Source organism: Telmatherina bonti, assembly GCF_933228915.1.
Source record: "Telmatherina bonti genome assembly, chromosome: 4".
NCBI classification, from domain to species: Eukaryota; Metazoa; Chordata; class Actinopteri; order Atheriniformes; family Telmatherinidae; genus Telmatherina; species Telmatherina bonti.
The window spans coordinates 24,255,896-24,481,030 of NC_136622.1; the positions used below are offsets into that span (position 1 = coordinate 24,255,896).

The following is a 225,135-nucleotide window of genomic DNA, read 5'->3' on the forward strand; positions in this document are numbered from 1 at the left end:
AAAGAATTCTTCACAATGAGGATGTGAAGAATTTTACCATTAGAGCTTGAAGCTCAAATGTCCAAAAGAAAAGTCTGGTCTATCCTTTTCTGTGAAAATCAGTTCACAACAATGTACTTTTACTTGCAGACCATTTCTGTGCAATTCATTGCAGTCCAATTTAAACCAAATCACTTCCACAATAATTTGTACTTTATTCATCCAAAGAGAAATAATGATTTTTTATTTTAACCATCTAAAAATGTTAAGATTAGCACGTTGTCATATTTAAAATACTGTGGTGTCTGGGGGGTTCTTGCTCAAGCAAGGACCACAGTTTTCTCTCCTGTCAAGGCTGGCTCTAGCAGGGACTTCGCCTTAACCCACCTTTCTAATCACTAGACTTCTATTCTATCCAATCAGTGCACGATTCACATTAGTGAGTTCACATCAGTTCAGTTTATAACTGCATTCATTCAAACCGATTCAGAAGAAATAATTGCCTGGTTAAGGAAACGAACAGATTGAATCAGCACTTGATTTAATCCCCCCTCCTGAGCAATCATCGGGTGGGGGGCAGGTGACTTGAAAGAAAAAAGTAATTTTAATGGGAACAAATTGTTAAAAAGAAAAGGGAGGCACAAAAAACGCAATGTCTTTATATACAGAGAAAGGAGAATAAATAGGAAAACTGTAATGCGTCTTGGGACACTCCCTAAGCCTATAGCAGCATAAAAGAATGACTGAAGGTCACTAAAGCTAAGGCTCACTGTCATAACTTTTGGCCAAGGACCGTACTAATTCTATTTTGTTCATGATGTACATAAATAAGGTTAAAATACAAGAGTTCATAGTTAATAAATATTAAAGAGTCCATGCTTAAAAGGGTTAAATATGTTAAAATCGAAAATTAGACAGCGTAAAACATCTGTATTGCAAACAATCTTTGTGATATCGATCATACCGTTACCTGAGCGAGTGAGCGCTCTTAACATAGAAAAGGTCTTTGACGTATTTTGCCTGGTACGATGAAAGTAAAGCAGCAGCTCATATACACGCTAAATGTACCCTCATACGCTTGTACCTTGGGAAACTTTCGTCTTTTTACAAAAGAAAAAATGGAAATGCAAATATAATTCATAAAAATCTTCAATAAGAAACAAGAAAAGCAAGCCTTGTGTGGAGAACTTTTTTAAAAATATTTGCTGCTTTGTTCGCTGGCTGTCTAACTTCACATAGGCACGTGTTGTGAGGACAGCACACTCACTATAAGCTTCATAAAAAAAAGTAAAGTTTTAACTCTAGCCTTACAGGTAAAGGGGGTGTCACACAGAGACTTGCCTGATGACTGAAGGTGCTGTTTGTCATTTTACTTTTACTCCAGGAGACACGCCAGGAGCCACAATTAAACCCAGGGTTTGAGAGTGAAGTGTTCTTGTTGGAAATATGGAACTATGAGATCTTTAATATAGAATGGAGCTTAACCATCGAAAGGTTCATATGTAAACTGGTTTTTATGCAAGTCAAAGGACAGATTCTGGTCAAAAATAACTCCAAAGTTTGGCCAGTTGAATCCAAGGTAATGTTATCCAGAGTCATTACATGGCTGCAGTGTTGTCCTGAGGCGCGTCCAAAGACAACAAACTCTGTCTTGTTTCATGGATAGCTACTGTAAGTATTATCTGTGTAGCAATGAAAATTGAAGCCATGTTGCCTGATATTACCTAATGGTAACATACAGTGTGAACGTACTGGTTTAAGCATTGAACCCTGAGGAACTCCATGACTTTCTCTGGTCTTTGAGGAAGGTTAATCATTTACATTGGAGATCCTCAATCCAGGTCCTGGAGGACCGGTATCCTGCAGGTTTATTCAAATCAACGTGCATTTGACAGACCTGTGCAGAGCTTGTCCGAGTCTGAGTCTGGCGTGTTCCAGCAGGGACACTGAGAAAACCTGCAGGACACCAGGCCTTCAGGAGCAGGATTGAGGATCCCTGATTTACATGAACAAAGTGGAATCTATCAAATAAATATGACTTGAATCAGCCCAAATGTGATTCATCCTTACTTGTGCTCAAAAATAGTTTATTTCAGGAGCTGTCAGACTGAGGTTAAGAAGGTGTTGAATGTGGTCTGTGGTTTACTGCATGTTCCTGTCAAGATTTAAACAAATCATCTCTGGACACATTGCTGTTTATGTTGGAACAACACATCAGGATCTGAGTGTTTGAGTGTTTAGTGTTAAGTCATCTACTGTGCCATTTGGAATATGTCTGGATTCTGCTGACATTTTCATCTCTTCAGCTAATCTCCGGGTTCAGAAGAAAATATAACTCTTCTTATAGTCTCCAAATTCAGTGTGTTGCATGGATATAATCCTCAGTTATGAAGTTGGAAAAGCTGCCTAGGACATTTTTGCCACCTTTGGAAAGATTTTATGTGTGTCTGTGTGGTTGCTGAACAAATGGAGGGTAAGTCTCAGCAAGTTTCACCCCACAGTGAAAATCCCAGCTTGGCTCCACTCAGCTATGGTTTCCAGGGTCGATGTGAGGATGCACACACTCCGCAGTTCATGAACATTATGTATGTACAGAACAGAATGTAAAGATGGCCCCATTGTTCACGCCTCAGAGTTCATGTTTGTTTTCACAAGTAGATGCTAGTGGAGCTTATCCAAACAAGGTTGTCTCTGACCTGAACTGTCTATCAACCCCGTCCCTTGTATGACAAAATCCAAAATCTCTGTGAGACTTTTGATTCTGTGCAGCCCAAACACAAAATGAGACTGGATTAAAAATGTTTCAGATCACATGATGATGTCCAACTGGAATCTTCCGTTGATGTATGAAAGTTGCTGTCCTCCAGTTTCTTTTTTCCCTCTCGCGGCGTCTCACCATCCTCACAAAAAATAAGTCTTCCTACCCAGCGTTAGTAGACGGTTATGACAGGGAGAGGAGACTTGGGCGGGGTGTGTCTGTGTATTTCACGCTATGATGATTGAAGGCCTTTATTAGCAGTGTGAGTTTATTATTTTTTTACCTCTCCACCTCCTAGATATTCCTTCCATCCTGTCACTCTCTTCAGTTCAGCTTTCATTCTGAATTGGGGGGCATGTGCAATGTGCTGTCGAATTACTTCAGATTAATCACATTTTTTTCTCTCAGTGTTAAAAATATCTAAAATAAGAGTTTCTTGGATATGTATTCTAAGTTATCAGTTTGACTGTTCCTCTGCAAGGTCCCTCCTTTGGCATGACCGTCTGTTCTTTGTGGATTTGCTTCTTGTTTTTGCTCCAGCCGTGACATTCTCAGGTTAAATTTTTGGACTTCTCTGCCCAATAGAATCAGCTTGAGATGAATAAACATCCAATACAGATGCAAAGGAAAATATGGATTTTGATCATTTGTCTGAGTGGTGCAATTTCATCGGAGCAAAGTCTCAACTCTTTACACGACACAATTCTGGAAATCTCTTCTGAGACACCTGAAAAAGAAGCAGCCATTCAGTCATTAAGGATTGGCCCAGGACAACTGCTGGACACGCATTTTACTGGTAAGCTTTTATTGGTTTTATGTTAGTTAGCTGTTGTACAATCAGTTTGTTTTCTCTTGTCTGTTATGCTTTTGTTTTACTGTCTTTGTGAAGAAGAGAATGGAAACGAGCAGTCCCAAATGGACATAGGAAAAAAGACGGAGCAGAGAAAAACTGATTTCAAAGAGCTGGATGCAGGTCGACAAAGGAGAAATGCCAGGAACAGGAGAAAACATGCATCGACAGTGGAAGCCACCGCATATCGAATAGTAAGAGCAGACAAACAGAAATGTCATGTGTGGAAAAAGAAATTCAAAGTGATTGAGCATCTTTTCTGCTACATTTTGGTCTTGTTCAGATATATTTGGTTGTCTTTATTCAGCCCATTTATTCATTATGTCACTACTGTCCTGCTACTGCCTGTAGGCAAGTTTGGGGCAACCCCTGATGGGCTGGAGAAAGCGTGGAAAAGAAGAGATGGAGAGCAGCACTCTCATGGCCACACTGAAGGAACTTCATGCAGACAAGAAAAGGCTGCTGGATTATGGAAAAACACATGAGGAAGAAGATGACGAGGAAGATGAGGATGACGATGAGGATGAGGACGATGATGATGAGGATGATGAAGAGGACGAAGAGGTTTCTGTTGTTTCATACTATTAGAGCTGTTTTATTTTTATTTGACCTCCATTGTGGTTGATTGGTTCATTTTCTGTTGATTTTATTATTGTTCTATGTGTAAGGAGGAGGAGGAGGAAGAAGAAGAGGAGGAGGAGGAGGAAGAAGAGGAGGAGGAGGAGGAGGAGGAAGAGGAGGAGGAGGAGGAGGAAGAAGAAGAAAAAGAAGAGGGGGAAGAGCAGGAAGAAGAAGAAGAGGAAGAGGAGGAGGAGGCAACTGAGCTTCCCAGCAATCAAACAGAAACACACTCCTCTACTTCAGAGCCTCCTGCTGTGTGTCAGACTGCTGACAGAGAAATTAGCTGCAGGGGCATCAGTCTGACCCGCTTGCCGGTCTTTCAGAACCTGGAAATCACAAAGCTGGACATGGCAGGTGTGTTTCAAAGCTGCTGTCATTATGAAATACAAACAGACATGTAATAAACTAATTATAAAGCTGAAGAAGAGGAAATCTCTTCTCAAGCTTAACAGCCACCTGAAAGCAGAATGTAGTCGGCAGGAAATCTCATGTTGTATGTGAACTAAAATGAAATTCTGGAATTTGAATGATTACATTAAATTTCACTTAGCAATAATTATATTTTCATAAACAATTAAACAAAAGCGGTAGTACAGATGTGTCTTCTAACATACATTTTCACATGTGACACATTATTGCATGTAATTTCTCTTTAAAGAAAACAACATCAGAGTCCTTTCTCCACAAACGTTCCTTGACTTGCCAAACCTGGACACGTTGGACCTGAGCCAGAACAAACTGGACGATGAATCATTCGGCCAAAACCCTCTTTTAGTAAGTAACACTGCTTTTCTCAACTGGCTGCTGCCAACCTGCAGTTCCAGTTCAGCTGGATTTACCTGCAGCCAGTAGGTGTTACAACTGTAGATTTCCTCTCTGTCTTAATGCTCATAATTTAGGCGTGACTTATTTTCCTTCAACAAGCTGCTCCCCAATATGTATAAATAAGATCAGCAGGAAAGGAAAGGAGAGCCAAGGAAAAAGATGTCTTTACCGAGGTCTGTCTTTTGGGTAAAATATCTGATCCAGAAGTTTGATCTGATCATCTGAGGAAAGAGAAAGACATTTTAAATGATTGAAACGGCCGATACTATTGTCCCACATTGATATATGGGTGCATGCAGTCATTTGGCTTAAAGTCAAATTTCACTGACAACCTGTTAGGTAAAGTTTAAAGCTTCAACTTATCCGCACTGAACTAAAACAAATCAGCTAAAAATTGGAGAAAGTAATAAACTATGGTTCACATATTCATGTGTAAACCACTTCAGCAACCACTGAGCATTTACAGCCGGCTAAATGCGAATAGGAGAGTTTTATAAGCCAACTTTACATCTATTAAAATAAAAAAAAAAGCAGACCTGATCATCACAGACTGCTAAAATTGCATTAACAGATCCCTTCTAAGAATAACCCCTGCAATAACCTCTGAATGATCACAGGCCAAACTCTGATCCCGACCACACCCAGGCGGCCGCCACTCTCTGACCAATCATGATTCATTACCACTGATATTCCGTCACGATATTGGCTGAACAAACCTGTCGGAAAACAGCTGCAGTCAGGGATGTGATGAATAAAAAGGAAATTATTTTTGGAGGAATATTTTTTTCCCCTTCATTCTCTGCTCGCATCCACATAATGACAGAGGACTGATGGACTGGCTAGAGGGACACTGCAAACATCCCGTCCAGTACTTTCACTCACGCAACAACCACCACAGCAGCTCTCACTAAAAAGCCACCCAGAGTGGCTTTACTAAAAATACAGCATGATAAATGACATGGAGGAGATGCACAGAATGGAAATACTTTCATTTGGTGAATTTCTGTGAACTAAAATTGACGTTGAAAATGAGAGACTATGAGCGACTCTGATTGGCTATGAGACAACTATTTGTCATGGCCGGTGCAACGCTTTTCCCCTGTGTTTCATGCAGAACTCGACCACTTTGAGGAAACTATATCTGGATAATAACCAGCTCACCAAGACCCCAGCATTGCCACCTTCTCTGGAGGAACTCAAGGTTAACAGAAACAAGCTTGGTGGACTCACACCGCCCTGCTTCAAAGGTACAACTTGATTCTGTGCAGATGAAAGAAACACAAAACAGTCTTGGATGAAGATGATGAAATTTATTACTACCTTTTAGGTTTGGCAAATCTACTCAATCTGGAGCTTGAGGAGAATATTCTTCATGAAGGCAGTGTGTCACCTTTAGCTTTCAGACCACTGCGGAGGCTTGTGGAGCTTCGACTGGATAAAAACCGCTTCCGTTTCCTGCCACTGGGCCTTCCTCGCTCCCTTCAGGTGTGCTGTTGTTGCAACCTGTAGAGAGAATGAATAAAAATAGCGAGACCTGCTGTCATTAGGGTGGAATTCTGACAATTGTTTTAGATTTAACAGAACTTCATTTGTGGTATGGATTGTATGTTTCTGTGTCCACTCTGAATGGACTGAGTTGTTTTTGTGAAGTTTATAGTTTTTTTGTTTGATTGTTTGTTACGAGATTCTGGAAGTCCGGATGATGGGGAAAATAGAAAGTGGGGAGAGAAAATGCAGTAGCTTTATGTATAGTTGGACGATTAAATAATTTTGCATTATTGTTTTAGAAAAAAAAAAAAAAGAAAATTGTAATTCCTACTTTTTCACCTCATTGTATTACTGACTTCTATCTGAATATCTGTTTGTGGATAAAATCTTCGAAAGCTGATTTTTTATATCCATGCAAAATTACAACTGATGCCCTGAATGACACGTTCCTGTTTGTCTGTGTCTTTTTCACATTAAGGTTCTCAAAATGAGTGGAAACCTGATTGAGGAGGTGACGGAGGAGGCACTGAAGCGCTCCATTCATTTGAAAATGCTCAACCTGAGTCACAACTACATACACGAACAAGGCATTGCTACTCGCGCCTGGACCCGTCTGAAGTATGTTCATCCATCCATCCATCCATCCATCCATCCATCCATCCATCCATCCATCCATCCATTTAAATTTATGCAGTTCCCACAATAAGCCACAAGAGGGCAGCCTGCTCTCGCTTGAGAACCTGAATTATTTGAGGCATTTCTATTTTAAAATAACACATTCTCATAAAAAAAAGTTTTTCAGCAATATTTCACTTTAAAAAAAAAAAATAAAATTGTTATCTGAGTATGGGGATGATTTTTCTCTCAATCAAAAACCAGCACCGTATCTCATGTTCCACGTCCATCCTTGGTGGAAGTAAGTCTTTTCAACAAAGACAGATGTTTTATTTCTCTTTTCTTCATCTCACTCTCTAAAACAGACATACACAAGCATACCGGCATATCGCACAAGTTTTGACAGCTGACTTTGTGTACTTAGACGAGCAGGCGTGTGATTGAGAGCTTGAGGGCAACTTTGTGCCTGTGTGTTTGTGTGTTTAAATATAGTGAATTCCGGTGGGTTTTACTTTGCTCCCTGGGATCCTTGTGAACCACAGTGGGAGCTTCAGGGAAAACTGAGGAAGAGAGAATGTAAAAGAGGGAGTGCTGGAAAAGCAGCTGTGGGGACTTTGTGTGAGCTACATGGAGGACGAGGTTATAAAGTTTGAGAGGGTATAATCAGGAGAAATCTGACTGAAGAAATTTTCAGATCTTGTAATCATAGACAGAAAACAGTAAAACAAAAAACTCTCAGACTTGACGGTTCACTGAAAACCATTTAAAGAGGGTGTCCAGAGTCTTCATTTGACTTCTGACTCCAATGATATTTGATTGTTGACATTTGACCTCATTAGTGGTAAAAGCAGCTAGTTTCCCACTGGCACTGCTGGCTTATTAGCTTATCCTCTGTTTTAAAAGCTTGCCTCATCTCAACATAAACACCAGTTTGTTTAATTTAGCATCAGTGGAACGCTATTTGCACAGGAGATATGGTGGCAAAGAGGAAGAATTTTCCTATTGTTAGTATATTGTTTTATTCTGCAGACATAAAGGCATGTTGATCCACTGCTGCAGAAGTATTTTCATCATGCAGCTTCTCTGAGGTGTGTGGCGAAATAGAATGGATCAGAGAGAGAGGCAGAAACAAAATGAAAAGTAAATTGCTTAATGCAGTGTGCTGGTTCTAATTAATGGAGTACCTCGGCCCCTGTGACTGGATCAGTGTTATTGTTGCCTCCTGCAGAGGTTACAGCTGGTGGATACTGGAGCTAACAGGGAGCTGGGGACTAGAGCTTGAATCTGGGATCTGTCCCAGGGAAGTTTGGCAAACTGTTACCATCTTAACGCTGTTTATTGTGGGAGACAAAAGTTTTATTTTAAATATACAAAGAAATGGTGACAGAATTTCCAGACATTTTACTTCATATTAAAAATAGATAACTTTTTTATTTATGTCTTTTAGAAGTTTGAAATAACAGAAAAGTAAAAAATGCCTGAAGTAAAACTTTGGGCTTCTTGCATGACCAATCATTAGAAACACTCCCTGTAGCTTGTTAATGATTTTCTTTTCTTGCTTTTGTAGCTAGATCTTACTCATTCAGATTTTGTTTGGGAGATTTTCTGCAAAAGTTCTTCAGTTTTGTGAGATTCTTGGGTTGTTTTTCAAGAACTCCCTTTTTAAACATCCGTCCATATATTTCCAGTTTTCAGCTTGCACCACTTTCACATATAAAGTGGTTTTTAGAGCATGTTTATCTTATTGTAGAAACCATTGTCTCTCTATCTTCAAACTCGTTTGAAAATAGATCTTTGCTTTTAGAATTTACTGTGATTTGTTTAAATCTGTAGTAAAAATGGCGACACAAATATAGAATCTGGCATACAGTATGTGGAACCACAGTAAGCAAGGTAAGTATGACGTTTTTCTGTTGTACAAGTGGCATGTTTCTGTTGCTACAACTCAAGCCTTGAACATGACTCATCTACTTCTAGAGTTAACAGCAGGGGAGGTTGTTTGTTTTATGAAATTCTGCTTCTTCATTTTAGCCAGACACACCTTTGCCCACTATAATCGAAATGATTCAGTCTTCAGCATTTTAAAATTGTGTCATGCTTGGTTGTTTCAACTCAAAGGTTTTCTTTTGAATACATTATCTTTGGGCTGCCCGGTGGCATAGTGGTGGCGTGTGGCCTCACAGCAAGGTCATTGGTTCAATCCTCAGCTGGGGCAAGGTTTGTGACCTTTCTGTGTGGAGTTTGCATGTTCTCCCTGTGTATGTGTGGGTTCTCTCCAAGTACTCCAGTTTCCTCCCACCATTGATTGGTTACTCTAAATTGCCCTTAGGAGTGAGTGTGAGCGTGAGTGGTTGTTTGTCTCGGTGTGGCCCTGCGATGGACTGGTGAGCTGTCCAGGGTGTACCCTGCCTTTCGGCCTAAGACTGCTGGGATAGGCTCCAGCTTCCCCGCGACCCTGAATTGGATTAAGCGGTTGGGAAAATGAATGAATGAAAATTATCCATCAGGAGTTCACTTTGTGTTTCCAGGTGAGGGCCAAGAATAAACCAGGTAATCAATGTCTTACACCCTCATTTGAAAGCTCAAATCATCTCACCCAACTTATGCATTGCATGACATTAAAAAGCATTATTTAATATCATCATTTGAATTGAAAGCGTTTCAGACTTGTTTGACGACACAGTGACTTCTATCATGTGTACTTTTGGAGCTGCTGCTGCCTGGCAGCATCCTGATGCTGAGAAAGTGCACTTTAGAACTTTTACATCCGAGATGCTGCATGACGTTGCAGCGGAGTTTCACTTCACGCCAGAAAACACACTCCTTGTTTTGAACACACAATGTTGCTAATTCAGCAAAGAAATGCTAGAAGATTAAAAGCGAGAAAGAAAACAAGAGTCATCGTAAGATTATCTTTTGCTGGCTGTAGAGAGCTAACAGGTCAGGTAGGATGCAAGATGGATACCATACCATATTTATTTATAAAGCACTTTAAAAACAACATACAGCTGACCAAAGTGCTGTACAGAAACAGCAAGTGAACCAAAACAGCTTAATATACAACAATAATATGGTAAAATAGGAGATACATGAAAAAGAACAGTTAAAAATAAAATACAAGGACACAGATGACAACTCAGTCTTGCTAAAATGCCAAAGATTAAAAATGTGTTTTTAACCAGCTTTAAAATACAACGAGGGAGTTAGCCTGTCTAACCTGCAGAGGGATGCCGAATTAGCCATCGATAGGGGGCACGATGGGGAAAATGGCAAAAGTTCTGCAGTGTCTTCAAAAGCTGCACCTTTAATTACATTTTAAATGCAGAGATTTTTCTCGCAACAGTTTTTTCCTACCATGTTGCAGCATTTATTTCAGTAAGGGATTGTAATTTTTTTTCAGCCTCTGCTAACAATAGAATCCCATTATTTGTATGTGTTGATCCAGACATGCTGATTATGTAATCTGATCATGCAGTAGCATACTATAACATGCTGCTATGGCTGATTCTCCCTAAGGGGGCCAAACAAGCAGATTGCATCTTTAAACAGACAACTGAATCACAGTCATAGACACACACCTGTCTGTTCATCTCCTGCTGGTTCTTTATAAAGATGTCAGATTCAATAAATGTCTCAATACGTCCATATCTCCTTCCTCCCCAGTCAATCAAAGCAGTGCTGTGCACATCGCAGCTGCCTTCCGACAGATCTGACTCAATCCTCCACATGAAAACCCTGAGCTTGTATTTAATTACTTCAACCCATTAGGGTTACATAAACACCCTTACTCCCACATGCCTGACAAGACAAGATTTCATGGATAATGTGTTTTCAGTTGATGCTTTTATCTCAAGCTGCCAAACAATTTTCAGTAAGAAAAATAACTGGAACACTAATGTTTTCTTTTTCTTTCTATTTCTGCATGTTCTGCAGCTCGACATAACAGCCTTGTAAATAGGTCATCAACTTACAAACACTCAGTGCCACTACACTGAAGCTTGTAATGAATACTGCAAAACTTTATACATCATTTTGATCTATTTTGTGTTTAATCTGGAGGCATTTTTAGTGGATCAGATGCTATTGTTTTTGCCCATTCAGCTATTTTCAATTGTATTGGAAAGAAGGCTTTTGTGGGAGATCCACGCAGATTTGTCACTGTTTTGTGAGCTTAGACTGATTGCGTGTTTCGGTAATCATAGCGCCAAAGATGTCAGTGTGTCGTGCTGTGATGCGTCTCAGCCTGATAGGGCTTGTAACGAAAGCTCCTTTTGTTTTCGGCCCAGCACAAATTGGTTTTGTAATAAGCTTACATAAACAGGAAAATAAGCAGCAATGCACACATCACTGCACACCATCACTCCAAGTCTACTACAATATTATGCTGATGACAAGTCAGAGCCAGTGGATCTCATTTAGATGATCTTTGGTTCATATTTAAAGATTTCCTGTATGGGTAAAAGCACATTAGGAAGGGCAGCATGAATAGAAATACTCACAGTCAGCACACCAAGCACAGCTGTGGGAAACTCTTCAAATCCTTACTTTAAATGAAGTCAAATATGCTTCAGTCTGTTTTCAACACATGTGACAAATGGTCCAAAAGGCTCCCAGATATTAGTTGTTTTTAGATAGATCTGCACACACTGAAGTGCACATGCTGCTTTAATAAATCTGAAGTCATGTCCTGCCTTCATCCATCCATCCATCACTTTTAAGTCCAAGCTTGGTGTTTCTTACTTGGCTCAGCTGCTCTGCCTGGCTTACCTTTCTTGCTTTAGATGCCAATGTTTCTCAACCAGCATGTCTGCTGCTGGAACAGTGGGTGAAGCACAGATGGAAATGTGTGTATTTGTCAGCATTGTAATTCTGCACGCAGAACATCAGCTTTATTACATTATTTTGCACGAAATCCTGGACATCTATAGATGGGGGCACAAAAACATGTGGTTTGCTGCTTACTCCTTGATAAACATTTTCAAATCATGTGTGTTCATCTTGCAGAGAGACTGTTAAGTATGTGGTAGTTCTTTGTTTTTTTTTTTTTTTGTTTTTGTTTGAACATGCAGTATATGTTTGAGAGTGAACGTTATCTTCTCGCTGCACCGCTGAATCTTTTGGCAAGTTTGTCAGTGTGCAGTGGTGTTTCTGCTTCCCATCATGCTGCACGCACATTAATGTGCATTTGTGAGTGGGAGTGCAGAGGGTGGAGGACTTTAAGAAGGGAGGACTGTGTGTCCCTCTGCTCATTAATACCATGTGGACCGCTAAGCAGTGGTGGACTGCTGCTGAGCTTCTTGGCAAACTTTTAGAATACAAATCAGCAGCACACAACTGGTCTGAACTGGTGCAGAGACACGAAGCGGGTGAAATATTTCAGGGTTTGATTTTTAGGCTGAAACCATATTTTACCAGCAAGTCATACATCTGCAACGATGCATTCAGAGGTTAAAGGAAAGGTTGTGTTTTTAATGCGTGTTGGCACATGTGCCTGTGTGTTTTGTGTTAAATCTGATGTGCTCTCTCTCTCTCTTGAGTTTTAACTTTCCGCAAAACATTTGTGATTTTACTGATGTGATGTTTTACTGAACTTTTGTTCAGCAAAGAGGAATGTGTGCTAGTAGACTTTAAACAGGTTCAAGGAGGAGAGCCCAATGTTTAATCCGACCTGAATGTTTTACCCAGATAATCAGAAATTACCTGCGATTTGTGGATTTTCATGATTATATATCATCCACATATAACAAATGGAAATATTTAGGTTTATTTCAAGAAATATTCAGCTTCAAATATCTCCAGTCTTTATTTCCTTGTCGACGTTGATCCCATTTTACTTTGACTGTGTGGTCATTTGTTAGACACCTGAATGCTTTTTAACCTATTGTTTTCTTAGAATGGTCAGCAAGGAGCAGAAAATAAGTTTCCTCTCTTTCTGTGACCTGTGTTGTAAACTTGCAACAGCTGTGTGGGATTTTCCAGGAGAGGAAGAACACTGAACCCCCTGTACTGTGTTTTTGCCTCAGGGCCCAGAAATATGGTCCTATCGCTATAGCCATTCATTCTGTTTCCTGCAAATCAAAAATTTTCATACTTCTTGTCAGGCCATTTGCCACTAATCCTGACTAAAACCTTTTTCTTCCATATGTCATAACAGGCTCTATTATTTCTTTCTGGGTGCTCCTAATTATTTCCCCACCACCCCAGAGGTGCTGTTTCGGAGTCCAGTAACTGTAAAATGTGAGATCTGCCGTGAAGTTTTGAGCACCTATTGTGATAATAAACCTTGAGAACTGCATAAGATTACATGACTGCTTAATAAGTTATGTTACATAATTTGTCCAAACTTGTAAAAATCAGCTTTTTCATTTTCAGTCCCAGATCTTTTAGGATGATGAACATCTGTAAGAAATTTCATGATAATCCATCAAATAACAATCTGGACCAGAGAGGCAGACTGACTGATTTTCCAATAAAGTAGCGTTTCCTTTCCCAGCTGCATGGTTAAGATCTGATGTCTGATTTGAAAATTGAGTCTTATGACTTTAATCGATGATTCCTCTTCTTGCTTTTTTCCTCAGGTCGCTGGAGGTTCTGGACCTGTCCTACAACAGGTTTACCTCTGTACCACTGAATCTGCCTCGTGCCCTCCGTCAGCTCAGCCTCCACCACAACAACATCAGACACATTCCTGCGTTCACGTTCCGTCACATACGACCCGGGCTCCAGTCTCTACATCTGTCCCACAATGCACTGGGCAATGAGGGCGTGGAGCAGTTTTCTTTTGTTGGGACTTACCGATCACTGAGTGAGCTCCTCCTTGACAACAATTACTTGGAAGAGGTGCCTGGATGTGTCAGGCAGTTTAAGACCCTGCAGGTGCTGAGACTGGACAACAATCAGATCAGGTTTGACACAAAACCAATATGTTTTCTTTTTATTTCTTTTTTCTTCTTTTAATTTTCTGAAGATGAGTTCTTTTTTAAATCAGAATGTGTACATGTTGTGGTTTCAGGATGGTGAAGAAGTGGGGAGTGTGTCCCCCCCGTAATCCTGGCTCCACTTTGGCTTCGGTTCACTTGGAAAATAACCTCCTGGAAGTGGAAAAGATTTCCCCAAATGCCTTTTTCTGCATCTCTGATGCCCAGGGACTGGTCCTTCATCCACAACGAGACAAGCAGGACAGAAATATATAAACTGACACACACACAGATCCAATGTACTGGATATGAAGGAACTGGCATAACAAACAGTCAAAATTTTCTTGTTTTTCTTTCCCTTCAGTGCATCTTTGGAACAGCCCAACTCATGAATCCAATATAGTTTGCAGAAAACAATAACATTACCACGTAGCTTGTTAAGTCATTTCAGATCGTTAAAACCAGTCTCTCCTGTTTTCTTTTAAAGCCACGTTTGAGGGAAATGGCTGGAATGTTTTTGGTATGCAATAAAGACACAAGAATTGAAGGAAACATTACTTTAAAAACTTGTCTAAGGATGTCTAAGGGTGCTATGATGCAGAGGAATCTGAACCTGCTGAAAACACAGGTATAAATCTGTCTTTTTGCTGAGATTTGTGTTTCTTTGTGACTTTTACAACTGAAAAGGATAAACTACTGCTTTCAGTCTAAATCTAAAGTACTAGCAGAGCTTAAAGGGGGAGCCTTTCATCAGGTGAAAATAAAGTCAGGGTGAGTCACATCTAATCTGAGACATCCATAAAGTGACTATATGTCCAGTGGCAGAATGTGAATCTAAAGGAATCATCAGAACAGGAATATTAACATCACAATGGTCCCCCATCACCAGTGCTCCAACATAAACTTCCACAACCAGCTATGCTTGCATAGGATCACTCTGACTAGGAAGGGGGCCTTGGTCAGGGTCTCTAAACATGCAGAGTTGACGTCAGTCATGGCAGGATTGTGTTGAGTAATTGGGGTGCAAGTTTGTATGTGTTCGAGGAGCAGGGCAGCCAATTACAGCATTTGGCCTAGCAGTGGGGGAAATGAGAAAAAAGGTGAGGAACATGTTGGAGAAGAGAAAAACTAGGAGCGGAACAAAAAGCTGGCTTTTAGGACACAAATGAGCCATTGTTCACAGAAAGTTTCTCAGCTGACGGGTGGAAACAAGAGGAAAAGCAGTTCGTGTCTAGTTGAGTCCAATGAGATGTGGCCAGAAGACAGAGAGGGAAGGAGATCTGAAACATAAGGAAAACAAAGTGGGTAGGACAGAACGCTAGAGCACATTCTGGTCTATTTTATTCATTTAGAAATAGGAACCGCCAGCGCTTTTGTGCCTTTCTAAACTTATTCCCACAGTAACATCCCATTGCTTTGCCTCTTTCATTTGTCAACCTCATCTCTCACAATGCGCTGCTTTCGAGTCTTAAGATAGTAATCATCCCAGTGATGCAAATATGCTTCCAGCTTCATGGCATGAGTGGGTGCATTTGTCTAAGCAATGTCATGATACATGGAAAAATGGTCATGATACGACTACAAAGTAGCAAAGGTGAAGGAATAAAAACAACAAATCCAGTTCCTACTGCCCTACCAGTATTAATATTAGTGTTCCCGATAAGGAATGGAAACTAAACATATGAAGATCTTAATTATATCCAACTGCTTTACTTTAGGCCTTAAATCACAATACGATACCTCCAGCCTGTGTTTCACTCTCAGAAAGAAAGAGTTACGGTAAGTAAATATTTCTTGACAGCTGGTGCAGGTTTGAGTAGCTGTAACGAAATGATGGAAATCTCTGTAAATTTTAAATCCACTTGGAGAAAGACAACACATCTCACTGTATATCACTTACAGTAATGAATACAATAAAAAAAACAAAATGTTGAGCCATGTTCAGTGAGTGAAGTTGTAATTTATAGATGGTGCATTTGCTGTGTAAAAGGAGTTGGCCGGAGGTTTAAGGTTTCAGCAGAGAGCAGTTTTCTGCAGCTCTAAATGAAAATTGTTGATAGATTTTAGGAAATCCACTCCTGCCCTCCCTCCTGCCCTGATAAATGGACAGGTAGTTGAGGTGGTGCATCAGTACAAGTACTTGGGAACAGTACTGGACAGTAAATTAACATTCGACACCCAGGTTGATGCTGTCTGTAGTAAAGCTCACCAGAAAATGCACTTCCTTCGCAAATTGAGATTTTTTAACGTCGACAATGTTTTTATGAAAATGTTTTATTCCTGTTTTGTGGAGTCAACTCTTACCTTTGCTTTTCTTTGCTGGTTTGGCATGTTAAATCTTAAAAATCGAAACCGCTTACAAAGCATAGTTAAAGAGTGCAGTAAAATTACTGGCTGTCAGTTAAGTGATTTGTGGGACCTTTACAAATGCAGGGCTGTATGCAAGGCAAAGAAAATCCTTGCAGATCCTGCCCATCCTCTGCACAGGCAGTTTCAGCCATTGCGCTCAGGCAGGAGATATTGCGTGCCTAAGTTTAAAACCAATAGAGTCAGAAACTCCTTCATCCCAAGAGCCATTGGATTTTTAAATAAATCATAGTTGTTAATTTGCTACTTTTAGCGTCGCTTTATGTGCTGTGATGTTCTCATCTTACCATGTTTCCACTGTTATTTAACTTGCCTTTTATTATTTTATTATATTATTTTATTATTATTTTATTATTTTACTATTTTTATTTTATTATTTTACTATTTTTATTGTTTGTTGTTGTTGACTGATTGCACTTTTATGCTACCGGCTGCACACAAATTGCCCTTCGGGGACCTAATAAAGTATTGATTGATTGATTGATTGGAACAGAAGGTCTCCTGCAGACTTTTGACTCACAAGCTCAAAATGAAGAACAGAGGAGGGAGGCAAAGGATGAAGCTTGGTTATCCAAAAGCAGATGATGTGAATGATGTCTGAAGAGCACATCGTACGTATAGTAGAAATATATTTTATTGTACGGTATGAACAGACACGTACACACACATTCACACTTCTCACTGTCTGTGCTTAGACATGTAATCACATGTTAGCTTTCTGCTCTTAGCCCTGTGCATGCGGTGCAGTCTCCAGTCTCCATAATTGTACAGTGATTTTGGAAATCGCACATTACCGTCTAAGAAACTCCACATTCACATTTATATTGCAGTTCCTTAACATTACAGGCTGAACCAAAGCTTTGCACAAAAACTATTAAAAGCTGCATCACCTCTCCTTTTTTTTTTTTTTAAACACTCCCATCTTTGTAGTTTGTACACAGATGGATGACTTAGCTGTTAATCCTTAAACTGCTCTCCACAGCTACCAGAAAGTGGATTTTTTAAAGATCTGACAGGCTTGCCACCTCAGTGCCATCCATCATAGTATGACATATCTAAACTGTCAAACGGACGTCTTGTAATGCATAGCAGATGTTTTACATTGCATCAACCTCAAGCCAGATCTCGTTGGGAAGCGGTTGACCGTAGAGCGGTGTCAAGCTTTTCTTCTCCTGTGCTCTATCCAGTGACAGCAGCTTCCTGTGTTTGTTATTAGATTAGAAGGGGGGTCGCTGGCTGATAAAATAAAAACCTCCCGCTGCATACAGAGTAAAGTGGTCAAAGAATTCTCCTCTTCACTCAGATGGTCATCAAAAAGAAACACATCATGCGGGGGGGGAGGAGGTAGAGAATGGAGGGTGCAAAAGTGAAGACGATTCCTTTGATTGAACATGGGGCTGAGTTCCAGTGTTAAGGGTCAACTATTCAGGGTCATCAAGAATGTGCTTGCAACAGAGAGGATGAAGCCACATGTCCATCAGCCTTCATGTGCTCGTTTTAAAAAAAAAAAACGAGCACCATTAGGCTTTGATGGAACAAAATCATTACACGGATCACAAAAATAACATGCCGCTTTATTTTTCTTCCCTGTGCCTCAGTCAAAAGGTAGACTCACAACATGGCAGCACCTACGCAAGAGAAAGCAAGTGGGTGTGCTAACCTCTGGAGACACGTTAGTTGTATAGGGCAAAAGAGTTTAATTTGTATGCCATGCCCTCAAGCTACAGACCAACACCATAATCAAGTGAACCACAGCGAGAGGGAGACAGGCATACAGAGGAAGACTGAATCTACAAAATCACACAAAGAGAGGAAGCGCAGTAAGATGGAATGTTATCTGCAAAAGCCTTTATCAAAACTTTAGTTTTTGCCAACAACTCCTGCCGGGCATTGGTCTGGCCTGCTTGTCTCCTCCAGTTTTACGGAGGGGAAAAATAGCTTTTAATTACATTTCCAAACTTGTTAGTTTAGCTTGTATTTATGTGCTAGTGATGAAAGTAATGATGATTTTATGCTGATAGTTCAGGAGTTGCACAGTTAATGGATAATGTGTAGAAATCTGCAAACATACTTGTGACAGTGTCTGTGCAAAGCCGGATAAGTTCCCAGAAGCAGTGGCTTGCCAAACTCACTGCCTCACTCTGGGTGCTGGCAGTACAGAGGAAATCAGAGTCACTGAAAAAGAAGAACACTTTATTCTGCCAGAATTAGGGGTGTGGAGGGACCTGGGGACGGAGGGGAGTTGTATTAGAAAACTATGAGAAGACACAGATTTTTATGCTTTATAATCACCTAAAATAAATAAATAAATAAATAAACAAATAAATAAATAAAATGAGGTGAAAACATAGATTCAAGAGAAGAATTCAAGCTGAAACGTCCCTGGACGTGTGCCTTTGGACTGTTTTATACCAAGACTGTGAAAACAGTTAGAAAGTCCCTAAAAGTAGCCTACAAACAAAAACAACACTTTCCCAAAATCAGTTTCTGCTTAAATCAAAATTTGCTTTGTTTTCTAAAAACTCTTGCTGCAAATGATGATGAGACAGTGAGAGAAAAACTTAGTTGGAAGAACACCTTTTTTATGTGAAATGACAAACTTGCTTCAATGGCTTCCTTTAGATAAAGTGGGGGTTTTATGGAAAGCTAACAGAATCTGAGATGGCTAAGGAAAAAAAAAAAAAAGATTTCAGTATGTTCAAATTCAGTAGTGCAGTTTTGCAGCTGCTGGAGTGTTCTCGTGGGGCTCATCACTGCTCAGTGACACCCTTGTGATGCTTTCTTTAATGTGTCCAAGTTTGCAAAACAGTCACAGTTCTGATAAACATTTTTTTTGCAGCAGAAAAGATTCAAACCAACATTTATGCACATGTTATTTATTTATTTATTTATTTATTTCTTTTTTAATGATCACTGATGTTGAGATGAACATTTTTGGAGTCATTATAGTAAACATAATGTACTAAATGTTAGATAAAAAGCACTAAATTGCCAAAGTTGCATGAGATTAAATTTGAACCAAGACTTCTTTGTAGACTTTACTTGTCCTTAAACTCATGTAAATATGCTGCTGGGAAGTAACTTATGACGAATAGGGTGTCAATCAAACAAATAACAGCTCACATTTTACTCTCCAAAGGACTTTTAAGAATTGTGAACAGAAGACTTGAAGAGACTCAGATTGAAAAACCATGTGGAAGGTGACAGTGACTGACTTGCCCAACCAACCACTGCCCTGCAGTCACTTCATTAAAGTCCAATAACATGGCAAACATTGTCGCACATATCAGCTGTAGAACAAACCCTAAATCTTCTCCATCTCCCCTCCTTTCCATCCTCCTCCTCCTCCAGCCAAAAAAGGGGAGAAAGGAGGCTGGCTTGTTAACTTTATGGGCTCGACTTTCCCGACACGCAGTCATTCCCCCTGCCTGGGACGCGCGCGCGGTGGCCAGACACGTTCCTCAGCGGCACAAGGAAGTGGGGGAGCGGCGGCTGGACGTCAGAGGACCACTGGGAAGCACCGCACTTATCCCTCAATGTGATGAAAACATAAGACTTTTCTTTGAATCTTCAGGATAAAGTGACGCGCAGACGGAGAAAAAACACTCTACACTCGATTTTTGGGAATTGGAATTAATATTTTATTTCTATCCAGAAGGTAGGGGAGATGGGTTCTTTTAATTGAGTTTATTTTTGGCTGATGCCTTAAAATAAACTTGCGGTCCATTCAGTCCTCTTCTAGGCTTGACACGCCAAACAAGAGTGCTCTCCTCCATGAGAATTGTTTACTTTATACTTTTATGCCCAATTTCTTTGATTTATTTGTTTTTGCGCTTCATTTATGTTCTTTTATGTCTAAAGTTGTAGAAGTGACGTTTAACAGCGTTAAACGTCACTTGCACCAAATAACCTAATAGCCTATAACATAAAAAAGCAAATTTTAATATCATCATTATCATTATAAAGACATTTCTATCATAATTTGACTCTCAACCTTACACCGAAGCGTGCTGTAAAGTCAGCTGTGCACTAGATGGCGCTACTAATCTCTCGCTGTTCAAGCAGTAATCAAAGGATGTGATAACGTTTGGACAAATTATTTCCACTCAGTTTAGACCTAAAGCAATGCACCCATACTGTCTTATTGCCCTGAAATGTAACATATATACTTTTTTTTTTTTTTTTTTTTACATTTATTCAGCTGCATCTAAATTCAGAGATGCACAGATCTGTGTAGCCCCCAAGTTTAGTTATGTGCATCATCCTCAGATGGCTCATCATGGAGGAAGTTTATTTTTTTCCCCTTCGGGTGACTTCATGTCCAGAAACCAACAACCAGGAACCGAATCCCGTCACCATACAAGGACAAAGCAAACAGTGTGTGACTGACTGGAAAATGGTCAGACAGTTAAAATTAATGGTTTAAATGTGTGTGTTTCCTGACCTTCCTGCATGCCTGCCTATTAGCCAGTCTGCGGGTTGACCACCCTGCACCTGCCAGTATTTCTACTCTGTGACTCTTCCTCCCTGCCTGTGTGTCCACTTGGCTCTTTCAGAATGACATTGTTTTACTTTACTTTCATGCTTACAGCTCAGGTGCAGCTCTGCATTCCCTCTGCAGAAGACTGCCCTTTATACAGCTGGTAATCTGTGTTTTCCTTGTCCTTTATTACTGCAGTTCTAATTTCTGGGCTTATTTTTATAGTTTTTTTTTTTTTGTCTCAATAAAATATCTTCATTGTTCATATTATTTCATAGAGCAGCTATTGCTCAAAGCCATGATTTATGGCTTATTTATAATTGGCTCAAACTTTGGCTTGATCCCCATCCTTTAAAAGAAGCCTATCCTTCCACAGGCACGGATCCTCACGCCAGTTCTCTCTCCACTGCTGAGAGATTCAGCCCTTTTTGTTGCTGTGCTGCGTTGCTCTGGGCTCTGTTCAGCTTTGGTTGGGCTTCATCTCTGCAGCACTGAGCAGCTTGCCACCACATCCAAGCTAGGCGGCATGAGAAGAGCTGCCAAAGAGCTCCTTTTTTTAGGGATAGAAGTCACCAAATTACAGTCACTGGAGCAGTTAACTCCACCCGAATCCTCTTACCGGACCCGCCTAGGACTAACAGCCTGTATATCTGAGGAGTGGATGGTTTAAGGATGTCTGTATACCCGTCAGATAAAGACATGGCAGGGTGAAATGAGAGAAATGGGGGACCGGGGTTAGACAAACAAGCAGATAATTTCCAGTAGATTATTACATTTGTTTATGTATATGAAAGAATGTGTTTGGGCTAGCATGGGTTCCCACTTGCAAACATTTGTGTGAGTTTTACATTTGTGTTTTTGCACTAGAGTTTATTCCAGCTTGGATCAGGTTCAAAGCAAGAAAAGTATCCCATTGGATGACCCCATGCAAACACTGATTTATTCTCAGCAAACCTACACCAAGCCATGCGCAATATTTTGTGCACAGTCAGCACTGTGATCACTTTGAGCTGCCTTGTGATTTTAATTGACACTGAGTGTTGGCGTGGCAGCTGCCAATACACTTGTGCTGTGGTGCCAGCTGGCACTTGGTAAGCTTCCTACCCTCCACCTTAACACGTGTCTGCCGTCTGAAGAGAAGTGTGTGGTATGAACAGAGATGAAAAGTAATAATAATACTCTCAGGTGTGGCAGATTTTGGCATCTTCCTCTTTGATGATTTGTGGTTGCACCAAAGACACAATTTGCAGGTCTAAGTAGTTGCGCAAGTATAAAATGTGATATTTTTTCATGCACATCAAGTTAATCTTTATTTTCATGTAAGTGGAAAAAGAAAAAAAAGCAACAGTGTTTGGTTGCAGTCATGGGAGAGAAAATAGAAAATGAATTTGGCAAGACAAAGAGCGCATACTTAGAAATGGTCTTTTGATAAGGTCAAAGGCTAACTTTTAGCAACAAAAGTAAGTTTAGATGTGATGTCTGACAAGAACCCAGCCCATGATGGATGGTACATAAAGGCAAAACTAATCTCAGATGAGTGTGGGAAAGTCAAACATTTGTCTGCTGCTTGGTTTCCTCCATTTTTCTTTTCACTGCTCAGTAGTTATATGCCTAACATGACAGATTCATCCACTTTTGCTTCACTTCTCTGTGTGCTTGTGTGTCCATAAGAAAGTGAGATGGATGCATTTTGGATGAGCTCACATACCTTTTTGTTGCCTTACAGTGAAGGACTCAGCAGTGACATTATATTCCTAAAATCATCTGGACATGGGAGAATTTGAACAGAATTTTTCGCTGATTGGTGCTGACACGTGCCTTGCAATTAGCAATCCACTTTGTTCCAGAGGCTTAGGAGTCCAGCTTACTGAAAAACCAAAAGATGAGCTGAACATTGCATTTAGAAACGTAATTTTTTGCTTTACAGTGCAGTGGAGATGCTTCTGCTTGGGTAGTCTTCATCACTTACGTCCTTCTGGCTACTGCGGACACACAACACCCACTCTTTCTTTCTCTCTGACTGCCTTGTAATTGTCATTCTGCACTCGATTCTTTCTTCTTTTCCATTCTCTAGTCTGAACCCCCACCCCGCGCACACACACACATTTCTCTGCACCACATATTATAGCAAAACAGAAATAGCTGCCCATGCATCCATCCATCCATTAAAGCACCCTTGGCCACTGGGTGGGAAGGGAGCTGAGGCAACAACAATTAAGACTGAAGCCTTCGGTTTGTTTTTTGTCTGAGCCCCGGATGTTTGAAGGCTCGCAGCTTAACTGAAGGGAGAAGAGAAAAGGGAGGAATTCTTATGCACAAACACTAGAGCCAGATAAAAGTGGTTATTACAGCCAGCAGGGCTGCTTTATTGTGGGATGTAGTTTAGTCTTATCGTCATGTTGTGTTTATAGTAGCTGTGCAACGTCAGTCGGGCTGATGACAGACTGTACTAGTTCCTGTCTCCTTTGTTCTTTCTCTCATCATGCCCAGTACTTCTTTGTGTGAATTTAGATCCATTATCACATCTCTATAAATGGAAGGCAACAGCAGCTCCACAAATTAGAGCATGCTTGTCACATTTCTAGATTTACTGTTTAAATTTGCCATATCGTTGCAAAGACTAAACTGCAGAAATTGTAGGTGTATAAATAACTGCGGCGGTATCTTCTGTGTGTAATCTAGCTCTTTTTGTGTTTGTATGTTGTGTGTCATTGTGTGATGCTGACTCTATATGCTCTTGCTGTGTCCTTTTGGTTGCATTCTTCTGGTCAAACCAAGGCCAGTGGGTTTTTTTCTTTTCTGCAAAATGGTATAATTTGGCAGCTATTTTTATTGCAGAAAGTAGAAGGCAGGGGCCAGCTATTCATGTGCTGAGACCAGGTCCACATCATGCAAAGACTCTTTGTTTAACTGCACTTAATACCACTGAATAATAGCACTACATCTTTAAATAGAGCACAAATAAATGCAGTTGTGGACATTAAGTGCAGTCTAACAGACTGAAAATAAATAAGTTCAACTGGATAAGGACAACAGAACTGAGGAGTGTTTGAATGATATGAATGCAGTGATTTAGTGTTTACCTAACAAACAAGCAACACTGTAATGCCTTACTAGGGGCTACAAGGGTGAATTTCTTTGAGACAAGTTTCTTTGACTGAATCAGCTTTGATTATATTTTTTTATGACTGACATTTTTCCAAAACTGAAGTTCCCTTCAACTCCTCCATGAGCTTATATTTTTGGTCATTATTTGACTCAAAACTGCTTGAAAAAGCCTTGGAAAACTAAAAGTGCATAGAGAGCTCAGACCTCCACCAAAGGATTGTAATTTCCTTTCCAATGATTGTGAGCATTACTTTTGAATTAGAAGCTCTAATGGCAAAATTATTTCCTCATAGTGAAGCATCCTCTCGAAAATAATTCCTTGATCCAGAAAACCTTTTATACATATTTACTTGTTCCTCATTCCTTCATTCTCCAAACCGCTTAGTCCAATCAGGGGTTAGGGGAAGCTGGAGCCTATCCCAGCAGTCTCTGAGCGACAGGCGGGGAACACCCTGGACAAGTCGCCAGTCCATCGCAGGTTCCTTATTTCATTTGTGAGATTTCATGAAATTCTCTTCAAAATCCATGCATGTAGTTTTAACTTATGATGTTAACAGACAAGACACTAAGACAGACTAATGCCACAGAAATCGTAATCTCCTCCTTGGCAGAGGCAATGACCAAATATCAGCAAGGTAAAGCTTTTCATGTATCAGAATAGGAGTCACATTTGCAAATGTCACTTTTAAACTTAGACAATGCAGAAAAATTTTGGTCCAATAAATCTCTACTAACCTCTTGCATTACTCTTTTCTCTCAATCAGTATGATGTGCAAAGACAAATCATTCTCCTCCCATGCTTAAACCGAATCCCTGATCGTGTTTCAGCATGACTTTTAAACTTCTCCAAAGGTCTGTCTGCATACTAACTGTTGGCATTAAGATTTTGCAGTACTCTATAGGATTAAGAAGCCAAAGATAAGAGAAGGAATTAACATGACAAGGTTAGAGATTATAGGGTTTTAGGTCACTCCAGGGTCCCGTGTAGGAGTGGGCTTTATTTCATTGGATTACCCTCTAAGATCCCAGTTCCAGCTGTATGGATCAATTGGCCTGGCAATAATTTGTTTTTCTAAGAATTAGTTTTTTTGGGTTGAGTAGGAGGGGTGAAAAAGACTGTTAGTCAGGTCAGTGCTGTCAGTGGGATAAAGCAAGCAAACATGCACAAACAGACTTACATGTCTGGTGACCTCGATTAGTCTTGTGTGTGCGTGTGCTCAACTATGACATCATGGAGAGTGCTTCAAATACTCGTGCCGGCATTTGCAGACCTAGTTTCCTCCTTAAGTGAATGGCTGCTTTGTTGCAAAGTGTATTAACAGGAGTAAACTTTTCCAACATTTAGATGATGTCTTCTTTGCAATCTGATTGGCTGCTGACAAGAGACTTGCTCTCCTGGTAATTGTGATGTGCAGGAGGTAGACAGGGACATTTTGGTGTTTTTTAAGAGATTTTTCTTTCCAGGGTCAGTTCCTGGCACACTGGTGAGTGTGACTGGAGAATAAGTGGAGTTCTCCTCACCATCCTCCAGCTTCGGCCTGCCTGTTAGGTGTGGTATAAACAGTATGCCCTTATAATTAAGAAGAAGCAGACCATTTCATAATATTTTTTTTCACCACAATACTAACTGCATACCCATGGCTACATTTACCTGTCAGGAAACCCAAGTTAAAAAAAGGTTTGTTTCTGGTTTCTCGTTAACAAGGCAACGGCTACTTTCCTCGTCTGCATTTAGGAAAAATCAGCTTCATCTGATCATAGACTGGAATGGTTACGTTTATCCATTGTGCAAAGTATTGAAATTTCACTAAAAACAAAAGATGTTTCATACAAAGATACATCTTAAATTTCAGTTGATTATAATGTCAACTTGTTGTGTCTCCATACTCCCACGTGATGGTGTTGATCCATGATCCATGTCTCAGTGTATGAGTGGAGATGCTGGCTAAACTATATACTCTAATGCAAAAGATGGCTTGTTTGAGACTCATTTTTTATGCTTTTCATGGTCAGTTCATTTTTATAATTTTCCATATTGCTCTTATAATTAAAAAGGTTCAGTAAAAGTACAGTTACATGTATAAATACATGTACAAAGTGAAGTCTGCATGGTTACACATTTACAGCTTGACATTTTACCATCCATAGATGAGTGCTGCAGGACATGTCCTCATCTCGGAATTTACAGCTATGAACTGTGACAAACTACATTTTAGACATGAACAAATGTCATTGTTGCACATTTTCTGGTGACACCAGGCTGAATTTACTCAGTACTCTGCATGTCCCCTTTCAGGTTACATTTGCTGTCACTGATTAAGAAAGCATCAGTAATCCAGCCTTTCCTTTGTACTTTTTGTTGCATCTTATATCCTATTATGTAACAACCCATAGACACACACTATCCTCATTGAAGTACTGCACTGTAATGGGACTGGAAACCTCTCTCAGCACATTCACACACACAAAATTCCTCAGACTGACCACTCCAGACATGATGAATAAAGATCTCATTACAGGTGTTTGGTGACTGAAAATAGAAGTTTTAATGATATCTAAAAGAGGCAGTACAAACACTGATGTACACTAAAACTCATGCTGCTCTCCTTCCTTTGTGTTTTCCCAGGTGTTTAAAGATGCTGCCACATTGGTCCCCTCTGCTGTTGCTGTGCGTGGCCCAGCTGCTCTCTCCCTCCTCTGCTTTACCCTTCGAGCAGAAAGGCTTCTGGGACTTTGCCTTGGACAGTATTGACAGTGGTGGGATGATGATGATGATGAGGGATGAGGAAGAAGGTTCAGCCATAGAGGAGATCCCCCCTCCCGACATACCCATGTGCCCCTTCGGCTGCCACTGCCAGCTCAGGGTCGTCCAGTGTTCTGACCTCGGTTAGTGAGAATGCGTGCAAAGGAAACAGAGCAGCAGTCTGAATGATGCTTTGTCATCATGCAGTTTGTGAGCGTGTTAAGCTTGGGAAAAAAATATTAAAGGATTTGAATGACTGAGCATGATCCGGGTCTTACAACCACAGAGAGTAATGCTGTATTATCTAGGGGGAGGGCAGCTCTCCCTTTGGGTAATGCTGGTGTATTTTGACAAGGAAAGGCATCTCTTTGAGGGATTTTGTGTTCTAGACTTTGTGTGCAGATACTGGGTGGGAGGGATGTCGTAAGCAAAATACTTTAGTGAAAACAAGAGGGAAAAATGAAAAAAAAAAGAGAAAGATTAATACAAGCACAGGGGGAGGTATAGTAGAGAAGGGGAAAAAATGACTTTTATTCTTTGATTTGCTCCGTTTCTTTAGAGCCTTAATAATGATTGTTTTGTTTTCCAGGTAATGTTGAGAATGTGATTAAAATCCCAATGGAAGGAATAATGAGTTAGTCCAGTGGGATTTAAAGATGAAGGACATTATTCATAAATGATTAAAGGTCTGCGGTTTCTGCACGACAAGGTTTGGAACCCGGATTAAGGATTACTCAACTCATTTCAGCCATAAAAGTAAAAATAATGCAGAAAAGGAACTTAGATAGCAGTATAATAACTAGTGTATTTTATTCCATCTTGTCAAATCATAACCTGAAAGGGTTTATTATTTCAAAATAAAGTACCAGTCAAAAGTTTGGACACACTTTCTCATTAAATCCAATGGGAAAGTGTGTCCAGACTTTCGACTAGTTGTGTAGTTCAAGTTGATTTGAGTCCTTTTTCAGTATGCTTTCCCATAATTAGAAAACATTGTCCTACCCAAGGCCGGATTATCCAATGGGCATTATGGGCACAGGCCCAGGAGCCTGCGCCCACTTGGGGCCCATGTGGGGCCCATGTAGGGCAAAGATCAGCATGAAACAAAATGTACATAAAAGCCAGATAGTTACACCACAGTGTCTAGTGTATTGCGATTGGTACCATTGGCTGAGAGATGTTAGAAATGTTGTTTTACAGTGTATCATTCACAAATTTCACAATATTGCGGTGGGGAAGGGGGTCCCCAGAACACTGGGCCCAGGGGCCTGTGCACTTTTAATCCGGCCCTGGCCCTACCATCTCCTTTGTCTATTCCTGCAGGATTTAAAACAACTGAATTCACTTTTATTTATAGCTATAAAGATACTTTCACATTATACTTGTCATATAACTCCAGCAAGATGTCTGTGTTTAGACATAACGGTTTTGTCAAATCATCATTTTACAAGCTCTATGTATTTACTGTCCCCAGTCGTTCTGAAGCGGATAAATGTGGAAGCGTATAATTTCCGAGATGTCCAGCGCTTATTTGGAACAGATGTATTTTGGTGGTGGCGTCTGTCTCCTCTCAGTGAGGATCCCAGCATGATGTTGAGCATTTGTGTCGAGGGGAACTTGGGTTTTAGAGGGTGCCAGTGTTGTCAGCTTGTGGTTGAGCTTTTGAGCTTTGTGGCAGATGTGGGTGAAGAGCAGCGGCTTGTGGTTTAGAGGGTCATAGCATTTACTTAGAGAGGGTCTAAGCGAGAGTTTGTTTCTTCTGTCTGGTTTGTTTATGATGTCTGCGGATGTGATGCAGGCGTTCAGCACAGATGGAGGTTTCCAGCTGGCAGGAGGCATGCGTAAAAGTGCAGGTGTTTACTGGAAGGTAATAGTTCCTGCCACATGAATCAGCTGGGTAACATCCAGAGCACATAGAGTTACATGGCAGCTGTAAAAGCCTTGCAACATTTTGGCAAAGTAAATAATAGAGAAAAAAGTCTGGTTTACACTGCCTGGGGTGGAAATTTAACCTTTCCTCAAAACTTCAAGGAGTTATTTTGCCCTCTGTGAACAAACCCTTAATAATTTTCATGGATAAAGCTTTTTATTAGCTCTGTCTGCATCGTGGGGGCGTGGTTTGAACAAATATGGTTTGAACAGATTGTCAGAGGGAGCTGCTGAGGGTTTGATCTGGTGTGGTGTCACGGAGGGTGTGGCACAGTGCACAGCCAGTCATATATCTAAAGTTAACCGTAGCTGGACAGCTCTGGGTAGAGTCTTGTGGGTCAGATGTGGTTAGTGGCTGACTGAATCTCAGTAGAAGAACTGGCACTCTTTCACCAATGGGCCTGGTTGCATCACGTTCTTGGTCCAAATAGAGTTTGTCCGCTTCAAGATTTGCTTACACATCTGTGACCACATCTAATGCATTCGTCCACGTGGCTCTGTGATGCGGTCTCGTTAATGACTATTGGTTACTGTATGTGTGTGTGTGTGTGTGTGTGTGTGTGTGTGTGTGTGTGTGTGTGTGTGTGTGTGTAGTGAGTCATCTCTCTAGACAGCACTAATTCAGGTGTATTTCTCAGCTCGGCTTGATGTTGAATTAGTTACAATATCTTGATAGTTTTTGTGAATATATCACTCAGTAGGCAACATTCATAGAAAACCTGAAGTTTAATCTTGTTCCCCACACAGCGACATAGCTTCACCACTCACACATTAACACACACACAGCTTGTCTTTCTTTCTGTATGTGTCAGGGTTGAGCCCTTCTTTTTTTTTATTTGATGTGTGACTTTGCTGATGGTATTTAAGTCACATCCTTTGTGACTTCTGTGAAATGGAAACCACACGGAAAACATCTGGTGTCCCCATCTGGTGTGAAGGGAACTGGTTTCAGTGTGCATGTGTGCTTGTGTGTCCTGTTGAAAGAACTCCATGAATCTTCGTGTGTGCCACGGAAGCGTGGTTGTGTCTATGTCCACCTTTCATTAAAATAATAGATGTGGAGCCGCTAAAGTACCTATTTGCGATGATGTGATTGGTTTGTAGCTTTTTGGGGGGGATTATTGAGCTTTAAAAACGCTGTGACTATTTATTTCCCAACGTCTGTGTCTGAGTAAGACATCCTCAGTGCTAACCCATTAAAAACAAGGGTGTTGGTTGACAGGAACCACTGGAAGCATTTAATAGAGGATGACTCCCTCCTGTGTTTTTGCTGGTTTTGTCTTCAGGTTTGACTGAGGTGCCAAAGAATATTCCTCCAGACACCAAGCTCCTGGACCTGCAGAACAACCGTATCACTGAGCTAAAAGAGAACGACTTCAGAGGCCTTACTAACTTATATGTAAGAGACACAGACTGGTTACACTTACTATGTTTTTATCAGCATCAGTGTAGCACTTCTGCAACTGTGCAAATGTAGCTTGTATTGGCTTCAGTGTTGTGAAACATCATGATGAGCTTAATTTCCTTTGGGATTTAGATGTTCATTTCCTCTCTTTTTTTTCTTTTTTTTTTCTTTTACCCTAACAACATTTTGCTGAGAGAGCTTTAATTGTATTAAAGTATGAATCTGGGGCCAATTGGGAGTATTGGAGCCCTTTACTCAGTCCTTACCCACATTCAAGAGAACTGACCAAGAGCAATATTAAATCTGGCATGCTGGGAAACTCCTGTCATGACATTACACAAAAGCATCTTTATTAAGGTGTGTTTGCTGCAGATTTAATATGACTCCATGTAGCCCAGGCCTGGGTGGTGAACTTCTGCTAAATCTTTTTGCAGCTTGTACTCCCTGACAACCTGGCATACTGGTGTTCTCACATAGATCAAATAAAGACCCTGCTGACAATGATCTATGTTTGATTGCTGTTCCTTTTCTTTTCTTTGACTTTTTGTAGGCTCTGTCAGTGAGGAATAACTTGATCACTAAAGTCCACCCAAAAACGTTTGCCCCTATGAAGCACCTGCAGAAGCTCTACTTTTCAAAGAATCAGCTGACCACAATCCCCAAAAACCTGCCTGCCTCTCTGGTTGAGTTGAGGATCCATGAGAACCGCATCAAGAAGGTGGCAGCTGGAACCTTCTCAGGACTGAGCAACATGAACTGCATAGGTTAGAAATTCTGATCACTTCAACAAATCCAGGCGTATTCTGTGGTCTCATCAATTACTTTGTGTTTGTATTCGCATGGAAATTGGATTTGGAAGACTAAAGGGTTTGCATTGTTTTTCATGCCAGAAACACTGCCTTTATCTTGCAGAAATGGGAGCAAACCCCATCCAGAACAGCGGTTTTGAGCCTGGAGCGTTTAAGGGGCTGAAACTAAATTATCTGCGTATATCAGAGGCCAAATTAACTGGGGTGCCAAAAGGTAAGAACTCACTCATGTGGCTGAAATTTACAATGGAGACATAAGGTGTAAGATGTATAGGACCAAGAAAGACTTCAAACCATCTCATAAAAATGTCATGTCAACCAGAGAGCAAACTGCTGGTATGGCATGAAAGTTCCAAATACTACAGGATTAATTAGCAGCATTTCATCTTAAAGTGAAGGCTCACAGGTTTGGTGTCTGGCTTCTAGATCTTCCAGAGAGTCTCCATGAGCTCCACCTGGACCACAATCAGATCCAGGCTGTGGAATTAGAGGATCTGAGCCGCTACAAAAACCTCTACAGGTCCTCCTCACACTAAAACACTGTCCTCTCGCACTCTAAAGGCTTTTGCTTGCATACCTGCAAATACATTTATTTAGATTCAGCAGTGCCTCTTAGGGGCAATAACACAAAGTAAAATGTTTGAAATGCCATCTAAACATAGCAGGAAAAAAGTGGTGCTTTATGTTTGAGTGTGCTTTCTCACCTCAGTATAAATAATGCCTCCTCATCTCCCTCTGTGTTATAGCTGAAAGCCTCTCAGATCCTTTCATAAGTCTTTTTTGGACAAGTAGGAAAAAGCATCGGCACAAATGTAGCGATGGCTCTAACCTTTTGATTATCAGACGTATGTTATCATAAAGTCTAATCTCCATCTCCTCCTGTTATCTCTCATCTGCATTTGACACACCTTTTCCTGGGTTCATTTGTGGTCACTGGAACATCACCAGGCTTCTAAAGCTCTTATTCTCATCTGGATTAAAGTCACTTCATTGTTTAGATAATCATCAGAGAATTAATTACACTGGCAATGCCCTGTTTTCTGCCTATGTAATATTTTCCCACATGTCTCTGCTTTTCTTCCAGGCTGGGCCTTGGCTTTAACCACATTCGCAACATAGAGAATGGCAGCCTGTCATATCTGTCCAGACTGAGAGAGCTGCACCTGGACAACAACCGCCTTTCACGTGTTCCTCAAGGGCTTCCAAACATGAAATACCTACAAGTTAGTCTAAATCACATGAGCTTACAAAGATGATTTTCGGTGCTCCACATCTAGAGGATAAAACCCTTTTTATCCTCTGATTTTGCCTTCTCTTTTAGGTGGTGTACCTCCATTCCAACAACATCAGCCAGGTGACTGTAGATGACTTCTGCCCTCGAGGATTTGGGATGAAGAGGACTTTCTACAACGGCATCAGCCTCTATAGCAACCCTGTGAATTACTGGGAAGTGCAGCCGGCAACGTTCCGTTGCGTCAGCGACCGGTTTGCAATTCAGTTTGGAAACTACAAAAAGTAAAAACGGAAGATGCTGGGACATGGAAAGATTGAGGGGTGGGAGGTGACGGAGAGGAAAGAAAGGAACAGATAATTTAAGGTAAAACTTGAGTGATGGTGTCAAGGGAACTTTATTTCTGAGATGATTAATTTTATTATTGCCGTTTTTGTAGAGATGATAAGCAATGGAGAAGATGAGCAACAAACTTGTGGAATAGAAAGAGAAGTGGAAAATCAAAGTAGAATCCCTTAACTTGAAGTGAGTGGACAGCAAAACCCCTGCAGCGCTGCATCTAGGTTTTTGCACAATTTAAATTAAAGTTTTGAAAGCTTTACCATCTGAAACAGATGAAAAAGAGGAGTATGATTGACAAGAATGTCTTTCCCCGAGCCAACGTCAATGAAAAACAAATACTGACAACTTGTGAAGCATTTCATTTCATTTTTTCTTCTCACATTGGTTCTACTTGTGACAGAAGTCTTTCTTCTAACACTTTGCTTTACATCAGTAAAACATAGAAAAACAGTGCATTTTTAGATTTTTATACACATATTAAGGTGCTCTATGACTTCTTGTGTTAACATCTTTGATATAACCTGTTTTCTTGGTCTGACTATGATGAAGCAATAAGTCGTCAAAGAACTGGATGGATTTCCCCCCAATATCTCCAGATAAAAATATTATACTTTTATTGTAGAAAATTCACTTCAAATTTGTTGTTGATTGATTAAATTAATCGATTAATGGAAAAAGATAATAGATGTCCAATAAACACACTTTTATGAAAATGCAGCATATTTTCTTATTGATTGATCTCTTATTCCAACTATTTTTTGCCATTAATTAATATTAGATTTCTGAGCAATACTTAAATAGAGTATTGAAAGGGAAACTGAAGCAGTTGGGTCTTCCTCAGAGCGATGGATCACTCATCAGCTCTGTTTTGAGACAATGAAGGCAATGTGTTCAACTCGTGCTACAAACAATAGTAATTTCAATGCATTCTTTTGCACAGTTTTTCTGTTTAGCTTTGTCTGCTTCAGGGTACATTATAGGGAGGTTATGGGGTGGGAGATAGCCTTGTGAGATTGGTAAACCTTTGTGGAAGTATTATGTCCTGTCTTTTTCTGTAATCTGACAACCTACTGCTGCATGTGAATAAAGACATTTTTGGCCTGCTGCATTAAACGAGAGATCAGCTGATGCCCCTGGTTGTTGTGTGGAAAATAAAAAGGAAATACCAAAAAGGTGGTAAACACTTGAGGAATAAATCTGGATTTTTATTTTTTTTCTAAGAAAAAAATCAAAACAAAACAAAACAAAAACAAATTGAACTATAATGACTTTCAAAAGCCATTGAAAAGGTTATGACAGCTGGTGAGGGAAAATACTAAACATTTTCCAAGTCTATTAGATTATTTTAATTTTTCTTATTAAAAAAAATGTGAAAATGGTTTTTCCGAACTCTTTTCTTTAACGAACCCTTGTGCATTATCTTTTCTCTTATGACAGAATTTGTGCTCTGTATGGCCTTTTCCATGCACTGGCTGGTTTTCTTCTCCAAAAGAGTTTTTTAAAAAAAATTTTTATTTATTTATTTATTTATTTATTTATTTATTTATTTTTATAACCCTAAAAGACTATTCCTAAGAGTTTACCATGAGAGTATTCTTAAATAATTTTTTTAAATAATTTTTTTCTTCACTTACCTGGGAGTTTACCTTTGTGATGTCATCTATAGCAACAATTGAACGGTGGAGGCTACCATAGATTGAGTTACAAAGACAAACAAAAGTCTTTATGAATAGTCTTTGCATCATTATAAACCAACTAAAACATTTAATCAAATTTGCCCTAAATGTACACTGACACAACTGAAAAAGTAAAATGAGCTTATAAATCCCGTTTCCATAACACGTATGTAAAATGTCAATGAAAACAGAATTATTATTATTCATTCATATTCTGAACCCATGTTCACATGAAGCTGGAGCCTATCCCAGCAGTCATTAGGTGAGAGTCAGGCTACACCCTGTACAAGTTGTCAGTCACACACCTCTCCAAAGCTTATATTATTTTATATTTATTAAAAATATTTAAAAAGTTTATTAAAAGAGTTAAATTATATATAAGTTGTTATTGATCACTTCATTCTGTCTTTAACTAACATTTTACTTGATAATAACCCGATGTAGAATGAGAAACAAGGAGTGGGGTGTTCTCAATGTCTGACTTAAGGAAATAATCATTCTGATGCACGTCAGGATTCAGCTTATGTCTGAAAAGAATAATCTTGTGATGTATTGCTTATTTATTTATTTATCTATTTTTGTAATGGTGTCGTAACTACCTTATACATAACGGTCTTATTTTCATTTTAAATCAATGTGATGGATATTTTAAAATCGAGCACGAGTGGCAAAGCCGAACGACTTCTTTCCATTTTTAAAAGTGGCGCTCAGCGCGTCACCGCGGCGCGCCTCAGCCGTTCCTCCGGCAGAGCAGAGCGCACTTGCCCGTGTTGACACTGGATAGATATGCGGCGATGCCCTTGCATGTGAACTGGTCCGCAGCGGTCTCTAAGCAGCACAGGAGAGCTTTGGCTGTGGAGGAGAAAGTGAGCGGAGGAGGAGCGACCAGCAAAACGGCATCTGGTGGTCCGCTTGGCGGCAGCGGCCCGTCGACTCTCCGAGGAAGCCGGGGACTGGATTTGACATGTCGCAGGGATGTGCTGGTGAGTTGGCTGCTTCCGCAGAGCATGTGTGAAGTTTAGAATAAAAACCAGCAAGTCTGCTTCAGACACAGTCTTCTCTAGGCGACAGGGGAAGCCACATAGCCAGCCATGTTGGGTTTAATGATGTAAATACCAGTCGAATGTCTGCAAAGGCCAAACGATGGATAGAAAAACACAGGCTAATCACCTGGATGGAGAGCTGTCGTATTGATAAGCATGGCGTTGCTGATTCTCTACCTTCATCTTCTTGTTATTGTCATGTTGAGAACTTTCAACCCGTTTTCCAGTGTTAATGCAACACATGCAAGGCTCTCTATGGCACATCGTCGAAACACCTAGACAGCCTCATGCTGGTTTTTATTTCATTCGCAGGCATCACTGGCTTCCATTAACGCTCAGTGAAAATGTCAGCTTAAAATAAGCCTGGCTAAATTAAGCAGCAAACATTTGTTTGTTGCTGCTTTGTCATTCTCCTGCCTATTTTAGCTTCACAAGACTTCACAATTAAGACAAGTGGCTGCACTGTCATTCATTCAGGTCTGCTTTTTTTCCCTGCAGAAAGCCTGATGATGAAAGGAGGGAGAGAGGAAAAACAGTGGAGAGTGTCCTTCCTGGTCAAGTATTAATCAGACCCTGACAAAACAAGGTAGTCTGCATCCATAGCATCATTGGAAAGGGATGAAACCTTTGCAAGTTTTGATCAGAGAAGTGTTTTTGTCTGTTGATGTCTGATCTTGTCAGGAAAAGCAAAAAGACTAATTCTCAACTTCGTCATGTATGTCAGAATAAATGTTAAGTCTTGAAGACATTAGATCTTTGGCTCTTCAAAACTGTAAGCTTTACCTGTGATCACAGCGCATCCTGAACAAGTTAAGGGTTGGTGATTTAGGTAGCTGTGACACGACATGGATCTCGCTTTCTTGTGCCAGTTCAGCGCTGGGACTGTTGGGACTTCTGTAACATGTAACATTCTACAAAATGGATCAATACATATGTTGATGCTTCAAATTTCAGAAACGGCAAAACGTCCCAAAGCCGTTACAGATGCAATTCCATGTAGTAAGGCTTTCATCTCCCATCTGATGAGGAACGTAAACAAAGCAGAGATCTCCAACTTTGACTGATCCGTTCACACGACTCAACATAGCTGGTCATCAGACTACAGTTCCTTCTTGTTTTGATGTGATACTGGTTTCTTCTTTGGAGGTCTGGTATGCTAACAAGCAGTGCAGGGCTGTACCCGCCGGGTTGTTTACCTTAGCTGTTACATCAACAATTAATAGGCCGTTTTGAGGAGTCACAGATACACAGTGTAATGCTGTGTCTTGTGTTTTTTGGCAACTTCATGTAAATTATAAATGTTCCGCGATGCAACTTCATGACACTCAATTTGACTTATAAATGTAAGAAAGGTTGGAAATATATTTATTTTCTGAAAAAAATGTGTATTTTTGGAGTTTACTGAAAACTGTTGCAGGGAAATGATATTTACATCACAGTGCATTTTGTCTTTTCTTTCAGTGGTCAAACGGTGATGGCAGTGCTGACTGAGCTTCACCACAACTACAACCCATTCCTGCAAGTGTATGCTTTCCTCCTGCACACCTGAGCCTGCACTCTGGGGTGCCTCCTTCCCTTCCTTTCCTTCTGCCTCTCCTTGTCCATTTCAAACCTCCCCCTCGATCCTCCTCACCCTGCTGCTTCTCACTTTTCCTCCCTCCGTCACCTTTCCCCACCTGGAATTTCCCTTTATCTCTGCAGTCTTCTTCATTATGGCTTGCTGCGGTCGCTCTCTGGACTCCCCTTGCACACTAGCCTTGCTGATAGGCTTCCAGTTTGCCTTTGTACTCTACTTCTCCCTTGGGGGCTTTAGAGGTCTGGTATCTGTCTTGGTGCACACCACGGAGCCTGAGTTTGATTATTCTCGACCTCACGACGTCTACACCAACCTCAGTCATTTAGGAGTACCGCCTCCCCCGCCTCGCAACTCTGGTGCTGGAATTCCTCCCACAGGACAACCGTTGAGAGACTGCCCAATCCCATCCCCCCTGCTGGGTAAGGGACAGGGGAGCTACATGTAATTTGTTCAAGTCCTATAGAAAGGCGCTGCAATTGTAGCTATTGTATTTTTTTGTGCAAAATCTGCTGTGAAGACTAATTCAGACAGCACCAAAAATTCCTTTCCTCTTCGTTCCTTTCCTCTTCTTTCCTCTCCTCTCCTTCAGTTGGACCTGTCTCTGTCCATCTGTCCTCTCCTCTGTCTTTGGAAGAGATCAGACAGAGGAACCCGTTGGTTTTACCTGGTGGACGTTACCGGCCTCCAGACTGTGAACCTCGTCACCACACAGCAATAGTAGTACCATACCGGAACCGACAGACCCATCTCCGTGCCCTGCTGTACCACCTCCACCCCTTCCTGCAGAGACAACAGATCCACTACAGCATCTACATCGTACAGCAGGTCAGGTCATGTATTTGTGTTGGCTTGCAGGCTGCTTTAGGATGAGATTGGAGGAGATTTGAAGTTTTTTTTTCAAGTGGTTGTAAACAGCTTACTTTTTATGGTTTTCTGAGCAATAAAGAAAAACAAAAAAAAACCCAGCTCTATTTAGCAGCTTAACATTGGTGTAGTTTTAAAGCAACAGCAGTTCAGTAAGTGCAGATATATGACTTATATATTGCATTGTAAATAATTCTCATGCATTTGCTAAGATTATGTAATGCTTATGGATGTAACAACAGTGCCATAAGAATTCTTATATAATGATGGTTCATTAATGTTGTGGTCAGCAGGATTTTTCTGTTCAGCCACTGGTTGCAATAACTATATAGAATTAGTATGATAATTAATAGTCCGCAGCAGTGTTGTCGGCTACAAACTGTGATCACATGGAACTTAAATTTACTTCTCTTCTAGATATTCTAAACCACCGATGTACTTCTAATTTAATAAAGCCGCTGAAAAATATGTTGAATGTAGTCATTTAGCAGTTCACTCAGATAAAAATAAAAATAGTGCAAATATAATTTGTTACTTAAGTCAGATAAGTAAGATTATGTTTGTGAATGTTTGTGGACCTTTATTATTCATGTCTCTGGCCTAATGAGGCGACTGGAATTGTGTTTGAGTGTAACACACCCTTAAACCTGAGTAAATTAGAAACCACATTAATTGCACAACTATGGTCAATTTTACTCAAGCATAGTGAAACAAAACAAAACATTCTTTTTAAATTAAATTGGGTAAGCCACCAGATGCCTGTAGGTCCCATTCCCAGACTTAATTTTAACCATACTAGATTGTTGATTTGCTTTTTGAATCCAGCTATAATAATGCAGTGCCTTCCTTTTGGGAGACAAGGGTCTTTGAATTACTAACTGCACTTCTGCCCCGAGTATTTATATTCAGTATTTTCATATCTACAGGTGTACCATACCTTTCCTGAGCCAGTTAAAGTTGTGAGCTAAAATCTCCTTTTTAATGCTACTACATTAATATGCAAGTATATTTGCTTTTGTTTCTTGCCTCAGTGGGGGAATAGTACTTTCAATCGAGCCAAACTGCTAAATGTTGGCGTGCGGGAGGCCCTCAGAGATGAAGACTGGAGCTGCATCTTCCTTCACGATGTCGACTTGCTCCCTGAGAACGACCACAACACTTACACCTGCCACAAACAGTTTCCCACACATCTGTCTGTGGCCATGGACAAGTTCAGATACAGGTAGAAGAATAGTGTGAATGCGTAGTGTGAATGGATTTTTGTATTATTCTATGTCCCTGAAACCTCTTTTTAAAGATTGGATATGATATGACCCTCTCAGGTTGCCATACCCACAGTACTTTGGTGGGGTGTCTGCGGTGACCCCAGACCAGTACATGAAGATGAACGGCTTCCCTAACCAGTACTGGGGCTGGGGCGGAGAAGATGATGACATTGCTGCCAGGTAAAATGACTGAGTGGGACTGAGGCGCACGCCCTGCATGATGACAGATTAAAGTGTAAACTGTGCATGTTGGCATGTGGGATGTGCATGGCTGTTCATCTTAGAAACTTGCCTCTTTCTTCTGCATCTTTTCTTTTGCTCTTCATTCATTTTGCTCTCATTTACAATTTCATGATCTCATATTTTCCTGTCCTAACTTATTTATGTCCTTACATCATTGTTCATCCTCATGTCTACTCCCACTGCCGACGCTTTCCTTTTTATCTCATGGAATGGGCTCAGTGGGTATGTTTGCATCAACTAGCTTGCAGATTTGGACAAGGGTGCTTGCTTAAGAGTTTTTAAGCAGGACTCTTCCCATTGCTATGCTGTGGTTTTCCTCTCCCCACTCTCTGACTCTACTTTGCCAATATACTGTGACAAGCTCTGAGTGATGTCTGCAAATTAAAATTCATGGAGGACATTCACAACATTAGTTGCATCATGTTTTGATTGACTTAGATAATTGAAGTGACACGCAAGCAAGAGAAGGAAAACGGGAACCACAGTGTTTTGCATCACCAGTAGGCTATAAAAGTAGTTTTTTTTTTTCCAACCACAGTGTTATTTTTTTTCTTAGTTTCTTTTACTTTTCTGCTCTGAAATGAACTCCCTAAAAATCACCTGAAATGAGTAGTTCACTTTGGAGATGTAGCAACAAACAGCATTAATAGTTTATGACTTTGAGATTAGTTTTCTAGTTTCACTTTGTGGAAATATGTGACTGAGAAGACAAAGTTTCTTCCAACTCCTGTGGATTGTTTCTTTTCCAGAGTGCGTCTATCTGGGATGAAGATTGTGCGCCCCCCGGTGGCCATTGGTCATTACAAGATGATAAAGCATAAAGGAGACAGAGGCAATGAGCAAAACCCTCGCAGGTACATATGATTACAGCCACAGACACACATCGTATTTAGCTTCTTTTTTGAGAACTCAAAGATTAATGTTTCCTTTGATTTTCTAGAGTTGTTGAAAGAAATCTAAATAACAAATGTGCTAAATGTTGTATTATTCCTGTACAGTTTGACTATGAAATCGATGCAGACACAGAGTATGACATTTGTCATCCTAGATTTGATCTTCTGAAAAGAACCAGACTCAACTGGCGCTCTGATGGCCTCAATTCATTGACCTATGAGCTTCTTTCCAAAGAGCTGCTGCCCCTCTACACCAACCTGACCGTCAACATCGGGGAAGACCCCCGACTGCCCCAGGGCAAAGTCCTCCTTCCTGTAAAAACTACAGCTTCTGTCAACCAGCATAACAGCAACAAGACTGGAGGCACACTCGAACAGGAAAAGAAGCGAGGAGGAGGTGTGACAACAAACAGAACTGCGGTCCAGCGGATTGGTGATAAGACAGAACCTGTCCAGTCAAAGGCAGCAAATCTAACCACCCTGGAGAAGATAGCTGCTGAAATAAGAAGTGGTCTAATAAAAAGGAAAGCATCTCATCTGTAGCATGAAGGGAGCTTCCACTTGAGAGAAAATGGAAGAAAGCATCAGAGATCTATTGCTTTAAAGGTAGTTACTCACTGGATGAAAAGACAAAAGCCAGTTTTGTCTGCAGGGGTGACTTCATGAACAGCAGTGAATCACCTCCTCTGGGTTTATTATCCACTGAATGTGATGCTGGCTCTAGTGATGCAAATCTGTGGTTATGTCCATATCTAGACCAGATGTAGAATGACAACCAACTCAGTCATATCCACGTAGAGGTCCAAAACAAACTCGCTGAAAATCAGACAGCAAACATATACACGTCTGCAGACAGGCATCGCAACCTGCAAGTAACCTATCTGCAGACCTGCAGCTTCCTCCAGTCTGGCCCCTGAAAAAAAAAGCTGCTGCTGTCTGTCCGCCTCACTCTACAGTGGGTTTGTGTTTCTGTGCCTTCTCTCTTTTATGCGCATTTTATAGATTGGTATAGCTGCTTTTAGACGCCGACCTGGGGTAAGATTTATCTCTCCTGCCACGTGGGAAAATTGCTAAAGTTTGGAAGCATAAAGCTGATCTTGGAATAGAGTAAACTGTTTGTTCCAGGACTGCTGTTTTATATTTGCGTGCACTGATCAATCGCTGACCAACTCCATAGTAACTGGACGGTTCTAGAGTTTATATTTATATATATATAGAGAGACTTCTTTATTTGTGTACTGCTTTGTTTTACTGTCCTTTCATTACAGTCTGGTGCCTCTCTCTCTTACATTTAGTTTCTAGACAATCAAATTATATGGGAAGGTAACTCTTATCTGACCATACTACAAACATGACTGTCTCTACGGCTGTCCATCAGACATAGACTTGGCATGATAGTTGTTTAGCTTGAATATACTCACGATACATTGATAGATCTGTGCTCCTGATATTATGTGTGGTTTTTATTTTTCTCGTGGATTAGTCAGAGACAAGAAAAAAACTCATTTGGAAATAATACTGACTCATCAATTTCCGTTTGTGGTGAGTCGTTTTTTTTTAACCTAAAGTAGTCTAACAAAGCACTGTGCATAGATTTAGGTCAGCTTTTAACTAGATGGCCTCGGTGCATTTGAAAGCTTGAAATGAGTGTTTTCTCCTTCTTGTCTCATCTTCATTCACTGCATTAAGGCGTTTTTTGTGAAGGGATGGAGAAAAGGGCAAGAAAAATGCCAGACTGAAATGTAAACTACATCGAAAAGCAGCTTCATTATTCAGACATTCACTTTTTATATATATTAGCCATTTGGAATGTATTAGTTTTAGTGGGTTTTTTTTTTTTTTCAGTTTATGCTTAGTAAAAGGAGAGCATATCAGGTGAGTGTAGTACAGGCGACTTCAGTCTGATATTTTGTAGGCGACATCATTTTACAACTAAAAGCTTCAAGTAAAGTACTGTAACACTCAGTGTGAAGTGTTTTCATAACACTAAAAAGTAATATATGTAATTTGAATGTACTTAATTTATTCTTTTATTTATTGTGTCACTGGTCGAGCTGAATGCGCAGAACTTCAAAAAGTGGTCTAGCAGTGCAGAAGTGTTATTTATTGGAAGCCAGACGGTTATCCCTTTATACCACGTCTTTGCATTTTTCTTATGTTAATATTGTGCCTCATTAATTAAGCCCATATCGCTGGAAAGCTGAACGTGTGCTGCAGAATTCAGATGCGAGCAGCCTCAAGTGGTACAGTCTGGTGTAGCGTCAACTGAGAGGAGCCTGAATGAAACTGCAGTGTTGTGACATGAATGTTAATCACTAAGGTTTACCATTCACAGTTTTCAGCCAATCACATCTGTGCATTGCTCTGCGAGGAGGGTTTTCTCCTTCTTGCATCACATGGCTGATCCACCACCTTAAAGGAGTAGAGCAACTCAGAATTTGATTCACTAATTGAAGCCGACACTGCTTGGTGTTGTGTTTTATGAACAGGTATTGTTTTAAGAAGAGTCTTTGTTTATTCAATAGTGTTTTAAAGAAAGAACAGTGCACTGATATTGTTTTCACCGTATGCATAGAGAGACAATAAGGCCTAATTTCTTAGCTTTATGCAAGAAGAGTATTTAATTGCTTACAGATATTCTCCATTTATGATATTGCCTGGGACAAATCCTATATGACACGTAACAGTGACAAAGTGAAAGCTTTTAAGAACATTATATAATCTTAGCAGATTAATCAGCAAACTGTGTGCTTACCTGGAGATTGTTCTATATTTAATAAATAGGTTAGTTTTTATAAAAGATGTTATTGCTAAGTGGTGGACTTGTATAATGTGTAGATGAATGCAAAGTCAAAAGAAGGTTTAGGATCATGGTGTCATTTAAAATATATATATTTAAGGAGTCTTTGATTTGGACATTTGTCTGTCATGCATAAATAACACTTGTAGAAGTGTGCATATGAAGGATGAAAAAGAATCTGCGAGAGATGGGATGTTTAAGTGTTCAAAGCAAATCAGAACACGATACATGGCATCAATAATAAAGATGCTGATCACTGTCGTTTTTTCATGTTGCCTTATTTACTGACTTATTTTGAAGAGAAGATTACGCAATCTCTGTATGTGTTTTCCGAGAACATAGTCAGCAACACAAACAATAAAGTATGAGGGACTTTGTTTTGACAGAAAGCAAGTATGTATACCAATAAAAACATGTAAACAACAAAGCCTCTCCCATCATGTTTTCGATGATGAACATTAACAAAGTGACCTAAATGCAGAGAAACATACACATATGCTGCATACACAGCACACTATAAATACTCAGCGAACAGCAACGCACCTCCCACAACACTTGGAGCCTCTTTATGAATGTGGGTTAGCATTTCAATAAGTGCTGCTACGGCTCAGATACTGCAGAGATCAGATGCCCATACCAGGCTGATAGATTAGCAGTCATATAGCAGGGCGAACACATGCTGCAGAGCCGTTTACACTCCACAAACCTGTTACATCACACTGTGTATTGCAGGCCTTGATGTTCTATGTGGGCATAAAGAGCTGGATTAAAAAGTTGGATGTGAGCTCCTTTCTATAAATAGACAGTAGCTCTGTGTTTTCGATCTGTTTCATAATCTAAAATGCAGTTTGACTCACCGAGATTGGGAAAAACAAAACATCACCAAAAGTGCACCCTACGGCCTGTCTGAAGACAACGGCAAACGCTCTACAGCCTTAGAAGGGTTGAACAGACATCATTTGTTATTCTCAACAAAAGTAGATGATTACAAGCTTTTACCTGACTTCTTAATAGCAGTATCCCTTATCTATCTTAACTACCACGGTGATGCTATAAGAAAACTGAATGTAAGTACTTGATCTTCCTTACAACTGCAAAAAGATTTTAAAAATATATTCTCTGTCTTATTATTATTAAATCCCCTCTGTCACCATACAGACTCACTGTGTCATAGTCTGGAGTAAGAAAACAGAAAAGCGGATGAGAGAGAATTTTCTGCACTTAAATAAGGGCAAACCCAAGATAATTCTGTTTGGTTAAGAATTCAAAAGAGTCTTAACACCTTCAGACAGGTTTTAGAAACTACTGACCAAGTTGGTAACCTTGGAGTGTTAATGGACCCAGACCTGACTTTCAACAGCCACATCAGCGTCACTGTGGAAGCTTTTTACCAAGTCAAAAACATCCCAAAAAGACCAGCAGAAACTCACCTGTGTGTTTATCTTCAGGTGAGTGGATTACTGGAATGGTCTTTTCGAAAGTGCAGGTTCCAAAAAGAGCATTGTTGAGCACTGAGCGTAGAGATTTAACAGGGACGTGGACACCTCAACACATCTCACCAGTTTTTAAATCTATGCAGAGGCTTCCTGTCACAGAATATATCTGAAAACTCTTCAGGCCCAGAATACATCTGTGTTATATTCAGAGAATATAAACCTAGTAGAGCTGTTATTAGCAGGGACTCAGGTCAGCTGGACCAAACCAATGAAAGCCACATTTAACTGTTATGCTGCAAATGAGTTGAACAAACTTCCAGTGGAGCTGGAGAATTTCACCCAACATGAAACATTCAGGTACAAGTTAAAAATAATTTCTTTTCTCATGTGACTATGTAAGAAACCTGCACTGTACTGTTTACCTGATCTACACCACTGTTGGTCATTTTCACTTAGTTTGTATCATGCTGTATATTTTAGGATCACTTTACACTCACATTTAGTTATGTCTTAATGAATTTGAACTGTTTTACTGCTTGGATTTTTTTTTTTTTTTTTATGATTGTTTTCTTAAGTAAATCACATTGAATTGCTTCCATGAATGAAAAATTTACTCTACAAATAAACTCGCCTTCTGACATTAAGAAAAGCTCGTTTTGGAGCCACAGGGAAGTTGAATGTGTCTGCTTTGAAAATCATTGGTTGTACTTTATCTCTTTCGTTTCAGCAGCTGGCATCACATTTCCTATTACTTTCATTCAAAAATAGTCCAAAGGTCACATTTTTCTGTTTCATGAATAATCAATAGGTTTTGTGGTGGTTGGTGCTGCCATATGAAAGCAAGATGGCTCCTGGTTTAAATTTCAACTGGAACGTTTCTGTGTTGCGTTTGCATGGATTCCCTGCAGTTCCACTTTCCACAAACGTACATGTTAGTTAACTGGTGACTCTAAATTGACATGTTCATTGTCTTGTTTGTCTCTGTGTTGATCTACTGACGAGATTGTTGATGCCCTGGATGCAGTTACTGAAGACAGATGGATGAATTGATGGCAAATAACCAGCAGGACAAGCAAGTTTCTGACAAACTTATTTGGGTATAATTAACCTAAAGTCATACTTCATGCCTACACTTAACAAACCTGTATCAAATTTAAGAAGCAGCATGACAATACACTCCACTGATTATCATCTCACGCCAGCCAGGAGAAAAAATAATGATCTTAAACATGATAAACGTCACCTTCAGTTATATGTAACTTCATGACATCACAGAGCTATATCATCTTCTGAGGTCATCAAACCTATGCGTCTACTGCGATGCTGTCATGCTGTGATGGCAGCACTGACTGTCCAGTTTGCACTTTCCTTCCAGTATACTGACACACTTGCCTGCTGAAGTGACCATGGCAGACAGACGCATTGTAGAGGGCTGAGACAGCCTTTAGTCACCTCTTGTTACTGTATGGCCTTAGAGACAGAGATGACCTCTTTCACACAGCAGCACTTAACTTAAGCAAACACACACACACACACACACACACACACACACACACACACACACACACACACACACACAAAACACTCATACAAACACACTTAATGACATCTTAAGCCTGACAGTTTAATAAGAATGCACATGTAAAGTTAATAGTCACTAAGTCATTAGCTCATTTGCCTTATGTCCCTGTTGACTGACAAATAAGTATGTACATGCGGGAAAGTTTAGGCACAAAGTAGGCTATCTAGTTAGTTCTTATCCATTAGTCACCTTTTATTTGCGTGATTCAGGTGCTTATTTAAATCAAAGGCCGTTTTAGTAACAACAATTTACTAATCTACAACTATTTAAGTATTGAACAACTAAAGGCCAACAGAAGTAGGAATAGTAATAGAAAACAACAGCAGACAGGCTATCAAAGATTTTCCTCTGCAGTGTAATTCGTGACCACGCATCAACGTGAAAATGATATAAAGTCCCAACATTTTAGTTATGTAACCAGCCTAAACGCTCTGCTCTGAATGTCATTGGTTATGGAAAGAACATATATGAGAGGTTGTATCAAGATCCTGAGGCGGAATAGAGGCTCAATAATGAGAAGGAAACGGGATCGGCCGCCAGGGTCGTCCGGGATGGACCCTCATTCTCATCTTATCTCACGGCTGCTCAGCTGCTCCTGTCATCCATATTTGCAGCCTCAGTGGACAATTTCCTCAGCCGTAGGCCCTTTCGGTGCTCACAACAACACATCAAGTGAATTAATTCTGCTACTGTGGCAACATGCTGAAGATCTAGGTCATGCAGTCATTGCTCTGTTTTCCTTATCTTCCTTTTTTTTTTTTTTTTTCTCCAGCCACCTAAAGACATGTCAAAAGCCTCTCATCCGGCTCCTACTCCACCTGACCTTGACATTCCCAGGTTATTTTCCACAGAGGTATGAGCGTATGTCTGTGTGAGCCAACTATAGTGGTTTCAGGGCAGGTGTGTGTGCCACATGTGTAACCTAGGAGTTAGGCTATGTATTTGTGGGAAAAGCAGGTATGATGAGATGTTTTGTAAAAAAAAAAAAAAAAAAAAGGAACAAGCTGCTGTCCATGTTTAGGGCTTGCCTGCAGCTATGTGTGCATGAAAGAGAAGAGGAGAGCGGAGCAAGCAGCATTGGAGTGGATGTGGGAGGGTGAGCAGACTGAGGATGACAGAGTAGGGAGTAGGGTGAGAAGGGGAGAGGTGGAGAGGAGGAGGAGGGAGGGTGCAGTGAAGGGACTGTGACGCACAATGATCGGCTGTGCTAGTTGCTGATTGGCTCTGGTGGCTGCCAGTCAGAGGAGCTGGGACTCAGGCGCTGCTTGAAGAGCAGATTATGAAGCGGTGCTCAACCAGCGGCAGTCTCCTCTTATCGTCTCAATGGCTGCACACGCATTCCTCCTCTGCTCCCTCGCCTTGCTGTCCACTCTCAGCCGGCCTGGGCTCTCTTTCACTGATGATGACTTTCAGCCCGGACTTATTTATGATGAAGTGCCTGAGATCCTGGATAGAAGGTAAATCCATCCTTCCTACAGCTATGAACAGAGGAGGGGTGTAGGAAAGGGGGGAGGGGTACAGGGAGATGCATGCAGGGATGCTGATGTGTTCTCTAAGGGGGCTTTCTTCCCCCCCTTTATACCACCTCTCGCTTCCCTTTCCTACCTTCCAGCTCACCTTGGGCAAATCTCAGACTGTGAAATGAGGGAGTGTTGTTGTGTCAGAAGGCTGTGCTGCAGGGCTTTGTTTGTTTCAGTATTGGGGACCCATCAGATGCTGCTATGCATGGGGCTGTTGTCTATGTACAGTAGTGCTGGTCTGGCAAGAGGGAGCTACATAAGGCTGGGTAGTGGGCCTGCAGGAGAGGTGTACAGAGGGAGGAAAGGAATGAGGAGAGAAGAAAGGGGAGCCTGACTGAGGGAAGGTAAACAAGGATGGGAGAGGGACGAAAGAAAAGGATGCATCAACGATGGTCTGTTGGGGTCTGTTTACTGATGCAGTCATTAGAGGGGAATTCTAGCCGGCTTTGTCCATGTAAGGCACATGCAGTCTTGCAGGTCAAATCTGGATGAAATATTCAGGGTCTCACAGCAGTGTCACAGAGACTGGAGTGAGCAGGCAGCCAGGGCCTTTAGCACCATGTTCCTGCCTGCTTACAGACACATCACAGCAAAGACCTATAAAATTGTGCCAAAGCCATGTAAGGCTCTTGAAACTATGCCATGCATGATGGCTCACTCAATCTTCCATGCGCACGCGCTCAAAATCCATAACAGGCTGCTGTTGCTGATTGAATGCTCATTATTTGCTGTTAGTTCTTCTGTTGTTCCTGAAAAATCAGAACACTAACACTTTTTAGAGAATGAAAAAGTATTTCAGTCATGCTCATAGGTATTGCACAAAAAAATTCTTATCTGGAGTTTTCAGGTCTGGGCCACTAAGAGCATTCTGGGTTATGTATTTAGTTTAGGTTTATTAAAATCCTGGAATATCTCTGTATTCACTTTCGACTAAAGTGACAGAGACAGGCTACGTGAATTTCTTCAGGGGTTTTGAGCCTATTCTGCGTATCAAACTTTGAATGTAACTCTGCAACGTAACAGCCTCAGTCACCGTGCTGGTCTCAGCTCTGACTCACTCAAATATGTTGTTATATAATAGCAACCTTTCATGCTTTCAGTATAAGAAGCCTTGGAGGCAGCGTAACATTTGCTGGAAATATTGAAGGTGCAGTGAGTTGGAGGCTTCGGCTGCTGATGGGCTCAAGGCTGCAGGAAGCTCACTGGCAGAAATCAGGCCGTTGCCAGATTTTTCCGTGTTAAGTGCTGTGCTGTACTATGACAGTGTGGAAGTGGAAGAAAATACTAACTAAAGTGGCCCTAAGGCTCAATGCACAACAGACAAACAGAAAGCACAACAAAAATCCAGCATAACAAAACAGCATTTTTTTAAAAAGGTCTTAAAAAAACACAGATAAAAATACAAAGCATTTATTAAAATGCTTTGTATTTTCTATACTCATCATTAACTCGTTAAATCCTCTCCAGGAAGTTTTGTTTGAGCAGTGTTTCAACTGTTTTATGGTCTCAAACAGTTACTAAGGTATTCAAACATACTACCTTGTTTTTTAAAGCCTAATTTTTTCCCTGTTGTATTTATTTGTTTATTAGCATAATTTGAAATTATCCAGAGATTAACCTTTTTGTTATTAAACTAAATGATTGACTTTGCACTCCTGTTAATGACAACCGTTTTGAAAAAGGTGATGCAATTCTCACACGTTGTCAGGAAAAGCACACATTCAGCATTGGCTCCGAATGAATTCACATAAGCAAACGTGCAAATATACGTGTATGATAATTGAACATCTTCGCAATCCACAAGGATTACCAAACATTCTAAGATTCAATACATTTACAGAGAAAGCAAGATCCAAACATAGATACATATTAGAGGAAAACGAGCTAAGCTGAAATGTTGGAAAATACTTTTTTTTTTTCACCTATCTGGGCAGAATCCATCAACAGCAAAGTCAGCAAGGAGGAAGAAAACTATTGCAAGTAGAGATTCTATGGTTCTGGTTTGTAGTCGCTGACACTTTACAAAAATGCTGATGCGGTTCATGCCTTGTTACATGTCAACCCTTTAAAAGGAGAAAACCACACATTTCAATTAAGCCCACTGTATTGGATAATTAATTAAAACTGGTGTTAAGTTGACATGTCCCATAAAAGTCATAAAAAAAAATAAAAAAAAATCAAGTCACTTAGACATGACCTAATTCTGGAGTCAGCTATTACATGCTTACACACACTTAGACTGCATTATATGATTCATTTGCTGTCCAAAGAAAAATGATGGATGTCAACTTAATGAAGAATGGATATGCAGAAGAGTAACACGTGTTTTTTATGATTATGTCAGCTTGTATTATGAAACAAAAGATAAGCTAACATAAAAGGTGCTTGAAAAAAACGTTGCATATGTGCTCGCTCTGGATTTTAAGCAGCATTTGTATCAAAGTGTCAAAGTTAATGTGGGATCAGCTTAATCCCACACATTATATAGTCAACAAGTGCTTAAAAGCATGCAGTGCATGACAAATATAGATACAGATTACAGGTCAAGGTAGAGGATTCATGGTCAAAGATTGACTATACAGCTCTATTTAAAGAGAGATTGAAGGGTTAAAAGGCCAATAGCTGATTTTGGCATCTATTGTAAAAAAAAAAAAAAAAAAAAGCTAAAGAACTTTTTTTTTCTTTTACAAAATGTGGGATTTGCATTCTAATCGGAAAGATAAATATATAAAATAAAATGTTAATTTATTTGAGTACAAATTAGTGTAAAATTCTTTATTTGTATGCAGTCACAGCTGGTATGGCTGCATTTGATCTCTGGTGAACTGATCTAAACATAGGCAAAAAAGGTAGGTCAACATATAGATTTTCTTGTGATCCCTATTTTAGGAATGATTAAAGAGTTAAAAAGCAAACAGCTAATTATAGAGTTATTCAGATAATATTTAACTTCAGTTTCAAGTTAACTTTATTTCCAAAGAGACAAACCTTCAAATCTGCCACAGTGAGAAATGATCAAATAAACATGTTTGAAAACATATAAAATTCTTTGCTAGAATGCATTTATAATGCTCAGCTGCCATCTTAAGTGTCCTAACCTTAACCCTTAGATCTCTGTGGAGCCAGAAGATTTACACAAGAAGAGTGCTTAACCTGAGGTCAAATTTGACTTTACAATCAAAGCCATACTGAAATGGCACGGCTGTGTCCGGCAACTCAGTCAACCCTTAAAGCTTAATCTGTGCTAATAAATCTATTGATAGGCCAGCACCTGCAGAGAGTGGGATTATGCTGCGGGTTTTCTGCCCTAACAAGCGCAAGGCAATTTTCATGATATTTAATCATACAGTTTTAAACACAACAAAGAATTGGAAATCTGACATCAACATTACCCAACAAAATTAATTTATAATGTACAAGGAAATCAGAGCTGGGTTTGACATTTCATGCAAGCATAGTACAAGGAAATATGAGTCACTAGCCCAATACATGCTGTGACATCCTACGCTAGGAAACCAAAATCTAACGGTTTAAAGTCTGGTGCTTTCATCTGGTACATATCACAATAAACTAAATGTACTAAATGGAAAAAAAAGGTTAACTTTTGTACTCTGTTGATCAGTATGTCTGCAGATGCTATACAGAATATAGGGATCCACTCCGGGTCACTGATTCAAACCGGACTTGTTTACAAGTTTTGGGAGCAGGCACCACACCTTTTCTCAGCTCAGCTGTACATAGCAGAGGTACAGATGAGGGATCAGTTATCCAGCTGTAGGCTTGGAAAAGGACGCAGAGTGAAAGTGTATTGATTGAGATACCAAGAGTAGCACTGTTATTAATATTTAAAAGCCGTGTCTAAAAATAACTCTTATAATAACATTATCGTAACCGTAATGAGTTAATCTCCCACTGGTGACATGGACATGTATGATATGTAGTTACACGTTTGCATTGTTGCATGCACACATATTTACGTACGTGGGAGCTGGGAGATGAGCCAAGGAGTGGCTCTGCCTTTGCTTTGATTATGTAAAGGGCCTGCTCAGCACCCAAGTACCGTGTGACAGGCTGAACCAATGATGGGGCGCAGCAGCCCAGGGTTGCTGACCTCGCAAAACTGGCACAAGAACAAACGACAGGGTTTTGGTTCGCACTCGCACACTCACACTGTTAGAGAGTCCTGTGGCCCCTCAGCCATCTGAGGCCTTGTAGGTGTGCAGGAGTAAAGGCTTATTCACTTCTGTGTAATTCAGTCTGTGCGTCTGCCAAACCTATTAAACGCTTGTTTCAGATATGTTTTGCTTTTAGATCATTACTGTCTTTCATATCAATGCAAGGGACCAAGATTTTAGTTGCAAATGACAATTGACATATAAAGATATTATCTCAAGCTACTTGAGCAACTCCTTTACTATTTCAACCAGAAAAGTCTGATATCGGCATTGTGAAATATTCTAAAACTACCGGGGAAGAAAAAAATGTATCAATAGAAAAACTTGACCCAATTTTTCTGGACACATAACACTGCTAACCCAAGACTTGACCTTCTAAAGCGCCCCTATATTATATATCAGTGAAATAAACACAAGTTTGGAATATATAATTATAAGCTTTTATCAAATTCAGAGTCATGTAGAAATAGTAACCCTCAAATTCTCCCACTTCTAAAGTTTTTCTCATAATGATATGAAAAAGTGGTTTTCTCAAGGTTTTAGGTAAATATAACTTCATTTGAGCAAGAATATGCAATATATACTACCACATTCAGTATAAAAATAATGCCATTCATTTTTTTATTTAAAAAAAAAAAAAAAAAAAGAGTACATAATGATTATAACCACTGAGCCCCATTTAGCCTCTTTTGCTTGGCCTTATAGAATTGATTATCATATTGCGAGAAAGAGAATCTTATGACCCCTGATCTATACAACATGGTTTAGGGTTAGTCAGATAGTCATAATTATACGACTTCATACTGGTACAAAATTATATAACGGAAAGAATTGCAACTGAGAAAGAGTGTTATGAATGTTTGTGTTCACACATCTCTCCAGAATTACAGGAGACTACTGGACGTGTGAAAATAGCTCATGATTCTCTCCTTTTTCCCCAAGCATTCTGGTGCATGACCCAGTTCCAGCCAAGCTTTTGCTGTCAGTCAGTTGGTGTCTCATTTGACCCTATACTTTAGGATGCAGCCTTCAACGTTGACTTGTTGCCAGCAGGATGCCCAGATCCTGAGGAGCATGACACAATTCCATATCATCAACCCTCTGCCTCCATGCTTGATTGCTGCTTTAAAGTGTTTGTGTTGATAAACTGGGTTTCTTTTTTTTACCATGTGCAATGGCCAAACATCCCATGTTTAATTGACTTTGTCTTAATCCTACTGTCTGTTCTGAGATGATTCCAGAAGCCTGCTGGTTGTTCAGACGCAACTTTTGGAAACCTGAGCTTTACTGCCACTTTCATTTAAGAGAGATCAACCTTTTCCAAGGCAATCCTTTTTGTCAAGAAATACTTGTTTTCTCTTTGTACAAGTAATTCTGACCAACATAATTTTTTACAAGCTAACTCAGGCCTATAGAGTGCAGCTTTTTTGGTGGTTGTATTTTATTTATTTATTTTTGGCATTGCTGGATCTAATTTGGAGGTGACCTTTCTGTGACATATACTCCAGGGAAAACAGGATGTGTTATGTTTAATGTTGTTTTTTATAATCACAGCAGATTGTTTGGAAATGACATAGATTCATGGGCTGCAAAGATTCCCTCTCTAAAATAAGCTCTGATGTATTTCCTCTTTGGCATTGTGTGTACACACACTTAAATTCTCAGAACAAGCAAAGTGCAAAAAGTTTTAGAGATGTGTTCACACTCAAAGGTGGAAAAATAATAATTCCAAAAGATGCACTATATAGTTTTTCAACAAAATGCTCAGCCTATGTATTTGAGTTTAGTTGTATTCTTTGATATCTTCTTTATTTCAAACAAAAATAACACAAATAAAACATCAGAATACTTAAAAAATAATAACTATTATCAACTCCGAAAAGAAGCAGGATTATTCATTACTGTAATTTTAATTTAGTGTATGCTAAATAAATAACGCCTTTGTAAAATAAATTAATACATTTTAATATGCTGTCAATATCTCAGGTTAAAAGTATCCAACATTAAAATCTAATAAGGACCAGATAAAAAAGAAAAAAACCCAACAACTCCCCCTCCTAAAAAACAAACAAACAAACAAACAAATAAACAAAACAAACAAACAAAACTATTGTACTGTGGCTTTCTTTCTCACATTATCTCTTGTAAGGTATGCAAACATTCAGTTACAAGCACTAAGAAATCTCAACACATGCTGCATGTGACATGCACCCAGTTTGCACACGTACCACAATGAGGTTTGGATTTAGCCAGTCATGATGCTGATGCGGAAGTTGGCACATGTACCATAAAATATCACCTGATAAAACTTAAAATGCTGGGAATGCCAGTATAGTACCATTCTGCTGATCACTGACTCATTCAACCTCTGCAAACGTCATCGTGCAGCCATCATTATCTGTTCAAATGGACTTAGGCTTAATTCTAATCACTTTGATTTCCTGCAGCGAGCCACCTGATTAATCTACAGCTAATCTAAGGCGGAACTGAATACTGAGCAACGAGAAAGCAGTCTGCATTTACATGTTGCATGCTATGAACATGTTCTACTTCTTTATCCCACTTTTAGTCCATCTGATTTTTAGTTGAAGTTTTAATTTAACTGAAGAACTTACCATACACAAAATTCACTGTCTGGCAACCAGACTAATATATTAATGTAACTGTTTTGAATTAGAAATTGATATTTTTTACATTACATACATCTAAACAACTTCAAACAGGACTACAATAGTCATTGTCAAAGTTCAAATCCCCCAGACGTAATCTCATTGATCCACAATTTCAGAGGTCAGTACAGATACTTTTCAGCTCCTTAACTGTCCAGACTTCTACAGGTTCTGACATCATGCCTTAATCTCTTCACCTTGTACAGGGTAAATGTCTCTCCATATCTGGGCCCAAATGAACCTGGTTTGTTCCTACCAGTAATCCTAATCCATCTGGCACCACAATATTGCCCAGGTGGACGCCATTCAAGTAGATAGCTGCTCCAGGCTCCTGGAACTGATTATTCCTGACTAAACTGCTTTCAGGCTGTTACTTCCATGACGACCAACACAGACTCTGCCAACTCCACATGTATTTATTTGTGGTGTTAGGAGTCATGTTGAATTTTATTCCAGGACTCCCACACCAGGGGATACTGAGTGGATGAGGGAACAAACTAAACTGATGAGTAGATTTGAGTTGAGCTGATCATCAAATATTGGGATCATCTTCATTCCATTGTCTAAATAGGCCTTTCCAACAAGACTCAACTTCAGGTTATCCATAAAAATGTACCTCTTTTAGTGCATTTTTTTAAATTTTTTGTTGAATTGATGCAATTCATTGAGTTAAAATTCTTACTACTGAAGCCTGGAAACATACTTGTGTGATGCCTGATGACGTGAAAAGAAAAGACTTTTGTCTTTCCCAGTCCCACAGGTATTAAGGTTTACCTTTTCCAAGCTCATTATAACTGACTGTTATGTGGGGATTAGAGAGCCAGTCCAGATGATCACAAAGGCTGGGTCAGAACAGGCCACAGTCAGAGCTTTGGCTGGACCATCACAACATGCACAACTGCCCAAGTTAGGGCTGCCAAGGAAGTCCATTGGCACATTATGTTTGTGATTAGACAGTTAAAAGGGGATCAGGATTAGCTTTGAGAAGTCTAGGCTATGTAGGGTTTAGTCTTAGACTGAACAGGACAGCTGGGCAAACATGTGAAGAAGAAAGAAGGAAGCAGTTTGTCGTCTGTCACACGTGCACAATGTAGGTCAATGCCACTGGGACTTCCATCTATTCTTCATGCAGAAGGCTTTTAGTTCTGTGCAATTCTTGCATGTTCTGCTCCTGTAAGGTCTACCTACAAAGTTTTGATGATGCAAAATTTAGAGGGAGGCGTTCGCCTTGACCAAGGTGAAGCGATTAAGACATGATGTCAGAGCCTGCAACAGCCAGGACAGGTTAAGCACTAAATAATGCATTTGTTCTGACCTCTGAAATCGTGGATCACTAATCAAGTGTAGGAGATCTGAACTTTGACAAAGACTATTGTTGTTCAGTTCAGGTTCAGGTTGCTTATCTAATAGTAACTTCTATTTATGTCAGAGTCACAGCAAAACTAGATGATATGATGATGACATGATTTTCTAGTATTTTACTAAATATATTTTCCTGTCTACACTGAAATATTAGATTTGTTAGTGGTTGCAAAATATAAGCAAAATCATTATTGATTCCATAGAAAGATTTTCTCCTCTTTTTGCTCAGTGAGGTGAAAGTTTTCTTCAGTCCTTATGAGCCCAGAAAAGTTGTTTCTCAATTGCAACAAGTTCTTTTAGATTTTCAATTGAGAAATTTTGTTTAATAAATCTGCGGCAGAGAACAGGTTTTCCTTTGAACAACTCAGTCTTGTAGTTATATTTGTGCAGTTGTGCATTACATTACCACTCCAGTTGGCAAAATCTTGCCGTAATATACCTTTCAAGCAGTCTTCAATCAATCACTTTGCTTCAGAAAAGAAGTTGTACATTATATGTGGCTTTATACAAAAGAAAATTATTCATTTATTCTTGTTTATTTCACATCAGAAGACCTTATTCTTCTTTTTTTTTTTCCTCAGCAAAGACAACCCCCATCAAGCCACAAGAGTCACGTCACGTAAGTAACAAATCTGCCATGACACAAGACCTGATTCAATCAGACCTGCCTTAGTAATTTTGACACTGATGTGTCGGACAGACCTGACAAATGCATTTCCCCTCTTAAACCGGAGCCATCCTACCGACATAGCAATTTAATCAGATTTTTAAAATGTGACTTATATGTGATCCAAATGCAACAGTGACATGCTGTGTGGCTACATTTACATAATTTGACCCAAAGCCAAAAAAATTACAGAATATTTTTAAAATGATATGATAGGATGGGATGGTTCTGCAACCAGATAAACAGTATTTGTATACACTGAACAATACTACGGTAATAGTGAAATAAGCTGCTGATGAGTCAGTACAATGACGCAAAACCGACTGGAAATAGATATGAGCCTGAGAGACGAGGTAAATGCAGGGCGTCTGTGCTTTGTTTGTGTATTTGCATTCAATGTGTGTGAAGTGTTTTTAAAATGATCTGTTTTTTTAATGATTATGTTGTATTCTACAATGCAGTTTTGCAAGCAGATTATTATGTATATAATATGTCATGACAAAGACGCTTGTGTTTGTGCTTTCAGGTCGAGATGGGGAGTACGGCTTAGAAAGTGAAGAGGTAGCTTTGACACCTGAAGATGAAAACCCACTCAGGAGAATACTGCAGGTACAGTCTCTCGGTTATTTCCTCAATGTTTCAACCATCATCCCTCTATCTCATCGTCCACATACACATGCACTGAAACACACAGAGATGCACATAAACAAAACTGAGCATGCTCACTCAGCCACACTGCATGACCTTGGATGCAAGAATAATGTTGGTCTCATATTCACCAGAGGTAAAACATCTCTCCCACCCACACACAAGACCACAGTGACTGAAGATTCAGGAAAACCTGACAGAACGCTTTATCAGCTGATGCATCCAGGAACATCTATACCTAATATACATTTAGTGACATCTAGTATTATCCTTTTTTAAACTACTCTACTGTGTACTTGTAATCTCAGTCACCATAACCCACTTGTTCAAGTATTGTTCAAATACTTTCCATTAAACCAAAATAATAATAATCCTGACATAATCACTGTGGCTAAACCTTTACATGGAAAGTAAATGAATGCCCTCTGGTGAGTTGTAGCCTTTAAGCAAAAGGATTATGAAGCTACAGGGGGCAGTCACTGTGTGGCTGCACACTAATGCCAGTGCTGTGTAACAGCCTCTACACACAGCTATATGCAAATCTAAAGAGCTCCTGGTATTATTTTTTTTTTTTTTGCACATTGAGATTCAAGTGGTGTCTGGAACAGTGCACTTTAAACATAGCTGACATTTTCTGATCATCATGGCACGCTTAAATAAAAGGTGATCTTAAAAATGCCCTTTCAAATGAAATATCACGGTATGAATAAATCGGAGGTAAAATGGAGGCTGTGCACTGATGCAAGCTTTCTTCACGTAGGCCGTATCGAGATTTGAAGTGTCTAATATGCATATATCACGGTGACACACGGACTATAATAGCACTATAGCGCATATAGTGGCATTATGAATAAAAAGTTACTGTCATTTCAATGTCGGCATGGGTACTGTCAGTGCCACAGACGACTGGATGAATGATCAGCTCTAGACCTTTTTCACAGCAGGCACTTGGACTTAAAATAATAGAAAATTCACAGGTGTATTTAATGACCTGCATTCCACTTGTTCAATATTCTACTTCATCATAAGTATTACAGCTAACCAGTGGAATGCAGCCCTGATAAAAACAAAAAACAAAAAAACAACTTAATTCCTTGCTGTGTATTAAAGTATTTGTTTTTATGTTGCAGTCTTTTTCTCGGCATTCAGGAATGATGTTAGAATTGTGCTACATATCACATACATCCATATTGTGTGTTTTCCTAATATAATGAAACCTCTAAAGTATATAGATTGATATAAGTATCACTTGGATCAGGTTGTGTGTTTTTTTTTTTGTTTGTTTTTTTTAAATATCTTTGCTGATATTTTATGATGACAATTAACAAAAACAAGCTTGGCCAGAAGAATAATACTGAACAAAGGCACTTTATTTTAGTTTTTGTGACATGACAATACTGTCTTCTTGCATTAATTAAAATTACAGTGTGGTAGACCGGGTCTCCACTGAATGTACTGGGCTTTCTTATAGAGGAAATATATAAGTTTGATATACAGAACACACTAGCTCAACACAAGGTTTAGCTTATAGAGCTTCCATAACCTCAGAAAAACCACCAGGATATGAACATTTTACAGCTTATATAGTACTGTGGATACTGTGTAAAATGTAAATGAAAACATGTGGATTTTATGAATCTATATTTCTAAACGTATGTTTTATTTGTAATAGAAGAAAAAAAATGTATACAATTTTAAAAGTGAAGCATTTTTCTTTTTCAGGAATAAAGTTGTTGAAGCCCATACTTTCCTAGCTTTTTAACACAATTCCTTTTTTCCTGTGTTTGCAGCCTTTTAAATGGCATCATCCTGGTATGTCTCTCAGTAAAAGGAAGCTTCTCCAGTCTCTGATGGGGCCTTATGGGCCACTCAGCGTCTCTTACAATGGGAAGACTTGCATTCTGTTTAAGGCAAAGCGCCTGGCGATCCGCTACAAGAACCATACATTTACTGATCTGACTGACAGAGTGTTCAACCCCAGTTCACCCGTGGATACTAAAGGCTCCGTTTGCACCAAAGACAAGGCTACGTAAGTCACAAACTAACTGGAATGAGGGGATTTTTTTTTATTGTTGCTCATACATTGCAAGAAAGAATGGACTTAACAGTATATTTACAACTCAGGCAAAGACATATCACATTTTATGGTTCTATGATTCAATATTTACTACTTTTTCTAAATGAAATATAACAATATGTTTGGTTTTGTTCTGCCACAGACTGTCATTAAGATTTGGTGATGTGGAGGATTTGCGAGGTCTGGTTATAAGGTAAAACACACATTCTCCTTTTTAACTAAATCCATTTTGAAATTGATAAAATCAATTCCATCCTGCATTATTACCCACAGAATGTTCTTCACAAGAATATGCATATAACTAACTCCTCTGTCTTGTCCATCAGGCTTCAAATGTCAAACACTTTTTATGAGGCAGCGGGTCAAAACTGGTTCACACTAGACAGTGTTCACATCCACTACAATTGGACCCAGGAGGCTACATTCAACGCCAGCAAGGTCTACGCTCCTGCCACATCATCCTACCATTGCCAGCACGTCAGCAGTCTGCACAAATATGACACCCTGCTAGTGCCCAGCTCCCACACTGACACATCCGCTAACTGGCACATCACTTTCACTGATTTCCAGGTACACTGTTGCACAAGAGGCAGAGCTTTGATGTCTATTTCCTCTAATGTCTGCACATTCACTGTTACTTCAAAGACTCCTGTACTTTCCTACATGCATGTGTCTGTTTGCAAGTTATTTCCCTCCTAGTTCTGTTTGGTTGTCAAGCTGTCCGCCAGTCTGTGTGTCTGCCTTCTGTCAGACAGTCTGTCAGTCTGTCTGTCTGTCTGTACTTCGCCTGTTTCGCCATCTGCCGTCATGTCTTAACCTGTCCATCTGTCCAGTGTCTCTGTGCTTGGTCAGCCTAGTAATAGCAAGTTGTCCCCTTTACGTAGCCTAATCTCATCTCCCTTCTGCTCTTTCCTCTTCCAGATCCAAGCCTTCAATGTGCAGTCAGACAAGTTTGCGTCGGCCAGCGACTGTGCTACTTTCTTGACGCCAGCCATCCTGATGGGCTTGGTGACATCCTTAATCCTGCTCCTTGTTTTAGCCTATGCCCTGCACATGGTGGTACACCTTAAGCACATTGACCGCTATGAAGAGCACAAAGCCACTGTGTATTTTCCCCGCAGTCCAGAGGCAGAGTTACCAGATAAAAACAGCCTGTGAAGGAGAACTGGAACTGGAAGATGATGGAGGAGAGAGGTGGGAAAGAGAAACCCGAGGAGCAAGGCTGAGAGGAGAGCAAGTGACCACAAGAGTGAAAAAGTATCTTCCACCGAATCATTGCTCAACAAAATGACAACTTTGCCTGTTTATGTGAAAACCTAAGTCTTAACTTCCTTAAGTAAATGCAGACCGTGGTTGGATACTTTTTTCTTCTTTCCTCATTGACCTGCATCTCCTTTGGATGTCCACGCCTCTCCCAGAGGTGACTCACTGCCCTAATGTCAAAGGTCAGTGTCAGTCCTGGGGCCCTGAAGGGTAATGACACACGCAGGTCTTTACCCCAGCCAGTCATAAAATCAAGAGGCTTGCAACTGTAGCTAATACAGCTAACTCAGATGCTCCAGCTTAAATGTATGTATTACATGGCTCATGAGTGTCATATAACGAGCACCCATCATGAACATCATCTTTCAAGCTTTCATTATATTTTGTCTAATACTGCTGCAAGAAATGTAAACTTCAAACAGCCAGTTTTATTACTGAGATAGCCTTATTAGCTGCATGCCCTAATAGGCTGGTCTATCTGGGCTAGCACAGTGTTTCCTAATTAAAAGATTAGGAGAGGTCTTGCTTGAGTTTAAGCTTAAAATAATCAGATATGGCACAATGTAAAAGAAGCTGGAGAGGCTTTGAGTGCAAGTGCAAGTGGAGGGAAATATATTGGGAACCACTGGTCTAGCATCTGGCTGGAGTGAAAGGATCAACACTATTGGCCCTTCAGAGCCTCTGGCTTCTCGTATTCACCCTCTGAACAAGACTGCTGCTTGGGGACTTAACTGTGAAATGGCCTTTTACAGACCAGCCAGAAAAAGGGGGTTCTTCACACTAGCACAATGTGCGTTAGCTGCAAATGCGCTAACGACAAAACTCTAAAAGACTATACAAGGAACTATGCTGCACACGATGGCCTGTCTGATGGAATGACAGGAATAAAAGTTTTGGGATACAATGACTCATTTGAGTCAATTGTTTGAAGAAGAGAGGCCATTGGTCCTCCATCTACACAACTGGAACTGACTGCCAAAGTGATCTACTATGGAGTTGCCATAACATTTGGTGAAAGACAGAATGAGACAATGTGAAAATGAGAGCTAACAATTACAGCTATGTACAAAACAAGCAAATGCATTCATGTACAGAAGTGTCACTCTACGGAGGTCCTTTTCTTTTATATTCAGTGTAATCATGAAATACTGTTAGGTACAGGTGGACTATGCTACTCCTCATATCCAAACAGATATACAATGCTGTAGATACATTAAGACCTCTATACGATCATAGCTGTTTACTATCTCCAAATACTGCACAACTAATAAACATAGGTACAATTGTGCTACGAGGATTGATTAATGTACCGATGCATATAATTTTTTTCTACAAAGCGTTGACATGTTACATTGTCTATTTGTTTAAAGCTGGGCCAGACAATGTAAGGTCCAGTTTCATCTAACTGTAAATTACAGTGCAAATTCTTACCAGAGATGGACAATACTATGGAATGCAGTCCAATCACAGGGACTTATAGATGCCATTATAATACCAGAAGCCACACTAGCAGCAGTTACAGCATCAGTAAGTCATTTCTTCTGAAAAAAAAAACACTCAGCATGACAGTAAATAGATATCTTAACATTTGATATGGCAGTTCTGTCAGTCTGTAGCAGTGTGAAATGTGTTCTTTGGTCATAAATGTATCCTGCAAACTATGAATTGATTGGAGGCAGTTTGTCCAATGACCTACTGATGTAGATTGAACAATAAATGATATTCTGAGGAAAAGGTCTGCTGTGCTTCTATGTTAAGCAGTTCTCTGTAAACACTAATTACTCATTCCTCTATGTTTTCCATACCCATGCAATTTTATCAAACCAGAACAGACAGACATTTTGGCCTGTCTCAGTGGATAAAGCACAGTTAGAAATGATTCCAGTAAGCTATGACAGGGAAACAGCATGCACAGAACCAGAAACTCTCTTATGTGGACAGCTGCCATCATTATAATTCTTTTGTGCTGCTCCCACTGCAACATGTCACAGAGTCAGCCACAGAGATCTATTGCATAATGTTTTCCAAATATTTTATTGTTACAGCTTCCAATCCGGTGTTTAGGCCTTACATCACCTCTGTCTATATCCCTTCTCTGTGCCATGTGCTCTGTCTTCTCACCTCTCTGACCAAAAATGTCATTACGTCTGACTAGTTGGGACAGTTGCTTTGATAACAAGTCAAACTAAATTTATCTTTATCAACTCAAATGGTGTTGCATGTAGGAAGCTCTCATCTTAAACCAGAGGATCTGTGTCATTTCTTCTGACAGTTACAGGAACTCATTCATTCATTCATTCATTTTCTGAACCGCTTATTCCAATTAAGGGTCGCGGGGAAGCTGGAGCCTATCCCAGCTGGCTTTGGGCGACAGGCAGGGTACACCCTGGACAGCTCGTCAGTCCATCGCAGGGCCACACAGAGAGACGAACAACCACACTCACGCTCACACTCACTCCTAGGGACAATTTAGAGTGACCAATTAACCTATCATGCATGTCTTTGGATGGTGGGAGGAAGCTGGAGTACCCAGAGAGAACCCACGCATACACGGGGAGAACATACAAATTCCACACAGAAAGGCCACTGACCAAACCAGCCAAGGATCAAACCAGCGACCTTCTTGCTGTGAGGCCACAGTGCTAACCACTGCGCCACCGTGCAGCCTGAGTTACAGGAACTGAGCTGGATTAATTGCAAATTCCATTTTAAATGAGTTACGACTAAATAAATGATTTGCCTGTCATGCAGCATTTGCCTCGGAAAAGACTGATTCACTTGTTTCTGCATTAAGGGCTGCCATGAAAACATTTAAAACCACATTTGCTCTCAAACATGCTAGTTTTGATGTTTTCAGGAGAGCACAGTCAAATGCATGAAATGACTACTGAAGTCATTTGATTTCCAAAACTACAGTTATCTGTATGGGCTGAGCGATATTGTAGTAATATGTTATTAGCAGTTTTTCCCATTAACAAATGGGAAAATTCAGATATAACTGGAGTAAAACTGATGAAGAATTTTATTGTTACGCATTTCTTTTGATCTTCTGACTTTCCTTTCTGTCTTTATGGAGCTAGAATGAAGATGATATATTTCTGCTGTTCTCTGATAAAACTAACTGGCATTGTGATATTAGCAGGATGCCCCCAGCCTCATCTTAAGCATCATGTCTACAGGTAACTTTAAAACAACCCCAGCAGTTTGTATAAGTAATCTTCTTTCTTTCCATGTCTGGTAAAGGATTTTCTGAAAAGATGAAAAATGAATTCTCTGTGTTTAGCCGTGAGAAGCTCTTTAAGCTTGCTGCTGGCTATTTGTTTGGTAATAATTAGCCACACTGTTGGTCACATTAAAGCCATATTCAACAGGTAACATTTTACTATAATAGTGCAACTCCTACTAAACTAAAGCATTTAACCAATATATCCTTTAATGCAGAATCTATCATTCCTGTTGAACTAAAGATTATCTCAGTGAGGATTTATGTGATTACTTCTCACTTGATTAACATTAATTCACTGTTAATTCTTTAAGGTCATAAAATGCTGGTTTTGACCAACATGTAACATTTATGTCCATGTAAGTCCCACTTAAAGAAGTTACTTGGTAAAAATAAAAGTGGACAAGCTCCATTTTAACTCCATTTTGCTTTTGGTTTAGAAAACTACAAATATTTTACAAACACATGAAGACCAGCTATCCTTTGTCAAAGTTATTTGAAAATAAAAGTTAATTTAGTGAGTATTATATGTTTTGTGATCTCAACTGGCAAATTTGTCAACATATAAAGGACTGCATGAATAAACAGTGTTCATCTGTTGATTGTCTAGGAAGTGTAAAGCAATCACAAGAATCCAGATTTAGATCATCTGTAGTTCATTTAGAGCAACAGGAATTCATGATAGATTCTGTATTAATTAATGGACTAGGTCAATATTAGTTAAAAATGTGATATATGTACTTTTATTGTAAAGTTTCACAGGTCAACACAAACCAGTAGGATATTAAATGAATAAATAACTAAGGTTGAAAAAACAAATCTAATTTAGATTCATTTCAGTTGTTGTAAATATTCCTTGATGCAACCCAGAGAGGATTAAGAAGTGGGTGGAGGTTGGCTGGCCACAAAATAAGTACCACTGGCTGTGTGTGTGTATTTAATTCAGGTCTTCTGAGGTAAGAAGCAAACTAATTGGTGGGATCACCAAGGGCTAAGTTCTGTTCATGGACAGGTTGAGATACAAACACTGGACTAAATGTCTGTTGTTGTGCTCTTCACTACATTGTGTTAATCTAAATTGAAATAAGAGTCTTTTTTTTAAAATTCTTTTTATATTTTTTGGTCTATTTACTCAATGTGCAATTTTCTGAATAACTTACATAATTAGTTGCAGCTTGGAATGAAATCAGATGCGCCACATCTTTTCAGCTCCACCAGTTACATCAGAAACTTATTTCTATAAAAATGTCTGGGTAACAATTAGGCAATGGTAGAAGAGGCATGGCCGTGTAATGTTTTTTTTTTTTTTTTTTTTTTTTTTTAAATTAGTGAGTTCTTAACTAGTTTTCAATTTTCTTCCAACACATAGCCTACATACTCTTCCCAACATACCACTGCAGGCCTTTGATATTAAGTTTCAGTGTGCCGTGTGAAGACTAAATATTTACTGGACATGATCAGGTATTTTCCATTTGTGATTTCAAATTTAATTTTATCTGGCAAAAGCCTTGATAATGAATTAATTAAATTTTGTGCTGCGAGTCTTTCTCTACCCCTGTATGTGGTTATTAATGTGGTCATGATTAATGTGGTTATTAATCATGCCTGGGTTTCAGACACTGTGGGTATGATCGTTTGAGGGAACTTTGGGAAGAACTCAATACCAAAGCTTTTAATGTTGCAAAATGGTGACATCTGGTGGTTAAATCACTTGCATTGCGTTTGAATATCTGGATTACATGTGGAGATCAATTTAAAAAAATACTAGAAAAGGGTGGACTTTTTCTGTTGTTGTTAACTTGATATTATGATGTAATCACAAAAGGAAATAAGATCAGTAATTGTAATCAAAAGTTCATCTTCAGATAAATGTACAAGTGTGTGATCAAACAGATTCCCTTGATTTTTTCTTTCTCATTCTCTCTTTGTCTTTTGTCTTCTATTTTCCCTTTCAGTATTTATAAGGGGTTTTCAGAGGGACGTTTATGATAGTAATTTTTCATCGAGTTGTATTGTGAATAACTATACATCCATTTTTCTATCCAATTAATTTAAATTAAGGTCATATTCCTTTTAAAGATTGAAGCCTGATGTTTTGTATGGTTGTTGAGCCCATAGTTGCGTGCAACACTTTGGTCAACTTTGCTGTTTTAAAAATGTTCTATAAATAAAGTTGGATTAAAATGGATTGGATATCAGCGCATGTGTTCAAATTAGTCAAATGACCATTTTGTTTGTCCAACTATTGTGGTTTTTTGATGGTTTAATGAAGTTAAGTCTCTTTTTCTTAATCTTTCTGGTGCTTATGTGAACTATTTTGCTATTTAGTATAAATGCCAAATTTATATTCAACAATAATTTCTTTCTTTTCTTTTCTTTTTTTTTTTTTTTTACAGGAATAGTTCACCTATCTTGAGTATCTGGCATTATTTCATTTCCTTAAAAAGTGTTTCAGAAGCTAAATCTACAGAATGTTGCTTTACATTCTTCAGCTAGAAAACACTCTTTGAAGTTTTTTTTCTTCCAGTTATTGTCTTGAAATGTTCCAAACTTAATGTACATGGCATTCACGGTGTAGACCTGCAGCCGATTATGCATGAATGAACTATGAAAGCATGAAGTTTGCCAACATGTCCACTAGATGTCAGACTAGCAACATATTCTTCAAAAAAGTACTGAAAGAATTGGTTCATGCTATATTACACAGCACTTAAAAAAACACAACATATTTTCAGTGATGTAAAATAAATTTGTATAAAAAAATGCAACTAGAAAAGCACTTGTTAAATGCAAACCTTTAAAAAAGGTTTGGGACTTTTAACAAGATAATCCATAAATGAAAATAGATTTTTAAAATAATCTGACAAAAAGTCAGATCATGGAAAGCTTTGTGCGATTTCAGTTTGAATCTCAGTGAAATGCTGTGGCTGGAATTGAAACAAGTGGTATTATGTATTTAATGTAGAAATAACAGCTATTTTCCTAAGTGGTAAAACACTATCTTATGTATCTATGAAGCAGTATCGTATGGCGTCAAAGGTTTACTCATCTGAATTGGTCAAAGGAAGCCAATATTCAGTCTTTGGATGTTTGACGTTGGTGTGTCTCAAGTGTAACTTCATACAGCAAACTGTAGATGTCAGTGTGTCCTTGTGTCAGAGGTTTTGGTTTAATAATGATTTACACACGGTTTGATTCTTCATGTAAGCCAACACAAACACAAGGTAACACAAACAAAAGCAACTCAGCCACTCAAAAAGTGTCAAATTGAAAAAATATTCTACAAAACACAAGAAAGATGAAGGAGTATTCATCTCAACAGAGTTGCTGTCCTCTGTGGAAAAGTTGAAGACAAAATTTCACCAAACTTCTTAGTGATTCACACTTTTCCTTCTTGTGTGAGCCACAAACAGAAGAGTCATGTTTAGTGTTTGTTGTTAATCTCTTCTTGTGCAGGACCCCTGAGTAATGATCCTCAGAGTGCTCAAAGCTGGGAATTCAGACTTTATGTCCGCGGCCTGTGCAGAGACAGATAGGCCCGCCTGTTTTATATGTAAAGCTGCCAGCCAGAAAGCACAGGCCCGCAGGGTACTCTGCACCACTCTGCTGCAGCATCCAAACTGTGACGGGATCCCACTGTCTAAGCTGCTTTTCATTCGGGGAGCACAAGAGATCCGAATGACGCTAATGATGGTAGGTGGGGTGAGTTTGACCCTGTTTATATGTTTGTAACACAGCTTCACCTGGAGGCCAGAAGACAATGCTCTACCTCCCTGCACTCTTTTACGTTGTTAAACACTGGTAGTTTTTGGCTTCATTCTATATTTTGATAGTTAGAGATACAGTTTAATAAAGATAATGCTCTCTAAACGCATCACTTCATGCTTGGTATTATCCTGCCCTGTCAATCAGTGATTTGGCCCAATGGGGCACTTTGATGTGCGTCAGAACTCAGTGAGTTGACTGTTAATTGAACATCACAGTGAAGCCAATCACCGCCTCTGAGTTCCTCATCCTCTATCTGCACAGCCGCAGTGAATGGCCTCATTTTAGCCTCTTGGGCATGTTATCATTGCAAATGAGTTGGTTATCAACAAGACGGCTTAGACTATGGAGTTTTAACAAATAAACAGTCCAAGGGTGGATCAGAGGAGTTCGGCTATGTGCACATCTGCAGTAGCTCAGTTAAATTTGCTGGGCTAATAACTTTATTTATTACTTTGGAGTCAGACTGGGTGCTGTAGAGATAAATATTTGCTGAAACATATGGCTGAAAATAGGTCCCTTTGACTGTGCCAACTGAATGGCCTTCATTTCAAAATCTGAGGAAACAAAGATATATTGTAAAGTATTAAAATATGTTGTTTCTTTTTTTTTTTTTTTTTTTTTTTTAAATTTTGCATTTGTGTAACACAATGTTTCTATACAATTTTAGCAATAGAAGAACAGATGTAGACTATACGGTTATGTACCTTCACACTGTGGTTTCCTGTTGCATTGGCACAGCTTTTGGTTGCCTCAGCAAACAGTTTGCCTTTGAAGAATAATGTGAAAAAAATATACATTTTAATAAGGCGCACTGAGGCAGGGCCAATGAGACTCGAGAAAAAGATAAAAAGGAGAACGCATATCTGAAATAAACTGATGCGGGGAGGAGGAATAAAATAAAAGGGTAGAGATAAAGAATAATGGAGGAAAGGAGAGGACTTGTAACACAAGGTGGGTCTTTTAGTTTAATTGAAGTGGCTCAGAAACGTAAAGGCAAATGGAACGCTCTGGGCAAACCAGTGAACATGTTTTGAATGTAATAACACTTTAGTACGATTTTTAGTCTGCTGAATAACAAAACAAAACAAATCAAAACAAAACAAGAAAAAACCTTAGCAGATATAACCGTCCTTTAGTCTGGCTGCCTGTTATTTTGACACATAATGAAGCTGCCTCTCCTATCAAGTCTTTTCTTTTCAGGGAATCAGACGGCTGCTCGAGGCATTTCACACAGTCTGATGATGAAAAAGAAAATTGACAACTTGACTTCCTTCAAAAGTCAGAGTACCCACACAGTTTGTACATTGTGCAGTTTTTTTTCTTTTTAAACCATTCTGAATATTCTTCACATCACCTCTCATGTCTCATTTTACACTCATCACTTGTTTGTAAACTCCCTTTTTCCAGCTCCTTTATGTCTTGGTATAATGCCTGTAACAAGTTTTAATATTACTTTTAATGTCACCAGATTTTAAGAAGCTAATAAGACAATCCTGTTTATGCCCTTTTTCCTGCTATCAAGCAGTTAGTCATAAAAGTGACCGACTGTGGTTCAGACTGACTCTCCACTGTTTCCTGGGGAGAGTTTTACTGACATGTAGTGCATGCAGAGGACTGGTGGGGTGTTGACCAACAACATTACAAATTTACTCAAAATATGTGCTGAAATAATTAATTGCTTTGTTTTTGCAAGCAAAACTCCGATTTCTAACAAAGATTCTTTTAATTAACAAAATGTGTAACCTTATCAGTCATGCAGTGTCCTACATGGCTTCAACTTACACACCCCATCTCATCATATTCTATCTCTTGTTCATACTTGAGCCTTTTAATAATACATACATTGCTCTTTCTTTCTCTGTTTCTTGCTTTTATGTCTCAAATGATCATACTTTTCAACCTGTTTTATGCCCTCTTCTTCTATTTCCTTAAACTTCATCAACTATGTTCTCTGTACTTCCTTCATTTCCTCTCAGACCATCCCTGCATCCCTCCTCACACAGGCACTCCATTGTTTTGATATATGACCTAATTACTTGGCTAATTAAGGTTCTTGTTGCCACTCAGTGTAATGGTAAGGAGTAGTATTTAGTATATATATATAGTTGTTTTTCAAGCAAATGTGAAGACCAGCGTTACTGCTTATCATCCCTGCTTTCCACTCAGAATGATCCGTAAGCAAATATTATGATACACACAAATGCAGTAGATGGATTTTTAATACCTGGGAAGAAATGCAGGTTCTCCTGTTATAATAAAGGCAGTCAATATGTGTTGCTTTCATGATGGTCCCTGTATAATTTTGAGTAATGACTACCACAGTTAGATCAGCCTTTTTGGGACTTTGAGTCTTCTATCAGTCATCTATTCAGAAATGGTCCAGAGCTCCGATTCTTATTGCTCAGCAAAGGAAACGGCTGTTACATAATTGCTTTTAAACACAATTATAGGCACAATTATATGCTCTAATATGCATCCTATTCTGTAGATTTTTCTTGGTGACAAATTCATTCTTGGTGTCCTCTAAGAGAGCCTGAAGCACTAATTTCAGTCTTTTCTTCTCCTTCTGCTTTTCACAGGCTATCTGTACTTTTTTGTCCCTCTCATTTCTTTTTATTTTGCTGAAGTGGCTGTTTCTTTCTTTCAGTATTGACTGAGTTGATCAGATGCAAGTGTAGGAGCCTGTATATCCTCCTTGTCTTGCTGCTGTTTTTGATATCCTGGAAAAACAGCTGGGAACGTCTTCTGAACCTTTTGGCCAAGCACACGTCTACTTATTGTGGAGTTATATGCACATATACTAAAAATGGTCTCATCTCACAATGGGAAAGAATCCTTTAAAAATTCCTGGATCCAGATGGTGATCCTGATCACTCTCAAAATTTAATGGAATTCAATTTTGAGAGTGACCCCCCCCAGTCACTTGTTACTGGAGGTAACAAGTAAAAGTAAAAACATTTTCTAGTCATGTGCAAAATCCTGGAATGGTATTAGTTCTAACTGTACTGGAAGTGTTTGGTCTCCAGGATCACACTTCAATTAGTAAGGTGATGTTTGGCCATGATTGACTTTCAGTTGATTCTCACTTGACAGGAAAAAGGTTAAAGATGAAATACAGAGCCATAGGCTGAAAATTGAACTGTAACCAAATGCATAAAAGAAATTTGGGTTCTTTGTGTGGGTTGACTGATGTCCCATTCCTACTTAATACTTCTGAGGTACAACAAATACAGGATAATGTCAAGCTGTGAGATTCAGTTTAGAGTTGTGAAATTTTTACAAACCTTTCTCATTAAGTGTTTCCATCGTTTATGAATTATTGTTGTTAATACTGATAAAAAACACACTATTTCATAGTTCAGAGTTTTTATACAGACTTGTGGAATTTTTAAATTGACATGTATGTTTCCTTGTTTTTTGTTTGTTTGTTTGTTTCTGTACTTCTTTTTTTTGTCTGTTTATTTTTTTGTTTGTTTCTTTTAGAGCATCTAAAATACAATTGGAAAAAAAATGCGGCACAGGAAATGGCAATAAAAAGCCCTAAAAAGCTTCAATCAAGCCTCCACACACAGCAAAACAACAATGAGAAAAAATTTAATTAGATCCTTAAGAAAAGACAAAAATCTAGAAAATATAAAACGAAATGTTCAAATGATAAAAACAAAGAACTATTTAAATATATATATGCATATATTACAGAACATAAATCAAGAGCCTGATAAAGTTATCATATTTTGGACTTCAGATACTTACTACTTACAACATTATAATAAACCAAACTGATTATTCTAAATGAAGTTATTCATTGTGTAGAGATAGTATGTGAAGCTCAGTGGACCCAGTTTATCCTTTGACTTGTCTGGATTCACACTCCTGTGTTCTTAGTAAAGGACTGCTATCCTCTCCAAATATTAGCCAACCTCCATCCATCTTTATGCTGGTTGGTATCGTTACCGGCTGCTGGCCTTGTCATCTCTGCTAAGGACAAACTGGGATGAGTGCTGCTTTCTGCCCCCAGCTACATGGGAGTGATGACATTGCACAGAAACTCTAACCTTTTACACTTGAATTTGGTTGTTAAATCTATGCTTCACCAAGTAATTAGTTTTACACTTTATTGGTTTAAATAATAATAAAAAAAAAAGAAGCTTTTTTCCAAACGTGACAGTAAATTTCCCCACAAGAAAACGTCTGCAGTAAATAATGCTGGAGCACTGAAAGTTAAACTCATGTTTACTAACTGTGGAAGAAGCTTTTAAGAGTTCAACCAATCTCTAAATTTCTAAATCACATGTTGAACCTTTACTGCATGTTGACTGCATCCACTAAGGCTGATTTCTCCAAATACACCTCACTTTCTTTCTTCTTTAACCTTCCTTTTCAGAAAACTGTTGGTGTCAGCAGAGTGAACGTTTGACAACATTGTAGAACAAGTGTTTAATTCAAGGACACATTCCCAGTATGGGAGGAAAGCCCAGTCATCATTCATTTCCCATGTGCTGCTTTTACAGGTAAAGCACCAGAGAGAAGCTGCCACTGCCTCCTGCTGTTCACCACAGCAAGCTCGTCTAGCTTTGCCCTTCTTTTACAAACCTATAAATTTTGCATGCAGTAGACATTTTGAACCATGACTGTGCATATTGCAGACGAGCTCGACGAGCGACGAGCGGTCTCATCAGATACAGTTGTCTATTTCTCTTATGATGAAGGAAGGTCTTTTGCATGTCGTTGTTAATTAATTTTAAGGGGATTATTCCTAAAATAACTTTGGTTCTGAGTCTGGTAACAAAAAATAAAATAAGGTTTGATTATAAATCTCTGTTAAACAAGGGAATGAGCCCATCGCTGTCCTTATAGATAATAAAAGAACATAGTTTTCTGCTGCCCACTGCCTCTCTGTGTTAACACAGACCACTTTTAACAGAAATCATTTGGCTTATTACATCAAGTGATGAAAAGTGACAACCATTTCCTTAGATGATTTAATAAAATAATAACAGACTGGACTTCTGAATCTTTTGAGATGTGCAGGATGTAACTGGTGACCTGTGTAACTTGTATGCACTTATCAGATTACTGCAACTGTAGCTGAGGACAACTCAGCCGTAGGCTATCAGCCTTTGTAAATAAAAGAAAAAAAAAAAAGTTGTGTGCTTTTGTCTTACCTGGTGCTTTGGTGCTAAAATGCCACCCAGATGTTAGTGGAGTTGTTGGAAAATGAAAGTATGTCCACATTAAACATCTTAATGGCATTTATTTGTGTTGCAGGTGAATGATATGAATAATTAACCGTGGTGCTTACAACCTTAAAACTGCTGAGTACAGCCAAGAGTTAAGCAATAAAGTAATATTATGGTTATGTTAAAGCTTTCTTACCTAGTGTAATATTATCTTGTAATAATGTTGTATTTAAACATTAATTAACTATTATTAAACTCAACTCAAATTTTATTTATAAAGCACTTTTCTTGCATAAAATATTCAGCGATATGAAATTCTTATCAACTTTTCTCAACAAGTGTTTTCACTGTTTATTAATTGTCATTGTCAATAATATAGGAAAAACTTTAAACAAACTAGTACATAAACTATTCATAAAAAATATGATGGTTGTATAGAAGTTTTTATACTTATTGTGAAATGTTCTAATAATAGTGTTGTATTTATTCTTTAGTTTTGCTAAAATCAAATCAAATGTCATTTATAGATCCATCCACTTAGAGTCATGTCACAGGAATCACCCAAATCGAGGCAGACTGGGGCCCACACTGTATCCCCAGGCTGTTGTGTAAAGCCCTCTGACCTCCTATGATGGTGGTCACCACAGCAACATCAACCCCACAGACAGAGCAGGCAAAGTTCACATTGTGGAAGACCCACATCAAATTTATAATGTAATGAACTACAACAACACAGAAGAAACATTCTCCTCCAAATTCATTTATAGAAATAACTACAGTTATGATGTACGGAAAAGGACTTCTTTCAAAAGTATGACAAATAACCTTAATTAGTTTGTTGCGTCACAAATAAAAAACACGCTTTTAATGCTTTGAATATTAAAAAAAGAAAAAGAAAAAAGAGAAAATAATAAAAATACTAAAAAAATATTGCTAAACTATTTTTTTAAAAAAAAAAGGTGCTTTCAAAACACTTTATTGTTTTGTTTTGTTTACTTGGTTATTAAACTTACAGGCTTTTCCCCATCTGGTATACACCCCTGACGATTTTTCCACCTTTACTATACAGGACTTCTTTGGTATTAATGCATTGTTTAACATCTAACACGACTTACTGGTCACCATGTAAACAACAACCTTCCCTTCGCAGCTTACTGTTGGCTTTAAGGTTGACTATACAGTGTCAATAAATCCCTTGTTAGTCCAGACTTTGGCCTCTTATACTGTTGCCCAGTCCCTTGAAAAAATCTCTTGGGACCTGCATCTAGCTGAGGTAGAATTGCATGAAAAACTACTCATCTCTACACAGACACACTAGGACTAAGAATCTATTATTAATAAATGATACCTATCACATAATATTACTTTCTCTATTTAATTATTTATGTTTAATTGTTAGATTCCTGAAGAGAGATAAATAACTCGTCCATGCTCATTTGGGAATGGGGAGCTGCTCTGGTTACATCTCAGCCCTGATAATGTAAAGTCTAATTAACACATGTATACAAGCAATAAACATTTTGTAAAAATTTGGTTATTGTAAACATTTGGTTGATTTGCATTTTTCTGCTTGATTGTGAGAATTTTCGTTTCCCATCAGTGTGACAGTTTTGAAAACAGAAGCAAACAAGTTTTCTTTTATATTAAAGAAAAAAGAAAGAAAGAAAAAAACCATGTTGGACCTTTTCTGTGTGCAAAAATAACTATATTTGTTTTTCAAAGGGTCCATTACCCAGGCCAGCTGTTTCACGCAGATTTTTGACCCATATTAGTCAAAGGTGGGTCTTTTGTGGATGTGCAGTCAGTAGAGCAAACCCTCTGCAGGGGCAGAGATAGGCTATTCAGTCAAAGTTGATCCCCTTCCAGTGCTTTGCCAGAATCTCTCCTTCTTTGGGAAATGCGATCCATCACACAGGGTCTGTCGCCTGGGGGCTCTCATCCTCTTTCACAACCCATATGCCCACACTGCCAGTGCCACATCACTGCTGCAAAGTGCATTTGGCATGCTTTTATGCAGCAGCGCAGACTTATCATCTGGTCCTTCCCTCCTTCCACCACCAAGCTGGATCCCTCCTCCGTATCTTTTCACGCACTTTCTCTTTTTTTCTTCTCCCTCTTTTGCCAGCACTTAAGCAGCAATCCCTGCTTCAGTGAACTGGGCATACAGTGCATGACTTGATATGACCTGAAAGCTAAAGGCTATAGCTATTATTGCTGTATTAGAGCATGTGAGTGAGGGAGAATGAGTCAGTCAAGTCCCAAGTATGGCGTAATTCAGCAACAATACCGGTGCACAGTAGCTTATCCTCAGTTTTTGAGAGGAACGCTGGGGAGAAAGTGTGCGTGTGTGTGTTTGTGACTGTGAGAGAAAAGGAGAGAGAAAGTGAGGGAGAGGAGGGTAGTTGCATCACTCAAGAAGAGTAGGCGTGCTCTTGCGCGCTGCATCGTTTGATGATCTCCCCGGTTCCCCCAAACCTCCACGGCGGGTTCTCAGTGGCTGAGGTTGGCCATTCAAAGGGACTTAGCCGAGTCTCTATTCCAGAGGAGGCGAACTAGACTTTGGGACTGGAAGCAAAGCCGGGGACACCGCACCGGCCACATCACAAGACTTTGGACAACTCACACAGCAGAAGATCTTTGCGTTTGCAAAAGCGCACCGCTCCTCTGTGCCCCGCTCCAGCTGAAGAGCTGAATATGTTCATATGAGTTTTTTCAGTCAGTCAGCAAAGGTGACTGCTGTTTTCCTCCTTTTTCCTTTTCATACTTGGGTTCTCTGGAGAGGGGAGAAGTCCACGGTGGAAGCATAAGCGAAAAAAAAAAAAAAGAAAAGAAAAGAAAAGGAAAACTTGCAGTGTGCGCGCAGGGGGTTGGGGGTTGGCTATTTATTTATTTTTTGCCCAAGATGCAGGTGGATCGGAGCTGCGTGCTTTCCAGTTCTTGGTTTACGTGGCTGCTGTTACTTTTTTCAACTCTAAGCACCAGGGAAACCTGGGTGGGAGGCTCCCACCAACACATCCCTCCGTCCGTGTGAGTAGCCGGATGGCCTTTTACGCAAACTCACTGCGTTGAAACAGGAAAATACTAAAATACCATACTACAATAATGTAATGTTAGATTAGTTTATAATTCACAATTTAAATGTTATATTGTGCTGTGAAATCCTTTTAGGCAATAGAGTAACCTATCAGTCAAAAAAGCAGAGCGAACTCCCTAAAGTTACCTTATTCCCAGTTGATTCTTAAAAACAAATGAGACAAAATGCAATATTTTCAGTTCTTGTTTTTCATTATTGTGCATGTGTGCTTTCTGCAGAGTAAAGCTGTGGGCCTCAGCGTTTGGTGGGGAGATGAAGTCCATCTCAACAAAGTATTCTGGCTCCCAGTTGTTGCAGAAGGTGAGCTGTTCAAGTGTCCAAATCAAAGTCTGGAGGTGTAAAATAAACTCTTGACCCATTATTACGGATCAATTCTTCAGATTATTATAAATGATTGAGTTAGTGAGGTAGTTTTCAGTTTGAGCAGTTAAAATCTTGTTACTACATGATAGGGAAATTTTATAAGCATCTCCAATAGACTTAATATAGTTATATGAGTAAATAATAAAATGTTTGCTCTCATACTGTTGGCACAGAGCTCACACTATAATTACAACATACTTATTTTCCTTTGTACAGTGTTACACTTTGAGTAAAAGAGCTATTTATCTAAAGTCATAACAATGCCTTTCAAGAGAGTAATAAAATAGTTATGTGAATGTGCACAGCAAGTTTATGGCAAAATATAATTGGATTTTTTTTATTTGTTATTTTATTTATTTATTTATTTATTTATTTTTAGCTTTTTAATGTCATAAGCTTTGGGACCTTTGCTTTTGGGCCACTTGGAAATTCAGTAATGCATGTTGACTGTAGCACAGATTTAAAAGCTTATTCAGAGCATGTGCCATTTAAATTGATGTCAGCTCCTGAAGCACTCAGGAAGCTGTATTCACACATAGATGCACACACACAAATTACTGTGAGGAAATAACAAATTTTATTGCTATTCGACTGAGTGTTTCTTACATGTTAAGCGCTGCTTCACCCCTTTTTATGCCTTTTTGCAGTCCACTCTTGTCTCGCTTCTGCTTTGCTTTATGGCATTAATGCAAGATTTGAGAGTGATTAAATGCAAATTTTCTTAATGGAGGGTCAGTTGATGAAGCCTGAGTTAAAACATGCTGATGTATAATTAGTGGATAAAAGGCCAAGCTGAAACTAACCTCTCAGCAGGTGCACACGCAATTTTGTGCTTTTTGTGTTGAGGGCTGCAGTGGATGCACAGACCCACTTTACTTTTGGGTGGAGCACATGACAAATAAGAGATTTTGGCATGATAGTTAGACAGGATCAGTATATTTCCATATAGTTTATACATACAGTCAAAATTGCATAGCTGTGACCATGCACCGCATTTTTGAAAAACAGTCGCTTTCATGAATGTGAGGCTGCAGCGTGGATTTCATCAACCCCTGATAAGGCAGATGAGTGGTGTTATCTTTTTGACATGATAAAAACTGTTCCCCCTTCTCATCTTTTTCTGCCTCTAAAAAGGATGATAACCCTCCCACAGAGTGACGACCTCCTTATGAAATGCAAATGAAGGCCGTGGGGGTTAATTGAACAAAAAAAAAAAAAGAAAAAAAAAAAGATTGAGGACCGCTTTGTCCGTGAAAAACATCTTTTACACCAAACTGTTGTGATGCAAGTATAGGGTTATGGGCAGGTTGAATAAACACACACATGCATTTACCTGTAAGCATTGCCATTGTGCCACATATGGATGCTGTGCCTTATTGTGAGACAGTGCAGGAACGAGGAGTAGGGACCACAGCTGACCCAAGGGCGCATATGCTTTTGAAAAGACAGATAGGCTGAAGGAAATACACTCTTCTACTTGGATAGGAGGCTGGTACTAAAGGAGAAAAAGACTGAGAAGTGTGTGTCGGCCTGCATGAGCATGTGTGTAGGTTTCCCTTAGGCAGAGAACAGATGGACTGAGTCTCTTCAGTCATCTTTCTGACCCCAGCGTAACTAAACTCCCTTGGAAAAAGCAATACCTCTGCTCAATCACAGCTGTTGCTTTTCTGACTCATTGTGTGTGTGTGTGTGTGTGTGTGTGTGTGTGTGTGGTGTGTGTGTGTGCATTATCATCTACACTAAAACCATTAAGAAAAATTAGAAAGACCAGTTATGTACAACATAGATTTAAAATTTTAAAATGACATTGTACAAAACACACCAATGCCATTAGGGTTGTAGAAAAATGCCCTAAAGATAAAATTCATGCAACAGGTTTCATCTTAAATTTCCATTTTCTTTTAAGAATTTTAGAAGAACGCTGCAACTATTGTGGCTCTTGCTGTTTCTCTGCTTTCCAAGCTGAAATGCTCCACATTGTATGTGACAGTTTCTGTGTGTTGACTGCATTCATTTGATGCTTGACTTCCAGTTTGATTATCTTTAATAAGACATAACAAGTACAAAAAAGGGTTTTTAATTATGACTGATAACAAAAAACACATAAGCATATCTTAATTATTTTTTAATTGAGGTGCAGTCCTAATCAAAATACATCCATAACTGAAATAGATTTCTCTTTAAATAATTCATATAAATGCTGTCAGTCAATTGTGTGAAGAAGTAAACAGGCTCATTTTAAAGTTTATACCCAAAACAGTTATCAGCTTGATTTGCAGGAGAACCAAAGGTGCATAAAATAAACTTTGGCTCTTGTTCAAATAATACAAAGTAAAAACACTTTATTTTGCTTTTATAAAATCCACTGAGAATATATTCATCCTAGAATCTCAACCCCACCTGCCTCTTGTTTCCTGCTCTGTCTGGATCTACCTTGCCTATGCACACCCTTCCACACTTCCTACATCCATCGAAAACGGCTCTTGTTTCAAGGTTATACCAGTCAGTACCAGTTTGTGCGTTTGTTAGTTTGTGTCTAAAGACAAAGAAATCACAACAGTTAAAGGCTTCAGTGTGTCATGCAAATCGATATCTGACGTAATCTTCATCATTGAAAGTACAGTATTTGATACTGTACAGCATGGATGCACTATATATTCCCACACTCACACATCCATATAAAGAAAGGAAGCTTTTGTTAGAGACAGTACAAAAAACCCTCCAACTAACAGTAAGAATTAGCTTTGTGTGTTTTACCCTCTTCACTGCTGTTCTCTTGAAATCTTTAATTTCATGTATCATTGAGCAACCTGTCCAGATGAGCCATTCTGGCTGTGATGGCTGTGCCTGTGTGTTTGGTGCTGTCGTACCTCTTTTTTCCCCCCCTTCACTGATGTTATAGCCCTCTGAATTCAAAGTAGAAGGATATTTTTCCAAGCTGAAACAACTTTAAGCCTTACGTTAATGGAAAATAGAAGAGAAAAAAAATATGAGTCATCTTTGCTTTGGCTAGTCACAGACCTCTGCTTTCCTACCTTAAAAGTATAAGTTGTGTCTGGTGGCACGATAAGTGAAACTGTTTGCTCTGTGTGTGTTAAGTTTGCATACCTAGTTAAACAGACACATGCACACACATCTCTCTTGCATATGCACATGTATAGAGCTCAAGAGCAGAGGATGATAGGAAGGTGTAATGATGTGTGACAAGCCTGTGCTGGAATTGATTTGCTGTGGCAGTGAAGACAAGTCAAAGTGTGTGTGAAGGGCTGTATGCAAGAGGTGCAACACTATTTTCTTTTACTGCCCAAGAACTAAGTGTCGAAAGCCACTCACATGTCTGCAGTCAATATTCCTAAAGACTGAGTGGAGTGCATCCTCGAAGAGAAACGGCGCATGATAAACGTATAAAAGTCTTCCAGTAAGAAGGTTAAAGGCTTTTAGACAAATGTGCACTAAGCAAATGCTGAATTTAAGTAGAAAGAAATAAGAAATTAAAAACTAAGAAACATGCTAAATTTTTTTTGCTATTAATAGCATTTTTTTTTTATTTAAACAGATTTGGTTTTTATTATCATCTAAAATAAAGCCCTAAAATCTTATCTCCTGCTCTGTATTCTGGAATCAGAATTAGACATGATTATCTGAACTATGCATTTCATAGAACCTTAAATAATGTTCTCATTGCTTTTGTTTCTCTTTTTCGTTTCCATATTGTGTAGATCTAATTAGCTCTGCAGCATGACTTTAAAATGCTGCTACTTAACTGTAGATGTTATTAAATTTGAATACATAACATATTTTATGCAAAAGCAGGGCAACACTCCCCCACCCCAAAGTTGTGTGGTTAACTTATCAAAATACCACATAATATCAAGAGTTCATTTTCTGCATGACAAGCGAAGTGATTCAGCATACAGCGGGGATGTTTTGTCATTTGTCTTTTAGAGTCTAGAAAACCTTTTTGATACAAAAAAATCTCATGTCATTGTTTTATTTTATATGTTAGTTTAAGACAAAATTTAAAATACATAAATCTATGAATCTGCATTTTAGTCATACAAACAAGATTTAAAAGCATGACAAGTTTCTTAAATTTAAATAGAAATGATTAAGCACCTCGGTTTCTCACATTATTTTGAAATTGATTGCATATTTGGAAGATGAGAGTGTAATAATTACTCTCACTGTGTGATGTACTACAATACAGTGATGTTTATTCCTCCAAATACTTTTAGCCTTATCATTAAAAATGTACTTATCATTCTGTCTATATCTATTTATTGTGCATTTTTATATAGTATTTAATACATAAATGTGCAGAAAAAAAATCTTGTTTAATCAGTAGGTTATTCTGTCACGTTGCATTGCCTTAAAGTAATGAGACAATGTACCTGTACATTGATGTCACTGAAAAATTCCCATAAAGTGGCTTTAATGGGGAATTTGGGGTTTTAATTGTTCTGGGAAGCCTATCTCTCATAGACACACTTAGATTATTCATATTTTAATTGTATGATTAACTCACAGTGTTTATGAAAATGAGCAATAATGAGATTATTATTAGAATGAGGGAAACAAAAGGTGCAAAAAAAGGAGAAACAGTTTAGCACAAAAGTTGGGAAAACATTCTGGGTTTATGCTTAAATGCGCCTGAAAACATGTTCACAGGAGTTAACAGGGTTTAAAAGCGGCAGCATTTTCCTAGAGAATGCCTTAAAAATGTTTAACAATAAGGAAACAGACTACAGCCATTACCCAAGCTGAAGAACTTTTTAAAAAACCATTTCCCTGATATCTTTAGAAATATTTTTTCCAAACTAATCATTAGCCGTGTTTACATGGACACAAATATTCAGATTGAAAGCCTGATGCATACCAACTGGAATACTCTTATCTCGCTCATTTGGATCATGCTGCTCGAGAGGAGGGGTTAGGCTGATTCTTGGTCTCATTAGCATGCATGAAAACAAATATTTCAGATAACAGGAAGAATCAGTTCTTATTGTGCATGCCTGTTATGTAACATAATCTCACACTTTTTCATTACAGCTTGGGTTGAACTACTCAAAGTTTATTAAAAAAAAAAAAAAAAAAAAAAAAAAAAAAAAAAAAGGAAGTCACACCTGGAAAACTCTAAAATGTTTTTGTGATCAGTATGTGATGCAAATGCATTGCTTGATATTTTCTTTTTGATTATTAAAAGACCACAAAAGGATGCTTGAAATTATTAAGACGACGATAAATATTTACAAGTTGTTCTGTTGGTTAGGGTTAAGGTTACTTTTTATACTGCTGTTTACTATAAATTGTGTGAATTTGCGAATGTCAAAATGTCAAAATAGTTTGTTCTCTTCAAATGTGATGCATGCAAACATGTCATGACCTGAAAACTTTTTCAGGCTCATATAAACAGTACAGTTCTGATCATAGCTGGAAACCAAACAAAGAGATTTTGTAAATGTAAGCATGGTTGTTGTTTTCTTGGTTTCAACATTGGTTTGAAGTCAGTTTGAACTAGACTGTGTAGTGTCTCCAAACTATGCTGCATATAGCTGGCATTCAGTTGAAGAAGTAGTTGTACTCGATGCAAAACAGCTGTGGTGGACATCCACAAAGTAAATATTGTGAAAACTTTTTTTCAATGCCTTGATCTTTGAGAATACCTGGGAAATTATGTGGGAATCGCTTCACTCTGTGCAGCAGGTTGCAAAAGTCAGGAGGTGCTAAAATGACTGAAATGACACCAAAGCACCTCCTGCACTTTTTCTGATTTTAAATTTGGTATGCAGCATTGTTCACGAGACAAAGAATGTTAAGCATACACCAAACATGAAGGGCCAGAATGGAGGAGAAATGGCTGCCAATGGTTAGGGGTGCTCACGAGGAATTGCTCCCTGGTTGTTTTGTCTTGTCAAATCAACAAACAAACTGCCTTGCAGCTGCAAGTAGGGGGGGTTGCAGTGGAGGTAGAGCTTTTTTTTTTTTTTTTTTTTACAGGTTTCAAAATATTAACCAATACAAAAGTTGTATTAATGATACAGGGATGTAATATTTAATTTTTAAATTCCTAGTATGTGTAATTAAGTAACAGAAATTAGGATGTAGAAGTTTAACTATTGCATGGAGCAGAGGTGGTCAACTCTGGCCCTTGAGAGCTGCAGTCCTGCAAGTGTTCTCTGGCTTGGAGAAGCACTTGAAAGTGGCCCTAATGTCAGCTCATTATAGAGACACATAAAATAGATTATGTATATATATATATATATATATATATATATATATATATATATATATTTAATATTAGATATTATTAAACGGTTTTTAGATTCCATTTAATTTAAAACTAGGTAGTAAGAAAGATATCTTTAGTTTAAATTGAGGAGCAACTTTTCTTATATCTCATTTAAACCTTTAATTGCCTTTCTTGACCCACTGCCAACTTTGCAGGAGTGTGTGTTTCTGTGTCAAAGTGAAGAAAGGAGTATCTGAGGTTGTGCCAGTCTGCTGGAAAGGTTGGGAGATGGCTGAGGCGTTGTAGTGTAACAGTATGTCAGCGAGCGAGAGAAGGCTGCAGATTAGATTTAGCTTTGGGAAAATTGAATAGCTGTCAGGTTTGGTTCCGCATGGCTGACAACGAGGTGAGCGAAGGGGGTGTAAAGGGGTATGCACTGATGACTGTCCCTCATTCCCAAACCTCCCCACACCCTCTCCTCTCTCCTGCCTCCCCCTTCCTGTCTCCCTATCATGTTCTCATTGACCAAAGCATGATCTTGCTAAATTTGATTCCTTCACTACTCGTTTTGGATGAGAAGAGACAAAGGTATGACCATGCTTGGTTGACCGCAGGAAAACAGGGAACAACAGCAAACCAAGAAAGAATGAGGAATTTCTTGTCACAGAGTTAATTACAGTGTCAGGAGGCAGGAGTGCAGCTATCTTTTCATGTCGTAGCTGCCCAGCTTCAGCCAGCACAGACACTTGCTCATGCTGTAATTAATGCTTTGTTGGTAAGAAATGCATAAGAAAAGCCAGTATGAGTCAAACACGTTTCCTTTATTGTGAGCTTAAGAGCAAGGAGTAACAACCCTTCGCTACTGGATTAAATAACTTAAAGTCTTAAAGAGCTCAACTGCTGACGCTGTATTTGGTGGCTTCGAAAATCAAGTGCCTTTTGATGAGTTGTTGTTTGCTTTACATCTTTGAATCATCCCCAGCCTCTCAGACTGAATTCATTTGTCAGGATGAAAAATGTTTGATTTAGTTGTTAACTTGAGTTCACGATAATTTTTCTTTGCAGTTTTTTTTTTCGAAGTTTCTGTCTGAGATGCACATTTTTACACGCACATGGAGTTTGCATACACAGTAACACCTTGCACTCTGTGTCGCGAGGATGATAAATGTGAGCACTGAAGATAAATATCCTCTGCCAAGCAGTTCTAAGGGCTTTCTGAGGGTTACGAGGACTGGGGCGCTCCCTATAGGCTTTTTCTCTGGTTGCATTTATACTGAAGGTATGAACATTGAAATGATATAACAGCCAGCTGGTGGGTGGTATGTGAATGAAAATAATGTAATTATCCCTCTGTCGCATAAATGCTCACTGAATTCCAAGCTGCATCGTCGCTCCATGGGTCTCTGAATGTGTTTGTGTGTGTGTGTTTTTAAGGTTTTAAGAGGATGTTACTGATGTTTACACCTTTTTCTTTGTAACTGTGATTTTCGGTGTAGCACCTGTACATTCAATCAGTCACCATTCAGCGATGTTGTCTGGACCAGTCAACACCCAGTAAATTGTTTTTGATTTATCAATGTACAGCTGATTTACAGATGGCTCTCCTCATTCTAGTAATGCTCTTTCAGAGAAAGAGCATTACTAGGAAAGCAGTAATTTGAACTACAGATGGCCACATTTACTGCTGCGTTAACACATATATAGGACGAATTGTCCCCCCCCTCTTTAAAAAAAAAAAAAAAAAAGTCTCCAGGACTTTGACAAGACTCTTAGAGACTAAAGACACCCATCAGCTGCTCAGCTCTGGCTGTACCTCTGTCCTTGCTGACTTGCAGATGCAGATCATCTCACTATTTTGGACATTAATTACCACCAACAATTACTCACAAATACACGCACACACAAACATTTCTGTAATTATGACTGATTATTCACCTGGTGTGCTCCAGACTTTATTGCAAACATTAACTAAGTGATAAAGGGGCAGGGCTAATACTATTAAGCACATTAACATGTGCAGCATTGTGTGAAGGACTGTCTGTGAGTAGCTGCTGTCCACATCAATCATCAAGCCTGGTGTTTGGATCCTACTTGTGTTCTGTAGTTAAAAATTTCACTGATGAAGAAATACAGTGAAGAAAAGAAACAACATCAGGCTTCATTACAGACTAGCCATCAATCACAAATCCCCCCGATGTGTCTGATACATCTGCATGCTCAGGTTGAATTCTCTTATCTCTACCACATCTCTCCACCTTTTTATCTTTCAGTATTTTTACCCACATGTTTTTGCATTTATTTAAGTCATCTTTAATCCTCCCACTCTTCTGTTCTTTTTCTATCCCTCAGCTTTAATAATGAATTAAATGCAGCAACTTCACTTTCCATACAAAGGAAACATGCAGGGTGAAGGTGGGATGGACTTCTATTTGGGGCAAATGTTGGTTACCCTGACCGTCAGTTGCCTTGCTTTGGAGTGGTGTGTAAGTGATTGGCTGGCTTAAAAGAAAAACCTGTAACTGAGTTTAAAATTAACCAGTTTTAACCAGTGTAAAGTTAAAAAATGAAAGCATGAAAGCATAAGCATGGTTAGCATTTATTTTACCATTTTAGAATAGCAAAGAGAAAAGGAGCATCCTGCAACAGTTTGGACATCACAGTCCAAAACCCCAAAACCTCCATACAGTTAAGCTTTTACACCTGATTTAGTTTTCTTTTTAAACATTATTAATTCATTCAAATGTCAAAATGTTCATCATAGTATAAAACTTTGTCCAAAGAAATGAGCATATGATCCAGTAAGCAGCTGGTTTAAACACAGTTTGCTAAACCCACAGGAAGCTGTACACACCAACCTACTTGTTCATTGTTCTGCCTTGGAGACACACCTGTACAAAATATGGCTTTAATGGAAGCGTAAAGATGGGAGAACATTTTGTGCATTCTCATCAAAAACTTAAACACTGGAAATTTTAGAAACACAGTGAGGCTAATGAATCAGAAACAGATATTTGTGACTGATATGATCAAAGCTATGTCAGGGAAAATAAGATACAAATATACATTTTAGAGCTTTTGTTGCAGTCAGTCACAGACCACGTTTTGCAGAGTTTTGAGCCAAATCTCAAGGAAAGATTTTTCTCTGCCTTTTCTGTGCTCTGACCAGAACCAGACACTTTGTGCAACCGTAAAAGCATCTAACCAGTAATATGAGCTGGTTATAAAAAGCCTTGCAAGCTTTAATACTTGCCAAAGGGAGCGTGCTGATCATGCAAGGTGACCATACTTTTAGGGATTTATTAATATTGTTATTTGGAACTGATAAAAGAAAGAAAAAGACATAATGACTTGAAATAACATAATATCTGAAGAATAAATATCTTTAATTTTATTGCTTATATCCTTTAGATGGACTTTCAAAATGACAGAAACTCCCACCAGACTATCCACCAAACTTTTGCATGCTAGTGTGTATCCTAAGTCACCCCGTTGCCCTCAGGATTAACTTTGCCAACTCGCTCACTCCTGCAGATACAAGGACACACACCCCCTCTCTCTCTCTCTCTCTCTCTCTCTCTCACACACACACACACACACACACATACACACACACACACACACACACACACACACACACACACACACACTAACACATCACTTCTCATAGGCTGTGAGATTGCTGCCAAATACAGCTCAGCAGGACAACACTGGTCCCACCTTCTGACCTTCAGCTGCACTTGCTGCCATCTCACACAAACTCGATATTGGATGCAATGCAAAGCAAATAAATACACTCATGTCATTTGAAAACACACATGCCTTAATTAGACCAGATTGTCTCAATCAAAACATTTTACCATGACATAAAAACGTTTTCTCTGTACTCTTCTGTGTTAGTGTTCCATTTCCTGCAATGCATCTGATGGCTGCAATCCTGCTCTGGCCAGTGTGCCTATGACACTAAAAAATAAATAAGCAAAAAAGAAACAGAAAATCAATATTGGTTGGTGTCAAGCCCTTTTGATCAAATGGTATTGTTTTGCTTATGCATAAACTGTGTGTTACAAAGCTTTACCATGGTATTTTACACTGGTGGGACCGCTGCCAGCAACATGGTACCAGAGTCCTACATAGAACTACCTCCATGAATGTTCCTAAAAGAAAAAAAAGCACAAAGGATCAGGAAATCTATTCTAATGTTGCAATCACTCATAATTAGGACGTGCATTGAGCAATACGACTCAGCAGTAGAACAGTGCTGCCAAATCCTCACTGTATTCTAACAGTAGCTCCTCATATTTTCATGGCTGTATACATATTGCTATGATAATGCAGTGTTAGTCATCTTTTAGTTTGCTGCTATATCTCTGTCTTCTATTTTTATTTGTTGTAAAATTGGACAAGTCATGATTTTCTTCTGTATTCTCCAAAGTTCGACAAGGCAATATTCACCTGCACCTCAGAGGCAGGCAAAGCCGCTGTTTTCAGTGATGGCCTGAAAAAAGAGCATTTTCACACAGCGTGTCTTTACCTGCATGACAAGCAAGTATGTGACCATAGTGCCTTCAGCAAGTAAAAGGGTGGTGTTCTGCTAATCTTACAACAAAGCTGCAAATTATACAACAACAGCAAGTTTCACTTGTTAGTGAAAGTGTTGCACCCTTCAAAGAGACAGGACTCGATTTTGGCAACTTTATTCACCCCGTGCTGCCCGTATCTTTTCAATCCTTGGATTTTTTTGAGGCAGCCAGGACATGCAACGTGACCACAATACACATAGCAACCACAGACATGCGTCGCAAACACACTATGCGCAGCCTGATGACGTACTTTTGTCCACCAGTTAACATGTCCCAGCAGTAGTGCACAATAACTAAACATAACAAGAACTTCTCACATGACATGAAGGAAAAAAAGAAACCAAAATGTCCATAAAACTTCTGAATGACATGTGAATTAGATGTTTATAGTGCCTTATTCCCAGCCTGCAACAAAAGTAAACATATCCACACCTCTTCTATAGACGTATTGGCATGAGGCTGTCCAGCTGCTGTGTGTATGACACAGACTTGCTGCACATACAGAGTACAGAGGGTGAAAACTCGGAACTTTTTCTTGAGCCATTTTCATACGACTAAAGGAGGTTTTCCAGAGAAAGTGCAGACACTTTTTTTTTAAATCACTTTTTCCTGCAGTAGCTGTTCACACAAGCACATCATAACAGGAGCCTTTCTGCTGGAGATAACGTCCTCTGACTCAAAACAGCAAGGGATAAGGTGTAGGGACACAGCTGTCTGGAACATGGAGGAGGCAGCATGTTCTGCTGAAATTAGGAAATCACAGTATTTTTTTTTTTTTTTTAGCACATTGACATTAGCAGAAAAAGCTGTCTACCGTGTTGATGAGTAGCCTACTCTCTGTATGTGTAGTTTCCATGGTCCTGGGAGCAGACTACAGGTTTGCAAAATTCTCAGCAGCATTCACAGCAGCTGTAGATGTTGGAGAAAAAAACATTACATAATGACTAATATTTATTTAATGTATGCGCATACACTGTGTCACCTGCTGATGTTGTGGAGCAAATGTTGTGAACATTTGTGTTGAAGCATGCCGAAGCTCCAAAACTTCTCCACGACATCGCCAGCATGTATAAAGGACGTTTTATAATCTCAACATTTATCTGTAATTATTGGCTAGTGGTTAAATTTGGCCATTGAACAGTAAAAAGCTAAATACAGACAGCATCTCTGCAAGAAAATACATCAATACGCTCAAGAAATTGAGAAAAGATAATTTTTCACAATATATTTTAACACTCAGTTTACATTTTAAGGAAATTTCTAAGTGTTGCTTGTGGCGATGCACCGATACTGATATCAATATGGATTCCATACTATGTGTGTGTACTCGTACTCGGCATTAATGAAAGTGTTCTGACACTACAACCGATACTCAACACCACACCAGTCCAACCAGCGCAGATGTGTTTGATGACATGCTTTAAAAGAAATAAATGCCTTGAATTTTAAAATGTGACATTTTTTCTACACTAAATAGGATATCTTTGTTTCAGAAACGCACATGTATTTAAGTAAAATGTGCCAAATCAAAATAAAACTTGAAATTGTTAGCTCTGTAATGTTATTACATTTGTAATGATGACGTAACTTAAGAAAGGATGGGTAATTTATTACAACCTAATGAAATTTTATACAGTTATAACAGGAATAATAACCATAGTAAACAATAATATCACATTAACAGATTTGGTATCGGCAAATATCGGTATCTGCAGATTATTCACATTTCAGATATCGGTATTGGATCAGAACTCCCAAAAAATTAATCGGTGCATCCCTAGTTGCTTGTATCAATTGCTTTTTCATTACTTCTATGACAACATTGTTCCCTGGTTAGACTTGATTGGCTAAAACAGCAAGATCTATTCATGAATAGAAAAAATAAAGGAGTAAAAATGTAGAGAAAAGATGGAACTTATTGGAAGTAATTGAGTTGTGCCGCTCATTAAAAAGCTGGCATTGTGCTGAGATTTGAACCCTCACAAAATCTCACTTCTGTTTTCAGTCTAATTTATTGAAGTAAATGAATAATAATTGAGCCAAATACATTCAGCAATGTGTTCATTTCATGTGTAAAATGTAGTGGATTTTACGAGTCTGCTGAGAGAGATATGTTTTGATTATAAAGCCCATTGAAAATTAAACATGCTGCAACATGATTTCAGAGGTTGATCTTGTGGTTTAGGCATTACCAGTAATGAGAATTAATGGTGTGTTCATGCAAAACATAACCTCAGAGTAAGTGGGAACATGATATGGTATCTGAACAAAACAGTGAATGATGTCTGCGTCACATTTTCTGTGATACTAAGCATTTATTACACTCAGCATTTTTCATTTAGCATCTTTTAATCCTCCAGGAAGTAACATTTAAGTTATCTAGCAGTTAAAATACAGCACTGTTTTTGCTTAGTCATTAGATTTTCAAATGAAATTTTATTATTGGCTGTGCATCTGAAGATCATTCTCACTAAACAATGACGTTTCAGTTGTAGGACCACAAGTGTTCACATCAAAAAAGGCTGTTTAGTGTTTCCATGGACAATCAAAAATGCTTTTATTGCCACAGATGATTGTGTACATGGACACACTGAAACACTGTCTTTACATCAGTTTTGCGTGTTATTTTTGGTAGTACTAATGGTGTGTGCATGTTTTTAATCGATGACAAACACTGTACCATAAAATAAATCAATAAGAGGGGAAAACAAAATTGGTCAGCATCATGTGTTTTCCTAAACCATGGAAAAAAAAAAATAGTCCAACGTAGTTTATCTACATTTATCTCTCTAATACTGTGTGTATACATCAACATATTTAGAATAATTGTCATCTATTTTATTAACAGTATTAGATAAACTTTAATTAAAACTTTGATTGGAGTTTTACACAAATCTCAGTTAAAACATCATGAAATACACAAAAACACAGGGGTCCGCTTTCATCTTAGGGGCTGGAAGGGCAAACATCTGCCAACATACCAGGTGTTTCCAAAATACCGGGATTCCCTACTTTATATCCTGCATAATGCTGCTGTTCCTGTTATCTGTTGTGATATTTTTATTTGCACATCTCCATCATGTTATTTGTTCGTCATAGTTACACACTTCAGCTTCATGTTATGTAATGATGAATATTTTGTTGCTCTCAGAGGGATTCGTTCCTTTTGATGGGATGAGAATCCCCCCCATTTCTTTGTGAATGCGTCAAAGCAAACTGAAATGACAGCGCAGTCCGAAAAGTGGAACTTCCCATAATAAATCTCCACTTGCAAGGATGAATATTGCCTTTATGCTATCCACCACGATATTTTGCTCTCTTATTCCACTTTCACGCTGGCTGCTGCTAGAATCAATCTGAGACTATGAGAATGCAAGGAGTGGAACTGAGAAGCAGCAGGGCACATTGTGCATGCTGCTAAGCTTGAAAAATGTTTTCCAAGAATCTGCTAAAATCAAGTGGATACAAGAAACTGCAGAAAACGGTGAACTATTAATCAGTTCTGTATGATCAGATTAGACCTGCTCTTGCTGCTAATGTACTTTTGGTAAAGTGAGTTATGGCTTATGAAAAGAGAAAAAAAAGACGAAAGTGGAGTTAAGATGATACTTCCTGAACTTGCGTCTAAGTTTTGAGGGGGAGAATCTTCATTTGCTTCATAAATGAAATATTTTTGCATTGATAGGTTTTCATGCTGGCAAAGCGGATGACAGTTGAAACCCTTTGGGAGTTTCTGTAAGTGTGTGTGATTGTAGGTGGGGGGTACACCATGATGGCATGGCATGCGAGAACAGTGAAAGATTGCGGTCATTAGAGGGAGCTCATATCTGGCACCCTCTCCGAAGGGCAATGGTGCATACTTAACAGACGCGGTGCACCCTGGGACAAACTCCTGAGCATCACTAGCAGCTATGCCATAAGGCCTTGTATGGTTGTGTTAGTGTGCAGCTGTTCTTCCACTGTTTCTCTCAAAAGCCCTCAGGCAGCCTTTTAACACTATCACTGCAGAAACACACTCCGGAGCTGCTGGTGGATGACTTTTGTGAGGGGAGGAATGAATGGGGTGTGAAAGTGGTTTCATTTATGCTAAACTATAAAAAGAGACGTCACCTTTTGTGCACACGGAGGTAGTAGTTGTGATTTTATTCAAGTTTTCTTAGCTATTTAAAAACATTTATTCTCAAAATAGACAGCACATCTTTTATAGATATATATGTAGACACTGTTAAGTCACTTTTTAAATTTTTTTTTTTAAATTAATCATTATTAATGACCAATATCTTCCATTATATATCACTGCACCATCAGGTCAGTTTTTTAGGTTTTCTATAAATAAACAGATACAATCTGTACCTGTTGGATGTCTTTATTTAAAATTTATTAAATGTGTTAGGGGGGTTGGAGCCCATCCTACCAGCCACCTGATGAGAGGCAGGGACCCTCATAGGGTCAACACATTGAGAGACAAACAACTGCGCACACTAAGAAACAATACTAAAGAGAGAATTTAGAATCACAATTCAGCCTAACATCTTTGTTTTTGGACTTTTGGGGGTGTCGGGGTCCTGGGTTAACCAAACAGAACCTGCACAATGCACATGCATGGGGAGAACACATGAACTCCCCACAGAGAGACCCCAGTGAAGGTTTGGGCCAGGAATCTTCTGAGGTGAAAACCACTAAATGAATATTTCAGTTATGAACGGCAATAACCTGCAAATCGGATGTTCCTGTTCTTTACTCGAGCTCTTCTAATCAATTATAAATTAGAGGAAAGCCTTGTTACTTTGATACATCTGACAGCTTTAGATGCCAAAATAAAAATAAGATTGGACAAATGAAATTAATAGACTAAATGAAATATTGTGCCATGCATTATTACAGAATACATTTCCAACAGGATTAAATATCCTGCAAAAATTGGTGACGTTGCAACTGCAACATGATGCAAAGTTAACCAGTCCTTGTAAATTCTGAAGGCCTGCAATTTTGAATAATCCCAGTTCTCCTCCACATTGCCATGAAATGCAGAGAACAAGAACTGTACTTCTGTGTATCTGATAATGAACATTCAGATCTGTGTGAGAAATGGGTTGCGTTCACTGTCTGGAATAATCTCCAAAGTTGATCAGAAACAAAAATCATTTACCCATGTCACTTTTCAGACTGCAAAACACTGCCTGGGAATGTCTGAAATGCAGACAACACAAATAATAAAACAAACAACTTTTTGACATGTTTTGTCAGGAATATCTAACAATTTATTGTTCCAAAGTGTGTAAAGATTGTACAAAAACTAATAGTAAGTAATCTGAACATATCATTGTATGTAATATTATGATCATGTTATAAGATTCAGACAAGCCAGACAAATTAAAGTTAAACACCCAACTGATGTACTACAAATAATCAACAAGCGTAATAAAGAGTAGAGTAAAATGTATAGAGCTTGTTATCTGTGCACACTTTAGAAAAAGGTTTATTACTGCACCTTTGGATTTGCATTGTTGAGGTAAGGATGGAAGACAAAAGAATTTTATGATAATTATGTGTTGAATACTGAACATTGTCTGGTCTGTATTGTTTTCACTCTTTTCCTACGCTTCTTTACTATTTATTGTTCTTGTATGCCATCCTTCTTGTGGTAAAACTGGTTGTTGTCGGTCCCTCTGGGCTCAAGCTAACATTTTGTGCTTTTAGCTGTTTGGAGGACTGCACATCTGTCCTTCTTCATTGAAAAGACACCAATTTGCAGAGGCTGAGAGCAGCGCAGTTGGATATTTTGTGCAGCTGTTATAGGTCTTCTTCCATACCGGCATACGTATTGTTAGTGCTGAAAATAACTTGTATACTGCAATCCACATGTCTGTTTAGAGAAGGTCCTGCTTGTTTTATCAGGATAAGTAGATCAAATAACTTACTGTGAGTATTACAGTGGAAGTGGTTGTCCTGTGATAAAAGTTGCACTTCTTAAAAATACTTGAGACAAAATGAAATGTAAAATACATTTAATTTCTAATGATAATTCATTTTTCAAAACTTGTTTGTTTTGGAACTTATGTGAGTTGTAAGTTTGTTGTTTGTTGGAACATGATTCATGTCATTGAGGCCAATTTTACCTGAATTGACATGTCCTTAAAAACCAGTTTGCATGCTTTTCAGCTCATGTTTGACATGAATAAGATGCACTTTCTAAATTTTCTCGCTTTGCTTTATTTCAAATGAACGCACTGATACTGGACGTCATATTGTATTTGGGAAAATCTAACACCCCAGAGACAATGATCATGTTTTATTACAGTTTTAAATAAAATGATGTCGTGTCTCAATCAGTACCACCAATACTGATTTGATTTTGTTGATGACACATTTGCAGACATCGTCATTGTTGCCAGTGCACTGCCTACAAAAAGAAAGCAGTGCGTTGTAGTGATGATAAAGTAAGACTTGAAGGATAATGATTTAGCTGTTGTTTTCTGTCTAGGCCTAACAAAGCATTAATCAATCAAAGGGTAAGAGATGGCATAAGCTGAAATGTTTTTAAGAAGCCTTACACAGGGCAGAATTCATTATCTCTCCTTATTACAGTTTATACTGAGGGGATCGCTGCCTGTCACACCCGATGCCTGGAGTGACTTGAAGTAAAATTAAGAGTTATTAATATGTGGCTTACATAAGCCAAATAAAGAGCAAAACTATGTGTTTTATATGTCAGAAACTGGAAGTAGAGTAGCACCTGTTTAGTCACCACCTGGTTTCTTGCTCATGCTTTTATCCTTATCTGTCTGACCATGTGGTGGATGTCAAGAGGTCAGTGACCGACCACAATGGAAGTGTCCCCCAGCCCCCTCCATATGACACAGTCTACTTCCTATCAGTATCGGTCCACATCACACACTGTGATTTAGTGGTCTGTCACAGCTCTGTGTGCATGCATGTGTTTTCACGCACCTCCCCACTCATCCACAGTGCATTGATCAGATTTCAGGACATAATGATTAATACTTTGTCTGCCTCTGCTGATGGATTGTGTTTCAGTGAATGAGGCAGAAGCAAGAAGAGGCCAGCGGTGCAAAAAGAATCTATGATTCCTGACTTTTTAAAAGATGTCTTGTTCTCATGTTTGTTTGATTAGCTATAAGTTGTGTTTTGTCTGTATGTGTTTTACACTCTGTGGGTTGTGTCTCTGTATCGCCTCATACAGCATACAGCAGACCAACATGCTTTTGAGGCAAGGAGGACAAGCATGAAATTAATTGTTCCACTCCATCTCCAGCCAGTGCTCTTCTTTTGAGGGAACAATTTATTGGCTGGCACGTAAGGCAGGGTAAGAAAAGGCAGGGTGGCATAGTAAGTGCTTAGGCTTCCTGGGAGATTCTGTGATCCGACTTTGATTTCCTGCTGTGCATTTCTCAGTCAAAGCTCACTGGGTTTCCGACGGCCTCTTGTCTTTCCTCATTTCTGCACGCAGACATTTGCTGTAGTGACCCAGTGACACGGTGGCAGGAAACAGAATTAACTTCAGCCATGTGACACCCTGGGGTCCTACCTCCTTTCTCTCTCCTTACCTCATCTCTACTTGTTTTTCCACCCCCTGTCTCTTCCTCCTTCCTGAGCCGTGTTCGCTGTAATTACAAACATGGCTTTAGGGAATCTGTGCCCCTTTAAATTTAAATGGTAAAACTGCAAGACGTTTGTTCTCCTGAACATGTTTTTTTTTTTTTTTTTTTTTTGGAGAATGCGCTTTCTCCAGGGATGTAGTTCGAAGGAAAGAACACATACAGGCACCTGAAAGCAGATATAGTACACAGGGGGAAAATTACTTCTCAGTTGTACCTTTCTGTCCCGGGATTTAATTAAACAATTCAGCAATGTTTATGCTTTTTTTAAAAATTATTATTATTTTGTTTGTCTGTTTTACTTTTTTTTTATTATTTTATTTTAAGAAAAACATCTATTTCATAGATATATTCAGTTATAGTTGGTAACAGATAAAATGCTCAAATTAAATTCTTACACTCTGCCACACAGTGCATAGACTGTTCAGCAAGAAGCGGGATTCGTGTTGGCATTTTTATTTGTTCTTATGTTATGATGCTGCAGCAATGAGGCTGTAGGCTTGTCAACATGGATGTAAATACTCGAAGTTTAAAATGTTTTCAGGAAACGATAACTTTACTTAATATCCTGTTGATCCACATTCACCTGTTGACACAAACACTCACATGAAGTTTTTGACTTATGTGGTTATTGTTTTTTTTTTTTTTAATCAAACACTCACAATAATGGACATGTTGAAAATGATGAGGGCAAAATTGTCTTTACAAGGTGAACTGGGGAACCCAAAGACTAAACCCCCAAAATAAAGATTGGCAGACAAATGCTCCATCTGAAAGAGATGATCTTTTTATGTCTTATGTGGAAAGAAACATAATAATTAGAAGATGATGCAAGATGCGAGATGACTGCATACACAAAAATGTGTGGCAAGCAACATTGAATCTGTTCACAAGAAAACTCCAATGGTCTTGTTGTGTGTGGACATTCATTCATTCATTATCCTAACCGGGTAATCCGAAGAAGGGAAGTTGGAGGCTATCCCAGCACTCTTTGGGCGAAAGGCGGGGTACACCCTGGACAGCTCGCCAGTCCATCGCCAGTCCATCGCAGGGCTGTGTGTGGACAGTGAATGTTAATGTAGGTTATCTCGGTGGTTCACTGGATTCCAGAACATATGAATTGCAGTTCCTCATTTATATTGTTTTAATGCAAAAATCGAAAAAATATTCAGAAATTAGGGTATAAAAGAAAGCAAGAGTCCTGATGTTATGGCTTATACTTTGTTTTACATCCAGATGTTTCTTTGTTTCAAGAGCTCATAATATCCCAGTCTGCTAAGTGGGATTATTGGCATCTCCATGAAGTCCCTCATGTTCTCTGACACACAAACACACAGATTCAGAGGCTTTTGTGAGGCTGTTCTCTCTATCAAAGCAACCTTACTCACTAGGATTTAGAAAAGCATGTAGAGGCAAGCAAAACAAACACGTCTTATGTGTCAATATTAAACTGAACATGAAATTTAACTATAGACTTAATACATAACATAGTATGTATGGCTTCTTGACAAATACTTCAATTTTTTGTCTTACTTTCTCTTATGTTAATGACTGCCTAAATTTACTAAGCCAGAGACACAGGGAAAAAAATAATAATCCATCTTTTTTTGGCTCTTTGTCATATATAATTAGGTTGTATGTTCCATCATTTTTAATTATGAGCTATGATTAGTCTCTTTATGTGCCTAACAGAATTCTTTATTTAAAAAGTCAGGACAGAAGAGTTTTGTTTATACATTTGTGTCTGTACATAGTTATTAAAGTGAGCTGTTATACACGCCAGTGTGTGCAGAGACAGAAAAGCAGCAAGCGAGACTTTTAAACAGTGACAGAGTAAATTGGCCAAGTTAAAGTTGACTCTGCCGACTCGTAAAATGAACTGGGATTTATGGAACTGGGGTTCAGGAATGCTTTTCCTCTTCATTAATCGCTTTATTGCCAAACCCCAATAAGTTAGCATAAATATTGTATATGCACGAGCAGCTTTACAGTAAACAAAAAACATGCTTGTGAAGAGTGACCAACAAGTGGAATAGGAGGAAAAAAACAGCGGTTGTTGGAATGTTTTATTTCTGTCCTCCATGTTGCATACAATGATTATGTAAACATGTTTTTGCTTTCCTGTTTGACTGTGGTGTTAATAACTGAATTTATTATGCATTGTCTGTGTGTGTGTGTGTGTGTGTGTGTGTCTACATGCATGTCTCTGTATCTGTGTGCTGAAGGGGAACCTTTTCATTCGAGTTCCAACCAGACCACAGTGTGTTGGAGCAAGATTATCATCTATGTGATGTGGCAAAGCAAACAGATGAGAGCAAATGAAAAGAGGGGGACTGTCTTACCTGAATGCAGAATATCTGTTAGCTCTGCCTGGGTCCAATTTCCACCCTAATTTAAGTGGACATATGAGATAGTGCAATATTAGATTTATTAGAATACAATTAAATCTATTGTGGTTGTAGTTTGGTTCAGAAGGCAGAAAGCTACTTTGACATAAATGAGCTCTAGGAAGGAATAATCATGTTCGTTGTGGAGCAGTGAACTCTCCTAAGATGCAGCCGTTCACTTAGTGTGGGAAATGCATGGTCACCTCATTTAGAAATATCTGCCCATCTTAAATATTTTGAAATTTTGGCAATAAACAACAGACAGGTATGTGACTGATTGCTCATGTCTGAGAGAATATGCTCATAACCAGGCATAAACACGATGATGATTGCATGTGTTGCATGCAGGATTGCATGCTGACATCAGAAGATGCTTTGTCTTTTCTGGTTATAGTTTTTAAGACAAAACTGCAACTGGGTTAAACTTCAGCTTTTTTTTTTAACGTTTCCACCTTCAGCAGGGGGATCGTGACATGAGTGAAATGACTAACTGCTGGCTGATTGGGTAGTCAGAGGTATTCCAACCCTTCACCTTTAAAAACCTTTGCGCTGTATATGATGGATTATTGTTGGACTTAATGTTAAAACATTTGTTGTATCTTGCTGCATGACATTGAAACTTAGAGCCGTGGTACGGTCCTTGTCCATGACTTTAGTATATTGTCCATTAAGAGAATTTTTTCTTTCAATCCTAAAATTTGATTTTTTTTTTTATTGTCAGCAAACAAAATTTTACAGTAGGATGAAATGATAAATAGATCGACATTTTCTATAACAAACACTGACAAATATAACACTTTCTTATTATTCGACCACAAGTTAGAGCATGAAAAAAAAGCTATAAAAACTTATCTTCCTATGTTATCTAATGCAGTGTTTATCAACCACTGTGCCGTGGCACACTAGTGTGCCGCAGGAGATTATCAGGTGTGCCCTGAGAAATTACCCAGTTTCACCTCACTGGTCTAAAAAGCACCTCTGTGTTCATCCACACAGGCCCCAGTGAAAGATAATAAAATGATTTCTATTCAAGAGGATTTGACAAGATGGACTTTATATTAATAATATGGACTTTTTTTTTTTTTTTTTTTTTTTTTTTTAAATATAAACATGTTGGTTTGTGGTGTGCCTTGTGATTTGTCTGTGAAAAGAAGTGTGCCTTGGCTCAAAAAAGCTTGAAAAACATTGATCTAATGAGGCTCGGTCCTTCTATTTAAAAGCTTTCTCGGTACAGTTTGCCTTTTTGCTGCTGTTGTCTTTTTGTGTCGCTCAACTTTCCTGTGTCCAGGAAGGATCATATCTAGATGCTTAAACACCAGAGATGCTTGGACATATTGCATGTTTCCTGTAGTGCAGGGGACACATTTAAAAACACGCTTGCTGACAGTGAAAATTCTGTCCGCTGTTTTCACTCCCCCGTCGTTGCACTTGAGAGCAAAACCGAAATGATCCCACACTAAAGATTAAAATGAAGTCGAGGCATCTTCAAACTTCAAGCTAGAGCTACACATTTTCACGTGTTTGTGTGTGTGTGTATGTGTGTGAGCAACAACAACCAAGTCCCAGTGAGAAGAGTGGGTGAGAGCGGGTGGTCGGGACACAAAAGTGATCAACATTGACTTTCAGGGGCGAGCTTTCAGCTTCCTGCTGCAATGTGCACGTGTGATGTGAAGGTGCTGCACATCTAGATTTAGCTCTTAAAAATATTAATAACAAAAAATGTTAATAATAAAAATATTGGCTAAATTTTGCTGCTTATGCTGAAAGATGAGGCGGCACAAGTCAAGCTCTCAAGCCTTGTTCCCTGTGAGACTCATTCAGATTATCCTGCTAAACTTGATGAAATCTGGGAATGATGTGAACATTTTAGCAACATTTTCAACAAGCTTTCTCTTTTAAATCTCTACCATCTGTTTGCTCTTCCTTCCTGTTGGAAAATAGAAATAAAACTTTAGGTTTTTAAGTATGCTTTAGGTCATGTCATACAATACCTGGCCAGAGAGGAGCTCATAGACAACTATTCTCCATCCAGATATTGTTAAACATAAAACTTGCAACTGGATGTTGGTTAGGATTGCTTCTCTCTTTGGCATGGAGACACTTACGCACAACCGATACTCATCAAAGAAGCCAGGATCTTATTATTTTGTTGTCCCCTCATTCACTGAACGGTTATCATGCTCTGGCAACTGAAGCTCTCAATTTCCAGTGTTCTTTGCCCGTCTCCTTGGCTTCTCTGTGACGATGATGTGATGTGAGGAGGATAGCTTTAGGCTAATTGGGCCTGGTCTGCTCTGGTCAGCCTGACTGAACATAGCTCTGTTGACAGCTTGTGGTCAGCTGGACCCTGTTAGCATCTCTTTGACCACACAAACATGATCACAAACACAAAAACACCTCTGGTCAGGCTGTAGGATCTCTGTGTTCTCCTTGTATCTGTGTGTGATACCTGTCCGGTTCACAGACAAGAATTTAATGGAGCTGTAGAAAAAACACATTATTGATTTTAGTAGAAAAGACTGAAAGGTAATTTTTAAAACAAGAATTATTATAAACTGCTACTGCATTCATGAGATCAGGCCTTTCACTTTGAAAACCAATCAAAGAAGAAGGAGCTGTAGACACTAAGAGGGATGGAAATAGAAACGAAGAAATACAGAATTAGACAGAAGAAGAAGCTCTTCAGGGAAAATGGACAAAGAAAATTGGCTAAGAAACCTGTCAAGCCAGTTCAGGTTGGAGCCGCTGCTAAACTGTCAGCCTTAACAGCCTACCGCCGTCAGCAAGGAAGCAGGATTGGTTTAAAACCTGGATATCCTGTTCCTCTGTCATACAGAAGTTGTCAGTCAGCCAGTGGGATTAACATTTGGATTCTCGTACTGTTATGGTCACTGTGATTTGGGATCTGAGTCATCAGCCAGTCACTTTGATTGGCCACACACAGGTTGCAATTAATTTCCACCGCTGTTGGATGAGGGAGTAAAATTTGTGTGAAAAGCAGCAATATTCAGATGCTCGAGTTTTTATTTTAATCTAACAACTTTAGTGAGATTTGTTTTTATTTCTCTTCTTCCTTTTTTTAACCACAATTTTGTGGTGGATAATACTGTGTTTTTGTCTCTTGGAGGGAAATTTTAATCCACCTGTTTGGCTGTGGCGTGTTGAAAAACGAAACCAACTCATTTCCCATCATTTGTCACTGAGCAGCGAAGGCACCATCTCTGGTTAAAGTAACACTCATTTCTAGCATGTGATTCATCTGTCACAGACTCCATTCTACAGGCTGCTCATCACCATGAAAGTACCGTGATAAATATGACCCTGTTTTCTTTAATCACTAATTGCTATGAAAAAAAAGTTCCCATCCAGCACAACACTTATTTTAGATTATTGTACAGAAGTTCTGCCTTCACATGAATATGGTACCTTCAGGCGTTTTCCCCCTTGCACTTACCTGGTTGGTTTTATTGATGAATAGGATAATCAGTGGTTTTGAATTTAATCTATTACCATCCGCAGGATAAGTCTATTTCAGTTGTAAAGTATTCAGCTAAATGGAAATCTTGTGGTTTTAAGCTGGCTCACTCTATTTTCTTCCTCCTGGAGCACTGCACATGGAGTTTCCCACACTCTCTGACCTTCCACTGATATATTACCCTTTCTTCTCTTCTGCCATTTTATTCTTCTATTTCTTATTTTACTATTCACACTTAACTTGTCTCAGATTTCCCCTCCAACATGTCTCTACCTCCATCGCCAACCACACTGTCTTTACTCTCCTTTTCACATATTTTTTGTCTGGTCACGTCATCTGTTTTTAATCTTGTCACCCGTTTCGCCTTCTTTTTCTGGATCTGCTTCTCATTTAGCCTGGTAAATTTGCAATGCTTTCCCATCATCTGTCATACAATGTAAACAGGAGAGAAATGTACCCATTTCTCTGAAAAATCCCATGCTTTGTTTTCTTTTTGGCTTGACATCGTTTTCACCGGGGAATTTGTCTTTCAGTGGCACTGACTTTTCCGAAGCGATACTCCCTGCAGACGGTGAATTTTATCTAAGTTTTTCTTCTCACACTAGTCACATTCAGCGAAGAAATGTACCCTTATCAAAAGTTTTGGTATGAAGCAAATGCCTCTCTCTGTTTTGCGACGTCCTGCAGTTTTTTAGATGATTGCCTAAATCCAAAAGCTGCTGCCTGTGTGTGATGCCTTCCCCATTCCACTCCTCCCACCGTGATCTCTCTTTCCCTCTCCCTGCTACTCATGTGTGTCGCAGTACAGGAGTAGTTATGGGGCATGCAGGCTGGCATAACATTAGAGAGGGCACACTATGCGATATAGCAGTAATCTTCTGTTTAATCCTCAGAGAGTAAAACAGCCTTCTCCAGCTTTCCACAGATTTTTCAAATGTTTTTTTTTCTTTTCCATTTTTTCTTTTACAATATACCCACTTACTTAGATCAGTTGTGTGTGTGTGTGTGTGTGTGTGGCATGTATGGGTGTGGAATTAATGAGACTTAATGTCACGGTTCCCGTTTAAGGCGCTAGCGTAGCCAGTATAGTTTTATTGCCGAATAATATGATTTTGTGTTGTGCTGATACAGACAGTAGAGATGTGTCTTCAACACTTGGAAATGACTGATAGTTGTCAGTTGAGCTAATTTAAAAAAAAAAAAAAATTTTTTTACTTTTATTTAGATTAGTTTGTTGAACTAACTCCCACTAAGTTATGTTAAGCTTTAGAATCACTGATAGTCTATTGACATTGAAGTGTGTATAAATGGAACTTCTCTTGTATTTTTATGGCCAAGCGCCGTGACCATTAATTGGTGTTATATGCATAATATACTGAAAATAGTCCTTGCCATCTTGAAGTGATAAATAATCCTTCAAAAAAATTCCTGGATTCAGTTGGTTATCTGGATCACTTCAAAATTCAATGAAATTTAAGGTAGCACAAGACCCGATGTGGCAAAAACCCTCTTTGATGCACGTAACAAAGAGTCTTGAGGCGTTCACCTGGACTTTAAATCCGCTAATTGCAAGTGTGATGTCAATGAGAAGCAAGCCCACCTCAACTGACCTTAATGTACAAGTACAGAAACCCACAGATGGCCTTTGTTCACACCATGACTGATCAGAGCTCTTTTAATGACACTGAGAGTAATTACTTGATCTATGTGGATGGGAAGGATATATTTGCTGCTCTGTGTGTGTCACCTGTTGACTATGTGTTCATCTGAATAAACTCCTTTCAGTTCCTTTCACATTTAATCTTTTCATTCATGTTCAACATTTATCATTTTTATTGATGGTGTACTGCTAGTAAAAATGAGGTCAAATGCGAATGACGTGTTCTGGCATCTGGTGTACGGTTGATTATCAAAGCTTTTCCATTCATACATAGATCTGCAGGCACAAAAACGAGAATATGTAAGCGACACTGATGAAACCAAGTTGTCAGTGAGAAGTGAGTGTGTATGGCAACATCTTCCCTCAGAATAAGCAGTTTAGCAAAAAGAAAATGCATCATATTTGTTATGCAACCGTTTCAGCAATTATGACCCAATTATGTGAATGTTTATCTGTCTTTCAGAAATACAAGGAGTTTGAGCGTGCAGTGCGGGTGGAGGAAATTGATGGGCTACAGCTGGTAAAGAGGCTGGCAGAAAACATGGAAGAGATGTTTCACAAGAAAGCCCAGGCTATGAAGGTACTCAATCTTCATCAGTTAAATCTCAACATCCAGTAAAACAACAAACATATATCCTTTGAAATGTATATCTTTACCTATACCTACAATTCCTATCATTAGAATGCAAGACAATATAATAAAACAAATGAACTTTTTCTCTAAGTAAAGGTAATTGCCTGAACTAAATGTACAAAGTGTGTTTCAGACCACTCTGCTAACTCTATTTGACGTGTGAAGATGCAGATAGTGTCACAGTTTGACGGTGAAGACAGACACATTTTGAATTTGGTGTGTGTATGTGTGAATGCAAGGTGTGAAGGAGCAGGCTTTGGAGATGTGGTGACAGACTGAAAGAAGCTGTGATCTGTAAGTTGTCGTTGAGCTGCTCAGACCAAGCATGTCTGAGAATTGCATTCCTACAATGCGTTTAACAAATGGTCACCAGAAAGACGGTGTAGTGTTTGTTTTGGGCTTTTATAGGTATTTCTCAGGGATCTTTAAAATGAAAGGAGACAGGTTATACTGGACTATTAGTATCCTGTGGTGGAAATGAACTAACCCCAAAGCTTAAAGCAACACTACATCATTTTCTGACCTTCAAACTTTGTGCTTCTTTGCTGGCACACTGACATCCATTATGAATATTCCTTGGGATGTCTTTGCCCTGCAGTGTCCTGAAGCTGAGAAACCACACTTCACAACTTTTGTTTTTCAGCCTGGTGCATCACATTACAACTGTGTTTTCCTTTATGGCACCGTGCCACACACTAACAACTGGACATCAGCACACTGGCTTTTTTTAAATGTGCACCATGGCAGGTTTTCTTTCTTTCAAAGAAAGAAAGAGATAGGACAGAACCAGAGATAAGACAAGCGTCAATAAAACAAAAGAGCAGAGCTGATGAGAAAAGCTTCAATGGTTTATGATGCAGGACGCAAAGCCATGATGCTGTGGATAGATAAAGCACGGATCTCTCAGCTGTTCTGTGCTCTGGAAAATGATAAGGAAATTCCTGGATATTGGTAGACACACGTCCCTGCTGTCCCTACCCAATTTTATGCCCATGATTTGAAGGATGTGTTCACTTTTTTCCATATCTTTTTGTAAGTACACATGAACAAGTAAACTTTGAGAAGCCACCCATCCATGCTGTGGCATCTCATTATGTGTGTGTGTTAATGTGTGTGTGTCAGTATTGTAACAGGTGTCCACAGCGTTCTGCCTTTCTGGCTGCAGCTCTAGCTTCAGGTGATAGATCCTATCAGCACAACATGGTGCTGTTAACAGAAATTGGATTTTTCTCTGAGAGTCGGGTCCGGGGATACAAGCTGAAAGGAGGCGAGGGAGAGAGAGGGGCACAGCAGATAAAGCCTTTCCATGCTTTAGCTTTGCATGTGTTTGAGTTTTTTTTTCCTATCACATGAGACCTTGTTCTGTTTGTATCCATTTGAATACTTTCACATGTTCACATTTTCACCTGTTCTCGTAAACAGTAGTCTTCAGACTCTTATGAGTCATTTGGCATTTCACAAAGAGGACTTTTTCTCTTATAAGATTGTTGTTGGCATAAAATCAGTGCTCTGATGAGGTCCTGCTACTCTTCTGTGCTAATCAGTTTTACATTTTTTTTAAAACTTATTATAATTAAAAAAATGCCACATACTTTTAAAAACAAGGATAATCTTATATTTTTGATATTCCTGAAAATAGCATTTTTACTCTATCTGAACAGTTTGGTACCATACCATACCATACCATACCATACCATACCATACCATACCATACCTTACCATACCATACCATACCATACCATACCTTACCATACCATACCATACCATACCATACCATACCATACCATACCATACCATACCATACCATACCATATTAATTTATAAAGCACTTTAAAAACAACATACAGCTGACCAAAGTGCTGTACAGAAACAGCAAGTGAACCAAAACAGCTTAAGAAAATAAAATAACAATAAAATGGTACAGCTGCTTTATGACATGGATTTTTTCCATTTAGCGGCGAGATTTGATGCTTTGCATTTTGTAAAATATAGAAGTTGTGTCTGCCATCTTCATTATGCATTACACCCTGCAGATAGAAAGACCCGGTTAACTAATGGCTTCTGTAAAGTTCTTGCCTGGATGCTGTTTGTCTGATGATTGTTCTTCTCAGAGGGCTTTTTGTGCCTGTGGGAGTTTGTGAGTGTGTATGAAGTTACAGTCATGGGAGTTGATGTCAAGAGGAGAGGAGATAGTGGTGATCTGTCACAAAGACAGATAAAAGCTGTATAAGGAAAAGTAAGACTACATGTTGGAGGAAAAGAATTTGAAAAGTGTAGAAGATGGAAAGAAAAGCCAATGTACACAGTACTAGTCAAGTTTGGCTGCACCTACTTTTCACATTTAATGGGTAGGTGTGTCTAAACTTTTGACTTGTAATATATGTATCTATGGAGATTTTTTAGTTCACCTCCACCTTTCTCACTTTCAACACCAACTATTGGACTTGTGGGTGAATCAATAGTTGCGAACATGTAATGGATCCTCACATGAGTACTTTTCCCTCTACTTTTCCATCTTGCCCACTTTTTTGTCTGCCTTTATTAATAAATTCACATCACTCTGGCCTGGTGAGGAGTCTTTTAGCTTTTTTTTTTTTTAAAGCACCCCCCTCTCCTTTGTCTGTCTCTCCCCTCTCATCTCCTCTCCCCAGCTCTCTGCTTCTTGCTAAAGTATATGTGGTGCTTCAGCGATTCAATTTCCGTGCAGGCGCTCTTCCCTGCCTGTCATCGTGGTTTTATCTCCTCGTCTCCTCGTCGATCCCCCCTCTTTATCTCTCACCGCCACCTGCTGCGAGACAGCAGCCTCTGGTGCTGTAAGAAGGTGCACCTGCAAATATGTGTGTCTATGCTCATTGACGTGGTTGGTATTTAACAGGTCTTAAGACGGCATATAAAACAGCGCGTTTTTTTGTCGCTATGGAAACCGAACGGAGAGAGCGCTGGAACTCAAACTCAAACTCAAACATGCGTTTAGGTGATAAAAAACAGTGCCGTTCACATGTCTGATGAGGATTCAACACTGTAACACTGTAGAAAGCTCAGTAAACTTGAAATACCCCTTTAATGACTTGATTGAATGAGGTGGGGAGAGTGACATAATTGATGTGTGTGTGTGTGTGTGTGTGTGTGTGTGGGTGTGTGTGTGTGTGTGTGTGTGTGTGTGTGTGTGTGTGTGTGAGTAATTACTTTTAGAATTGGTTCTTGATTGTGTTCATGTCGGAATTGTCTTTCGATTGTCATCTCTAGGTAATTGTGTTGAATAGTTTTTCTGTGTGTGTCTGATAGAAAATTCAGCTTTGGGCAGAAACAGTTGCTTCTTGTAGTTGCTCCACTATTAAAGGTAAAATTAAAAGAAAAAACTGTCTTTCAAAAGTAAACATTTGCTTGTGAGGGATGTAAGGCTTACCTTTGGAGGGTTTATATATGTAATGTAAATCCATAGACCTTTATGTGTGTTTGTTTATGCCTGGGCTGAGCAAGCATCTTAGCTTACCATTGTTACTTTTTTAATTACTATTACCTTCATCATGTCCTGAGTCAGCGGGGTATTATTATTATTACAGTCTTGATGATTACAGTCCCTCCCTGCTCCTCCTCCTTCCATCTGAAAAAGAAGTTTGTGTGCCAGCTAAAAATGGTGGCAAACATCAGACGCTTAAAGAAACAGTGGAGGGCGTTGTTATCAAAGTTGAAAGGCGTGGAGTTATTGTAATGTCCTCTTTGAAGTCAAGCGCGACTGTGTTTCATGTGACAAATGCACTTCAAAGCACAGTGGATGCCTTGCTGCTAGGGCTGTTTCTCCTGTAATGGCATTCGCTCTCTGCTCTACCTGCTGATATAATTTACCTGTGGCAGCTACGCCTCTGTAGTCATCAACATGATTACCAGAGTACAGGGGAAGTCTGCATCAGTGTACTGCATGTTGCTGACTTGCACAGTGAATTTCAGTTTCAAATTCAGCATTTTAACACTGTGCTGCAACACATTCCCTAAAAGAGATCATATAAATAAATATGTTTTTTTCCCCTCGCATTAGTTAAAATGTACAAATATTAAATGCAGGTTTTTTTTCTGTCCTGATTTTGTGTTTTTGATAATCGAGTCATGATGCCAAGAATTGCATTGTATTAAATCCATGTGTTCATAAATTTAAATTTAGAAGAAGTTTCATTGTGTGGTTGAAATAATTTTGCTGCAGCAGTAAAACCCTAACTTATCCATTTTTACAGTGAACATCTTTCACCGTTTTAGGAAATGTTACTAACCTCTTAGTTTTGTTTATTTTAGATTTTCTTTTCCACATATCAGGATTCAATTCACATTTTCTGTAACGGACTGATGACCTGTCCAGGTTGTACCCCAACTCTTACCTGACGATTACTGCGATGGGCTCCATCTTCCTCATGAACCTGATTTGGACCAAATGGTACAGGAAATGAATAAATGAAGGAATAATTCAAATCTTAGTGAAACTGAATTGAATTTTACTTTTCTAATTAGTTCTTAAGCATGGATAATTAGAGGCAGAAAACTTAAATTGGGTTAGTTGGGTTAGTTTTTCTTATTTTATTTGTTAAAAGTCAGAAACACCTGTTTATTTATTTACTTTGACAAGACATTTTAACAACACATAATACATTTTTGATCAGAGAGCTGCACATCAAGCAAAAATCAAAGTAACTGAAGGAATCTTGAAAACAAATAAAACCAAGAAAATTAATTTTAAACAATGAGTTTACTTACCCCACACCCCACTTCGCTTATTTTTCTTCAGTTTTTAGCTAATACTTATTAAATAATTGCATCTTCTTTTCCTTTCTTCTCTCACAATAGTCTTTACTCAGCTTTTGTAGAAATAAGTCATGTAATATTAGATTAAGAGGTACACAATTGCAATTAATCTTCTCAAAATGTCTTCTCAAAATGTCTCAAGTCCATTTTATCTATTGCCGTGAATAGATTAATTTGAAATTAATTTACTTGAATATTCAATTTTTCTTGGTTTAATAGATAGTAATAAAAATGCAGTGTAGAAAAAGTATTTTTTAAATGTAGGTTAATCTGGATCTTTTAATTTCTTTCATCAGTGTTCACTTGCACATAATCATATTAAAGTTAATATTGTAAATCTGTGGCCTCTTGTCTTAATTGTTTTGTATAAATTGCTGTTGATTTGAGCTGGTTTAACCATAATTGACCTTCATACTCATTGTTTACGTATGTTTTATGCCCTTTACGTTTACATTCTTTTACATAAATGCATTTGAGCTAATTTGAGCTAACTGTGACATTACTGCCTTGCCCATTACAATATTTACAAACTATAATCCAGGTGGAAATAGCAGGACGGATGGCTTAAACTGGTTAAAAAGATCTGAAATGGAACACCAAAGCTTTTCACATGCTTTGGTTTTAACAAGCTTAAACTGCTTTTTGGGAATTGATAAAACATTTGTTGGCATGTTGTTGATGTGCAGTTTTAAGGTTTTCTAGATAGATTAAGAGGCTGCATAAATAGTTGGAGCAGAAATAGGCCCAATGTGGACCTCTGGGGTACACTACAGGTCCAAAGCATTGATTGAGAAGAGTCATAATCAATATTAATGGCAAAAGCATTTGTTAGTCAGATGAGACTTGTGTCAGTTTGGAGTATTGCCTTGAATGCAGATGCGTTTCTCTAGAAAGGAGATCAGAATGTCATGGTTCACTTTATTGAATGCTGTAGAAATCAGCAGTACGAGGGAAGCAGACTCAGCAATGAATGAAACTGCATTAAAAACTGTAAAAAGAGCTAAATCAGGGCTTTGGTTTGATCTAAAGTCATATTGGAAAACCCTATGTGATAATAAAACTTTAAATTTTCAATACAGTAGCTCTTATTAGAAAAATATCAACAAAACACATACATGCACATACATTTTCTGTGCTAATTATATTTAAACTTAAGCTCCACTGAATAATCCACCTTCTGCTGTTACAATTACTTCTAAAAAGATGCAATTTTAACCTAACCTGGCCTTTGTAAGCGTTTTCAGAAGTGTTTGAACCTACAGTTTCACTTCTTTGCTGTGTTTGTTTTGGTCTGACTGGCTGTGATCCAAGTGTGGCACACAGTAATTTCCTGGAGATATACAGTATATCCCCTCGTTACAATAGCTGCAGCTGGCCAAAAACCATGTCCCCCATCACTCAACAAAGGTAAAGGAGAGTAGAGATGAGCCTGTAATTAGTTTTCTTTATGAGAGGCGGCATACAGCCAAGTGTTTCTCATTGTTAAGTTGTTGAATTGCTGTATGTTGTGTAGTCACCAATTTTTTAGTGTGAGTGAAGGGTAAGAAATGGAAACCTGATCCAACTGTTAGAATCCTTAGATGGATTAATTTAAGTTGTATGATGTTTGTTCATCCGAGTAAATCAAAGATTTTAGAATCTTTGGATCACTTGGCAGAAGGTGTAACCAAACATGTATGGATATGGAAATACATGAAACAAGTTAACAATAAAGAACGAAACAAACATGTTGTATTAAATTGCCATCTTGCTTGTTTGTTGGTGTAGAATTTTGATAAGATTTGATACTGTGTGGTCATTCCTTACACATCAATGGTCACTGATGTCACCGCACTGGCCCATCGTTTCCCTAATTTCAGCTGCTGTCCTCTGTCTGAATTCATTGTCATGTCTACGAAAGTGTGCAAGTGTGTTCCTGTAATGGGCAAGGCAGAGCCAGTGAATGTCAAAGGAAGCAACGATCTCCCCATTCTGCTCCACTCAGGTTATTTTTCTGTTCTGAGGAAATCGACGAGAGAGGCGTGGAATGATATTGCAGAAAGATGCTATGAGCATGTAGGTAGGAGGAGTGGGAGAGGCAAATGTCAAGAAGAAAAGACAAGTCAAATGTTCAGTTTAAGCATGAAAATTAAAGCGAGTAGAAAGAAAATGTGACACAAAGACAGGGGAGGGTGGGGTAGGGTTGGGATAAGCACTTCATATTCCCTATCAGTCAGCAAAACTGCTGAGAACTGTCAACTATTGATTATTGGGGCTTGATGTTTCAAAGTGTACTCCTCCCCTTCATCTCATTGTCTTTCCCTCTCTCTTTCCTTTATCCTTCGTATCTGTCTCTCCACCATGATCTGCCTACTTGGCTTGGACCCAAACTAAACGTGCAAAACAGAGGAAGCAAAGGGTCACAGAGCGCTTTTCCATTTTGTTGATGCTGCAACTCTTCCCTGGCTGGTTTGACAATATTAATTGCTGTCCCTAGTACTATTGATGGGCTCACCTTAGCCAGCTCAACTCAGCCCATTCCAGACCTCTGGCAGAACCAAAACCCACAGGACCTGCCCTGCCATGAGGCCAAGTCTTACTTAGCATTTCCTGACTGAGGAACCGCTGTACATCTCCAAATTATTTAAACACATTTCTTAGTGATTCTGTGTTTGTGTCCTCTATATAAGCTAGTAGAGATATCTCATATGAATTCTAATCTCTTACATGCTGTCAAGTTTGGCTGATTTATTTATTTATTTATTTTTCATTTCTGGTCTTGACACATACAAGTTGCTGTTTTCAGGTCATTTGTTAAGTAGCCTCTATATTTGTCCAACAAATTTGACAAGTACAGAAAGAAATGAAGAAAAGTAAAGCACAGATGCGTGCTAAACCAACAGCACACAAAGACCTCTGGGGAGGTTTCTTTTGGAGTCTTTTTAGAACTCTAGCTGATGCACTCTTGTTCTGGGTTACCTCAGGAGAATGTTCAGATTTAGGCCACCCCCCCACCCCTTTGGTGGATTGAATATGCCGAGTCAAGGCTTAATGTACTGCAAAAAAAAGGAAAAGACTTCCGCTACCAGTCAATAATGTATGTGACCCCCCTCCTCAGCCACTCCTCCCCTGCTCTGACAGCAGCTGTTAGCATAGCTCAGCTATATATTACGGGCTTTGCGAACTTTGACGGATTTAGTGCTGCATCTTTAATGAACAAGCATTCGCTCAGGTCAGTGGCTTCAGCCATCAGTAAACCCACCACACAGTGAGTGGTTTGCATGAACAACAATAAGCTAATCAAATCTGACGTCTAAATGAATAGGATCATTTATGAGCTTTTAAAAGAGTAAACAAGCCGAATCCTTTCATAAGCAAAACATAATTGCAGGATGTCAGATAATGAGAGGGGTTAGATGAGCGTAAATGTCAGGAAAAATGGGATGTGTGGTGAAGGTGGGTGGAAAGAGGAATAATAAATTAAGAACACAATGGATGTTTTATTAAGGTATAATTCAGGGTATATGTACATTAGCGAACTGAAGAAGCATTTTTTAAGGTTTCTCTTTTTCTTCTTTTAATTAGAACAAATTAAAAATGCTGTGATCAGCATCATAGATTGCTTGTCATTATTTTTGCTAAAATAAATTTCCTAGGAATTTTTTGTGTCCTTCTGATAGGAAAAAAACTTGGAAGATAGTATTTGGTAACATCAAACCAGATGGGTCATGTTTAATCAGATCTGTGCCAAGCATTAGGTTGTGCAGGACAGAAAGGAACTAGCAGACAAATATTGAGAATCTGTAATCACATCTAGTCTGGTTAGCTCTGTGTCTTTAACATTTACCCTGTCAGTTATGGTTAAGGCTTGTGAAAGTGAACGTTTGTATTCAAATGTGTGTGTGCTTTCGAGGAGACAACGGGGTCCGCCTCTGTGACTGTGTCAGTTTAATTATTGTTGTCATCTCGCAAGCCTCGACAGAGTCCCGACAGAGTGACTCGAGACGGAAAGTAATTTCCTCTCTATTTAAACTGCATCCCACACTTTGGCAGGACCACCTATCGAAAAAAAAAATGCGACGTGCTTATTTGGAAATATGCCAGAAATACAAACGCATGCAGTCAGACAGTAGGCGTGCTTGTTAGCAGCACACTTTCAAACACATTCAAACACTTACACATACCTGGAATGCTCATCCCCGTGAGTTGCTGAAACTGAAATTTGCAGGAAAAGTGTCCTTTAATCTCTAATCTCTGCTTTTCCAACTGAAAAGCCCCTTTCAAGAGTGAAAGTCATATTTACTTTAGAGGTTTTGCCATCTTACTGCTTGGTAAGTTACACTATGTGAAAAATGCTTGATTAGATAATACAGCTTAAAATCAAGTTAAAATTGAACATCAAATGATATATTTTGGATTATTTTATTCTTTTTTTATTTTCAAATTCTACACTTATGTGTTTCTATGCCTGGCCTTCCTAGCTACTTTTCCCTCTGTGTGTTCTTGTCGCTGTTGTGCCGTAAATTTAGTCACTGTTGAGTAAATGAAGGAATCTTGAATCTTGAGGTGTTTACATGATCATTAAAGTTAAAAATAAATGCAAATATCTTTTTTTCTTTTGCTGTAATCCTTGATAGGATGTAGTTCTTTGTAGTGTAGGGTTCATTTCAGTTTACCATCAGTCATTTTAAATCAGTACAATTTCCTCTGTAACTCATTTCTTTTCACCTTCTGGTACTTTTTCATGGTTCAGTTTCGTCTCATAATAATAATATTCTATTTGAGTATTATTTGGTTAAAACATCTAATGCACCAAACTGACATGATGATCACAATCCATCTGTGATAAGGCTTAACTTTCATGTGTTCAAAGGAAAACAGTTCTTCTAAAGCTGACCAATGGCTGCTGGTGGTTTTTGGTTCCTACACAACAGGCTGATTTAAAGCTAAAAACATGTAAACCAAACCAAACAGTAACAGAAAACAGAAATAAATTAAAAAAAAGAAAAATGTATCAAGACACAAGGATCAACACACAGTCACTTGGATAAAAGTTTGCATTTCTTCCTCTTACACACCATCCCCTTTTCGTCTGCTCATGCTCGTTTGTCCACCACTACTCCACCCACAGAAAGCTGGCCTTTACTGGTGTTTATGTCTTATATCATGTTCTTCTTTCGCTCAAAGTATTTTGCCAAAACCCGGATTTTTCTTGCAGTGTGTTTAGATGATGCATTTTTGTGCTTACAAATTTCATTGATATCATTTAACTGGTCCCAAACAAAACAAAAAGACATACATTTTTACAGTGTGCAAGGCTGAACTATTCCTCTTTTAGTCAACAGCTTAGTTGTCAAAGTAACACAACGTATTTTTCTGACCTTAAGACTTTGTGTTTCCGACCCGTTTTGTTGGCATTTTGACACTAGTTACATTCCTGGAGCCATTTTTGCCCTACAGCACCCCGAGGTTGCAAAACTGCACTTCAAAACTTATTATTAATTTTTTTTTTTCACCCTGGAACATAATGTTACAACTGTGGTTTCCTTTATGTTACCATGTCACATGCCAACAACTGGCTGCTTTAAATATGCACCATAACCAATTGAACAATGAAATGCAAGAATACATTACTGGATGAAGTGAGCAAAGAAAGAAAGAGAGAACAAATGCAAAACTGCTCAGTGGGCTGCTACTTTAATGTATCAGCTCAGAGTACGATTACCACTCGCACATGCACACACAAAAGAACACAATCAGTGGAAAAGTGTGTCAGTCCACACTGGCTTCACAGACGGCGTCTGGCATTTTGTTAAGAGCATGAGGCTAAGTGTTCAGACCTTTAGTGAATGTTATTCTCTCATTCTTATCTTTCTTTGTTCTGCGAGTATGTTTTGCTGTGAACATCCAACAGACTTACCTGCCTGAGGTTTTTTAGTGCATGTCATTGATTGGAAATTCAAATATGTGTTCAAATAGTCATGTACACACGTACAGTTATGCTCTCGCTTTTCTAAGCTGTTTCTTTCTTCTTTTTTTTTTTTTTTTTTTTTTTGTTTTGCGAGAGTGGAAGATATCCAGAATGTTTTTGTCTTGCTTTTTTCTCTCAGTCTAAGAAAGAAGCAGAAGATATGCATTCATGAATAATTTTCTGAATGAAACCATTCAAAAAATGACATGCAACAATATGCCGTGGCCAGGTGTGTTGCTGGCATGAAGAAAATGATTGGCCGGAGTCTAGATTACAGTTTTCACTTCCCAAAACAGCTTGCCTATATACACAGCAGCAGTGCTACACACACACTGACGCGTGGCTCAGCTGAAATAAGGCGGCTGATTGCAGTAGTTTAACCGCTAAAGCCATTTGAATGGAAATGTGAAATGGAAGTCCATTACCAAAACTCACATGCACCAAGAGCAGCTGTGAAAAAGAGAAGTCACTTGAAATGAGAACACACCACAAGCATCACATTTGGAAACAGAGAAGTGAGTGTTCCAGACAAATGGATCTCTGTATCAAGGTGACAATGTGGGACCCAAAAGCTTTCCCAAAAGCTTCCTTCATTTACACTCGTTTTGAGATTCTTGTCATAGACATGTTGAATTTACTTTCAGGCAAAAGAAAAGCAAGAATAAAAATTTGACTAAGGACTGCTGTGAATGTTGCTGATTTTGTGAGGATACAATGATTTTCTCCATGGAATAGTTTCCAACAGTCTTTTATATTTTAACATTTTAGCAGACAGATTCTTTCAATGTGAAGCGATTTGATGTGTAAGTTTAGAATGAAACAGGTTTTTGAGTAGTCTGAATATAATAGAAGACACAGTGTTGGACATTTACACTGACAATGACCTGAATAGACTTGACTTGCTTAGAAAAGGGACTATCTCTTGTCAGAATAAAGTCTAGATAAAGAACTAATTCCTGATATGAGATGGAAATAAACCTGTGCTGAGCTTGACATAGATCAGGACATGGCTATGAACTGCTTCTAAAGGACTGAATGTCCCCCAATAACTTTAGAAAAGGGAATGGTTTGGGCAGGGTATTACTAGATTACCATGTCTTTTTGGTAAAGACATGTTGTGTTTATGAAATGAGCAACAATATGCTCCATCTTACATAACAATTGACTTTGCTAAGCTACTGCTGTCTCAAAAATGGTTCTAAACAGAAATACCAAATAATATAAAAAATAAGGCTGTGACAATTTGCTTTTGTACCGATCCGATTTGATTCCAATTTTTTGGGTACCGATTCAATTTAAATTGTGATTCTCATAATTCTTTGATATTGCAGATTTTTGTAGATTGAAAACAAAACAAAGGTATAAAACTTTGTTTTGCTTGTCATTTTTCTTGATTTCAACGAGGAAAAAACAACACAGTAGCCAGATCATCATTCTGCTGCTGTAATGCCCAATAAGACAAGTAAAAAGATCAATAAAAACAATAAAAATGACAACATTTTTTATCGTGGATCAATTTTATTAAAGATTTTTTTTTTATGTGTCTTGTCTGGCATTTAGGCAAGCAGAATGATCGTCTGGATGCTGTGTTCTGCTGAGTAAATTTACTTTGCCAAGGGAAGCTTTATAGATATAATGATCCCCTTGACATTCTGAATTTTTTTTTATTTCTATATTTATTTTGCATTATTGTTTGCATTTATATATATCATATATATATATATATATATATATATATATATATATATATATATATATATATATATATATATATATATATATATATATATATATATATGTATATATATATATATATATATATATGTATACTGACCCACATACACACACACACACACATATACATACAAGCCAACTTTAGATCATAGTAACTACACCATGAATCTAAAAAGTTCAATATAAATGAGAAACATTCAGAGAAAACTAGCTGCTGTTAGTGAATAAACCTGCCGCACAAAGTGTGTGCCCCTCCCACACAAAGGCAAGAGGCATGCCAGGAGGACCCCTGAGACCCGGGCCATCGCCAGTCACCCCCTGGCGCAGACCCCAACCAATCTTTTAGCAAAAAAAGAAAATCAGTTGTTTTGATGTTAAAAAAATTGTGTATCTATCTATCTATCTATCTATCTATCTATCTATCTATCTATCTATCTATCTATCTATCTATCTATCTATCTATCTATCTATCTATATATACACACACATATACATTTTATATATATAAACACACACACACACACACACACACACACACACACACACACACACACACACACACACACACACACACACACACACACAATGCCTTTGACTCAGCTTACTGTTCTCAATTATTTTTCATTCACACCAGTGACATCTTGGCTAAGAAACAATTTTCACAAGATGATAGGTCTCCTACAGAAAAAAGGAGGAGATGGGGGAAAAATCACATTGCTGAGTCAAAGGCACTCAGATGCTCCTACTACCTTACAGCAGACAGCACCAACAAGAGGGTGATGATAGAAGGCGTGTGTGTTGTGAGTGTTTGAGTGCTTGTGCAAAACAGCATGAACTGATGATGGAGTTTGTTGTCATAACGTCCAAAGAACCGGAGGCAGTCATTACCTCTTCTCCTGAACCATTTATGAAAATAACCTCTTTTGTACAAGATGGCCAAATGTCTGTCTGCTTTCTGTATATGTCCTGAGGGGCTTTCATGTTGCTCTGGTGCTAAAGGATGTTTACAAGGCTTGTTGTAAAGCTCCTTTCTCTATGAATGTTTCCCTGCTTGTTATTTTTGACCCACAAATCAATCTGTTTCTGTGCTAAAGCTATTATTTTTCTAACTTTTTTTTTCTTGTAGAGACTGGTGGAAGCAGCAGAGGAAGCCCACCTACAGCATGAAGAAGATCCAGACTTGCAGGTGATTTTATATGTATCTCCCATATCCCAATAGTTTAATAACAACCTCAATCATTGTTTTTAAACAATCAGTAATCCATTTATGCTGAGAATATACTAGAAGCTATAGCATAATCTATTGACAAAAAAGGCCCAGCAGGCCAGGTCAGAGGTCTTTGTAAACACAAGTGACACAGGATGAGAATATGCCTGTTTCGCTTACTAAACTTAATATTTGAAAATGCATGTTGGTGGTACACGTCTCTCTGAAATCATTTTGTACATGTCTCTGTTGGTCAGCTGTTTGGTCTCACCACAGCTGCTGTGCACTATGCTCAAATATAAAATCTTTAAAAAGTAGCTCACACTGTATGATCAGCTAGTGGCAACTTTTGATCTGATTAAAGGGCTTTATTGAGGCCTATTGGTTTTGAAGTGGTGTGTTTCTGTAATCCAAAAAAAAAGACTCTTATTAATTTAAGAGGAGATCTGAATCCAATTTCTCATTTTCTCTAGAAATGTCAAAAGTCAGGGAGAATTATGCTTTTATACCTCAACTTTTTATATTATGAATTCATCTTTAGCCACAGATTGGTCATAAATTATGAATGATACAATATCATAGTCATATTCCCACTCAAAAAAGAAAAGTTCAGAAATTCCAAACTTTTCCCAGGCATTTCCACCCTCTCTCCTGCAGACTTGGATAAATGCTTTTTGCTAATCATATCTGCATGCACACCCCCAAACTAAGCTACTGCTGTCATGGTTCTGCCTCAAATCCACTTTAAAAGCTTTAATTTTGGGAGTGGAGCTTTTGTATTGTGTGTCATGTGCGTGAGAAAGACAGAAATGTGTGTGCACTTGTGCGCACTTCAGTTTTCTGATCATCAAGCACATCTAAGAACAGAGTTTATGAAAGCGGGAGGAGCAACAGCAGAAATCTGAATTCTTGAGTGGAGATGTGATACTAAGTCGACTGGGAGCATTTGGTGCTAAACCACTTATAGAGCTTGTGGCGTGTGTGCTGGTGTATGCGCCTGCAGTCAGTATGTGTTTATTTTGGCAGTTCTGTAAGGTATTACAGTGAATGCCCTGTGGGTTTCTGCTGCCATTGGATATTAAGGAAGATTAGTTACTAAATTAGTCACTGACTGCAGTCCAGCTCTAAAGCTTTTCTTTATGTTACCCTTTTATTTTTCTTTTGGGCCACCAGTCTCACCCTCCTAACTTCACAGGTTCTCTGTTTTTTCTTTAAAAGGAAATTACCCCTACTGCTATGTGGATGACAGAGTTTAAAAAGAAATAATAAAATAAGACTGCTGATTGACAAAATATTCACAAAACCTCTTAGACAGTTGATGATGATGATGATGAAGATGATAGTGATTACTATTAGTAGTGCCTCAAAATGAATGCATTGATGCAAAAAAAATCATTTAAGGAATTAGTATGTCGGAATCTTTTTTTTTTTTTATGCATGTGCAGAGTAAATGATTGTCACATCTGACAGTCTGGTCCACACTTCTTACCAGCTGGTGGCATTATAACAACATTTTGCTGAGACCAAATGTCTGTATTTGTTTCGTATTTGGCCCATTGTGGTGAGTCTCCCATTGTTGTAGCTTCCGTGGTACGGCTCTGGACTGGATTCAGTCTGGCAGAATTCTTGTGCAGAGAGTAAAACACATAAAAACAAACCAAAAACAAACAAAAAAACCCAAAAAATCTTACAATTTCTTTGCAACTTTACAACTAGTCTCTCATTTCTAGAAGTGACCACATTTTCTTCTGTTCAGTGTATTATTGGCAGCGTTTGGTGCCATTGGGTGATGCTTGCACCTCTTGCTCATTTATTTTCTAAAAATCTCTCTGCGTCACAGAGAACTTTCCCAATTCATGAACAGGTTTTTTTGCTCTAGAAATATGCTGGAGAATCTTGACCATCAAAAACAAGCTGTTTTTTTTCTAAATGTGTGAGTTCTGCTAAATGTTTTAACCCCCTTCATCTGCTCCATATTCATGGACACATTTAATATGGACACATTACTTTAATGTCTTGGCCACCATTTAGCATCAGTATTTAACAATTCTTAGCAAACTGTGTCGTCCCTTTTAATGAAAGGAGGGAGAATTCCAGGCGTACAAACACAAACCAAAGTCGTTGTTTACATGCATGCATGTTTTCATGAGCACTGTGTGTATACACCTGTGTAGGTGTACATGTGCTCAAGTCTGTACAGCTCTGATGGTGGCATTTCCAACAGTGCTTTTTACTGCAGCACATTGTGAATAGATGGTAATTATCACCAGCTGAGCTAAAAATACCACATCCGTGCTGTAGGCGAAACCTCCTCCATCACTATTTGGGGTTTATTATAAAATGTTTGTGTGGTTTATTGCTATTGGATACATATTTGGCTGGCAGCAGTTTGATAGGAATTTCCTTATCTATCCTTTCCAGAGCTCTTCTGCTTCCATGTGAAATTGGCACGGTAATCTGCTGCGATTTTCCTCCCTCACTCTTTTCCCGCAATGCTTATGTGCTGTAAATAGGAAAGCAGAGAGCCGTCTCCCATGCCCTCTGCAGCCAATGAAATCCTTCTTTGGAGGTTGGAGACAAACAGCCAATTGCCAAGGTTGATGTTGACTGAAAATATAACTCCAGTCTGAGGGAAGAGTGTGAGTTTTTTTTTTTATTTTATTTTATAAATTTTCCAATCTTTTCTGCTTGGGATGCCACCATAAAGTGCAACAAGTCAATGCTGGTTGATTTGTAAATTTCCTTTTCTAATTGCTTACAAAAATGATTTGACGTGTGTGTTTCAATGTATCTGGAGTGGTGTCTGTTTCAGTATACCACTGTATGCAAAGCCACTGAAGCAAAAATTGGATTTTTTAAGCCATTTACTTAACTGTTACCTTTGACTGTCAAATGCATAATGTGCAATTTCACTGTACACATGTCTCACCTGCTTGCCAGTTCCACATACAAAGCATTTCAATGTACCTTTGTAAACAGGTGTCTCAGGATGGTTCCCCGTAGAGGCAGAGTGCACAGCCTAGAATAACTGATGTTGACAGGCATCTGGAAAGCCTTTTATAAGGATAGATCTGCTACAGAAAAAAGATGGAAATTGGAAACATGCTCACTACTGTCATTACTTGCTTAATATTTTTGTACAAATGCTAAAATCATGGATGTTATCAGGTATGAATAAGAACAGAATTAAATCAATTGTCTTGGGCAAGTAAAAAAAGAAAAGAACTATAAAAACAAACAAAACAAAACAAAACAAAAAAAAAAAAAACATGGAGAAATATAAGTTATTTTGACCTGCTAGTGTCTGAAGACAGCCATACTGTGTTCATGCAAAGACAAACTAGTAAGTAGGTACAGACGTTGACTGAGAGATAAAGTACCATAATTAATAAATAGTACACTGTACAAGAGCAGACTTTTGTCTGCGAGGGAGACTGTGGTCATTTTGCTGTGGAACCCCATCAGTTATTAGGGTAAACTTTACCAAAACCACACCAAAAAGTCCCATCTTGAGACAGACCACTTAGTGGAAATAAAACCCTTGCTGAGCACGTTAATCTCTTAAAAAGCACAGAAGTGGATTTTTGACACGGTGTAAGCTTGCATACATTTTCCTCTTATTAAATAAGTTAGGTTGTACATAAAAGTTTGGAGGAAAAAGCCTGGTCTAAGCAGCATGCTGATCCTGTCCTTACCACAGAAAGGACCACAGGGTTTGACGGTTTGAGAAATAATAATGCATGCTTTATTTATCAAATTACTTTTCTGTAGATATCTGAGGATGCTTCTGCTGATTTTTACATTAACATGGCCCCAATGAATTTCAACACTAAGGAAAAAAAAGAAAAAGTAATTTCTATAATTTCCAAGGAGACTTTACTGACCTCAGCTTTTTGCAGTCTCTCTAAACACTCATGTTATGCAGTTAGTTATTTAATTTGGACATCCATTAGGTGTTGACGTAAAGATGAGGGAGAAAAAAAAGATTTTTTTTGCATATTTTCTTCGTTTGTTTTTACAAAGTATTGTTTGAACTTAAATTTCTGTTGGAATGCAGCAAGAATATGGTGCTAAGTGTTCAGCTGACTGTATGATACGCCAACACGGCTGCTTTAGACGTGTGTTCCCCAGAGTCAGTGGGCACAAAATTTAAGATGCATGAAGTCGGATTTTAAATGTGGCATATGAACCATTACTTGGCCTTTCCTCCAAGTTATTTACTCAGTCTGCTGCCTCGTTTACCCGCTGATTACCTACATCCATGCCCCCTGGTTGTTTTCCAGTCACATTTCCACACTCTGAGAGTGGTGTCTTCCCCTTTCACAACCATGGAAAAAGAGGGTATGAAAGTGGGTGAGGAAAAGTGTAAAGTCTAAGTGGAGATTAGAGTTGAAAGTGAGCCCCATAGAGTGGAGCGTCACGGTCAACCCTTTCCTGCTTCACATATGGTGTCTTTCGTGTCTTGCACTCCTCCTCTTCGCCTTGCGGCTGTTGATCCACTATGTTTCTCCATGGAGCAAAAGTATTTGTCACAATCAACAAGGGTTTTATTTCTCTCTCTATTCCCTTTTTTCTTTATGTGGGCATGTGTATCTGGGTCATGCTCTCATAAAGTATGTGAGCTTATGATAACAAGCTACATGGGCGCTCTTTATGAAGGGGTGCACGATTATATCATTAGCAAGTTTTCTTTTTGCTGTTCTAGAAAAGGAATACAAAAAGGTGGCAGTGTGTGGTTGATTTACCTCGTTTAGATCTTGTAGTTTCAAGTCTGTCAAAATGTTAAAAATACAAATTCCTTAACCGATGGATAACTAGAAAGTCACCACCTTCATCTATTTTATGCTCTGTGTTCATCATAGCAAAATACTTTTTACCTGTTTGCAGTCTGTTAAACCATTAGATATAATCAAATATGTTATATGATGATATTGTTATAAAGTTTAGGTGCAGCATTTTCTGTAATACAGAAATACAGTCTCTTTTAAAATGAAGGATAATTTGGATCATATGACATCAGCTGCAAAGTGAACGCCAAACCCTGGACATCTCTGGGTTAATTATGAAAGAAGTACAAGATTTTCTTGTCGCAATTCATGGAAGTGTGGGGACCCAGTTGCAGGACAGAGAGGCAGGAGGCAGACCACATGCAGGAAAGAGAGACAAACCAACACAATAACCTGCACAAAGAACAGAAACCAAGAGTTAGAAATGCAGACAGAAACAGAACACAACAAAGGTGTATTGAATAGACTAATTGAATCCAGGTGAGCTTTATAAACAGAAAACAAGGCTAGACAGAAATCACAACTTTAAAATAAAACAGGAAACCAGGAACTAAAGAGACGACACAAAATATCACATCATAATATTTCTACCAATTATTCCACTTCTAATTTGTATGACTTTTGCCTTTAATGTAATGAAGTGTGGGTTTTTAAATTACTATTTCATACTCTGTTTGAAGAGTTTTAATATGAATAAATTGGTTTTTATAATGTAATACCTTTTGTGTTGCCTTGTGCATGAAAAGTACTTTAGAAATGACATATAATTAGATTTTAGTTTAAAGATCTATGCAGTATTATTTTCCAAGTGAAGGACCTGTTTTGCTTTTTTTTTTTTTTTTTTTTTAATCCATTAAAATCCAACAGAAAACACTGCAAGATGTCAACTTGATCAATAATAAACAAACATCTGTATATTTAAAATCGTCAGGTATGGGTCTTATCTTGGTTCTTAACTAAAAAAGAAAGGAGAAAAACATTTAATTGTTCACATTTAATGAAAGAGTGAATAAATCTCTTTAGAATAAATGTCAACCAACTGCATTTTAAAGATATTTCTGTTTTTATCCATTTAGACTTGCAGAATAGAGCTAGTGCAAAATGTATATATATATATATATATATATATATATATATATATATATATATATATATATATATATATATATATATATATATATATATATATATATATATATTGCCTCATGTTTTAAGGCAGAAGCTTTCTTTTCACTTTTTACCTTTTCCAGTCCATCCTCTCCCTTGCTGCATGTCCCACACTTAGCGAGTGGGTGCTGATGGTACATGTTCAGTCTCTCAGCTTAATGCACTGCAGCATTTAAGATCAGGTTGTTAACACCACGATCAGACACTGCATTAGTGGCACTGGGCACTTCTGTGCTGTAATGTTGGAATGGCATAATTGACTCACTCAACACATACACCCACATTTGGACACAGCCTCAAATGATGCTCAGAAACCTGCATGGATACACACATTCACATCATAGTTTACCTCCTGCCTCTTCCACCCACACTGATAGCCGCACTGCTGAAAATTGATGCAATTTGAATAAAATAAAGGGAATGTGCTGTGAATATAAATTAATATATTAAAAAACTCATTAACTAGTTTGTTTTATTTGCCTTGCTGTCCTGCTTCCGCTTACCAAAAAAAAAAAATGGTTGCCTTTTTAATCTCATTATCATTAACTCAGCAGACTTTTTGGGCATCCAAAAGTCTGGTATTGCATTAAAATAGGGATGCCCAAGTCCAGTTTTCGAGATCTACTATCCTGCAACTTTTAGGTCCATCCCTTCTCCAGCACACCTGAATCAGATGAATGGGTTGTTAGTTGACCACTGCAGCGCTGAAAGACATTCAGACGAGGAAATTGAGCTATTTGATTTGGGTATGATGGAGAAGGGATGCATGTAAGAGATGGCGGACAGTAGATGTCAAGCACAGGATTTGTGTAGCTGGAAGATTAGTCATAATAATGACAATAATACAAAGTCAAAAGATGCAGCCACACAACAAAATATTACGATACAAAATGGTAAAATATACTGACACCCTTCCTTAGCAAAGTTCTTTTAGTTGTAGTGTTTAAATGGCTTATAGTAAGTTTTGATTTAATCTTTGAATACTGTACCTTCATGTGTAAATTGCTAGAAATACCCTGCCTGGCAAAAAGATGGAAATGAAGATGCCAATTCGTTGGGCTCAGATTGTGACAGAGTGGTTCATAATGCATGAACATGATTTGGCCTGTAATGAAGGTCCCTCAAACAGCCGTAGTTTACATAAAAGTCTTACATGAGGATATTTTCTGAACTCAATTTCTGACCATCGTCCCTTTTTGCTGAGTGTTCAGAAGGTTCATGTAGATTTTATTCTATCTCCTGCCTTCCCTTATACATACAGGATGTTGATAACAGACCATTTTGTCGAGATGAAAAACTCATTCTGTACAGAGTCTAGAGACTGCATCACAGCAAGACACTTTTAACTACCCACAAATCCCAGTTCAGCCTTAAAATTTTCACGAGCTTTCCCAAATAATCACCTGATCTCAGCCCTATTCAACATTCATATCACATAATCCCAAGAAGTTCTGTGAAACATTGTCAAATCATTCAGTATCAAAGCAGCAAGACTTAACTAATTAAATAGCATCTTATTGCACTAAATGCCATATAGGTATTACATTCACTTGTCTGACAAGTCCTTGTTCAGTGTTAATGGTTTGTTTTCTCATGTTAGGTTGGGAAAGACATAAAGAAGGTGTGACAGAAAATACTAGATCTGGTACCAAGCAGCTGTTGTCATTAAACTGCATGTGGCTCACTAGCATGACTTGTGGAGGCCAAATTATTCTCCTTTTGGAATGATGATAAGTTGGTCATGATGTTTTTAACTCAGCAGCCGGTGGACAGATGAAGTAGTTTTAGTGATGCAATAAGTGCTACCAATGTCAGTTAGCACAGCTGAACTAGAGAGTCTCTCAGTGACATTAGTTGGTAAAAGAGAGGAACCAAAACTTGTTTGCCATCCTTTGGAGTTCTACTTTTTATGAGTTGGGACCTGCTGTTGCCACGTTAAACCTTTAACTTTCACACTAATAAAAAGGCCAGTGAAAAATGTTTCTCTGTGGTTTTCCATTTGTTATGGACAAGAATGAACAGATTAAATGTTTTTTTTTTTTTTTTTAAAACAAATGGTTAAAAAGATGTTGAAAAGAAGAACTTAATGATAATGTAACGACAGTAAAATGGTTAAAATATAAAACAGTACCTTAATTTGGGTTTTACAAACCCAAACCAACTGGTAGAGATGTCTCAGGTAGGTTTCCACATTTCTTTTTAAAAGAAATTAATCAAAGTCACTGCAAATTTACCTCTTCCAAATGGTACACCAGGACCTTAAAGGGTTAAAATACAGCACAATTTGTGTCATCACAGTATGATAATTACTATTGATAATCCAGTGATGATGCTGCTGTCATCTTTGTACTTTGATATTTTGGCTTTGCTGTGTTGACATTTAAACTCATTTAAACATCCAGTAACACCACTTCTGGTGCTGGAGGATGTAATGTCAAATTGTCAAATCTGTACCTGTTTAGTTTGGATCTTAAAGCCTGTTCATGAGTTTGAGAGGACTATTGGTGCTGAAAGGAGGGCTATATCTTTTAAAAAGAAAATAGTCTGTGTGTAGATGTTGTTTACTATAAAAGGAAACAGATATCTCCAAATACATATATTCAAAGTGGGGCCATAGATCTCCCACTTCCTTGATTGACAACAATTTCTTGATTATTTCTATAGAAGCGGCTTACTGTAATCTTCCTTCTATAAACAGTATATCAAACAAAGACTTCTAAGAAGCTTGTTGTTCTGATTTATTTTATATATTTAAAAGATTATATGTATATAACTAATTCCCATTGCTGTTTGGCAAACTCACAGCAAGGTAATTATTTTATCTAAGTTTTGTGTCCATTTGGGGATAGAAAACGGCAGGTGAAAGAGAAAACGGAAAAAGAAATATAAAGAAATGAGCAACACTGTGCTCTCTCACCTTGAAATGGCAGTGTTCCACTTTGATAAAAGGCTATTAAGTCTAATCAGGCCTGATTAATTACACTGATAGTTGCAAGGCTTTCTAGCCTAATTGATGGCTTTATCTATGCTTTGCACTGTGTTGAGGGGATAGTTGTGCTTTTCAGAACCTGGGAGGATTTACCCAAGTGAAGGTTGTTGGGGCTGGAATGGAGAAGCTATCTTGGTGGGATGAGTGTGTGTTTCAGCACAGAGAGGAAGGAGCACACTGTAGTAACTGGTTATTCTGTGAATTACGTTAGATGTTTAAGAGGCTGAATTGCTTGGTGATCAACAGATGATATTTTGTGACTTTACAATTACTCTGTCCTACTGTCCTGCTTGGACTCACAGTTTTTACTCCCTTCACTCCCACCTTGTTCACACCTCGGAAATCTGTCAAAAGATTGTCTGTTGTCTCTATTTCAACACACGTGATGAGGCGTTATATTAAACTCTTTGGAATGACAATTTATTCTTCTCCAAAGCCCTGTTTAAATTCAGTTATTTTTGTCAAAAGTCCATGAAAAATCAATGCAGCCCCAGCGCTGCATTGTTTAGCGCTGGTCATGTTTATGAGCTGTGAAAAGCAAAGCTCATCAGCACGAGGAAGTCATATATCCTGCCGTTGTCAATGACAATAACACCAATGATATTTTTATGTAAGAAGTAAATGTTTAATTTAATTTAATTTAATTTAATTTAATTTAATTTAATTTAATTTAACCCTCGTCAAACTTTTGTGATGAATTAAGATGCAGTTTGCGCTTTAGATAGCATCAAACAAAACTGTTTTACATTAGCAAAAGTTTTGGGATATACTTTTGAAAAAGAAAATATAAGAATAACAAAACTTAATGGAAAAATAATCCTGCACTGCACCTGCTTGTACAATTATTTGCTTTTCAAAGATTTCAAAAGTATGGAAATACAGTGCGTAGATTGGTGATATGTTTAATGAACTGAAAACAAACTAGAAATCCAAACTGACTTCCTCTATATGTATTTATTGTATTTAGTTTCATAATAACAAAACAATTTAAAAAAGTAAATAAAAACATGTAAATGTTTGCATTTCTTCCAGCTCCTAGAGCATCTTTCATCCGTCTATTGTCACGTTCTGCATCGGTAGTAGTCCTTTCAGGCATTGTCCTGTAGGGTATCTTCAGAGCCTTTGGGATGCAGGGAGCCATGCTCTATATTTGTCTTGCTCTATGATTTATTAATACTCTCCGCAGTATGCGCAGCACTAAAAATACTTTGGAGGCAGAGCACCTCATGCAGCAACTTGCGAGGAAAGGAGTCTGCGGAAGCCTGAGGTTAGATTTGTCAACTCAGCAGCTTTCCTCTGTAACAACAGGCACTTCCTGGGGTGATCTAAGGATTCAGGTTACCTCAATGTGCAAACCAATCTGACTGCATTTAGGCTGGAAACATGACTCAGCATCATGTGACTGAGACTGAAACAAGTTATTCTGTTTTAGAGTTTTAGTAAAGGTAATAAAGGTAGGTGTGTAAGTTTGAAATTTTAACTTAAAGAAAGTGTTTTTTCATTTTCTCTCTCTCTGTCTCTTTCTAGTATGAATACTTCAATGCGGTGCTGATCAACGAGGTCGATGAGGAGGGGAAAAGTGTAGAGCTGGGAGGAGATTTTATTCTTCAACCCAATGATCATTTTAACAACCTGTCAGTCAACCTCAGCCTCAGCGTGGTCCAGGTCCCCACCAATATGTACAACAAAGGTATGGTTACAACCCCTAAGCAATCTGAAGAACATGATAAAAATTGGTGAAATTAAACTTTTTCTTGTTTTGAATCCCCCCTTAAGTCCATTTAGATTCCAGTATCTGTTATCTGGTAGTTGTGTATCTAGTATTCATTCCTGAAAAGTTGAGCTGTTCAGATCTGCAACACAAGTTGTTTTTTCTTTTTAACATTTTCAGCGGCATGTAAATCTTCTATTTTGTCTATTTCACCTGCATTAATAAAGCTACATAATAATTAATTTAAGAATAAAACACTCTTTAACCACTTCAGGCCATTCCCTTCTCAATTACACAAAAATACCACATGAAAATTACTAATCCAATAAGCCAGTTAGTGTTAATTGGGTTTAAGATATAAAACTGTCACAGAAATAATGATTAAGTCATTTTAGCTCACATACCTCACATTTGTGCACACAGTTTAGTTCAGCATTAAAATAATCTAAAACACCGGGCTAAAAAAGTAACGGTTTAAAAATAAGATAATAATAAAATCAGATGTGCTTCTGCATATTAATGTAAGCCTGTGTCAGGAGGTGGATTTGATTTCATTAACTGTAACTCTCTGGATCATCTCCGCCTCACATTGACTTAATTAGCACTTAAATAATTAGACTTTTTCAGATTTACCGTCCGCTCAAATCCAGCCAGAGAAGTTGCGGTTTAATTCGACGCTCGGTGGACAGAGACAATGTCACGTCGGCTTAACCCATCTACTCGAGGCGCAGAAAGGACGTGAAGAAAAGAGAGGGAAGAGGGAGAAAGTAAATGAGGGAAAAAGTAGGTTAAGTCAGACTGATGAAGGGTCCGAGCAACAGATTAATTGCAGCTGGGTAGAGAAAAAAGGAAAGTGAGAGTGACAGGAGGAGAGTAAGTGAAACAAAATGAATGAAAGTGCAAAGAAAGTGAGGTTGGCGGGCTGGCAGACTGACACGGAAATAGAAAGAGTAATTGTGATTTGATTCACAAGCAAATGAGTAGATTCATGCATCCATACTCTGCACATACACACATAGACACTGACTTTTGACAGTTTTAGATCTGAAGGCTTTGTCCAAGGGTAATTATATAATGGATGCATTGGCTCAGACTTCAAGAAACTGATTTAGGGCAAAATTTTGCTTTAAGAGATGCTGGTCTTTTAAAAAAAAAAATATGAATGAATTCTTTAAAGCAGTTGCAAGAGTTTTTCTCATTCCATTTCCTTTTCAATATGCAAGAAAAAAGCAGAAAATAATGTGCCGCAACTCTGTGTGCTTTTCAGTGTTCATCTAAGTAATGATTTTGCATTTGTAATAAAATAAAACAAAAAAAAACCAAAAAAAAAACCAAGTGTAGCCTTGTTCATGTTTAGAAACAATCTAGAAAAAAAAATCTTTGAGCAACTGCCCGGCTCGGCCCACAGAAAGTAAGAACTGAAATCAAACCGCATTCAAACTGATTAAACTATTGTTTATTGCTCGGTGACAACAAAAGAAACTGTGTAACACAGGAGACAGAACTGCAACAGATGAACGTGGATGAGGGGTGTTGCCAAATCCCAAGAACAGAATAGAAGCTAATTTAATCTTAACCGAAAATGATTATGAGTGTGTGAAAGTGTACCACAGAAAGGAACTAAGCCTGAACCAGTTTCTGGGCAACTGAACCAATGGCTCATCATTACAATTGGTGCTTGGCTAGAATTTCCAGAAAGCAAAGCCAGCTTGTCAATTGATGTAGTTGACTGGTTGTCCCTTCAGTTATAAAACAGGATGTGTGAGCTATGTCATCTGGCTCCTCTTAAAGCAGGGGAGCCTCAGTTCTAATCGGAGCCCTTCCTGGATGACCAAGCTTCTCACAGCAGATTAAACTAATTTTGGCTCCTTGTATTTGCATTCTCATAATTTCGGTCTCTACTCTCAGCTTGTAGGCATAGGTAAGGGTTGGAACATAAATCTCTAGGTGAATTGAGTGTTTAGGGGTTTAGGGGGGTTAGACTGTTTCCTGAGGGAAACAGTCTAACCCCAAATGCAAAATTCCAAACAGATCACATTCAATACTTTTAGATTGAAAGTTTGGAAATGACATAAAATGAGAAAATGAACTGCTTTTGGAGACAAAGTCAACAATCTGATGAAATCAGGGTAATTTAACACACACACCCCCCCCCCCCCCCCCCCTAACCTCTTAGTGGCATTGGAAACCAACAGTTTCCTTCCTATAACTATTAGCAAACATTTAGAGTTTCAACAAAACTCTCCTAATAAGACAAAACATTTACTCAGGTTAAATTTACAGAGAACTGCTCAGACACAGACCATATCATCAAAATTCTTTTATGTCTGTGCTTCCTGTTGTTCATTTTCTCTCACTTTATTTTTCCCAAGTTAGAACTAACTTATAGATGGTGCTTATCACAACTCCACGGCACCATTGACAAAATAAAAAAAAAAAAAAAAAAAAAAAAAAAAAAAAAAATATATATATATATATATATATATATATATATATATATATATATATATATATATATATATATATATATATATATATATATCAGTTTCTTAGAGCTCAGTCAAATGAAATGGCAGTGTACTGGATGAAGACATTGTCCCACCATACTTGAGGCAAAGTTGTCCCACCAAGTTAAAGAATGATTGATTTTAGTTGAAAACTGTCTTATGTGCCCCTGGAATTTTTTTCTATCCAGCATTGTACTCCATTATCAGCCTGACATCTCTGTTCCCCAGTATAGTTGGTTAGTAGCTGCAGATTTATGTTCAAACATCTACAATGTGAAATTAACAAGGTCGGTACAACTGCTAACTTGTAAAGGTCTGCTCTTGCTGTGTAAACAAAACTGAGGCGTGAATACTTGTTCTTATTATAGAGACTGAAAAACACAGAGAATTACTTAAATATATCAGTTAAATTAACAAACAAAGCTAAGAAACAGTCAAGTAGACCAGTTTAAACCCTTTAAATGCTGTTTTCTGAAACCCTCGTGAAGACAGGAGATAATACAGCGACTCAACGATGCACGTATTCTAAACTGAAGAGGTGGATATTTTTTTATGGATTGTTTTTTGTTTGGGCTTAGAAGTCCTTTTGGCTTTTACATGGCTCTTTCTTTCTTCCTGGTGTATTACAGTGCAAATTTTGTTTTGAGTGAAAAAAAAGGAGGCCGCTTTCATCTCATACTAGCCAGTCACTGTCACCTGAATCCTCTCCCTTAGCTGCCAAAGAGCTGGCCGCAGCCCGTGCGCTTCATAAATTGTTTGCTGTCAACAATGATGAATTTGACTTTAAGTCTATGATAGCAAAAACCTTCATGTCCCTGGAGATTAATCACAGGAGGAATGCGCTACATCAAGCACCCATCTTTCAACCCACCATTACAGCCAAGACACAGCCCACACCATCATTTTTTTCATGACTGAGCATGACAACAACATGAACCTCGGATGCAGCAAAACAAAACGTTCACAGCAAGTCGATACACTGTAAATATTGCACACTTGTACACACACACACACACACACACACACACACACACACACACACACACACACACACACACACACATACAGAGTTTTCTCTTAGTGGTTGCTTATTCAGTTCTCTTCACTGAAGGTAACTTAACTAGAATACCGTGAATCACGTGAAAAACAAATGTTCACATTTCTCTGATCGCTCAGAATAATGCAGCGAGGCCCCAGCTCAGTTCTAATTGTCAATCATACTTTTAAATGTGAGATTCTGCATGTGTGTGAATGTTTAGGGGGATGGCACCTATCTATCTGTGCTCAGACTGAAGTAAGGAGCGTGTTAGCAGACATAAATGTAAATGATATCTTCTGGGGAATTTCGGGCCCCATCCCGGCTTCCTCATTATGATAAGTTCAGATTGTAATTGACACTCAAACTGCACCAGAAGTGACTGTATTGTTGTGTAAATGGAGTCTGGATTATATCCAGCCTCCTCTCTACTCCATTCCATGGAGGTGGATGGGTGTTTACTATCAAGAGAGGCTTTAGTGTGCTTGCTTCCAGAAGCATAATTCAATCATGGTTTATTGGCATGACCGTTGACAGCAGAACAATGTAGCCAGTGCATGCGATGATGGGAATCTGTTATCTACTTTTCTTTCTCTCTGTCCATTAGTCACTTGTCTGTGTTTCCATCTCTCAGACATTTTCCATGCATTTCTCGGGGTTTTTTCCTGGCTGTCTTTTTCTTTCCATCTAAAGTGTATTGTGTGTCTGTCTCACTGTATAATTTCGTGTCTGTCTGTTCATCCTTTTCTGGTTCTGTCCTCCCTGCCCCACTTCTGAGCCAAATAGTAAGTAGCTGTAATGAGCTTGGCTGTCTGGTGCTAACCAGGACCGTTATGACTCTCTCAGCCTAGAAATTGAAAAGAAGCTTTCATAATTGGATATGCTGAACCATAGTCTTCATCACATCAGTTTGGATGGAGTTATAAGTAAAACCTATTCCATTTTCATGTACATATTGTTTAAATGCACGTGGCTGGATTAGAACATGGACATTGTATAATAGACATATAATACACATTAATACACACACACAGCCGTGTTGACAACTGTTTTGGAAAACAATATGCACCATTCCACATAATAGTCTATAGCATATGTAGGAAGGGAAACCTTATTTTATCCTTTTCATTTAATCAAAAATATATTTTTTTAGCATTGTTTTAATAAAGCCCGGCATTGAAACTTGGAGAAGTGGAAAGACATGACGTATTTCCTACTTTTAATTATCTGAATTGCCTAAAAAGTTGCATTAATTCCCACGTTTTTCTCTTTCTTTTAACAGACAATAAAACAGGTCATCCAAACATGTTTAACCCCTTGTCTGTACAGTAGCCAGCAGTGGTGTAGAAAGAAAGATAGTGGCAACAGAATAGTTCAAACACCACATCCTCCTAATGCAACAGTAGACTATACACAGATAGATATAGATAGATAAGATAGATATGTTTCAGCTCTTGTAGCTTTAGCTCTGAAGTTGATGCAAAGTAATCAATAATTCTTCTAAAGACAACATTTATGTATTTATGTACATTGATATATAATCTGATATAAAACAGATGTCACAAAGAGTAATAATTCGGGAATTACTCCGTTTTCTGGAGCAACTGAGCGTCGTCTCAGAAGAATAGTTTGTCTCTGCGGTTTCTGTTCTCTTGTTTCTCTAATGGTTTTTCTCCTCTCATCTTTTCTCTTCGTGCATGTGCTCTCTGTATCCTTCTGTAATGAATATGTCCCCATACGGATCTGTAGACTTCCAGTGTGTGATTTGATACGGCTGAATGAGCGGGCAGCAGAACACACCCGCTCCAAGCTTCTGGACTGTTAAAAACAATGTTAATTTTGTTTTTTACCCCTCCTTCCCATGTCAGTTTGTCCCTCCCTGTCTCTCATTTTTGTCTTTTTTTTTCTTAGATTCTGCAATTGTCAACGGAGTTTACTGGTCTGAGGCCCTGAACAAAGTGTTTGTGGACAACTTTGAGAGAGACCCCTCACTCATATGGCAGTACTTCGGCAGTGCTAAAGGCTTTTTCAGGCAGTATCCAGGTAAACATGTGCTTGTTGGGTAGATGTGCGGTGCTTAGTGTATTTGTAATTAAGTCACTGTGGTGTGTGTGTATGGGGAGCTACAGTGATTGACAGACCATGACTTGGGGAGAGCAGAGTGAGAGAGGAGAACAGGAACAGGAGAGAAAGGATAGAGAGAGAAAGAGAGAGAGACAGCCAAAGTGGTCTGTAGAGATTAGAGTGAATGAAGAGGATGGAGATAAACATTTGGAACAAGTGAAGTGGAATGAATAGAAATGAAAGAAGCATAATTAAGAAAATTGTATCGAGCCAGTGAATATGTAACTCTACACAACAGCGAATATGAGAAAATCAGTGGAAAGGTCTGTCTTTATTCTTATCTTTTGAACATCTGAACCTGAAAGTAATTGTTCTTTAATTATGCTTATTAGTATCCTCTCTTCTTTTGCTTCTGACATACATAATGGAGCAATTCAGTGCTATTAAAGAGCTTCCTCCACTGTTAGTTTTTTGACCTGGATGCCTCTGAAGTAATTGCAGCATGAATACTAAAAGAGGTTACACATATTCAACTCATATTCAGTGTTTCTTTGTGATGGTTGCAGAGGAAATCTCATGTATTCTACCTGGATATTGACTCAAAAACACGTAAAATGGATAAAATAAATAAAATGATGATTCATGGGGTTTGGATATTTCAAAATCGGATGAGTTGAAGTCGTTTTAAAAGGAAGTAGTAAATCTACAAGAATATTCTGTGATGAAAGAGGCGGGGCCAAAAGTTTTTAAGTTGTTTCCAATGTCTTATGCTCTTGAAGGAATCAAATGGAAACCAGACGAACACGGAGTCATAGCTTTCGACTGTCGTAACCGGAAGTGGTACATCCAGGCTGCCACTTCTCCAAAAGACGTGGTGATTCTGGTGGATGTCAGTGGCAGCATGAAAGGCCTAAGACTGACCATCGCCAGACAGACTGTTTCCTCCATTTTGGACACTCTTGGAGATGACGACTTTTTCAATATCATTGCTGTAAGTCTACACCGTTTTAAGAAAGCTGACAAAAACAAATACCATATAAAAAGATAAAAAAAAACCAAACTTTTTTTTTGCTCAGATAAGCATTTACACACACGCAAACACACACACACACACACACAGGCACGCAAAAATAAGAGAGACTCATTTCTATCCTCTTCTTTTCACATGAGAAGAAATGCTGGAACAAATCAGCTTTCTCTCCTGTCACGCTCACAACCAATTAACAGTCAGTTGAATTAAGATTTGAAATGCAAAAGAGACAGTTTTGGTTTTATCCTCCCTCAGGCATCTAAACTATTGTTATCATTTTCATGCGGATGCAGCTCTCTAAGTGTGTACTGTATGTGCATGTGCTTTGTAGGGTTTGTATGCAATGCAGAAATGAATGAAATTGTACTTTAATATCATCTTAGTCTACATAACAATATAGAAAAGAGAGAATGGTGTTTCCATTTTAGTTAATAACCAACAATGCAACACCAAAACACAGCTATTCACTTTTAGACTCTTTTTATCCTAAAAACAAAGTTCATGATCAATTTATTAATGAAATTATTTATCGGTATTCTTTTGAAAAAAAACTGAGATAAAGCAGGTTTGACAATCAGAAACATTAAAAGAGTGTCATGTTGACACATCTGTTCATTTTCTCTCCAGCTATTTATTACTATGTCATTTGAACTCTTGCACACATCCCATCATTGGAGGAAAAACTCTTCTGTCAAAGGTTTCTTTACTGAACAAATGATGTGCACACTTGAGAGAAAATAGCCTCATGCAGTGGGAGTTTGTTTTGTGCTGCAGTTTATACACACACACTGAGACTTCACACATTCACACAGTCACAGATTAGGGCACAGTTACTGGCTTTGAAGAACACACTGCTATTGTCTTTCTTGGACTTTGAAGTCTAATTCATACTCATGCATTAAATTGTGAGAATTATCGCCGAATGGCAGGCGGCGAATGCACGATCTGCTGTGCAATGAGCGCCTACGTTGGCTTTTTTTTCAATCAAGATGAGAAAAGTTTATGATGTCCTCACAGTGTGAATTTTTTTTAAACATAAACTAATATTTTATTTAGAGCCTATTTAAAGTATTTGCATCGAGTCATTGGAGAATAAATTCTTTTGTTTTCCTCCAGTACAATGAGGAATTACATTATGTGGAGCCATGCCTGAATGGAACCTTGGTTCAAGCAGACGTCACCAACAAAGATGTAAGTCTTCCTTACTTTGTCTTTTATTGTTTTCTTGTGTAGTGGTTCGCTTGAAATGATTTCAGCCTCAAGGAGGCACACACCCGCGTTGTCTTTGTGCGGGTCCGTAATCAGGATAAATGCAGATGGTTGTGTTAGGAAGGACATCAGCTGTTAAACTGATACCAAGTCAATATGCAAATCAGTTCAATATCTTTGAGATGGATGATTCACAGTGGTGACCACCGACAGAGGCAGCAAAAACTAATCTTGGATTAGTTTTTGGTGCCAGGTGTAACCCTGGAAAAGAATCATGTTAAATGACAGATCTCAGATAACACTCAGATTTCACATTTATTCCAAACTGAATGGTTGGGCTGCACGGTGGTGTAGTGGTTAGATCTGTGGCCTCACACCACGAAAGTTACTGGTTTGATCCTCCGCTGGGGGAGGCTCAAACGGTGGTTTTTCTGTATGGAGTTTGCATGTTTTCCACGTTTATGCAAGGGTTCTGTCTGAGTACTCCGGCTTCCTCCCACCATTCAAAGACATGCATGTTAGGTTAATTGGTTACTCTAAATTGTCCCTTGGTGTGAGTGTGAATGGTTGTTTGTCTCTCTGTGTTTGCCCTGTGATGGACTGGCGACCTGTCTGGGGTGCATCTTGTCTCTCGCGTGATGATTGCTGGGATAGACTCCAGCTTCTCATGACCCTTGGTCAGACTAAGCGGTTCTGAAAATGAATGAATAAATGTATTGGAATAAAATCAATAAAGTCCTAAATTCAAAAGAACATTTGATCTATGTTCTATTTAATATGCACTGCAAATATTTTCATAACAAAAATGTTAGGATCCTGATGCTTTCTTGTTTTTTTAGATAATACCTGTTATTTAGCTGAATCAGAAGAGAGCAACATGTTTGGCTATATTTTCATTCATGTACACTACTTTATGCATTGAGAGAAAAAAAAACAGTTTTAAATTCTTTGCAATAGCGTTGGCATCATTTCCTTCTGTCATTCTTAGTGTTTGTTGTCACAATGTGAACTATTTTCAGGTGCTTACTCAAAATCTCGTCTCTTTCAAGTGCTTTAAAATTCCATTAAAAATGGAATAGCCAACAGTAGCTCCATTAGTCCAGGCCAAGTTTTGGGACGCAGCTGTGAACTTAAATGCATGGACCACGTCTCTGCACGGTTTCTGTTGGTGTTTTTATTTTTTTTTGTTTGTTTGTTTCTGTTTACATCTTAGTAAGTGCACACTTATGCATATGGATAAGGATTGTGTCTTTAATTCCAGATAGTAGGTGCAAGTAGTTTAATTCAGCCAGCCAAGAGAAGAAGGCAGTCTGCAACAGCAGATAAGGTAATGTGTGGACTGTGGGCAGGAAGTGGCTGTCATGTTGGAGGCTCAAACTTAGTCATCTGTCTTTCTAAAATTTGTCATTTCCTAGTTGCTCTTCAACTGGGCCAGAGTTTTAATCTGACATATATCTTAGCACATCACCACAATAAGTTAATAGCAGTCCAATAAAAGTTGTCAGCCAGCTTCTGGAGAGGTGACTATTATGCTATCTGATAATCATTCATAGAGGAGTAGCTTCATATCCTTAAAAGGAAGCACTTTAAACGTTATCATTATCTTATGGTCTTTAGCTATGGGTGCATGATTAATTTTACTTTCATCACTGATTTCAGCATCATGTAATTATTTAAGCAATATAATCTAGATTAAATAAATTTCATGGTACATTTAGTTTTATGTTGCTTGATGTTGTTAATTCAGCCCACCTATTTCTGGCTGTGAGCTTTTCCTTATGCAGAACTCCCCCAGGTTGTGGCATTTCCAGTAAAAAGATGACATATACATATTTGTGCTTTAAAACAATATTTAAAAAAAAAAAAAAATCTGCTTGTAATTACATTGTTACACTCAAAATTCAATAATTAATTCAAAAGTAGTTTCTAGCTTTTTTTTTGTAGTACCCAGAAAACATTTATGTAATGAAATCCAATCTATATGATACAGAAATATGAAAATTATAGGTCTGTTTTAGGTCAGTCTGTTTTTAATTTACTTTTTGTGGTAAAAAGAGTAGATACTTGGGCTTTCCACTTTCCTCTGGGACAAGTTTATTCTGCTTTTACTGTATGTCTACACAAAACTTTCACCTTTTCTTTCATGCATGACTTGCCGTAGATGAACAAAAAGAGCTTCAGCAATCTGCGGTCTACGATATTTCAATTCATTCATTATGGTGCCCCTATAGCTAGGCCTTGTTGAGCAGACTGCTGTGATCATTCCAGAAAAGAAAAGGTGTCTGCTGCTCTGAACAGTTTGATGTCCAATGCACATTTCAGAGCCTTGTGATGCAGCACAAAAGGCTGGGCACATTCAGCTTTCCAGTCACACTGACACTCAAATTCGCACACACATTCAAAAACATTTTCAATCTGCTACTTAAGTACACTGCTGCGCCATGGATTGAACATAGCCTGCTGTGTTTAGAAAAATCACTTCGATCTTTACTCACAAGCACTCACCAGCACTCTGAGAGGCAGTAGGTAAAGTTTGCTGTGCTCCTGGGTACGGTCTTTTGTTGAAACCGATTAACCTTTTATCCACAACAATAGAAGGGTTGTGTCTTTTTGCCTCAGAGGGGTGTTGTTAGGGACACTAAGGGTGTCTTTTGTGTACGTATTCCTTTCGTATGTGTGCGTTTGTGTGGTTTTCATCAGCGAGCAAGCTGCAATGTGGCTTGATGCTGCTTAGGGTCTCCCACTGTGTTTTGAAAGACTCGTCTTCCAGTAAAAACCAGGAAACGGGCAAGATGACTGTTGCAAAACTGAAAGAAAAGAGAGAAAAGACTGAAAAGAATTGGAGGGTGATGTTGTGGTTAGTATTTAGGTCTGTTTCTGTTGCAAGACTCGGGAGATTTTTCTTCTATATTACAGTTTTGCTTGCACACACAATGTAGAATTTTGCACGAGGATCACTCACCTGCATAGAGTCTTTTTTTTCACATATGGAGCCATTGTCAATAGAAATGTTAAAATGCAACACCAGGCAGTAAATAGCTAGAAATAGATTTGAGCAGATAACGGGCTATGTGCTTGTGTGTGTATGGGTTTTTGTGTGTCTTCCTCAAGGCTTTTACAAATAATGAGATATGCACACAAGACCCTTTGAAATGCTGACAACATTAAGCTCATCATGAGTTGCCAGATAGGCAATGCCCCCTTTGTGGCATGAGCGCATGTATGCATGCGACACTTGCATGTAGCCTACATGTAAACACACACTATACTGACCGACTGTCAGTGAGAGAGGAGAAAAGAAAGCCGGTCATTAAAATATAGTTCTGTCTGTCTCTTTGTGACATTTCACTTGAACTTAATTTGGTAGATGAGTCACAAAAACTGTCTGAAGGCTGTAATGAGACCATTAAACCATTGGTTCTATCTCACACTTAACTGATGTGGAAAAATATCAGCTATCTTAGAAAAAGGAACATAAGAGATTTATATTTCTAATATTTGAACATATTTGTCAACCTTTTTTGTGAATAAAAATCCATAAAAACCTGTGATTACATCAATGTTGTACACCTATGTTCTGCTCTAATGTCATCATCATCCACATCCTCTCTCCCCAAACATCTTTTCAGCATTTCCGAGAGCACCTTGACAAGCTGTTTGCTCAAGGCATCGGTATGTTGGACATAGCTCTTACCGAGGCGTTCAATCTTCTCAGTGACGTAAGTAACATGGTCATCATCTGACACACACATACACATTCATATGCATGAGCACCTAAGCATCAGTTTTGTGCACATCATTAATTAAGGTCGTAATTAATAGCACAATTCACAGAATCATGCAAAAACAAGTAAACAAGGCACTTGATGACTCAGGTTGCTGGTCTGATATGTCCCCCATTGTGAACAGGCAATTAATCAAATACACATGCACTCAAATACACAGACGCACACATTTGTTATCCTAGTGTGTATTTACCAGAGTATATTTTTACAATGACAGCAGTAATGACATGCTTCATGGCACATCTTTGTAATTTATGTTGGTAAATATTGGTAAATTGAATGCATGGTCTTATTATTCTGTAACTTATGAAAACTTTTATGTGTCTTATCTCCAGTTCAACCAGACTGGGAGGGGCAGCGAGTGTAGCCAGGCCATTATGTTGGTGACAGATGGAGCTGTGGACACATACGATGCCATCTTTGCAAAGTATAACTGGCCAGATCGGAAGGTACAGTCTAAAACACACTTCTTATTATTATTGCAAATACTGTGTTATCGAAGGTAGTCTGGTCAGCTGATCTTAGCTTTAAACTAACATTTGTTCACAACTTTGGAAACCTATAATGATTTATTAAAATACATTATAAACACTCGAAAGAAGTGGAGTGATGCCTGTGTTTATGGCTGACTTGTCAAACTGGACTTTTGTAAATGGATGTGGATCTGGTGGATATCAAAAGTAAAAGCATTTGGTTTATTTGAAGAATATACCTGTATACAAAGGAATAAAGACATGTGGATAATTTATTTAAATAAGCCACTTATTACAAATTGTATAAAGAGAAATGATTTAACAAGGGACATCATACTGACATACTGACATGCGGATCCTTAGTTTATATTTCGTGAGATTTATTTGACTTAGTTGCTGGAAAATGGTTTTGTTAAGCTGATATTAAAGAGTCCAATAGGGAGGGGCTTCAAAAAGAAATTTCAGCATGGCCTTGTAGCTGTGGACACACTTGTCTTCCTGCTATTCTGCAAGGCCATTGTGTTACTGAAGTTACTTTGACAGGCCATGAACTGAAATGAACAAAAAAGGGTAGAAAAAGATATAAAGCCCTTTTTGAAAATTATTTATTTAGGTGAACTGTGGAAGTTAGCAGTGTTATTATAATCACATTTACTTTCTCACATTACAGCTTCTTCTAAAATGAATAGCACATGACTTTTTAAAAGCAAATTTACTCAAACTGACCATAATCTTGTCCTGAATCCAACCAAGAAATGCAATATTGCATAAACTTAAAACAAATATGAATTGAAGCAGAAGATTAACACTAGTGTTGTTTTCTATTACAAAAAATGGAAATGCAAATATAATTCATAAAGATCTTCAGTAAGAAACAAGAAAAGCCAGCCTTGTGTGGAGAACTTTTTTATATTTACTGCTTTGTTTGCTGGCTGTCTAACTTCACATAGACACGTGTTGTGAGGACAGCACAATTCTCATCTTTTCTTTGAAAAAAAGAACAACTTAAAATTAACAATACTGGCCTTGGTATTTTAAGCTTTTGTTAAAACCTGCAATTACAGCTGAGAATAGTTTTTTTTTTTTATTTTGCAAAGTGCATGTTGTGTCAGCAGCATGTTAGCAGTGAGTATATTTCCTATATACATGTACAAGCTGAAACTTGGGTTTTTAAAGGGTTTTAAAGATGGGGATGTGGCTTTCTAGCTTATATTATAACAATAAATGTATAGTCATAGTCAGTGTGTAGAAGCACCGCAGCCACTATTGATGAATAATTTAAAAGTTTGTATTTGAAATGAAAATTATGGTTACTCATTGTTCTTTTAAGACTCCATCATAACTATTGTAAAAGCATTAAAATTCCCAGGTCTGTGTAGTTTATTCATTTATTAATTTCTTTTGTTGCTAAATGATTAAAGGTTAAACATGCAGTTAAAACCTTTGTTTCTGCTTCAGTTAAGGCCTGATCTAAGCAATAAACATCCACTGAATGGAAGCCAGCCCAGAGATGCATGTTTAGAGTATTATCCTCAGTTTGTGCCAAAATGCTATTGATCTGTTAATATGGCTGCCATTCATTTACACATTATGTTTATGTCTTTTCTTCTATGGTCTGCATTAAAACTCCTCTTATCCCCACTGCGCCCCCAACAACTTTTACCTCGAGGCTGAGGGGTGAGTGGAGAGGGGACAAGGCTGCGAGATAGTTCCATTTAGAGGAAGCCCCGCTGATAATAGAAGTCTTCAGTCTCTGTCACTCTCTCCAGTCTGTCTTGATCACCCTTCCTCTCTCTCTCCACCACTGCTTTTTAATGGCTTCTTTCCAACCAGCCTTCACTATTTGCACATCATTACAGCTAGGATGAAAGAGGGCTTGAATGCAATTAAGATACTATATATTTTTATTTTATAAATAATTTATTTATTCATAAATAATGGAAAATAACATCTGATAAAGAACATCAAATGGTGATATTTCTGATATTGTTACAGTACAATCCTGTTAATAGAAGCAAAAGAGCTTTGATTGTGGCCATTTTTAGTGTATTTTTTTCCACTTGAAATATGTGTACAGCAGCAAAATTCAGAATAAATTTTATAAAGCAATCTTCCCCCCAATAAGGAGTATTATGTGATAGTAGTCACATGGTACTATAACAACTTCTTGCTTTATTTTAAAAAACGTGCTAAAACGTGCCATTGATTGGAACAATGATAGTGGTCTCCCTTGGGTGTAAGAGACCAGACTTTTCCTGTCCACAATGGCAATAAATTCCATCAATCATCTGATAGTGTGGCCCCTTAAGTCGCAAAATCCCCCCGACAGCTGATCTGGTGTCAGATTGTTTGTGTTTGACACATGGACATCCCTGAGGGGGGAAATCCAGGGTTGTGTCAGAAGTAGCCAAATTTCAGACAGAGTTCAGAGCTGGCACGGGTTAATATCAATTAAAGATGATCACCAGATCCATGTGCTGAAAAATGTCTTCAGGCAGTTCTTACCCATCTCTGGCCGATTCCTCTGCCTGTCTGCCTGCAAACAGACGCCATAAAGTTTGTTTGTTAGCATTCCTCGAGCCCAGCGGGCAGTTTACTGCATCCGCTTGTATTTTTCGACCATTTGATTTAGTCACACACATGTTTATATGCAAAAGTTATCATCATCCAAACTGAAGAAGAGTTTTACAACTGTGTGAATCAGGACTCCCACGGAAGCCATTTAAAGCTCACAAGCTGGTTCATTTAGATGTGTGCCTTGCTCTTAATTTATTTATTTATTCGTAAAATTGTTAAATAGCTGGGTAACAATCAGTTACATGATTTACAGCTCATGTGGACACTGATTAAAATTGCTGCAGACATTTGCACTGACTCCACATAACCTTAAATACAAGGAATCAGACAGAGGCAAGGTGAAACTAGACCACCTATTAGTTTGAGAGGTGATCTGGAAAAAGTCACATTTGTGTCCCCTCAGTATATTGTTGTGTGTAAAACTCTATACATGCCAGTGTGTGTATTCACTTTGTACACTGGCAATACTTTAAAGAGCTGACCAGAACTGGTGTTTGTGACCAGTCGATCTTTGAGAATCACAAACTGGGAATCATTAGGTCCAGTAACCATGTTATCTGTGTTTGCTTTTGCTTTGTTAAAAGCAATACCCATAAAAAAGATATTTCTGTTAACAGACTTTTGGATCAGCAAATACACAAAAGCATACATATCATTTATGCGCCTGCTTCTCTGTAATATTTCCTAAAAATACCTAATTAAGGTGCAAAGAGGATGTTGTCAAGTTAAAAAAAAAAAAAAGAAAGAAAAAAGTCAATATGGAAAAAGAAACATCATAAAAAGTTAGCTGGTTCCTTTTTATGTTAAAACTGATTAGAGCTGTGCCTGTAATCACTTTACAAGTGTTGGGTCACCAGCGTTTAGTAACGGTGGAATAAAAACAGACTTTGAGATAAGACATTTCATTAGAAGCTCAAGATACAGTAGATTAAAGAGATGTTTTTGTGACTGAAATAAAGTGAGCCGCTATCTTGAGAAATTGTAGCTCAGGGTTATCAGGATCCTCTGATTTCTTAATGTCAAAAAGCTTGAAAGCTTTGTGTGCCACTCTGTCAGTGATTAAAATGAAAGGACTTGCGAGAGAAAGGGTTGCTTCAAGGTTGTTAATCTGCAAAGGAATATTTAGTGGTGTTTGCATTTGCTCATTCCTTGTTTTAGATCCGTAATAGATCAATTAGACATCATTTATTTGTTTAGTTCTGCATCACATCAGATACCTTTGCATAAAAAAGCATGATGTCTGAGCTTTGATGCAGAATGTTAAATAGTCAGCATTTGTTGACATGTATGAGTTTGTAGAGGTGTGGATAGCTGTATGCAAGAATATTGGCAAATGTTGATGTATGTGGATTTTTTTTCCCTTCCCAGTCAAAGTTTGTACATTCATGTGTGTTAAAGGTTGCATGCTAAAGAAAAACTGTGACATAAAGAAACCTGAAGTCATATGGAACTGAAGTTAGATTGTGAAGTCTTCAGACCCCTCTGTTGAGTGCAGTCCAACGTCAGACAAATAAATTAGACGTGCACATACTTACATTCACTGTGTGTGCAATCATGTGGGTACATATACACACACACAAACACAGACACATGCTGTCAGGGTGAAGGTAGACAGTGAAAAATGCAGGCACGGGAGCTCAAACAGCTGTGCCCCCAGAGGCTTGCATCTGCTTCAATCTGGCAACAATGTTCTTCTTACCCATACACACAGACTTGGGCACAGACAAAAAAGCAAATGCACACCTGCCAACTACACCTGCTACTAGGGCCAACCGAGAACTGCCAGATGAAATTAGGTTTGGCAGCACAGAGTTTAGAAGATGGTCTGGACTGAGCTCATAAATCTTCCTTTTTAAACGTACACATTTGCTTCATTGTTTATCATCATTCTGCACTGTAATCGCAGATTCTTGAGAAACTTATTTTCAGACCAACATCTGTTCATCTGTTACTTTACACTGTTTTATTTAACAAAAGCAAAAAACAGAATCGTAAATTTTTAAACAATTTCTGGGGGCCTTTTAAAGCGTTGATTCAAAATGTCTTGCTAATCAAATGCAGATAGTCATAACTTTACTTGGCCTTGACAGCAATATGTCCTCTATATTAAGTTATCCAGTACTTTATCAAATTTGGCTACATGATTGACGGATATTTTGTGTTGTCTTTCCACAGGTCCGCATTTTCCCTTACCTGATTGGTCGAGAATCAGCCTTCGCAGAAAACCTGAAATGGATGGCGTGTGCTAACAAAGGTGGGATCTTATAACTTTTTACTTAAAAATGTGATCGTATTGGTCTTAATCAGGTGGAAATAAGCACACTTTTGACTCTAGGATCTGTTTCACACAACTGTTTGTATGTATGAATGCAACATGAATAAGTTGATCAATACTCATGTGGCTGCAGGCTGACATAATCACATTCCTTCATTTTTCTCTAAGCCCAACATCCCAAAACAGCAACATACTAGTTTTTACAAGTTGTGTGTATGGTCATGCTTGTCTCAGTACATGGAGCACTTCCTTCATGTTCTATATTTAGCTGAGAGGTGAGTGACAGAGACAGTCTGGCTCCATTTCCTCAGGCTGCAGTAGATAAGAATGGCAAGCCACAGGTCACATAAAGGGAGTGCGTGTCTGTGTTTGTGTCCACAAAAGACAATGGCATCTACCGTGTTTCATGGAAGCGGATATCAGAGAGCCCATTCAGTCAGTTTGAGGGTGTTATTGGTAATGATGAGGCCAGTGCATTTCAGTGTGTCTGTGTGTGTGTTTGCATCATGCATTGTAAGTGTGTGTATACCAGCTGATAATGCAGGCTAGTGACAGTTACATACTGTCCTGTTTGCAGTGAAGTACTGCTCTCTCTTTGCTCTTATTTTTACCATCTCTTTTCTACAAAAAACAGAAATGTTGTCTGTTTTCCTTCTCTCTTTTACTTTAGTTTTGCAAGAAACCCAAGTAGCTCAGGATGCCTTCACTCTCACCAGGACTTCAGTCAAAGTCTTTCCCTGTGGAGATTACAAGTAGAAAGAATACTGTTAAATAAACCACTGTCAGTGTTGCATCACATGTACTATTTAGTGTCATTAAGTTTCACTGTATTTATATCAATTTAGAGTCTAACTTGACCTGTTTTAACATTTATGAGCAGTAATACTACCCTAAAAAACAGTCTGTTAACCTAAAAATTTTATGGCTTTTCTAAAACAAAAGTCAAACTACTCAAAAATGAAAATATTTTAAATTTTCATTTAGGTGCTACAATTGTTTGCACACTGAAACAATTTGGGTCAAATTTAACCCATGTGTATTTGGATGGATTTTAAATCTACGACTGTTCTCCAGCTCGAAGGAAACAGCTGTTTTAAGGAATCAACTCTTCTTTTGCATTTGTTCTGAATTTTTTTCACAGTATCAAACAGCAATTAGCATTTTTGGTCCAGGAGTTTCATATTATATCAATATTTGGTGCAACTGTAAATTTGGTTGATAGGTTTTACTTAACGGACAGAATGTGTTTAAGTTGGCATGGAAAACCAGATGCTTTCCTAGTCATATTTGGAGACCCAGAAATTACGACTTGCTATCTATCTATGTATCTATGTATCTATCTATCTATCTATCTATCTATCTATCTATCTATCTATCTATCTAGCCTATATATATATATATATATATATATATATATATATATATATATATATATATATATATATATATATATATATATATATGAATAATATATAATTTCTTGAAAATACAAAAAAACCCTCTTTATTTTCTGTTTAAATGTCCCCCTCATATGACATTCTTCAATCTTTGTTGCACAAGTGTTGAACGTCCAGTTAAGTCAAATTGGTGTGTCGGTTGTGAAGTTCTTTTTGAACAATGCACTGAAAAATAGAGGGGAAATGCATCAGGAGTATTTAAGTTTCTCTATATAGTTTGTAGCACTTCTGAACATCATGACACTATCTTTTCATGTCATCCATTATTTTCACATATCAAGGCACCTTGTTGTGTATTTTTTTTTTTTCGTGTATGTTTAAGGCCAGGCCGTCCCACTATGACCCTAGACCAAGGTCCTCTAAAGATATATTGATGCCCTCACCCTTGCTAGACCATTCTGTGGCTGACCTACATGTACAACAGGTGCTCCATGTCACTGAGCAGGGTACATTCATTTTTCTTTACCCAGCTCATCTGACTGGCCCCAGTGGCTCAGCCCGAAGGACACCCACAGCTATTGTAGAGGAAGCAGTCAGCCTTAGCTCACTTCTGTGATAAACGAGGCAGCAAGATGGCGACGGCTTGCTTTGTGTGTGATGTGAGTCTTTATGCGTGCGTTGTCATTGTTCTGTCTGGTGGAATAATTGCCATATCCATATTTCTCTGAGGATGAAAAGCATAAATCTGTCAAAGTTCACTTCCAGGTCAAGTTCAAACTGCTTTCTTGTTACTGCAATATAGTTAGAGCTTCAAGGTTTTAGCTTATTTATGTTTTTTAGTTTTTCTTTTGGCCACAATTTTTAAATAAGGTGATCATTGTTGGAGTCTTTTTTTAGAATAATAATATGTGGTATCTCTCAGAGATTTTTGTCTTGTGTCTAGACTCTCCCTTTCCTTGATGGAGAAAATGTTTTGCCAGGAACAATGACCCTAAAATCTGTTTCATTTAGCAATGATTTTCTTTGTGGCTGAGTCAGAATGATGGAGGTCTTTGCTGTTTTTATAGTCGGATGAGAATGGGGTGGTTTTCTTTCTTCTTTTTATTATTTTATTCCTGCGCCACTTCTTTTCCTCTCTGTCTTGCTGTTGTCCCGATTCCCGCTCCCCATTTTTCCCCCCGCTGAGATAACAGTATTCCTTCCTCCACATGCACATTAGCATCATAATGATGGTATTACCACTAGAAGAAACGGCATTGCATTTTACTTTAACTGAAATAGTTTTTTACATTACATTTACATACCACTTAACGATTCACAAACCCCTGCTGGTTTTCTCTTTATTCCATAGAATTTTTTTCTGTCTCGTCAAGCAAATGTCCATTGCCCTCCATGCCACACTCCTGATGTAGTTCATCTGCTTTGTTACCAAGATGACTAAAATATGAGAAAAGGCTTCTGAAGGCCAATTCAATCTTTAAAGACTGAACCACAGGTTCTACAAAGAAAATAGCCACAGGGTCCGAAAAGTAAAGCCAATAGAGACATGCCATACCCCTGGAAATGCAGCTGGTCTGCAGTCCAGTACCAATGAGGTAATGTATGTCATTCTTCCAGATTCTGCAGCACACCTGATCCTTTGTTTCATATATTTGAAACACATTTAGAAATAGACTTAAAAATATCTAATTTTTAATTTATTGTGTTGATGTTAAACCAGTCTTCAATGATTAGTTATTTTCTAATTTAAAACACGTTAAATGTAGCTTTTGTTCAGTGTGAATAATACAATATAGGCCTGGCTGATCGGGCAAAATAGCTTTCATGATTTCTAGATTATGATAAAGAACTTAATTATACTTCCAGTCTATTGGATTAGCTAAGTCTGCAGTTAAGTCTTTTGCATCTTCTGCATTATAATATCTGTTCCTGTATATTTTGAGTCCATTGCAATACTGCATAATTTTCCTTCCCTGTGCCTGCAGTGAGAATGGTTGCTTATATCAAAATGTGTAATGCTCAAGATTTACTAAAGTTTATTCTCGGTTATATTTGAAATCATATTATCACCCAGCTTTAGTGAGCACAATGCCACTATTTTACTCACGATAGCAGACCTGGTTAATATTTATGGGCACAAAATACAAAAAGCCATATATATATATATATATATATATATATATATATATATATATATATATATATATATATATATATATATATATATATATATATATATATATATATATATATAATATGGCATTTTGTATTATTAAAAAACAAAATGACTCATTCCAAATAAGCAGTAGCTAACACCTAATAATTTTTTCTTTGACACTCTTCCTTCAATCCCTCTGCCCTACAGGCTACTTCACTCAGATTTCCACATTGGCTGATGTGCAGGAGAATGTGATGGAGTATCTCCACGTCCTGAGTCGTCCCAAAGTAATTGACCAGGAGCATGACACTGTGTGGACTGAAGCATACATTGACAGTACTGTAAGTTGACAATAGGGAAACTTTGTCAGACATCTGTAGGCTGACACTTTTCTTTCCAACTCCAAACACCTGCAAATTACATTATGGGTCTGTGATATTTGCTATGAATTCAGAGAACAGCAAGACTTCATCCTCTCTGTTTAAACTTGTGTTAAGTTAGCACATTAGCATTGTGCAGGTTGTGAATCAGTGTGTGTATAACTAACAGATGGAGCCATTCAGTCAACGAGTCTCTTGTGTGTGTTTGGGAGGCTTGTAGTATGAGAGTAACATTGACCATTTACCAAAATGAATATGGCATACAATAATTTTTCACTACCATATAGATTAGCAAAATTGTGCAGATTCTCTAAATCCTCCTTTTTATGTTTTATAGTTTGTGACATAGATATTGTCTTTATAACAGCCTAACATGCCATAATCTACACAAAATGCCCTGTAATACTGTAAAAAACAGCACTAGCCTACACTACAGTGCAATTTTTTTTCTCAATAATGTTATTGCCATCTTTACGACGGAGTATTAGGGCCACAATGAGAAAAAAAAAATAGTGTCGGATTATTATTTTTCCTCTGCTTCACTAGAGAATAAAGTCGAAATGACGAGAAAAAAGTCAAAATACGGTTTCAAGAATAAAGTCAAAATGACGAGAACAAAGCCAAAATACTAATATTAAAGTCGAGTTTTCATTATGAATTTGAACAGCGTTAAAACACAATGCCTTTTGTGTAACCTACTCACTTTTACATTAAGAAGCTACATGCACACACGTTGTAGCCTACACGGCATGCGGTCACTCTGTCTTTTTTTGTTTTACTTTATTCTCATTTCGACTTTATTCGCGACATTTTGACTTAAATCTCGAAACTGTATTTCTACTTTTATTCTTGTCATTTCGACTTTGTTCTTGTCATTTCGGCTTTATTCTCTAGTAAAGCAGACGAAAAAATAATAATCCGACACTATTTTTTTCTCATTGTGGCCCTAATACTCCGTTGTACGTTTTTCTGAGTTTGTTTTACTCTTTATTTTTTATCATCAATCTGATTTATCATAATTAATTCTTCTATCTTTGAGCAAATTTAGACATAGTAAAGGTAATCTGCTCCTTGACAGTTCTTATAACGGGCCAAGTACAGCTGTAAATGAATAACAGCACAAAATACCACCTCATGTCATTAGTTATTTCACTAACGCTAAGTCAATATGCAAAAGCATTGTGTGAAAATATGAGTGCAGCCTGCGTTTTAACAGCTTGAAGAGCCACCTTTTGCTGAAATAATTTGAGGTAGTCATTTTCTGTCAGGCATTATCAGCCTCTGACATCATTTGTGGAAGAATTTGCCTACTCAGCTTTTATAATATTGCCACACTTAATTGAAGTTTGCTCATCATTCATGTATGCAGAGCGATTTTAAAGCACTGCCACAGCATTTCTGTCAGGCTAAGGTCTGGACTGACTCTTGGCTATTCCAGCACCTGTATTCTTTTCTGTCTGTGTTATTCTGTTGTAGATTGGCTGGTGTGTTCGGTATCATTTTCCCTTTTCATAATACAATTTTGCCCATACTTTGGTATTCTGAACTCAAATGTGAGGCCATAACTAACAACTAAAGTCTACAAACTTGATGGTTTACTGTCATTTGCCAGAACCTAAAAAGGTCCGAGTAAGGATCAAATTATTTTTATTTTGCTACCATGTGTAAAACCACCATCTTCAATCTTTAATAATGATTAATCACATCTATTTTTTTTTGTTTTCCTTATCCACTTTTAACCTACAAAGCTACCATCGAATGAGAGCCAGAGTCACTAGTCATCACAAAGACAACCCAAAAACTGGCCACTAAAGTTAATTTAAAAAAACAACCATGACACATATAATTCATACAATTTCTGAGACATTTGGCATCATTATATGGGAATGGTGTAGCAGTTTCTCAAGAAGTGGGCATACCCTGTTTTTTAAAAACCGAAAAAAAGTAGTCCAGAAAATACTGTTTTCAGATAAAGTGACATGTAAGACTACACTGTATAGTTTTCCCCCCAAATTCCTCTGTATATTTACTCATTGTTACATAATTTTTGCTCATATACATATAGACATGTATCTCTATTATGTCTATGTTCAGGCTAAAGTGGATGGAGCTAATGGCTAACTGCACCACTGTTTAGCTAATTGTAATTGAAAAAGCCACATGGGGTGTAGAAGTGGATATACTCAATGCTGACTGAAAAAGAAGTGAGTATACGCCAAATACCCATGTACACCCTGGACTGCACCACTGCTTGATGGTACAAACCTGGCTCAAAATCCTGTGGAACACAAATTTATTTTTTCTCCCCCCCCCCCCCCCCCCCCCCCCCCCCCCCCTTAATGGACATAAAACAGAAGGTTACACAATAAAAATTGACATATTACATGATAATAAATGGTAAATATCTAAAAATGTTGGTATTTTTTTATTTTAAATTTTGTTAAAGGAACAAATAAAGACCTTATGTTAAAAAATACTTATCTTACCGTTTTTTCATGAGTTGGGTCTTTATGTGTTAAAGTCAACCTAACACACATGTTTTTTGCAACATGGGAACAAGCCTGAGTGCCCAAGGAAAACTCACAAAGGCCCCAACCCAGTTTCAACTTGTAATTTTCTCACTGTGTGGCAACAGTACCATTAACAGCATCACGATGCAACAGCTAACGGCAACTGATCAAAATTTGACATTAACTTTGGTTTTGCAATTTGTTCAAATTCCACTCAAAAGTGTTGTGTAATGGTCATACATACTATGTTGTTACTTAGCTACACTCAAGCAATTAAATCATTAAAAGCAAGTAACTGCAATTATTTTTAAAACATATCTGATTTAGTTCCTGCATAAGAATTAGTAGAGGCATATTCCGCTACAATGGTATTCCTCTAGCCATAATGCTCTTCTTTTTTGATACAATCACTTTTTTTTAATCCAAGTTGAAGTTAGTGTCAGAGGAATTTAAGTGCTCACAGTCACTCCATTCAGTGAAAATTACACTGAAGGGCTTTCAACTGCTACCCCCTAAATATATTGACCCTCTCTTTCATCCTCCTCCTCCTCTACCCCTTCCTCCCTTCCTATTTAATCTGCTCTCTTTAGCTCCCTCAAGCACAAAAGGTAAAACTTCTGGTTAAAGGCCATTGCTGTATTGTACATTGTTGAGACCGGCTGTGTATTCATGTGCATTTCATGTGCATGTGCATTTGGGGTTCTTGATGTCTGTAAGTTGTAGGCATTATTTGGGTGAACTACCTACCACACCAGCTCATGGCATAACTTTGTGTGACATTTGTAGGTTGTTGGTTCCTGACTCAGTCCACACATCATGGTTGTCGCTGGCTCAATGGATCACTCTCTTCTGCATGCCTGATCGAACATACGTGCATGTCTGAGCACACACTCATTCGTCACCGGTGATGTGATGTAAGCCGCCGTGCTTTTGCAAGTGTCTCCGGGCTGGCCGTGTTGTCACGTTTGTAAGTTTGAGGTTACATTTTGCTCTTCGGCCTGTGTGATTTTTGGTTTGAAAACAAAATTGCCTGTGTTGTTTGTTTTTGGTGGATTTCTCCAAAATAAGCAGTTTTGTCATTTTCAGAGTGAAAATCCAATACTCCATAATGACTGGCGGGATGATCTGTTCTGACGCCTTTCATCATTCTCAGCATTTAATTTCTTAGTGATTTATTGTTTGTGGGTTGAGATTAGTAGCTCTATAATCATAACAATCATATGTGCGGAACAAAAGGGTTCTGTGCCTCTCCACGAGGAGGAGCTGAGCATGAAGCAGTTGCATTAGATTAGACAGCCAGCAGCCTGCATGTCTGGCATGGCACTGTAAAGAGATAGAACCAAGCTGATTGACACTGGCTCGGCAAAAAAACAAGAATACTTCCCTCGTTTTTTAGACATGATAATTGGGATTAGCAAGGAATCCGAATTGCTTTGTTGCCTTTATCACTCAGTGTCACTCTGGCCCGAGTACTGTGTGAACACACTAACACAAAAAAAAGCCAGGAAAGTGACAGAAAAGCACACACACCCATTCGGTCATAGTGTCAGATAAAAAAAGTTTGTAAAACTCGAGGGATTGGTCCTTCTCAAGGAAGTGGCAGGCATTTGGGATTTGTGAAGGGCTTATCTGCCCTTTCTTTTTATTTTCTCGCTTTGCTTGACCCTCCCCTGCTCTTTCTTTCCACCTGGGCTGTCTTCTCCTGTACTGCTCCCCTCCCACTCCCTCCTACCCTTCGTTTCCCGGTGTCATCCATCATTCTCTGGCTCATTTGGCTTTGTTTCCCACTCTGCCAGGTGATCTGACAATGGTGCTCAGGAGTGATGCGAGTGAGGTTAGGGTGAGGAATGCTTTTTGGGTGGGTGGGTGGGGGGTGGACATATAAACATATAGGACATATAGAAATTACTGAAGAGACACTGTAAGAGAATTACAGAAAATGAGTACCAGTGGGTTGGTTTTTATACAGACTTTCAAGTTTGATTTACACTTGATTAAGCTTGAAAACAGACAAATGGGAAAGATGGGAGCAGTTTATTACCTCTTGATGATGCATCGAAGTGGTGAACTGCACAAAAGATCATAATGAAGGATAATAAATGCTGTAATTTCAAAGCAAATGTTTTAGTCATGATGGAGATAATTGAGGAAATTTTATAGATATTACCAAGACACCTGTGCTATAAAAACATTAACCAGATCTATGCCAGCTTTGTACATGTCTGCTTTAGCTCTCTTTTTAGTTCTCCCACAGGAGCCCAAAGGGTGAGACTTTGGCTCCAGTACTTACTCAGACCAGCATCATTAAACCTTGTCTCCAAGGCAACAAGGGTCACCTCATCTACCAGCACACAATTTGTCACAGCTAAATTATGAGTTGTTCTATGAAATGCCAAACGCAGGCCAGGGGTGTGTCTCTTAGTCCTCTGAGGGGTATAAATGCTTGGATTCTTATGTCAGCAAGGTGTCTAGTGTATTAAAGCTTAGTGGTGTTCTTTTTCATACTTTAACCCCTAGCAGAGGAAAGGACTTACACAGCTCATTTACTGTCTAGTCTTATTCACTTCAGAAAAATCCTCAGAGGCAGTGATGATTCTGATTACCCGAAACGTTTGCTAGGTACTAATGTTGCTTCAGAGGTTTAATTTTAGTTTAAAGCGTTTTAGAAGATGCTCATTTAGGGTTCAGGAATGTTTGTGATCTTTCCAAGGTTTGGATAATGAAGCACAGGTTTAAATTTCTTTCCTACCTGAGCAAAGTTATTTGAGAATGTGTTGAATTTATAACCAAGATGTGCATTTACTTACCTTGCAACATTTCCCCCGTGCAACTCTTATTATTTACATAATTACATTACACTTTTTTCACCAAGCTGCTGGGAAGAGGCCGGATTTTTGTGTAGCCATACTGGCACATAATATAATGTTCAAAATTGATGTTTCTGTGCAGGGTATACATGGAAGGCATCGCTTACCAGTATAGATAGATATATGATCCAATAGACCTGAGCTCAGAAATAGATTTAGTATTTTTAGATGATGCTCTGTTTGTCGCTCCTGTCCTTTGATCGATTGCGTTCTACAGCAGGAAGACCGTCCATTGTTGCAGAATCTGGACTTAAATGTGCTTTGTCCTCTCTTTGATGTCTAATACTGCAACCTAGATTGCTATAACCTGCTGTCTGAACTCAGGTCACCAATCCTTATTTCCCCCTGTATATGAGGAAGACAGAATGGATCCTGTGTCCTGTCATTGTCTGTTATATTTAACAGTAAAGGCAGATGAGCAACGGGGAAAGTAGGGTGAACAGTAGAGGTGTATTGCCTTGTTAAAAGAAGTGGTTAAATAGGGGAGTTTTAGGGTTAAAAAAAAAAGTAAAAGAAAAAGCTTTGCTGAGATATGACAATGGGGTCAGTCTGACAGGATTAAAAAAAAAAAACAACAACCCGTGCCTAGTTAAGAACGGCAGCAGAAACAGACTATTCTTTGTTCTGTTTGCCTCCTCATCTAGTCTAAAAACTTTGCAGATTTGATTCTTTTGCACACTTAATGCCACAATTACAACGTGACATGAACATAAATTACATGAATGACTGACAGTTAGAATGTTTCGGATTGGACAAGGTTAGATCACTTTTGTTGAGCACAAAGTCTTTCTCCAGTCTCTTCATATCAGTGTCAAGCTTTCATCTCTAATGGATATCGTCGTCAGATACAGACAGTCGCCAGAAAGATAAATATCATGATTATTCCAGTAGTCTTTGGAGGGGGAAGATACGCAGTTCCAGACTGGAAGCGCTGCCTTTGGACAGGCTTATTCTGCAAGAGATCAAAGACGGGCGCTGATTGAACACATTTTAAGGCTAATAATAAACATGAATAAAACATGTCATGGAAGTTTTGCAGGTCCCTCAAGAAGATAATATGACTAGGTCATGCTGCAGAAGCCCTATCAACTTCTTTTCTTAATGAGGAGATTTTACGCAGTTTTAAAATAATAATAATAGGTTTATTACAGGATGTGACTTGGCAACAAGTTTAATATAATGTGCATGACAGCGTTCAGTCTGTTCTGCAGTTACTTTTTATTATTTACCTAAAGAATCACATTTTATAAACAGCTTGTCTCTTTCCCTCCCTTGTGTTTATCTTTTTTTAATTCCCTCTCACTTGCTACCCATTACTGTCATCTCTGACACACACAGTTGGAGGACGGTCAAGGTCCAGTTCTGATGACCACCGTGGCAATGCCAGTGTTTAGTACCAAGAACGAAACTGTGAGTTCACATCCAGCTCATTCACTGTCACACATCTTACTCCATCACACTTCCTGTTTCTTTAAAAACAAAAACTGTGCATTGACATTTCACAACTCGAAGAAAAGGAGACACTGCAAATTAAGAAACAGAAGAGTATTATTATTAAACATGTATCATGAATTAAAATAGCTATGGCATGAACGTCACCTCTGGAAGATACTGTGTTCTATAAGAAGACTTAATATACTAATATTTGTAATATTTTTCCTTTCAGAGAAACCGTGGAATTCTTCTAGGGGTGGTCGGGACAGATGTCCCTGTGTCGGAATTGCTCAAAACTATTCCCAAATATAAGGTACTGCATGTGAAATCTCTTCCCTGCAAATAAAACAATGGCGGGTAATCAAACTTGTACCTTTTGAATGATTAGACAGGGCTATGTGGGAAATTCATTGGTCCAAACACTGAACAGAAGCAAAGGATTAAGCCTTGACCTGTAGCAGTAACAGTATGTCAAGCTATATGAAAGTCCTTACGCTTGTTCACTCCTCTCCAAGGTTAACAAAAATGACAGGCAAATTCCACAGTAGGTATAAACAAATGAGTCCGAGTGCATCCCCATCACTTCCTTTGTGTTGATTTGTTTTTAGATGCACATTTTGGTCGTGTCACCTTTGACATTTGCAAGTGTGTTATTTACTTAGACATGGTTGAATGGATCCTCTTGAGCAGTTGCAACACAAAAGCAATGATTCTGAACACAAAAAAATGACAAAGAACTTGATTAGCTCATATTTGCAATCAAGTGCAGATTTGTTGTGCATCACTTTGGTGTGTCTGTGTTTCTGCTTATCATTCCAGCTGGGTATTCATGGCTATGCCTTTGCAATCACCAACAACGGCTACATCCTTACTCATCCAGATCTGCGGCCACTTGTGAGTGTTACCTTCCCAGCCAGTGTGATAGTAAGCCAATGATTACAGAAATCTGTTTCAGGAGGCAGGGATTGAAGTTCAAATCTATCAAGATATTTTGTGCTGTTTTTTTATTTTTCAGGTAAATGAGTTATTTGGTTTCCACAATTTTACATAGAGTAATAAATGTGTGATTGTGTAGGTGCTCTGAGCTGTGTCTTGGTTGGGGGGTGGTCTTTAGATGAGTAGAGTGTGTTCCAGCACTCTGTGAATAGACAGAGATACAGCTCCTGAATAGCTGTGATTAACTCTATTGTGCTAACCCACTCTCATCACAAGAGAGTGAGGAAAGGGAGTGTGGAGACAGAGGGAGGCTGAGGAGGGCAAGGAACCTGCAAAACATGAGAAAAGGTAAGCGGCAGAGGCAGCGCAACACTGGATAGCAATGGAGATATATTAAGAACAGATGAGGAGAGGGGAGCAGACATTGACGCAGACAGACAGATGGTTTAATAGTTGTCTAATTACAGACATTAATGAACAGTGTTTAACAACTAATGGGGGGTGGGAAGCTGTCCTCACTGACAGATGAATGGAGAGGGAGATGCAGAAGTACAGACAAACAGCAGGTCCCCACACACAAACCCATTAACTGTAATTAATACGCACAATTCTCTGGCTTTTGTCACCTTTGTTTATGATCACATGACATTGTTGGTGGGCCAGCTGAGCAGCCAGCTACTCAAAGGACAAGCAGTTCTTGTGACCGGCTGTCAAATGAACATCACTTGATATGAACTGACAATCAATTGAAAGTATAGACTTTTTTTTTTTTTTCCAGTAACAATCGTGTCTTAGATCAGGGGTGTCCATCTCCAGTCCTCAAGGGCCACAGTCCGGCAGGTTTTCCATGCGTCCCTGCTCAAACATGCCTGACTCAAACAAATGAGTCATTATACAGAACTTCATAGGCTGTTGGATCCATTTAATTTGAATCAGGTGTGTTGAAGCGGTGATACATTAAAAGACCTGCAGGACAGTGGTCCTCAAGGACCAACTTTCAACAACCCCATTTTAGACGACAGAGATTCTGACACATCTTAAAGCATCGCTTCCTTTGTGGTGCATGTAACACAAAACTACCTTGCAGGGAAACGTTTAAGTCCATCCAAATAATACCTAAATTACTTAGATTCAGAACATTTATTAACCCTTTAACTTTCACACTAACAAAAAAAACAGAGAAAAATGTTTTTTTCTGATTGTTTTGGACAAGAATAAACAGAATAATTTTTTTTAACCAAATGGTTGAGATGTAGAAAAGAAGAAGTTAATAAATGTGACAACAGTGAAATGGTTGAAATTTGAAACAGTAGTGTTATGACAAACACTTAGTTTAGGTCTTACACACCCAAACCAACTGGTAGAGATGGCTCGGGCAGGTTTGTTTACACAGTTTTTTTTTTTAAAGAAATGCATCAAAGTCACTGCAAATGTACCTTTACCAGATGGTAGACCAGGACCTTAAAGGGTTAAAGAGCTATAAAGGAGTGACCACCAAGAAGTCAAAGTCTGTTGCTAGTTGTCAAGAGGAGTTCAATAAAAGAGTTAAAACAGTTACCACTTAATAGCAAATGTTACCAAGAATCTGCTTTCCTTCAGTGCAGCTGTATAAAAGAGTTCCGACCTGCTTGGAAGTAGAAATGTGTTCCGGGACACCGCCGAGCTGGAAAAGGCTGAAATACAATAAGCGCCGAATGAGATTTACAGGTTTAAGACCAGGCCAGGAACAATCCCAGTAATGATTTTTCAACAGTTTGACAGACAACTGACCACATGTTGATGGAGAAGATGACTGCAACAAACAACAAACATTTGGAGTCACATATTTCTGCATTAAACCCAAGATACAATTCTTTCATATATTAATTTCATATCAACATTTTTAAATAAGTAATTTTGTTGTTTTTCTATTATTTGATATAAACAAATAACATAGAATTTCAAACATCCTCCAGCAGTTGTATACGTTTTTATCTTTGGGGTTTTAGTCTGAAACAAATCTCGCTGTGCGACATACATGTATTTCATGCACACAAATTAACCGGCACATGCAACTGCAATTATTACAGCAAAATTGAAAAAACAAAACTAGTAAATGCTCTATTTTTCATGCTGCGTGTACATCCTCTTCATAAGATTGTAATTTGCAGTTTCATCACTGTGAAATGCACTTTTACTTTGTTATTTAATTAAAATATATTGGTTACAGAAACCTAAAGAATGTTATTATCTGAGCAGAACCTATTTATATTTCTGACAGTATTTCTGTTTGTGCACTTACATATGGCTGTTTGTTCAGTACGGCGATGGCAAGAAGCGAAGGAAGCCAAACTACAGCAGTGTGGATCTCTCTGAGGTGGAATGGGAGGACAAGGACGACACGGTGAGACACCAGCAAATCTGAATTAAGCCTCGTCGTAGTACTTCTTGGAAAATCAAGTTGATCTATAAGACTACAGTATGTGTTCTACTTTGGCTTTTCTAGTTGAGAAATGCAATGGTCAACAGGAAGACGGGGACCTTCTCTATGGAGGTGACAAAGAGTGTGGACAAAGGGGTAAGGCATCCAAAATTCAGAAAATGCACCAACAAGCACTTCTTATTTGCTCCCAAAAGGTGGAAGAGAGAAAATCCCCAGTAGGGAGAATCCAGTCTGCCAAGGGGCTGTTAAACTTGGCATGGTGATGTATGGGATTGACTTGGGGATTTTGTTTCTGATTTGGTTTGCTCTGTATGCGCTGGTGTGTGTCTCAGTGTGTGAGCCTCTTATCTCTACCAAGCACATGTTGCTGAATACGAGAGGAGGGGGGATGCAGCCACCCAGTGATTCTGTTTTACTACTTGCCTGTCTCTGAAAGAGTGATATTCAGGTGTGTGTGTGTGTGTGTGTGTGTGTGTGTATGTCAATGCCTGTGTGAATGTGTGTATGTACTTTGCATTTTCAGTGCTTAACCAGCATTATATTTTAGACAGATTATTAAGCCCCCAGTATGTAAATATATAACTACTCATACAGACCTGCTTAAATCTTCACACATGTTCACATTCACAACTACACATCCTACTGCAGCTTAACAGGGCTGCCAACAACAAGCATACACTTTATTCACCACTAGATGGAGCTAGATTACAATATATGAGCGAAAAACTGTCACACTAAAACTGTTTTAACCTTTCATTCCAGAAACGTGTTTTGGTTTTGCACAATGATTATTATTACACAGACATCAAAGGAACGCCTTTCAGGTATGAACACTAGAAAGATTTCTCAGGATTGGTATTAAAGCAGAGCTGGGTTTTTCTTTGATTTCCTTTTTTTTTTCTTGATGTTTAGTCTTGGAGTTGCTCTTTCTAGAGGCCATGGGAAATTTTTCTTCAGAGGAAATGTCACAGTGGAAGAAGGTAGGAAACCCTTTCCTCAGTGTTAGCTTCTTGGAGCTTTTTGTTCATGTTTTTGTCATTTCCTTCCAACTTTTATGCCTTTGTCTCCTTGTTTTCTCATTCAACCTGTCATTCTCTCTCTTCTTAGCATCTTCATGTCTCTCCAACACTGAACAAATATTCTGTCACTCTGCAGGCAGTTTGCAGATTTCTAATGAGAACCAGAACAACGCAGACCATTATATATTGTAGTTCTTTAACACTGCTTCTATTTATATATAAAGACATTTGAAATTGGTTTTTGACACTGAAATATTTTAGAAACACAAAGTAGAAAAAAATAAAAACTTCATTAGTTTTTCATTTCCTTGGCATAATAATGATAATAATAATAATGATAATGATAATAATGATAATAATAATAATAATAATAATAATAATAATAATAATAATAATAATAATAATAATAATAATAATAAATGATTACAATAACGGTTAATAATGAAACAATTGTAACTTTGTCTGAACTTGTAAGCGTTATGAGGGTAACAAACTCTAACTTCATGTATTGCATGCAGGAACAATTGCTAGTGATGGTTCAGTAGGTTTACTTTCACAAGACTTAAAAAAAAATCATTCTAGTCACTAAGAAAATGCTTTACCAAGCAGTACAGTCAACACTTAAAGCTTAACAGCATTTTGTTTTGTTTTTTTCAGCATTTTATCTACTCCGTCTAACTTGTAGCTTCAGTACTAACTATGATGACTCTTCAGTCACATTTCTTATTAGTCGTTTATTTGATGAGAATTCCTTCCATCATTGGTTACAACATATGTTTTTCTGAAGCACCAGTTAGCCACAGTTTGGAAGCCAAAGAGCACATTTTTCTGAAGATTAAGCCAGTGATATGAATATTATTACTGATATTACAAATACTGCAAGTGAAATAAGTAATTCATATTTATAAATTTCCATTAATGCCATTATAGTTTAAAATGTTAATTTAATAGTTTCAATTTAATATTTGTTTGACATGTACTTATACATATTTGCTTATATTATGTAAACCTGCGTTACACTCAGTAAACTAATCACAGATGTTTTTATGGGAAGTCTACAAACTCAACTGAAAATTCAACTTTCTTTTGTCACATTTTCATTGGATTGTTTAGTCTGTATAAAATAGAATAAATGTGCACCACCAAACGGCACACATTCTTACTCTCTTACACTTACCCAACAAGACTTTTGTGCACTCATTCCATGTCCCACTTTTTGCTTATTTATGTGGCTGACAGTCTCACAGACACACACACACACACACACACACACACACATTTAATAGAAATGTAATGATAATGAATTTAAAAGCCAAATCCGGACAGGAAGTAAAATATTTGTTTTTACTGGGTTAGGTGTGTTGTAGCCTATATGTCCTTGTCTTGACAGTGTGTTTGCCTCCGTCTGTGTGTGACTCCATGTGTATTTGTGTCTATTTTGATGTCAAGCCTCATGCATGTTAATATTCAAGTGGTGGTGAGGGTGTGTGTGTCTGTCTGTGTGTTTCTCTAAACATGTCCATCATTGCGGGGCCCTCCGAGCATGACTTGGCTCTTCCTGATCTAATCAGAAATGTCACATCCATTCAAAAAGCACATTTTTCACCTCTGGTGTGTGTTTAAGCGTGTGTGCATTTAAGATGTAGATCCCTGGCGCTATTATTATGAGTTCATTTTGAGGGCTTTTGCTGATTTATTTTGAGACATACCGTTATCATTGCGTTCCAGGACTCCATGACTTGGAGCACCCTGATGTTGCCCTGGCAGATGAATGGTGAGTTTATGATGGCACTGTTGTATCATCATTTTCTCTAAATCCAGTAACATGCTATTTGGACTACATCCTAAATAAACTGCCATTATGAATTCAATCGAAGTCATATTTTTTGCAGAAATACAACAGATTCTGCAACAGCAACATAATTTCCGGGCAATAACCTGCTACTGTTTTTACTGATTTGAATCCTGCCGTCTAAACAATTGTGTGGCTAACGCATGGACTTTTACCGACACAAGTCATTTTGCGCTTCATACACACACCCTCATCATGGCAAACACACAAAGATTTACATATGATGCAGCGTTCAAGTTAAAGGCGATCAGTGTGGTTGCTGAAGAAGGAAATAAACCTGCTGCATGCTCGATGCAACATGCAGCTTGCACTGAGGTGCTGTCAGTAGCCCAGAAATTATGGTATGCACCTTTGACTTTATGGGTTTTTTGTCACATGACAATTTGTGATCACATGAGTCGGGCAGCAGCATCTCAACAGATTACAATAAATACTCTTCGAACTTACGTGAGTAAAGGTAAAATAACAGCTCCCTTGTTCAATTCAACATTGAATTCTTGGAGATGTTTTATAGTTCCAAAGCAACTGAGAATAAACGATGTACCATGAAAGTTGAATAATGGTTGTAATTTTAAGCAGACACTTAAATATATGCACTCATTAACAACTGTGTAACTAATGCACTTATTTTCCATTTTTGTTACTGTACAGGACGTACTGCAACACGGATGAGCACTCTGAGCACCGCTACCTGTCGCAAATAGATGCAATTAAAATTTACCTCAGCGGGCATGAACCCCATTTACAATGTTAGTTATACTCTTCTTCGATTCAGTCTTCCTTTCTTAACTGACATTAACTTTTTTTGTCACTGGCAAATAATGATAAAAAATTTCTGGTTAAATTATAATCTTCTGCATTTACCTTGTAAGGTGACAAGGAGCTGATTCAGGAAGTCCTCTTTGACGCCGTGGTTACTGCCCCGTTGGAAGCGTACTGGACCAGCCTTGTGCTCAATAAGTCAGAGTATGTCACTTAACACAACAGAAATTTGGAGAAATTAATTGGTTTTAATTGAATAATCACAAAAAAACTTTAATAAATTACTTTTTTTTTTTTTTTTTTTTTTTTTTAAGAGAATCTCTCTTTTATGAAGCTTACTGTTCCAAAGTTGGATTTGACTGTAAATAAATTTGCCACACCAAACAGGAACTCTGATAAAGGTGTGGAGATCGCCTACCTCGGCACAAGAACAGGACTGTCCAGGATTAATCTGTTTGTGGTGCCTGATGAACTTACAAACCAGTAAGTAAGCTTAGAAAGTGGAGACGTCAGCTGCTTTTTGTATCAGTGTGATGTTGCATGTGTGCATTGATTGTATCATCTTGTTTCTGCCCCAAGAGACTTCCTGACAGCTGAAGACAAAGAGGGGGTGTTTAATGCAGATCACTTTCCCCTGTGGTACAAGAGAGCAGCAGAGCAAGTTCCTGGCACTTTTATTTACTCGCTGCCTTTTAACATGGGTAAGTTATACGTTTGTTCTTGATAATGAATTATTATAATAAAAGATATTTAGGGATTAGCCAAATTTAATTCTAATGAAGTTATAAAGACTCATTACACAATATTCAATATGTTTAAAAAAAAAAAAAAAATCAATTTCACATTTGTCCATATTTGGACATTTTGTCTGGCCATGCATCTGCACACCCCCTTCCTGTCTTATTAATTCTGGGCTGTGTGCTTGTGGACAGGACTGATTGCTGTGGGTTGAAATAAGATATGTGAGGAAGAGGTTCACCTCTTTCTGTAGCGACTTGCCCAGAACAAACATAAAGAAACACGTACAAAATCACAGGACATGCGTACACACAAGCAATTCACGCATATTCAGTTTAACTGTTTCTCTAAAAAAAAAAAAAAAACGGTCAGGACTCCAAAGGGAGAATGTGTTCTCATCTGTCCTCAGCCCCTAGGCTTTCCATTAGTGCCAGCTAATACAAGTTATCTGAAAGCCTCTTATTTACTTGCAGGACTAGCCTCAGATATACTTTCTCTGGATGACTCTGTAGTCACTTCAGAACTGAAATAAAGCATTGGGAGGTGAGCTGTTAACTCTGCCTGTGTGTGTTTATATGTTGGTCTTGTGTATTTTCCCTAATGTGTGTGGTTTGGGATCAGAAAACAAAAGTGTTGTATTGGCCAGTACTGCCATTCAGCTGCTGGACGAGAGGAAATCTCCTATAGCTGCGGGTAAGTGTAAACTCAACTGACTCTTTCTTGTATACAAACACACACACACACACACACACACACACACACACACACACACACACACACACACACACACACACATATATACGCACTTATTTTTCCACATGGACAAAGACCGCTATATTCTCTTTCCTGCACTGATTTATGTTCCTGCTCTACAGTTGTCTCCCTCTCCACGTCTTTCTATACTTTCAGCCGGAACACTTGCAACCCACATACTTTGACTTTGCAGCATTTTTATTTGAGCGTTAGCTGCTGCATCAGCGCACTACACAGCATTGACGTTTACATGGAAGAATATATTTTTAAAACTGTTGGTTGTGTAAAGCCTTTTGTTTTTAGTTTTAACCTTTTAATGTTTTGGCCTAGATGACATTTTTGTGGCCCGCCACATCTTACATCCCACTGACTCAGAAATCCCACAATGTTAAAGCCAAATAATGCAGATAATGTAACACCTACAAGATAGAACCACTGTGGCACTTCTTCTTTTAGCTGCAAATGATCGAATACATCAGATTAGTGGTACAGAAAATGTATAACATGCAGATGATTGACAGTGTCCTGCTTTAAAAGACAGAAGAAGAATTCTTTACAATGTAACAAAGTTTAAAAATAACTCAGTGTTAGTATTTCTTTATATATATATATATATATATGTATATATACAGAAGTGCATGAAATTGTAAACTGTAACCCAATTTCCACTGTCCAGGTATAAACACAGTTAGGATGGAACACAACTCTTGCTTCATCTGAAAAAAAAAAAAGAAAAGCATCTTCAAATGAGTGTGTTTGCTTTCTCGTCAACATATGATGGCGAGTTATGCCAGCAGCAGAGTCACAAAATAATATTGGTGCCGAGGAGAGAAATAATGACAGAAGGAAGAAGAGGAAGCTTCTTTGGAAATGCAAAGACACAATAAGAGAAGAAGTAAAAGGGCAGAGAAAGAGAAAATGATTTCACGGTGCCTGAATGCGTTGACATGAACGCAGTGGATTGTGGGTAGCCTTTGCCTTGGGGAAACCACTGGAGCAGAAGGACAGAGATGGGAGAGTCTGTGCAGTGCCATGACACACACACACACACACACACACATACACGTAGAGTATGCATCAGATTCCTAGCAGAGTGGTGCACAAGCAGCCCACAGTTTGCACCAGCCCACAGCAGAATTTGACCCTGTTGATTTTATCGCTGTTGTTTTCGCTCAACTCCTGCTTAGTAGAGATTCATATGACTAATCAGTAAGAAGGATTTATTATGAAGACCCGACTGTTTCAGTGGTTGCTGATGTACAGTAATGACGACCACGCTTGTCTTAATGGGAGATGTCTACAAAGAAGATTTTATGTAAGAATGTCAGATGGGAGGAGAGATGTTCGCTACAATGCAAATTTAGCGAAGGCCGGTTAGGGCCAGTTTTCACTGCCCTGCACTCTACTGAGCTGTAGACTTGTGAATACGCTAACACGCTAACTTAACAGGACAGGCTGATGACATCACACACCATGGGCCCTGCAGACAACGTTGCTGTGCTCGTACACACATACGTGTGTATGCCAGCATGCCAGTTTGTGTGTGTCAGTGTTTGCGGTCACATCCTGAGCCACGTGCAGTGAGTGTGCTGTTGTAATATACACAGAGGCATACGGGTCAGGCCAGGCGTTAAGACTAAAGGCATCTGTGTACCGTTGTACGCTTCCACACTACACTAGAACAACATTTAGTTTATATTTCCTCTCAACATGTTTTCTCTCTGACAACTTACATGTAATAAAATAGTAATTAGGCAATCATTAGATTAAAAGACCACTGGACATCGTATCATACAATTCCACTGAGCTCTAAAAAGGCAAGGTGCAACAGCCTTAAAATAAATTTCATATCAAAGAGAAAAAAAAAAAAACATCAGACAGAAATAGAAAACTATTGAATCTGTTTTCATGTTGCAAATTTAAAATTGCAATTTCTACTTGTATCGTTTAAATACTGTACAGTTTTCTTTTGGAACTTGTTTGACAAAACCATGACACAACTTTATCATCCTGAGAGCCATATTACTACCTACATAATGAACTAATCATGGTGCAAAAAAAACTTTAAAAAAACATAAAAACCTGGTTTTCTGTGACCAATCACCAGAGGATGCAATTTAGCACATTAATTGCAAGTATCATACAGTAACAAGGTCAAATTCTTCCTTTTATTATATATATAATACATATTGAATGACAATACTATCATGAAACAGCATTAAGTCACAGACAAGACTAAAATAATCTTTAAAATTTAAGTTTTTGTGTCATGTCACTGTGCAGCACTTTGGTCATTCAGAATTATAACCTAATAAAGACAGAAGGCTGAGTCCAGGTTTTGTATCTGTTTTCATTTTAGTTTGTTTCATTATTGCTTCAACGAATTTTCCATTTTCACTTCAGTTGCCACAAAAATATCCTTTAAGAAAACATGGTTCCTTCTCAAAATGACATAACATTATTAGGCACAAACGCTTAGAATTGTCCGTAATATGCGCATATGTTACACATCGCCTCACACACACACACACTCACACACACACTCAATCACAAATAAAACACACAGTCTTCTCATACACACATCACTGATACAAACAACTTAGGACAAAAGTTAACTGATGACAGCTGCCTACTATGAGTTACTATGAGTCAAAAAGAGACTCGAAATGATGAGCAACAACCAAAAGACAGTAAAAGTCTAAAAGTTCACTTTATAAATACATTACAAATACCTACTAGTACACGGTTATAAATATATAGTATTTTTCTCCTATCTGTGATATGCATTTCTCAGTCAAAATGAAATGTTCATGTTTGAGTTCTTTGGCCTGCCCCTTAAACCCGCATACAGTAAAAGGTACTTGTCTTATCAGTGCATAGTCAAATACCTGTGGAATTTAGCTACCCAGATCTGAGATATGAGGTGAACTTATGCAAAAATAAATATTTTCATTCTCTCCCCCTCTTTTTTTTTCTCACAAACATACATGCACGAGCCCACACATAGCATACAGAGACAATTAGGTTAAAGGGTTGAGGCCCAGGTTTTAAGTCCAGAGCAAATTTCATCGTTTCCTAGGCGATAGCGTTCTCCAGTGGTTCCTTCTCGTCTGCTGTAGCATGATCTGCCCCCTGCGCTGCAGCCAACTCCTCATTTTTCTTTAGCTCCCGCTGATATTTGGCCATGATAGCAGCGTAGGCGCATCCATATACTGCAGCAGCCAGCATCATCAGACACACGATCCCACACACCACACCGGTGATGATCACTGTGGCTATAGCATGGCGCAAGTTGACAGGCCGTTGTTTCTGCTTAGTTTCACACTCTGTCATTCCCCCGCCTCCTTCTCCTCCACCACCAAAACCCTCCCCCATCGCCATGGGGACATGGAGAGTGTGGCTGGAAGGATGAGCATGGTTGCCATGGGTGTGGCCTCGAAATAGCCTCTCAGACTCCAGGTGGTGTATGTTTGCAAACAGGTAATGGTAGCTTGTAGTCATGCAGGTATGGAAGAGCTGATAAGGGACTTTCTGGAGGTCTTTGTTCTTCATTTCCTCTGGTTGGGAGCAAAGCACTTCATCCACCACCCCACCTTAAGATCAGAGTTAAAGAGATACAAGAAAAAAAAAAAAGCACGGCAGTCCATGAGATGTTGTATATTATCTAAACAAATTAAACATTCATAATTTGGCAGCTGACCCCAGAGGAACTTTTAATCACTGCTTCTAAGCTAAAGCAGCTCATTACTTCATATTATTTCATTTGTGTTGGCTTAGCAAGGGGGCAGCTTTAGCAAGTCTGACATGATTAGCAGCTCAAAAGCTCTCAGCTGGATTCTTAAAACTAAATTATTGGAGTCTAATGAAGAAAGCAGCAAATTCCGACTCCATCAACTACCCTCTGTGTGTCCTTTAAATCTCTATTCATCTGTCACATATGGAGCATGCTCTGGTACACACTTTCTATCTGCCTGCTTGACTAACCACTAGCTTTCTATTAACCTCACATCCTTATATCGGGTCCATTGTACTGTTTTGCAGTAATTAGAATTTTCAGCTGCTAAGATGAAGTTATAATAGACATGGAGGCGAAACAGCCAACTATGTGAGCCTAGTCTTCAGTGTACAGTAGTAATTTTGTTATCCAATGCATGCTGGGCTTGCTGTAGCGTGAAAAATGATGTGGTTTGCCTACACTATCTCCAGTTGGAGGTTTCAGTACTGTAGTTACAAGAGCTACAGTGTTCAGGAGTTCCCCTTTCATGCATGAATGACTAGTCACAATGAAGGCTCAAATGTAAATGTTATAAATTGTCATAATGTTATCAAATACATATCTGACATTCTTTGTTGGGTTTTTTTTTTTTAACTTTTAATACTGTCCAAATATTTTTAATATTTAAAATAAAAAGACTTTAGCAGCAGCACACTGATCAGCATGAATCACAGAAGCGCTTAAACCAGCATCTTTAATCGCTGAGCAGAATTTTAATCCACATCTTACCTCTAATGTATCAACCTCTTTGAAGACATATGTTTAAGCAGATCATCCATTTGGAATTAGTCTTTTGCCCATTCCAATTTGTAAAATGACATTATTCCCTGAAGTCTCCACATTCCCTTATCCCCCTACTACTCTTAGAATATTTGGTTGTACCAAAGCACACCAGAGAGTGCATAGTGTTTAAGGCCAAAGGCACATTAAGGAAAAACCCTTCAGCAGTTGACACTCTGATTCACATCATTCTTTTGCTCTCTTTCCCACATTTGTTGTCTTTCTCAAGTAGAGTCTCAGTTTTGCAAAAGTGCAAATGAATAGATAAATCAGCTTATAAAATTAAAAAGCAAATGAGTTGTTAGGGACATTACAGGCATTGTTAAATGTTGCCACAATTTAATATTGTGTCCAGCAGTAAAGGAGTTCCAGTAAACAAATATTGGAAATGAAATCAAAATTCTCATGTTGGTTCTTTAAGTTTCCACTTGTCTAACCTTTAAAAAGGTAGGTCTCCAGCCAGAGTTTGAGGACTATAAGCTGGCAGTCACACCTCCAGGGGTTGCCTCGTAGTGTGAGACTTTCCAAGTGGCTCAGAGCCTCCAACAGCGAGCGATCCAGCCTTGTTAGCTTGTTGTTTGCTAGTCCCAGGTAGCTGAGGTTCCTCAAACTGTCCCCCATGGCTCCAGGTAAACCCCACAAGCTGGCAGACAGTACAATGTAGAAAATTCATTAAAGTATATCAAATAAAATTTACAGTGTACACTGTTTGCGACAAGTATCAGAACATATTTTCTTTTTTAAGTGTTAAAGCCTAACCTGTTGTGTGAAAGGTCAAGATGTGAAAGTGAGCGTATCGGTCCAAGCAGCCGCTTGTCCAGTTCTCTCAGGCTGTTGTGAGCCAGGCTGAGGCGTTGCAATGTCCTCAAACCGAGCAGAGCAGTTGGTGAAATAGATGTTATTGAGTTATTAGAAAGGTCAAGAATGCGGACGAAGGCTATTTCCCTAAAAGCCATTGATCCCAGCCCTCTGATTCGGTTATCTTGCAGATAGAGTTCTTGGGTGTCTGGATGCAGTTTTCGAGGAATGTCATAAAGGCCTCGGCCTCTGCAGTCTACTATTTTGGTGTTGCTGTTGCAGCTGCACTCCTTTGGACAGGCATGTGACAAAGACAGGGGGGAGAGGAGGGCACACACCAGTATCACTGTGGAGACATACGAACAAAATATTACATTAGGCATTCGAAAGTTAAGGCTGGTTACTTTCAGCCATACACGTGTGTAAAGCAGGAATGCGTGAGTTTTTTTTTAAACAGAAGCTAAACACTCGCTTTATTTTCTCTTTTTTTAGCTTAGCATTTAACTGAATTTTAAATTATATTTTTACATTTATTTTTAAATCTTATATTACTTAACCTCTTTTTTTAACACATAATTTTTATCAAGTTCTTTATATGTATTATCATTTTTTGTTGCTTTTATTTGTTCTTATTGTTTAAGGTCGCTTTGGATAAAAGCATCTGCTAAATGACAGTAGAATAGAATAGAATAGAATAGAATAGAATAGAATAGAATAGAATAGAATAGAATAGAATAAGGTAATTTAACTTTTGTTTTAAATCCAGCGCTTTCTTTTTGGGGATCCTCCATGTCTGCCTGGTCTGGGGGTTGTTGCCATGGCAATTGCTCCTGTTTGGCTGGCTCGGGGTCCAACATTGCAGCTTTATGGCTGTGGGGTGGTTGATGTGTTGGGTGGTTGCCATGGCAGCAACCCCTATGTACATGGGGGGACCGGCTGCTTGTGTGGATCCCAAAGATATTGTTTACTCACATCAGTATCTAGTCAGATGTCTATAAATTCATTTCTATCTTGTTTATTTATTATTCCTGTATTCAGTTGAAGAGACAGTAGTTAGGGAGTCATGTTAATGGAAGATGGTAGAGTGGGGGGGTTGCTGTCTATCTTTGTGTGCATACGAATGTGTGGAAGAGAATGCCATGTTATCAACTTTTTGTGTGTGAATGTTTATTTTTAATCTTTATGACTTGGTTTTGTCTTGTAAAGCAATTTGTGTTGCCTGTACCTTGTGTTGATTTGATTTGATTAAGGGCTAAAGCCCTGCAGGTAATGGATATTTTCTGCCAAGATTGTCCGCTATCTGTTGAAGAGAGCCATTTAGATTGGTTGTGTTGGAGGAGGGAACTATCTATAACCTGCAGGACTGTAACCGTGGAGGCCCAGAGTTGTCCACCCCAGTGTAAATACTTTGTTTGAATCTTAATTACTAACTTGATCACTTTCAGCAATGCCCCGGACTGTTACATAACCATATAGGTCCACACACATCTTAAGTTGCTTTAACCACTGTCAGTGAGACAGATAACTTTATTAATTGCATTTATTTTGGTATGAATATATAACATCTTTACTTCACTTTGTTTTTTTTCTCATATAGCATAGTTATTTGTCCATTAAAGGCAAAAGTGAACTTTTAACTAGTATGCTAACACCCACCTCCCACCCCCATAGACAGTGACCCTTGGTGACTTTTCCAAATCCTCATAACCCCTCACCCACACACAAATCCATACACAGCACAGATTGAGTGTCTGATTCCCTTTTAGATAACTTCACGTCCACTCCTTCTGGAGCATTACAGCAGTATTTATAGCATTGGCTTGACTAGCTCCAGGCTCAATGAAATGAAGCTCTGACCCTTGCCTATGAGTTTTGCTAGCGCGTGTGCTTCACTAGAGCTTGAATAGATACATGAGATAGATTATGCTGATCATAGATAACATTACTAAAATCACACTCTATTGAATGATACTGCAAGTGTTATACCTGAAAATATCTTTTGTTTTCCCCAAGAGGTGTTATGTAATGGTCTTTCTTCTGTATCAGGATGTTTTTGCAAAAATTTACACCTTTTAATGACTCAGAATAACTCCAACCAGTAAGGGATGCTAATGTGAATAAGGAAGGAAATGTATTAGCAGCTAGCTTCTTTACATTAATCTAAAATATTGTATAATATTTGGAATATTCCAGGCTGTTAAAGACATGCGATCGTTAGTCTGTTTTAGTTGTCTGGTGGACTTCCTGAAGTGTGTGATGTATTACAGTCTTAGAAAACATCCAGGCACAGGTGTTACTATGTCTAATCTCAGGTGCTGGTTTGGAACAGTGGCTCTTGGCTGTATTGCTATAGCGATATAATCTTGCTTGCTTCGCCAACAACAATCGCAGCATGACAGGGTTAAGATTTAGCAAGCTGCACTAAGGCACTTGTGTTAATGGTTGAGTCACTGTGAAGTTAATTACGACTACATTCATTTGCGAGTCCTGAAATATGTGCATTTACTGAAGAACAAATACAGCGTGCACATGAACACAGCATCAGCTAAGTGGAGCATTATGACAACAGCTATTGAATGAGGTCAGCAAAGGAGAATGGCTTTCTGCTCTGATGTGTTCCTCCAGCCAAAAGTAAACACAAAGAAGTTTTTAATGACATCCACATATAACTCTCAGAAAGTACCCCTTTAAAGCAATTTCAGCATCTAGTTTGTACCAGAATAATTCAAACAAACTGCTAATGTTCATCGCTTTACATAATAATGTGAATGTAATTATGCATTTCATTTTATAATGGTGAAAACTGTTACCATATATCTGTAAGCACCCAGTTATACAACGGTTTACACAACACACTAGTTTTAACACTTGATAGCTGCCCACTTAACCAAGCACGCTTACTATATATATAAACACACACATGCACACACACACACACACACACACACACACACACACACACACACACACAAATGTATGCACACAATTAACTCATGATGGAGCTCCTACCTCTCATATCTGCCAGTCGTCTTAGTGCTGCGTGCATTCAGTCTGCTTTTAGCTCCCTTTTCGGATTGTAGTGACTGTCACTAGTTGATGATCCATTTGCCATTAATGAGGCTGGGAAAAGCTTATTCTTACTTTGTATTGGTTGATATAATCAATGGGTGGCAGTTAAACAGAGCAAGATCAGCAGCAGAAAGCAGTGTTGCCCTCAGGATCCCCAGCACAGCCTGCAAGGGCATAAAACCCCATCAGAGCGGGCAGATCAGAGCATAGAGCTCACTGCCAGCTCGTCAGCCAGTCTGGGAATCATTCGAGTTGGGAGCTCTGCCTCGCTCTCTCTCTTTCTCTCTCTCCCTGTCTTTCTCTCTTGCTCTCAATCTCTCTCTCGCTGTTCCTTTCTCACTATCTCTCAGCCCTTCATTCCTTTTTGCATGTTGTTGTGCTCTAGCTTTGCTGTTTTCTACTTTGCTTTTTGTTCTCTTGCCTGATTTAGTTGAATATGTGCTCTGCTGCTGAAACCAAATCAGCACTCTGTCTTCTTCCATCTGTCTTCCTTTATGTTTTGCTCACTCGCAACCCCAACCCCCCCATTCCCAGTTGCATTGATGAATGTGATGGTGTGTCATCTCCCAGTGGACAGCTGTGCCTCTTAAATCACAGTACAAACACATTCACCGATGTTCACGTTACACCTCATATTGCTCTGGCAAGAACCGAACAAGACAAAATTAAACCTCGATTGCAGCGTGTTGACAAAAATACTCAAACACTTCAACACATAGCAAACACTGTCAGAGGATGCTCGTTGCTGTTGCATGCTCTGATGATATTATGCATAAGCCGTGGGCAGAGGGGCTGGCAGAACACGCCCCCAGCACAGCAACACAAAACGCACGAGTGCACACATTCAAACACACATAGACACAGTTGAATATTAAGCTGTTGCAGCAAATTTAATTTTTTTTTTCCCTTTTTTTTTTGCATGTAAAAGGATTGACTCTTAAGCTTATATGAATGAGCAAAAAAATGCACAAAGAGATAGGAAGAGATTAATGATCAACTCATTTTTAACAATGACAATGATTAAGCTTACAAGCTGACCTTGTCTTCCTGGTATTTGCCCTCCTGTCCGTCCACATTTAAATCCTTGCATTTGCTGAAGGGCCTTGCCATTATTTTCATTCTGTCCATAAAAACGGATGTCAGTGTGTGTCACTAGCTTATATTTACCAATTTTATTTTGCCAAATGAATAAAAGTATTAACTTTGCACAGAGCATATGCACCTGCACACACAAGCAAACACACACACAAACTGATGCACATTTTAGATGTTATGTGCACCTACCGAGGAACATGCAATTGCAAATGTGTGTTGTCACCTTTGTAATTGCTGAAATGCCATATGTTGATGTTTCCAGACCATCTGTTCAGTTCTCACTGCAACATCTGAAAATGTTAATAATAGGAAAAAAAAAAAGCTATCCTACAAATATATATGACTCATTCGTCTACTGTAACGCATTTAATGCATGCAATAGAAATGACTCCAGGGCAAACTACAAGGATGATCATTTGCATTGAATATACAGTTTATGTTTATTATTATTATTATTATTATTATTATTATTATTATTATTATTATTATTATTATTGTTATTATTATTATTATTATTATTATTATTAATAATAACAATAATATTATTAATAATAATAATAATAATAATAATAATAATAATAATACATTTTATTTTATTTATTTTTTAAGTTAGGTTAAAGCTACATTTCAGTTTATTTTATTTGTAAAACCTGTCATTTGTCTTATTAGGTGTTTAGATCTTCAGTAAAGCATCGGTTTTATCGTAAGAATACAGCTGATACTCTTGTTCCAATATTTCTTTGAAATTTGTTGATATGCTCTAACATTAATGTGACAACAACTACAAAGGCAAATATATTTACTTGACAATGTTAACACAGTGTGTTTTCTTGTACTCGCAGTGTCTGTGAAATGGGACCTGATACATGCCCGAATTCAAACAACACATACACACACTAAGTCCAGTACACAGTCACAGCTACCTGCTAGAGTAAAGCTACATCACCACTCATACACACTCCAAAGTCCTCTTGTGTTGATGGACGTATACATTATTGCAATCCTTATTAGAATCACAAATATCTGTGGGCTGTAAACTGGTTGTCATCTCTTCCCGCCTGGGATTCTACTGATAGGATATTGGTGATGGGGTGGATTTAGAGTGGATTTTCAGTCTCTTCATCTTTGGATTCATAAACCCTGCTCAGGGCAAAAATATCCCCAAGTTCTTAAATCATACCTAGGAAAATTAAATGTTCCCTCATACTACAGAAGACCCAACGATTAGGAAGGCAGCTTTGAGCTTTTGTAAAGAGCTGTCATGCAGGTAGATGCAGACATCGCTGCACTTGTAACTTCTATCATTTCACTGAGAAACCCTGTAGGGTCATACAAAATGTTATTCAGTGAGTTTTGGCTTGCTTAACAAATATGAAATTACAAAATCTGTGGTCATTTCTTTGCTTTAAACACAGATCAGTTAATCTCTTATTGATTTAACATTGTGTTTTAGAATGAACAACAGTTTGGTCTGACAGCATTGTGTGTCTCACTGTCTTAACTATTTGGGTATTCTAGGCTTCTTTTCCTTTTTTTCTTCTTTTCCCATTGCTGTTGCCCAGAATCTTAAATTAGCCTCTCCTCCTAGGTTTTCCATGTGGGTGTAGAAATGGTGGGCTGCTGAAAGGATCTGGCAAAGCTTATGATGGGATAATCTGCACCTGTTCCTCTGGGCAAGAGCTAAAATTGGTGACAGTGGCGCTACACTGCACGTAAACATGTGCAAAATCCTCCAGTTACACCAAAAGAAATGCTAATTTATTACTGACAGGATCCACAGAGACTTTGTTCCTTCTTTTTTACTTATCTATTACTTAAACCAGATTAGTTTTCAGCTAATATGTATCATATAGTAATAATGGCAAGTTGTAGCTGGGTAATGGCAGCTGATGAAACTGTCATGAAAGTCGTGATTGTCAGCTCATATCTGTATCTGCAAAAGATACAGTAAGTGGTACAGACTCAAAAGGAACGTCCCACTGAAATACTTCACTTTGAAAAGCTGGGCGTCTCAAAAAGAGTTTCAGATTTTGTAATTTTGTGCCCATCAGCAGTTTTACCAAGAGGTTTTTTTTTTTTTTTTGGAATGGAGTTTAATGTTGAATCAAATGGCCCATTTCCATCCAGCTTTACAACCTGCCTGTTCCTCATTTTGCTGAAGCTCTTAAATTTGCTGCTAGAAAGATTTACAGACTCGCAGAGTACAGCGAACCCCCCACTGAGAGAAAGTAAGTCTTAATGGCAGGGGAAGGAGGCGAGGAGGATGAGAAAGAGAGGAGGGAAGATTAAGCCTGTGGTGAATGTGTCAATCTTTCCGCGACCAACTCTGAACAAGCAGACGCATTTAATGTCAGCAACATTTTTTTTTTTTCCCAGGAATTCTGGTCAGATCTTTGCATTTAGGGAACACTGGCCTGAAGCTTATGGGAGTAATAACAGTTCTGTATATCAACACTGGAAAAGCATGATGGGGTAGCAGCATGAGACAGACTGAGGCATGGGCTTCATTTTGTACGGTTGCTGAATAAGAGATCTGGCTTGGTATCATTATATATTTTAAGTGAAGTTATGTGCATCTATGTGTCAATATTACAGTATTACAAAGACTCAGTCAGTCACACTGAACCCTTCTGGAAATATAGACTGACACATGTATGATGTAGTCAGCACTTGGCCTTATGGACCAGCTTGACTCCCAAGGATCCCATGATATTGTTTGTCTCTCTTTCATCATTAAGGATTAATGAATAATACACTTATACCAGACTTATATGAGTAAATTAATACTCTCACATGCCTGGAGGGGGACCTCTGCTTCAAGTAGGATTACAAAGCAAGTGCATTCAACATAAAGAGCACACTGTACATCTGATGTTGATGGTTTTTGCTTGTCTTTCAGCTGTGGGCATCCAGATGAAACTGGAGTTTTTTCAGAGGAAATTCTGGACAGCCAGCAGACAGGTATACAAATTCACATAACATGTGGCTTACGTCCCATGTAAAGCACATACACACGTTGACAACCTAAAATAAACCAGAAAGGGGTAAGGGCTGACAGCATTATTGAATGAATTTAAAAAAAGTAAAAGGAATAATAAGTATTCAAACTTTAAAAAGATTAGATATGAATGTGTAACAGATTTGTTTTCCAAAGTCTTTGTTTTCCATCTGTTCAAACTTTACAACTAATTTGATTTCTGTAAAAATATTCCGGGTTGAACAACTCATTGTGGACAATATACAGCCGAAGAGAGCATGAGAGTGTTTTTAAATTAGCCACATGTGCATAAGACTTTTAATTCCTCTTTAATTCTGAATAAAAGTTAATTCCACTTTAAACTTGTGAAAAATGAGCATGTAAACATCTAGTTCTGAATGAAAGTGTCAGTAATTTTGAAGTAAGTGACTGGTTTATTCGCATTTTAAATAAAAACTAATGATATCTTCTGTCATGTAAACCTTCATTCCACTCAGTAAATTCTGATTGTTCTTTGCATGCTCCGCACTTTGTCCCATCCAGATGATGTACATACTCCGTGTGTTGTTTTGCCTCCTGTGTTCGGTAGTCTATTTTTCTCAGTTGCTGAACAACAGTGTAGTATGCTTGTGTCAAGCTAGTGCTCCAAAATTGTAATCAAAATAACGGCGAAACTGGTAGTCATTGTGTGGTTTTCCATAATACGACTGAAAAGGCGACAAGCAGGAAGCCAACTTTGTTTATTTCTGGTGGACGTCACACCTCCCCCCTGTCCAATCAGAACTCTTCCCAGAAGGAGAATACTGTTAATTCAGAATTATGTCATTCGGAATGATTAATTCCAAATTAAAAAACATGCCACTGTTACGTTACCTGTTTAGGTGTGTAAAGGCTTGGTTTATACTGATATGCATGACATGTAAAGCACTTTGTGTTGCCTCTGACATTAAGTGATTTAGAAAGTTTGATTTATTGACTGAAGAGAAAATATTTTATATGCAGACAGTGTTTTAGAGAAATGCAGAATTAAAAAAGAAAAAAAAAGAGAAACCTCATGAATTTCCACCGCGTGTTAACAAACTGACAAGAAGTTTTACAAGCAGTAATATCCTCCTGCCAATAGTGGAATTAACTTATGCTTAGAGACTTAACTAATTTCACATGCTGTTGTCTGTTTATGGGAACATCAACTCACCTTTTTGGAATCAGTTCATGAATCTCTGGGTCCAGTTATGCCTGGTCTCCTGTATTTGTCTGACAATGGCCGACAGTCAATGTTACAAAACTTTGTTTTGTCAAACTTTGACACGATTTATTCAGAGCAGTAAGGGATGATCTGTATACTGCATACATTTACCAGCCTTCTCAGAATGTCATTGAAAGCTTATTACTTTGTTTGGTTTTCTTTTATCCAGTAGTTCTTTTGCCTTCACATTTTTTTGATTGAGTTTGTGGTAAATCACCAGGCACAACCACGGCTGCCTTAATGCACGGGCTTACCTGGGCTGAAGCCCAGGGGCCCTCAGAGTTTAGGGACCTATCATTTTGGGGACGAATTTACCTAAAACGTCTAATTGTTATGTAACTGGTAAGTTCTGCTGTCAATCAGCATCTTATGCACATGTTGTGCCGCACAACTAGTTAGCAGCTAACCAACCAAGGAAGCAGACATTACCCACCATAGCAATTCAAATTTACCGGAAGCTGAAATAAACCCACTGAAAGGTGGAGTAGTAGTCTTCTGTTTGTTTTTTTTTTATTTTCCCCATCTTCCACATTCATGGCTCATCTCATGCCAACAATGAATCTGTAACTAACTTCCTCAATCTGTATGGGGTCGATCAAAACCTCAGCTTTCATCTGGATGTTAACATGCTCTACACATACCATCATGTTTCAGCTGCATGGGAATTAAGTTCTGGTTGCTGCATGTTCATTATCAGTGAGCAGAGAGGCAGAGCACACACGGTGGTGCCTCAAGTGGCTTTTTACTCAACATTTCTCTTTGAATGCAGCCACCAGATTAGCATAGCTACACCTGCTCCAGAGGCTCAGGTGTCTGCTGACACAAAACCAAAGAAATATGTTGGCAATAAATATTTTTATATATATATATAAAATATATATAAAAAAAAAAAAAAAAAAAAAAAAAAAAAATATATATATATATATATATATATATATATATATATATATATATATATATATATATATATATATATATATATATAAATATATATATATATATAAGTAGGCGCTTCATTTACAAAAACAATCTTCTGAATTAATTCTGTCTGCCTGCAGATAGTCTCTCTAGCTATGCATGCACATGAATGCCCCCTTCTGGTTGGCTCAAATTTTGTCCTGCAGGATGGTTCAAGCCTATAGTAACTTAGCTTAAATAAACTGGTTTTGTATTCTTTTCTCTTTTTTTGTTTTTTCTTTGTTTTTCATGAACAAACTAATCAGCATGGAGATGTCTAAAATCTTTATACCATAAGATTTAAACAGCATATTAACCTCCAAAAACTCTAAGATTAAAAATGGGTAAAGTTAAAAGTTTTTAAAACCACAAATAAAGACTTTTTGTTTGTATCAGATGTTGTATTTAAATGCACTTATATAATATTTGTTTGTTTGTCTCAGTGTGCGGCCTTAGATGGGAAATGCTCCATAAGCTGTGACGATGAGGTCAGTTCAATTTTTCTTTTGTAATCTCTCCCATTGCTTTCCCGTCCTCATCTGATGGCTGTCCTAACATTATACTCTATACTTTACAGAATATTAACTGCTACCTCATTGACAACAACGGCTTCATTTTGGTAGCTGAAGATTATACTCTGGTAAGACACAGACAATCAAACATAAAACTATTTTCTTTGAATTTGAGTCCATATCAAATGGTTAGATTTATGTCCCAGATACTGTGATATGTAAATATACGAATCTTTTGCATCCCATAATGCTGCCCTAGCATATACCCTCTGCTGTCACCAGACATGCTGTCACTTTGACTTTGGCTCATTCAGAAGCCAGTCTGCTGGCTGTCAGTGCCCTTCCTTTCCTCTGCATGTTCTTTTCTAATACTTGTGTCACTTTGTGGCTCTATGTCTCAGTTTCATATTTGGAATAGCAAAGTATTTACAGTTCTGACATTGAGATGTTTCATCTAATTCTGTCTTTAACCAATATTGTAACATGAGTGTCATCCACTATTATACCAGGCTATGGAGTCAGGACTGGGTCTGTTCCAGGTTGAATGAAAACAAATTGTTGGATCCTGCTCCAGATCAACACCAAAAGTCACTTACTTAATAATGTGGCCAAGTTCCAACTCTTGCTAAATGTTCATGTAAATGCACCCGTAACTTCCTTTGCAGAACTAATTAGATATTTGTAAATTACTCTGAATCCTGTCGACAACTTATCATTACAGCAAATTACTGGCAGTTACCATGCTGACTTTACAAAAAGGTCAGATTTCATTTTAGTTGTGTCCCATTCTTTGTGGCATCTATCAGAGACCTTTTAGTTTCAATAAGTTTTAATCATGTTCCCTTGTGCATACCTGTGCTTCACTTTCTTTGCAGAACATTGTAACAATGGTAAATATTGCTCCAGAGCTTAGTGAAGGCATCAAGAGGTCAAATAATTATTATTCAAAGCATGAATATCCTGGACTATGGCTTTTACAGGGGGAGTGCTGCATGGTATGCTGAAATTGTTTGCAGAACCTGGAGTAGATGTACCTAAAGCACAGTCAGTTAAACCCAAAGCTTTGACACCCTCAGCAGATCAATTCATCTGGACTCTCTAAAGTGGCAAATAGAAAGGCCTTTTATAGGTGATCCCAACTGTGGATGTGTCAGTTCTGAAACTGAAAAGTATTTCCAATTATGTTAAAATTATTTCTAAAATAAAAGGAAAAAAAAACATTTTTATGACTTATTTAACTTAAAAACATTAAAAAAAATATCTTCTTTTCTTGTTTTTAGACAGGGAAATTTTTTGGTGAAGCTGAAGGAGCTGTAATGAATAAGCTTCTGCAGATGGGCTCTTTCAAAAGGTAAGGATTTAAGATGATAACAGTGTGTGACTCACATATATTCATGATTTGATGTATGTGTTGAGCCATTCAACACTGAACTCTAATCCCACACACAGTAGAATTCTTCATTAGGAGATTAGAGAAAGTCTTTTCCTGAAACAAAAGAATTAAGAGAAATTTAAAGTCACACACTGATGCACACAGAAAGACACACATAGAAATGCATGTTGTGCTTGTAGCGAAACTGTCTCCTGGAGACCGCCAGGAGCTCTGGGTGGCGACATTCTGTGATTAATTTAGAAACTGAATCCATGAGTATACCTTTCTCAGTAATTCCGAGCAGAAATACAGAAAAGCAGAAAAGCAGAACCAGACGCACAGAAACTAGTTTGAACATGAAATCAAACCGGAATAATGTGAAATCAGCAGAAACTTAATGCAGTTGTAGAGCTAAAAGTGAATTTACAGTGAATGCACAGAAGCTTGAAACCACATTTCCAGGTGTACAGCAGGTAGACCTGGAAATGTGGGCTAGGATGTTACTCCACATTGCGTTTGGGCAAAAAACCAGTGACAAATCATTGCACAAGTAGACAAAGATGCCTCTATGTCATGGGAATGAGCCTCAAAAGCTGCTAGCAAATAGTTTACAGATCCAACATAACAACAAAGAGGTCTGCAAGTGGTTTGCTGAATCTTTAATGGCTGACGATGATGGATTAAGATTGAGGAGGACATATGATGAATGAATAATGTGACTTGTGATGGGGAAGTATTAGCGTTATGAGTAACAGAGACTGTAGATCTTAACGTTAATAAATCCAATATGATCAATCTAAACCCAATGCCGTCTCTAGCGAGTTCGTTTTTAATCGCAGTTTTTGCCTTAATTAGAAAAAAAAGAAACACATGTCACTTCAAAGTGTGTTACTTAAACTTGACACAAACTACAAGCTTGAATTTATTGGTCATCATCACAGCTGTACATGAAGACAAATTACGATAGAGCATATGATTCTCTCTGACTTTTGTATTATCCGTCATTCCAAACAAGCATGAGAAGGAAAAATGGAGGAGAATGTTCACACACTCACACACACATGCAGCGATCACATATCCAGGCCAATACGCGCTCGTATTAATAAACACATATTACGCTGGCCTAAGTTAGCTGCTAACAACATTATGTGGCCTGGCTTAGCACTAATTGGTTCCTGGCGGTGTGTTGAAGCTGTGTCATCGGTACTGTGACTGAGGTTTGAACATTGCCCAGGGCTGCGGATATATCAGGCCCACTCAGACATCACACGCATGCTTAGACAAACATTCACACACAAGCATCATCAGGTAGAAAGGAACTTTTCCAAAGGCTATAAGAAAGAATGTCTATCGTTTGAGTGTGTGCGGGTGTGCGTGAGTGTGTGTCTTTGTGGGTGAGTCAGTTTCCCTTGCAATAACCTCACCCAGACAGACATAGATCTCACACCCTCAGGGTCCGCTAAGCCCTTAAATCCTCTGATATTCCCCCAATATCCCCCAAATCATCCACACATACACACATCTTCTCTCTTATAGAGCTTTAAGGAACCTCTCAGGAAGATCTCACCTTTCACTCGCTGTGCTTTTCCCACTCTTTCCATATCCATCCAATATATTACACGTAGATAAAGCCGTAGTTACTGCAGTGTTTGGATTTTCTCTGCCTGCTCACACACAGCTGTACCAGGGACCCTTCGGGTTGCTAGTACAGAGAACGTGTGAATAAAGATGTTTTCGGGCTAAATCGTCCTAACAAAGCATGATTATGAAAAGTGACATTTCTATCCTTGCTTCTGATCATCTGTGTCACTTTCTGACTTGTCTCTTCTATCTTCATCTCCTTCAGGGTGACTCTGTATGACTACCAGGCTCTTTGTTGGGTGTATTCAGAGAGCAGTGACAGTGGACACACACTGCTGGATGTGAATTCTGCATTTTTACACACAAACTTTTACCTTTTCTGTCCATGTAGTAAAAAGTCCAGCAGTACAAAAACCCACGTTTGCAGTCTAATCTGTATTTTCTCCCCTTTTTCTCTTTTAGCCTTACTTCGCCTTCTTTTCAGCTGTAAAGTGGATCTTGACTGAACTTGTCATGTAAGACTTCTGTGTTTCTGAGAATGTTTGTTTATACAGTAATAGCATAAGCTCACTGCATATATGTGGTTTTGGTGGACGTGTATTTATGCCTCCCTGGTCTGGGATTAACAGTGTGTTTGTGAGTATACTGTATATCAACTGTCTGCTTGTTTACGAGGCCTCTACATGTATGTTGATGCGATAGTCTGTGATCATAAGCACTAATAGCTACCTGATGTTCCCTTTAGCGTGGGTATTCCTCTGTTGCCACATTGTGGTTGTGGTTAAGTCCTGCTAGGTGGTCTGTCACTGACACAGTGCATCAGGATAGGATTAAATCGTTAGTGGTAATTATACATTTTGACACGGTAAATAGAATTGAGGCATTTAAAGGTTTTTTTTTCTTTCTTTCCTTTTGATGGCTTTTAGTTTCGTTTCACTTTGCAGTGGTGGTGGAGACATAGCAGTGGTGACAAATTACATCATGTCACTTTTGAGTCTGGCCTGAAAATGTGCATTATCTTTTGTCTTTCATCTTTTTTTTTTTAAACCAAAAAGCATCTCATATCCAATTCAGTAACACACTGTAATGATTTGTGTGATATGACTTTAGTATTTATGACTCTATGATTTTAAAAATAATTTGATTCCATTTGCTTACAAGAAAACAGTCAGATTTTTCAAATAAATATTAGATATCAAGATTTATTTTTTTTAATTTCTGCTTTTCAACTTTGTTTAAATTTGTTTCATTATTTTGTAAAGAAACTGGGCAACAGAAAATTCTGCTCTTTTGATTTTGTTTTTTTTCATTGACAGTACAAATAAGTAAGCTTTATGTGATGCACATGTGACAGTCTATTCCTGAAAATTGTGTTTTCACAGGTCAAAATCAGCCTCAAAATCTAATGATAAAGTATTTTCAAAAGCTAAATTTTTCATGTATCCCTGTTCCAAAACACCTGACTCAAACTAATCCGTCATTGTGCAGAACTTCATTGGCTGTTGGATCTATTTAATGGCAGTCAGGTGTGTTGGAACACCTGCATGACAGTGACTTTGGGCACCCCCGGAGTAACATGTTGTACTTGTGAAAAACAAAAAGAATTAATCCAAATAGTATAAATTCAGAGTGAGAAATGAAAGACAAAACAAAACAAACAAACAGAAAAAAATCAACCTCAACGGGGATTTGTTTGATTTGATTTCTTTTAAACTACTGTAACTGGCCAAACCATAAGGGGAGTTGCAGCAAAGTAGACAAAACTGTAAGGTCAGGTACAATTTACAAGGCTTGGCTGAATCTGAATTACTAATAGCTATTGTGACATCACAATACCCTGGAAGGCTTGACATATGCTATTAAAAGTAAAATTAAATTCTCAGTGAGTATTTATTTATGTCATTTTTGTCAATAGTAGTTATCATGTGAAAGTGTAAGCAGTGACGTTTTACATTCCTACAAAAACGTGTACAAAGTTGATGGTTACTCTGCAGTAGAGTGTGTTGCTGTGTGTTATATAAGCATAGAGGTGTATGGTTATGATCGCTGTTATCTCCACATTCAGATTCCTGGTTGAATTCAACTTGTACAGCTGGTGGAACTCTGACTTCTCTGCTAAAGGTAAGAGGGGCAGTCTTCAGTGATGCACTTGATCTCTCATTCTAGATGTAAAAGATTCTCAGACAAAAACATCAAAGCCATCACTGTTGTAATATTGTTATAATATGGCTTACCCAAGTATTCCAAAAAGGGGCAATCTATGATAATGTGCTTTTCAAACACATTTAATTTAGGCGTTATTCTACAGTTGTAATTAGCCAAAAGATATTTTCACTTTAAATAATATGACATTATTTCCAAGATGTCCTGCTTTTAACAACTATATATTCATAACATTCGCACTTTCACTACACTTCTCTTAACTTGTTTAGAAATATTGACAGGATTTCATTAAGAAGGCTTTTTAAGACATGAACAATACACGCCTTTAGATAATTGTCTCTATAAAAGCTGCCAAAAGGAACTTAAACTGGCTTCTTTTTTTTCATGTGACAATTGAACAGCTGTTTCCTTTATAAGAAACAATACCTGCTCTGCTCTATAAAAAAGCCAAATGTTTTAAATGTTTCAAATCTTTCTGAAATCCTTTCTGAAGCACACACAAAAAAATTATAAATTATTATTCTTTTAATTAGTCTATTTGTTTTTACCCCATCTGACTAAACAACTGATCGAGATGGAAATGTTGATATTTGTATTAAAGATTTACTGAAAAAAAGATTGTTTACCTTCAACACTGGCTTCCAGTCTTCATCTTTGCCATTCTCCCTTTTTGTTCTTAGAGTAGCTCTATTTCAACTCTAGAAAAAAAACAAAACAAAACAAAAAAAAACCCACACACAACACAAACCCTAATAAACATAAAGTAAATAAGCTCGGTACAACAATCCCTCAAATTAGGTGTATTTTAGAGGTTTGACCTGTGATTATGAGCACCTGTCTGTGTACAAACTGATGTTTGTATGCTCAGATTGAGCTTTACTTGTTGATTTTCCACTCTGTTAGGATGTTTCTCATGTTTGTAAAAAAATGAGGCAATACCTGTTGTGTAGCTTGTTTTCATAAAGGCACATGCATAATCTCATATTATTGCTGCCAAGTTATTAATGCTGCGAGTCCTCATGCTTAATGGGGTGCTGAATGCTGTTTGCCTGTCTGGAATGAAAGTTTCACTAAGCAGCATCACATTGTAGTATTAATTGCAGCCAAAACCAATAAAATATTTTGTGAATGTGAGGGAGGGAGGGAGAAAAAAAAAACCCACAAAATGAAAGTCTATAAAATGCTTTCCTTGCACACTTTAATCCTGAATGAAGTGAAGCTGGGCATCGCTGCTCACCGAGAAGTCGAGACAATTTCACAGCTGGCTAGCCTCAGGTCTTAGCAGCACTTTCTATATCTTTTTACAACAGAGACACAGGCTTGTGACACACAGCCCAAACACCCTAATTTAGCAGCCCGTAACCCAATCTACACAGCTTCTCAGGCTGAACTAATCCCAGGCGTTTAAACATGTACATAGTTTATATGCAGCGTGCACACACTCACACGGCAGCGTTGTGTTGCTGCCTTGCTGTAATTAAAGCACTCCATTCCAATCACGCACATAATCCGCCATCTTTAGAAATCTGTGTTGTAAAAATGAGAAGAGCGTTGTGATAAGCGCCGAGCAGTAAAACTCCCAGCTTGTATTTAATATGTGAGGTTGCTTTATGTTCACCCTTACTGGAAAAACGTCCAAGCTGCTAAGGTGTAGCACTGTTTCAAGCCTCTGGGTGGCAGGAGTGATCAAGCTGTGTTGTGGGAACGGCTGTCCTACATTTACTTTGGAAACATTTCCAGCAGAACAAAAAGCAGTTTTGGTTCTGAAACGCTGTTTTCTGTCACGCTTGTATATTTGCATGGATGTGGTGTGTTAAACTGTTTGCCTGCAATCTACTTTAAAGACTGTTATACATGATTAATTAGAATCTGAAAGGCATTTAGCTTCCCCACCAGCTTTATCTCAAGTGTTTTGTTCCCTCTGTCTTTCAGTATTTCTGTCACTTGTTCTGCTTTCATCCTTTTTTATCCATTTATCTTTGTGTCTTTCTCTTTTTCTTCTCGTTATGTTGTTTTCCTGCTTCAGCTCAGAGGATGGGTCGGACCATGCAGGTACCATGCGATACAGAGTATCCAGCCTTCGTCTCGGAGAGAACCATCAAAGAGAACATGGGCAACATTGACTGTGATGGCTGCTTCAAGTATGAGATACAGAACAAAACAGAAAAAAAAGTTATATTCTTGATAAACTAACAAATTAATTGTCAACAGTACATGATTTAACCTGTTAATTCTCTTAGCAACATGAACATATTGTGTCTCTGTTATAGATGTTGATGGGAGCCACATTTCAATCATTTGTTGTCAGTTAAGGACACTTTTATCCAAATGATCCATCAGAGACACGCAAACATGCACAACTTGGTCCTCCGGCGGTTTGACATACGAGGCCTTTAGAGATGAGGGAGCGAGGTGGGAAAAAAAAAGGGTTTCCTTTAAAAATGGGAAAATGAGTGTGGTCCCCATTAACAATTTGGGATTTTCTGTCAGGCAGTTGTGGGGTGTTCTCTGGATCCCTCCAATGGGCCCTTCATTGCTCCCAGCTGTGGAACTGCCAGGGAGCTCAGAAATCTGTTTGTGTGTGTGCGTGTGTGTGTGTATACGTGTGTTTTCATTGTGTGTCTGCTGCCGGTACAGCCCCACAAGGTCAGCAGGGTAACCACTGCCCTGGGTGCCAGGTCTGAAATGTGGTTGAGGTTGCAGTGAGACACACACACACACGCACACACAACACCCTTATAGACAATCAAACACACCCAACTGTGCACACATGACAAAGGTGATCTGAAAAAAACATTTTGCCTTCCAATACCTTTTTTTTTTTTTTTCATTTTAACACAATGAATCTGACACAGTAAAATAGTTTTTATTTAATTTATGAGGAATTTTATTGCTCATATTTGCAATAGAGGATATTGGTGATAAACATCTGTTTTACGTTACCGGCTGACTGAGGCTTTTCTCTCATATTTTCATTGACACACGTGTGTATGCTTTATGCTTTAGGAAATATACCCTAAGCCCTTGCCTGTTAAATCTCTCTTTACTGTATTTTGACTCTGTATGGTGCATGTGTGTGTCATTATTTGCACATGTCCATTAATTCCTCATTACTGTGACAAAACATTAGAAGCATCAACACGTAGTGAATAATGTAATATCTTACTGCCCCAATAATATGATTTGGCCTCCTTTAAGACTTTTTAAACTTTTCTGCTGAAACTGGATATTCAAAACAAAATGTGTCATCAACTACAGAATGTCTTCAACTGCACAAATTCCTCATTTGAAGGCAACTATATCTCTTTTCCACATGTTCCTGTTTTTTCTCAATACCACGCCATTACAGACGAGATATTCTGCAAGAAAAAGTTGAAGTTGCAGATTCAGATGTTGCACACACTAGATGTGACTTAATGTGTTAAAGGCTTTTCAAATACTTCTGTCTTATTCAAAGTCTTAGTAATAGTGACAGTACTACTTAGAAAAGTATGTACATTTAAAGTGCAGCTGTCACAGCAGACAGGTTTTGTTAAGAAACCAAACTTGTTTTAAATCTTCTTTCAAAACCATTTTAACGCCTGCATTGATAGATTTCATGTACATTCATTTTACATAGCCTTTTCCAAACTGAAGATTGTAACCCTGCAAGGGGTCACAAGATCATTTCACGGGGTTGCCAGATCTTTTTTTAAACAAAAAAAAAAAGAAAAAAAAGGTTATATTCTACATTTATCAACTAAATCAGCCATTTTTGTCAGGGTTGTGAAAATTCATCAATCAATCAAAGCTTATTTCTACAGCACCTTCCAAAACTCTCAAATTAACCAAATATGTGGTAATACAAAAAAGCAAAAATTAACATGCTAAATTTTTAAAGCATTCATGCATAAACATGTATTAAACAACAAAGTTATTACTCCTCTTTTGGCATCATCTTGATGAGAGAAACTGATTTTGGGGATATAGGTATTTTGTAACAATGGTGAACTGAATCCACCAAAAAACAACTTATCCTCCGTATTTATGAATTTTTTATATCTTTCAAGACTTACATTTATATTTTTTTATCATTGGAATCCAAAAACAAAATTTATTATGGGTGCTATTTGGAAAAATATAAATAAATAAATAACTGAACCCCATCTCATTGAGAGAGGTGGTTTATTGCAGCTCTTAAAGTAATCCAGTAAAAACAACTTTATCCTCCTCATCTATGAAGATTTTGATAGTTTTCAAGCCTTATATCAAGAGCATTTCAGCAGAATCTTTACCAGAATGAACTATTCAGTTGTGGAAATTTGGGAATCGCTGCACCAAAGGATGCACAGTTGTATTTTATATGATGCAAATTTAAAAAACAAAACATTATTTTTTGTGTCAAACTTTTTTGGGGGGCGTGAACACCTCTGTTAGCTTTCATTGCAGATATTTAATGTTTCTGTTGTGTTTGCTTTAGTCTTTTATATTTCTCATTTCTCATCCAGAATGTTTTGTCACTTACATCTGTTGGAAGGTAAACATTTAGAAAATGTTAAAAATCCTATTAGTCTTTCCCAAATATTTGCACTGAAATCATGCAAAATGTCTCACACTGCTGAAGAGAAAATATTGAAACCATAACGTCCTTTTATCCCAAATGTCGAGTTTATAATGTGATGACTTCATGACTCTGACGATTCGTAAGTCATTTCATTTGATATTTTATTGGAGCAACGTCTACTTACACTAATGAATTTGTAATTGTTCAATTGCACACAGTAATTACTGGTAAAGCTTTCCAACTGTGATGTCATGAAACCCATACAGCACATGCAGTTATGAGTATAGTCATGCTATGCAACCATTCAGTCCTTATAAAAATATCAACATCCTCCATTCAGCATTCAGCCAAATTTTCCCCAAGAAGGACTTTTCCACGAAATGTACAAGAAATTTGTACTGAAACAGCCGCTCAGCTTGCAAACCTGCAACTGACATATCTTGTTAGCTATGAACATCCTCATGATCATATCTTGACTGTTTTTTTTTCTCCATGACTTAAATTTGACATCTAACTCTTGTTTTTTTTTTTCCTTTTTCTACCATTTCTTTTTTCCCCTCTCTTACTGTGCGTGTCCACGCCACTCAAACGGCTGTCTGTTGCTCTGTCATTCTTAATCTTTTTTCAGACAAAACATGTTGAATGTCCTTGTTGTCTCCTTCCCTGCTGGCCAAACTCAAAAGGCCACAGCACAATGAGACTATGTTGAAAACAAATAATCTGCACTGTCTGTTTTTGAGCAAGAGGGACTGCATTGATGTCTGTCGCTGTGTATCTGTGCATTTTATATGTATCCTTGCATGTGGCTAGCGGGTATGTATGCATATCATATGCGGTGTGGTGCTTCCTTTCCAAACACAGGGTATGTTCAAGGCCAGCAGCTGTGCTGTCAGGATGTGTTTAAGTCTTTCCTCCAAAAACATTTGCTCTGCTTTCTATCAACGGGCAGAGCTGGACCAACCCGGTACATCTCAGGGGTGAGCGTGGATTGTTAAAGCCTCAGCAGATCTTAATTCACCCTGATTGGCACTGGACTGGCCTTTGTGCTCAACTGGATAGACTGAGTATGGTTTATCAAAGTGGATTATTTGTTTTAGGAAGTGGAGGACTGGTACAGCTGAAGTATTGGAGGCTGTTAGTGGTCAGGTTAAATTGGTCACAATATCAGACTATCGAAAGCGAAAATATTTCTTTAGATATTAAGTCAGCTTTTATCTGTCAGGTCTTGTTATCGTTCATTTCAGTATTTTTACGTGTGTGTGCTACATGTTCCTGTTTGTCTGACAAATGCTTCATTACATTTGATAAATCACTCTGCTGGAGAAGAAGAAGGCAGAGAGACAGAGAAAGAAGCAGGAGATTAAGAAAGAGAGCTTGATAGAAGAAGAGATCCTTTTTACGAGCTCTCCTCTTCATAAAATGTGTCCGTGCACATAAATCACTGGGCAGGGGGTTGAGGCAGGGTCTGATCCCTCTGGCCAGAATCACACATTCATGGAAAGCTGTGAGCACCAAAGTGTGCTTCACATTTGTCTCTTACTGGAGTGTTTTATATTCGGCAACACTTCACTGGTGTTCACGTTGGAGGAGATATAACAAAGTCTTAGACATTTGGGGGTGCATGCCAGTGTATATGTACCTATTTGTGTGAGTCTGGCCATGTTTCTGTGAGTTTATTGACATCTGGCAATGAGGTATTTCATCCCCTTGACATTAATCCCATGGAGTGTCTTCAGTACATATCCCCCCTTTCAGAAGAGAATGTGAACATGGATCCTGTGACACACATGGAAATTTACATCATACCCATGTACCTTGACTGCTTGCCAATTTCACTCTCCACTGATTCCTCTTCCAACTTGTTTGCTCTTTTTTTCTTTTCCTTCTGGCTGTCTCTGTGGTGGTTGCCAGGTCCTTTGTGATTCAGCAGATACCCAGCAGTAATCTTTTCATGGTGGTGGTGGACAACAAGTGTGACTGCAGCATGTTTGAGCCAATCACCATGGACCCCATCGAAATCATGTATATCCTTTAGAGAACGTTGACACGGTACTGGGGAAGAGTGTTTTTTTGGTATCACAGATGAATTGGGGAAACAGCTGCAGGTTTAAGTCAAAGCAAGAAAGATATATCCATTACATTAAATGACGTCCTCTCCATCCACAGCATTATGGATAGAAGCATGCTTTTATTTATAAGTTTATGCTTTTACTATTTAAATTAATCAATAGAAAATAATTGAAATTGAATACCATGACCAGGAAAATGGAAGTGACACAAAAGAAGTGAGAAAGCATAAAAGGATGAAAAACTCAGACTGTTTGTTCACCAGATATGAAGGGACAGACCTTCTTTATTACACGCACACACATGTTTTATTCCATTTTTGATATAGGGATCTGTTCTCCACATCTCCACATTAGAAATATTGTAGCCAGTGTGTGTCCATGCACATACAGCCACCAGGATAGGAGTGATATGGAGTATTTTAATGTGTGGGGAGACTTTCAGAACTTTGTTGTTCATATACCCTTTGTGGAAAAAAGAAATTAGATTGTTGTAGGGACAAATCTGAGGCTGAGACAACAAAGACCACTTTACTAGATAGTCGGTCTCAAAGTGCTTTCAATTTGAGTTTGAAATGTGGAACAGCACACTCTGTGGTGGGGTTTCGATCAACAGCCGACTTAGCAAGCTCAAACAGGCATTCAAAGAAGAGGATTTTAGCCTGTAACCACAAAACACGCTGGATTCTCCTTCAGCATGCATTTCTTTGAAATGTTATGCTGTTTATACATCTCCACTGGTGTTTATTTTGTTGTGGGGTGCAGTATAAAGTCTGTTATCCTGTTGCTGTGAATAAAAAAAAGTCATCAAATGTTACCCAAAGTTAGCTTATTTTCCATGCTGTGTTCTTCTTGCCCTTTAGATGAATCTCCTTGCATTGTGCACTCACGAACATGCATTCCTTTCTGTTATAAACAAGAAATATACTGCAGAAAGAAAGACCCCACTCAGTTTTCACATTGATCGTTGTTGCCTTAACTCCAGCTGCACATAATGAATCTCTTAAATGTGAGAGACTGAAGATGCAGAAGGACAGAAGGCGCCCAGACACCTGCCACCCTTTTCACCCAGAGGTATGTCAATTCCCATAGGCCATACAGAAACATACCTCTCACTATCATGTCATAATTCTTATCAAATATTTCCCTCTCTGTTCATGCCCCCATCCCCCTTCCTTCCCATATCTAGGAAAACTCAATGGAGTGTGGAGGCGCTGCGATTCTCACCCCATCTCTAGTGGCAACACTGTGCTGTGTACTTTTGACATTGTTCTCTAGGTGACCAGAGATGGCCACGCCTCTCCATCCAGAGCTTGACTTGGATTGGCTTGGCTCAGCACACAAACAATGCCACAGGAAATAACCATTCTGCCCCATGTAAAACCATGCCCAGTTTCAACTCACCAACCCCAGTTCCAAGCTCTGGGCTTCCTCTCCTAAAGAAATATTTTTAGAACAATTGATAAGTCATTGCAGTTGCTAACAAGTGGCCATTAAGGTGCTTTCATGATGTCACTTGCGCTTTACAAAGAGGCCTGATCCAAAATTTTGAAAACATCCACAGTGAACAATGCACTTAGTAGCTTAAAAACAAGACAGGTGGTTCAGCAACACCCTTTGACACAAACACCACAGTATTAAGCTTTTTCAGGTAGCAGCTAAGGGCTGGGGTCTGTAGCTGGGCTTGGAACTGGGCAATACAAGCCACGAAATACCCATGTGGAGAGAAACAAATGCACCTTCCCCTGACGTTTCATGGACAATGTTGATTCTGAAAATGAAAAAGAAATAACATTGACAATAAACATGTTTTCATGTGACTGGAGCTGTCATGAAATGTTTGTCTAATGATCTTTGATTTTATAATGAGGACAAAAAAACAAGTTTAAGTATGTACAATATATGAAGAAAAAAAGAGTCTTATTTATAATTTGCAAGTGGTACCCATAAACTGTGACTATGAGATTTTAATTCCTCTGATGTGAGTGGTTGTTGATATTTGAGCTTTGCCTTATGAAACAATATTGATTCTGTTTGTGTACTTTTGAAATAAAATTATGTTTAAAATTTATTCTTCTGTTGAAAGTCATGTTTTTCAAAGGTTCTTTGGAAATCAAGCCTTGAATACAACAATAGATTTAATAGGATCCATTTTTCTCATCCCTATAGACTGTTGTGTTGTTCACAGATTTGACTGATGGATGCAGCATCTGCTCCTCGTGGTTCACTATTGGGAAATATTTTACAGCTTTTGGCCTCCACATTAGCAGAGATGTGGCAAGCATGTGTGTATATGTGTGTGAGTGTATGAATATGCGTCTTATTTGTTTGTGTGCATCTGGTGTTTCCCTGTTCTGTTAATAATGTGTACCTCTGCTCTGGAGGGGCTCCCATAGAGACACAATAAAGACCAAAACACTTGAATTGCAGACCAACCAGTAAATACATCTGTATTTGTTTAATGATAGAGCCAAACAGTCCTTATGCATTTTCTTACAACTGATGGCAGCTCATGTTGTACAACAAACATGGTGTATGAGTCAATTTTTTCTTCTCAAAAAAAAAAAAAAAAAAATAAAAAGGGAGCAGCAAAGTTTCTGTAACCCTGTTAGAGCAAGCCAGAGGAAACTCTGCTGTGGTCTCCATGTTAACACTGAAGTCTCTGGTCAACAACAGAGCATGCTTCATTTCCCTCTTTTCCCTCACCACTCCACCAGCCGCCATTTCAAGCAACACCAATCCTCCTTCACCAACAAGGTAACTCTCAATGTCCAAAATGTTTAATCGCTCTCTCTTCTCTGTTGTCTCATTGATTTTGTCCCTTGAGCAGAGATCTGACTCCAATCATTCCCAGTTCTTTCTTTTCTCTATAGCTCAAAACTCCCTGACTAACTTCTGGGTCATTTGTCACCACATAATGGGATTGGAGCCGCTTTGGGTCAACATGCATACAATCTGGACTCTGATTCCTTCCTGTTTGCCAGATGAGTTATGGGAAACTGCATGCAGTGTGTGTACAAAAGGCAACCTTGGGAAAGGAGTCTTCTTTCTGTGAAATTGCTACATTTGCCACTTTCCTTGTTCCTGTGAGTAATAAATGCTCATCTTGGTTTTCTGTAAACTGCTTTGCAGTACACTGATAGGGGATGTATTACACATTCAGATGTTTAAAGGCTTACAAATGCATTTACTCTCCTTATAAATCCCCCACAAGATGTAGCTTATATCTGTGAAGACAATAAGTAGGCGGCAAAAAGAAGTAGTTATTCCTATTAAAAAAAAAAAAAAAAAACAAATATTATAGGGATTATACATGATTTTACAAACTGGTAATATAGACATACATCCAAATGTAAGCTTGCACAGGACATCTATGTTCCCTGTCTATCAAAAGGGACAAACCCAAACATAATGCAAGAGAGGGACACATTTTTTTTTCTGAAAGTCTCTGCATTCCTTCCTGGTGATCCAATCTGCCCTGGTGTTTGAGGTGGGAAGGAACCCCTGAGAGAGGACTCACTGATCATTTTGAACACAATGCCCTGAAGGGGCCCTGCAATTCAAAACACAGCAATCCATCAGCACTCACAGCGCTCTAACTCTGTTTGTTGGCCATTATCTTGACTGCATGAGAAATCGTCTTTGCCAATATGCTGGAAGACAAATGAGTGTGAATCATTTGCACATTCAAACCTTAGCGCATGCAGCCATAGTCTGAAATGGGCATTAACACACATGATAAACACAACATGCACACATGCAGGCGGTCACACAGAGGGCAAAGCTTTTGGTGTTACCTCTGATGGAGTGGATCTCATTGGTGGTTTGCTTTAAGGACCACAGATATTTTTAAAATGGAAATGATTCTGAGCAGCTGAACCACACTAGGACCACACACAGGGCTGGTGACCACAACACAGCAATGCTAAGACAAGCTGGGAAAACACATAGACGTGCAATTTTGTCATCCTTCTGGCAAATTGATAAGAATATGTCAGCCCTTCAAAACAGTCTTGAAGAGCTTTTTTCCAAACAAGACAAAGACAGAGAAATGCCGCTTAAGCTAGAATTTTGAATTGCTTTTACTGTTTTTAGCAGTTCCACAACACGTCTCACGGACAAAGTAGTTACAACATCACCAGAAACTGTTGGTTTTCATCCAATAAGCAACCTGCCCCTTGGTTTCCACCTTCCTCACCCTCCTGTTGTGCTTTTCCCTGCTGCTTTGGCCACATTTAACTGTCTGCAGTGGTGATAATGACCAGGCCTCCGGACCACCTTATTCACACACACATGTGCCCTCACACTCCCACATTGGGGATGAAAACTGAACCAAACCCCAAAGACAAATTTGTTCCTGTGAGTGCCAGGAGACACACTCCTGCCAAGGTTGAGAGGTGCCAGCTGAAAACATACTCTCTCAACTCACACATGCATATACAGAGAATTAGTTGTCTACCCCATGCTGTGATAAGAAGAAAAGCCTTCAGTATTTAGGGACCTCTTGTAGAGCTTGAGGACCTGACAGCCAGCTGTACTAATACTGTGTGTGTGTGTGTGTGTGTTTGTGCCTGTGAGAAACAGACATGATATCTTTTTATTTAGCTGTCTAGAAGAAGTCACTGGCATGCATCGAGCATTCCCTTCTGTTTTTGTGCAAACAAGCTGAGGGAGATTTCTCAATATTAGCATTTTAAGCGGTTATTTTAGGTGCAGCGTGGCCTCTGCCAGCACATCAAGCCTCGTTCACTCACACATGGCAAGCTGAGCAATGGCCTGGAGGGGCATACATATTGGCTGCCTTAAACAGGAAGTGGCTAAATGGAGACCATTGCCTTGTCTCTGCCACTCAAATGCACGCGGGCTGTTTATACAGTGAAGGCCAGCTTAACAAAATGAACAGTCAGAAGTGCCGAAAGAGGAGAAAAAGAAGAGTAAGAAGAAAAGCTAGATTGGAGGTCAGGGAGGCAATGGAGGGAATGGACGGGCTGATTGCGGCAGTATAGGTGGTCTCATGTTATCATTGCACAAGGCAGGTTCTGCATTTGACTTCTAACCCTGGTTTGTCCCCGGGTCTTGGTGCTGGTGTGGGACTGAGAACCACTATAAGTAATGTAAGCACTTTAGAGATTCCTCGGATCACAGTACATCAGCATCAGCATGTTTGCCTTGGATGGCATATCGATCAATGAGTAAAGGCCTATTGGGATTGTTGGCTTCCCACTGCCTGCTATAAACCCTGCTGTGCTGCTGATGAAGGCTGAATTCATGTGATAATTGGCACAGTGTTTTTCTGTATATGGCGTCTCTGGGCATGGTGTGGTTATATCAAACTTTTATAAGAGTCTGTGCATGCATGTGTGCGTGTCCATCTGTCATGTTTGATTTGTATCTCTATATCTCAGCTGGAAGGCTCCTAACTCTCTATGAACTCACTCTGGACAAGGCCAAACGGTTTTTCTTTTTGGCATGTTTGTTTATGTGCGTGTGTGTGTCAGTTTTTGTGTATCTGCTATATTGTTCTGCTTTTGTCATACACAGACCTGAGCTCCCAGACTGTTTCATAATTGCCAAATTCTGTATGTGTTTGAATATTGGTTTTGCTTCGTGTATATGCATGATGGGACATGTGCGAGCCAGACCAGAAGTTTTTATGGTGTTTGTGCTGTCTCCACCAACTTTATGGGGATGAAAATCTGGAACTCCACAAGTTTACTGGGCTGTTATAACACAGTACTGTAAAATACCTATGCAAAAACATCTGAACCAGCTTCATAATAAAGACTCAAAACAGTCTAGTTCCAGTGTTTTGTTGCCAATGATTCTACTGTGATCCTTTTATTCTGGAGCTCTGCTGATAATATCTGTAGATGATCATGTTTGTGACCTATGATTGTCAATATGCTATTCGACATGATGCTGTTTACTGTTGCCACTTATGACTTGGACAAGAAATTCCTTGTTAAGATGCAGTTTGGGATCATTGATGGCATGAAGGCCCTGACCTTTTACTGGGCGATTGCAGGTTAAAGTGTCCTCTGCAAGCTTTACGTAACCCTATGGTTACAAGTGAAAACTTGGTAGTTCATGGTCAGAATTACAAAAGATTATGCATTTAAAATAAAAAATGCATGCTTATAAATATACATTGTTACAGACTAGAAAGGTTTTTACTTGTTGGTCACAATCTAAATAAGGTAACAGGAATACGGTGCATATATTTAGTGAAGCATGCCAACATAATTGGAAATATAGCATTTGAGGCCAAAAGATTTTTACTGTCCTGACTAACTTAAAGGTCAGTATTTGATGTGACACCTTTATTCTTCAACACAGTCTCTACTTTTTAAAGCAAACTTTCTTGTAATTTAATGAGAACATCTTCAGGAATATTTCTTTGGGTTTTGTGAAGGATTTTACAAAGATCATATTTGGAAGTTATTTGTCTTTTGAACTGTTCCTTGTCAAAATTATCTGTTTTTCCAACAATGTCTCCTTGACAGCCAGCACTTCTACGAAGGCTTTATCTGGTAAAGTTGCTTCAGCTTGTTTTCTTGTTTGGAAAATACTTTCAAATATTTTTCATCTGCTCTGGATCATTTTTAGGCTCTAGATGTCAGGATTCCTGCGTTCATGCACTCAGCTCACATCAGTCAGTTCCCAATTACCCAAATGTGGTTTACCAGTTTCCATAAGAAGGACCATCACTCTAGTTCTTTGCCAGATTGTCTGCAATCTGCTTGTCAGTTTATGACTTTCCAGCATTCTGTCGCTTGCATCTGTCTGTTTACTTGTTTTGGACCTGACCAAGTTCTCTGCCTCTGGGCCTTGTGGAAATGTGAGTTTTTGATATCAGACCTTTGCCTGTTTTGTACTAGGATTCTGGATTGTATTATCAGGTTGGCTGCTTGGTTTTTGGGAGCAGGCAAAACCTATGAGTGCACCTGGATTTTAGGATTACTGTATCATGTCTGCTTTTACTTTGAGCCTTGGTTATTCCCTCAGGATTCAGGAATTGCATTGTACCTTGGAGGTCAGTTTCTGCTTATTCTGTATTCAGTTTAACGCCTGGCTTCAACTCCACAGACGTTTTGTGACCTGGGTTGTATTTCACAGTTGACCAGTTCGCTTAGTCACCTGTTGGCTCTTTTCTGTTTTTTCCCCAGATTTTGACTCCAGTACATCTTTATACTCACTGGCTTAGTGCTGGCACCCCATGGAACTTCCCTGGGTCTGCTTGACACAACTCTTCATGTGATTCCACTTGCATTCACAAAAGAGATACTGCATATGTTGAGAAAACTTGTCTAACCCGCTTCTGTTTCTGGATGTATCAATAACTACCTGATTATTCATCTGGCCAGTGCTCAAATCCGCAAAACTTATCATATCTTAGCTATCTTCTTTCCTGGTCTCCCTGACACCCCATTTTTGTCAATCACTAAAAACATATACTGTATATTCTCTACTTATCCAGTTTTTATCAAAGTTTTGAAGCACCTACAGCATCTTCAACAACTTTTCATCTAATAGTTCTTTGGGAATAACCTTTGTTTGTTCAAATGTATAGTTCTGTTATCCTGAAAATTTTTGTATAATTGTAACAAATAAAGTTAATACATACACATAGACTGAAGAGTTGGGCCACACATCTAATCACCTGGTAAATCTTGTAATAATACTCAAATCATTTCCATCCTTGTTCTTAACATGTTCCATTCTCCGGCCTTGTGTTTTCTCATCTCTGTACTGCTCCCAATCCATTACCACTTTTCATCGCCCTTATCTTAACATAGTTCTTTTCCCTTTTATATTCCTCTTGACATCATCACTGTTAATTTGTCCCTATTAATTTTTTTTCAGGTACCGTATTGGTGGGAGGGGATATTTCATCATATTTTTAAGTCAACGTCAAGGGGCTTAAACATCTCTTTTGAAAACAGTCTAATAGAAGGACAATACTGAAAATTACAACAGAGATGTCCAAAGAAAAAAACTTTCAAATGCCTACAAAACTATTTTTCCAGACCACTTTAAAGGTTTGCAAGACATTATGGCTCCTTGGAAGCAAAATATATGACAAAAGAATTTTTCATAATATTTGTAGGGAATTCTTAGGGTCACTCCAATGGTTATGTTGTACAAGCTCAAGTCATCATCTCAGTGATGGCATTTTTATAAACAAATTTTAAAGCCTTAAAATCAAATCTGTTTACAGAACTAGAGGAAAGCCTACACTTGGGAAAGGTATCAGTTAGAATTTTTGGTGATTACTCTACGGTTAGAATTGGGATGATTGACAAACCAGTGCACTATTTCAGTAAGTCCAGACAAATATGGAAAAATATTAAGTAAGTGCGTGTGTGTTTCTATGTGTGTGTGCTTGCGCATACATTTGGCAGAAGTGATGAGCCACATGTTCTGTGTAAACCCAGCTCTGGGATTTCACCACCCAAATTTTACATAGCAAAGCAGTGAAAGGAGGACTAAGGTTACAACCACAGGCCCTGACAAAAAAAAAAAAAAAAAAATCACTATAGCAACGTGACATTTATATGCCCCAGTGTCCCCCACTTGCCCCCTCCTTCTCAAACTGACCATAAGAATATCCAGAATATCCAAAGTAGTCCAGTTCCAGCTCAGTCTAACCACCATTACATCCTGTTTCTGTGCTGTATCTACATGTCTACATACACGTAGAATATGAACCTTCTTATGTTTGTTTTATGCATCCAGTCCTCCTGCTCTCTCACCTAACAGGCATTTAGCGGGTATGACATCACAGTGAGGTAATGTTGGGCTCTGACATGTGTTTTGTGGTCGAGGCATGCTGGACTGGGATGTTGTCTGGTTTTCAAGATACACAGTTGGAGGGGAGTCCTGGATAGCCAGTTGATTAGGGTTCTCATCTGTGTGACTGTTGCAGTTCCACCATTACACTGCAACCCTCATTGTAACTTAAAAGGCAGAAATCAAAGCTGTAACATTCTCTGGTTATGATTTCGTCATAGCTCAAAGGCATGGTGTGTGGGTGTGTGAGCATGATTACACGCCTGTGGTAGGGTGTATGTGTGTTTGTAATTTTTGTTGCTTATTAGTGGGTTTATAAAGCGTTTTATTAATGAGCTGTGTAATCCAAAAATCCCACAGTTTGTCATTACTGGGAGAGAAAATAGGAAAATTAGACATAATGAGATTTTTCTAAAACAGAGAGAGAAGATGATGACGAAACCATAAGAGGCACTGGCTGATGAGCTGAGTTAGAAAGGATGTGGGGATAAAGGTGATAGACAAAGAATGTGGATACATGAATATTAGTACAGACACAGAACAAATGTGGTCAATTTGTCTTTTTTGAGTGTAGAGAATTATTGTGCATGTTATATTAGCATTTTTAATGACAGCAAAATGATCCTTGTATACCCACTTCTGACACCCTCACCTGTCAAAAAGTCATCCATCCATTCATCCATCCATCCATCCATCCATCCATCCATCCATCCATCCATTCATCCATCCATCCATTTTCTGAACTGCTTAGTCTAATTCAGGATTGCAAGAAGCTGGAGCCTATTCCAGCAGTGATTGGGCAGGAGGCAGGGTACACCCTGAACAGGTCACCAGTCCATCATAGGCCCAAATTCAAATGTGTTAAGAGATTCACACAGAAACACGTTATGTAAGCCATTGCTTAAAAAAATGTTAAAAATGATGAAATAACTGTGCAACCAGTGTCTGTCAGATGATCCCTTATTGCCAGGGATTGCAAAAGTATTGCATGGTAACACAAAAAGGGAGAAAAAAATCCACCATATTTGTTTGGGTGCTCTGCACCCTCATATCACAAGCACTCATTGGGTTTAATCCTCTCACGTTTTATTAGAGTTTATGATTGTGTGAGATCCACTGAACTCTAGCATCTCTCTTGTCAGAGCACCATCTTGAATTGATGTTTTTGGTTAAAACTAAGAAAGTGACATGGTTTACTCATAATTTTCTGTTTTAAGTGTTTTTCTTACATATATTATCTGATAATGACTTCAATTCTTATGTAGAAATCTACTTGACTCATACTTGTAGATATTCTGCTTGACAGGATACCCAAATGGGTGGTGTGTTAAGCGTATGAACAGGCTGTGAACCAGAGAATGGGATTTTTTTTTTCCAATTGTTCAGATGCAGATGTGTATCATAACAATTTCCATATAATTAGGAGTATTTTTAAAAAGTTTATTAAACATATTCATATTATTAAAGGCACACTATCAAATTTTTCCCGTCACCAGCCCCCTATCGATGGCTAAATGGGCATCCATCTTGCATCCTACCTGACCTGTTAGCTACTTTTGCTAACTGGAAAGAGCTAAGTATAAAATATAGTAGGTAGTGGTCAGTAATAACAACTTTTTCAAATTTATTGCTGAAGACCAACCTCAGTGAAGTATTTGGGATGTAGTCTAATCCTCCATAATGGGCTCAGAGAACTCTGTGTGGTTCTAAATGATCAGATGGTGGTATGTCTATCTAACTCCACTGCCATTTGTCCCTGCTTCCTCAACCATTCTTTGTGTGAGCTCCTTCTTGCATAGATTGCACGCTCTTCGAGGCTTGGAGCACTTCTAAAGACAACAAAGCAAGAGCCAGAACTTGGCTTGGTCATTCTCGTCTAAATATGAGGCTGCAAATTTGTCAATATCATCATAAATAAGGAAAATAAAGTTATACTTTGTGGATTCTTATTACAGTTGTGACCAAGCACCCATATGCCAAAAATCAGCTACTCTCACCGACAAAACATCTTGTTTGAGATGTTTTTCTCTTATCTTACTCTTACTTTTACTCACACTTACAAATGAATAGTTATTTATCTTTGGCCATGTGTTAAGAAAGAGATTCCATATGCCCACCTCTCGCCTGATGGCAGCTGAGATAGACTCCCAGGCTCCCACATGCCTCCATTAGGTCAGCAGGGTTTTTAAAATGGATGTAAACAAGTCTACTTTGGAAATAAAGAAAGAATACTAAATAAATGAATAAATAAATACCTAATTTAAATATTGACAAAAGAGGCCCAGAACTGTAAAACAGCTGAAGTCCTTAGCAAAAGGGGGGAAACATTTTACTTTTTAAATTACATAACTTGATCTTTTCCCTACTCAGACATTTACTGAATGGTTTTAAATTGAAAACGTAAGTTTCTTTGGAAACAGAACTTCTGGCTTTTAGGAGGCTCAGTACTCTCCAAGTGCTGTGGTAACTGACATGAAAACGGACACATGAGACAGCACAGATAGATCAGATTAAGACTATAAGCTTAGTGAAAAATGAACAATTTTTTAGAAACAATCCTGCCAGATTCCAGATGAAGCTGATGAGTTTCAACACCATATGTTCAGTATATCTGGTTAAATAATGAACATTATCCAGATTTTTAAAATCCATCATATGATTAATTCATCATAGGTGATAAAGTGCTTTTTTAAATCATATGATCACCACTACTGTAAATCAATGTTGGTGCATACGACCACTTTCTCTTAATGCTGTCCAGGGCAGGATGTCATATAAAGTGCAATCCTTTCTCCTTGAAATGATGTTTATACACCACTAATTTGTGTTGAGTGCCAAGGGGTTACACACTATATTATGAGCATGAATGGAACTAGAGTTTCTGGAGCCATGAGTATTTCCCAGATGTGTCCTCCAAAATTTAAATGTAAATTATACCCCCGGGTAAATGTGAGATGAGGGTGAAAGCAGGCACAAATTGCGTGGTCTGAATTTCTCATTTTCTTCTTTTTCATTCAGGGAGGTGTAACTTTCTATTCCAGCAAACCCTCTTGCTCAGCAGTCTGTGTTCTCTCAACGGCACTGAAAACAACAACAGCAGCAGGTGTTTGTAACAGGTGTGTGTGTCTGTTATAGATGGTCAGAGAAGTGGGGAAACAAGACACAGCAATTGCAATTGATCACATCTGCATATCAATAAGATTCAACTCTGTATCAAACATCTTTTTCAAGTAGACCTGGCTCAAAGCAAAAGTGATGACCCTCCAGGATGCTGAGTCATGGAAGTGTGGACAGCATAGACAGGATCTTCTAATGCTGTAACTCAATGGGGATACAGCATTTTGCCTACTTATGTTTGACCTTGGATTAGGTCAAGTAGTTTGAAAGGTTATGTAACAGATTCAATATATCCACAGTACATCTGGATTCTAAAGATCTCACCTTTTCATAAAATAAACGGTTCTCTTTGATCAATTTTCCTTAGAGTTTGCTTTGGTAATGTTCAATGAATACCCACTTTCCTCATTAATGTTCCTTTTGAGTACAAGAAAGATAAACAGTGAAGCTGTTATATAGCTGAGCCGTCCCATATTATTTTCAACCACATATTCATACCATCATATATAAAACCTGGAGGGCTGATACTTCAGATTTGGCAGACAGTCTGACTTTGGTTTGAGGACTTCCCTCGTTTTTTTTCTTTTTCATTTTGGCCTGTACTTTGTGGTTTTCTGTCTGTTCGTCTGCCTCTCAGTTTGTCTTTCTTCCCCCACTTCTTTTGGTGTATGGAGGGAATTCACCTACATAATTTATTTCATGCAGGAAAAATACATTGTGGGCTCATAAATCAAAAGCACTTTATATAAAACAAAATGAAAGCCACCTGCATATGGGATGTTTTAGCACACATGCTTAGCAATTCAACATGTAATAAAAGAAATATGGAATTTTCACCTCAGGTCTCAATCAATAAAACAAATGTGAGCACTGCATCTTTTGTATTCTTGCTCTTGCACTGTATTATGGCATTTACATAACTTGATTTGTTAGAGCAGTAGATCTTGAAACGAGCACGACAGAGTGCATGCACAGTGTCTCTAGAGTGATAAACACCCCTGCAAAGATAATTTTTATCATAGCAGATATACGGCCCAAGAGCCTTTGATGAGTGAGATTCCCAGAACATTAGAGAAGGAGAGTTTTTACTTCAGCTTAAATCTTACTTGTCTTTTAGAGACAACAAAGGTAATACCTACAAATTTCATCAATCACTGATCCAAAAGAAGTAACTAAATTCTCAAATGCTTTTGCCGTGAACACCATAAATATGGGATGTAAAGCTTACCTGAGTACTTTAAATGTCAGCCTAATTTGATTTGATTTCCCCCTGTCATTATTAATTGATCATCCTGCCCAGCAGTTAACTTTTAGCATAACTGTTAGTCTTCTAAAGCCAGCTCTGATCACTTTGATATGTGCTGCTGTTTGTGGGTTTTGAAAGATTGGGTTATAGAAGCAGCAGTGATCTCCCCTGAGGAGAGATCATGTTTTTCTGGAGCACCGCTGACAACTTTCACTACTGTCTCCTGCTCACTTATCGTCTGATGGTGCTTAAACGCAACTCGTTGGCTCTACTGATAAAGCTGATCAAAGAAAGACCTGCGACTCTCTGTTAAGTACTTCATTCAGAAATAAATGCTAGAAACTTTTATGGAAGTATAGTTTATATCGTTTGGATGTTGAAAATGTGCTTTTGATCTTACCCTGTTCCACTTTTTCCAAAGGAAAAAGTTTTGGTTTTGCTTGAACCTTTAACCTGAGTAAAAATAGGACTCATGTCTGTGTAGCTTCTTTTGAAAGCATGTGTGTGTGTGTGTGTGTGTGTGTGTGTATGCATGCTTGCATGTATACATTGTGGTGTTCTCTTAAAGCATGGCTGCCCTGGGGAATTGTGATATATTGCTAGAGAAGAAGACAACCACATCCTCCTCCTGTCTTTACAACCCCCCCCCCCACCCCCAAATAATCTCCCTGCTTCACACTCTGTATGATGTAAAAACAACAGACTATGCAAATGAAATATTACTCGTTGCATGTTAAGCTGTCTGACTTTCACATCAGAGGCTGCAGAATAAACTTAATAATTGTGTGTAATTACATAAAGTTCTGTAAAATGAAACCATGAATGAACAGTAAAAGAAATTGGTGAGTTTGTGAATGCAGATTAGGTCTCATAGTCTCCCCAGAGCTGCAGTGCAGAGGAACAGGACTCCAAGGAATGTCAGTTTCTTAAAACCCTTCAGGTTAGGACTTAGGAACCACGGTCTGACTGAAAACACCTGTACCTTAGTATACAGAGAGCTTCAACGTTCTGAACCAACATACACTTTCATGAATGTTCGCTTTCACACAAAAACGCATGCATACAGGTTGAACACATATGCACACAAATATGAATGAAAGCCGTTTGTGCTCACACACAGAGCAACGTAAAAATTTCTTCATGTATAGCTTGTGTCATCTTTTCCATGACTACCAAACCATTTCAGCATAAGCAACATTTTTATCTTCTCTTCCAGTAGGTAAAGTGTAATCCAATATTGTCCACACATAACAGAAGTGGACAAGATCCAAAAGTGCTTTACACTCCCAAAAAAAACCTCCCTTCTACTCCTTTTCAGACTTTCAGGTGGGGAAAAAAAACTTATTTCTGTAGACAGTAAGCTATTTGTGCAGCTCTGTAGCTTGTCTGTAGGTTTGCATTGGACTGTTGCTGGGATGGGTGACTGGTTTTACTGGTCTACCTTTATTCACCTCAGTGTGAGCCAGAGGAGAGGAACAAAGTAAATGGAACAGCTCAATCTTGGCTCAGTGGAAACAATTTTCCTGGGCAGACCTTTATTTTGCGCCTTTCAGGCAACTTCCTCATTAGTTCAACTTCCCATTGATTACACAGGATGTCTTCAGACTGAATTCAAATATATTAAGTCAAACACAACGCAGAGAAGCAACCAGTCCTTGTACAGTCTGTCTGTTTCACCTGTTACGTTTAAGGTTCCTCACCTCATGACAAGAGTTTAGCTGAGTTTCAAGTGTGTTTTGGGTGCCAGCCATCTAACATGGTCAGATGCAAGAGTTATAAAGAGAGGTGGCACAGTGGGATACCTGTATAATCTAATTGTGACTCATTAGCCTGGCCTCTGGGTTGATGAAAGATCAGTGCTATACATCAGGTTAACACACTGCCTTAGTTAGTATTGGTTGTTTTCCTAGGCAGAAGACATACTATAGTGCTCCAGTAGTCATTAAAAGAACCATGGAACGAGTGATGAGTTAAATGCTAAGCTGAAGAGTGGCCAGGAATTGGTGCACTAATTACATAGCAAATACATTTGGTGCTTTTGCACCTGAGGCGTATCAATATTCACATGTGTAACGGCCTTTTCACAGGACACGGTGAAACCAATGGCGTGCGTTGTCTGTGGACAGAGTACTGCTCTTGCTTTCATTTCTGGCCATCTTCTCTATAAACAGGAAACCAGATTTCGTTTTGTTGACATCTGAAAGAAAGTTTGAGAGAGCCAAACAGGAGAGAGAGATACAGGGATTGTGTGACAGTGGAGCACATAAAAAGTGAAAAGTGAGGGCCTGTGAAGACAAGAGAGACAGTGAGGCAAATATTGACAACAGACAGTTCCCCTGTTTTGCTGCAGGGCTGAATATATTTTGTCTATCTTGTATATGTGAGCTTTGCTGTCAAAAAAATGTTTCTTTTGTATTCGTCCATTTTCCATCCAAAGCTGGCAGTGTTTCTAACGTACTGGTTTTTTTTCCTCTCTCATCATTACACTTTTCTTCTCAATCACTCAAAATATATGAATCAAAAACCAATCAGAGAATAACATTAACATAGCATGCTTAAAGGGTAAATGCAACTTGAATTGTCTGCTTGAATAGCTCAGGAGTTAAGCACTATATCAATGTCATTTTCAGTTACTGTGTCATCTTGTTTGCTGTGAAATTTGCCTCCACTTTGCCATATGAGCTTGGGGTGGGGGTGGGGGGTATTCCAAGTAAGTATGATGTATATATTTCCTATAAATGAGATAACTGGTCTCTTTCTAAGCTCTGCGCTCAAGGCAAACTATAAGAATTTGTGTCAAAGCATATGAACGGTCTGGATTTGAAAGCAGTCTACTATTCGTTTTGTCAGTGATGAATAACATTTTCCATCTCGCATGATGGCTCAGGAGAACTTCACATTACAAGGATGTATGTTTCTGTGTGGTTTATGTATATGTTTGCACTCTTTCCTGCATTTGTCTCCAAAGCCTCAGGGGAAACAAACTTCTGGGTTTCAGAGGGCCTTGAGCTGGTTCTCTCACTCACAGTACAGATAATCATAATCTTTGTCTGAAAGTCTGACTTTTGTGTGCAAGTGTATGTGTGCGTGCATGCAGACTTGCACACATCACCAGCCCGGTGCCAGAAACCATTCATCAGCCCCCTCATAGCTGCGCCCTGTCAACCTCCAGCCCCAGGCCTGTAGGCCTTAAGCCAGGGGCTCGAGTTCCGGGCTTCCCGCCAGTCTATCATGGTGCTGGGCCATGAGCCAGCCTTCCATCAGCTTTGATGTGAGCTGGATCGCCAAATGGCTGAAGAAGGGTGGCCCCTCAGCACAGGAGTTACACAGCAAACTTAACGGGTCAGTGAGCTACGACAAGCAGTCAAACGTGTACACATGCAAATGTACACACCACAGGTAGATGTATCCAGATTTGTTTTAATTCTTTATTTATTTACCTGTTTTAGAATAAAAGTTTCCATTGCATATGCTTTTAATAAGTTAAATGAACACTTTAAATAGTTTGGATTCTAATATGATTAAGTGAGCTTAATTGTTTGATTTGGAGGCTTTATAGAACTCAACCTAATTAACATTGCAATAAATACATTTTTTTTTTTATTGCTCCACATGCTGAGCTATAATTTGTCAGATATTCATCATACTGAAGACTGAAACACAGTGTTTTATGGCACTTGGAGCTCTTAGAGATTGATTGCATTGGAGGAAAGAAAGCAAGAGCACAGAGTTCTTGAATTATGTCATGTTTTAAAATTGTGTGCCAACACTTGTCTGCATAGGCTGATTAACCCACTCTCTCTCTCTCAGTCACATAGCACAAACACATGTAGGTACACTTGTGTACAAATGCCTCATGTGCTCACCCAGACTCTCTTTCACCAGTGCAAAAGACCAACAATAGGTTGCATAATACCCCGCAAAATGTTGAAGTTGACTTAAAACACATTTCATTGACAGCAGGCACTTGATAAAAACAATGTCGATGTTGACTGACAGCCTCTGTGATATGAATTATTCAGGGAAAATAGAAGTATTTTGATCTAATCTGAGCAATAGTTTTGTTAACCTTTGTCAAACCCTAAAGAAATTATTTTGCCAAAATGTAAGAGGGCTTTATCACCTCATATTTTGAGATGCTTGCTTTGTTTTTGGTCCCTTATCACACTTTTTTAGTATTACCTACTTTTTCTTTTCTTTTTGCCCCCTCTGTGCCAAAAGAAATGTTTGTCATTGAACCCCCTGCATGCTAGTTGTGACATTTCTGAAAAGTTTTGGTGCTTGTGGGAATTAGCTGGCCTTCCTGAACCCCCCCTCCCCTCCTCTCAGGAGAGTCAACGCCAATAGGAAATGTAAATGTTCCACACACAGACACAAGGCCTTACAGAAGGATATTTGCCTTTAAAAATGTGTTAAATTTATTAGATCTAGCAAGACTTTAGCTTCACATGCAGCTATTCCATTTTTCCATCTGTGCTGTGTTGATTCATTAACCACAAAGACCTCAGTGTAAAGTCCCTGTTTAAACACCTTTTTTCATTAAGTGCTTTTTAATGAGGGCGCTAACTAGCCCAGGTGTCATTCATCAGGAGAGAAAGATGGCCAAAGCGGTTGGAAACTAAGTCTTTCTGCGGCTTGTTACATATTTCCTGTGATGGTAAAAGTTATGATGAGAGTATGTGTCGATTCTCTTTTAGTTCTCAGTCCAAGTGCATCCTGAATGACCTGTGTGGGGTGAACTGACAGTGATGTAGTGCTCTATGTTCCACAACAGCATCAACTTGACTCCATGCGCACTTGCTGTAGTAATATGGTCCATTTACAGTGCATATTCTCAACAAGCACATGACTAAGTTTGTAGTGCTCACAATGGGGCAGATGGATTTATATATATATATATATATATATATATATATATATATATATATATATATATATATATATATATATATATATATATATATATATATATATATATATATATATATGTGTGTGTGTGTGTGTGTGTGTGTGTGTGTGTGTGCATATATGTATATACGTATATATATATATATATATATATATATATATATATATATATATATATGTATATATTTATATATATATATATATATATATATATATATATATATATATATATATATATATATATATATATATATATATATATATATATATATATATATATATATATATATATATATATTATTTTTGGGGCGGTGGCATATCTTGATCCAAGACTTCATTATTGTCCCTTAATCAATTTTAAGTATAATAACAATCAATCTGCCATTTATAAATCTAGCACTCGATAATTTTCATAATAGGCTATGTTCCAAGTCTGTGGCAGATGGGACACTTTATTAATATTATTGTTTTGTTATCATTGTTATTTTTCTGTTTACTAGAGTATTGGTAACTGGACGGGGTGGTGGAGTTTGTGAAACTGAAATCTGGCTCTGACTTAATAGATTGTCAGCAGTGGCCAAGATCACTGTTCAAGCTGAACTTCAACACTTAACTGATATGCTTCATTAATGCAAGCATCCAAGCACATGACTTCATCCTTGAGACAAGAAGCTACATCAGTCACTGCCTGGGTGTTCCTCTGTGATTTACTCTGCTTTTATCTCCTCACTCAAGTGTGTAGGACATAAATGTTGCTCGCTTTTTGCCCCATTTGCCTCTTTCATTCCATATAACTATATTAATGTCTCTTACATTGTAAGTTATGTCTATTATGTTCAAACTTGTAGTGAGGTACAATATTATTCATTTCACTGATGTACATGATATATTCTACATCTCAGATGGTTGCAAGAGAAATGAGGAATATTTAACCTTTTCACATTTCAAAGATCATTGCAAGTGTCATTACTTAGACATTTAATGTACTTACAGAATCAGATTAGGTTTCGTACCTTTAGGGATTTAGATAGTAGGAGATCCCAGATGGATCAGCTGAGCAGCCTGTGAGGCTGTCGTTCTTCGGCGGGGTTGTCACGGATTTGTTCATCTCTGACACAAGAAAGAAGGCGTACGACGACGTGGTGCTATAGGTTGAATTTATTGCGCATCATAAAAGTAATCAGTCACAGGTAAGTAGGTAGGTAGTTGCTGAGAATGGCAGCCGAGAGATCTGAAAGCCTTCTAGCAGGGCTCACAGATATATCGTCTCAGACGCGCGTGCATACATAGAATACTGTTCACAGTTCACATAGAGTACAGTTCCCATTTTTAACCATTTTGTAGACATGTCCTATCATGATCATAGTCCACACAAATCTGTAGACGTGTCCTGACACAGGTTGTATAACTAAGACCTCATAACAAATGGTGTCATAGTTTATCACCACACAAGCATTAAACAACCTGTTCATTGTTGTTTATTTTTCTTTTTTTTAAATTTTGTTTTATTGACTGAAATTAACAGTTGTGTGTTACACTTTTTCTCAGTTTAGTTGTGTTTTAAAATATATGGTTTCAATTGTAAAATGTTTCTTCTGTGAATTTTCCTAAGCATCCTATCCCAGCCAGCATTTCCATGTGGGACCCATAAGGGTTAAATTTGGGCTTCAGATAACGGTTCCCATGTGGGTCTGGCACAGTTTCCATGTTAGTCTTACCAGTGGTTGCCCATACAGGTTTCAAGGTGGTTCTGACTGGGTATGAGATGGGGCTCAACTTAAGTTGGTAAGTTGCACAGGGCCCCGTAAGCCCCCGCCAGCATGTCCATGTGGAGCCCATGAGGGTTAATATGGCCAATGTGGATACTGAGTGGGCATAGGCTTTAACTGGGCAAATTTTGTGGATCTCATGTGTTTTCAGTCACATGGGCCCAATATGTTAAGCCAATATGGTTTGACTGGCTGAGACTTACAAGGGAGGTAAGTGCTAAGTGGGCGTGGGCAGCAACAGAGCAAATTTAAAAGCCCGCGTTGGCTGTCCAAATGGGCCCCAAGTTAGGGCCCCAGCTGAAACCCAGTGAGAACTAACTTGAAAACCATGTGAGTGCAAACAGGTGAAGCCACCATGGAAACTGAGGACAAACCATCATGGAACCCTTATCTGCAGTTGTAATTTAACCCTTAAAGGTGGAGTATGTAAGATAGTCAATATTTTCAAAATAAATTAACTAATAAAATAGCTACAATCATAATTCGAAAGTTATTTGAACATGTAGGTTCCAGTCTGTTCATATTTGATGCGTTATTAAATTACAAGTTTAATTAATGACAAATGACAAAAAGCATATTTTCTTTTTACTGGTTGGCAAACATTTAAGAAGGGTCTTTGTCATTAATTAAACTTGTAATTTAATAACACATCAAATATGGACAGACTGGAACCCACGTTTAAAAAAAAAAAACTATCTAATTATGATTGTAGTTATTTTTAGTTGGTTTTTTTTTTTGTTTTTTTTTTGTTTTGTTTTTTAATATTGAAAATCTTACATACTTCACCTTTAAGAGTTCCATGGGGACATTGTGGTGGGGATGTTGTTGTGTTGTGGTACATATTATTGTATATTATTAAGTGCTGTTAATAGTTTTCTGTTTTTTCAATTGTTTTTAAAATTTTTATTCCTGTTTTCAGTGGGTTTTTTTTTTTTTGGTGATGTTTCTAGTTTTCTGTGTTTTTACTTCCATCAAGCACATTATGAATAAATAGTTTGTTTTCAGATATATTTAAAAGCTTACTTTTTTTTTTTTTTTTTTTTTACCAGAAATGTAACATGTGACAACTTCACTGTTCTTGATTTTGTGGGGACTCAGGGGTATTTTACTAGTCTTGATCCTTATGGTTTTCACCTCAGTGCACTGTAAAGTGTTTACTTGTGATCAAATGATATCAGAATTGTGTGCATAGTTAGGATGAGCATATAAAAGAAAACTCAATTATTGCTGTGCTTTTCTTTGACGATAACAGGGCAGAATTGCACTGATGTCAGAGTAACCCCAGGGGACCACTTTAGTGTAATCCATGAAGGCTTAGCAGACTGACAGAATCACTCAGCTACTGGCTCTGACCTGGCACTCAGCTGCTTGTAGGGTAGACACTCACACACACTGCAGCAATAGAGTGGGAAAAGGAAAAAGGACGACCCAATAGTAAACCATGAACAAAAAGGTCTCTGTTGGGCTGCTTGTAAACTTTTCTTACTGTGTGATATACTACATGTAGACTGAAAGGAAGTCATAATGCAATGATGGGATGACAGCGGAAGTGCATGAATCCTACATGCAACCAGCAAGGGGACACAGAAAAAGCAGTTGTGGTATACAAAAACACAATGCACCACATCTGAGCTCAACAGCCCTCATGTCAGAGTGAAATATACACTCATTTAAAACAAACTTAGAATTACAGTCCTGCAAGACATTTAAACAGGATGGCATAATCCTGAACTGTCACATAAAGGTGAACACGTTAACTCATCTGTGAGAGGGGAAGATTAGCTGCAGTGCACTATGCTGCACACACTTCATCTCCTGTTTACCTTGTTAGTTGTGAGTCTGTAACTGCGCATTGTACCACAAGTTGTGGCGTGGGATTTTTTTTTCTTATTGGGTATCCATGAACTCGTTCAATACAAATGAATTTACCTCTGATTTAAATTTACAACAGCTATCATGAAACTGGGAGTGATTTCCACTGCCAGTCCCTCTCCTCCTCTTTACACACATAAAAACTTCTGTTATGCAAATGGAGAACCTGTGACTTCTGTGTCTAACCTTTCTAATTTCAGCTTGAGCTCCGAGTCATTGGAATAACTTGTGGGACAAGTGGTTTATTTAGGGGGGACCCTGGGATAGAACTGGCAGTTAAAGAGGGGACAGGAGTAACTGTGGCACCAACCAGTCCCTCTGATCCAGTCCAGACAGTTTGTGACATCACAGTATTGGGGCCTCTTTTTCTCTGAAAAAAAATATAACATAAAAAAAAAAAAAAAAAACCCAACCACAATCTCAAATAGCCTTAAATACAGCTCTGTGAAGTGCTCTCATTTTGACCAACATGTTGTTTTACAGCAAAAGCCAGGAAATGGAACAAGCTCAGCTTTGGTTTGGAGGAGATGAGCTTTGCCAGACAACTGCACTGACAGCACATTTTTAATACTTTTGAATATTTAGCTTTTTTTATTTATTTTTTTTATTGGTGTTGGTATATTTTTTTCTCCCTCGATATTTTTAAAATAGCCATATATTAGGTGTTTTCTACAGTGACAGTTTTATTTCTGTCATAATGTCATGTAGTAACATACATAGGGATAAAAGTACTCATATAGCCTACCACAGTTTTCATCCAGCCATGATGTGGCGTGGTGAAAAGAGGGGTATAGAGTTCGAACTGAGGTTTTGTTTCACAGATGGTAAAAAAATGTGGTATAAATGTATTACAACTATATGGGTAGCCTGGTGTATTGCAGGGTAGAAGAAGAGTAGTTCAGCCTTTTTTCCAGAGCAGTCATAAATGTGCCATTCTCAAATCTACAGAGCTGTGGTCAGCTGATCAGGTAGCAGTAGAATGTGCCTTATATCAGCCAGCTGCTTGTCACGTTATCGTCCCAAAGAGCCATGGGGCAATTATAATGCAGTGGAAGAATAGAGTAAAACCCCTCATTAAACTGTGAGTTTGTGTCATGCCTGTTCAGCCCATCATCGTGAATCAAACAAAAGAACAAATGCACATTATTAGATTAAATTACCTGGTGTGAAAAAAGATAGATACAATATCACACTTTAGCAGTACGGTTCTCTGTACGGACTAACGGATGCAGAGGTTTGTCCTTAGAATATAGTTACAAACTTTGTGCATATATGAATGCAACAACATTATACAGTAATTGCTGAGTGCTGAACACCAGCTTGAGGGAAGTTTGACACATGCTGCTGTACAAAAATAAGTTTCAACTCTTGAGATTTTTGCAGGTTTCTTCACACAAATGACTGATTTCATAATATTGCTGATGAATTAAAGCCAGCATTTGTACTTGGCATTTTGAAAACATAAAACGTGTATTCATTTAATCATTATATTAAGCTTGACGCTGCTCTTATAACTCACTTTATGTTGAGTCGCTTAACTGACAGATGTTCTGAAATGTTTCTGTAGATTTGTATAATGTGGTATAATGCAAAAGTTATTGTTCCATGATTTATGGTAACCTACTCTGACCCAGATGAAAACAAGCCCTGACCATAACAAAAGCACCGCCATGTTTCCCAGATGGGATCGTGCGCACACTTGAATACAGTGTTTTCCTTCATTCCTCAAAAACTAATCTTTACCTTTTGAGTCAAATGACAGTTTTACACTGACCTGCATATATGTGTTACTGCAACACTGGATAAATTGACCAAGCTTTTGCAAGTTATATGAATATACCAGGAATATAATTACCTACATCTAATGAGTTTGATTTTGTCTCAGACCATGACTGGTCAAAAATTCCCAAGCTTTTGAGACACCGTTTAACTCTAGTAAATACCTAGTTAATGTATATTTTCATCCATAGATCTTAAGACTGAGTTATCACAATAAACATAAACAAAAACAGGCTGTGTTGCTGGACAGATAACCATAAACTATGGTAACCTGCATGAACTGTCAAACTTGGTGAAAATTATTGTTGTTTAAATATTTGGAACTATCTTTGCCTCTTCCTCTGAGTGAGCATGTCAGCTGTTGTACCTGTGCACCTGTGGGTTTCAGGTTTCCATCCTCCTGCTAAATCAACCAGCCATGCACTTGGAGTTTTGTTTGTATTTCAGCTAGAAGAACCCTGCCGGTATGAAGTCAGTCAATCACTCTGAAGCAGCCTTGACAAGCATGACCCAACCTTCATGTACAGAAGAAATCCAAAGCAGAGCAGTGATTTCATATTCCTATAAACCCGGCTGTTGACAGAAGGTTCAAACATGTAAAACCACTTGCTGGGCTGGCTTGCCTTTTGAGTCTTCTTTTGAAACATTTTCCTCTCTCTCACTCTCTCACCACCGGCCTAACCTTGTATCTCTCTTGCTTTTCCACACTGGTCTGTATGACACCAATAAGAAAAGGAAACACTGATGTTGCAGTTAATAAAAAAAAAAAAAATAAAAAAAAAAAGTGGGGGTGTGAGAGGTGGGGGGCACACATGCAGTTATGCAGCCGTGTACACAGGACAAAATGGCAGGGTCACATATGGGATGTGCTCCGAAAGTCCGTATCATTTTACGAGAGTAAATATTAGTCAATGTCAGAAGGGTTTACTCTGTAATGGTAGTCCTTTAGCTCTACTTTTCTTGCAGCACTTTCTCTTTGCCCCTCTCCCGCGGGCCTCTCCTCTCTCAGCCCCTCACCTTGTTACTCCGTTCTCCTTCAACCCTGGTGTAATCTTCCATTTCTCATTACCCAATCTCCTGCTTTCTGTGTCTGCTCTCCAGCTCCAGCAGCTTCTGACAAGGACCAGTCTTCCTGACATCCCAATTTCCCCATTTTGAAAAATGCTCCCTTTTCTCTTGACACAATGATTAATCATCCCATTAACCAGTCCACTGTCACAGGATCATTGAAGAGCAATTATAACACAACCTCAACCACACTCTAGAGAGAGACACCCGATATTCAGGCTATCTTCCAAAGAGCTCAAACAAATTCTTGTCTTTATGCACTGCTTACCTAAAAACAGCGGCCATCCAATGCAGGCTTCAGTGCCTGTCAGATAATTGGCCTTTAAGAGAAGGCAGAATGTTTTAGAAACACTTCAAAATGGTTTCAGAGATTTTTTAACAAAGTGATTATGTCTCATTTTAGGTATAAATACACAGAATGTTCATTTTAAATGTCTTAGAGAACTCCAAAGGCACAGACAACATGAAGAAATACTGTGATTAAAAACATCTACTGGTTTTTACATTTGATATTTATTGAAACAAAGTAGAGCATTGAGGCAATTTGTAAAAGGTAACAAAATATCAGCTATAACACATTATGTTTAATAATCCTCAAATTCTTAGAGAAGCTTATAAATATACATAGCTGAACTGGTAAGTGACAGGTTCTGTACTGGAGAATCATTACAGGGATAATGGGCAGTTATCTGAGTGGTACTGGAAAATCTGTGATTCAATGTGTTTAACAGGAAAATTAAAACACAAGTATATTTAAAAAAAAAAAAAAAAAGGAAAAGATTTCAAAAAGATAAGGTGCAATTCCCTTTTACAAAAACAGTGAAGAGCCACATCAGTGAGAACCTAAACTCTAATGTGATCTGGAAACTTGGGGATGTCAGACTATAAATTTATCGATTGTGAAGAGAATGTTTTCTTTTTTCATTTTTTTTTTTTTTACTATGGTTAAAAGAAAATAAATACAGTTTATTGATTGGCTGGATAGACATACTATATACAAAGAGCACTGAATATTTCACCACAACATTGCCCATATATATTCAAACCATGATAAGTACTGTGGAATAATGTTAAATGGATAATCTGAATTAATATGGAAAAAGATGTAGGTCATAATATGGATATATTGCTAACAGCTGAACAGACACATACAGACAGATTAAAGCTTCTGTATCAAAGTGCATAATGGTAGAGGGCTTGTTGCAGCACCTGGGGAATGTTCCAACCTCTGGGACAGCTTAAAAAAATAGCCCAGTCCCCCAAACGTAAAATTCCTATTTTATTGGCCATTATACTGCATAACTTAAAGAAACCAACGTCCTTTACTGCACATGTGTCGAGCAGGGACGAGTAGTCTATGTGAATTCTGGTTTGGAGTGATACACCCCCAGCATTTACACACATGCATTCTCCTCTCAACTCAGTCATTCTTATAGAAATCTTCGAGGCAGCAATGCTACAAATATCACACTTAACTCTTGCAAGAAAACGGGAAGAACAGTCCAATTTTGCATCAGCATGACCCATTTGAAAAGGAAAAAAAAAAAAAAAAAGGGGATGAAATCAGAGTTGGGATAAGTTTCCAGCCAGTCTCAGGCACTTGAAAGGTTAAAAAAAATATTAAAAACTGGCTGGGGATGACTGGGCTAGAATAAAACATAATCTTGAAATAAATATTTCACAATACTCTCAGTTTCTCAAGACATAAGCTTTTTTTTTCTAAAAATAAAAAGAAAAAAAACGAGTGTCTTTTTGCAATGAAATAATTGTTTAACTCTATAAATATAATTTATATAGTTTCTTTCTTCCATTCTCTCTGTTCCGCTCCTTTGCTTCACTGCTCATGAATACACACAGATGCACAGCCATCATCTGCAGGACTACTCTTCTCACTTGCAGACAAATTGGTCTACGATTTTGGTGCAGCGTTTGCACTTGACATAGCAGCACCAGTGGAACTTGCAGTGGCAGCGCTCCACTATCTGGGCCTTGTACTGGTCGTAGCCTCTGCCGCAGCACATCAGCTCACAGCCATCCATCCCCTCTGATGTTTTGTTGCAAAGGCGCCCCACTGTGCCCAGAGAGCCCGTGCTTTGGTTCTTCAAGCAGTAGTCTGGACTGGACTCGATGTACACCAGGTCGTGGCTTGTGGGAGCGTTGAACTTGCTGTGCATCTGCACCAGTTTTCCACGCAAGTTGAGTTTCATGGCTGCAGCACTGTCGTACTTCTCCTTTAGAGCGTCTCCCACCTTGCGGAAGTCAGCCAGCTGCAGCCAGCAGGTCTTTAGGCTGCATGAGCCTGACACGCCGTGGCACTTGCAGGACACATGGGCCAGCTCTGACACCGCCTAGAGAGGGAAGAGATGTGAAAAAAATCTGTTAATAAAACAAATGACCTCACAAAAAAAAAAGGTGCTTATTCTTTTTGCAAAACTTGCTGAGCAAAGCCCGAGTACATCCTTCATATGATGAACTTCTTCTGTCCGTAAGCAAATTTGCGCACGTTGCTCATGCTCTCACAAGGAATCATTTTTCTATACTGACCAAATATGATCCTGTGTGTGTCTTAAATGATGCATAGAATAAAACATCATCCACTTATTTGTTCAACTTGAAAGAGCACAGCCTGGCAACAGATATCTGGCATTACGTTTCCTTTGAGGTGGATTCAAGATGTTTGGAAAGGGAAAAAACCCCAGAGCTGTCTCCAATGACTCCATCTCCCTACAGATCAAAGCTGCAGGAAGAGCGAGGCAGACGAAGCTGTTACACAGATGATCAGGGGAGACCTATATGACTGACCTGGATTGTCTCACTTCCAGCCATCCCTTCCTCTTGTTCTACCACCAGTCAGTCTCAATTTGGGAGCTTTTTTTTTTTTTTTTTTTTTTTTTTTTTGGCGGTTTCCATCTTTGTTTCTTATCAGATGACAATGATCAAGATCAGATGTGAAGAGCTTGGATGTCTTACCCTCCTTCCCGCCTCATTGTTGTGAAGGTTCATCAACAGGCGAGCGCTCTCGTATGTGCCTTTGGGATAGGTCTTCTCTCTCTCTCGAGCGTCCACAAACTCCTTGGAGAATCTGTAGCCATAAAGCAGGTTGTCTCCACAGCCGCCCCAGAGCCAGTCTCGAGGAAGATCTTTGGGACGAGCGGCACGACTGCACCCGCAGCTGGAGAGCTCCCCCTCTCTGCAGGCACGGCTCACTGCGTTCACAACCCCTGCTGCGCTGATGGCGTAAGTGAAAGCCGTTTCTCGACTGCCTGTGGATAGACAAACACAAGCATCATGTCACATTTGGCACAGTGAGAGAGACTAAATTAGAAGTTTCTAAATGCTCTACTATCATTTGGTCCATGAAGCGTTGGTTATGCATTTATATCTCATTCGAATGAAAATATGTCTCAGTATCATTGCTCATTTCAGCCATTGGCTACAGACTAGTCGCCACCAACATGCTGACCAATGCAATCTAGTTTGCATCATTGGGCTTCAGCCAGAGAAAAGACAGCCCCCTCAAGTGTTGAAGATCCTCCTTAACAAGCAGCTGCCATCGCACCCAAATGGAAAGCTACAGCAGCTCTTTTGTCTGATCTGTCATGGCGGCGTGATCCTGGAACCACTGCTCATTAGGTCCCACTATTTATACGTTCAACATTTCATTCACAGAGAAGAGTTTAAGAAGTATTGGAAAAGGAGACACAAAAATGCACATAGGCGAAATTTGTTGTCACTCCGGAAAACCACAGACAAGTAGAAAAAACTAAGATGAAAAGATAAGCAGCGGAAGAAGAAACAGACAACCTAACTCTGTGGCTTCATGGTAGGATTGAAGATGAGGGCTGGTTCACAATAAAAATGCATAGCTCATATACCTGCTGGGCCAATCCTTTAGAGAATGCACTTTAATGACAGTAACAGATGGTAAGAGAAGACTGATGGGCCAAGAAAAAGACATGAAGACTGAATGAAAGAGGAAACAAAATGGAAAATTAGACACACATTTCATATTGTAAAAGATAAAAAAAAAAAAGACAATGCCAAGAATGAAGAAAAAAAAGATGAATACAAAACCCTTCTAGACCGTCTAAAATATTCAAGTGGGAAATAGGCAGCAACAGAAGTGATCACAGAGAGTGAGGGATTTATTAGCTGAGTACAACTTTTAATCCAGTCGGAGGATATTGGCATAATAGTGGAACTGTGGACAGACAAACTGTCATCTTCCACGCTGCTGCCTCCCCTCTAATGTACCGCAACCGAGAGGGAGCCAAGCCATGCAGGGGAGAGTCTGAATCCAACCACACCAGCACCCCCTGGAGCTCCAGCTTAAATCTCGCACTCTTTCACACAGACAACCATAGAGCAGAGGACATGTGTACTTGGCTCAGTCTGGAGTGACATAACCCTGTGGGAGAGGATGGGTCGCTAATGATTTTTTTTTTTTTTTTTAAGGACGAGTCTCAAGGATGTCTCTCACATATTAGGGTGTTTCAAACTATGTACACCAGATGTGAAAAATCAATAGATTTTTTTTTTCTTTACAGTTTTTCAAATCTAATTTTAATCAGCAAGCCAAATTAAGTGAATAAAAATTAGTTTTGGAGCTGAAAACATAATATACTCAATAAAAAACAACATCCAGAGGAGGTACTGTGACGGGAGATTTAGGTGTTAGAAGTATGCTGAGCTGAACTTTATGATGTTATTAAAATGGTTAAAGTGTGCTAAACACATGACATGTCCAGGGACATTGCAATCTGGGAAATATGTCTATTTGGTCGATAAAGAGAGAAAGTCAAAGATTCTTAGCAAAATAAATAACTCGTGCAAACCTGTTGATGTATGTTAGTAATGCTTCTGTAGCGTTGCTATGACAGCAAAGCAATCTGCATGAATCTTGTCATGGGAACCTCTGCATTTATTTAGTGCAATGGAAACAATAATAAATATGACTTTTTTCAAACAGTTTAAAAGGGAAAAACTTGTCTGAAATCTTAATGGAGACTTGCATGGTATTACCTATAGAACGTGTCGGGTCTGAACGGCCCTCTCGGGTATCATGTTTAAATGTATCAAGTTTGAATTTGAGAGCTCTAATGTCCACCTAACAAGTTAAATGACTGGAAATGACGGAGCATAGACTGGTAAAACAAATATTATCTTAAGTTACGAATTTACACATCAAGCCAACAACCACTTACTGGTAGAATTATTTTCTGGTCTTATTTGCTCTAATTCTTTAAAAAAAAAAAAAATCCCCATTTCTTTGCTAAGAGCATGCTGTCAGACTCACTGTCTTTATCGGGACAAGAAAATTTTTTAGAACAACAAAATTTGATAACCATTTTAGTGAAAACTATTATCTTTGACATGAAATTTAATGTTTGTCAAACCAGTTTAAACTTAGAAAGCCAAGGTATGTTTAACAGGATTAGGTCACCCCTCTGATTTCTCAGCAAACTTCGATGTGATTACATCCAAATAGAAGAATTTTCTCCCTTAAAACTAAATCACCAAGATGACTACTAATCCCAAAGTAAAAGGAAATGTGTTTTAAGCTCAGTTGTAACTGAATTCAACATTAGTTGAATTACTGGGCTGTCCTAAATATGCCCTGAAAAGCCTTCAGCTGATCCAGAATTCTGCAGCCAGAGTCCTGACCAGAACCAGCATGAGAGATCATATTTCTCCAGTTTTAGCCTCTCTTCATTGGCTGCCTGTTGAATCTAGAATAGAATTTAAAATCCTTCTCCTTACATATAAAGCCCTCCACAACCAGGCACCACTATATATCAAAGACCTCATTGTTCCTTATATACCAAGTAGAGTACTTCGTTCGCAGACTGCAGGCTTACTTGTGGTTCCTAGAGTCTCAAAGAGCCGAGCAGGAGGCAGAGCCTTTGGTTATCAGGCCCCTCTCTTATGGAATAAGCTCCCAGTTAGTGTTAGGGAAGCAGACACCCTCCCCACCTTTAAGACTAGGCTGAAGAGTTATCTTTTTGATAAGTCCTATAGCTAGGGATGGTTAGCATCCCTTAGTTATGCTGCTATAGGTTTAGACTGCTGAGGGACATTTCCTGATACACTGAGCTTCTTTCTTTTTCTCTTTATCTCTTTCTTTTACCCCCCCCCCCCAATAACAGTGTTGCATCATTAACATGTATGTCTCCTGTCTCAGCAGGTCTCCCTGGCCGGGAGTAGCAGTTCCTGTTGTCTTTCTGTCCTCTTCCCCCCACACAGCAGAGGCAGATGGCTGCCTGTCCTGAGCCGGGTTCTGCCGGAGGTTTCCTTCCTGTTAAAAGGGAGTTTTTTCCTTCCCACTGTTGCCAGTGTGCTTGCTCAGGATGGGAGATTGAGTTGGACTCAACTCAATCTGTTGGTTTCCTTATATAGGCTGTTATGAATTGGCCTTCATTATGTTTTCCCCTCTGTCTGTAAAGCGTCTTGAGATGGCATTGCCGTGATTTGACGCTATATAAATAAAGTTGAATTGAATTGAATTGAAGTTTCATTTATTACAATAAAATATAAAAGTCTGGACATATGAGGAATCTTATTGGGCTAAAAAAAATTTTTTTTTCTTGTTTTTTCTGTTTATATTTATTCTACTTTTCCTAGGAATGAGACCTGGAGGAAAAAAATTAACAATAGTAATAATTACCATACAAGCAAGGGCAAAAACAAACTGGTAAAATGATAGGATCCACAAATGGGACTCATTTTGAGCAAAGGACTGTAAAGCTGTAAAAGAGATCTGAGCTTACTGCACACACACATCATCACACACAGGCAAACAGACACTATAACCTCTGACAAGGTGATATATAGGAGCATACACTCACTGCACTCCCATCATGTGTAAATACAGGGAGGTAGTTATAGACCAGTGTGCATTCCTGTGTGTGTGTGTGTGTTAGGTTGTCTCCCATTCATCAGGGGAAGAACAGATTCTCTGCCTCCCTCCTGCTCCGTGTCAGGGGGCTGGTTTATCAGGCCAAAGCCACATGTGATTTATCCAGCAACCTCACCCACCAACTATTCCCTTCACACAGCTGCTGAGAATCAGCAGCCCCACACAATTTTCACCAAAAACAAAAAGAGGTCAGTTTGAAAATCTAAAAAAAAAAAAAAAAAAAAAAAAATTCAATAAGGATCTAAAATGTACAGATTCCAATTTAATGTGCAGGAAATATGCAAGCTGTTGAATACATATAGTTCCTCCAGTGGTAACCTGTTACTTTATGAAGTGTCTCTTAAAATATAGGCTATTTCAAACAAAAAACATGTTTAGCCATTTCTTACCTATTTGCATAACCCGTCCGAAAACAGAGGAGTTGTCCACTGTGCTGCAGTTCCAGCGCCGATGTCTGAACTGGTACTGGCATTCTCTGATGCCCGTCTTGGCACCCTCACCAATGTACTGCATGTGGTCCTGGTATAGCTGGCACAACTTCTTCTGGCCCTGCGACAGGCCCACCAGCTGGCTGCACAGAGGCTGGGCGCCGATGATGTAGGCCTCTGGGATCAGTAAGGGATTCATGGCCAGAGACCTGCAAGGGGGGGAGGGACACGATGCAATGGTTTTTCTCATGTGTCACTTAAAGACTTATTTGCAAGTTTTCAGACCAGCTGTGATCATTTCACTGATTTGAGAACAGGCAAAATGAAATCCAAATGTAACAATAACTGCAACAATAAGATTTTCAGGCTTAAAGGTACTGCTGAAAGAAAAAAAAATATGGGAACAGACAACAGTCCTGAATGAGGACAGAAGACATGAAGGAAAGACAGAAGACAGGAATACATTAAAAGAAAAAGTAAACAATGAAAAAAACTTTTTAATGCACAATTCCCACAAGTTGTGTAGCTGTTATATGGCTACGAGCAGTTTGAGCTAAATTTGTTTAGATCAATGAAGAGCTTTTTGACAATTTTTTTTTTTTGGACACATAAAAATGACCAAACAATAAGCAGTTTAATCAATTGTTAAATGTTAAACTAGAGGCCCCTTTTTGTAAGGTCTTATGGGAAAAAGTCAAGTCTTTTCATCTGAAGTAACTGTTCTATTCAGAGAAATTAAACTGGGCAGGAAGAAAGTGAGACATGCATAAATAAGACAAAAAGAAAAAGAAAAAAAAAAAAAAAAAAAAAGGAGGAGAGAGAAAGAGGAACACCAGCATGAGCATCTGGTTCCAAGCCACAGGACAATTAGAGCAGCCCATCTTTGAGCCCCCAGAGAGACACAATTAGCCCCCAGTGAAACCTGATCGACTGAGGAAACTCAGCAGCGAAGGAGCACAAAATGAATGCACAGGCAGCATACACACAGCAATACACACACCAGAAAAAAATACAATGTCTGTGCACTCAAACACATGCAGACTGATGCTGTCGTACACATACAGCATTCAATGCTAAATCATTCACACCTGTGCCTCTCCTCGAGGAAGAAACTCAAAGGTGCGCGCGCACACACACACACACACACACACACACACACACACACACACACACACACACACACACACACACACACACACACACAATATCAGAGCTTCAAACTGAGATTTTGCAAAGGATCTTTGAACCTCAGCTGGGTGTGTAATCTGACTCATTATTTAAACTTTAATTTAGAACCCCACTTAGCTCAACCCAGTAGCATATCCTCTTCCGCACATTACAAATGGGTTTTAAATTATTTAAGATATTCTTGTTCCATTTAAACTACCCCTTATGATGCAACTACCTGCTTCGATTGACTCATTGACAAAAAAGAAATGTAAAGACTTTTTCCACTTTAAATGTTTACCATACCCCATTATCAGAAATCCTGTGGGCATTTTAGTGTACAAATATGCATTTCTCCTAAACAGCAGCAGGACAATGCCCACAGCTCTGCTGAATACTGTCAATTTATTCACATTTTAGAACCCAGACTTTTATATTCTTATACATTTTTCATAATATTCATAAATTTTTGGCATTATATATATATATATATAAATAAAGGAAAATAATGGAAGAAAAAGTCCTCCAAAGAAGTTTATGTGCTACAGTTTGCATGCTATGCAACTACAGCTGAGGAAACATGCACACTTCAAGCTGTCTTTTAAACTACATTTAAAAAATCTGTAGCATTACTGATTTGTAGCTCACATCAAGGCTTTTTAGTCGTTTTCCTGTTTTAAAAAGGAGATTTGTGTTTGAGTGAGCAGAGATGAAAAAAAACCCAAAAAAAACCAAAACTCTTAAAAGCCGAAATTGCCTCTCATTGGACAAAAACACATTACCACGCGGCGAACAATTTAAGACACAAATACACTGTAGAAAGGAAATGAATGCATACCACCAGGAGTTGGCCTCCACCACCACCTGCATGAGAAGTGTGAGGAGTGTGAGGGCAAATACACAGTGTCTGGAGTCCAACAAGCTGCCAAAGGGCCAGCAAACTGGCCGACACACACAGCTAACTCCCGGGTTCATGCTGCCACAGATCTGTGGGAGAAAAAGAGAGCAGGATGAAGATCAGGCTTCCTGCTTGTCTGAATGTTTAATGTTATGCACAATTTACTGTATATCATGCAGAATAGACAGACCTATCTTTTAATCAAAATGTGTGCAGGAAACAGCTTTTTAGTTGTATTCTATCATATCTACATCCAACCAGTCAATCTTATGTGCATGTGTGTGTGTGATGAGAGCCCTGAGGCTATTGCTTGCACAGCAGAGTCAGAGCGTCATTTGGCAACAGGTCTGAGTGTGAATCACACAAGACTGATAGACGTGCAGCCGGAATAAAACACAATGACCATGAAATTCCTGAGATTTCAGTTTTCATACAGAAGAATGAAGGAAAGGCAGGTCAAATGGGGAGTGTGTGTGTGAGATTGTATTCTAATGCAAAAACACTCATAACATATCTAAAAGGTTCAAGTCATCTTTGGAAGTGTTGCCAGAGTTGAAAGTTTAATCTTTTTGGGGGGTAAAATATCAATCAATAAGTAATTTAAGTTTTTATTAAAACGGGATTGAAACGATAAAAATTACTTCACACACCGATATGATTACTTCTAGGACTTGATTATATTTTATTGAACACATTTTAAAAGAAAAAAAAAAATTGGTTGCTGGTGTGTGCAGTTATCAAACATGCATTTTACCCATCTTTTCGTTCAGTAACACATTAAAACGTTCTTTGTATTCTTCCAATAATGAAGCTTTCAGGACCCACGACGGCGGAACGAATGATGGTTGATTATATTTTTTACAGAGAAAATAGTGTGGGAAAGAAGAAGAAGAAGAAGAAAGTCAACCATCTGTAAACCACTGCATGGCTCCGGTGATTGAATTCGGTTGCAATTTAGGCAGAAAATTAGTTCGAATAATGACCCGTAAATGTGCGCGTTAAACCAATGTGCCAGACTTCCAGTTAGGCTGAGTGGGAATTTTGGGACTGAGTGCAGTTCTAATTTGTCACGCTCCTTTATTTTCCAGAGTTGAGTGGTGGGGACCTGAGCCTGCCTAAAACTCATTAAAGACAAAGCCAAGTTCCCCCAGCGCGCGCACACCCTTGAATTTCCCACACCCAACCCACGATATATTTTTCGTAATAATTGGTGAGGTTATGGTATGATTCTTGCAGTTCTTCCACACAAATTAAGAGCAATAATCCGCAGAGGGCGGTGGTTTTA

The 225,135-nt window shown here is 38.5% G+C and overlaps 7 protein-coding genes across 7 annotated transcripts; 5 read left to right on the forward strand and 2 right to left on the reverse strand.

Annotated features, from left to right (window-relative positions):
- Nucleotides 1–3,959: 3,959 nt before the first annotated feature.
- LOC306754497 (extracellular matrix protein 2) lies at nt 3,960–14,329 on the forward strand (the record flags this gene model as incomplete). The annotated part of the gene is made up of 8 exons (XM_079238516.1): nt 3,960–4,151; nt 4,265–4,562; nt 4,867–5,056; nt 6,165–6,280; nt 6,361–6,518; nt 7,000–7,139; nt 13,715–14,041; nt 14,149–14,329. 8 exons carry the CDS (start codon nt 3,960–3,962, stop codon nt 14,327–14,329), a joined length of 1,602 nt encoding a protein of 533 aa, XP_079094642.1.
- A 5,526-nt stretch (nt 14,330–19,855) lies between these two features.
- Nucleotides 19,856–33,770, forward strand: bgnb (biglycan b). The gene is made up of 8 exons (XM_079239761.1): nt 19,856–20,078; nt 26,635–26,894; nt 29,967–30,079; nt 30,636–30,849; nt 30,998–31,108; nt 31,321–31,414; nt 31,979–32,117; nt 32,216–33,770. The coding sequence occupies exons 2-8, from the start codon at nt 26,645–26,647 to the stop codon at nt 32,411–32,413; spliced, it is 1,119 nt and encodes a 372-aa protein (XP_079095887.1). The 5' UTR covers nt 19,856–20,078; nt 26,635–26,644; the 3' UTR covers nt 32,414–33,770.
- Nucleotides 33,771–34,915: 1,145 nt separating this feature from the next.
- Nucleotides 34,916–42,994, forward strand: b4galt3 (UDP-Gal:betaGlcNAc beta 1,4- galactosyltransferase, polypeptide 3). The gene is made up of 8 exons (XM_079238890.1): nt 34,916–35,126; nt 35,685–35,772; nt 36,648–37,181; nt 37,352–37,587; nt 38,658–38,848; nt 38,949–39,071; nt 39,884–39,988; nt 40,183–42,994. Exons 3-8 carry the CDS (start codon nt 36,713–36,715, stop codon nt 40,568–40,570), a joined length of 1,512 nt encoding a protein of 503 aa, XP_079095016.1. The 5' UTR covers nt 34,916–35,126; nt 35,685–35,772; nt 36,648–36,712; the 3' UTR covers nt 40,571–42,994.
- Nucleotides 42,995–47,168: 4,174 nt separating this feature from the next.
- Nucleotides 47,169–60,121, forward strand: LOC306754498 (V-type proton ATPase subunit S1-like; the record flags this gene model as incomplete). The annotated part of the gene is made up of 7 exons (XM_079238517.1): nt 47,169–47,302; nt 55,388–55,446; nt 56,765–56,847; nt 58,677–58,915; nt 59,106–59,156; nt 59,290–59,533; nt 59,885–60,121. 7 exons carry the CDS (start codon nt 47,169–47,171, stop codon nt 60,119–60,121), a joined length of 1,047 nt encoding a protein of 348 aa, XP_079094643.1.
- A 15,178-nt stretch (nt 60,122–75,299) lies between these two features.
- Nucleotides 75,300–191,314, forward strand: cacna2d3a (calcium channel, voltage-dependent, alpha 2/delta subunit 3a; the record flags this gene model as incomplete). The annotated part of the gene is made up of 37 exons (XM_079239162.1): nt 75,300–75,424; nt 75,710–75,791; nt 102,268–102,384; nt 116,040–116,099; nt 126,591–126,753; nt 132,229–132,360; nt 133,161–133,372; nt 134,528–134,602; nt 138,250–138,339; nt 138,741–138,854; nt 143,631–143,709; nt 147,493–147,626; nt 150,766–150,783; nt 154,381–154,452; nt 154,709–154,789; nt 155,296–155,370; nt 157,712–157,795; nt 157,898–157,969; nt 158,597–158,658; nt 158,747–158,814; nt 160,582–160,627; nt 161,357–161,454; nt 161,578–161,671; nt 161,855–161,950; nt 162,047–162,168; nt 162,827–162,898; nt 175,375–175,436; nt 178,099–178,143; nt 178,233–178,295; nt 179,448–179,518; nt 181,386–181,461; nt 181,583–181,635; nt 183,186–183,241; nt 185,310–185,424; nt 189,738–189,848; nt 190,882–190,966; nt 191,082–191,314. The coding sequence occupies 37 exons, from the start codon at nt 75,300–75,302 to the stop codon at nt 191,172–191,174; spliced, it is 3,273 nt and encodes a 1,090-aa protein (XP_079095288.1). The 3' UTR covers nt 191,175–191,314.
- On the reverse strand, nt 165,289–171,846 carry lrtm1 (leucine rich repeats and transmembrane domains 1). The gene is made up of 4 exons (XM_079239168.1): nt 171,321–171,846; nt 168,273–168,657; nt 167,951–168,156; nt 165,289–166,551 (listed from the first exon to the last, which is right to left on the reverse strand). The coding sequence occupies exons 1-4, from the start codon at nt 171,355–171,357 to the stop codon at nt 166,034–166,036; spliced, it is 1,146 nt and encodes a 381-aa protein (XP_079095294.1). The 5' UTR covers nt 171,358–171,846; the 3' UTR covers nt 165,289–166,033.
- A 25,016-nt stretch (nt 191,315–216,330) lies between the features above and the next one.
- wnt5a (wingless-type MMTV integration site family, member 5a) lies at nt 216,331–223,927 on the reverse strand (the record flags this gene model as incomplete). Its single annotated transcript, XM_079238817.1, has 4 exons — nt 216,331–216,789; nt 217,412–217,704; nt 221,747–221,994; nt 223,791–223,927. 4 exons carry the CDS (start codon nt 223,925–223,927, stop codon nt 216,331–216,333), a joined length of 1,137 nt encoding a protein of 378 aa, XP_079094943.1.
- Between the last annotated feature and the right edge of the window lie 1,208 nt (nt 223,928–225,135).

Coding starts and splice junctions, on each gene's coding strand:
- bgnb (XM_079239761.1), top strand. CDS start 26,645: ATGCTGCCACATTGGTCCCCTCTGCTGTTGCTGTGCGTGGCCCAGCTG. Junction 30,850..30,997: donor GAGCAACATGAACTGCATAG/GTTAGAAATTCT, acceptor TTTATCTTGCAG/AAATGGGAGCAAACCCCATC. Junction 31,415..31,978: donor CGCTACAAAAACCTCTACAG/GTCCTCCTCACA, acceptor CTTTTCTTCCAG/GCTGGGCCTTGGCTTTAACC.
- b4galt3 (XM_079238890.1), top strand. CDS start 36,713: ATGCTTTCCTCCTGCACACCTGAGCCTGCACTCTGGGGTGCCTCCTTC. Junction 39,072..39,883: donor GATGATGACATTGCTGCCAG/GTAAAATGACTG, acceptor TTTCTTTTCCAG/AGTGCGTCTATCTGGGATGA. Junction 39,989..40,182: donor AATGAGCAAAACCCTCGCAG/GTACATATGATT, acceptor TTGTCATCCTAG/ATTTGATCTTCTGAAAAGAA.
- lrtm1 (XM_079239168.1), bottom strand. CDS start 171,357: ATGCACGCAGCACTAAGACGACTGGCAGATATGAGAG. Junction 168,658..171,320: donor ACGACTGGCAGATATGAGAG/GTAGGAGCTCCA, acceptor ATGTCTCCACAG/TGATACTGGTGTGTGCCCTC. Junction 166,552..167,950: donor GGAGACCTACCTTTTTAAAG/GTTAGACAAGTG, acceptor TCTGATCTTAAG/GTGGGGTGGTGGATGAAGTG.